The 247,695-nt window shown below is 38.8% G+C and overlaps 2 protein-coding genes and 1 pseudogene across 7 annotated transcripts; 2 read left to right on the top strand and 1 right to left on the bottom strand.

Moving 5' to 3' along the window:
- Positions 1-15,760: 15,760 nt before the first annotated feature.
- On the top strand, positions 15,761-68,438 carry CPB2 (carboxypeptidase B2). Its single transcript, XM_063101536.1, has 11 exons — positions 15,761-15,834; positions 38,187-38,262; positions 39,826-39,950; positions 41,250-41,358; positions 44,025-44,126; positions 46,357-46,461; positions 54,263-54,370; positions 56,699-56,792; positions 61,950-62,152; positions 64,462-64,549; positions 68,254-68,438. The coding sequence occupies exons 1-11, from the start codon at positions 15,761-15,763 to the stop codon at positions 68,436-68,438; spliced, it is 1,269 nt and encodes a 422-aa protein (XP_062957606.1).
- An 842-nt stretch (positions 68,439-69,280) lies between these two features.
- ZC3H13 (zinc finger CCCH-type containing 13) lies at positions 69,281-160,915 on the top strand. Of its 6 annotated transcripts, none has more exons than XM_063102151.1 (20): positions 69,281-69,617; positions 75,605-75,727; positions 76,050-76,159; positions 81,567-81,678; positions 105,107-105,215; positions 111,079-111,218; positions 111,822-111,982; positions 117,725-117,922; positions 129,529-129,839; positions 133,325-133,789; positions 139,091-139,279; positions 142,964-143,047; positions 143,402-143,945; positions 147,308-147,411; positions 147,775-148,992; positions 149,699-150,211; positions 152,630-152,782; positions 154,054-154,254; positions 157,507-157,670; positions 160,104-160,915. In XM_063102151.1, the coding sequence occupies exons 2-20, from the start codon at positions 75,611-75,613 to the stop codon at positions 160,272-160,274; spliced, it is 5,064 nt and encodes a 1,687-aa protein (XP_062958221.1). In that variant the 5' UTR covers positions 69,281-69,617; positions 75,605-75,610; the 3' UTR covers positions 160,275-160,915. The 6 variants fall into 6 exon arrangements, with proteins under 6 accessions (XP_062958221.1, XP_062958223.1, XP_062958222.1 ...); XM_063102153.1 differs by having other exon boundaries at positions 75,602-75,727; positions 142,964-143,017; XM_063102152.1 differs by having other exon boundaries at positions 75,602-75,727; positions 152,633-152,782.
- LOC134382391 (ATP-dependent 6-phosphofructokinase, muscle type-like) lies at positions 78,319-80,663 on the bottom strand (annotated as a pseudogene).
- Positions 160,916-247,695: the final 86,780 nt, after the last annotated feature.

Raw genomic sequence — 247,695 nt, 5'->3', positions numbered from 1 at the left:
AAACTGGCTGAGTCTCTCAATGGGAAGTCACAGCTCTGGCCTGAGAGTTTTCTCCACATGGCTCTGTCTCTCTCCAGGTTCTGGTGACTCTTTCCTTTTCTTTCCTTATTCTTTCAGTGCCACATGTTACCATTCTCGGTACAGTGCACTATTTCCCTATACCCAGCCCACATCAGTAAAAACAATACTTTAATTAAATTTTACACAAATTAGGTAAATTGAGTAGACCATCTTGCAGTGCTCACTAGAGAGCCTTCTTAGGTTCAACTAAATATTCAGACTCACAAGACCTTCACTAATAGAACCAAAGCTTGACAGCAAGGCAGTGTCGGGAGCTCCTGTTCCATGGACGTAGTGGTTGGGGCAGTCAGTGCAGCCGTCTGCACAGCTTCCCAGGCTCTCCAAATGACACTTCTGGTGGGAAGCAAAGAAATCCACATCAGGTGAGTGTAAAAATCGCCCTGGCATAGAAGCCCATGCCCCGCTGCAACCCATCTCTTGTAATAACTTCATAGGTATAGCTTTAAGGGCGCCCATAGAGGCATATCCCTTGACAAGAGTCACCATACTCAGGGGACCCTAAAACTATGATGTCCCAATTAGGTATTTATAGCTCATTTATGGTATGTGCAGGCCAGATACAGTTTCCCTGTAGGGGTTATTTCTACCATAAGCAGTGTTATCTAGGAACATAGCTGACATTGTACGATTATCAAATACTCAGGGAAACAGAGTAAGATGAGTGGAGGTCAAATTTTTGTGCAGAAGGGGACATCTGTTCCCACCAGGCCATGGGCTATATGTTCTCCTTGTCTCATTCTGTCTATTTAATTTATCATAGAAAATGTTAGTTTGCTCAAGTCTTCCCTGGTGTTTTTATTTATTACTCTTTGATATTTCTGTCATGTTTTGCTTTATATTTTAATTATATTTTTCAACTTATAAAGTTTAATGACTGTTGCATATTTATTATATCTGTTATCAATCCCAATTGGTCTTGGTTCAGTTTAATGTTTTTGCATTGATTAATTTTTCTTTGTCTGATTTTAACAGTGCCACATTGTTTGTTTTTTTGACTATTTTTTACAGCAGTTTCACGTTTACAAAAAATTGATTGGAAAGTAGAGTTTCCACATCCCCCCCTCCACAGTTTCCCATATTATGTACATTGTGTATTAGTATGTACATTTATTATACCTGATAAACTAATATTGATACATTATTATTAACTAAATTCCATAAGTTACAATAGGATAGACTCTTTTTGTTGTATTTTCTTTGGGTTTTTGTATAATAACGTGTTCATCATTATTCTGTCATACAGGATAGTTTCACTGCCTAAAAATCCTCTGTGCTTTACCTATTTGTCACTCCCTCTGTCCCCCCGAGCCCCTTTTCTAGGGTGTCATACAGATGGAATCATACCGTACGCAGCCTTTTTAGACTGGCGTCTGTCACTCAGCAATGTGCATTTAAGGTTCCTCCACATCTTTCTGTGGATCACCTCAGTGCTTTCCATCACTTCACCCTCATTTTCATTTCTGTTTTGTTGATGTCTCCTACATAGCTTCTATCTTTAACTTTTACGGATCATTTTATTTAGTTGTATAAATTATAAAAAGCACAGAGTAAAAAATGATTTGAGAGTTTGAGTTTTAGTGGGAGGCTTTATATGTATGTTTTCCTTGTACGTATTTCTGTTATTTTGTGTCCGATCTTTCTCTTTGGAAAGTGAAGCACCAGAGCTGTGGCCAGGGGCTGAGATTAACATCCAGGAACAAAATAACCACTAGAATGAGCAGGGCAAGAGAAAGGGCACAGAGAACAACACTCAGACCCCAAATGAACGGTCAGTAGGGAAAGGCACTTAAGGCAGGGAGTGACTTGGGAAGTAGATGGGAAATCTTTTCAGGTTTTCACCAATGTGATCTCTTTGTCTTGCTCTCTGGAGGAACGTGTTGGAGAATTGACTCAAGTTCCAGCCCCACCACTCCCGCCGACCACCAAAATGATTTAACTTTCTGCCGAGTATAATTAAACAAATGAATGATATTTAACATATATTCATTTCTAAATTAAGATTAGCTAAAGGAGGTGAAAACAGAAATAAAGGAGAATTAAAAAAAAGACAGAGAAATACAAAGAAAAATATCAAAAAATAAAGACAGTTCAAGACAGAGAAAAACAAACAGAACAAGAATACAAAAAGAGAAAGAGAGATAAAACTATTTACTCTAAGGAAGAGATTTCTAGACAACTGCAGAAGGGGAGATTTCCAAATTGAGACCACTCAAAGAGATCATGGTTTAATGAGACTCTCCCTACCCCTGCTCCAATCCCACCAAATGGGAGAAAAAATATAAAAGGACAAAACCCCAAAAGGCAGCAAATGTGAGGCAATCTTGAAAACAAGAAATGGAGCAGAAATGCAGAATAGAGACAGGTGCTGACGGCCCGAGGCAGGCAGTGGTGCCCAGTATGGCTGCTATGGGTAACGGGGACAGCCAGGGCTCCAGAGGCAGGCTGACTGCTGGGAGCAAACAGTCAGGAGAATCCACCCAGCTTATGGAAAAAAAGATCAGTAAAAATTGCTGCCAGATTTTTGCTTCTGCTTAGAATACAGAAAGTCACACATGAATGTTGTTCCCTCATTAACAATAACAACAAGCTGGGTAACCTACAAAATCATAATTTTTACAGCCCATCAGAGAGCTGAAGCTGAAAAGGAAACTAATGAACCCAAATTGAAAGAAGGATACGAGAACAGAGAGAGACCCTGTCTGGGGCATAGTCATGCTGGGTCTGCCAAAGTCTGAGGGCAGAGCAGGAAAATTAAAAGCAACTCTGTATTAATCTGAGTTCTTGGGAGAAAGAGAACCAATAGGAGATATATAGAGAAATATAGATTATAGATATAGATACAGATACATATATGGTCATACACACACATACACATGAATATGTATATAGAGATTTATTACAAGGAATTGGCTCACACAGTTATGAAAGATAAGTCCCAGGATTTGTAGTCAGCAAGCTGGAGACCCAGGAGAGCAGATGGTGTAAGTTCCAGTCCAAGAACAAATCTGACAGCAAGAGAAGATTGACATCCCAGCTCAAAGACCATCAGGCAGAGAGAGAATTTTTTCTTAGCCTTTTATTCTAGTCAGGCCTTCAATGGATTAGATAAGGCCCATCCACCTTGACCCTGCTTTACAATGTACTAATTCAAATGCTAATCTCATCTGGAAACACCCTCACAGACACATCCAGAAATAATGTTTAACCAAGTATCTGGGCACCCCATGGCCCAGTCAAGTTGACACATAAAATTAACCATCATAAACCCCAAAGGCACTTGTACTCAGCTTTAGACTGAGTACAAGACCGTGGTCATCTGCACTGGGGAAGGGTCAGGAAATCTGAGAGAGATGATCTCTCTCCCTGAGACACAGGTTGTCAGGGCCTGCTGTCATCTGAGACCAGGACAGGATAATGGCGAGAAAACACCACCGGTAATCCAGGCCTTACATCAAGAAGGAGGCAGCTGCTGCTCGTGGCTGAGTGTGAGATAGGAGAGCTGCAAAGGCCCTTCCTATGGAGCAGGAGCACTGGCCAGCTGACAGTTGCAGGCAGGGCAGGAGGACTAAGGCAACCCCCCAGACACTTAGATCTCAATTCCCACTACAGGAAAGGATTTGATCTTGCCCTCAAAAAATTTGACATCTGTGATGAATGAAGTCTAATAAAAATAACAGCAAAGCCCAGACCCAGCTCAACTGCAACCTAGTTTGGCTGAATCCTTCACACTGGTGGCCTAGGAGAAGATATGTGACCTGTTGTAGGCATGTATTCTATTTACTTTAGCCTATACTATTATTTTATACATAATGTCTTTCATTCAATTAAAAATTGCAAGCATGTAAAATAATGTAAAAACTGACCCATCTTCAAGAGAAGAAATGGTTGGAAAAACAAGATGCAGAGATCGTCCATGTAAAACACACATGAACAGATGGAGTAATGCAGCAGTGAGAAGTAAACTCCAAAAAAAAAAAAAAAAAAATCCAAACAGCAGTGTCAGATAGGAAAAATATATCAGAAATAAAGAATTCTTTCAATGACAACAGCAAACTGGATGGAATAGCTGGGAAAAGAATAAGTGAACTTGAAGCCAGATCAACAAAAAGTGTTCAAACTATAAGACAAAGAAGGAAAAAAGTAGTAAGCCCAGAAATGTTCTAGTTGTTATTGCTGTGAGGAAAAAAAATCACTGCAGACTTAGAGGTATATACTCATACACACAAAGTCCATTAATTTTTCACAAATATGACAAAACAATTTCATAGAGAAAGGAAAGTCTTTTCAGAAGACAGTGCTGGAACAATTAAATATCCATATGAAAAATTTAAAAACCTCAATCCCTACCTTACACCACACACAAAAATTAATTTGAGATGGATAGCCAACACCATAGACATCTCCACTGGTTCAGATCACACAATTCTGACCAAAAAATTACACTTGACCAAACTTTCTGCTCAATAGGTGCCAAAACTGTTGCACCCAGATCAGCTGGAAATTTTAAACAAGTGGGATTATGATCCTGAAGCATTTTTTCAAGAATTGCAACAGGAGATGAAAGGTGGCTTTACCAGAACAGTCCTGAAGACAAAAGCACCATCCGCGCCATGGCTACCAAGAGGTGGAAATGGTCTGGTCAAAGCAAGAGCAGACTGGTCAAGAGCAAAGGCCATGGCAACAGTTTTATGGGGATGCTCAGGGCATTTGGCTTGCTGACTTTCTGGAAGGTCAAAGAATGGTAACATCTGCTCATGATGAAACTGTCTTGAGAAAGTTAGCATGGAAAAGTTTCATCAGAGGGTCCTTCTCCACCACAGCAATACTTCTGCTCATTCTGCTCATCAGATACGGGCAATTTTGAGAGAGTTTTGATGAGAAATTATGAGGCATCTACCTTTCAGTCTTCATTTGGCTCCTTCTGACTTCCTTTTGTTTCCTAATCTAAAAGATCTTTAAAGTGCACCCATTTTTCTTCAGTTAATAATGTAAAAAAGACTGCATTGATGTGGTTGAATTCTCAGGACCCTCAGTTCTTCAGATATGAACTAAATGGCTGATAACATCACTTGCAAAAGTGTCTTGAACTTGATGGAGTTTATGTAGAGAATTAAAATTTATATTTTGTGTTATTATCTTTTAATTCAATTTTCCATGAACTTTTTAAAAAAAATTTTATTGAATCAAAATTGATTATACATATTTTGGGGTTCAACATTGAGATATGTTTATCAAATCAATATCACTAGCATAAATATTGTTACAAATCATAATTATTCTTTATGCACCTTGTCTAATCTCTCTCCATCTCTCTCTGCCTCCCCACTCCCACCTCTGATAACCCTGGATTTCTTCTCTCCTTCTGAAAGAGTAATGGTTACTCTGTTGATTTGTTGCCTAGATGATCTGTCCAGTGCTGACAGATGTGATCAGGTCCCCCTATATTATCTAGAGCAGATGCTTCTTCTGTCACTCTGAAATAGGCTTTGTAGGGAGAGACATCCTCTTCTTTTCTTTATCTCTGCTGGTGACTCTCTGTGTGTCAACGCACTCCAGTGGCTGGCAGACCATCTGCATGGTGGTTGTGACGTCTAGCTGCTTTCATGGCAGCCATGCTTATTGTGGTGGGCCACCCACATGGAGGTGATGTTTTTGGCATGCTCCTTTGTGTTGGTGGTGTACCTGGTTGTGGGGAGTGTCTGGTCCCTGGATCCATGCTTCAGGTCCCCGGGCAGGCCACAAGGTGTTGGCATGGTATGCCTGGTTGTGTGAGGGGGGGTCTGGTCCCATTCTCCATGCCTCGAGTTCCCCGGCAGGCCCCAAGGTGCTGGCATGGTGTGCCTGGTTGTGGGAGGGGGGTCCGCTCCCCCCTCCATGCTTCAGGTCTGGGTGGGCCCTGAGACTCTGGCATGGCATGCCTGGTTGTGGGAGGGGGGGTTTGGTCCCCAGCTTCATACGCCAGGTCCCGGGGGGGGGCCCAAGACACTGACAGTGTGAGTGGTTGTGAGTGGGGGTCTGGTCCCCTTCTCCAAGCCTCATGACCCCGAGCAGGCCCCAAGATGCTGATGGTGTGCCTGGGCCAGAACTAATTTTTTGTCCTTTGCTTACTTCTAAAATGTGTGAACTTCCTGTGGGAACCAGTACTTGAGCTGTGTGGTCAGGCTATATTGCTGCTTTGCTGCTGTTTCCCTAGGGAAGGCTTTTTGTACAGCTCAGGGTTTAAGGTTTGACCTTACAAGTACTTCCAGCTCTCCAGAGACTTAGTTTACCTGGGTTATGTAGAAACTCTGATCTGGGCCTAGGTTTTTTCATCAAACTGCATTCCATGCAATTCTGCATTCCCGACCAGTCTCCTCTGGGTTGTCCTGTGCTGATTGAGGTGTAGATCAGCTGTCCTTGCTGTGTCCCAGTGTTCTCCCTGTGGGCCTGTCCAGGTGTACTGGATCTCACAAAGGCCAACTGTTAAGACCTGACCTGCACAAAAAGTCTTCCCTAGTGAAACAGCAGCAAAGCAGCAATTTAGCTCAACCACAGAGCTCAGGTGCTGGTCCCCACAGGGAGTTCCCCCATTTTAGAAGTAAGCAAAGGACAACAAATTAGTTCCAGCACGGAGTTTAAGTGGTGAGAACAGCAAATAATCCAACACAGAACAGAAAGGAAAAACGAAGTACCCACAACCAGAGACAAAGTTTGATAACTAGTAAAGATCTCATTTCACCAAAGAACACCCATAACACCTAGAAGAACTAGAAGTCCCCTGGGCTACCAAGCCAGAAAAGGGGAAGGGCCGGGAGCCTCAGCCATGCTCCCTGACATCAGCAACCAGCCCAGCAATGACCATTGAGCTGCAACAAGAAGGGCCCTGGGTTCCTGAGGTGGGGTGGAGGTGGGGGCAAGGGTTTTGCCACATCCCTGTGACATCTGCACCCAGCCTGGCATGATCAAGCCACCACTGGAAGACCCCTGGTCTCCCCTGAGGGAATGAGGGGGGTTCTAGTGGCCTCAATCCACCTCTCCTCCTTCCTCCTTCCTCTTTCCTCCATCCTATTTCCTTCCCCTTTCCCCTCTCCCCCTCCCTCCCAGCTGCTCTGCAACAACATCATAGAATGTAAAAAAAAAAAAAAAAAAAGTGATTGCTTATAGGTAGCATATACATTCAGAGTCAGGAATGATAGTGATGCCAAACAGCCACAGATTGTCCAAATGGGTGGCTTAGATAGTGACACCTTTGCTTTCTGATGGCTCGATGTGTACAAACTTTGTTCCATGAACAAAATTATTTTAAAATATTATATAAAATTCACTTCAGACTATGTGTATAAGGTATATGAGAAACATAAAGGAATTTCATGTTTAAACTCGGGTCCCATTCCCAAGATATCCAAAGATATTCCAAAATCTGAAAAAATCCAAAATCTGACACGTGTCTTGTCCCAAGCATCTTTGATAAGATATATTCAACCTGTATATATATATATATACATATATATATGTGTGTATATATGTATATATGTGTATGTGTATTCAAGTCATTTGTCTAATTTTTAATTGAATGATTTGTCCTATTACTAACTTGTAGGAGTTATTTGTATATTCTGCCCTCTTCTCCCTGCCACCTCCACATAGCTCCATCTGAAGGGCACAGCTGCGGCTCCTGCTCCATGTGCTCTGCAGCTCGAGCCTTAAAGTGGCTGCAGCTCAAAACACACAGAGCAGTTTTTTCTTTCCCTTATCGAGGTTTCTCCCACCTTCATGCACTCTGTAGGTTTCTCCTCCTCTTCCCCTGAGCTCTAGCGGCCCCAGCTTGGCAGTCGTTGTAGTTGTAAATTGGTTGATTGGTGGGAGAGAGTGATGCTGGGGATGGACTATTCTGCCATCTTGACTGGAAGTCTCAGTAGTCACTTTTTTACACTTATTAATGCATAAGTACTTAACTTATAAAAAGTACTTAACTTTATAAAAAATGTGACATACAATTATTATAGTGAAAAAATAATGTGTTCAGGGTAATTAAGCCTCACAGTAGCATCACCAGAATATCTGTATCAGCTGTGCAACAACAAGCAACATCAAGTTTTCAGTCTCCACCTAATATGCCATGTTTTGAGCACCTGTGTTTTGACCACAACCCATCACATGAGGACAGGTGTGGAACTTTCCACTTGCAGCATATCAGCAATCAAAATTTTTGGATTTTGGAGCACTTTAGATTCCAGATTTTCAGATTAGGGATGCTCAACCTGTATCACTACACAAGTATATATCTCTATCTATATTTCTATCTCTATATCTGTATCTACACACACGCACAAACATATCCATGTATGTATAAACATATATGTGTGTGTGTATATATATATATATATATATATATATATATATATATACATGGCCAATAAGAACAGAAGTTTCTCAACATCATTAGTTACCATAGAAATGTAAATTAAAACCAAAATTACATACCACTGCACAATTACTAGAAGAGATAAAGTGAAAAAGACTGACTGCATCAAAAAATGACAAGGGTGTGGACCAACTAAGACACTAATATGCTGTTGATGGGAGTGTAAAAAGATATTAGCACCTCAGAAAAAAGGGTAACATGGGTGAGTTCTGGTCAAGATGGTGGAATAGATAGTTCCCAGTGTCGCTCTCTCCCACAAATCAACAAATGTACAACTATAAAAATGTACCATCAGCCAAGCTGGGGCCGCTGGAGCTCAGGGGAAGAGGAAGAGAGACCTACAGAGTTCATGAAGGCAGGAGAAACTACAAAAAGAGAAAGAAAAAACTGCTCTGAAGGTTTTGGGCTGCTGCCGCTTTAAGGCTGGAGCTGCTGAGCTCATGGAGCAGGATCCAGCAGAAGCCACAGCTGTGCCCTTCAGATGGAGTTACTTGGAGGCAGCAGGGGAAAAGAGGGCCTTGGTGGCCCCCAGGACAGCAAGACCACTAATAGTGTTCCCGTGGACCCACACAGGAGGAGCCAGAACAACTGAAAAGAGGCCAGTAAGTCATCTCAAGGGACTGGCACAGGGCCCATCCCATGGGAAGTGTTTGGAGCACGGGCAGTGGGGGAGACAGGCCCACCAAGAGAACACTGGGACATAGCAAGGACAGCTGACCCACCCCCCAATCAGCACAGGACCACTCAGAGGAGACTGGTCAGGAATGCAGAATCGCATGAGGTGCAGTTTGGTGAAAAACCTCAGGCCCTGATCAGAGATTCTACACAACCCAGGTGCACCAAGTCCCTGGAGAGCCAGAAGTACCTATAAGGTCAACCATTAAACTCTGAGCTGCACAAAAAGTCTTCCCTAGGGAAACAGCAGCAAAGCAGCAATTTATCTCAACCACACAGCTCAAGTACTGGTCCCCACAGGAAGTTCCCCCATTTCAGAAGTAAGCAAAGGACAAAAAATTAGTTCCAGCCCAGGCACATCATCAGTGCCTTGGGGCCTGCCTGGGAACCGGAGGCTTGGAGCCAAGGACCGGACCCCACTCCCACATCCAGGCACACCACACCAGTGCCTTGGGGCCCACCCAAGGACCCAAAGCATGGAGAAGGGGACTGGACCCCACTCCCATATCCAGGCACATCGCCAATGCCTTGGGGCCCTGCCCGGGGACCCAGGGTATGGAGCTGGGGACCAGATCCACCTCCCACAACCAGGCACAGCATGCTAGCACCTTAGGGCCTACCCAATAACCCAAGGCAAGGAGCCAGGGAGTGGACCCCCCCTCCCACAACCAGGCACACTGCACCAGTGCCTCAGGGCCCACCTGGAGACCCAAGGCATGGAGAACAGAGCCGGGCCCCCCTCCCACAACCAGGCACATCATGCCAACACCTCAGAGCCTGCCCAGGGACCTGAGGCATGGAGTCGAGGACCAGACACACCTCACAATGAGGCACACCTCCAGCACCAAGGAGCATGCCAAAAACATCACCTCCATGTGGATGGCCCCCCACAGCCACCCAATAACCATGGCTGCTGTGAAAGCAGCTTGATTCCACAACCACCACACAGATGTTCTTCCAGCCACTTGAGTGCATTGACACAAGAAGAGTCACTGGCAGAGATAAAGAAAAGAAGAGGATGTCTCTCTCCACAAAGCCCATTTCGGAGTGACAGAAAAAGCATCTGCTCTATGATAATACAGGGGGACTTGATCACACCTGTCAGCATTGGACAGATCATCTAGGCTACAAATCAACAGAGTAACCATTATTCTTTCAGAAGGAGAGAAGAAATCTAGGATTGTTAGAGGGGGGAGGGAGGGGGGATGGGAGAGATTGGACAAGGAGCATAAAGAATAATTATAATTTGTAACAATATATATGCTAGTAGTATTGATTTGATCAACATATCTCAATGTTGAATCCCCAAAATATGTATAATCAATTTTGATTCAATAAAATAATCAATTAAAATTAATTAATTAATTTAAAAAGCAATCTTTCTAACTAGATGGCCTGCAAAAATATGATTGTCTGACATTCAATTAGTTAATTTGAACTTCTGAATTTTCTTGTAGGCTCATCTGTGTGTCCTAAAATCCTATGGTGAATTTTTATGATTTTATTTTGTCTTGACATTTATTTTTTGATCTTTCTGTGTCTCCTCTGACACACTCAAACTCCTTCTTGTAAAGGCTTTCATTCTTTCTCTACTTTGCAATGTAAGTTTCCTACCTTGGTTTTGCTAAAACTCAGTGTGGACTTCTGTCATGTGGGGCAGATAAGATTTAACTTGCTCCAGTTACAGAGACAAGAGTGAAATCTAAGTGTCCTTTCTAAGTTAGTGAGTTTTGTATTTTATCTGTCTCATTATTAACACTTTGAACAAAACCTATAAGATCCTTATTTGCTTCTGGTTTCTTATGTCTTCATATATACATACATAAAGTGTATGTTACGTGTACATGTTCATGTCTATACATGGGTTTATGTATTGTTAACGTAGTATAAATTGGCTTACAAATAATGTGCACTGATTAACTGGATAAGCGTAAATGCTTTTCAAGTTCATGTGACTTTAGTTTTTAAAATTGTTGATAAAATAGATGTGTTTCCCAAATTTTATTTTGACCTTTTTACCTAGATTTATTTTTTGGTTGGCTCAAACTTATACCGTTTCTGATTTTTTTTTTTTTTTAAATATGACCGGTAAGGGGATCTTTTTTTTTCCTCGGCATGGTGTTATTTGCCTGCACCACGCTCAGCCAGTGAGTGCACCGGCCATCCCTATATAGGATCTGAACCCACAGCCTCGGTGCTACCATCGCCGCACTCTATCCTGAGTGAGCCACTGGCCCGGCCCTTGTTTCTATTTAAGGCCATAAAAATGTTCCTTTTGTAGTATATTTGATATTTGCTTAATTTGCTTATAGACTAAAAGCTGTAAGAGAACTGCCTGATGTGCTTGCCCTAAAGCCTTGCACATGTCTTGGTGTTAGCTTGTCTTTGGTTTCAAGCCTCTGAATTCTGGGGTCTAAACAGATGGCCATACTGAAGCTTGGGGAAATAATGTGTCCACAGCACATAGGCCACCAGCTGCAGGACAAAACCCAGTGTGGTCTCTTCCTTGTCTCAGCTCTGCCTGCTGGCCTTTTTTTGATCAAAAAGTGGGGAAAGATGTCTTCTTTACACAAGCACTTCCCTAAAAGCATTCACAGCCTTGAAGTGGGGGCTCGTGACTTGGATGAGACATCCCTCTCATAAACAAAAGAATTGGTGCAAGTTCTTAAGATTTTCAGCTTACCAATTAATGTATAGCTTGTTAACTGTAAGTATTGACAGTAGGAAATTGTTGGAGTGAGTGGGACTGAAGCCTTGTTGGGACCTAAAACTACATGAGCCGTAAGAAAATTTTTAAAAGGATACAGTTTTTTTTCTTTGGCTAAAAAAAGGGGGCGGGGGGTAACATGGATATTGATATTCAACATTGTACCCCAAAGATATGTACAATCCATTATGTTTCAGTTTTTAAAAAATGGAAAAAGCAGCTTTTTGTCCTTTCTTCCATCATCCCTCTGTCAAGCTGTAAAAAAAGAAAAGAAAAAGAAAAAAGTGTGACTGTGGCTTATAAAACTAAAACTAAATATCACTATTTCTTAGCAATGCCATTTGTAGATATTTACCCAAGTGAAATAAAAACATTCCTACACATAAATAAAAGCCTGTACAAATACACTCATAGCAGCTCTGTTCCTAGTAGCCCCAAACCGAAAACATCCCAGATATCTATTAGTAGAAGAATAGACATTCATAAAGTGGAATGCTACCCAGCAATAAAAAGGAATGAATTATTGGTACATGGAACAACATAGGAAAATCTAAAACATGCTGAGCAAAAGAAGCCTGACACAAAAGATTACATATTATATGATTCCATGAAATTCTAGAACAGGCAAAATTAATCTATGGTGATAAAATCACAACAGTGGTTGCTGGAGTAGGGGGAAATTGACTGGGAGGTATATGTGGGAGATTTCTGGAGTGGTAGAAAATTTCTATGCCTTGGTAGGTGTGTGGGTTACTCAAGTATTTGTATGTTTAAAACTAATATTACTGTACACTTAAGATCTGTGCATTTCACCCTACTGGCCAGCGCAAAAATACATACATACATACATACATACATACATACATACATACATACATACATACATACATACATAAATATCTATGCATTTCACTGCATGTATCTCAATAAAAAGAAAAAAATGCTCCCACTCCTAGTTTATAAATAGCCACCAGTCTGTAGAAGACAGAGAAGTAACTAAACCAGGAGTAACTAAGCCAGTAGCTAAATCAGGTTATCCCTTACTGGTGACTTGGATCTTTGAAAGCCACAATATTATCATGCCATAGAAACTCCAAAAACCAATGTAAAACAAGGTTCTAGAAGCCCAGGCGCTGCTTGGAAGCGTGTGTAAAACAGGAAGAAGTAAGCACAAAGGGAGAGGGGAAAAAAAACAAAACAGAATTTCCTACTCAAAATGAGCCTGCTGCAAACCAGGGTTACAAATTACAGAAGAAATCAAATACTGGGAAAGGCAGCTAACAAAATCAACACTCAGAGTATGAATTCACCCCGAATATAATTAACCTTATAGAGCAGTGCGCAACCTAGGCTTTAAAATAAGATTTTGAAGATTTTCAATGACAGATCTGAAGGAATCATATGTATTAAAAATTTGAACAATAAAATATTTTAAACAATATTTTAAAATACAGATATAAAAAAATTGGCAAACGTGAAAAAGAACCAGTTGTAATATTTATATGGTCATTGAAATAATTTTTTTAAAACCTCAACTGAAAATGTAGTCCAAATTAGACTCAAAGAATGGATTAGTGAATTTGAAGATAATGCTGAAAAACTCACCCAGTACACAGCATACAGAGACCAAGATTATGATTTCTAAAAACATGAAAGGACAGTTACAAGACATGAAGGATAGATCAAGGGACACCTACGGAAGCCCCTATAACAAACTAGCAGAGATACAGTAGCTGAAAAAACAATAAAATAATTTTCCAAAATTGGAGAAATATCTAAATCAAAAGTATATTCTGTGTACCAAGGAAGATAATAAAAAATAAATCCACATCTAAACCAGATTAATGGATCTAAGAAACATCAAAGATAAAAATAATCCCTTAAAAGTCACCAAGCAGAAAGGACAGCTAACCTGCAAGAAAACAATTATCTGAACAGCAGATGCAAAAAGACAACGAAGCATCTGTCACACTAGAATACTACATTCATCTAAACAGTATTCGAAAGGGAGTGCAGAATAAAAGTATTGTTAGATATACAGAGGGTAAAAGATTTTACCACCAGTTAGATCTTCGCTGAAAGAACTTGGAAAAGATTGCTTGAGCAAGAAGAAATGTAATTTAAAATGTATTAATTTTTGTGCTCTCTATTTATTTTGTATACTATGTTTCTGTTTTCTCAGAAAGGAAACATAAAAACGGGGAGCAAAAATTTATAAAATTTGTCAGTATGTTTTAACTATTGACTGTTTATTTTAAAGTTACCTTTTATATTAAGAAAAAGAAAAGATAACAGTTACTTGGTTAGTTTTTCCTGCTCCCCTTCAATGTGGGTATGTCATTCATTTGAAACACAGGTTCATTTGTGGGTTTTTTGTATTTATTTATTTATTTGTCTGTTTGTTTTAAGTATGTAAAAACTTAGCATTTAAATTTCAGAACTATTCAAAAAGGTTTACTCAAAGAAGTGTCCCTCTCTCCATCTCTTCCACCTGGCTCTGTTCCCTCATCTTTTCTTCTCTGTCCCTGTAAGTAACTAATCTCATTGATTTCTGGTCTATCCTTCCTGTATTGTTGTTGTTGTTGTTGTTGTTTTCCCCACAAATGAGAAGATATACATGTATTTTCTATTTCTCCTTCTTTCTAATACAAAAAGTAGTTTCTAAAAGAAAGAAAGATACAACAATTACAATAATTCTTTGAACTGAGGCCAGCAGAGGTGAGAAAGGGGAAAGGGGGGAGGGATAGTAAGAAACTGGTAAAGGGCCTCAAAAAATGATCACATCGTTCAATGTTGACAATACTAATTGTCCTGATTTGAGCATCATATATTGCACACAGGTATTGATATTCAACGCTGTATTGTGCAGATATGTACTATCAATCATTTTCCTATAAAAAAAAGAAAAAGAAAAGCAGTTTCACTGGAGGTCACCTCAAACCATTAAATGTGTTTCAATAGCTTGAATCTAGGAGAGAGAGATTTCAAATATCAATCCTTTCCTTCTCAGTCATCCATTGTGGGCGGGTTGATTTATTTTGCAGATTTGCCTATCCTGACCTCAAGAACAGTCAAATGCATTTACCAATGGCAAAGTAGGGAACGGCACCAGGGCTTCACCCACTTACAGAGTGTAGATGAGGCCTTGAACGAGACAGAATATTATACAACGCTGCCTTCAAAATGATGGGTGATGGGCCTTGATATAGATGATAGCTGTTATAGTGACTTTCCCTAAATAAACGTGATTCAAAGTGAGCTGATATCTTTACTGCTCAAACCAGGCCGCACAGCATAGTACTCCTCTCTATGGGGGGGCCTATCTTTCCATATGATCCAGAAAAAAATCATTTTGAATGGGGATTCTGTAATTCTTCATATGAGCTCTGCCTCTCAGCCTTGTATTAGCCACAAATTTGAGAAACTCACTTCTGTGTCGTCATCCAAGCTGAAAATGCTGAAAAAGACAGAAGCAAGGGAAAACATTTTTAGTACTTCACTGGAGACCTCCCTCAGCATGGGCCGTGATCCATTAGTCACTCATCTATGGCTATGGTTCTGCAACAAACCAGACAAGATCCTTCTACATTACTATTGTTTTATTCTTGTCCTTATCTTCCTGGAGGAGTTAAACGTTTTCTAGATAGTGCAAACTAAGAACAACTCTCATCATACTGTCTTTTTGAGCGTTCAGTTATCAAACAACAACATAACTAAACAAATGTGTATTTCTCTTTTGGGGAGTAGAAATGAAAGTTAAGTTGATTGATCCACAGGAACAAGAGGGAACATGCTGTTATATTTTAGCCAGTGTGTAAAGAAGGCTCTTGTGCAATCAGCTACCTGGACCTTTGTCTTCAGAGAATTTTCTTGTACAGCAAATTGCCATTGGGATGAAGCTTTATAGCCTAGGAGTTCTTGTGGCCCTCGTCCTCGGCTGTGAGCAGCATGTCTTCGCGTTTCAGAGGTAACCCCATACAGTCCTAGGCTGCGGCGGGACCTGTCCTCATGTGTTTGCCTCACATCAAATCATCAGTGCACTGGGCTGGAGAGCACAATGTTACAGCTGGAAGCTCTTCCAGAAATTTTCCATGTTGCCATGACAAATGAGTAGTTTTCAGTATAATAGCCCATCACTAGATCTATGATCTTTTTTCTTTTCTGGCTGTAGTTTTATTACTGGGAGACCCCTGGGTGATATGGGTATATTCAATGGCTACAGAGATTAAAGAAATGGAATCTTATATAAAAGTAATTAACTTTACCCTAACATGTCACATGATTTATATTCTTCTTGTCTTCACATATAAAATATATCAACCATGGATAATTTATTTTCCTCTTGTACATGGAACCTAGGAGGGAGAAGAGGGGAAACATGTTAAATAGGAGGCTTGAATGGTGCATGGTTATTCAGCATGAAACATGAAAAGAAGAATAGTGTGTTATAAAGAGCATATACGTGAACACATCTAATTCTTATTTTGCTTAATAGAGTGATTCCCTTAGGATTTTCTACCATAAACTACTTAGAAAAATGTAAATGAATTCATGCTATAGTATATATAATACATGGAGTGAATAGTTCCAGCGTATATGTAATATTGTAATTTATTAACTAGTCAACTTTTAGGCTTTTAAAATTTGATATTGTTTCCTTTGGAATTATTTCATTTTTTCTCTTTGTTGGATCTCCTCTATGATCTTCTTCAATTATCTCTGAGACAGATTTCTCTCCCTTTGTTAGTGTATGGCAAAGAGAAAAGAGACATAGGGCAAAGCAACGTACCAGGGACAGGGAAAATTGTACCAAAAAAGCCCTTTTCTGAGTCATAAATAACCATAAGACCTATAATTCAGGAAATAGATCTTGACTTGTGAGCCTAACGCTGTGTTTGCACATGATCATTGAACTAACTACAGTTGGTTAATTCTTTTTTTGTTCTATATGATTATCATCTATTAAACAACAAATTCCATCATCAAATAATGGTTGTTATTGAACTGATATGGGGTTCAAAATTGATAGAATAATTAGTGACTTATGTCTCTATATTTTATCAATAAATCAGATGATCATGATTTCTAAGACCCTTGCTAGTTCTGATATTCCATAACTTGATGATTGACTTTAATTAAGGGTAAGGGGGAGGGAAGGAGAAAACCAATATGTTCAAGTTGGTTGCTGTAGACACTGGCAGTGTCTATCACTGACAGTGAGGGGACAGGGAGTGACCTATGGTTGTTTAACACGTTTGTCCCATACACAGGGCTAGGCACTTAGAAATGTTTTCTCTTTAAATGCCTACAGCCCTACATTCCAGGAATCTTTATCAACATTTTTCAGGGGAGGAAACTGAGCCTCAGGAAAAATAAAATCATTTGCCCAAGATCAAACAGTAAGTGTAGGGTTTAGATTCAAACCCACTTTAGCCTCATTTCAACTCTATGTACTGCACAGCAGTGCCTCTAAAAAGTCTAGAAAGTAGGAAGAGAGTTTGAAGAGTCATCAGATTTAGTCACAGCAAGTTGAAGGAGAAGACAGTAGGTGTGGAATGTAGCCTGGAAGAGAGGCTGGAGATCCAGTCTCAGGGTCCTCACCTACTAGGTCGGTGCCACCCCAACAGTGGCATTGTCAGTGCCGGTCATGGCAGAGCTTTGCACCAAGGCTCAGCTCCAGACAGTCTTCTTGGTCATATACTGAACTAAACTCCTGGATGGACAACCAGTAGCAAGACAGGCCAAAAGCTTTTCAAAATGAGTAAGTGTAGAGCAGTGAAGCAGGACAAATACAAATATAATGCAAATAAAGGAAATAGATGTAAATAGTGAAGAAGTGAGGGAGAAAATTCCCTCATGCATGGATTTTCTTACTATTTTTTGCTTCAGTTTACACTCTGAAATCTGATTGATAGCTATGCTTGAAGAAAGGAATATGACTATATTTTAATCAAATAATACTGCATTGAAAATCCTTAATACTTTGTGTATACTGTCCCAATGTCTAGGGGAGGGGAACGGCAGCTTTGTAGACAGATGCATATCTGATTCCTGGTTCCCATCCCTTCACCAGAAATAACACTGCAAACTCTTCTTTCCGTGAATAAAAATAATTTTTTTACCAAATGTTTCTGAGTGCTGCTTTTCCGGGAATGGCCTATTACTGAAGCTAAAAGGGAAATCTAATTTCATTCGGAGTGACAGACTTTGATAAATTATTTCTGGAGGCAAGAATATAAACCCTTTAAAAAGAACTAACAGTCTGGCTTTTTCCTAAAGCTATTCTTTGTTATTGTTTTTTTGTGGTGATCATTTTCTTAATAACAGTTTGTATTCAGGCACTTTCTTAGTGGCTGATTTGTAGGTGCATTTTAATAAACCTCATCAGTGAAATGCCCCCAAACGACAACAACAACAAAAAATTTTAAAGCCATAAATACCATATGCCAAAGAGAAAAGCAGCCAAAAATACATGTCTCCATATTCACTTGCTTTTAAAGGCCAAACACTATAAAGAGTAAAGATAAAATACTAGCAAGAATCTTGTAAACAGACTCATTAATTCTATTGTGCAATGATTACCTAAGAGCAGCCTGTCAGCTGAGGCTATTTATTTACAAAGAGGAAATGAGAAAATGTAGGGGAAAGTGAGGAAAGAAATGGGAGAGTGGAAGAGGGTTGAGGATAGAAGGCTTCTGAATTACAAATAGACCACAGGAAATGTTCCTTCTGTTGACTTCGTATACTATCTGGCTATCTAGAGACCAGTTTATTCTCTTTCACTTAGCTCCTATTGATATATTATTTTCATCTCAAAGAACAGGGACCAGTGGCCTTAAAACACTGTAATGCATAAACCAAAATTGTAGCCTTGGGCTACGTTCCATTGCTCAGAGGAATTTTATCAGCTTATTAAATTCAAAATAATCTCTCAGAACTATGACAAGTGTGAACCTAGGGACAGACATTGAGAAACATAATCCCGTTCTCAGAGGGGAATGGAGGAAGTGTTGCATAGGTGCTAAAAGCTCAGGATCTGGAGAGTTGAGTTGGAACTCCAAATCTGCTAGTATTAGCCATGGGAACGTTGGAAAATGTACACATCCTCTTTGAGCCTCACTTTACTTTTTTGTGTAAAGTGGCCTATTATTTCACTGTGCTTGTACTTTTTATTCTATTTTTAGTGCAAGCTTGTTTTTTCTCAAATGATTATTTTGCAAATGCTATAACTTACCAATTCAGTGACGGGATCAGAACACATCTTTATTTTTCATCTTCCATTGCCTATGACATTCTATGTGGTTGGGTAATCTTTCCCTGCTTCTGCATGAAAACTTAGAAAATTTCATGGCTTTTCAGCCTACTCTTAAGTAATTGATAGTCCTTTGGTCATGTTAAAATGCAACTGGCCTTAAGTCAGAAATTAGAATGTTAGCTCCAACCAAAGTATTATTCAAATACCTCAATCTTTGCTGTTAAAAGAAAAACTTGAAATGAATTAAACTTAACAGAGTTTAATTGATCAAAGAATGATTTGTGAATCAGGCAGCCCTCAGAACCAGAAGAAGTACAGAAATGTCTGCTCTGCAACACAGGCAGGCAGTGTTCATAGACCAAAATGGAAGTGAAGTACAGAAACATGTTGTTTGTTTACAGCTGGGCGTTTGCCTTATTTGAACATGGTCTGATCAGCTGGCAGCTTGTGAATCGCTGAAGCTCAGCCACTGTGATTGACTGAGACTCAGCTAGTTGTTACAAAAAACAAAAACAAACAAGCAAAAAAAACCCACTCCTACCTTAGGCTTTTAGTTTGTTTCTGTACCAGATTAGGTTGCAGTGTGTTAGGTAGGAACTCAAGGTGCAGAGCCATACTCAGGCTAAATTTAGTTTAATTTAATATGATGTATAGGAAAACAAACCACCACACACACCCCTGACTCTTTTTCTTGTTAGTCCTAGTCTCGAGTTTTAACTTCTTATAGTTTTTTAAAACCCCCTTGTTGGGGAGTTCTCTGGACCAGGAAGGCTGCATCTCTTTCTTGGTGTCACTTGGCCCTATTGGACGCATCTGAGTTTTAACTATCTAGCATGAAGTGTTTCTTGTGATCTTAATTACTAGTTAGACAACTGGAGACCAGCCACATGCAGATTTAGCTGTCTCAGGAGCAAACCAGGCACCAGTCCTGGTGTCTTTAAACTTGAGGAAATGTCTAACTTTCCCATCATGCCCCAGAAGTCCTCCCTGCTAGATTAGGCAAGGGGGTAGCACCTCAAAACTTTATCCCCTTTTGGGGGTGGGACTTACAGAACTGTAACTTGCTCCAAAGAAATATCTTCACAAATTCTTTCCCCCTTTCCATTCTGCTTTTTATAGCTTCTCTCTAAGTAAAAGGGCACAGAGTCATGAAACTAATTTTCGAAAATTGTAAATTCTACATGGGGTGCTCTGACTGACCCTCATCTCATTACCTGATTCTACTGTGCTGGCACTTCGGTCAAACTGAGATTGGAGTCCAGTCCACTGCAACTTAAACTTTGACATAAATATATTTTATGGGAAATTTTTAATCTTATAATTTTACCACTTGACATTTCCTAACTTATTTTTATATTTACTTACATTTTTTCTTCTTAGAAAAGAGACCATTTAGTTAACATACTTTTTACCTCTCTCCTTCTCTTGACTGATTTTGGTAGTTTCTCCTCCTTTAATGCATTAGGTGTTTTCTTTATTTAGTACTGTCTGCTCAACACCCTTTGTTCATTGTTTTCAGTGTAACAACCTCTCTATCATACTGCCTTGTTGTGAAGATTAAATAAGAATGCCTCAAAAGCGCTTGGCACAATATCCAAGTTAGTAAAAATCAGCAAAAAAGAAAAACTCCCCAAACGTCTTACCCCTTAGTCAACACAAGATTTCCTCTACGTGGCATTGAAGTTCAGCCTCTGTTTGAATAATGGAGAGCTCATTGCTTTATAAAGTTTCCCATTTCATTATGAGCTCAACTTGTTAGGAATTTCACTCTAGAATTCCAATGATTTAATTATATTAACCCCCACTTCTTTTACTTCATAATAAAAGAGAGGCTTTGAGTTTGCCTCTCTTTTGCTCAAACACCAAAAATGGTGCTTAATCAACCAACCCTGTACATAAGAGCCACAGTCCTGACCCCAGCATTTAAGACCCTTAATGATCAGGTCCTGGCCTGCCATTCATCCTGGTTTTATTTCCTTCTGCATCTCGACTTAGGCCCCATATTCGTGCCCACCTGGATCACTTCCCCTCCCTTGAGCTCTGATTTTATTTTTTCACATATGTACCTGCACTTATGCCATTTCATCTCCAATTCATTTATCAAAATTCTACCTTTCTTAGTCTTATACCATTTCATTTCCCCTTCATTTATCAAATCCTACCTGTCTCAGAAGTCCAACTGGGAATGTCTTTACTCTCTGACCAGCAGGGTATTTGTACCACTCACAGAGCATTTTTGTGTTTTATCTCAAACAGTGAGCATTTGTATTTGTTGCAGGTTAGTTTCCTTGGGAAGCAGACTTTAAGGTGGAGATCCACACATAGGAAGTTCACTGGGAAGGGATCTCAGAATAAACATCTGTGGAGGAATTAGAAGGAGAATTTGACAGAGGAGGAACTGAACGGTGATGCACCCACAACAAAGGCCTCAGCTGCTCCTACAGGGATCCCTGAAGCTGGGGTGGCCTCATGGAATTGTCCCAAATTGGGGCAAGCAGGCATGCCTTTGTAACCCTTGTTTATTAGTCACTGGGTGTGGACTATGCCTGGGAGGGGACATAATCTTGGGCAACATGGCCCTCTTCAGTCAAGGGAAAGTTCTAGAGAAGGACTCAGCTGAGAACGTCAGCTGCCAACACTCCCAGAAAATAAGGAGTTCATTCCTGGATGGGGATCTGGGCAGAAAAACATGGCATCTACTATAGTCCACCCCTTGTGCCACTAAGATCAATTTGCTTCATAAAATAAGCTTTGGGAGCAGCTCCCCTGGGATTCTGATTGGTCTGTTTTCCTGGAGGAAACATGCAAGAGGAGCATTAGTGGGATGGACTACAGCCTCCACAGCTACAGCTCGTCTTGAGACCATAACCAATACTCATCATTCCCCTTCTCCACCACCCATTCTGATTTCTCCTCGCTCTCGACTAACACCTGTCCTGATCTAGGTGGCTTATCTGGTGAGAGGACACAGACCCTCAACCCTCAAGGGACTGAGTTGCAATAACTGTGCTCTCTTGGGCCATGGCTGCTGCATTGTCTGCATACATCAAAAGTGGAGGAGGAAGTATTACAGAATACCTAAGTTTATTACCTGGAGGCCAAACATGTTCTTTCCTTCTACATTCACTGTGCTAGTGCAGCCCTTAATGTCCTCCTTACGATCAAAGTCAATTACCCCTTCCAGCTTGGTAACCCCTCTTTTCCCTGATGATCTATCAACCCAGGGAGACTAAAATGACCGGGTAGCAGCATCAGCTTTCAGTTTAATGGGACTCTTGCTAAGCCCCTTGTGGAAGCATTTCTCCTCTGGGAACCAGGACTTTTAAACTTACAGAGCCCATGTTTATAGACTGAAAGTACAAATTCCCCAAGTGGATGACACAGAGTGATGGTGAATGGAATCACTCCAACTTGGTTCCTGGAACCTAGTAGGAACACAGCACCATATAGTGATTATTGATTTAAAGTGTATACTTTATCCTGGAGGATGCTGCCTCTTTCTACACTAGCACCTCAGTTGATCCTTCAACAAGCCATTCTAATTGCTGTATCAGGCAAGCAGCTTCAGGGTGGTGTGGAATGTGACAGGCCCAGTGGATCCCATAGTAATGTGCCCATTTCTGCACCTCCCTTGTTGTAAAGTGAATCTGTTGATCTGATACGATGTGATGTGGGATCTTGTATGAGTGCACCAAATACCCTGCAAGCCTTGTATGGTGATGCTGGCTAAAGGCCTGCAGGCAGGAGAAGCAAACCCACACCTGGAGTGGAAGGGGACAGATGCAGTCAATTTGCCACCAAGTGCTTGGTTGGCTTCTCAAGGAATAGTGCTCATTCAGGAACTCAACATCGGTCTCTACTACTGGCAAGTTAGACAAATGGCAGCAGCAGTTGCTAGATCAGTCTTGGTGCGTAGGGGCCCATACATAGCTTTATCTCTGCCATCATGGCTATTCTATCCTTTGTCCCTTTGTGCCAACACTGAGGTGGCTGTTGACAGAGGTTGGCTGACATTAACTGGCAGAGTCCTTTATTTTTTTCTTTTTAGTGGCTGCCTGGTAAGGAGGTCCAATCCCTTGACCTGGGTGTTACCAACACCACACTCAACATCTGAGCCAGCCTTGTAAACAAGATACATAGTTGTTTACATAATTACTTAATGCCTTTTTTGTTGTTGATGTTCCCTGCTGGGCATTAATGTACAGTAGAAAGATCTTCACACTGTCTGCCTATTCCCATAGTTCCATCCACATGGCTCTTCCTTAAACCTTTTTGTCCCCAGTCTGCCAATATTTCTCCTTCCAGGTTCTTGGCAGGTCGTCCTGGACCACAGCCCGAACCTTTCTGCTCTGGTCCTCTCACAAAGATGGTAGCCTTTGACGTCACCTACTCTATGAGTTGAAGAAGTATTTCCAAGGGAGGCATATCCAGAATCCAAGAGTCCCACCAAGAATTGTGCTCCCTTCTTTGTCATGTGTATTAGTCCATTTTTGTTGCTTATAACAAAATACACAGAACTGGTAATTTATAAAGAAAATGAAATTTATTGCTTACAGTTTCTGAGGCTGGGAGGTCCAAAGTCCAGGGAACACATCTGGTGAAGGCTTCCTTTGGTGGTGACTTCAGCGATGGCAGAGTATCATGTTGCGAAATGGTGGTACAGAGAGAGAAGAGACTAACCTCCTCATGCACTCTCCCTTTTAAAGCCCCCAGAACCACGCCCCTGACCACCACTGTTAATCCATTCACTACAACATCATGGTCCTACAACCTAATCACCTCTTCAAGGCCCCACCTTTCAATTATCATAACAGAATATTGTGATACACCCTCAACAGTTACAGTGGGGATTTAAGCTTCAATGAGGTTGGGGGGGGAGGTGTCATCCAATCTACAGCATCATGGGAGTTATAGATGCAATCATTTATCCTTTATTTTGGAGGGGATGTCCCAGCCTATTCCAGACTACTTTATCCCTAAAATTTTCCTAATGTAGCAGGCCCTGGATCTTTGTAGTATTTATTACCACCCTTGGGAGCACATGTGTCTCAATCAAGGCTTCCAATGCACTTGCCACTTCTTGCTTGTCTGACCCAAGATTAACATGTTGTCGTTGATATAGCAAACTGGGATATCTAGGCAGACGAGTTCCCTTTAGACTATATTATGACAGAGAGTGGGAAAGTTGATTTAAACTGAAGTAAGACTAAATATATACCGGTGTCTGTCTCAAGTAGATATTAACTATTTCTGATGCTTTTTAATGAAAGGGATGGCCAACTCAATAGCTGAATACCATATACCTGAGGCTCTACCCTACCACAGATACCACACTTGAGCACAGTGGCTGCAATTGGTGGGAGCCAGACTGGTGAATAAAGTGTGGATTTAATGAGAACCACCATCTCTGTATCCTTTAGGTCTTTAAGGATAATACTAATATTGGCCAATTCTCCCAAGATGCATATTTTTTTATTTTGCCATCTTGGCTGGGGAGCAGGAAGTTTCAGAGGTTTCCTTTAGGCTTTTCTCACTATGATAGCTCTTATCTTACAGGCAAGTAACCAATACAGGGGTTCTGCCAATTACCAAGTATGCCCATTTCAATTATATATTTGGGGACCAGGGAAATGATCATCAGGGGGTCCACAGACCTGCTGCATCCACTGTGAGCTGGACTTTGGCCAGGACTCCAGATCCCCAGACTTCAATGTCAACTTCGACCCTACGTCCAGCAGATCTCAAAATGTTTGAGTATTTTGCTTTCCCCAGTATGCAGACTTACCTGAGTGAATTGCCATAGGTCTCCTTGGGAAAGGACTGAGAGAGTCACAATCCGTTTGGATACTTTCTATACTGTTGCACAGTCTTTGTGAGGATCTGACTCCTCCTTCAGGCAAGAAATTCTAAGTCTAAGAACTGGTTCAGGTCTGGAAATAGAGCAATGGATTATGACTGTTGATTGCCGTAGCTGTCTTTACCCTCTTTCATTATCCATTCTTGATTTATTTTGATTGTATAGATTGAGCAATACTTTTGTTGGCTGCCCTAAGAACTCTATGTTCTCTTAACCAATTCCACAGCTTTCTGAGGGTCATGTCCCTCTGGCTGCCACTCTGACCTTGCTGTTCATTACAGTAATTGTGCCCAATTTGTTGCTGGTGGTTAAGCACTGCCAGCTGGCTTCTATCATATAGGGGTCTCATCGTACCCACAGTTATCAGGGAGCTCAGCTCTGTAGGAGCATGTTCTGTAGTTGGCCCTCAGGATCTATTCCCACCTCCCCTCTTGGCCTCGAAGCCAACAGCTAAAGTCAAGTCACAACATAACTGGGCTGTGGAAGTACTGGGCAGGTTAATAAAGGAAAGAGACCATGCCCCAAAGGAGGTGCACTTGCCCATGCTGCAAGATTTAACGTTCTAGTTAGATCCTTGGGAGCTGGGACTAATGTGCTGCTAGGATGGTTGTGGAAGCCTGGAAAAAGCAATGGCCTGCACTAAGTGAACTAGAAATGTCAGAACTAATGTGGCAGATGGGGAAAAAGGTGTCAAAAGATACATAGAACGGGGCATGCTAGAATAAAAATACCATGTAAGACTAGAAAATCCACTGGGTGACCAAACTCTACTATGGGCCCAGAGGACATTTTATTTATTAAATCAATAAGGAAAGTGCTGGTAAAATGAGAGGGTCATTACCATCACTGAGAAGCTCAGTAGTGGCTTTTCACAGTCAAAGTAGCTTTTTTATAGTTTTTTTTTTCTTCTGGTTAAATAAAAGAATAAGAATTATTTTTGGTTAAAAAAAATATGGAAAAGCATAAAATTAGGGAGAAAAATATTGAACTTTTACTACCCTGAGAAAATACCTTCACTATTTTGGTGATCGTCCTTCCATGCATCCTTCTCTATGCATTTTTATATTCCTGAGCATAATTTTACATTATTTGAATATCATATCTCCTATCCAGCACTATAGAGACCTTTCTTTTAAAAATAATCATATTTGCTTCCCGATTCCCCCTTCCCTGACCTACACGATCTTCCAATCACCATTCCTCATCCTCCAAATCAGTGTTAACAATATGTTCTTATTTAATCATAACTTTTCTGCTTTTAACACATAGTTTTCCGTTTCCTTTCTAATTTACTTTTTTCCAGAAATAGGATTATATTTCACAGAGTTCTCCACATCTTGCTTCTCTCCCTTAATGCATCATGTAAATCCCCCCCCCCAAGTTAACTGTTATAAATCAAACTCATTCTTTATAATGCCTGAAAATCATTCTAGACTATGGAGACACCATCAACATTCAACAATTCTGTTACCGATAAGCATCACATCTTCTCCAGTTATTGTTACTATGAATAATGCTGCAATACATATCCTTGAGCATATGTCTTTGAGCACTGATTGAATAGTTTATACTAAACTTGTACCAGGCATTGACATAAAATTTCGTAGTCTATGATTTCATTTATGAATCACTCTTCCCCTATTCTGAAAATCAAGAATTCATAGGCTTATTTCCAGACTTTAGAATCCTTTTGAAAGGCTTCCGAAAGTCAAACTATCTTTCACCTTGCTGTCCAAGTTACTCTTATAAATCACAACTCAGGATCCATCCTAAGATGGTGGTGGCTGCGGCGGCTGGCGCGGAGTAGCTGAGGTGGAAAAGGTGGCCACTGGGCCTTAGGCAGCCGGGAAACTTGTGGACCTTCCTCTTGCTGTCTCGTAAGGGAGGACTGCTGCTGGTGGCCGGTCGTGGGGGCTGACTGCCACTTTGCCCTTGGCAGGAGAGGCTGCCTCATTTACAGGCAACAGCTTTGAAGTATGGAGCAGGAGAAGAATGGTTTCTTAGCTGTAAAAGCGAGTCTCTAAACAGGGAACATGGCACCGGGGCTGCTGTGGACACTGCTAGGATCCCGGAGGCCGGGGCCGCGCTGAACGCTGCCAGCTGCCCTATTCAGGATTCGAGGTTTCAGGCCAGAATAAAAGAAGATTCCTGGGAGTGCCCGAGCAGCGCCGCGGGACCAAGTGAGCAGCCTGAGGTGGCAGCGGCTGAGAATGGGGACAGTGACGACGCAGAGGCAGAGAGGGAGCTGCCCGACCCGGCACAGCCCTGTGACTGACACCCAGCCCGGCCCTGCACGGGAGGCAGACGCCCCCCGGCTTCCGCCTGCCCCACTGGGCCACTCACCGGCCCCAGGGCTGCCTCCGTTTTCTCAGGTGGCGGCGGCTCCAGCCCAGCTCGGCCAAGCCTGTCCTCCTTGCCCGGCTTGGCTCCACACTGAGGCTTCCCAGGTCCTGTGGGCTGGCCTCCCGTCCCACTCCCTCCGCAGTTCTCTGGCGGAGCTGGTGGCGTGGGGCGTCCCGGCCAGCGTCGGGAGGGCAAGGAAGTAGGGCTGGGCTGACTGTCACTCCACCACACCCTGGGCTCCGGCCCCCGGTAAACTTCCTGTTACTGGGAGGCAGATACCATCTCTGCACCCACCAGTTTGGAAAAACGCCTAACCGATTTCTGGTTAGGAATAGTGTGGTTGGAGAGTTCCCGAGTTCACTTGAACCTGCCAGAGAGCTGACTGTGGGCGGGCACCGGAGTCGGTCCGCCCCGGGGGGGATTTGAATCCACGCGGGGAGGGGGGATTCAAAGGTGAACCATGTGCTGCGGGCTCCTCCCCCGAGGAGCTCACGCTCTGGTGTGGGAGATAAGACAAGTACACAAATAACCACAATACCAGGAGGAAGGTGATAAGTCCTGAGAAAGATCTACACAGTGCTACAAAGGCACCCAGAGCGACCAGTCGTCTGCGCCTAGCAGAAACCTGGTAGACTTCCTGGGCGAGGCGGTGCCGAGCAGGGTCTTGAAGGCCCAGCTGATAGAAGAGGGCTGCAGAAGACACGTCCCAGCCCAGCCCAGTGCACACAGAGTGGGGAGACGTCCAGCTAGAGAGGCAGAGACTCGACAGAAACCACACACCCTGTGGGGTCACCACTGCTTGATCCAACAGCCCAGGCCAGAGCGCACGGAACAGGGAGAAGTCCTGCACGGGAAGTGGAAGCTCAGCAGAGAACACACACCCTGCAGTACGGCCCCATGATCCAGCAGCCCAGCAGAGTCCAAGCTGACCAGAGAGGTGGCTCCCCGGAGAGGCCCAAGACCCAAGGCAACCACACACACAAGGCACTAGAGGCCAACTGAGCAGTCACAGAGGTAGCCATACCAAATTGGCAACCACAGCAACATCTTAGTTAGTCAATAGTCTCAAACCGGTGGACTGTGAAACCCCCTTCCACAATGAATAAACACCAAAAAAAAGATACCAGAAATACAAAAAATCAAGAAAGTACACCACCAAAAGTTAATAAATCTCAAACTCTAGACCCTATAGAACAAGAAGCCCTTGAAATGACTGACAAGGAATTTTGAGTGATAATTCTAAGGAAACTGAATGAGATACAAGAAAACTCAGCTAGACATCATGATGAAATGAGGAAAAGTATACAGGACCTGAAAGAGGAAATGTACAAGGAAATCAATGTCCTGAAAAAAAATGTAGCAGAACTTGCTGAACTGAAGAAGATATTCAGCAAAATAAAAAACACAATGGAGAGTTTAACCAGCAGGCTTGTCGAAGTTGAAGAGAGAACCTCTGAACCTGAAGATGAGCTGTTTGAAATAACACAAGCAGACAGAAAAAAAGAAAAAAGAATCAAAGACATTGAAGAAAATCTGAGAGAGATATCAGACAACCCTAAGCACTCAAATATCCGAGTCATGGGTATCCCAGAAGGGGAGGAAAATGGAGATTCCATTGAAAACATATTCAAGAAAATAGTGGCAGAAAACTTCCCAGGTACAGGAAAAATCACAGATCTTCAGATCCAGGAAGCTCAACGATCTCCAAATGTATTCAACCCAAAAAGGCCCTCTCCAAGACATGTTATAGCCAAATTGGCAAAACTCAAAGACAAAGAGAGAATCTTAAAAGCTGCAAGAGAGAAGCATCAAATCACCTATTAGGGAGCCCCAATCAGGCTGACATCAGACTTCTCATCACAAACCCGAAAAGGTAGAAAGGAATGGGATGATATATTCAAAATACTAAAAGACAAAGATTGCCAGCCAAGAATACTTTACCCTGCAAGGCTATCCTTCTGAAATGAAGGGCAAATAGTATATTTCTCAGACAAACAAAAACTGCGGGAGTTCACTACCACACGACCACCCTTACAAGAAATCCTCAAGGTAGTACTGGCTATGGTTCCTGAAAAATAACAACCACTGCCATAAAAACCCAAGAAAAATCAAAACCCACTAGTATAATAAAAATGGCATTCATGAAGAGAAAACAAACAAACAAAAACACTATCTACAACCTAAGGAACCAACAAACACAGAAACCAAACAGTAAATCAGAAAGCAAGGAACAAAAGACACCTAAGACAACCAAACAACCAATAAAATGATAGGAATAAATCAACACCTTTCAATAACAACTCTTAATATAAAAGGCTTAAATTCCCCAATCAAAAGACACAGACTGGCTGACTGGATCAAAAAGGAGGACCCAACTATATGCTGCCTACAAGAGACCCACCTCACCCATAAAGTTTCACATAGACTAAGAGTGAAAGGGTGGAAAAAGATTTACCATGCAAACAGAAAAGAAAAACAAGCTGGAGTAGCTATTCCTATATCTGACAAAGTAGACTTTAAACTAAAAACCATAAAAAGAGACAATGAGGGACACTACTTAATGATAAAAGGACTGATGCATCAAGAAGACATAACAATCATTAATATGTATGCACCCAATGTTGGAGCAGCCAGATTTATAAAACAAACTCTATTAGACCTAAAGAAGGAAATAGACACTAATACCATAATAGCAGGGGACCTGAACACCCCACTGTCAATATTAGACAGATCATCTAGACAAAGAATCAGTAGAGAAACACAAGATCTAAACAAGACTCTAGACCAATTGGAATTGGCAGATATCTACAGAACATTCCATCCAACAACCTCAGAATACTCATTCTTCTCATCAGCACACGGATCATCCTCCAGGATAGATCACATATTAGGTCACAAATCAAGTCTCAATAAATTCAAAAAAATTGGAATTATCCCATGTATTTTCTCAGACCACAATGGATTAAAACTAGAAATTAATAACAAATGAAACTCTGGAAACTATACAAACACATGGAAATTAAACAGCATTCTACTTAATGACATATGGGTCCAAGAAGAAATCAATCAGGAAATCAAAAAATTTATTGAAAATAATGATACATCATACCAAAACCTGTGGGATACTGCAAAAGCAGTACTAAGGGGAAAATTTATTGCATTAAATGCTTACTTCAGAAGAATGGAAAGATGGCAAGTGAACAACCTAACACTTCAACTTAAAGAACTAGAAAAACAAGAACAATCCAAACCTAAAGTTAGCAGACGGAAAGAAATCATTAAGATCAGAGCAGAACTGAATGAAATTGAAACCCCCCAAAAATACAAAAGATCAATGAATCAAAAAGTTGGTTTTTTGAAAAGATAAATAAAATTGACAAACCATTAGCATGGCTAACAAAAAAAAGAAGAGAGAAAATTCAAATAACAAAACTTAGAAATGAAAAAGACGATATTACAACTGATTCATCTGAAATACAAGAAATCATTCGAGACTACTATAAACAACTATACGCCAACAAATTTGAAAATCTGGAGGAAATGGATAAATTTCTGGGCACACACAAGCTCCCAAAACTGAACCATGAAGACGTAGAAAATTTGAACAGACCAATAACAATAAAGGAGATTGAAGCTGTTATCAGAAGGCTCCCAACAAAGAAAAGCCCAGGACCAGATGGATTCACAGCAGAATTTTACCAAACATTCAAAGAGGAATTGAGACCGAATCTTTACAAACTATTCCAAAAGATTGAAACAGACACAAATCTCCCAAACTCATTCTATGAAGCAAACATCATCCTGATACCAAAACCAGGTAAAGATATAACCAAAAAAGAAAACTACAGGCCGATATCCTTGATGAATATAGATGCAAAAATCCTCACTAAAATACTAGCAAACAGAATACAGCAACACATACGTAAAGTTATTCATCACGATCAAGTGGGATTCATCCCACGGATGCAAGGTTGGTTCAACATACGCAAATCAATAAATGTGATACACCATATTAATAAAGTCAAGCAGAAGGACCATATGATCATCTCTATAGATGCTGAAAAAGCATTTGATAAAGTTCAGCACTCATTCATGACAAAGACCCTCTATAAGTTAGGTATAGAGGGAAAGTATCTCAACATAATTAAAGCCATATATGACAAACCCACTGCCAATATCATCCTGAATGGGGAAAAGCTGAAAGCTTTTCATTTAAGAACAGGAACCAGATAAGGATGCCCACTCTCTCCACTCCTATTCAACATAGTGTTGGAAGTACTAGCCAGAGCAATCAGAGAAGAGAAGGAAATAAAGGGCATCCAGATTAGAAAAGATGAAGTCAAACTGTCCCTGTTTGCAGATGACATGATCCTATATATCGAACAGCCTAAAACCTCTACAAAAAAGCTGTTGGAATTGATAAATGATTTCAGCACAGTAGCAGGATACAAAATGAACACACAAAAATCAGTAGCATTTCTTTTCTCCAATAGTGAACATGCAGAAAGAGAAATCAAGAAAGCCTGCCCATTTACAATAGCCACCAAAAAAATAAAATACTTAGGAATTGAGTTAACCAAGGAGGTGAAAAATCTCTATAATGAGAACTACAAACCACTGCTGAGAGAAATTAGAGAGGATACAAGAAGATGGAAAGATATCCCATGCTCTTGGATTGGAAGAATCAACATAGTGAAAATGTCCATACTACCCAAAGTGCTATACAAATTCAATGCAATCCCCCTCAAAATTCCAAAGACATTTTTCTCAGAAATGGAAAAAACTATCCAGTCATTTATATGGAACAATAAAAGACCACGCATAGCCAAAGCAATGCTGAGCAAAAAAAATAAAGCTGGAGGCATAACACTGCCTGACTTTAAGCTATACTACAAAGCTATAATAACCAAAACAGTATGTTACTGGCATAAAAACAGACACACTGATCAATGGAATAGAATAGAGAATCCAGAAATCAACCCACACACTTACTGCCATCTGATCTTTGACAAGGCACCAAGCCTATTCACTGGGGAAGGGACTGCCTCTTCAGCAAATGGTGCTGGGATAACTGGATATCAATATGCAGGAGAATGAAACTAGACCCATACCTCTCACCATATACTAAAATCAACTCAAAATGGATTAAGGATTTAAATATACACCCTGAAACAATAAATCTTCTTAAAGAAAACATAGGAGAAACACTTCAGGAAATAGGACTGGACACAGAGTTCATGAATATGACCCCAAAAGCACGGGCAACCAAAGGAAAAATAAACAAATGGGATTATACCAAACTAAAAAGCTTCTGCACAGCAAAAGAAACAATTCACAGAGTTAAAAGACAACCAACATAGTGGCAGAAAATATTTGCAAAATACACATCTGACAAAGGATTAATATCCAGAATATATAAGGAACTCAAACAACTTTACAAGAAGAAAACAAGCAACCCAATTAAAAAATGGGCAAAAGAGCTAAGTAGGCATTTCTCTAAGGAAGATATACAAATGGCCAACAGACATATGAAAAAATGCTCAACATCACTCAGCATCCGGGAAATGCAAATCAAAACCACACTGAGATACCATCTCACCCCAACTAGGATGGCTAAAACCCAAAAGACTCTGAACGATAAATGCTGGCGAGGTTGTGGAGAAAAAGGAACTCTCATACATTGTTGGTGGGACTGCAAAATGGTGCAGCCTCTATGGAAAATGGTATGGAGGTTCCTCAAACAATTGCAGGTAGATCTACCATACGACCCAGCTATCCTACTGCTGAGAATATACCCAGAGGAATGGAAATCATCAAGTCGAAGGTATACCTGTTCCCCAATGTTCATCGCAGCACTCTTTACAATAGCCAAGAGTTGGAACCAGCCCAAATGTCCATCATCAGATGAGTGGATACGGAAAATGTGGTACATCTACACAATGGAATACTACTCAGCTATAAAAACGAATGAAATACTGCCATTTGCAACAACATGGATGGACCTTGAGAGAATTATATTAAGTGAAATGAGTCAGGCACAGAAAGAGAAATACCACATGTTCTCACTTATTGGTGGGAGCTAAAAATTAATATATAAATTCACACACACACACACACACACACAAAAAAAAAAACCCGGGGGGGGGGAAGAAGATATCAACCACAATTACTTGAAGTTGATACGACAAGCAAACAGAAAGGACATTGTTGGGGAGGAGGGGGGGAGGGAGAAGGGAGGGAGGTTTTGGTGATGGGGAGCAATAATCAGCTACAATGTATATCGACAAAATAAAATTAAAAAAAAAAAAAAGAAAGGACATTGTTGAGGGGGAGGGAGGAGAGGGAGGAAGGAGGAAGGTTTTGGTAAGAGGCAACAATAATCAACCCCAATGTATATCGACAAAATAAAAGTTAAAAAATTAAAATAAAATAAATAAATAAATAAATAAATCACAACTCAAATGATGTCACTTTCCTAACTCCTAGTTGCTTACAAGAGGCAGTGCAAATTTCTTACCATGCATTCAAAGCCTTCTCTAGAGGAGAACTAACAGAACTTCCCAAACTCATTTCTGTTTACCTATCATCTTTCTTTTCCCAAAACATTTATATCCTACATTTGGCAACAATGCGTGTTTGCCATCTCCCCAGCACTGCTCTTTGGTCTCCTGCCCTTGTGCCTTGATGCACTCTTAGACATTCTTACCCAATCATCTCTTCTATGAAGACTTTGCTGATAATGACAAACAGAAGTTATCATGATCTTTACTGTGCTTCCAAAGTTCTTGGTACATGTTTTTTTTTAAAATAAAGTTTTTATTTGGAAAATTTTTAGATTTACAGAACAGTTGCAAAGATAATGCAGAGAGTTTCTGTATACTCACCCAGTTTCCCCAACGTAACATCTTACATTACCATGGTATGTTTGTCAAAACTGAGAAACCAGCATTGGAACATTACTATTATAACTAAACTCCATATTTATTTGGATTTTACCAGTTTTTCTACTCATGTCTTTTTTCTGTTCCAGGATCCAATCGAGGATACTAGGTTGTGTTTAGTCATCATTTTACTGCTGTTCAATGTTTTGAATGCCATCATTTCGTATGGTTTTTTAGTTGTTTTGGGCAGGAGTGTTTAACTGGTCCCTGTTTCTCCATCTCGACCGGAAGCAAAAGCTACAATTAGTTTTAAATGAAGCAAGAGGAAAACGCTTTCTTCCTGATTTAAAAAATATTTATCCTCATATTTCAAGGGCACTATTTGTCTAAAAATAAATGAAAAACCTCACTCAGTCAAAAAAAAAAAAAGGGCTCTCTTCTAGCAAATGTCAGCAATATAGCTTAATTTTAATTTAAATGAAATAGTTCTTGTGAGGTTATTCAAAGGTGTACTAGAAACTGACAATGCCGCTGTTGTTAATGATTCTACGTATCCCTGCACCTCACTGCTTCTGTCTCCTTTTATCTAAATATCCCCTACCTGTAAGACTGGATGGAGAGCTGCAGATATGAGAAAATTTACTCTAAAATTCTTCTCTTTCTCTGTAAGTGGTATGTGAAAATAAAGTACATCCTTGTTGAGTCACACTAGTCTATTGCCTTGGCTGTGCAAGAATCACTAAGAGTTCCTCACAGCCCTAGCAAGAGTTGTAAGGAAGAAGGAAATATGACAAAGCAAAAGTGAGAAAACAAATAAAACCAATTTTTGGTTTTATTTTGAGCTTAAAAAAAATCTATTAATGTAATTCACTATATTAAGAGATCAAACCAGAAAACTCATATGCTCATCTCATAAAAACATGTAATTCATAGCTATTTATCATAAAAACTCATAGAAAGAGTAAAAGGAAACTTCTTAAAGCTAATAAAGGCATCTAACAAAAACCTATAATCATTCTAATGGTGAAACGTTAGAAGGTTTTCCTTAAAAATTATGAATCATGCATTTTATCCCCACTTTTATTCAACATTGTACTGGAGTCCTAACCAACACAGTAAGACAAGAAGGAAAAAAAAAAAGACTCTATAAGAATTGAAATGAAAGAAGCAAAACTTCGTACTATATGAGCAGGTGGAATGATTGCTTGCAAAGAGAAGAATCCCCAAAATATCTGCATTAAAATTATCTAAATTACCAAGGGAGGTGGATAGAAAAATCAACATCCAAAAATCAATTTCATTTCTATGTCTCAGCAACAAGGAGATAAGAAATGGAATATTAAAAGTTATCATTTACAAAAGAAAAGGCAAATTTGTTAGAACAAACATAATTTTAAAATGTGCGACATATTTACAGATAAAATTATAAAACATTTTTGAAGGCTATAAAGAAGTCTTAAATAGATAAATTTACTGTATTTGCTGGTAAGAAGATTCAGAATCATGAGTGTATCAGTTTTCCTCAAATTATTAATCTACAGACTCAACATAATTCTAATAAAAATCCAAATTTTTTTTCATGGAACAAGACAAGCTGATTTTTAAAATTTATGTGGAAAAACAAAGGATCAAACCAAGAGGTTTTAAAAAGAACTGGACAGAGGAAAGGGAAAGCAGGAGCTTGTTTTATAAGATATTAAGGTTCACTGTGAAGCTGCAATCACTAAGATGAGTGGTACTGGCTCAAGGATAGACAAATAAACCAATAGAGTATAATAGAGGTCCCAGAAATAGACCACACTACATGAGTGAGGGTAATCCTTGATTATGCTACCATAACTACTAAATCCTGAGATAGCTTTACTGAGCGCAATAAAGGGCTAATTCTCTCTTAGTCCATTTAGGCTGCTATAGTATAACAAAAATACCTTAAACTGGGTGATTTAGAAACAGCAGAAATTTGTTTCTCACAGTTCTGGAGACTGGAAAGTCCAAGATCAAGGTTTGGGCAGATTCCATGTCTGGGGAGGGCCCGCTTCCTCATAGGGAGGGCCTTTTTGCTGTGTCCTCACATGGTGAAAGGGGGAGGGGTCTCTCTGTGGTCTCTTTTATAAGGGCAGTAATCCCATTCATTAGGGCTCCACCTTCATGACCTAATCACCTCCCAAAGGCCCCACCTCCTAATACCATCACGTAGGGGGTGGAGATTTCAACATATGGGTTTTGGGAGGACCCATAGCAATTTCTCACTTATATCACTAATTGATGAAGGTCACAGGACTCTCCCTGGTGCTCTTCTCCATCTTGGACATCTGGGCTGTTTCCATTATGCAACTCGACACCTTGCACCTTGGAGCTCTTTGCTTCCAACCCCAGGAAGAGAGAGATCACATGCACACAAAGACACACCTGCTCCTAACTGCTTTCCGCTCACATTCCCATTGACAAGAACTCAGACACAGGTTCTCAACACAACCATGCAGAAGGCTGGGAGACGCAGTTTTTCCATGGGCCCAGGAATAGGAGACAATGTGATGAACCAGCACTTCTCTGCCAAACAGTATGGAAACTTGATATATGATAAAATTGACATACCAGGTCCCTAGAGAAAGTATCAATGATTAATAAACAATGCTAAGGAGAAAAAAAAAAGAGGAAGGAACTCAATTCCTTCTTTACACTGCGCACAAATAATTTTCAAATGAATTAAAAATTTAAATGAGAAAGACAAAAGAAATGTAGAAGAATATCTTTATATCCCAGGGATTAAGAAAGAGTTCTTTAACAACATACAAAAAAGCAAATACCTGGAATAAAATGATGGATAAAAATAATAAAGAAAGAAAAAAGACAAATTACTAAATGGTAGATTTTTGCAATACATATAACTGATAAGAAATTAGTATCTAGATTATAGAAAAAAATTATACTAGTCAATTATTGTAAAAATACAAGCAAATTTATAGAAAGAAATGGGCAAATTACCTGAAAGAGATGACACATAAGAGAAAATATGAATAGCCAATAATCAAATAGAAATAACTACTTCATTAGTAAGTCAAAAAAGTTAAAAAGTAAGATTGCATCAGGTGTTGGCAAGGAGGAGCAGCAACAGGAAATCTTTTCCACTACTGCTAAAAATATAAATTGATACAAAAAGCTCAAGGACTAATTTGACACTATCGTGTCAAATTAAAATTGTACATACCCCATGAAATAGCAATTCCACTTGTAGGGAATTCTTGCAAGTGTGAGCTATGGCTAGATTCTTCAACACAAATAATAATCTTGAAGATATAATGTTAGGTGAAAAAACAATATTCAGAAAAATACATATAGTGTACCATTTGTATAAAGTTAAATTAAGCACATTTAAGTATATTGTTTAAGAATCCGCATCCACACATGCAAGAATCCATGCATGTGTTTAAGAATCCATACTACAAAGAAAAGCAAGAGAATGAGCAAAAATGAATATTTAGGGGAGTGGATGTCTTTGAGGAAGTGGTAAGGGAATAGGGCAAAATGGATTTTCACACAAGGAGCTTCAAGGATGCCAATAAAGTTAAAATTTTTAAGTGGAGTGATAGGTCCTAAAGCATTCATCTTATTATGTAAAAAGCTAGTGTTGGCCTAAATATTTTCTTATGCATCAAATATTTAAGTTTTAAAATTAAAACACACACACATGCATGCACACACAGACACACACACACCTATGAGGGAGAAAAAAGGCATACTCTGCAAACTGATCTCCATGAGAGAGCTGTTGATTTTGCAATTGCTTAGGAGCAGAAAGAATAACAATACATGTTCTCCTTTTTACACTTCCTACATTTCCTGCAGTCTGTGGTGAAGTCCTCTGCCCTTTTAATGATTTAAATTTTGTTTCCTTTTGACAATTACCTAGAAGCACCTACCAGTATAATGTATTTCATTTTCACTTTTATTTAACATCAAAATCCTGTTTTATTTTTTCCCAGTGGCCAGGTTTTATCTGCTTCTCCTAGAACTTCTAGGCAAGCTCAAATTCTGCAGAATCTTACTACAACATATGAGGTAATTTCTCTTTAATTTATGTTTATATTGGTGTTATTTTGTATAAGCATTGTGTGCCATGTTTCCTCCTATACATCGTCTAGCTTATGTGTGTCTGGTGAGCTCCTCTTCTCATAGCCTTCCTCCCCTTCCCATAATTGCATGATTTTGTTGGCTTCCCAAATCAAACCTTCTTCATTTGTGCTGTTGGATTTCCAGCCAATTTTATAATAGTACCTTGGGATTGAAGGTATGTACTTACAAAGATGCTATGGTAACAGAAATTCAATAGAACTTTGCTTTTAAAACAATGGTTCTTAACCAAGGAGTAAGAATTAAAAGCACAAGGGAAATTTTATTAAAATTTTCATGCCTGGGACCTATCTCCCCAGAATAATTAAGGTGTGGAAAATTAACAAGAGTTACAAAACAACCTGCTATGAAATTAATGGCTCTATGTTTATTAGTGTTCTCCAAGAAGTAGCCATCAAGACAAGATTAGAGTTGCAAGCAATTGGGGGAACGCTTGTAAGGGATAAAGAGGAGGGAGCTGGATATGGCAGGGAGCACTTCAGACCAGGACAAAGCTCTGACACCTGTGCAGGAAGGAAGATTTTTGCATGGAGAATCTCAGATTGCAAGGCAGTTCCAATAAAGGTTGGGCAAGGTCATTGGTGAGTCCATAAGTCAAAGTCACCTGTTCTAGGAGCCCCACATCTGGCAGGAATGGGCTTGCATTAACACACTCGCAGTGCTCAGTCACTGGCTGGCTATAGCCCCGGAGCAGCCTGGCCTCAGCCTCTGGTGGGTCACTAGGGGCAGCAGCTAGGAACACTAGTCAGCTGTGCTCCTCACAATGGAAGAGCTGAATGGTGCATGTTCACAGTCACCACAGTATGGTGAAGAGGAAACATTGTGAGAGGAAGCATTGGAGGTCAAGAATTTGAGTTCTTGTTTTACCACTTCTTGGAGTATGATTTTAGACAAGTTAGCTGTGAGCCTTAATTTCTTCATCTAAACAATGAAAATAATAACATCTGTCTAGTCTATATCAAACGGTTATTATAATGACCAAAGGAAATAAATGTGAAAGTGCTTTGAAAAAGTGCCATAAAATAGAAAAAAGGTAAATATTATTAGAAAGTATTGCCCAAATGTCATGATTAGATTTTTAAAAGGAGCACTGACATGATAATATCAAGGGCATAGAACTTTTATTAAATAAAATCAATGTTTAATCAAATTTCTTTCTAGACAAAATTTCATTTCTCTTTTAAACAACTGACATACACATCCAGTTTTACAGATGAGTTATAAATCTATTTATTTATTCATTGTCTCATCAGATACCTATTGAGTATCTTGTATGTTCCAAGCCCTCCTTAGCAACTAGACTTACGGAGAATAACAGAATAATCCCTGCAGAATAAATGTTTATATTACCATTACATGGATGGGCACCAGAGGCCAGAAAATGTCCTTTTTATGTTCCTTATAGAGCCAATTTTTATGGCTCTAGCTACTGATGAGAACGAAGCGAACAACTCTATTTATTTCATCATTTTTTTTCCTTTGAAACTGTAGATTGTTCTCTGGAAGCCAGTAACAGCTGAAATTATTGCGAAGGGAAAAGAAGTCCATTTTTTTGTGAATGAATCTGATGTAAGCAATGTGAAAGACCATTTAACTGCGGGAAGAATTCCTTTCAGGTAGGCATCACTCAGTATCTTTTGAGTAGCTATTATAAGTACCTGTTATGTATTTGACTAGGAGATGATGTAATTTCTTCTAGGAAAAATAAAATACTTAACATTAAACACGGCACCATGGGAGTTTCTGAAATGAACTGTTGATAAAGCCCAGAGTCCAACTCTGTGCTTTTGAACAAGTAATTCAATCTCTCATGATCTGGGTCTCTTATCTGACATGAAGGTTAGACTCACTGACCTGTAGAGCCTCTCATACTTCCTCCTTCTGTGTCTACTCTGTACTCAGATTTGGGGGAGCAAAATTGTCATTCACCTTTGTAGGCTTCGTGGTATCTTTTGAAAAAGCGGCTCCTGAAGGAGATTTACCTTTTGCTAATTCTTCCTTCACAAAGTAAGTGAACACTTCTGAATGTCTGGCCCTAAACTAAGAAGTGTAGCAGGTGCACTGACTCTGCTGAGTCTGGCACTACCACTTAGTACCTGCGTTCTATACTCTGTGTTGTTTAATTCTTATTCAACCTTGTGAGGTAGATACTATCTCCATTGTGCAAATGAAAAATATTCTTACTTATGAGGGAATTTCTAAAGGTCAACCAGCTAGAGCATAGCACAGTTAGGAGTCAAACTCAGACCTTTCTGATATCAAAGCCTTGGCTTTTATTCATTGGCCTAAATAAGTAAAGAAACCATTATCAATCTCATAGTTAACTTCAAATTGTCCATCTCAGGTGGTAGAATAACTCAATTCAGTTAAAATGTTTCCCTAGTTAACAGAAGTAGAGCTTCTGGACAGAAATTAAACAAGATGCCTTTCCCGTACCTTTTCCTTTCCCGTACTTCAATTTCTCAAGAGATTTGATTATCTTTGCAGAACATCTGCTGTAGGTCAATGAAAAACAAAAAGTTTTTTGCTTCTCCTTGATCCATAACTGAAAAAAGAATAATGTGATGTTACTCTGAATTGAAGAAAGGTGTCCATTAATCTATATGTTTGTATAAAAGATACTGAAGAATCCCAATCAAGAAATGATTCCGGTGGTGGGAAAGGGTGAGTGTTTGGAGGTCCTGAAAACATACCTCTTAGGAGCTGTTTTTTCTCCAGTGCCCTTGGAGGCCCTACTGAAATGTGTGTGAATTCAGCTGATCGCAATGTGAGCTGGTGGTGTTTTTACCTTGATGTACTGCTTATTGGATTTCTTAGTGGTGTTTTCCCCACGCTCACCCGTTGTGCCTGCAGTGGGCCATGTGAGAAGGTCTGCTCCTCTGGGAAACCAGCTCACCTTCTGTTTCATCACCTAGTGTCTTGGTGGAAGACGTGGAAGATGTTATTCAACAGCAGACGTACAATGACACGGTCAGCCCCAGGGCCTCATCATCATACTATGAACAGTATCACTCACTAAATGAAGTAAGCCATCTCACTGCTCTTCAAAATTGCCATTTTCATTTAACCAGCATTGTTATTTCAACCATGGGAAATCATCAAAGAATCATAATTGGTGGAGAATGGGGGGGGATCACACTTAGGTTAATTATATATCATCCTTTTGTAGATACCTTCCTAGAGAAGATTGCATCATATTTGGTAAATTGCCTCTAAGCAGGATGTTTGTCCACAGCTAAGAGTGTCACTAGCTGCTAGGAGTAATACTGCATGCTAAGGAACAAGAGGAAATAAAAAATAGGACCTTTGCACTGAAACTGTCATAAAAAATTACCAATCCAATTAATCACGTCTCTTTGGACCATTACTTTAATTTTACTCTGAATAATTGCCGGGTTACCTTACTGCACTGAAGGAATATATTCACTTATATTTAATATGCTATAAATAATTGTATTTTATTCCTCTTAGGAGACACTTAAACTCATAGTAATAATGACAAAAATAATAACAATAATAAGTGTGTTTTAGTCCTTAAGAAATTGGATTTTTTTTTTCCTATTAACTGTTTACAGGTTCCAGCTTTTCTAGAGAGAACCTGAACAAGATGTTGATGTACAGTTGACCTCAGTAAGCTTTCACATAATAAACTAGGAGCATTTCCCCATATTCAAAAGGTTAAATCCCTTGGAGGACTTTCTATTTTATATAGTATACTTCAAGTTATAAAAACACTTTAATGCCTTTTGTTCTTTCATAGGAGTATGCTGCTATATTGCCATATGTTTTTCATTTTGAGACATCTAAGACTCTGGTGATAAAAATCAATTTTATATTTAATCTTTAAAAGCCTCTGTTCCTTTCCAGTTAGTTAAACCAGAACTCAGTCTGCTTCCAGAATCAATATGCCTGGCTGATTGATGGGTGTCATAAAATTGTGTTCCCCTCCTTTACCTCTTCTACCCTACATCTATTCCACCTGGACCATTTTTCTCCAGCATCCACCACCAGCACTACATGAGTAAACACAATGCAGAGGGGCTAGGTAGGCATGATTTGCAAAATGCAGAAGGTGTATATGTCACTGCTGCGTTGAGTTTGGTAGGGAGAGAAAAATGCCTCACCCAGAAGTAATTTTAAATAATTTTTAAAATATTTTTTAATTATTTTTTTCAAAAAAGTTATGTTTTCTTAGCATATCTCCCCAGGAAAGAGTTGGAATGACAGAAGAGGAAAAGACAAGTACATGACTGCATTACTTTGCAAGGGCTGCCATAACAAATACCTCCAATTGTGTGGCTTAAACAGAAATTTATTTTCTTATAGTTCTGGAGGCTAGAAGTCCAAGATTAAGGTGGTGGCAGGTTTGGCTTTTCCTAAGGCCTCTCTTCTTGGTTTGGAGATGGTCACCTTCTTCTGTGTCCTCACATGGTCTTTTCTCTGTGTGCGTTCATCCCTGGTGTGTCTCTGTGTGTGTCCTAATCTCCTTTTATGAGGACACCAATCAGATTGGGTTAGTGCTCACCCTAAGGGCCTCATTTTAACTTGAACTTCTTTAAAGGCTTTATCTCCAAATACGGTCACATTCCAAGGCACTGGGGATTAGGACTTCAACATACGAATTTGGAGTGGACACAATTCAGCCCATAAACATGACATTCCAGAAAATATTTTAGTCTTCTCTCTCCACTCCCCACCCCTTATCCTTTCTAAGAGGTTCATAGGAACCATGACAATCTTGCTCTCAGGAGATTCTTGAGTCATTCCTTCCTGCAAGATGGCCCAGTGGGCAGGAGGGGCTCTTTTGTCATTGACGCACATCAGGAGATCTTAAGCAACCCAGTGCAGACAAGAAACAAATGGTCAAAAAACACTTCTTAACACAAATGGCAAGATAAAAGAGTTCTTCATAGGATGTTACCTTCATTACTCCAAGTTAGTGAAATGAGGCAAGTTTGTTAATAAAGCTGCCTTCATACAGCACAGGCTCCCCTGTTAGAGGAAATCTACTGAACCATCAACACTCTAAAATAGATTAATTTCACATAGCCCCGGAATTTATTTTAGCTTTTTCCTTTCTGTAATATGACAGAACCTCAAATACCATTAGACTCCCAACCATAAGAAAGGTCCAGAATCAAACTCCTTCTCGGGATAGAACTTTTTTCCCCCTGCAGATTGTTTGTACCTTTGCCTGCCATCATTGTAGCAGTCTCACTGTGTTTGCACAGTTCTTTAATGGGAAGCAACAATACTTTCATTTATCCTGCATAGGGCTCTCTTGGTCTTGAAAAGTGAATCTTTTTTTTTTAAGTTCCATACAAAAGTGAACTCTTGAATGAATGGTAAAGAGGATTTCATACACAGAGACAGGGACCCAAAGTGATGACCCTTTAGAAATAATTTTCAGGAGCCATACTTTGAGGATTCATTTTTTCCTATTTATTTAGAAGTTTCTTAATACTTTGTCACTCTTTCTCTAAACTTTGACACTTATCAACACTTTAATTTGTTAATTTTCCTAAACAGCAGAAGAAACATCCTGCCGCAAGTGTTTTAGTTCCTCATTATTTCCACATCTAAAGGTTTTAGAGGAAACGTATTTTCCTTGAAGAAGTTACCTGTTTCCTTTGGTCAGGAAAGTGCTTTCAGCTTGCTCTGTGACTAACTGCTGGTTTCTGTTTCAATAGATCTATTCTTGGATAGAAGTTGTAACTGAGCGGTATCCTGATATGCTTAAAAAAATCCACATTGGATCCTCGTATGAGAAACGCCCACTTTATGTATTAAAGGTATGCTGTGAGGAAAGTCATTGATCTTTCAACTTGAGAGGAAGGATTAATTCTTCAGTGGTGCTTATTATAACTTAGATTTTTTTTTTTTTTTTTTGAGTGCTGGAAGTGGTCCTCAACTTTAATATCCAGCTATTTAGTGGTTGGTTTATACCTGTAAATTTTTTTTCTTTACTAATCCAGTACTGGTCTAAGCATAGAAACTCTAGTTCCAGAATTAACTCTGTTTCTGTTTGGTGATATTAGATAAGCTGTTTAACTTTCCTGGGCTTCAACACCCACATATGTAAAGTGAAGGAAGTGATCTGAATTATTTTTCAAATCCCTATTTTATTTATACCGCCAACATTTCAGACTGACTGGCTTAGTCAAAAAAAAAAAAAAAGAAAGAAAGAAAGAAAGAGAAAAAGGAATCTGTTATTGGGCAAACACTGATATAGCTTTGAAACCAAAGTAAAAGCTGAACTACCAAACACAGGGAAGAAGGGGAACCAGGGCAATGCTGGGGTCCTTTGCAGTAGGGCTCATATGATGGCTTCTGCTCCAATTGCCATCCATTTGGTTATTTATTTTCAGTTGCAAAATCTTATGGGAGAGAATCTGATTATCTTACCTTGAATAGGGTGTCTTCTCTCTTGAATAAATTGGCCTTAGCAAAGGTCAGTGAACATAGCCCCTGGAAAAATGTTAGGACCCATGACCATAATAATCCCTGCCTGTTACAGTTTCTAATTCTGTAGTTCTGTTTTTACCACTCCCTCCCTTAAAGGAAAAAAAAAAAAAAAAAAAAACTAAAAACAAGCTCTGGAAAAAACATTTAATTTAGTAACATGTAATTTATACACAGTATCCCAGCATGATCTAAATTGTGATAGGTGAGCCTCTTTGGTCATCCAAGGATAAGACTCTGAGTTAGGATTTCTTGGTTTTTATCTGTCCTTGACAAGAACTTTCAGTGCAAACTCATGGTAGACATATGAAATGCTAGGTCTCCTTGGCAGTTGAGTTGGTCAATCAGATTGGACTCATGTAACCATGGCACATACACCCTTGACATTTGATTTCATCCCTGTTTTATGTACTCCTGGTTGTGTCTGGAATCTGGATGTACACATTGGAAAATCGTGCATTGTGGATGCTTTAGTCCTACTCTTACCTGACCAAGGATGTACGTATAATGTGAGTCTCTTGAGTTCCTCCATCTTTCCAGTGTCAGTATCAGGGCCAAGAGGCTTGTTCAGCAGTTAGTAAGGTGGAGTAAGGCAACTAATCCAGACAACTCAGGATTTTCTTCTACATTGAATAGATTAAATCACCAGATAGTTCTCTTTGACTTTATGATTTGACCATTATTGGCCAATAACATTTGACTTTCTCACTTACTTTCTAATTGGATATTGCCAGCTCCAGGTTAGGACTGAAACCTCCTGGAGTAGTATAGACAGCAATGAAAATATTTAACTATCTCTTTTTCTAGTTTCGGAATTGCAATTGTACATATTTGTTTCAGTTTACAACACTCTTCTCCCTTCCCTCCATACCTTAAAATTGTGTTGCAACCTATTTTTAAAAGCAAATAAATTATGATTGATTTTGGAGATGTTCTTGAGAATTCTGCCAAAGTTATCAAAGGCTATCATTGATGAAAGGTTGAGAATTCTTATGCCAGAAAGTCAGCAGCTTGTACTAGCCCACCATACTGTGAATCGTAACAAGGCCTCTGTCCCTGGATCTGTTGGTAATCAGTTTGTGTGAAGTTAGATGTATGCTTCTTTTTATGTGGAATGGGGAAATAGTCTACACATTAAAAGGATGCACTCTGGAGGAAATGATGGGAGAGTTTTTTCTCCTGATGGGTCTCCACGCCTCTCAAGGTCCACCCATCACATACCCATTGACCTCTAAATGAAGTGTGAACATATGGCCTGAAGGTCTAGTTCTCTAGTGTCTCCTACAATTCCATATGCAGGTAATTGGGGGCTTGAAGGGGACAGGAAGAGTTTTAAACAAGAGTCCTGGCTTCAAACCTCAGTCCCAACTCATACCAGCCATGTGACCTTAATCTCATTGGCTTTTAAATCTCCCTCGAGAATTCTCAAAGGAATGCAAAGAACAATGTGTATGTCAGAGATCTGTTGAAAAAATTAAACCTAAGTACTATTTAAATGGAAGTTATTAACCTGAGACTTATTGTTATTGTTTTTGCTACTTTTTGGTTTTCTTTGAACAGGTTTCTGGAAAAGAACAAACAGCCAAAAATGCCATGTGGATTGACTGTGGGATGCATGCCAGAGAATGGATCTCTCCTGCTTTCTGCTTGTGGTTCATAGGCTCTGTAAGTATTCACATTCCCTAAGTCAGTGTTTCTCAACATGCAGCCCAAGATCACCTGTGTCAGAATCAGCTAGAGTGTTAATTAAAATGCATTTTTCCATGTCACATTGACTCAAAATCTCTGGAGGTGAAGCTTGGGAGCCTACAATTTTCACAAGCTTCCCAGGTGAATTTTATGCATTTTGAAAACTATGTCTTCAAGCATTTAAATCACCCTAAAGATTGTTGGTCTTTTTTTCCCCTACATTACTGTCGGGGGCTAAACACTGGAAAATAATTAAGAAATAGTATGCCGATTATAATATTTTTACTAAGTAGGAGAAAATACTGAAGGAATTACCTAAGTTAGGTCCTAGTTAATTTATTTTTCTTTTGGTTTTAGTTATCCAAACATCTCTGCCACATTCTGCCCTTGGAAATTGAACATAAAGCACAACATTATGTCATGTTTTCCCATGTCATGATAGGGAATTTTGTCTCCAAAGAAGGGCTTTGCACCAAAAAAGCCATAATAAGAAAAATAGTATGTCATAGAAATAAAAAATATAATGCCCACAAACCTCTGTAATAAGTGAAAACAGTCAAAAATATGCTTCAAGTCCTGTAAAGTGGGCATATATATCTTCAACAGTGATTTATACAAAGAGCCATTGCCACTGGAAAAATAACTCAAAGCATATGTCCTTCCGATTAGTCTTTCTATTCACAGATATACAATAACACAAAATAGATGAGTTAGGAAATTAAGAGATTGCCACTTAGCTCTGTCTGAACAAATGAGCTGCATCAAGGTAAAACTCTTTCTGCCTCTGCTAGGTCTAGACAAATGCAGCATCCTTGCCCCCTTCACTCGCTTTGCCATCTTCCTTTCCCCACTGATGGGAGCTACAGCACCCCTGAGCCTGCTGAAAAGTTCCCAGCCACCATTGGTACTACCTTGAGCAAATGAGGATGGTTCCAACTGATCAGACCCTTCCAGTCATTTGATGATCTGGAACCTTCCCCAAGTTGGGTAGTTCTATTCATTCTAGGTAATGAAGGGAACAGCAGTTAGTGGAGAGAGAAAGGTACAAGGCAAGAGAAAAAAAATGTTTATTTTTCATTCTATCACTGAACCCAAAAAGGGACAGAAAGAAACTCCAGTTTGTATTGACTCTAATTCATATTGGTGAAGTTGTCCCTAATTGCTGCCCTTCCCAACCTGATACCTCTTCCCTCCTATTACTCATCCTACATACTCTACCCTACTCACTTACTGAATCTTTGTAAGATTAAATTATTTATTCCACATATATTTATAAATTGCCTGTGATGTTCCAGACCGTGGAGATACAGTCAGGAACAAGATACAGCCCAAGGATTTTCAATCAAGTATTGTGCCCCAACAATGTGAACCTGATATTTGTAGCCCAAATCAACATAATCAATAAGCCCTTCTTAATGGACATGTAAGAAGTTCCATTCTTGTCTGCCTAAAACTAACCCAGATCATATGACTGTCATAATGGTATGAATCACTGTAGGAGATAAACTAAAATAAAATATTTAACCTAAAAAAATTTACGTGGGTATGTTTCATGTTTAAAAGGTAAAGCGCCCAAAGACAAATTGAAATCTTAGTTTTTAAGTCTCTCACTCCCTTCTACAACTCAATAAGGATTTCAAAATCTTATGGTCCAGTCTCAGCTAAGGGACATCCATCACACTACACTTTGAGAAGCTTGATGCCTGTCATTTCTCTCTATGCCTCTCATTCATTCTCAGGAGGCCAAATTTTGATCTCTTCTCTGCAAAAGAAGGCGCTGAGACTGACTTGTGCATGACTAGACTACATCACCACAGCCAAAATCCAGCACAGGGTCTGGCACATTATAGGAGCCCAGTGAATATGTGTTGACCATCACAACCTGCTCAGTACATTTTCTGCCAGCTGGCCTTTCTCACTGATAACCTCCCTCTGAACCTCTGCCCTGGAGAACTCTTGTCTAATTGCATGCAAAGTTGGCACTGTGCATCCTCAAGGCCTTAACAGAATTCTCTCTGCTGCTCCTCACCGTAGCTGACACATGGCTTGTTAGAGACACTGCTTTCTAGTATCTCCATCAAGCAGAGAGGCTGCTCTTTCTTTCATATCACCACATGCCAAGAGGCCAGGAAGAGTGGGTCAGCATTCTCCTGTCCTACCACTCTCCCTCTTCTCTGAAACTTATATAATCTGATTGCATTCTTGCCTTTTATTATTGCTCTCATATATTTACCTCCAGATAATTTCCGAGTACTTGGTCTATGGTTCTTTATTCCCCTCCACTCTCACCATCATTCTGAGTGAATTCCAAGTCCATATGCAAGAGCCACCTAACAACACATATTCACGGTTTCTTGACTTCTGCTCTGCTAAACCTCACTTCAGCTCCACGTTAGCAAATTGCTCCCGTGACCATCCTCTGGATCTCGGAAATAATGTTTTCCCTGATCTTTAGATCCAGAATACAGTCATGGACAGCAACAAGAAAAGAAAAGAAGCCACCTAACAATCCAACTTCCTTTCCTCTTTTTCCACTTCTCTTGTTCTTCACACCTACTATGAATGCGTTTTAATTTTTACAACTTTAGTAGATTTCCAGTCCCAGGATAGATCTACTTCTTTCTCGTTTATAAGCCCCTTTCCAAAAATCTCTTTCCTCATTTGATGGATTGGGTCTCATCACAAACTCACCCTAAGCCTCAATTTCTTGACCCTTTGACCTGCCCTTCAGTAGCTGCAACTCCACATACTCCATAGAATTAACCATCCTTCTTCCAAGCCACTGTGTACATCTTGCTATTATTTATTATCATATTTATAATATTGAATTGCTGCTCTTTTCTTTCCAACCTAACACTTACATTAGTTTTTTGAGGGCAGAAACCACCTCTAAAGTAATCTTTTTTGTTCCCCATAACCTAATATATTGTTTGGTCCACATAATCAGTGCTCAGAATCCCCTTGTGGAATTTGAAAATTAATGCTCTGGGTTTTGGCTGAAATATACTGTGGGGTCCAGAGAGTACCTCAACAGTATCTATTGTTGGGCTAAATACTTTATTTCCTTTGAAAAAGGTTTGAATCATATACATACATATATGGAGATTGGAGTGAAAACTGGGACTTAGAGCTCTTTGCTCTAATTCTAATGGTAATGAGTGATATTTTATTTTGAAATCTTCCATTTGTAGTATCTTATATGCCTTTATGTACTGATTTATTCTCTGTCAAATGGTTATTGATTAATTTGTTGGTAGGTATTGTTGTTACTGGTTAGGGCCATATGAATGACAAAGCTTTATTGCACTCCAGGCAAAGTGAGGGGAAGAGCTGAGTGGTCATCCACTCTAGACTTAGACCCAGCTGACAGGAATCAGTCATGCCTCTGTCTCCCACTCTCTAATTGCTCACTCCCTTGCCCTGTCCTCTTGCCCCCTCCGTCTTCATCTTTCTTCCTTTTCTATGTTACTTGCCTTATTGGTAAATCATACCTTCAACAAATATTTATTTATTGTCTTTTGTGCCGGGCATAACTCCTTCAGCCACCTACTTCATTAAGAGTGGTTCATCCACTAAATGCAAAAACATAACTGCAACTATATTTACAGAATATGTGAGAATGCATTGGTTAACACATGCTTGGAGAGCCTCGTGACACACAGATCACAACTTAACAGCAAACAATTATTAGAGTCATGAGTACGTTCAAGTTGACTGAATATATTATTTTAGAAATCATGAGTTTAACCACAGTTGATAGTACTAATTTAGAAATATATAGCTTACAGTATTTTAAAGGTCACATTACTTCCGTGGCATAATTAGGTATCTATCTAGATTGTGTGCTTTTGCAGTATAAATAATTGGATAAATGTCAAATCTAAAAATATTTTTAGAGTAATAACATTATTCACAGTTAATTAAGAATATTTCTTGGATTTCTCTATATTTATTTAATCCCGCCCTTAATCTCTACAATGCATAGAAAGGAACACAGGTCTGGCCAATCACTAAGTATACACCAATTTTATCCCTCTTAGCCAATCAGGAAGATACCCGAAATCCTGAGGATGTGGTAACATTACTTAGCTGATCTGTTCAGGTCAACCTTCCATCAGGGCCCATTTCTCCTCCTACAGGCACTGAGAAATCCCCTTATCATTTGGTTTCCCCTATTCTTTCTTTTTCCATAGCTGTCCTCTGAGGTTCTGATTTTATCCTACTGTTGCTCCTCAGATCATCACCAATTCCCACTTACTTTGTACTTTCATCTTCTCTTAATATACACCTATACAGGCCCACCACTAGCCCAGATAGTGCCTTTGTGTAGGATAAAAAGGTATCCCTTCCTGGGACAACTAGACACCCACATACAAAAGAATAAAGTTGAATCCCTACTGCACACCATATACAAAAATTAACTCAGGATGGATCAAAGACCTAAATGTAAAAGCTAAAGTTATAAAAGTCTTAGAAGAAAATAAAGAAGTAAGTCTTTGTGACCTTGAATTAGGCAATGCTTTCTTAGATATAATACCAGAAGCACAAGCCACAAAAGAAAAAAGAGAAAATGGGACTTTACCAAAATTTAAAACTTTCGTGCTTTTCAAAGGACACCGTCAAGAGAAGGAAAAGACAACCCACAAATGAGAGAAAATTTTTGCTAATCATGTATATACGATAAGGAAATTGTGTCCAAAAAATATAAAAAACCCTTTCAAGTCAACAATAAAAAGACAAAATGGGCAAAGGATCTGAACAGACACTTCTCAAAAAATATGTATGAATGGCCAACAAGTACATGAAAAGATGTTCAATATCATTAGTTACGGAAATTCAAATCAAACCACAATGAAAACCCACTTCAAACCCACCAGGATGGCTAAAATAAAAAAGACAGATAATAATAAATGTTATATAATAACAAGACATGGAAAAATTGGAATGCTTATCCATTATTGTTGGAATTGTAAAAATGGCACAGCCACTTTGGAAAACAGTTTTGAAGTTCCTCAAAAAGTTAAGCATAGAGTTACCGTATTATCCAGCAATTTCACTCTTAGGAATATATCCAATAAAATTGAACACATATGTTTACAAAGGTTCATAACAACATTATTCATAATAGACAAAAAGTGGAAACAACCCAAATGTCCATCAATTTATGAGTAAAAAAACAAACAGTGGTATATCCATGCAATGTAATATCATTCAGCAATGAAAAGGAATGAGGCACTGATGCGTGCTACAGCGTAGATGAATGTGCAAAATGTGCTAGGTGGAAGAAGCCAGACACAAAAAGCCACGTATTTTATGACTCCATTTATATGAAGTGTCCAGAATAGGCAAATCCACAAAAAAAGAAAGTTGATTAGTGGTTCCCAGAGGCCTAGGGAAGTAGAGGGAGGGGGAAGAGGAGTGACTTCTAGTGGGCATGGGGCTTTTGGGGGAGGGCAGTGAAAATGTTCTGAAGTCAGATAGTGGTGATGGTTGCACGACTCTGTAAATATACTAAAAAACGCTGGATTTCATGCTTTAAAATAGTTAATTTTCGGATATGTAAATTATATCTCAATAAAGCTGTTGAAGAAAAATAGGCACCCCTTCCTCCAGGATTGCAGCAGCAGCTACGCACGAAGCGGGGCTTGGCACACAGAGCAGACTACACTTCAGCCCTCACTAACGCCTTATGTCTAGAGCCCTACCTATTAGATAAAGAAATTCCAGTGCTAACATCAACCACCGCTCAGCGCCTAAGTTTTTGTAGAAAGACTCCCATCCAACCAGTGGTAAAGGTGAAGGAAATAAAGACAGTGCAGCAGATGGAGGAACCCGCCATGCCCTATCTATTAAAAGTTCAGCCAACCCTGAAGAAATAAAAATGATAAATGCTTTATTATTTTGAAAGTAATAGGCTCTCCTAATATTTCTCTAATCATAAAATATTACATTATTACTGAAAAATGATGCCAACATAAATTTACAAAAATGTGTTTAACTTGTTGATCAACTATTTTAAGTATGGTTTCTTTCATTCTATAAATTTTGCTTCCTTTTCACTAAGCATTTATTTCTGACTGTATTAGTCCATTTTTGTTGCTTTTAACAAAAGACCTAGAACTGGATAATTTATAAGAAAATGAAATTTATTTCTTACTGTTTCAGAGGCTAGGAAGTCCAAAGTCCAGGAAATAGATCTGGTGAGGGCCTCCTTAGGTGATGACTACAGCGACAGCAGGGTGTCACATTGCAAAATGGCAGAGCAGATGGCCTGCCCATGGCTCACTCGGGAGAGTGTGGTGCTGATAACACCAAGGCCACTGGTTCGGATTCTATATAGGGATGGCTGCTTAGCTCACTGGCTGAGCATGGTGCTGACAAAACCAAGCCAAGGGTTGAGATCCCCTTACAGGTCATCTTTTAAAAAAAAAAATGGCAGAGAAGAAAGAGCAGAGAGACAGACTTTCAGACTCTCTTCTTTTAAAGCACTCAGAACCATGCCCCTGACCACCATTTTTAATCCATTCACTACGGCATGGTCCTACAATTCAATCACCTCTTCAAGACTACACCTTTCAGTTACCATAATAGGATTTCCCACCCTCTTAACCGTCACAGTGTGGGCCAAGTTTCTAATACACAAAACTTGGAGGACACAATTCAAGCTTCAGTGAGTTTTGGGGAGACATACGTCAATCCACTACACTGATCTATGGTAGATTTAAAAACAACATGAGCTTTTCTTTTCCTTCTCTCATATTTTATATGTGTTTATTCATGGCAAAGAATTTTAATATGACTCTTATGACCATTATAGGGAAATACGGATATAATATTTTAAATATTTAAAAGGAAAATGATAAAGTTTTATCTATACATAAAATAGGACTTTAAAGACTTATTTTTCTTTTGTTAATAATGAGAAAACATTTCTTAATATCTTTTGAGTAAACTTTAAGGCAACAAACAATTGTAAACTAATCCACAAATTAAAATGTAGCAATGTTGCCACAAATGAAGATTTTAAACCAAAGCTTAGTCCTAGATGAAATGATTTAATCAGCTAGAATTCGTCTTTGTGGTTCTCCTGCCTGTATGTTTGGTCATTTTTGAATGAACTTCTTAGTCATCGGAATGTGGATGCCATTGGATCATACTGAAATATGTGACCCTAAACTGGGTATGACTCTAAAGCAGAGAAGAACAAATTTCAGATGTTTATTTAGGAATTCATAGCCAGTATCGAGGAAAAGCTACCACTGATTATAAAGCCAAATGACCAAATGCTTGGGAAACACACTCAATTATAGCAAAAATTGAACTTCACCAATTTCTAAAGGCAATGTAGAAAATATCATGTAATCATGTCTGGAGATAAGACAAAGTGAGTTTAAGCTCTTATTCCTATGGATTATTGAAAAAGGAGCTGAACTATTTCTAGGTTTTTCTTTTCTGAAATCTTTGTAGTGGGCTTTATGGTTTAATAAAAAGCCATTTTTGTTTATTAAAGAAAGCTTAAATAGTTTATGGCTCTATTTTCTCCCTCCATTAATAGGGAGACCATTTGTACTATGTGCAAGGCATTTACCACCATTTGGTAACAGATTACCCTAAATTCAGTCCTTTTGAGGAATTAATACTCTTCCTAAAAGTTAATTCTGCAAATCCAAATGTGCCAAATGACCTTTAAAAAAAAAGAAAAATGCTTAAAAGAAAAAGACTAACTTTAGAAGGACTTAAAAGAAATGTTATTAAACATACTTGGTTTAATTTGCAGGTAACTAAATACTATGGGGAAAGGACTTACACAAGACTTCTGAGTCACATGGATTTCTATGTTATGCCAGTGGTTAATGTGGATGGTTATGACTTCACATGGAAAAAGGTAGGTGAAAAGGCAAAGAAAACAAAACATCCTCCCTTTGGGGCTACAAAAAATACAGACTGAATTATTCATAGAAGCCTGGATTTGGGCACAGTGGTTTTATTATGATTTTTTTTGTTGTTTGTTTGTTTTGGAAAATTTCAAACATATATAAAAGTGGACATAAACATATGGTAAACTGAGCTTCAATGATAAATAACTCATGGCCAATCTTCTTTCTTCTGTACCCTCTACCCACTTCCACCTTGCCCATATTGTTTGAAGCAAACCCCAGGCACCATATCATTTCATCAATAAATATTTCAGCATGCATCTCAGAAAGAAAAGAACTCTGGAAAATAATATACAATTATATTTAGGTATAATCAAACTTAAAATTAACAATATTTTCTAAATATTATAAAATACCCAATCAGTATTCAAATTTCTAGTTGTATCATAAATTTTTTAAAAGTCTGTTTCTTTGATTCAGATACAAATAAGGCTCTTACATTGTGATTGGTTTATATGTCCTTTAATTATATTTTAACTTATAGACTCCCCCTCCATCTCTTGCTCTTTCTCTCTCTTTTTTTATTCTTTGAAATTTATTTGTTAAAGAAGAGTTTCCCATCATCAGGATTTGCTAATTGCATTGCCATATTGCAGTTTAAGATATTCTTATATCCTCTGTATTTTCTAATCCGTCAACATCATGACTCATGTAAAATTACTCAAGCAATATGAAGTGCAGTTCTTTCTAATTTAATAAGGAGCACATGCAAACATAATTCAGCATATATAAGTTTAGATATACCTATTTGAGTAGCACATATAAATACTAAGGGGAATGAGAACAGTTGGAGCAATTGAAAACATATGGTATTACATAGGAATTATTCATGTAGGAGGTAATTTATGTGGAAGAGATGGAAATGGTGAAGGAGATTGATTTTTAAGAAAAGTCATCCTTGGTGAGAGGAATACTACAAAAAAAGTTTGTAGGGCAAATGCTGACCTAAGTAAATAAGAACTACCTAGCATAATGCCTCACATAATTCTGGTGCTCAAGAAAGGATCACATTTATAGACTTATGTATTACACTAAATTTGTGCCTTAATCCGAGTCAGGATGGAATTCAGTCACATTTTAGATGTTCCTACTCCTCAACTATCCTTTGTGTCATTACTCTAGCAGTTAGTCCCTGCAGTTTGAGAACCTGATTTCCCCAGGGCAGTGGTTGCTACCATATCACTGCCCTGGGGGGGTGGGGGGTAGAAGGCTGGGAGGCTTGCAGAGGGTTGGTGGGAGTGGAGGAAAAGGGTTCTACGTCATTCCAACCTTAGAACCTAGCAGAGTGAGTGCAACTGTTTACATGATCAAACTTCCTGGTTTACCTCAAGAACCCAACAGAGAATTTGCTTTATATTTGAGAACTAGAATCGAATCTGTTTTAGTCTGTTTTGTGTTGCTATAACAGAAATACCTGAGACTGGGTAATTTATAAAGGAAAGAGGTTTATTTGGCTTATGATTCTGGGACAGCTGCATCTGGGGTGGGCCTCAGGCTGCTTCTACTCATGGCAGAAAGTGGCAAGCAGCCGGTGGGCACAAGCAGATCACATGGCGAGAGGAAGCAAGAGAGAGAGAGGTGCCAGGGTCTTTTTAAGCAACGAACTCTCGCGGGAGCTAATAGAGCGAGAACTCACTCATTAATCCCCCCTCCCCCAGGGAGAGCATTGATCTATTCATGAGGGATCCACCCCCATGACTCAATCAGTTTCCAACACTGCCTCATTGGAGATCAAATTTCCACATGAGTTTTGGAGGTGACAACACATCCAAACTCCATCAGAATCAATACAATCAAAGGAGCCATCAGGTTTTAGGTATCTTCACATCTCCACCTCCTCCACCTCTGAAAGTAGAGTGTTGAATTCAATCTAAAGAGAGCATTGAAACTCATGACTCAGAGTTCTGAGATGAGACACAAAGTTGTCTTGCTTTTTTTCCGAAGGAGCTCAGAATGACCCTGTGCATAAAATTAGCATAAAGGAAACAAGACTAAACAAGTGGACAATAAGCACATAACCAAATGAAAATTTTACTTATATAGGTCAAAATTGATCAAATATTACCATTTCATTTGGTTCAAACTAAAATAATTTGAGTGAACAAGGCTGAGACCTGGATAGAACAGGCCTGTGTGGAAGGATTTCTGCAAAGACAGTGATGGGAAGAAGCAATGGAGAGAAACCCAGCCCCTCCACCTGGACTTGGAAAGTCACATCCTTCCTGTACCTGCAAACATGGCCAACATGGTTATCTGTTCCTGTTCTGTTTACATAGAATCGAATGTGGAGAAAGAACCGCTCCTTCCATGAGAACAATCGTTGCGTGGGAACAGACCTAAATAGAAACTTTGCTTCCAAACACTGGTGTGGTAGGTTGCTTGCTTCCTTTCTCACAGTGTTTCTTCGTTAAAAGGGGATGCTCCTAGAGAAAGGCCCATGAATTCAAACTAACTGCAGGGGAGGCCTATCTGAATCAGGAAATAATTTGAATAAGAAATGTTTTAGGTAAACATAATGCTACAGACGTTGACTGGAGTCAATGGATCTCTTTGACCTCTCCTCTCTGCTGTTTCCTCATCTTTAAAATAAGGAGGTTGGACTGGTTCTTTAAGGTTCCTTCCAGCTTCAAAATTCCAAAATTCTATTATTCTATAATAATAAAGAAGTGATTGTTAAAGATCCTACTTTAATAAACAAATAACGTTCATCATTAGGATATCAAAGACCAAGGTGGAGCGGGGGGACTTCATTTTTAACTGTACAGGTAAGTGTTTACTTCTGTAGTGTTTGAAAACATTTGTCTTTTGTTTTCCCTATTCACCTTCTTAACAAGTTCTTTCTTTGATCAAATATAATAAAAATATTAAAATAATATGAAGATAAGCACAGTGGGAATTTATCATTCCTTGATTTGAATGAGTTAAGGTACTCAGTGACTATTGATTTAAGCATTCAAGAACAGTCTGCTTTCAGGGAGGGAGGTGTTAGTTCACCCTTTCTTCCCACATTCCAACATTATATTTTATAGTACTACATTTTTAAAAACAGCTACAAACTAAACTGAACCAAAAAAGGAGCTTGCATCACCTATATTTTTGGAAGTGGGTACACATGGCTCTGGGGGGCCACAAGGAAGAGAAGCATTGTACCCATATAAACATCTTCTTCCACACCTTTGCCCTACACAATCCTATGATTTATGAGGGGTTTATATCCTGATTAACCCATCCTGAATTAAAAATATCATAAGTTGAAAATGCATTAAATACACCTAACCTACCAAACATCACAGCTTAGCCTAGACTACCTTAAATGTGCTTAGAACAGTTACATTAGCCTACAGTTGGGCAAAACCATCTAACACAAAGCCTATTTTATAAAGAAGTGTTGACTGCCTCATGCAATTTATTGAATACTGTACTAAAAGTGAAAAACAGAATGGTTGTGCAGGTACTCAAAGTATGATTTCTACTGAATGAGAATAATTTCTGCACTATCGTAAAGTCAAAAAATCATTAAGTCAAACCATCATAAATCGGGGACCATCTGTGTTTCATCTCCTAGATTTCATTATCTACATATCATAAATGGAGAAACCCAGACTTAAAAAGTTTAAGCCCCTTGCTCAAGGGCTCATAGCTTGTCAGTGGCAGAGCTAGGATGTAAACCCAGGTCAAGTGACTCCAAATTTATTGAAATTCTTCTGTCTGGCAATCACTCTTCAGTTATAAGTTCTCTTTTGGAACTTCTTATTTTATCTTCAAGCTCTTTGGTGCTTGCTTTTATTTAATATTTTTCTTGGTGAAGTCATGTAATCTAATTTAAATAGCCTAATAGTCAAAATATATTCTGTTGTCATCAAGAAATATCTTAGTCCCTTCTTATGCATGGTGCTGTATTATTACATATCACAAGAGTAAAAAACAGAAAAGAAGCAGCAAGCATATAGGCAAGAGAGTCCCAAATAAAACAAAAAGTAATTGTAAGGAACTCTTTTTTTAAATTTTTTTTGCCAAATGCCTCAGCATCTCTTCAGTACTATGTAAGCAAGACAGAAATAAGAATTAAATCTCATCTCTTTCTTGTGCCTACAACTACAATGTGCCTTTATGATACTTTCTTTATGCAAAGGATTTAAAAGAGAACCTCACTTATTAACAGTGAGGCTTGCTTGACATATCACACCTACTTATTTTTATACTAATTTTACCCTTCCTTTTATTAAAATTGTGTGTGTGTGTGTGTGTGTGTGTGTGTGTGTGTGTGTGTATGTGTTGTTGAAGATGAGAATGGGATGGGGGGGTCGGTTGGAGGGGGTATCCTATTTGGCTAGGGCTGCTATAACAAAATACCACAGACTGAGTGGCCCAAACAACAGAAATTTATTTTCTCGTAGTTCTGGAGGCTGAAAGTCCAAGATCAAGGTGCCAGCAGAGTGGGCTTCTCTCACATTGGCTTGCAGATGGCTGCCTCTCTCTGTGCCCTCACATGGCCTTCTCTCTGTGCATGCACTTCCATGTGTCTCTCTCTCTTTTTGTAAGGGCAACCGGGGCTGGCCAGTTAATCTGAGTTGGTTAGACTATGGTGCTCACTAACATCAAGGTGCAGGGTTTGATCCCTGTACCAGCTATCAGCCAAAAAATTTTTTAAAATAATAATAATAAGGGCACCATTCATAACAGATTAGGACCTACTTTATGGCTTCATTTAACCTTGTCTTCTTAAAGGCCCTGTCTCTAAAAATACGGTCACATTGCGGATTAGGGCTTCAACATACGAATTTTGGGAGGACATAATTCAGTCCATAACAGGAGAACACATTGTGAAGACCTTTGGTCTCAAACTTCCAAAGACAGCGTCATTCATTTTCTAAAATATCGAATTTAACTACAAAGGTTTTGTAACTGGCATGCAATGGAAAATCCTTTATTTCTTCTCCTATGAGACCGCAGTGTTTTTAAAATTATTTTTGTATTGTGGTCAAATATGTGTAACATAAAATATGCCACTTCAACCGTTTTTAGTTGTACAGGTCAGTAGCATTAATTAAATCCATAATGTTGTGCAACTATGTCACTATATCTATTTCCAATTTTTTTTTATCATCCCAAACATAAACTCTGTAACCATTAAGCAGTATCTCCTCCTCCCCGGCCTCTCCCCAGCCTCTGGTCATTTCTAACCTACTTTCTGTCTCTACAAGTTTTCCTATTATACATATTTTACAGTATTCTTGATTCCATGTCAGGCACATTAAAGAATGCTTGAGCTTGAAGGAATTTGATAGCCCAGGTGCCTCACGGTTCAGACGAGGCCCCTGAGGCCCAGAGAGATGAAATAGCTTGCCCATGGAGGCTTAATGGCAAAGCAGAGTCTCAAACGCAAGTTTCTCAACTCCTCAGGCTGTTTCCACTAAAATGCTTAAAGTCTCTAGAATGACAGTCACAGAATGAGAATCTGAAGCTCACTATTCAGTACAGCAGCCACTAACCATATGTGGCTATTGAGCACTTGAAATATGTTTTGTCTGATTGAGACATGCAGTGAGTGTAAAATACACTCCAGAATTTAAAGTTAGTATAAAAACTTACCATAAAATATTTTCTGAATAATTTTTATACTGATTGCATTCGAAATGATACTTTGTACATATTGGGTTAAACAAATTCCAATATTAAACTAATTTGACCTATATCTTTTTAATTTTCTTCAAGTGGTTACTTGAAAATTTAAAATAAATATGTGACTTGCATTATGCGTCTGTTGAAGAGCCATGGTCTGAGGATTCATATTAGGGCACTGCCTTGCTCTTCCACTCTTTCATGTCCTCCCCCACCTCCATCCCCAGTATATAATCTCTATTCTCTAGAACTATGTAACAGGGGAAAAGGGTGGGAATATTCTACAGTGGCCAAACTATCAAAAATGGTTTGTCCAATCAAATTACTGGTTAAAAATACACACAAATAAAATGCTTGGAAAGACCTTAGATGTTCAGCACATTTGCTCATGAGGAAATGAATATTTAACAAGCATTAAGGTTGTTTTCATTGTAAACAGCAGGAAGAAAGCAGAGCAAGCTTAAATGAGAAAAGCAGGCTCTGTAAGGATAGTCAGGAAACCCTAGGACAGGGATGCAGCTGGGCTCAGGAATAGATAAGAACTGGGCCTGGAGCACTGTAGAGGAGTTCAGAGAATCCTCCCTCCCTCCATCCTGTCTCGTGATACACACTGGCTTTCTTTGGGTCCTGACCCACGTGATGATGATGATGATGATGATGATGATGATGATGTTGATGATGATGATGATAAATAGCAACAGTTATGGAACACATACTCTATGCCAGGTGCTGTGCAAAGTACTTTGTACACATTAGCTCATTTAATCCTCATTCAATCTTCATTTAATGTATACTTTTCCATTTTGCAGATAAGGAAATTGAGGTATAGATAGGTTTAAAAACACTTACCCAAGGCCATATAGCTATTAAATGGCAAAGCCAAGATTAGAATCATAAATTGTTTAACAATAAGCCGTGTAGCATCTTATTGTGAAGGATGGTTACCCCCATCAATGTTCAGTTTGCCTCTCCTAAAGTAACAGGATTATTTCTTACGGTTGCTGTGAGGATTAAATGAGATATTGCATAAATCTTAGCAGAGTTCTTGACATGGAGCATTTGCTCTGTGGGTGTCAGCTGGTAGTATTATTATTATCTTCTTTGCTCAAGAGAACAGCTAGACTGAGACTAGAATCTAAGCCTCGATTACAGATTATCATTTTGGGGATTCAATTGGCAAGATACAAATTAAAGACCCAATTCTGTGCCCTCAACCGTTTCCAGGAGGAAATAATCTCTTGGATCAGATGTGGCTCCCTGGGGTTCCACCCCTGTAAACTAGGCACAGGGGGAGGAATGCTGAAAGGCGATCTACCATCTGAAATGATGCAAACTATAATCTCTTGAAGGAATGAATAAACATTATCCTGGCACCAAATAGCACCATGCCATTTTATTTTCTAAAACACTTTAGCAATTTAAAAGTGGCCCTAAAGGCAGATTTGCATATTCTGAGTTCCTGAGGGAGATTTCTCTGTTATAGGCTATATTGATTAGTAGTTTTTATATTACAAATATCGGCAAAACCAAACTTACAGTAGATTAAAGAAAATGGGGTCTATTTTTCCTCACATAACCAGAAGTTTGGAGGCAGGGCTGGCAGCTCTGAGACTCTCTTGGCCACTTTCTCAAGGTTGCAGGATGGTTGCCCCCACAGCAAGGAAGACAGGGTCTGGGAGTGACTGTTATGGGATCTACCATGTGGACGTGTAAATATTTGACTTCAAAAGAAATATAAGCAGTATATACTGGACAGCAGAAATAGGTTCTTTACAGAGCCCTACCTAATCCACTTATCTAAAAATGCTGCACCATAGATATTAGGAGAATTCATTGTTAGGGAAACCACAAATTGCAACAGTATGTGCATTCCCTCATAATTCCACTTTATCAATTTCACTACAGAGGAAGGTGCTTCAAGTTTCTCATGCTCAGAAACCTACTGTGGACTTTATCCTGAGTCAGAACCAGAAGTGAAGGCAGTGGCTGATTTCTTGAGAAGAAATCTCAAACATGTTAAGGCTTACATCAGCATGCATTCCTACTCCCAGCAGATACTGTTTCCATACTCTTATAACAGAAGCAGAAGCAAAGACCATGAGGAACTGGTGAGTGCTACTTAATTATTTTTCTCATTAGCATTTCAGAAATAAAATAATACTTAGCTGAACAATCAAAAACTGTGGGGAAATTTTTCCCCTGTAGAGGAAAAATGAATAGATGTTTCACATCATGGTCTAACTCTACAAGTCGCCATGAGTCAGGGTTCACTAAGGGAACGTAAAGAATGGGCCCTACCCAAAGGACATGAACTTCAGTCCAGCTGATGGGCTCCCAAAGAAAATGTCAAACAAAGTCCTTGAAGGTCAGGAGAGAACTATTTCACCTGACCTGATCTGCACAGGAAGCCATATGAGCAAGAACAAGAGCCTGTGGAATCGTGGGACTGCCTTGTGGTCACTAGCTTCCTACTAGAGCCCACCACAGATTAAGTCCCAGCACAACTCATCATTTTGGTATTAGCAATAGAGATTGTTTATGTACTGACCTCTCTAACCTCCAGGAGTTTAGTCCTATTAAAGCACCTCCAATTTCAGCATTGAGGCAAAAGTCTACTTTTTTGTAATGTAATGGACAATACAGGAAATTCAGAGAGGACCCACACAGTCTGCCACCCTCTCACCATGTTTGGGTTGATGGCAAAAGATGAAAAGATTCTTGGTAGATTGTAACTAGGCTTAGTCAAGCCCTCATCTCAGATGCTTTCCTGACAATGGAAGTGTTCTGGCAACTTCCAACAGGGATGACCCTGATTCTTGGGCAAAGACCGATCTTTATGTAGAAGCTTGTTTTCTATTGACTCATTCTTTTTCTGGCTCTCTTAACAGAATAAAATATAGTCACATTAGGGGAGCTAGCAATTGATAATGGCAGATATAGGAGTATTTGCATTTTCTGAGAATAGCCCACTTAGAACATGAACATACTTGATACTTGTGCTGCTTTTTTCTTCTCAAGGGAAAATTTTTAAGGAAAACTCTTTTATTGGTATTGTCTTTGAAGAAATGAGAGAATATTTATCATGATTTGGAATACAGAATTAGTCTGATTGAGCCTTTTTTTTATTACTGTCAGCACAAGTATTTGTTGAGAGTTATTATGCATAAAATACTGTATTCAGTAGACAGTCAGAAAAGCATTAGGTAAGACCCTACCCTTAAAGAGAATTCAATATGATTAGGGAGCTCAGCCATAAGCAAATGTTACAAATAGCTGTACTCTAAGGTGATGTATGATAACTACTAAATAAGTGGCACAGATAGTAGAACTCACTTGTGACTGGAATAGCAAGAGATGGTCTTTTTAATTAATTCAGAAGGAAATGCTGAAAGAAGTAAGGAGATAAAGTAGTCCCTGTCCTTGAGGAATTTGCAATCTATTAAGGGGTGACATACTGTAAAGAAACAAGAATAATGAAGTGCTGTTGATGTCAAGCAACAATTTCAGACAGGCATTGGAAAAGGATTTCTATAGGCAGACAGGCAAGGGAGGACCTCCCAAGCAGAGGAGATGTCGTTCCCCACAGGAAGGATGTTCAGAGACTGTGGAGGTCAGAAGTGGAGAGTGACACTATTGGAAGAAGATGAGGTCAGCTTGTGAAGAGAGTTGAATTTTAGAAGAAATTTGTATTCTATTATGTAGACAACGGAGTTTTATTAAAACATATTTTTTTGAACAACAACAAAAAAATACATAATATCCAATGATATTCCTCTGGGTTTTTCAAGAGGGTGATAGTGAATACCATGATGCTAGATCCAATTGCAGAACAGATCTGGGAGGGTGAAAACTTCCGAAAAGATCTTTGTGAGCTAGAACCAAATGTAGTTGAATAGGGGACTTAATTATTATCCTGCTCCATACCAGGGGCATAATCCTTTTGATTTGATGAATCTTTGGAAGTCATTAGACATTTTACACAAGAAGAAAATAGAGTTTGTGAGAAAGATAAGTGAAATCATGCATAAATTAGGTGTATGTATGTGTTTAGAGAAGCTGGATTTAAAGTTTGGTGATAATTTTGTCCAGGAATGAAATAACTCCAAATCTTTGAAATATACTTCATTTTACATAATAAGTAATTTTCTAAAAAGGCATGTGAAAATTGTTTTTTCTGCAAATGAAATAAAACTTTAATGCATTGGTAGAGTCTATATTCAAAGCCACCTACTTGTGATTGCCATAAAGTGAAAAACATTTTTGTTGATTTATTCTTCCTTAATTTACCTTTTGGATAAATCCAGATTTTTCACACATATACTTCAATTCAATTAATGTACGATTGTGTTCTAGAAACTTCTACCTGTCCTTTTCAAAGTTGCACATTAACTGAAATTCTATATCCTATTGCTTCCAGTCTCTGGTGGCCAGTGAAGCAGTTCGTGCAATAGAAAGAGCTAGTAAAAATATCAAGTATTCACATGGCAGTGGCTCAGAAACTTTATGTAAGTATATCTTCTAAAGATCTTGGAGAACTGTGAGGTACAAAAGAAGTCTGTGTCTTCAATTTTTCTTCATGGATTTAATTTTTCCAAGTTGAATCTCAAACAGGGTCACATGTAAAACAATTCAATTATAACAAGAGAAATAGAACATATAGTTATGACAGTGCTGAACTAATGAATATACTGAAAAGAAGCCAAAATTATCTTTAAGCAATTATGCTAATCACTATAGAGTAGGGGTTATAGAATGGGCATCATACTAGTTGAGTGAAGCACAAAAGGTCACAGAGGATCAAAAGAGCATATAATATGCCCAGGGCCACCATGTAAGGTTGTACAGGTTTTACACTACACAAATCAAGGGGATGCCATTTGCATTAGATGCTTTTTAGTGATAGCCTGTGCCCAAGAGTATAACTCATAACATACTACAGTTGAATGTCTTTTTGTATATCACGCTGATGAGAGTTTGTGTGTGACCAACTCTCAATAAATACTTTTGATTAATTTCTGCTGAAAGATATTTATTGAGAGACTCCAATGTATCCATAGCAGGATGACAATGATTTTGCCCTTTTGAAGCTAGAGGGGAGATAGGAGAACAGGAACAGAAGAATGAATATGCACTCAAGTGTCAGCAAACTGCAGCCCGAAGGCCAAATCCAGCCCACTGCTTGTTTTTGTAAAGCCTGCGAGCTAAAAACGTATTTTCCATTTTTTAACATGGTTGAAAAAAATCAAAAGAATAAGATTTTGTGACACATTAAAATTATGTGAAATTCACATTTGTGTCCATAAATTAAATTTTATTGGAACACAGTCACAGTCATTCATTTGCATATGACAGCTTTCATGACTGCAGAGTAGTGGTAATAGAGACCATGTGGCCCACAAAACTTAAAATATTTACTATGCTCTCCTTTTCAGAATAAGTTTTCCAATCGCTGATATAAACAATTAAATAGTAAAATATAGTATGATTCCATTGATAAGTGCTTTGAAGAAAATAAAATAGGCTTATGGGCTTGAGAAAGGTTTATAGGTGAGAAAGCCTACTTATCTAAAGGGGCCTGGAACGTCTCTCTCTGTAGGTGACATTTCTGGGAGACCCACCTGGTAAGTGGCTGCCAAACAAAGGTGTGGGGGGAAGTCAGGGAGAGGGAATGGCATATGAAAAGGCATTGAGACAATATATTGGAAGTCCTGGAGTTTCCTTTAACAGGTATGATCTACAGTGGTGTAAAAACAGTCATGTTTATTTTCAATAAATTGCTTGAGTACCAGATGCCCTAGTAGTAGAAAGTCCAAAATCTCTCTCTGCCTCTCCCCAACCACCTCAGCTGTCAGCCAGATTGATCCACAGGATGTCTCTGTTTCATTGTCACTGGTCCACTGCTACCTTTGCTGACACAGGCCCCTGCCTTGTTATAGAGGAACCTCACAACTTACCTTCACAATTCAGAGCTTTCTTGGTTCCCATCCTCTTCTCTATTATTGTTCCCCACAGCATTAACTACAGTGCCTCAGATCTAGAAGAGCTTATCCAGCAACCTCCTGTTATCATTAAATCAGTCCATCTTCACACAGTCATTCATCCAGTGTTCATGTATGTGTGCGTAAGCATAGGAAAATGGCAGGAAGAATAAATGCCAGATGTTGATCCAGGACTATCAGAAGCATTCACTATATGAATAAATGAGTGAATGAATGGATAACTTATCTAATCCACTGTTGATGGATGTTTCTCAATATTATAAGCAATGCTTCAGTAAATAACCTCGTAAATAATCCAAGTACAGATAGAGGCAAAAATGATCATTCTTTGCATATTATATAATTTTCTTCCTGAGAAACCATAGAAAATCAACCAAAATTATTAGTAACAACCAGAGTTGAGTAAGGTGGCTATGAACTAAATATACACAAATCTATAAGTTTCTTATATATAAAAAATAATCAGGTAGAAAACAAAATGGAAAAAGATCTCACTGCCTCTCATTACATACATACACATGCACACATATAGATACATATATACATATGGATTCATTGTTAAATGTATGTTCGTGTATGTATACACACACACACAATAAATCCATAAGACCTATGCAAAAAACCTAGAAAACCTTACTGGTGTACATAAAAGGAGACAAATAAAAGGAGAAACCTACCATGTTTTTGAGTGGGAAAGCAATATAAAAAATGTTCTGAAATAATTTGTATATTTTATGCAATCCTAATGAACACTTAAATGATCTTAAAGTTCATTTGAAAGAATAAATTTGGTAGAAGAGTTTATAAAATACTGGAAATAATACTAGTAGAGAGAATTTGCCTCCGACCATGTATTAAAGCACATTATAAACCTATAGTAATTAAGACAGTGTGGAACTGAGCCTGGAAAAGACAGATCAATAGAAGGGAATAGTGAGTACAGAAAGATACTCAAATATGTAAGGAGATCTGGTATCTCATAAAGAAGGCATTTCAAACCAGTTAAAAATGTTACATTATCCAGTGGCTGGCTGTTTAGCTCAGCTGGTTACAGTATGGTGTTATAACACTAAAGTCAAGGGTTTGGATCCCCATACAGGCCAGCTTCCAAACAACAGCAACAAAAAGAATGTTACATTATCCAATTAATGAGGTTGGTAAATCTGACAAGTTACTTAGGAAAAAACCCTAATTGGATTACTTACATGTCTTTCACCAAAGTAAATTCCAGATAGACCAAATATTTTAATATAAAAACCCTGCCTTAAACTAAGTTGAAAGCAGAATAACAAAAGAGAGAAAAAAATTCTCCACATATTACACAGCAACATTATATGAAAAGAACAGTAGTGTTATTATGAAATGAATGAAGTAGAGAAATGAGGACAATTAATAGAAAATATAAAGATGGACAATAAATATAACAAATAAAATGTGCAACTCACTGGTAATCAAAGAAACATAAGTTAAGACAATTGGATATTATTTTTCCCACATAAAATTACCAGAATGCATAATTCCCATTGATGGTGCAGGAGGGGGAAGTGGGCATATTCATACCCTGCTAATAGAGATACAAATTGGTTCAATTCTTTTGAAGTCTATTTGGGAAAATGTATCATAATTGTAAAACGTCCATACTCTTTGACTAGCAAATCTACTTGTAGGAAAGAATATTCTAAAAAACAAAGAAGCAATTATGTATAAACAAGGGTGCTCATTATAAAATTGTTTGTATTAGTTAAAAATTGGAAAAATCTAAAAGCACCCAAATAGTTATTTAAATCAATCATATCTAGCTTTACAATGCAAAGCAATGAGCTCATTGAAAATGATGATGTAGATTTTAATTCATTAATATTATGTTTAGAAATGTGACACTGATTATGGTTAGAAACATTATAAAACAGCATGTTTAGTGTGATCTTACGTAGTAAAAAAAATTAAGTATGCGAATGCATGCAATGAAAAAAAAAATGCACTAAAACGTTATTGGTGATTATCACTCCTTGGTAGGAGTATGGTAGAGTTATGGGTTATATTTGTTTTCTTTCTTAACCTGTTTTCCTTCAATTTCCACTTTCTACAAGAAGCTTAGATTACTTAATAATCAGAAAAAAGTAAAGCTATTCCTATTTTTTAAATTTCATTTTGTTAATTAATTTGAAACACCAATATTTCAAAAATAATTTCCTTCTATTTTTTTTTAGACCTAGCTCCTGGAGGTGCGGATGACTGGATCTATGATTTGGGTATCAAATATTCGTTTACAATCGAACTTCGAGATAAAGGCAAACATGGATTCTTGCTGCCACAGCGTTACATCGAACCCACTTGTAGAGAAGCTCTTGCCGCTGTCTTTAAAATAGCTTGGCATATCATCAGAAACGTCTAATGCTCTTGACTTTATCACTTTGCTTTCAGGTTTTAATTTACTGATTCTAGCAAGACCAAATCATTGTACCAGTTTCTTTTAAAGTTTTATCGGTAGTTTTGAGAAAAGGTTTTCCATCCCTTGGTTTTGTCAAAGAACAAAATAAATGCTACTTTGAAATTAAAGCAGACAAGGATTTCCATGTCTTCTTGCCTTTTGGGGGATGGGGGGATAAGAGGCTAGGTACTGATTTTTTTTTTTTTTTATTTCCGACATTTGACTAGCCATCTCAAGCAATTAATAACTAATTTCATGCAAACCACCGGATCCTAAGCAATAAAAGGAAAGGTCGTCAGAAGTACATTAAAGATTTCTGCTCCAAATTTTCAATAAATCTCTGCTTGGCTCTTTAAAAACACAACCGTGCATTCCTTTTGCTCCACAGTTATAGGCGATGGCTCTGAAAGGGGAGGGGTGTCAGAAACAAGGCAAACACCGCCTCTCGCTCCAGCTCAGCCGCTCAGTAAACATTGTTGACCGAATGAATGAATGGCTGTAGTTACTTTCAATAACAAATGTGGCATTTTTCAGACTTGCAATCGCTATTTATTATAAGAAATTATGTAATAAAAAGAGGACACTCTTTTTCTTAAATTCACTTTTACTAGGAGATCTTAGCTCTCCCTGGCTCCCAGTATCCTCTCCAAGGATCTCTCACAAAGCACAGATTTGACGATTTCGATTGCCTTTCCTTGGGGCCGACATTAAGCCCAGGGGGCGTGTCCACGGATGGGCGGTACCTGCGTGCTTACGACTAATGTGGCGGCCGGAAGCTGCCTAGGTCTACAGAGGAACAGGGCAAACCCCTGGCTTCCGGCGGCATTTTGAGGCGTTCCTCTTAGCGGCCTGGTGGAGTTTTCGTTGCCTTTTTTTATTCTCCAGTCTCTTCGTTCTTTTTCTTCCTACGCCCAATCTCATTTGACCCTGGCGAAGCAGCAGGCCGGTTCCGCTTTTCAGCCGCCCCGGGGCCCCCTTGCTAGCCGAGGGCCGGTTCCCGGGAGCCGCGCGCGCACCTCCTTCTCTTCATCGTCGTCCTCCCGGGGCCAGGCGCGGGGACAGAGACTTGCCTCCCTCGCTCCTCGGAGCGGAGGCGGCGGTGGCGCCTCCGGACTGCGCTTGCCAAGGGAGCTAGGGGAGGAGGTAAGCAGTCTGAATTGGTGTGGGTATCTCGGGAAAGGCGTTGGGTGGACCCGGAACGGGGAGGCCAGAGTTGTCCTCAATCCCTGCTTGGGTCATCCCGGAATTTTGAGTCTCCTTGAGCGTTCCGCAACTCTGCAGTAGTTCCCTGTGCTCAGACCTCATATCTCGCTCTGGTTACGATTCTGGCATTTGTCTAAAGGGGACAGGTGGACTCAGACGAATGGCTGTGCCCTTCACTACCTTTTGATGTAGGCACGGGCATCTTTGCATGGTATTCGCATTTGTATGAGGTGGAAGGTGCAGCAATTATGTTCTTAGATTTAGACTCTCCCTCTTTACGCATTCCAGACCTATTAGAGTAAAGGGGATCTTACTTTTTTATTGTGTTTGGTTTTGCTTATTTCTCGGCAGTGATAACTTAACGACTTAGGTCCTGGGAGTTGAGAAGTGCTACTTTGTCGTCACATTCCCTAGGCACTTTTGGCAACTATCTGTCAGAAACGGGCGGAGGTGAAATGAAAGGAGACATATTTGGCATTATGTCCGATATTTGGCATTATCTTTCTAAACAGGTTAATATAATTTACGTTGCTGGAAAATTATTTAGAGTTGATAATACCTGAATAATATTTGGTAGGATCTTCTTTGGGGAGGGTAGAGTCTTAAGCTATTTGGTTATTTTACGAGGCATGCAATCTCTTCAGGTTTTTGGATTTTTAAAGAAGTAATTTTAAAACTTTGGAAAAAATCTTCACACCTCAAGTTTTCAAAGTTCATGATACTGTTGCATTAAGTGCAAATAGTTATGCATTACAGTCTATGCTTATATGGTGCTAGATAGCGGGATCTCCTTCTGTAATTTTCGAAATTACTGGCTCTAGTACTTAATGCCACAGTAATTTGGCGAGTTTTGTGGACACAATCTATAGATTTTAAAAATAATTTCCAATTTTCTTAATGAAATATTTAGATTACAATAGATGACAGTTTCAACAAGCGACTAAGAAAGTTGATACAGACATGTAGCAATTTGTGTCTGTAAAAATAGTTAGTCCATGAGACTAAAACTTTCTCTGTGTGCATCTGGTGTGATCCAATTTTATCAAATATATATGCCTTTTACTGGCTTCCTGATTACTAGTGATTTGAAGTGAACATTTCATATTTCGAGATATGCAAACTTTTCTGATTTTCATATCTGTAATGTAAATTAAAAATAGTAAAGTACAGTAAGGGGACGCTATTTTAATTTCTATATGAGTTATTAAAATTTTAATGTCATCAGTGTTAATTTATATTGTAATATGCATTGGTATTTACATATAGAAAGCAAAATTGTTTAACTTACGTGTATTTGGAGAATTGGTTTTTAGTGTATGTTAGTCTTCCCCACCTCCTTCATCTCCCACGCCCTATCTCATACAGAGTTAGCAAGCGCTGTTTCACCAGATATTTAGTAGCAGTTGGAACGTTAACTGGTGTTACTATGTAAAGTGTCTTTATTCTATATAAAGTGTGTTGCAGTTCCATTTACTTCACTTTATAGTAACTGCCAGCATGGGATATTCTCTGTACCCATAATCTTTTTAACAAATTATTTTTTCTGCATAGTACTATCGTATTGCTAATCCCTGTGTGTAATCAATTTAGTTCTGTCAGTTCTGTTTGGAATTCAGCTTGGAATTGTTTTAATCTTAAATCTACAGGTAAGCAATCTGGAAGGTTGTTTTAGAAAGTTCTTTTTAAAAAGTTACCCCAAACTATGTATTAAATAAACTTAACTTTTTTTCTTTTAAATATGTGGAATATAAATGTGAAGAGACCTTGTTTTTAATATATATTTTATATAGATATAAAAAATAATTTTATATATACACATTTTATATGATTTTTATATAAATATATAAATATATTTTTAATATAACCCTTTTAATCTGAGGAATTCAGGGTATAGGAGTTTATCCTACTACTAGTTAGTACATTTGTGTAGTTTTAATTGTTTATTTGACAGTTTGCTAATATTATGCAGCTACTCATCCAGATTTAAAGTGGTTTCTGCTTTCATTTATGCTACTGATAAGTGAGACCTCAGAAACATGTAATTATGAATTGAAGTGAAGATATTAGACTGATATATGTTTTACTGATAAGATTTCAGTAATTAGGCTTCAGGAGTAATTAATTATTCAAAAAGAAGCCTCTGTGTTTCTCTTTTCTCAGTTATATTTATAGTGTGAACCTCTGAGTACATTGTGATATTGTAAGTTTCCCAGGGCAGGGGAGCAGTTCCCATTTATTAATAAGACCAGTCCTCTTTTGTTATGTCTTTATTCGTAGATTCACATTTTGTGTCTCGGTTTTCTTTTTATTTTCTAATTGAAAAGAGATTATATAAATTTCAGATATTTATTTATTCTGCACATAGAAAGGAGAAATATGAAAATAACTGAATAGACTTTCACCAGTTTTGCTCTGACTTTAGTAATGCTTGTGTTTGGGAAAGACATGATGAAGTAGGTGGAAGTGTAATGGCAACTTAAACCAAAGAATAATTTGAAAGTTAGGGGTGTGTCCTCAATTTTTATAGTTTCTGTGATAGGAAAGACTTTAGAATCTATATTTTTATCTTATTTTATTGTGTCTAACTTTTCTCATGTACTTTGAAACATTCACTTCTCATTGAAGCTTGTTCAAGTATAAGTTGAAAAAGATTTTTCCCCTTTAATTGAATCTACATTTTATTCTGTTGTGGATAGTGTTCAACTTCCTTTGTGGGTCCGAATTTTTAAATAGGATTGAAAATTCTAATGAAGTCATATTAGTTGGTACATGGTTTTAATATTTGTAAGTGGAAATGTTTTTCTGGTATATTTTAGATTGTGTGTATATTATTAGACAAAGGGGACTTGAAAAGTTATATATTGTGTTCATTACAATTATGAAACATTTTATTTATGAAAATTCATGAAGGTCTCAGTAATAATATTTAGGTGACTTTTATTGTGGACTATTGATAGAAGTTCCTAGATGGATGATCAGAAGAATTATCCTTCTTTTCCATTAGAAGTCTTTAATTCCTACTTTCCCGCCTTTTGGCTCAGATATTATTATTTTTTTATTTTTTTATTTCTTTTTTTCCCCCTGTCTAGGACCTCCCTGTAACCTAGACCTAGTACCCAGGTGCAGTGCTATTTTAGGGCAAAGTCTGGCACTGTTGCACTCTTTGAGAAAAAAGGAGAGTACGTCTTTACATCATTGCATTCCTTTCCTAAGATGGAAGACTCGACAGTAGCTGGATATAAAATTCCTGGTATAATTGCTGTGTAGTTGAATCTTGAGTAGTTCCTAATATCACCTGTAAAAGCAATTTTGTCTCTGAGAAGCAACTTTTTTAGTGGCTAGAATACAAGGTGGTGGGGGACAGCGGGGTGTGTAAGCTTAGATCATTAGTCCTCACTTGACTGTCTTTGGCATAGCAATCCAAATCCTTTGAAATCTTCAAAGCTTTAATTAGTGATCTAGGATTGGAGAGACCGTCTTTTCCAGCAGCAGTAGGTCAGGGGAGGAGAGTAGTGCTGATCCAAGCAACAGGTGACAGAGCAGGAAAAGAAACAGTAGAGTTAATGCCTGGAGCCCCCAGAGCAACAGGAAAGGAAGTGATAGATGACCAGTTTTTCAAGTACAATAAATAGCTTGTTGTCCCATCTGTGCAACCTACTACCATTGATTTGGGGGGTGGGGAGAATGGGTTGGAAGTGGAGGCACAGTGAGGGTAGGAATGATGGAGGCAGACCTAACCCATTTCCATTGATAGTGGAGGGAAAAACGTAAGGTTAGGGTTAGTCTCCGTTTCCAGGTTCTAGACGACTAATTAATAAGGAAAATTTTGAGCCCATTTAATTTTAAGTTTATTAAGACACGTTTTTTAAATTGAATTAATAATTGAGGACTATAATGTATATCTGTATATTGACATTTTTAGTAGCACATAATGAATCTTTAAAATGTGTTTTTTTCTTTTTAACTTTCCCTGTATGTTTTGTGACACATTTACTTCTTATTGAATCCTGCTCAGATATAAATTGTAAAAAAAGGTGTTTTTCTCAGTTAATCAAAGCTGTACATTTTCTAGAAGATTTTTCTCAGCTCCACTTCTGTTAGTTTTCAGTTCTTTATGTTCAGTAAATCAAATGTACATATGAAATCTTACCAGCTTTTCCTCTATAAGTTCACATTTTGTGCTGAGAATGAGTTCAGGAAAAATTAAATCAAAGATTATCTTACGCTAAGACCAGTATTCTACTGTTGATGTGTGGTTTCTTATCTGAAGAACAATTGTTACATAAGTGATTTTATGTTGCAGCAAATTCTTGTTCATTTCTGTCACACTTTACACTAAGTTTTTAAATTGTAATTACTTTAAAGTTATTCTCTAACTTTTTTGAATCACTAAAAATTAAGTGCTAAGAATGATAACATTTTATATTAAAGAATAAGAAGAGTATTTTCCAACCTAAAACTACAATATTGTATCACTTTTTATTTTCTTCTTCTTGGTTCACTTTTTTTTTTTTCATTCGTCAAAAGTTGTCATTATTCTTTGGATCCGTTTTAAAATATAACCTGAAGTACCTAATTGAACCAAACATTGTTTATAATTTTGATTTGGTACTACAGGTACCATGATTTAATTTACTTTCAAGTGATATGTCTACCTTGAAACCACATTAAAGTGTTGTGATCTTTTTGTTTTTAATCCTGGTGGCTGGCTGGTATGGGGATTTGAACCCTTGACCTTGGTGTTATCAGCACCACACATTTGTGATCTTTATAGAGATCAGTTCTATACCAAACGGAACTTTTACTTTTTTAGCTGCCATGGTTTGTTCTAGTAACTTTTGGTAACTAATAAGATTTCAGCTGATTTTAGGTTGTACATATAGTTTAGTTTTTTTCCTTGCCCTTATTAGGCAGTTCTTACCCACTTCCCACAGTAATATACTCTCTAGGTTATATCTTGGTCTAGAATTTAATTTTGTTTTCCAGTGTATATCATACCACCACTGTCTCTGATACTTTTATTTCTAGTTGAATCACCCAATTATATAATTAGATTAATTTTCTATTATCATTTTAACTTTTGAATGTTTTGTTTACTTTTAAAAAATATTTGCCTTTCTTTTCCTGTAATGGTAAAATAGTCTATTCATTACTTTTTTTTATGTCAGTGTAGCATAGATTATAGAAACATCTTGGCTTTTTCTAGTTCTGTAGCCTGTCCTGTTTTGAAAGAAGGTTGTTTTATCAACATTGAGGGGTTTTTTCTGGTTTTTTGTTTTGTTTTGTTTTGTTTTGTCTTACTGGAAAATAAATATCCTTGATCATGTTGTTTTTCTTTGACCTCTGCAAGACAAGGAAAATTTTTAAACAGCAGTCAGTTTTCTCCCAAGCTGATTTTTAGAACATAACTGTTGTTGTCACTTAAACTGTATAAAACCTAATTTCTGCTGTCTAAAATTTTCACCTGATTTTTTAATTTTCCCATCTTCTTTGACATAGCTCTCTTTTTCAGTCAATCAGTTGATGGTTAACAACTTTTTCTTAAAGGATGGAGTTACTAAATTTTAAAACAATTTTTATAAGTAACTTATAAACTAAATATTTTGTAGTGTATTTTCTGAGGTTGGATGTACAGTGCTATGAAAACTTTACAGTGTGAGTAGAATCATGTTTGTTCACTCTGCAGAAGAGTGACAGTTCTAGCCAACAGATTTTAAAGTTGTTAACAAATTTACTAATAAGGCACATTTTAGTAGATACCTTATTTCTGTTTACCTATGACCTCTCTTATGCCTCTTTCTCCCAAGGAAAATCTCCTGTAATATTACGGTGTTACCTATAGTTTTATCTACTTGTGAGTAATGGGCTCAGTTATTTAAAACTGAAGAATTTTACAATTTTGCCTCTCTCTTTTTTGGTTAAAGTAGTACAAAATGTCAAAAATTAGAAGAAAGGTCACAGTGGAAAATACCAAGACCATATCTGATAGCACATCTCGAAGACCCAGTGTATTTGAGAGGCTTGGACCCAGCACTGGCAGTACAGCAGAGGTGAGTTGGCACTAGTACAGTTACAGGGGTTCTCTTAGAATCCCATCATTGAAATACTGATTTGTAGCATAAAGATGAATGGGTTGTTTTATGTAGGAATGTTGGCTTAGTAAATTATTTTTAAATGTGTTTTGTGAAAAGAAGTGAAAAAGATGATAGGGTTAATGGGGCTTGCTTTTTCTTTCCTCATGTTTTTATTATTTGGGGAGTAATATATTGCAGGTTAGCTGGAATTTTGATAGCATTTGTTTTAATTTTATCCCAATAGCATCTTTTTTCCAGAAATATATACGAAACTTACATAGTGATATCTGTCTCTTAGACACAGTGCCGTAACTGGCTGAAGACTGGCAACTGCCTCTATGGAAACACATGTAGATTCGTACATGGCCCTTCACCTCGTGGTAAAGGTTATAGCAGCAATTATAGAAGGTAAACTGAAAACTTTGAATTGTTCACGTACTATTAGAAGATGGCTTTTATAATTTATCTAGTATAAAACTCTGAAATATACCCATATATTCGGTCAGATTTTCTGTTTTGGTCATAGTCATACCAGTAGTCAAAGACCAACAAGATCTTTTTAGTTGTTATTTTCAAGAGTAATTGGCTTACTCCCCAATGCATATTACAAAAAGATCTACTGTCAAAAACAAGAAAATATTGAGCAAATAAAGTTAATTATGTATTAAATTATGTATTAAGTTGGTGCTTAGGACAGCAAAATTCCACAGTGTCTGAATTTATTTTTAGTGAGGACAGACTATTTTTAATTCTTAAAATATTAAAATTTAAATAGGGTATAATTTTAGCTTTTTAAGATATACTAAATTCAAAGCTTATGCAAGCTCTGTAGGTTGAAGTACATTTGCCAAATCCCTTATCACAATATGTTAATGTAAATGAAAATATGTATTTATATGTGAATAAATGTACTCCCTATTTAGAACATTTTACTTTTAATAAAAGGATTGGCCAAATTAAACTTGCTTAATAAAGACCTTTTTGTTTTGGTTCCTTCATGATGATTTTGCTATGGTGTTTAAAGATGTAACATACATAAAGATTGTCACGAAATAGTTTAAATTTGATTGGTAAACAAATAATTTACCTAGTCCCAAAGTTGGGAATGCTGGTCGCTTTGGCTATAGCAACAGCATAAAAACTGAACATTAATAATTGGAGTTTTTTTTTTTTAATTGGGTGAATTTGTGTGTGTGCATTGTAGGGGGTGGGTAGCTTTTGAAGTTAAGGAGAATTTAAAATTTAAACCTTTAACATTAGCTAACTTCCTGTTCACTTAAACAGTATGTTGTACTTTACTTGTGATGCTAAATACTCTGTTTTATTTGTATCTAGATTGTCTTTGTCACTTCTGTTAATGTGGGAAAATTAGTCTCTATTATATGTTTTATTACCTGTATCTGTACACATAAAACACTTTATTGGAAAAACTATTTCAGTAATCTAAGTTTTTGTTTATATTAATATGACACTTTTAATACATGCTTTAATTTATCTTTGAAATTTATTATTAGCTAGCTGAAAATTTTTACATAAGAAATAGTTTTGAAGAAAATGGGCAGAGAAAATTTGTCTGAAATGGCAAAAATTAATATCATTATTTGATTTAGAATAAAGGATTTTTCGTTTTAATTTTGCTATTTTGTATGTGTTTTTCCATCTGAACTTCTTTAGTAATTGTATTTTTCTTTTTTTTTTTTTGGTAGGGAAGAAAAATATAGTTCATAATATGATTCAAAGATGGGAAGACAAACAATATATTTTAGAAAATGCTTATTTATATACAAGATATTTAAGTCATTCATTAAGCATTCACTGTGTATGGAGCATTCACTCTGTTAGGTGCTGTTTAGAATAGAAACAAGTTCATAATATACAGTTTTATTACATAAAGGAAACCAGGACACATAGGATTTACATGTACATCATAATTATAATTTAGAACGTTTAAGTACTGGTTCTTAGTAAGAAATTCCAGTGTCAAGTTCAGCTTTAACTTAAAACATTTAACACAGATCTATTAAATGTATGTCAATATTAATGAGATCCTTTAAAATGAATTAACTCAAATGATTTCTTCACTAACCATGTGATTTGTATTAATGACTGATAAGTTGGAGGAGTTGATTTGATCGATCAAAGATTACTTGAAATAGATGTGAATATTTATGTGATTTGTTCATATCTTTTTTTTTCGCAGTGACCAGTTGGCATCATTAGTGTAGTTATAGCTTATCACTGCAGTAAAAGTAGTAGAGGAACCAAGACTCTTTGTTATCACAAAGAAATAAATAAAGTTTATTTTTAGGAAAATTCTAACCGAGTAACTGAAATCTAGCAGTAGCACGAGAGGAACCCAGCCTTGTTTGACAGGTGAAGCTGGGGGAGAAGTCAGATAAATTCTACCTAAAAGGAACTTCCACTTCCCCAACTCCTGGCCAGAACTGATCATGGCTGCAGGTACAGAATAAAAGGAAACTTAATGAAAAAGGATCTAAAACACTGAGAAAATGTGGACTTTGATCTGTCAAGGCATGAGCTGACCATGATCAGATAATCTGTTCCTCTCACCCCAAAGAGGTTTGGACAGCAGCTTCCCCAGGCCACTTCCGAGTGATGTGGTTCAGGTAGGCATGGTTTGAGATATTCAAGTCAATCTTGTACTTGGCTAGGATTTTGAGGATGGGCCTCAGCTTCAGCCACCACTGTGTACCTTGGTGATTCAGTGCTCACAATCTGTCTGGTCCTTCAGCTCAGTCACTGATTGAAAGACCAGGGCCCTCTTATGCATCCCCAGAACATAGTCTGAGTCTGGTGTATTGGCAACGATCGGCCCATTATGGTAACTCTCTTTGATTTTCCCGGACATCCAGTTCATAGCCTTGGCGCCCATCTTAGTGGCAAAATTCCTGTCAAATGGAGTTGGGCTCCCACCCTGCTGCATGTGGCCAAGCACATTCTTCCTACTATCGAAGATGCCCTCCTCCTCAGAGTACAAGTTGAAAATGAAGTCAGTGGTATATTTCTCATTGCACTTCTCATTCCTTAACACCAAGCCTCTTTTCACAGTTGTTTTCATCTTTTGCACCAGATGTTCAGAATCCACCTACAGGTCCCGAATAGTGAAGGGCTCCTCAAAAATGTAGGCGGCATCAGCCCCAGCTGCCAGTTCTGCCATTGTGGCCAGGTAGCCACAGTAGCCACCTATAGTCTCAATGATGAACATCTGATGTTTGCTTCCTGCAAATGACTGTTTGATGTAGTCACGGGTCATGCAGATAGCATTGAGTGCTGAGTTATCCCCAGTGCTGAAGTCTGAGCCATGCACATTGTTGGAGACCATAGCGGGAATGACCACAAATGGGATGCAGAGCTCATCAAACAGTTTCCTGCCCTCCATCAGTTCCAGGCCCCCTATGTAAGCCTCAAACCCCCAATGATGTCAAGGCCCTGAATGTTACACTTGGTTATGTTGGCAGTGATCTGTTTGAAGCTCTTCTTGGGTAGAGTCCTTTAAGTCCCAAGTTTAGAACCACCTTGGCCAGTCCAGCCCTCAGCGTAGCTCCAGCCAGCTTCCTCAGTCTGACCCTTGGCCAGGCCTTCGAAGCCATCATATACAACCAGCACTCAGTTGTCCCGGATAAGGCTGATCCTCATAGTGGAGTGAACAGCGGCATTCATGCCTGCATCCAGGGCCCACACATTCATCATGGCTACTGTGTGCAAGTGGCTCTTAGATACTGGGTGTCTGACGTGAGCCAAAAGCTTGTATACCACCCAGTTGTTCATGAAGCTCTGTCCTCTCAGCTTCATTACTTCATCAGATTTCCTCTCATCCATGACCTTGGTCACTTCTTTGGTTACCTGGACACACTCCATGAGGGGCAAGCACACGGCCTGGTTACCACAGAGACTCACCACACAGGCTGGGATATCTGGGGTCCCCTCCAAAAGCACCATCACTGCTTCCACACCCATCCTACTGCCCAGGATTCGGTCAAAGGCTGACAATGTCCCACCCTGCTGCATGTGTCCCAAGACAGTGACCTGGATGTCATATGCTGGACGCCTCACCACCAGGTTCTTGATGTCCTCGGAGGTGATTGGTTTTCCATTCTTGTCAGTTACACCTCAGCTACAGTGATGAGATGAGAACCATGGGTCTTTTTCTCACTGAGCCAGTGACAAAGGTGTTCCAGTCATCATCTGGGGGACATTCAGGAATAAAAACCCAGTTGGCCCTACAGGAGAGAGAGGTGACAAGGGCCAGGTATCCATAGTGGTGGCCCTTCACTTCTAATACAAACATCCTCTGGTGGCTCTGGGCAGTGGTGTTAATGGCATCTATAATCTCTGTGATCTGGTGCAGGGCTGAGTCAGTGCCAATGGTCATATCAGTACCACAGAAGTCATTGTCTGTTGAGCCAACCAGGCCCATGATGTTCAGGTAGCTGGACCTTGTAGCCTCCTCAGCTGTGCTCTTACTTGCTTTGTGGAGGTCACTCAACAAGTCACTCCACTTAGAACAGAAGGTATCAGCCCCAATGAGGCTACCATCACCCCCAATGACACACAGATTGGTAATCCCATGCTTCACCAAGGTGTGGGCAGCTTGGAGTCATCCTTCTTGGTCCCAAAAGTCCTTGCACCGGGCACTTCCAGTCACTGTGCCTCCCAGCTGAAGCATCATCGAAACACTCTTCCAGGTGGCTTCCCTGATGTGATCTCCACCATCCATCAGGCCTTGCTAACCCTCATGGACAGAGAAGACACAGGCACTGGTAAAGACACCAACTGGATCGACAGCCCTGACAGCAGCATTCATACTTTGGGTATCTCCACCAGAGGTTAACACGGCAATGGCTTTGCCAGTCCCCAGGGTTTTGGCTACGTGGTGCTCTTCGTGGGTCATGATCCATGCTTTTAGTCTCAGTTCTCTGCCACCACTGCCTTCCTGCAGATTGTCCTTGGGAAAGAGGGCTCTTTTGTTTTTATATACAGTATTTTTGGTGATCACAGAGGGACAGAGCATTCCTTAACTTCATTGCCCTCTTTTAAAGGTCCTCTAGGAATATTCTTTAAAGGCGGTGTGTTTAATTGCATACTCATATACTATCAAATTTCTAGTATAAATTATGAAGCCTTACCATTGTGTGTATAAATTTGTATTTTTCCTTCAGTTAAAAAAGTCCACCACAGAACATAAAATGACCACTCTAACATTTTGCTTTGAATCCTTTATTTTTATTCTGAGATAATTTAAAATTTAAGAAAAGTTACAAAATAGCACAAAACTCCTGTTTGCTTTTATTCTGGGGTATAAAATATTTTTTCAGTTATTAATTTTGCATCCAACCACATCCATGTGTAGGTGATAGTGCTGTTGCCTCTAGGTTAATTTTGTGACTTTGCAGTTTAAAACTTTATCTTACTACCTTTTGCTTCCAAATATATGTAATATGTTTATGTGGTTAATAGGAAAACAAGTCAACCTGTTCATTACATATTCCTTTTTCTCAGTTCACATATAGTTTCTTATTAATATCACCAGTACCTGTCGTCCCATGGAATTTTAACATATGCATTTTGATTGGTATTTGGAGAAAACTTGTAAGTGTTGCTCTTTTTTTTTTTTCGTATTTATATTTAAGCTGAAACAAAGTAATTATTTTTGAGAAATTTAGGAGCCAAGGACAGTTAGAAAAATTATATTATATTGAGATCTATGAGCTTATTTCTGTAAATATATTCTTATAAAATGTTACATAAATGTAGATATTTTTTGTTTGTTTTATTTTTGTGTTTTGGTTCAAAGGTCACCAGAAAGACCTACAGGGGATCTTAGAGAAAGAATGAAGAACAAGCGCCAAGATGTGGACACTGAGCCCCAGAAACGAAGTACAGAGGAGTCATCCTCACCTGTTAGGGTAGGAATGGAATTCCCAAAACAAAGTTAAATTTCAATAGTGATTTATTATTTAAGTCCCATTTTAAATATTATCTTGTGTGCTAAGTATATGGTAGATGTGTAACATGGCATTATAATGTTTTATATGGAAAATGTAATTTAGAGGGAAAAAAGTCTTGTGGGAGAACTGTGATTGTTTCAGTTCTTCATGGTAGTTAAAATTAAAGCAATTGCTTGGCAGACCTCAAGTTGAACTTCATGCGATTTTTCTAACTTGGTGGGGATCATGAGTACTAAATATATTCTTAAGTTTTCATAATTTTGCAAGCCATTATGTTTTGCTTCCAAGAAAGATTGAAGTAGCTTACAGTAGAGCACTTATAAATTAAAACAATGAAAGTAAAGCATGAGGTAACAAAAACTGAACTAGAAAATTTAGGTAAAGGAAAGCATATATGACCACGAAGTTTAGCTGTGGATTTGTTGGTAACAAAGCCAAAAGAGAAATACAATTAATAATGTAGTTCATTGAATGAAAGAAAACATAGGTGTTTGTCAGGAATGGAAATCTTTCCCAGAGCTAATTTTTTTTTCAAGAAATCTGTTATACTTGGGTATGTGTGTGCATGCATGTGTGTGTAATAGATTTATTGAGGTATAATCCACATACATGCAATTCATCCATTTAGAGTGTATGTCAGTGGTTTTAGTATATTCACAGAGTCGTGCAATGCTCACCCCAGTCAATTTTAGAGTATTTTCATCACTCCAGAAAGAAACCCTATACCCTTTAGCAGTCAACCCCTGGTTTCCCCACTGACCACCAGCCCTAGGCAACCACTAAATTCCCCTTTCTCTCTATAAATTTGCCTATCCTGGACAATTCACATAAATGAAATTATACAATATGTGATCTTTTGTGACTAGCTTCTTTCATTTAGCATAGTATTTTCAAGGTTCGTGAAAAATTGGGATGCATCAGTATTTTATTCCTTGTTTTTGCCAAATAATATTACATCATATTGGTATACCACATTTTGTTTATCCATTCATCAGTTGATGGATATTTTGGCAGTTTCCACTTAATGCTGCTGTAAACATTTGCATACAAGTTTTTATGTGTGTATTTATTTTTATTTCTTTTGGGTTTATACTAAGGAGTGGAATTGGCAAGTCATACAATAACTCTGTTTAACCTTTTTAAGAACTACTAGACTGTCTTACATGGCTGCACCATTTTACATTCTTGACAGCAGTGTATGAGTGTTCCAATTTCTCTGTATCCTTACCAACACTTATTATCATGTAACTTTTTGATTGTAGCCATCCTGGTGGGTGTGAAGTGATAATCTAATTGTGGTTTTGATTTGCATTTCCCTGATAGCTAATGATGTTAAGGATCTTTTCATGTGCATATTGGCTATTTGTGCATCTTCTTTGGAGATCCTTTACTCATTTTTTAAATTGGATTGTTCTTTTTATTATTTAGTTTTAAGAGTTCTTTATATTTTGAATACAAATCCCTTACCATGTAAACAACTTACAAATACTTTCTCCCATTCTGTGGGTTGTCTTCATATTCCTGATGATGGCCTTTAAAGCACAAAAGGTTTTAATTTGATTAAATCAGACTTATATTTTTGTCGTTGTTGCTTGTGTTTTTGGTGTCATCTAAGAATCTACTGTTTAATTTATAGTTACAAAGATATACATCTGTGTTTTCTTCAAAGAACTTTATAGTTTTAGCTCTTATAATCAAAGTCTTTTATACATTTTGAGCTAATTTTTATTTATGGTGTGAGGAAAGGGTCCAGTCTCATTCTTTTGCATGTGAATATCCAGTTATCCCATATTATAGTGTTTTTATAAAAGTTATTGAGTTGTATAAGCAGCAGCCTCTTTAATAATTTAAGATACGTAGAAGCTTTCTGTGGCTATGTTTGACCCATGATAAAAAAAAAGCTCTGACAGTTTTATACTATAATTTTTAAAGACTTATTTTTGGTACCTGAAATAATGCAGTTTTAAGTATATAGATTTCTAATGTCTCATATGATATAGTAATACAGTTTTGGAAATCTTCAATAGTAGTTCTCAGCTGGAAGTATTTACCATACAAAATTCCTTTTGAGGGAAGATCTTTTTCAAAATACACATGCTGGGCTGGCTGGTTGGCTCAGTTGGTTAGAACACAGTGTTGTAACACCACGGTCAGGGGTTTGAATCCCTGTACTGGCCAACCACAAAAAAAGGAAAGAAAGAAAGAAAAAAAATACACGTGCCAATATTTCATCCTTAATGAACTAAATCGGAATTTCTGGATAGGTGCTAAGCATGCGTATTGCATTTTGAAATGAGCTAACCTATTGGTTCAGGTTAATGAATGGACTCTTGTCTGCTGGCAAATGTTTAAAAGCCACTCTGAAAAAAAGAAAGTAATGGTTTGTAGGATTTGCCAATTTATTAAGTGTAAATACTCCCACGATGGCCAATTTCAAGCTACCAAAGAGATATCACTGAATGCACAGTTGGGAAGACCTGCTAAGTGTCACACTGTCATATAGAATATGTAGTATTCCCACTATATGTAATATATATAGTATTAGAAATACTATCTATAGTTCTCAAAAAGTTCATGGAAAATACATATTATGAAAAAACTATGCATAGATTGCAAAATTTTTTTGCAGCAGAATAAACTTGTACTATTTTACTATAACATGTCTGAACAGGAAATAGTTTGAGGCATTAAGAAGGATAAGACACTAGTTTGAGAAGAGCGCCTATCATAACAACATGAATTTGGCTAAAATTGAAGCAAGAATAGACATTAAATTTATGGTTAAGTTTAGGTGGGAGAATCATTGGGTGGGAGAATCATTAATGCTTTACAAAAAGGTTTATGGGGACAATGCCCCAAAGAAGTTTACAAATGATTAATTTGTTTTAAGAAGGGACTAGATGATGAAGCTTGCAGTGGCAGACCCTCCACATCAATTTGTGAGGAAAAAATTAATCTTGTTTGTGTCCTAATTATAGAGGACCTATGATTAACAACTCGTTCAGTGGGTGCCAAAACTGTTGTTCCCAGATCAGCTGCAGACAAGAGCATAGCTTTCAAATTTTAAACAAGTAGAATCAAGATCCCAAAGCATTTCTTTGAAGCATTGTAACAGGAGATGAAACATATCTTTACCAGTTCTATCCCTAAGACAAAATATAATCAAAGCAATGGCTGCCAAGAGGTGGAAATGGTCCAGTCAAAGTAAAAATGGACTGGTCAAGAACAAAGACCATGGCAACAGTTTTTATGGATGCCCAAGGCATTTTGTTTGTTGACTTTCTAGAGGGCCAAAGAATGATAAAACATCTGCTCATTATGAGAGTGTTTTGGAAAGTTAGCCAAAGACTTAGCAGAAAAACACCTAGGAAATATTCACCAGAGAGTCCTTTTCTACCTCAGCAGGGTTCCTGCTCGTTCCTCTTATCAGGCAAAGACAATTTTGCAAGAGTTTTGATGGGAAATCATTAGGCATCCACCTTTCAGTCCTTATTTGGCTCCTTCTGACTTCTTTTTGTTTCCTAATTTTAAAATATCTTTGAAGGGCACCATTTTTTGTCAGTTAATAATGTGAAAAAGACTGCATCGATAGCATTCAAGTCCCAGGACCCTCAGTTTTTAGGGATGGACTAAATGGCAGATATCATTGCTTACAAAAGTGTCTTGAACTTGATGGAGCTTATGTTGAGAAATAAAGTTTATGTTTTGTATTTCTATCTTTTAATTTCATTTTCCATGATCTTTTTGAAGTCCCCTTGTATATTACGTGTGCATGCACACACACACAATAACTTCAAGAGTAAAATGTACTAAAATATTTAAGAGGTAAGTTCTGAGTAATTACCACTATTTTTAATACAACTTATTTGTTTTTAATTTAATTTTTAATACTGTGTTTAACAATGGCTTCCAGAATTCTTAAAAATTTAAGTTGGTTCTCGTGAGTCAGTAGAAACTGGCGCACACCCCTAGATGAACTGTAATTAGTGTAAAAGGCAAGCATCTGGAATTCATATTCTGAATACATTACTTTAGGGATTGTTACTTAAACTGTCAGTTTCCTTATCTGTAAAATGAAGATACTGGCTATGTCAGTGTGCTGCTGTGAAGAAAATATATGTAAAACAAGTAACATGACTTACTGTTTCATGATGACTGCTTAATAAATGTATTACTGGTATTAAAATGGCTCTTAACTTTTTATCTCTAATATGAGTTGACTTTAAGCTCTTTATTGGAGTTAAACATCAGCATTGGAGATTTAGGTTGTTAACAGATAAGTAATTGTAAATGTTTATTATAAAGGTTTATATGTTCATCAAATCAAGTTAGTAGACAGCAAAGTTGGCATTTTGTTAAGAAATTTAAAGCCTGATTCTTGATTTTCATACATGGGAAAGCCCACAGAGGTACACTGATGATCTTCATGCATACCCAAGGGATAGTGTCACAGATTTCAAGAATGATCAGGTTTTAGGGAACTCACTATCCAAACTTACAGAAAAATGTTAATAAGCTGGGATACCAGGGTAATTATTTTGGGTGCTATGTATGTCAGGTTAACAGGTACTGATCATTTAAGGGCAATTATAGCATGGACACCATAGACATAGCTAAGATAAGATGGGTGTGATTTTCAGCAAATTTAACTATAATTCCACCCCTTCTGTGTCACTGATGTCAATTGCAGTGTGTCTGAATTGTGAGGTTGATAGCCCCTGATCTTGTGGGGCGACAAATTCAAGAATTGTAGTAATTCTATGGCATGTGCTAGTATGTTACAGAGATAAGAGCAAAGTGCACAGTGGAGAGAATAAATAATTCCCTGGGGAACCAGGGAATACTTCACAAAGGGAAATGACTTTTATACTGGCTGTTGAAGGATAGGGAAAGTGAAGCAGGGGAGGGAAGAGGGAAAACCAACAAATAACTATAAGGAGTTTTGAAGGACTGATGTGTTTGAGAAACTGTGAAGCTGTGTTTCTAGGTATAGGAATTTTGGCATATGTGGATGTGAGGTGAAAACTGAAGAGTTAAATTAGGACCAGATTGTGAATGGTCTTGTGTGCCAAACTCAGGGTTTGGCAGTAGAGAAAAGACATTTGTATGTAAGGAGGTTGGTCTTGTTCACCAGTTTACCTCCAGACCCTGGAACTAGTAAATTCATTTACTGAATAAACAAAAAGTGGCTCTGATGTGCATCCAGGGTTGAGAACCCCTGGTGATCTAGGGTCTGTGCTATCTGATGTGACTGGTCTGAATTGACTTGTGCTATAAGTGTAAAATCATAGTAAATTTCAAAGACTTACTATGAAAAGAAAGGGAAATATCTCAGTAATTTTTTATGTTGATTATATGTTGAAGTGACAATATATTGGATACATTGGGTTAAATAAAATATACTATTAAAATTTTAATTTCACCTCTTTTTTTTTCTTTTTATGTTGTAACAAAATGTAAAATTACATATGTGCTTGCATTATATTTCTTTTGGAAAGGGCTGGTCTACGTGATCTGAACCAAACTTAAAACACTGGAATGCTTATTGATGTAGGGTCAATAGAAAATAGATACTTTTAACCAATCTGTAGAACTTTTCAAATGTAGTAATTGAATTGTGGGGTTGTTTTTGTTTGTTTGTTTGTTTTCTATAACAGAGACTTGTTACTTTATGGAATTTGAGCACAACAGATAAATTAGCTTTGAAAGCAAAATTAGACCCCCGAGCATAGAGTTAGGAGGAATATTCAAGCATTTGTTGATGATGGAGGCATAAATATGTTACAGGGGATCCTTGTCTCTTAGGAGCAGCCTAGTGACTGCATTCGAGAAAGGATTAGGTAACTCATCATTGTGGTAGGATATACAGTTTTGGGTTTAGAGATGCCTTTTGAGTATCCCTTTGCTTACCTAAAATCTAACCTCAGAGCAGATGGGCCAGGGTGATGGTCTATGTTTATTTTTATGTATTGATGTTTGTTACTGGCTTTTTAAATTTTATTATGGTAAAATGTACATAAAACTTACCATTTTTAGATGTACAGTTCAGTGGCATAAAGTACATTTACATTGTTGTGCAACCATCATCACCATCCATTTCCAGAACATTTTCATGATCTTTTTTTTTAAAGTCTTGAATTTTTTTTGTTAATCTGCACTCATGAAATTAAAACAATTGGAATGGTGTTTCAACTGATGCTAGTTTTTTGTATATGTTGACTATTTCAACTGGTTTAATATTTTTAAATACATTTTTTCTTAACCTATCATTTTAATGACCTTTTCTGGTTCCTGTAATAAGACATTTTCAGAGGTTTTGCTTTTGAGACTTTAGAATGATGTTCCCTCTCTCGTCCACCATTTTTTTGAAGGGTTACTTTTGTCATTGCTTCTGTTTCCTACTCCATCCCAACCTTACTCCTTATCTTCAAACAGAATCTGTTTAGACTCGATATTTATCCTGAATTTACTTAAGATGACTACTACTCAAATTACTTTTCAGATCTCCATCTGTAGGTGGATCTCAAGTTGATTACCCAAGTTTCAGACTATTCCAGATGTCTTACAGGCTACCATTTATTTTGACTTTGCACAGTACGGTTGATTTTTTCCTGGTTCCCTCATATTCTGAATTAAAAATTAATTTCTAGCATGAAGCTTACTGTCTCTGGGAACTGTTCCTCCCAGAATTCACTCATAATTATTAGTTTTGCTACACAGCCCACTACCCCATTTTCTTCCTGCCCTTTCCCTGCAATCCCCTACCTTGCACTTTTTCTACATCTTCATATTTCTGGCTAGGGAGGGGACAGTGCTATCGCTGCTATAATTAGCAGGACTTGAAATGGAGGACCTTAAGTTAGAAAGTCTTAACACTGTTACGAACTATATCCTAGGTTTCTTGACCTTGCTTTTTTTAATCTGTAAGATAAATGTACCTGCTCCAGCATGTCACAGGTTATGGTGAGAGCCAAGTGGGGACATGCATATAAAAGTTCTTTAGAAAGGATGAAACAGTGTAAATGCGAAGTAGGAATAGTAGAAAGTCACCAAATTAAAAGTTTAGGAAGCTGATCATTGTAGGGGTAAATAGATCTCTAATGAGTGTTGTTTATCTATTTCAAAGGGAAAGGTTAGAAGAGAAGGATAGGAGTATAAGTAGAGATACACTATATGCCACCTGGTAGAAACTTGATAATGAATGTCTAGTACAGGGATAATTATGGTGATTTTCCAAAGTAAATATAAATTTTCATTTCATATGACAAAAGAATTATATATTAGCCCAGTATGATCTGCAAAGTATTCTTTGATAGCATTAGGAGGAGTTCCAGTTTCTATGCCTTGGCATAAAACAGCCATTTATTATGTTTACAAATTCTGTCAGGAATTCAGGAAGGGTGCAGTAGGGACTTCTTGTCTCTTTGTGGATGTATGGGCCTCAGCTAAAGTACTGAAGCACGTGGGCTGGAATCACTTGAAAGTTTGTTCACGCACATGTCTGGCAGTTAATGCTGGCTGTCAGCTGGAGGCCTCAATTCCTATCCATGTGGGCCTCTTCATGTGGTCTCTTTATGTGGATAGCCTTGGCTTCCTCATAGCTTAATGGCTGGATTCCAAGTATCCTGAGACACACACACAGCAAGAAAGAAAGAGAGTGCACGCACATGCCCTGGTTCCTTTTAATGTAGAATGGTATTAGAAACTAAAATCTGGGTGCTAGGTATGCTTGTTTCTACTGGGGTGCTGTTTCTTTTAGGACCTCTCAGCTGACAGAGCAAAGAAATATATGTGTGTATACTAACTAGTGTATATAAATATTTCTAGTGACCATCTGTATCTATATTTAAGCTAACCATTAGTTCTTACTGATGTCTCCAACTTTAATCCATCACCACTGTTAGTTACTATTTTTATGTCCAAGTGTCCCTTCCTTAGCTTGTGGGAAGGAGATCTTTATTTTGGGTCCTGAGCTCTTTAAAAATTTACTTTCTTTGGGTAAAATTTGTAAGCAATAAAATCCACCCACTTAAAATATACAGTTTGAGCCTCAATAGATGTATACACCTTTATATTCTCTACCACAATCAAGATACAGAACATTTCCATCATCCCAAAACATAGAAGTACATACCTGTAGTGTACACACCTTTGGTGTTTTAGGGAAAGATTAATCTCTAGAAATGGGATTGTGTGTCAGTAGGTAAGTGCCTATATCATTTTGCCAAATAATGACAAATTCCTTTTCAGAGTCATTTGTACTGTTGCCAGCAGCATATAACAGTGTCTATTTATTTCTCCTTTTCTTCATTAGTATATGTCATCAAACTTGTATTTTTGCCAACTTGGTAGGAGAAAAACACCATATCAGTATAGTTTTAATTTGTTTCCCTAATGGGTGAGGTCGAGCATCTTCATGCATTTAAGGGCTATTGTCCGTATTGCTACTGTCCATATCTCCTGCCCATACTTCCAGATTTTTTTGGTTGGTCTTTTTCTTCTTCATTTTTAAATCTCTGTATTTTAGGGATAATAATCTTTTGTTTATGTTATCAAGTACAGGTAATTTCATTTGTTGTGTTTCATTCTTTTAGAATAGACTTTATTTTTTAGAACAGTTTTATGTTCACAGCAAAATTGAATGGAAGGTACAGAAATTCCCATATACCTCCTTCCCCTGCAAATGCACAGGCTTCCCCACTATCAGTATCTTGCATGAGAGTGTGGTGCATTTGTTACAATCAATAAACCTGCATGGACAAATCATTATCACCCAAAGTCCATAGTAAATTTGGCTGTTTGGTTTTTTATTCATTCACCTATCCCACCAGCAGAGAATGAGTATCTTTTGCTCTACATCCTCACCAGGATTTGGTGGTATTACTGTGTTGAATTTTGGCTACTCAGACAGGTGTGTAGTGGTATCTCCTTTTAATTTGTAATTCCCTAGTGACATACAATGTTGCACATCTTTATATATGCTTATTTGCCATCTCTGCATCTTCTTTGGTGAGGTGTCTGTTGAGGTCTTTTGCCCATTTTTAAATTGGGTTGTTTCTTATTGTTGAGTTTTAAGAGTTCTTTGTATATTTTGGACAACGGTTCTTTATTTGATATGTCTTCTGCAAATTTTTTTGCCCAGTCTGTGGCTTGTCTTTTCATTCTCTTAATAGTGTCTTTTGCAGAGTGGAGGTTTTAATTTTAATGAGGTCCAGCTTATCAGTTATTTCCTTTGTGGGTGTGCCGTTGATATTGTACCTAAAATGTCATTGCCCTACCGAAAGTAATCTAGATATTCTCCTATATTATCTCCTGGGAGTTTCATAGTTTTGCGTTTTACATTTAGGTATATGATTCACTTTGAATTAAGTTTTGTGAGGGATATAAGGTCTGCATGTAGATTAATTTTTTTGCATGAGGATGTCAAATTTTTCCTACACCATTTGTTGAAAAGGCTGTCCTTTCTCCACTGAATTATCTTTGTTCCTTTGTCAAAGATCAGTTGACTGTATTAGTATGGGCTATTTCTGGGCTCTCTATTCTGTTCCACTGATCTATATGTCCATTCTTATGCCAGTACCACACTGTTTTGATTACTGTAGCTTTATAGTTAAATCTTGAAGTTGGGTAGTGTCAGTCCTCCAAATTTGTCCTTCCCCTTCAGTGTTGTGCTGGCTATTCTGGGTCTCCATATAAACTTTAGAATCAGTTCGTCAATATCTACAGAGTTACTTGCTGGGCTTTTGATGTGGATTGCGTTTAATCTGTAGACCAATGTGTGAAGAACTGACATCATGACTGTATGGAGTATTCCTATGAATAGGCATGGAATGTCTCTCCATTCATTTAGTTCTTTTTGAATTTCGTCAGTTTTGTAATTTTCCTTGTATAGATCTTGTTCATATTTTGTTACGTTTATCCTTAAGTATTTCACTTTTTGAGGTGCTAATGTAAATGGTATTTCTGTTTTTAATTTCAAATTCCACTTGTTTATTGCTGGTATGTAGGAAAGTGATTTTTTTTTTATGTTAATCTTGTATTTTACAACCTTGCTGTAATCACTTATTAATTCTAAGGGGAGTTTTTTAAAAAAATAAATTATTATTTTTTTTAATTTCTAAAAAAATTTTTGGCCATAGAACAAGTCATAATACATTCAAAAGACTAAGATCATAGAAAATATGTTCTTTCATCACAGTAACAAGGAAATTTAGAAAATTCACAAATGTGTGGAAATTAAACAATACTCTCCTAAATAAACAATGGGTAAAAAGAAAAATGACAGGGATATTTTAGAGTACTTTGAAATAAAGATCAAAGTGCAACATATCAAAGTTTATAAGAATCAGGGCTCATGCAGTACTTAGAGGAAAATTTATACTTGTAAATGTTTATATTAAAAAGAAGAAAAATCTCAAATCAGTAATGTAAATTTGTACCTTAAGAAAATAGAAAAAGTAGAACAAACTAAACCAAAAGCAAATATAAGTAGGAAATAACAACAATTACAACAGAAATATATGAAATAGGGAATTTAAAAACAATAGAGAAAACAGCAAAATCAAAAGGATTCTTTAAAAAGATTCACAAAATTTGCAGACTCTTATCTAGACTGGCCAAGAAAAAAAAAAAGGCTGCAGTTACTAAAATCAGAAATATAGTAAGTGCATTATTATATTGTCACTATGGCTTTAGATGATGGTAAGATTTAGTTTCTTTGTATTTCTCGCTTGTATTTTTGTTCTACCAGTGGGTTTTGTTTTTTCTTATGTATTCATAGTAGTGATTATTGTTTTTCAGATTCCAGACACAGGACTCCCTTGATGATTTCTTGTAGGGCCACTTGTGTGGTGGTGAATTCCTGCATCTTTTATTTGTCTGGAAAATACACTACTTTTCCCTCATTTCTGAAGGATATAGCCTTGCTGAATATAGTATTCTTGGCTGGTAGTTTTTTTCTTTTAGTATTTTGAATATATCATTCCATTTTCTTCTGGTCTGTAGAGTTTCTGTTGAGAAATCTGCTGTTAGTCTGATAGGGTCTCTCTTACAGATGATTTGAGAGTTTTCTCACTGCTTTTAAGATTCTCTCTTTGTCTTTGAGCAGTGCCAGTGTGACTATAATGTGTCTTGGAGAGGATATTTTTGGATTGAATCTGTTTGAGGATCTTTGAGCCTCCTGGATCTGAATATTTGTGTCTTTCCCTATAGCTGAGAAATTTTCTGTTATCATTTCGTTGGATAGATTTTGCATGCCTTTTCCTTTCTCCTCCCCATCTGAAACACCCATGATTTGAATGTTTGTGTGCTTAAGATTGTCTGCTAGCTCTTTTAGATTTTCTTCATTTTTAAAAATTGGTTGTTTTTTTTTTTTTGTCTGCCTGGGTTATTTCCAAAAGACTATCTTCAATATCAGAACTTCTTTCTTCTGTTTGTTCTAGCCTGCTACTTAAGCTATTGGTTGTGTTTTTTATTTTGTGGGGAGAATCTTTCAGTTTCATAAGTTCTGCCACATTCTTTTTTAAGGTATTAAACTCTGTAATTTTCCTTCGTGTCCTGGATCTTTTTTTCTCATTTCATTATGTTGTCTAACTGAGTGTTCACGTATCTCAGTGAGTTTCCTTAAGATTGTTGCTCAGAATTCCTTTTCAGTTACTCCAAGGGTTTCTTGCTCTATAGGGTCTGGTCACTGAGAATTACTGTATGCTTTTGGTGGTGTCATGTTTTCCTCGGTTTTTGTATTTCTAGTATCTCTGCATTGATGTCTGGTTATCTGTTAGAGCAGTTGCTTCTTCTATTACTCTGAAGTGGACTTTGAGGAGAGAGGTATCCTCTTCTTTTTCCAGTGTCTTCTGGTGACTCTCCTTGTGTCAGTACAGTTGAGTGTCTGGTGCGCCACCTGCACAGTAGCTGTGGCTACGCTGTGGTGTTGAGCTGCTTTTGTAGCAGCTGTGGTTGTGGCAGTGGCTGTGGTGGGCCACCCACACAGAAGTGGTGTTTTTGTTGTGCTCCTTGCCTGCTTTCAGGCAGGGAATGTTGCCCTCGGCTCCTGCCTAGGACCCCAGGCTTGATCTGCTCCTTGCCTGCTTTCAGGCAGGGGATGCTGCCCTCAGCTCCTGTTTAGGAGCAACCCTGAATGTACTCTGCTTCTCATCTGCTTCTAGGTGGAGGGGGCTGCCCTCAGCTCCTGCCTAGACCCCCTGCTGTGCTCTCCCAAGAGGTTTTTTTGTCAGTTCTTTCAGAGTTTCAGCATAGACAGTTATGTCATTTGTGAACAAAGAAACCTTTATTCCTTCCTGCCTAGTCTGTATACTTTTTATTTTCATTTTTTTGTCTCAGTGCATTAGGTAGGAATTCCAGTATGATGTTGAAAAGGAGTGATGAGAGGAGACATCCTTGCCCTGTTCCTGATGTTAGCAGGAAATCTAGTTTCTCACCATTAGGTGTAATTTTAGCTATAGGTTTTTTGTAGACAACTTTTGTCAAATTAAGAAAGTTTACCTCTATTTCTAGTTTACTAGGGTTTTGGGGGGGGGTATTTTTGCTTTTTTTTTTTTATCATGGATGGATGTTGTATTTTATCAGATGCTTTTTCTATAACTATTGATATAATAATGTGATTTTTCTTTGTTAACCTGTCAGTGTAGTGGATTGCACTAATTGATTTTTGAATGTTCAGCCAGACTGGCATACCTGGGATAAATTCTACTTGGTTGTGGCATATTCTTTTTATACATTGTTGGATTCTATTTGCTAACATAGTTTCTTTTAGTTTGACTTTTTTCTTTTATTTATTATAACTATTTAAGGTATAACATGATATTTTGATATAAATATACGTAGTGTAATGATTATTGCAGTCAAGCAAATTTACATATCCATCATCTCACATAGTTACCTGTTGATTTGCTAATATTTTTGATGATTTTTGCTCTTTATGTTCATGAGAGATATTGGTCTGTAGTTTCTTATAATATCTTTATTTGGTTTTAGTATTAGGGTAGTGTTGGCACCATAGAATGAGTTAGGATGTATTCCATTTCTTTTATTACTGGGAGAGATCATAGAGAATTGATATAATTTCTTCCTTACATGTTTGGCAGAATTTACCAGTGAACCCATCTGGATCTGGTGCTTTCTGTTTTCACAGGTTATTAATTATTGATTCAGTTTTTTTGATAGATATAGGTCTATTCAGATTGTATATTTCTCCTTGTTTGAGTTTTGTCAGATAGTGTCTTTCAAGGAATGGTCCGTTTCATCTACGTTATCAAATTTGTGGACATAGAGTTGTTCTTAGTATTCCTTTCTTATTCTTTGGATGTCCTTGAGGACTGTAGTGATGTCCCCACATTTGTTTCTGAAAGTAATAATTTACACCTTTATTATTATTATTTTTTTTTTTACCAGTGAACCCATCTGGATGTAATGCTTTCTGTTCTCAAAGGTTATTAGTTTTTTCTTAGCCTGGCTAAAGGCTTATCAATTTTATTGATTTTTTTAAGAACCAGTTTTTGGTTTCATTGATTTTTCTCTGTTGATTTCCTGTTTTTAATTTCATTGACATTTTTTATTCTAATTTTTTAAAAAATTTCTTCTTTGGATTTAATTTGCTCTTATAGTTTTCTAGTTTTCTAAAGTGGAAGCTTAGATTATTGATTTTGATCTTTTCTAACATATGTATTCAGTTCTATAAATTTCTCTTTAAACACTGCCTTCGCTGCAACAAGTTTTGATAAGTTGTTTTTTCATTTTCATTTAGTTCATAGTATTTTAAAATTTCTCTTGAGATTTCTTCTTTGATCCATGTGCTTATTAGAATTGTGTTGTTTAATCTGCAAGCATTTGGGGATTTTCCAGCTATTTTTCTGTTGCTGATTTTTAGTATAATTTTATTGTAGTGTGGAAGGCATTGTATGATTTCTGTTTTTTAAAATTTGTTAGGTATGTTTTATTGCTCAGAATATGATTTTTCTTGGTGAATGTTGTGTGTGAACTTGAGAAGAATGTGTATTCTGCTTCTGCTGATTGAAGTGGTATATAGATGTCAGTTATATCAAGGTGATTGATGGTGCTGTTGAGTTCAACTGTGTCCTTACTTATTTTCTGCCTGTTAGACCTGTCCATTTCTGATAGAAGCATGTTGAAGTTTCCAACTATAATGGTGGATTCATCTGTTCTCCTTGTGGTTCTATCAGTTTTTCTTTATGTATTTTGATACTCTGTTGCTAGGCATATTCACATTAAGGATTGTTGTGTATTATATATCTTGGGGAATTGACTCTTGTATCATTATGCAGTGCCCCACTCTGTTTCTAATAACTTTTCTCTCTCTGGAGTTTGCTCTGTCTGAAATTAATAGAGCTACTGTAGTAGATTGAATTATGTCCTCCCAAAACTCATTGAAGCTTGAATTGTGTCCCCCAAGTTTTATGTCTTAGAAACCTAGCCCCCACCGTGGGAGTAGGGTGTTGGTTATAAGAGATACTTGAAAATGTGGAAGCGGCTTTGGAACTGGGTGTTAGGCAAAGGTTGGAGGAGTTTGGAGGACTCAGAAGAAGACAAAAAGGCAAGGGAAAGTTCGAAGTGTCTTAGAGACTGTTTATGTGGTGGCTAGCAGAATGCTGATAGAAATGTGAACTGTAAAGACCCTTCTAAGGAGGTCTCAGATAGAAATAAGGAGTTTATCAGAAACTGGGGCAAAGATCACCCTTGCTGTGAACTGGCAAGCAAGTTGGATGCATTGTGTCCATGCCCTAGGAATTTGTGGAAGTTGCAGCATTGGAGTTGTGAACCAGAGTACTTGGCAGACAAAATTTGTTAGCCGCAAAGCATTAAGGAAGCTGCATGAAGCTACATGGCTACTTGTAAAAGCTTATGCTGAGTTATGGTGGCAAAGCACGACATCAAGCCAGAATTTAAAAGGGAAGCAGAGTGCAAAAAATTGGAGAATTTTCAGCCTGGCCATGTGGTAGAAAAGAAGACAGCATGCAATGGTGCAGCCCAGTGACCATTATTAGCTAAGAAGATTAGTACAAAGGAAAGGGATTATCAAGAGAAGGGGAGAAAGGCCCTGAAGGCATTGCAGAAGCCTCTGGGACCAGCCCTTCTATTTCAGGCCCAAAGGCCTAGGGAGACAGAATGGTCTTAGGGAACAGGCTTGAGGAGCCCTCCACTGGCTCACCGCCCAAGACCACCTCGGGAAGCTGCTCCACACACCAGCACCCCCGCTGCTTTGGTTGCTTCTGGCTAAATTGGCCCCAGATGTGGCTGGACTGGCAGCTTGGGAATATACAAGCTGGAAGCCTTGGCAGAGTCCACGTGGTGTTAGGTCTGCAGGCTCACAGAATGCCAGAGCTCAGAAGGCTTGGGAGCCTCCACTCAGATTTCAAAGGATGTGTGGAAAAGTCTGGGAGCCCAGGAAGAGATCTGTCGCAGTGGCAGATTCACAGCAGACAACCTTCGCTAGAGCAATGCCGAGAGGAAACGTGGGGTCAGAGTTGCAGCAGAAAAACCCCATCAGCGCCATGCCTAATAGAGCCATGGGAGCAGGACTGCCATGGAGACCCTAGACCTGTGGAGCTACCAGAGTGGGACCCCAGCCTGGGAGGGCTGAAAAGTGGCCTGCAACCGGAAAAGCCGTAGGAGCGGGGCTGCCCAAGGACTTGGGGACCCAACCTCCACACCAGCATGCAGAGGAGGTGGAACATGGAGTCAAGGTACCGCATTCACCAGTTTTGAGATTTAATGCCTGCCTTGCTGGGTTTCTGACTTGTTTGGGATCTGTTACTCCTTTCTTCTGGCCTATTTCTCCCTTTTGGAATCTGAATATGTACCCTATGTTTGTCCCACCATTGTATCTTGGAAGTAGATAACTTGTATTGATTTCACAGATGGGCCTTTGAACTTTGGACTCTTGAGTTGAAACAAGTTAAGACTCTGGGGATGAAATGAATGTATTTGCATGAGAAAAGGACATGAGTTTTGGGGGGGCCAGGGGAGGAATGTAGTGGATTGAATTATGTCCCCCCAAAACTCAATGAAGCTTGAATTGTGTGCCCCAAATTTTATGTCTTAGAAACTTAGCCCCCACTGTGTCTGTTAAGAGGGTGGGAAATCCTATTATGGTAATTGAAAGGTGGAGTCTTGAGGTGGTGTTTGGATTATAGGACCATGCAGGAGGGAATGGATTAAAAATGGTGGTCAGGGGCATGGTTCTGAGGGTTTTAAAAGAAGAGGAGAGTCTGTCTCTCTCTCTGCTCTTTGCTTCCACTATCTTGCAATGTGAGATCTCTGGGTCACTGTTGCCTCCACCGGATGGACTTTGTACTTCCCAGCTTCAGAAACTGTAAGCAAATAAACTTCATTTTCTTTATAAATTACCCAGTTCCATGTATTTTTTTATAGCAACACAAAATGGACTAATAAAGCTACTCTTACTCTCTTTCGATGAGTGTTAGCATGACATATCTTTTTCCATTCCTTTTCTTTTAATCTGTTTATGTCTTTATATGTGGGTTTTTGTAGACAGCATATAGTTGGGCCTTATTTTTTGATGTACTCTGACAATCTCTGTTTTAATTGGTGTGTTTAGACCATTGACGTTTAAAGTGATTGTTGATATAGTTGAATTAATACCTACTATATTTGTTACTGTTTTCTATTCAATGCCATTGTTCTTTGCTCCTATTTTTGTTTTTCATTCTTTTTCTGCCTTTTGTGGTTTTAATTGAGCATTTTATGTGATTACTTTTTCTCTCCTTTTTTACTGTATCGATTATACTTTATTTATTTATTTATTTTTTACTCTTTTTGGTGATTATCCTAGACTTTGGAATGTACAGTTACAAGTAATCCAAGTACACTTTGAAATAACACTATACTGCTTCACCTGTAGTGCAAGTACCTTATAATAAAATATTCCTAGTTCTTTGCTCTGGAATATCTTAAATTATATTGGATTTTCTCTACTTTAAAGGTTTGGTAGAATTCTCCTGTGAAACCCACTGGGTCCAGTTGTAGTTTATGACAGAGTTCTTTAACTGCTTTACTTTTTTCTGTGGAAATCCATGTAGACTTTTGACTCCATTAAACTTAGTTTGGGCAAAATTTTGGAATTTATATCTATTTCATCTAGGTTTCCAAGCTTGTTTGCATAGAGTTGTGTAGAGAAATCTCATGTTTTTCTTTATTTTTCTCTGTTCTAATGGATATTTTCTTTTAATCATTTCTGATTTTGAATTTGTACTTTCTCTCTTTTTTCTTGAGTAGGTTAGGCAGTGGTTTATTTTTAAACAATCAGCTTTTATATTTATAGATTGGATCCTTTGTGTTTTCTAACATTTATTTGTTTTTTTCTTTATTAATTCCTTCTTTGGTTTGCTGTATTCTTTTTCTCTGTTGAATTTGTTGAGCATTTATTTATTTTCATTTTTATACTAGTATTTAATGCTATAAAATTTCTTCTGACAATTGTTATAGCTGAATCCTATGGATATCATATGTCACGTTTTTATTATCATTATTTTCAAGAAATTCTCCTGTTTAGATTTGGATTTCAGCTATAATCTAAGAATTGTTTAATGGCTATTTTTAAATTTTCAGCTTGAAGAGCCTTTTGTTCGGTTTTTTGTGTGTTCTTTTGATTTTTAAAAAGTAACTTCTATGTTATGTTCTTCATATTTCTACTTTTTTGAATTCGATGAGATTTTCTTTGTAGCCTAAGACATGGTCAGTTTTTCTGAATTTTCCATGTGTATTTTTTTAAAAACTTATTTTTTGGTGTTCAGGTTCTATAAATATATATATAACACATCTGTAATTTAGGTCTCCTATATTTTTAAAATCTTTGTCCACTTGATCTATTTTGGTGTGAGAGTAGTATGTTAAAGTATCTCAGTGATATGTTTCTGTCTAGTTCTCCATCTTTTATCGTGTCTGCTTTTCACTGATGTATCATTGGATACATAGATACAGAGATATTAATAACTTTTCTTTTCATTGCGATTTTTTTTTCCTTTTTGAGAGCTGGCCAGTAAGGGGTCTGAACCCTTGACTTTGGTGTTATCAATACCATGCTCCAATCAAGTGAGCTAACTGGCCAGCCTTCATTGTAATTTTTTTAAATGCAATATTTAGAAATGACTTTATTTTGGTTATCTGTTTAATCTTTATTGAAGTTTATAGTTTGAATTTGTTTATTTGTGGCTCTGATTATTCTCAGACAAGCTAATATAATTTTTGTGACCACTTCATAAAGAAAATCTCTGATAATCCTATTTGGGTATTTTTCTTTAGTAAAGTATAAACAAAATAAACTACAATTTCATAATTGTAGGACCAAATTTCTCTACTGTCGACATTTGTATAATATTGGAAGAATCTGAAATTGCAGATTTGTGAATAATTTCAAAATTTCAGAGTAGATCTATTCTAAAGCTGTAGACCAAGAAAGCTGTTGGGCTAATGTTCAGGCCAAAAAACAATAATGAGCCATTTTATTTGATTATTACTATTTAAAGTTTTCAGCCTTAATCACACATGTCCATTTGTAAAGTTTTGAAAACATTAAGGTGAGAACCTTAATCTTTTTTTTAAATAATGTTTTAAAAATTATTAATGGTTTGATATAATGTGTGGCAGTAAATGACAGAAAAGAAAAATGGGGTTAATATTAACTGCAATTCCTGTGCAGCTGAAAGAAAATTCAGGAATTTGCTGATAATGTTAGTAGTCTATGAAACTAAGTATATTTCTAGGGCAGTAGAATTTGGAAGCATTATTCTTTGAAAATATAAGGGTGGTTGGAGGGTTTAGTCTTGTGTAAAGCGTTGAGTGTTTAAAATCTTGCAATACTGTATTCTTCGATATAATAAATAGGGGATTTTTATTATGAATGATAACAGCTTTAGGCTAATAATGGCTAAATTCATATACATGTTTTAAAATTAATATTAGTAAAAGGTTAGAGCTTTATTGGTATACAAATAATTGAGTCATTCTTTGATTAAATGTTCTAGGATAATTTTTTATCTATTATCCTAAAGGGAAGTTTCTCCATGTAATGTTGGAAAGACGTAAGGAAATCCAATGTAGGAGATGAGATTATATAAGAAGCAAGAACTTGTGTTAGTTATAAACATAGATTTGATTTTAGATACAAGTGTTAATTGCCCTAGTATGAAGTAGGGTGATTTGTTCTGACAATGGTTATGAGCTGAGGAAATTATCCAGAATTTAGCACATAAAGACAGGTTATAGAAAATATTGAAGAGGTTTTAAAATGTGGAGGAAATATGTAGAAAATAATCTAATTAGAATCCTGGGACGGGGTGGGGGGAAGAATGTGGGAAAGGCAACATTTGAAGAAATAGTGGCTGTGAATTTTCTATAATCGGTGAGATAAATCTGTACATGCGGGAAGCACAATACACTTCAAGTAGAATATTGTAATGAAACTGCAAAACACCAGAAACATAAAGAAAATATCAGAAATATCCAAAGGAAAAAAGACAAATCCTCCTACAAGGGAGCAACAGGACGACAACATCAGTAACAAACAATCGAAGCCAAAAAAGACAGTGGAATAATATTTCCAAAGTATTGAGATAAATCTTTCAACCCAGACTTATGTACCCAGCAAAACTGTTTTTCAAGAATGAAGATAAAGACTTTTTCAGATAAAATTGAGGATGTTGACTACCAGCAGACCTTCACTAAGTGGAGAATGGCTAAAAAGATATACGTAAGGAAGATGGAAAATGATCTCAGAAGGAGGGTCTGAAATGCACATGGTAAAGAAGAAAACATTTACTAGGTTGGAAAATTTGTTATGACCTATGAAGTTATCAGAAGTGTGACATTGTACCATAAAGAGGTGAAGTGTTGTATGAAGTGTAGTGTAAATTGCTTTCGACTCCCCAGAACCTGTTCCACCACTTTTTCATTCTTTATCAGCATTGTGGATGGGGAATTAACCCACTTTCACAGTGGGCCATAATTAAATTCAGTCATAGTAGTCCCATTCCCCTTTGCTAATCCAGTTGATTCAGGAACTGGGCCTAAGCCATTTAGCCCATGGCCATGACCTTCATGGCAATTATTGATTCAGAGGTGGCCACGTGACTGCAGTTGGTCTAGTCAAACTGAAGGAAAGAATTCTTATTTTGTGCTTGGGGGTGAGGTACATTGAGGGAACCTAGATTGCTTCTTATTAGGGTAAAAGAAAGGTCTTAATGTGCAGTCAACATTAGGAATAGCAGAGCTGTGAGAAAAAAAGAGGAAATTTGGTTTTTGATGATTTCACTGTGTTACTAAATCACCTATTCCTGACGTTTACCCTATTTATGGACTTCATTTCACGTGGGATTGTAGTTTAAATCTGTATAGTTTATAAGATTATGGTTTCTTTGTTGAAGCTCCACCAAAACTCCTTTCTCCTAAAAACAAGTTAGACTTCATTATAACAAGTATAATTTCAATTCTATATTAGAAGAGGTAGAAACTATATGCTGTATACTGCTCTGGCAAGACTAGATTAATTCAGGGTATCATGTTTTATTGAAGCACATTGGCAGATTCGTATGCCCAGAGAAGGTGACAGAGTGATAAGTGTGAAAATCATGAAATGTGAATATATGATAAACATATTGGATGTCCTTTGCCTTTGGTTTGGTATAAGAAGGTATTGAAGAGATTTAATAGCAGTGTTCAGATACTTAAAGGGTTTTCATGTGAACAAGTATTACATTTGTTTTGTGCAATTCCAGAGGTCGGAACTAGTCTCAGTCAAAAATTCTGGGGAGTTATAAGAAAGACGTGATCAGTATAAGAAAAGAATTTTCTGATAATTATAACTGAAAATTATAACTTAACTACTAAGATTTTATTATTCTAGATACCAGTCCACTTATGATATTGGTTTTCAACTCTGTTAGCCTAATCATTTCCTTTTATTTCAAATTCTTTGTAATGATTCTTTACTATCTAAAAATAAAACTCATAATGAACATAATCTGCCTACATATGTAAGAAATATGATATAATGTAAAGTAGAAATAAAATGAATTTAAAGCAAGTCCACAGTCATTTATTGCATTTCCAAAATCCAAGAAACTTAAAACCAAACGCTTTTTAAGTTAGGCACGGATTTATTTGGCAGCAAAACTTGATCTTAATTGAAATGAATCCGATGATACTCTTTACCCAATTGGTGAATTTCTATGCTTTGCTGCAAAAATACTGGTATGTTAGATCACAAGCTGGTGCCTCAGACTCTACTAGCATTGTTGCTTAATATGCTTTGAAACTCCAAAAAATTCTAAATTCTTAAAATATTTGGTCCCAAGGGTTTTGGCTGAAATATTGTGGTTCTTTAACAAGTATTTCAACATGAATATGTTCCAGGATGACTAATTTAGAATACATAATAAGGTAATCAAAAGGTTACACTTCTAATTAATATGTTTGGATTTAGCCATTCTAGAAATACAGAAAATTGAAAGAGCAAATCATACTACACTAAACGGGACAAGTAGTATCAGACCCTATTTATTTGGATATAAGAGAAAGGGAGAAATAACTTTATTTGATAAAGGAATAACAAGCCTAAACAAGTTATACAATGTTGAAGTGGAGAAAATGAGAAAATATGATATTCTTTTAAATGAGCTGGGCTGTCTTTAATAAGTTATCAATATAATTTCCTACATTATGATTTTAGGTTGGATAATTACAAAGTATTAGAAAAAACATATCTCCTAACTTGAAATTCCACCACGTAATGAAACCTGCATTCTTTCTCAAGTACTTAGTAAAAGAAGTTGTATATTATCTCTAGGGGCAGTGTCATAGTCATATTTTAAAAACATGGACAACTAAAAATTTACATAATTTCAATATATACAATAAATATGAAATGTTTACATAAATTATTATTAACAAAATTTATTGATTATTAAATTTCTGTTTCTAAATCTGGTAAAAGTAATCTGTGTAACATTTACAGATTATTTTGTTTATTTTGAAGTACCAACAGTACTGCTCTGAAACCCTTTTCAACTAAATTTGTAATTGGATATTGCATGATATTTTAAGTAGGCAAAAAGCACAGAGTATGTTATTCAATAATTGGAAATAACTTCCTATAAAATGTTTTTGGTATAGTTATGCACTAATGTATATTCATAGTGGGTTTAATCCACAGAACATTCAGAAGTTGCGTGGGATATAGAATAGTTCTTCATTGGTGTTTCACAGAATACATTTTAAGAATAAAAGTAGATTGTGTTCTTTTTTTTGTTTTGTCTTCTATACAAATAGAAGCCCATTTCTTTTTTCTTGACCATTTACCATTTTTTCATGGCAGGTTTTACTCTCATATAATCTTTTAATGATTTTTATCAGCCTCTGTCTTACTGGCAGCCATATATGTCATTTTGCAAGTAATTCTTATAACATGACTTTTATACCTAACTATGTAAAATTTAGGGACAATTATAATAATATATACTGGAGTTTTTCAAAAAGAATACTTCAAGAGAAATTAATTTTTGTGTTTTAAGCGGCCAGATCTTTTGACTGATAATGCTCAGAACAAAATGTGTCATTGTCTCTCCTAGTCAATATTTAGAGTGTTAATAAAAGCAAGAATTTCACTGTGGTAAGAAGATAGCAATTGTATGACATTGTTTATTTTCTCACCACCTGTTAAAATGTGGTCTGTCATCCTGTTTAGCACATGGGCTATTGTTATACCTGGAATAAAACGTAAAACTTTTTTTTTTTTTAGCTGAAGTGTTAAAGACTAATTTACTATTTTAGCTACCATTTGGTTTCATCAACATAGGTAATATCTCTTTTTTACAGCCTTTATAAAATTATTTAATGAGTTTGGATTTATCCTTACCTGTGTAGGGAAGTGGCAATTGTTTTAGTGTATGACAAGTCTTAGATCAATTATTTTTGAGAATCTACTCTGAATGGTTTAGCCTTTTTTTAGTCATTTTAAAATATGATCACTTACAAATCCTTCCATGTGTATTATCCTTTTTAAATTGTCTTTTCCCCAGTGATTTTCACACAGAAACTTAGTATATAGTACAATATCAAAATGCTGATTAAAGTATTAGGCTTGCATTGTAGATTTTTAAATTTTAGCTACTACTTACATTTACCAAGTTGCTGTTATAAAGTAAAATAGATATAGTCTTTTCATTGGGGTACTTCCTTAGAACTTGTCACTTTCTCTACTTAGTGAATAAGTAACTATTTATAAAACTGATTTTGATGAGACAAATAAAATTAAAATGTTCTGTATTACAATAACTATCTCATACCGTTTTTAAAAAGATAGTAATCTATGTGTATGTATGTATGTACTTTTTAGAAAGAATCTTCAAGAGGGCGACATAGGGAGAAGGAAGACATAAAAATCACTAAAGAAAGAACTCCAGAAAGTGAAGAAGAAAATGTAGAATGGGAAACTAATAGAGATGGTGAGTCTCAAAATCTTTGCTTATATAGTCAAGAGTAGATTTTTCACTTTGTAGACTTTTTGTGGGCTTTAAAATATCTTTCAACCGTGATCTCCCTATTTTTCAAAACCATCTTATTGACCTGTTTCTATTTTACTGAGTTATAAGGCAGAAACTGGTATATAATAGCAGTATAAAGGCAGAGAAGACAGTTTGTTCTGCATATGTCATCTTTCCCACTCTTTTTTTCCCTCTAGAACTTTACAGTGCAGCATCACAGTCCTTTGAGGTTTTATTACATTTCTAAATGTTTAAATTCCTCAATTCTCAGGTTAAAAAATTTAATCTAAATTTGTTTGTTGTTTTACATAAAATATTAAAAGTAAGATTTTTAAATCTTAAGAACCTGGGAAAATTATTTCCAAGAAATTGTTGCCTTTCATCTTTCAGAAGAAATTGAGATAAGATGATAGTTGAAACCAGGTATTTCTTTATGAAAAGTTAGCAAAATAATCTTAGAATCATTGTCTTAACAAATAAGCATTTATTTTCCACACCTTGAATATTGTCTCTTCTCTATTTCTTTGATGTTCTGGAAGGTGAGCACTATAACCTCACACTACCAAATACAGAGAAAAGGAACTTCCATTTGTTGAATTCATTAGGTGTGCTGAACAGCTTGCTATAATTATCTTATTACCTCAATAGCTTTGTTACTATACTTACAGAAGATAAAATTATAAAGAGTTTAAGAATTTAAGCAACTGTCTTAGCGGTAAGCTAAAAACTTAGATCATGGGTTAGAAAACTACAGTTCATGTGCCAGTCACCTGCTTTTGCAAATAATGTTTTATTGGAACACTACTATGCATGTGGTCACATGTTGTCTGTGGCTTTTTTTGAGCTACAGTGGCCAAGTTGAGTTTTTGTGGCAGAGAACTGAGAACCTGCAAGCTTAAAATATGCACTACTACATTTCAGAATGATCTCTGAATGCTTATAGACTAAGGTTTGAAAAGTACCCTCAATGTCTCTCCAGTAACTGGAACATCAGAACATAGCTCTAGATTGAGCTCCAGATTAGTATTTAGCATTTATCAACTGGATATGTCCATCTGAGTTTCAATTCTTAAGAGCACCATTTTCCTACCAGGTTTCCAACAAGCTGAGAATCATCATTGCCTCCATCCAGGCATTTACAGAGTTCTTAACGTTTCTACCTGCTGAATGTCTTTCAAAACCAACTATTTCTCTTAGTTTACTACTAATGTTCTAATTCTTAAGATATTTGTTTATTGCCTGTGAATATATTTTACCAGAATAACCTCCTAACCCCCTCTCATGTGTATAGTTTTGACTCATAATTCATTCTCCTCTCTAAAGTCTTTTTTAAGTTATTTTTTACAAAAAATATAATATACACTCAGAAGAATGCACAATTATGTATGCAACTCATTGAATTTTCACAAACTGAACACATGTATAATCAGCACTCAAATCAATTAATAGAAAATTATTAGTTTCCCTTAAGCCCCTCTGTGCTCCCTTCCAGTCACCCCCACCTTCCCTACCCCACCTTCCAAAGGTCACTACTGTCCTGATTTCTAGCACCATTGATTAGTTTTGTCTGTTTATTAAACTCTAGCTATATAAATGGAGTCAACAGCATATACTCTTTGTGCCTAGCTTCTGTTGCTTGTAGGATGTCTAAAAGATTCATTACACATAGTTATAGTTCATTAATTACTGTTGTTATATAGTATTTCATTGTATGGTTAGACCATAATTAGCCATTCTAGTGTTGATGAACATAATAATTTCTGGGTTGGGGCTATTATGACCAAGGTACTGTTAATATTCTTAAACCTATCTTTTGGTAAACATATACACATTTCTCTTGAGTTTTTGCTGCTTCTAAGTGGAATTGCCAGACCATGGAATATGTATGTGTTTATCTTTAGTAGACAATGCCAAATCAAAAAAGGTTATGCCAATTATTCATGTTATTGTTTGCCTTTTACATCTTAGCCATTCTAGAAGTATGTAGTGATACCTTATTGTGGTTTTAGTTTTCGTTTCCCTAATGAAGTTGAGAACTTTTTCACATGTTTATTGATCATTGTACCTACTTTGTGAACTGTCTATTCCAAGCTTTTGTCTGTTCTTCTGTTGTGTTATCTATTTTTTTCTTGTGGATTATACTAGTTCTTTATATATTCTGGATATGAGATTTTTATCAGATATATGTTTTGCAAGTATCTTCTCCCACTCGTGAGTTGCAGAGTAATCTTTTAAAAGAATAAATTGGTCCATTTCATTCTCCTATTTAAAATTCTCTAATTTCCCGTTGCCTTCAGGATCAAGTACAGATTCTTTCTGTGTCTACAAAACTTTTCATGATCTAGTTGCTTACTGTATTTCCAGTGCCCACTCCCAAGTCTGTGTTTTTTTTATTTGGTTCCTTAAATTTCTCATATTTGTTCATAAAAAACAAAAGTATCATTGTAATAGAAGAAAATGTATGAAAATGTTTGGGGAATCTTGAAGGTGGGTATGTTCTTTTAACATAAGGCATAGAACCCAGAAGCCACAAAAGATTTGATTACATAAAAATTAGAAATTTCAGGGCTGGCTAGTTAGCGCGGTTGGTTAGTTGTAACACCAAGGTCAAGGGTTTGGATTCCCATACTGGCTGCCAAAAAAAAAAAAAATTTTTTTTTAAATGAGAAATTTCACTATAATTAAATGCAAAAGTTAAAGATAGGTGATAGACTAGAAGAAAATATTTGACATGTTTAATGTGTAAACATTTATAAGGACACTATATGAACATATAATGAGTTCCACAAATATGTAAGAAAAAGACAGTCCAGTTAAAAAAAAAATGAGGAAAAAAATATTGGCTGTGTAACTCACAGAAGAAATAGAAATGTCCAATAAATGCTCCACCTTATTGCAGAGAAATGCTGATGAAAATAAAGAGATGGTATAATTTACCCATCAGTTTTGCAGAGTGAAAAATACTGTTGTCAAGTAGAAGTTTATGCTGTTAAAGCTGTTTTGGAATGCAGTTTGGTGACATTAAAAATAAAAATCATATTTATTTTTGATCCAGCAAATCTGTTTGAGAAATTTGTCATAAATATTTGCACTTACGAACCAAGATAGGTTTCAAAATATTCATTGAAGTCTTGTTCATAACAACAAAATATTGAAAAAAAGCTTCTGTCTGGTTAAATATGTTATAGTACGTTCATGTCATGAAATGCTTTGCAGATGTTAAAATGAAGATGGTTGCACTCTGTGTATGACATGGAAAGATGTTGTTTATAGGGCAGTGTTTATAGTTTGGGTTCCATTATTTTAAAGAGAAAAATATAAAAGTTTAGTTTTATGCATACACCGCTAAACTGTTAGCAGTGTTACCATTGGAGTGAGGGTGGCAGTGGGAGGAATATAAGGGGAATTTTACTTTGTGTACTCAGAATTGTTTGACTTTAATAGTGAGAGTATATCATAAAGACAAAAGGAAAATCTATAAGGATTATAGTCTTTAATCTTTATACATATACTTTTTTATGTATTTGTGATAATTTTCATACAGTAAATTACTATAAGTAAAATTATTATATTAAAGGATATAAATGTTTTACCCATGTGGACAAATTATTTTACAGGATAGATATACTGGTTTTCATTTTAACCACCGGAGAATGAGCATGTTCTTTATCTGTACCTTTGCCAACAATTAATATTATAATTAGGAAAAAATGGCTCCTTAATATATGAAAAAGGCATATTTATATACCATTTGCATTTCTTTCTCTGTTTTTGTATTATCTTGTCATGTCCTTTGCCTATTCTTCTGTTGATTAGTAAGAATTGTATATATATAAAGAATATCAACCTTATTTGTTGCATGTATTTTTCTGTTATATATTCTTAAACATCTCTGCCTTGTTAAATACACTATTCTAATTATATTTAATATTTTTCCAGTGACTTAGAATCATTTATATGAGTCATGCTGTAAAATATGAAAGACATTTTCTAAGTTTATTAACTGGTTTCAGGCTCTTGTTTATAGATTTCCATCCTATATTTCGTGCTTTCTCTTTTTCCTTTTGTTGTTAGGTGACTATCCATTGCCAAGTGCTTACCTTATAGTCCATCTCTTATAGACTAGGAAGTCTTCTTAGTTTTCATTATAGTAGATGTGCATCAAATAAGTACTTTCTATGTAAAGGCTTGAGTTTTTTCTCTGCACAAAATGTATTAGCTATATTACGCTGTCTTTGATATATATTTTAACTGCTCAGGTCTTTTCCCTTTTGCTGAGTAGTTGGGGGTTGAAGACTGAAAGCCAGCTTCTCATTTTTTATGTGTTTTGTACTGATGATATTTCCAGATAGCAGTTTCTAGGTGGGCAAGGCATTATTAATAATACCTTCAAAAACACAGTTAATTATTCTCAATTAATTATTCTTCCTTTGTTTTCCTGGATATTTGGTTATGGAATTTTATTTAGTTTAAGAACATAATCAAACCAGATTATTGAGTCCTATTGTTCACATGTAAAGTGTCTCAGTGGAGCACAAAATAGTAACCTGAGATAAATATATTTTACTAAATTAAACTCAGTATCTCCAATATTTCATCTAGTAAAAACTATATGCCCTTTTAATATTTAGTGATTGCTTTCAGACTAAAAAAACATGCTTTAGTTTATTTAATATATTTACTGAGAAATTGTCGTTATACTTCAACATAAGATGAGTGATCACATTTAGTCACACAGATGATGAATACATAGTTACGCTCTCAGTCTCCAAACATGAATGAATACTTGGCATTCTAATGTATGTGAGCTATACCTGGCAATGATGTTCATTTTCTGTGCTTTAAACAGTCAAGTAAGGCTATTTATTTTTATTGTTTTTTAGTTTGTTTTATTTTTTTTACCCCAGGTTAAGAAATGATCTAAAGTGCTAAAAATGTAGCTGGAGAACACCTCAGCTCGTGATCAGTCAGGCCCATCGTGGTCATGGTCATGTGTTAGGATAAAAGTCAATGAAATTCCTTCCTTCCGGCTTCTTGGCATTTATGGCTAATGAAAATGAGGGTTTGAACACCAGTGCCAGTACCAGTAGCCACTGAAACTTCTACATATTGTAATGAAATAGATCTACACACCACCATTCCTTTCTTTTCTTTTTTAACCAACCTTCATAATCTTTTCATCAGAAAAGTTTGAATGGAATTAGAAACATGGCATCAGATCCATTGAGATGGACAGTTCTGATCTAAGGAAATAGTAAAAGTCACTTGTGATGAAAATGTCATTAATCCTTGAAAAATTAGCTCATGTATACTTAAGTGTTAAAATTAGTTAATTTTATTTTAGATATAAATCATTTGTCTAACAAAGATAGACAAATGACAAAACTATAGAAGCAATGCTGCACACCTAATATGGCCTCACTTTAATAATGAATCTTTAAGAAAATCAAGATGGTAATGAATTACATCTTATGCAGGATGAAATACTGTAGGTATTAATATCTTTAATGCTTAGATTATTTAGCTGGGTGCCTTAATTGTATCTTTTAAAATCCCATCTTCTGACAAAAAACCCAGCCCCAGACAACTCAAAATCACTTCCAGGAAACCCAGAAACCTTAAAAGTATTTGGCTTTTCATAATGAAAGCAACCATGGTAATTTTAATCACAGTATTTATTTCTTTTATCTTTTAAAAGTATGTTTTTCTAATGAAATAATCTGCCACTTAAATTTGCATAAAAAATTAATTGAAAAAGTTTTGTGACTTTTGGTATGGATAATTATGGTAGTTTCTGACAAGTAATGGAATTTTTATTTTAAAGATTCTGACAATGGAGATATTAATTATGATTATGTTCATGAGTTGTCATTGGAAATGAAGCGTCAGAAGATACAGAGGGAATTAATGAAGTTGGAGCAAGAAAACATGGAGAAGAGAGAAGAAATTATCATTAAAAAGGAGGTATGCTATTTATTGCAACAAATGTTAGTTATTAATATCAACATCTTTATTGATCAGAGAACTTAGCTGCTTGCTGCATCTTAAATTACAGTAGGATACTGATAGATACATTGATCAACTCACTGTATATCATCTACTCCATATGTTAATCATTTAATCTTCACATTAATCTATTAAATAGGAAATATTTTTGCTATTGAATAGGTGAGCAAAACTAACTCTGTGTTGCCTAGAGTCACCAGCTAATATAGAGTGGGATCTGAGTTTACATATGTCTGTTTCAGGCCTATGCTGTTTCTAGAACGCCTTGTTTCTTTTCTAAAGAGTAGAGATACAATTTATTTGAATATAATTTGTGATTTTTCTGAGAAGATTTTGAAATTTTATAATTTTAATTTGCTTTATTGATATTAGTGTATGTTAGGTCAGTTAATTATCATATTGGTTTAAAGCATGGGTTCAGGAGTCAGACTAATACCAACAGATGGTGGCTGTAATAGTACTTAGTTTTTAATCTAAAGTTTGGTATGATTTAAAAATACATGCTTTGTTGTACCATGAGTGGAGGAATTTCTGAACTGACTTACTGAATTCTTTTGAAAGGTTTCACCAGAAGTAGTTAGATCAAAATTGTCTCCATCACCTTCTTTAAGAAAGTCTAGCAAGTCTCCAAAGCGAAAATCAAGCCCCAAGTCATCTTCTTCATCTAACAAGAAAGAGAGGAAGACATCTGTAGTATCTTCTCCCCTGTTGGACCAGCAGAGGTCAGTAGGGTGATAAGTAGTGCCAGAATGAAATAGCTTTTCCTGAAGTGATACTAAAAAGAATTATGTAGTAGATTATAGAAGGGTACTCTTAAAACTTTTAATATTTGATGTAAGCTTTTTTTCTTCTAAAAAAAGTAGGAAATATTTCAATTGAAAAGAAAATTATAAAGAATAAAAAAAAAAACTGTCCTATCTGCTTATGCTTCAGAGCTTTTTGTATTTACACATTTCCTCTTCTTTCCTCTTGAATTGGTGTTTATGTTACTTGTGCATATCTGTTTATACTTTCATTAATATGTATTCTTTTGCAATGTATAATATTACTTTCCTCTATTTATTCGTAATACAGATATAACGTTTCTTCTGCAAGTTGCTTTTTCAGTTAACATTTTTTTACATTTATCTATATTGATATATGTAACCAGAGTTCATTTTAGTATTTATACTTTATTTTTCTGTTGTGAACATTTACATTGTTTCCAGTTTTTAGCTATTATAAATTATATACACAATATACATTGTTTTTGTCTCTTTGTATAAATGATCAAGAGATTCCTTCTTTATAGTAATACCAAGCAGCATGAGAATATTATTTAGAATTATTATAGTAGCCAGTTGAAGAAATAAAAATAGAAATGATTAATGTAATTACATTGAAGAATTAACAATAAGGTAGGAGATACATTTTATTTAATGTACTCTGTACTATTTAAATTTTATTTTAATTAAAGTGCATACACTAATTTTATTTATTTAAAAAATTAAGCTAAAAATCTTTTTCCCAACATTTAATCAGTTGACAAGCCCTGTCTATATGAACCCATAATGAAACTCATATTAGGGTACTTCAAAAAGTTCATGGAAAAATAAAATTGGAAGATAATGCAAATTTTTCCATGAGCTCTTTGAAATACCCTCTTATTTTTTTCCTTATAGTTTCTAGAGATTCTAACCCTGTTTCAGTCTCCAGTTAATTTTTGCCTAGATTGTTATATCATCCTACTAATTATATTTCCTTTATGTAGTGTAATTAAGTAATAATTTCAGTTAATTTATTACACCATTGAAAAACTCAGTGGATTTGCATTCTGTAGAATGAAATTCAGAGTCATTAGAATGACATTTATACTTTGATCTTTTCTGTATTGTTAGTGTTTTTGTTCAACTCTTCTACCTTCATCTTCTATCCACAAGCCTTCAATCTGTAGCTCAAATTCTAAATTTTCCATTGTTTTCCCCTTTCTTCTTACCAGACATAAATTCTGTTCCCTTTGTGTACCTATCAGATTTTGTTTATACCTCCCTCTTAACATTAATTCCTTTTTGCATTATATTTCAGCTGTGACATATATTTTTTACAGCCTCTACTAAATTGAAGCGACTTAAAGATTGGGATCTTAATGGTTCATTGTTCTATCTTCCCATACCACTTACTTTGCATAGGGCTTTGCATTATAATAAAGCACTCAGTAAGGTGATTTGATCCTATCCTTTGTTCCTGGGACTGAGTAAATATTACGGAGGGATATGGCAGAAGTTGATGATCATAGAGTGGTGCAATCCACCCCACTTGCCCTTTATCCTTTTGGCTAAGCAATTGTACAACTTTACCTCAATTACATCCATTTTCCCAGTATCCTTCATTTTCTTATCCTTTCTAAACATCTTTGGAATTTAATCTCTTCATAGAAAGTTTTTATAATTATTTAGATGGAGAATGAGTTTCACCCTTTTTCATATAGTTTCTCTTACAGCTTTATTAGTAACTCATCCTTTGATAAATATGTCATAATTACTCACATTGATTTAACTACTATGTTTTCTGTATTCTAGTATATTGTTGAATTTAAGATGCATAATTAATTTAATAATAGAAGCAGAAGGACCTGAATACAGTGCATTAAAAATACAAAGAAAACATTGAATTAAGTATAGCATTTCTTTAGCTATGCAGTTTATATTGCCTAGAGTGTCAGAAAATCAACTTTTAATTTCATTACTGGGTCATAGTATAAACTGTTTATAGATATATTAAGCATAAGTAAGGATTAAAATTTCAGTTAAAGTTCACTGGAATATTTCAACCAATGCCAGTAAATCAACTGAGGATCAGGTAAACACATTCCTTGGTCTTACTAGGTTATCATATTGAACGGGCAGATATAATGACTAGTTAAAACTCATGCTTCTCCCTGAAAGCTGGTGTTTTTCTTTGATGTCCCTAGAGAGATATAGTCTGGTAGTAAGATTTATCCTTATGTGTGAGATACAGTATGATTTAAAATCATAAATACATTATCTATTCTGTCTGTATTTAATCTTAGTTTTTATTGGGTAAATTTTTTTTTATAGCTCTTTGTACAAAGAAGTATGAAGTACGTCAAAAGCTATTCAAAAGAAATAGTTTTGGGAGAGAGAGAAAGAATCTAAAAATGATAAAAATTGACAAGTGGGTTTTTTCCCATAAATAGGGAGTGGACTATATGCCAGTAAAAGGATAATCAGTTGACTTAAAAAATGTTAAAGATCTTGTTGACTTCAGAATGTGCAAAACCAATTTTGACCCCTTTAGTTGGAAAGTACTGTAACGTAATTGTATTTTCCATCCAGTTATTTTTTAAGGTAATGTGAAGAATTCTCTACTTTAGTAAGTGTATTAGGATTGTAATACTAGCTAAATCCCTGTCAGTGGTTTAACACAACAAGTTTATTTCTCATTCAAGTGTAGTCAGAATGGGTATTTCTGATTAACAGATGGCTGTCCTGTACATGGAGAGTTGATAATCCAGATTCTTCTGACCATGGCTCCACTTTCTTGGGCTTTCAAGGAAACCAAATAATGGAATGTACAAAGAAAAGAATTAATTGAGTATTACACTTATTTAACTCTATAGTTTACGATTGCCTGGCATTTGAGAGTCAGGCCTAGGAGTGGTATATCCCACTTCCACACACATTCCTTTGGCCAGATCTTGGTCACTAGGCCACACCTAATTTCAAAAAAACATAGTATGTTTCAACATTGTGCCCAGGAGAAAAGTTTGGTAAACACCAGCTAGTCTTTGTCACAGGCAGTAATGTGAAAATACACTTTATGTCAAGAATTCCTCTATCATTTTATCTTGAAATTTTTAAAAATAATTTTTGATATAGATGGCAATTATTGATTATTTTTTGTCTTTAAAGTAGAAAAATATTTAGAAATACTGGCATTTATCATTTATCTGTTCAGTGCATAAGAAGTTGAAGTGATCTCATAAATATTCAGTGAGATGTGGCTGTTATTATTGTTGGCAAAAGACAAGAATGAAAACTAGAATTGATCATATTTTAGTAATTTCCAACTTGCTTAGGTGCTTAACCCTATCTGCAATAATAAGAAAGAGAGACTAAGAGAGCTAAATTTTCTGAATGCTCGCCATGATTCAGGTGCTTTTATACTTTTTGTCTTTTTTTAATCTTACTAGTAATTTTGAGGAAGACACTATTCATTACCTTTTTATAGCTAAGGAATCTTGGGACTAGAGAACTCAAGGTATTAGGAAGGGAGTTCTGGGATTTAGGCTTAAGTCCTCATTTATAAATATAAATAGGTAGTAAAATGAGTAGGTAGTGAAAATTCACCAGATGTATGAAAAGAAAGGGCTATTTAAAAACCCAGTAACAGACTGAACACTCAGAACAGATGGCTTACACAGAAATATTAATACAGAAAACAGGAACAAACTTAAATAATAAATTAATTCATAAATGTAGTACAGTTTGAGAGGATATTGCATTGACATGGTGAGAGCAGTTGATCATGGAAAAAAAATGTGAACAGGGATATTTCGGAAGAAAAAAGATTTTCAATTTTCAAACTGAAAATAGAATAATGAGATTGCCAGATTTTGAATTAGTAGAATGGGTGCTACATAAAAGAAAAATTACTAAATTTGAAAACAAGTGTAAGATTGGAAAGCAGAAGGAGAGATGGAAATGACAGAAATTTGACGTGGAGGAGAGATCCAGGAGATGCAGTAACGGTATAATAAGGAGAACTCCAGAGACTTGAGTCAAACGGAGAAGTGATTAAATAAAAATATAAAAAACGGAGTAAAAAACTTGAAGTTTCAGATTGAAGCAACAGTTCATTGAATGCTGGAAAACTTTTTTTAAAAAAGATACCTTGGTAAAAAAATTTTTTTTTAACAAATAATTTCCAATGAATAGTGTTTCATAAGTATCCCAACAGAAAAACCAGGTCACCTGAATAGTAAAAAATTGACTCTTTAGATTTCTTTTCTACAATACTGAATGCTAGAAGATACTATGAGTATTTTTAGAGCTCTGAGGGAAAATGATTTTGACATAAAAATGCTATATTCAGTCAATCTGTTGTTCAGTTGTAATGCAAAGACAGGTGGTTTGGGATGTGTATGGGATCAAACTTATACCATTTGGATAAAATACTTGAAGTGCCAAAAAGAGGCACTTACAGAGGATAGTCTATACCCAAAAATCAATTACAGGTAGATTAAAGACTTAAATGTGAAAGACAAAATTCCAAAATTTTAGGAGACCGTCTTTGTGATCTAAGAATTGGGAAAGATTTTTCAAAGAGATTTAAAGATTTAAATAAATGTTTACTAATGTAGCAGGGCTTGGGATTTTATTTGTAGATGATATAATTGTGTTTTCTTTATAATGATGAAAACTTGGAAGTTATGTGAAAAACTTATCAAAATGAAATTGTTCAAAGAAGTTATGGAGCATCTATTCAAGGAAATTCTATACAGTCTATAAAAATGAGTACCTAAATCTGCTGCTTGTTATAGCAACATGTCCATGCTATGTCTATGTTCAGTACGAAAAAATCTCACAAAACATAGCATATTCTGTGAGTATGTATTGACAGAGATAGAGGGAGAGAGGTATTAATGGCCATTTCCAATGATGAGAAACTAGTGTGTCCCCCCAAATATATACGTATGTGTATATATATATGATTTACATATATTTTCTCCCATTCTGTTGGTTATCTTTTCACTCTGATTGTGTCCTTTGACAAACAAAAATTTTTAAGTCTGACATAGTCCCATTTATCTACTTTTGCTTTTGTTACCTGTGCCTTTGCTGTCATAGCCAAGAAATCATTGCCCAGTCCAATGTCATAAATCTTTCTCTTTATATCTTCTTCCCGGAGTTTTATAGTCTTAAGTCTTGAGTCTAGATCTTTAATCCTTTTTGAGTTCATTTTTGTGTATGGTGCAACATAAGGGTTCAATTTCATTCTTTTGCATTTGGATATCCAGTTTTAAATATATAGAAAAGGAAATAGCTATGGAAAAGGTGTAGAAGTACATCCAAGGTCTTAATAATAATTATCCTTGAGTAGTAATTTATAGGTGATTTTTACTTTCTTCATCTACTTTTCTATATAAGCTTAAAAAAAATATGCAGTTTAAGCATTTGTTTCATTTTATATTTCCTTTCCTGAAAGAGTCTTTTCCTACCCCATCTCTACCTTTTCTCAGAAACCCTTTAAAATTAAATCATAGTAAGCAGTTTTAACAAAATAAGTAGCAAGTAAATTTACTTATTTCTGTGAGTTGTTTTTCTGAATATTGGATACTAGTATACAGAATAGTAAAGAGCAAGTAATTGAAAGGAATGCTGCTGTTTTAACTGCTTAAAAAATATCTACTTGAACTTCCAGAAATATTTGGATCTCTCCTGATATCTTTGTATTACCTTCAGGAATTCAAAAAGCAACCAAAGTAAAAAGAAAGGACCACGTACTCCTAGTCCACCCCCTCCTATACCAGAAGATATTGCTCTGGGGAAAAAATATAAAGAAAAGTACAAATTAAAAGACAGGATAGAAGAAAAACCAAGAGATGGAAAGGACAGAGGACGAGATTTTGAAAGACAAAGAGAAAAAAGAGACAAGCCAAGGTAAGTAGGATTGTATGTTTTTAACAATATTTCTTTTGTACAGTCTGGAGGGTTTTTTTTTTATTGGTTGTGCATTGTATTAGTCCATTTTGTGTTGCTGTAACAGAATACCTGAGACTGGGTAATTTATAAACAACAGAAATTTATTTGGCTTACAATTCTGAGACAGCTGTATTTGACACGGGCCTCAGGCTGCTTCTACTCATGGCAGGAGTACAAGGGTATAAGCAGATCACACGGTGAGAGGAAGCAAGAGAGAGGAGAGGTGCTAGGGTCTTTTAAACAACTGGCTCTTATGGGAACTAATAGAGTGAGACCTCACTCAGGTCTCCCTCCCCCAGGGAGATCATTTAATCCATTCATGAGGGATCCACCCCCGCAACTCAAACAACTCCCAACACTGCCACATTGGGGATCAGATTTCCACATGAGTTTTAGAAGAGACAACACATCCAATCTCCATCATGCATATTCACAGGATATAAAGGTGTCCATCACCACTTGTGCCCAAGATCAATACTATCAGCATGCCCATTACCACAAATTGCGATTATTCCCTGTGTCCCCCACCCAATTATTCCCTGGCCTCCCTCCCCTTCCCACCTCCCCATCCCATTCAGCAACCCTAGGATGCTCTTTCCCTCTGCAAGTCCAACACACCACTGTGGTCTGTCTTTCCTTCCTTCCTTCTCTCTTAGCTCCAACTTATGAGTGAGGACATTCATTGTTTTTCCCTCTGTGCCTGTCTTATTTCATTCAACATAATTTTTTCCAAGCTCATCCATGTTGCTGTGAATGGCAGAATTTCATTCTTTTTTATAGCAGAATAGTATTCCATGGTGTATATATACCACATTTTCCTTCTCCAGTCTTCTGTTGATGGACATTTGGGTTGGTTCCATATCTTAGCTATTGTAAATAGAGCTGTGATGAACATGACTGGTATCCCTTAGATTTCCTTTCCTTTGGGCATATACCTAGAAGTGGGATTGCTAGATCGTATGGTAGATCTATCTGTAGTTGTTTGAGAAACCTCCATACTGTTTCCAATAGTAGTTGCATAATTTCTAGTCCCACCAACAGTGTAGTAGTGTTTCCCCTCTCAACACATCCTTCCCAGTATTTGTTGTTCTTTCTTCTTGATTATAGCCAGTCTAACTGGGGTGAAATGATATCTCAGTGTTGTTTTAATTGGCATTCCCCTGATGATTAGTGATGTGATGTCGAGCATTTTTTAAGTGGCTGTTGGCCATTTGTATGTCTTCCTTAGAAAAATGTCTATTCAGCTCTTTTGCCCATTTTTTTTATTAGGTTATTTGCTTTTTTACTGTGTAATTGATTGCGTTCCTGTGTATTCTGGATATTAATCCCTTGTCAGATGTATAGTTTGCAAATACTTTCTCCCACTCTGTAGGTAGTCGTTTCACTCTGTTGATTGTTTCCTTTGCTATGCATACGCTTTTTAGTTTGATATAATCCCAGTTTTAAATTTTTTCTTTTGTTGCTTGTGCTTTTGGGCTCTTATTCATAAAGTCTCTGCCTAGTCCTACTTCCTGAAGTGCTTCCTCTATATTTTCCCTTAGTAGTTTTACACTTTCAGGTCTTAGACTTAAGTCTTTAATCCATTTTGAGTTGACATTGGTATATGGTGAGAGGTGCAGGTCTACTTTCATTCTTCTTTATATAGATGTCCAGTTTTCCCAACCTTTATTGGAGAGGCAGTCTTTTCCTCAATATATGTTCTTGTTGCCTTTGTCAAAGAACGGTTGTAAGTCTGTAATTTGATTTCTGAGTTCCCTGTTATGATCCACTGTTCTGAGTGTCTATTTTTATGCCAGTACCATGCTGTTTTGGTTACTATACCTTTGTAGTATAATTTGAAGTCAGGTGGTGTTATGCCTCTGGCTTTAATTTTTTTCTCAGGATTGTTTTGGCTATTTGGGGTCTTTTGTTGTTCCATATGATTGTCAGGATTTCTTTTTCTGTGAAGAATGTCATTGGTATTTTGATGGAGATTGCATTGAATCTGTAAATATCTTTGGATAGTATGGATGTCTCCACAATGTTGATTCTTCCAATCCAAGAGAATGGAATGTCTTTCCACCTTTTGTGTCTTTAATTTCTTTCAGTAGTGGTTTACAGTTTTCATTGTAGAGATCCTTTCACCTCCTTGGTTAAATTGATTTGTAGGTATTTTATTTTTTTGGTGACTATTGTAAATGAGCTTACTTTCTTGATTTCTCTTTCTGTTAGCTCATTATTGGAGAATATAAACACAAATGATTTGTGGGCATTGATTTTGTATCCTGCAACATTACTGAAATTATTAAACAGCTCTAAGAATTTTTCAATCATCTTTGGGTTTTTCTATATTTAGGATCATGTCATTTGCAAATAGGGGCAGTGTGACTTTGTCTTTTCCTGTCTGGATTCCCTTTATTTTTTTCTCTTGCCTGATTGCTCTCATTGCTCCAGTACTATGTTAAGTGGGAGTGGTGAAGTGGACATCCTTGTCTTGTTCCTGTTCCTAAGGGAAAAGCTTTTAGTTTTTCCCCCATTCAGGATGATACTGGCAGTAGGCTTGTTGTAAATGGCTTTGGTTGTGTTGAGATACTTTCCTTGTGTACCTAATTTGTTGAGAGTCTTTATCATGAAGGGATGTTGAATTTGCCAAATGCTTTTTCTGCATCTATTGAGATAATTGTGTGGTTTTAGTCCTTGATTTTGTTGATGTGGTGTGTCACATTTATTGACTTGAGTATGTTGAACCATCCTTGCATTACTGGGATGAATCCTACTTGATCATGGTGTATAATTTTTTTGATGTGTTGTTGTATTCTGTTTGCTAGTATTTTATTGAGGAATTTTGTGTCTGTGTTCATCAGGGATATTGGTCTATAGTTTTATTTTTTTGTTGTATCTTTGTCTGTTTTTGGTATCGAAGTGATGCTGGCCTCATAGAATGAATTTGGGAAAGTGGCCTCCGCTTCAATTTTTGGAACACTTTGGAGAGAATTGGTATTAATTCCTTCTTAGAGTTTTCGTAGAATTCAGCAGTAAAGCCATCCAGTCCTGGGCTTTTCTTTGTTGGGAGATTGCTGACTACTTCAATCTTGTTGCTTGTTATTGGTCTGTTTGGGTTTTCTGTGTCTTCTTGGTTCAGTTTTGGTAGTTTGTATGTGTTCAGAAATATATCCATTTCCTCCAGGTTTTCAAATTTGTTGGTGTATAGTTGTTTATAGTCTCTAATGATTTTTTTTGTATTTCTTTGGAATCAGTTATAATGTCTCCTGCTTCATTTCTGATTTTTTTTATTTGGTGTTAACCTAGCTGATGGTTTGTCTATTTTGTTCAACTTCTCAAATAACCATCTTTTTGTTTCATTGATCTTTTGTATAGTTTCTTGGGTTTCTATATTACTTAGTTCTGCTCTAATCTTAATTATTTCTTTCCATCTACTAACTTTGGGATTGGATAGTTCTTGTTTTTCTAGTTCTTTTAGGTGTAGAGTTAGGTTGTTTACTCCAAATCTTCTATTTTTTTAATGTAAGCATTTATTGCTATAAACTTCCCTCTTCCTACTGCTTTTGCAGTATCCCACAGGTTTTGATATGCTGTGTCTTTGTTTTCATTGTTTTCTGAAAATTTTTTGATTTTCTGTTTAATTTTTTCTTGGACCCATAGGACATTCAGGAGCCTCATGTTTATTTTCCATGTATTTGTATAGAGTCTTGAGTTTCACTCATTCTAGTTTTAATCTGTTGTGTTCTGAAAAGAGAGTTAAGATGATTCTGATTTTTTAAAAGTTGTTGAGACTTGATTTGTGCCCTAACATGGTCGATCTAGGAGAATGTTGCATGTGCTGATGAGAAATAGTCTGTAGTTGTTGGATGGAATGTTCTGTAGCTATCTGCCAGATCCAATTGGTCTAAAGTGTAGTTTAAATCCTGTGTTTCTCTGTTGATTTGTTGCCTGGATGATCTGTCCAATGAAGAGAGAGGTGTGTTCAGTTCCCCAACTATTATCATATTGGGGTCTGTCTCTTTCTTTAGGTCTAATAGTATTTGCTTTATATATCGGGTGCTCCAGTGTTGGGTGAATATATATTTATGATTGTTATGTCTTCTTGCTGATCCTTTTATCATTATATAGTAGCCTTCTTTGTCTCTTTTTATGGTTTTTGGTTTAAAGTCTATTTTATCAGATGTAAGAATAGCTTCTCCTGCTTGTTTAGGGTTTCCACTTGCATTGTTTAATTTTCCATCCCTTCACTATTAGTCTGTGTGCATATTTACTGGTGAGATGAGTCTCTTTAATACAACATATAGTTGGGTCTTGCCTTTTGATCCAGTCCATCAGTCTGTGTCTTTTGAGTGGGAAGTTTAATCCATTTACCTTTAGGGTTGTTATTGAGAGGTATGGTCTTATTCCTGGCATTTTATACCTTTTTGTTTAGATGTTTTGAGTATCGTTTGTTCCTTTCTTCTGCCTTGATTATTGGCATTTTGTATTTGTGGGGGGTTTTTTGAGGTGGCAAGATTTAGTTTCTTTTGTCTTTCTCATTCGCATTTGCGTTTTACTGGTGGGTTTTGTTCTTACTTGTATATTTGTAGGTAGCAATTATTGTTTTTCAGATTCCAGATGTAGGACTTGCAAGACTTGTCATGTGGTGATGAACTCTCACAGTTTTGGTTTGTCTTGAAAATACACTACTTTTCCCTCATTTTTGAAGGATAGCCTTGCTGAATATAATATTCTTGGCTGGCAGTTTTTTCTTTTTTTGAATATGTAATCCCATTTTCCTCTTGCCTGTAGAGTTTCAGTTGAGAAGTCTGCTGTTAGTCTCATGGGGGCTCCTTTATAAGTTTCTTAATGCTTTTCTCTTGCTGCTTTTAGGATTCTCCTTGTCCTTGAGTTTTGACAGTTTGGGTATAATATGGCTTGGAGAAGATCTTTTTGGATTGAAACTGTTTGGGGATCTTTGAGCTTCCTGGATTTGAAGGTCTGTGTCTCTCCCTCTTCCCTGGGAAGTTTTCCATTATTATTTCATTGAATAGATTTTCAATGCCTTTACTTTTCTCCTCCCCTTCAGGAATACTTATGATTTAGATGATTGTGTGCTTACGGTTGCCTGCTAGCTCTTTTAGAGATTCTTCATTTTCTTTTCTTTTTTCCTTTTTCTTGTCTGCCTGAGTCACTTCTAAAGACCATCTTTGAGTTTGTATGTTCTTTCTTCAGCTTGTTCTAATCTGTTGCTTAAGCTCTCAGTTGTGTTTTTATTTCATTGAATGCATCTTTTAGTTCCTGGAGTTCTTCTACATTCTTTCTTAAGGTATTAATCTCTTTGTAAATGTCATCCTTCATATCCTGGTTATTTTTTCTTGTTTCATTGTATTGTCTTACAGAGTCATCTTTTATATCATTGAGTTTCTTTAAGATAGTTACTCGGAATTTCTTTTCAGTCATTTCAAGGGTTTCTTGTTCTATAGGGTCTGGTACTTGAGAGTTACTGAATTTCTTTGGTGGTATCATATTTTCCAATTTGTTCATATTTCTAGTATCTCTACATTGATTTTTGGTCATCTGGTAGATCAGTTGCTTCTTCTATTACTCTGGAGTGGATTTTGAAGAGAAAGACTTCTTCCTCTTTTTCCAGTCTTGTCCAGTTACTCTCCTGGTGTCAGTGAAGTCAAACGTGTAGTGGGCCACCTGACAGTGGTCGTGGATGTTATTAAGTCAGTAAACCATCCTTGCAACAGTATTAGCTGTGGTGGTGGCTATTGTGGACCACCTCTACTGAAGCTGTGTGAAGTTTCATGGTGGTGCCATGATGCATGGGGTCCTGCCTTCTGCATGGGTGGGGCAGGTCTGGGTGGGTGGCTGGCCTTTTCTCCTGCCTGCCAGGGTGCCTTCCCAATCAGCAGTAGCATGGCATGTGGTCCTGCCTTCTGCGCAGGTGGGGAAGGGGTCTGGTGGGTGGCTGGCTTGTTCTCTTGCCTGCCTAGGTGCCTTTCCCATTGTCAGTGGTGTGGCACGGGATCCTGTCTTCGTAGGCAAGGCAGGGATCTGGCAGGTGGTGGGCCAGTTCTCCTGCCTGCCTGCATGCTTGCACCATCCAGTGGCAGCACAGCACAGAGTTCTCCCTTCTGTATGGGTGGAGCGGGGGTCTGGCCGGTGGCTATCCTGCTCTCCTGCCTCCCTGGGTGCCTCCCCGCTGGCAGCAGTTCAGTGCAGGGTCCTGCCTTCCACATGGATGGGGTGGGGGTCTGGGGAGTGGCTGGCCTATTCTCTTGCCTTCCTGGGTGCCTCTCAGGTCAGTGGTGGTGTAGTGTGGGGTCCTGCCTCCTGCATGGGCAGGGCAGGAGTCTGGCGGGTGGCTGGCCTGTTCTTCTGCTTACCTGGGTGCCTCCACCATTGGTGGCAGCACAGCATGGAGTCCTGCCTTCTGTATGAGTGGGGCTGGGGTCTGGCGGGTGGCTGGCCTATTTTCCTGCCTGCCTGTTGCCTCCCCCATCAGTGGCAGCATAGTGCCAGAATCTAGAGTTTTACTTTCAGAAGCTTTTAAGGCATTAGTGTAATGGGTTTTTTGTTTTGTTTTAAACTGTGTTTGTGAGTTTAATAATTCCTATAATGAGTCATGGATAATTCAGTAAACATTAACTTTAAAATTTTATTTTTGAATTTTTTTGTTGAGGTAAAAAACATAAAATTACCATCCTAACCATTTTTAAGTGTACAGATTAGTAGTGTTAAGTATATTCACATTGAGAAAAAATTATATTAAGTGAAATAAGTCAGGCACAGAAAGAGAAATACCACATGTTCTCACTTATTTGTGGGAGCTAAAAATCAATTAATAAATAAATATACAAACAAACCAGGGTTGGGGGAAGAAGACACAACAATCACAACAATTCCTTGAACTTGTTAAGACAAGTGAACAGATATGATGTTGATGGGGGGGGTAAGGGGGGAGAGAGAGGAATTGGTAAACGGACACGAAAATCTAGTACATTGTGTAATAAATTAAAATTAAAAATTAAAAAATAAATAAATAAATTTTAAAAAGTATATTCACATTGTTGTGAAACAGATCTCCAGAACTTTTTTATCTGGCAAATCTGAAACTTATACCCACCAAACAATAACTCCCCTCTTCCCCCTCCCCCCAGCCCTTGGTAACCACCATTCTTGATTCCCCTTCTAGGGAGTATTTAGTCCCTGCTGCAAAGGGACAGCAAGTTACTAGGTCTGAAACAAATCACCAAACAGAAGCATTTTCTTTCTCCATCTTACAAACTTATTTAGGCAGTTAAGATCTTGTTTTATTTTGAATGATACTTCTCTGCATAAAACTCTCTATGTGATCTCCCTCATGCTTGGAATAAAATGCACACTTTTACCATGACCTGTCATCAGTATTATCTGGCCCTCCCTGCTCTCTGACCCTCTCATAAGACTTTCTGTTCTCTATAAATTATAGCTCCTTTTGTCTGTTTTTATATATCATAATCACTTCTGCCTCCTTTGTGCTTTTTGAGCCCTAAAGTTCTTCCTTCAGATCTTCAACTCTTGGCTCAAATGTTATCTCCTCAGTAAAGACCTTTCCCTTACCACGCAACCTGAAGTGGTTCCCCTGACATATTTCTTTTTTGAACTTAAGGAAAGGTAACATTTGGATGTTCTATTTTGTTAACCTTTTTATAGACTTTTTTGCCTCGATTAGCTGAAATTGCCATGCTTTGTTGTTGCTAGTTTACTCCTTAGACCATAGTCTCTGTAGCTAGACAGATTGGTTTTCAGTCCTCGATGTCACAGTGTATTTGTCAGGTTGTCCAGATTAACAGAATCAGTAGAGGATATATATATATCTATAATGAGATTTATTTAATGAATTGGCTCACACAATTGTGGAGGCTAAAAAGTCCGATGATCTGCTGTCTACACCTGGAGACCCAGGAAAGCTGTGGTGTAATATGAAGGACTGAGAGCTGGAGAGTCTGTGGTATAGATTCTAGTCTGGTCCTGAAGGCCGGAGAACCAGCAGTGCAAGGGTAGAGGATTGATATCCAGCTCAAGCAGTCAGAAAAAAGAGAGAATTCAACTATCCTCCACCATTTTTTTCTGCTCAGGCCCATACACATTGGGGAGAGCCATCTACTTTGCTCAGTTCACTAATTCATATGCTAATTTTTTTCAGAAAACCCTCACAGGCATACCTGGAAATAATGTTTAACCAGATATCTGGGCATCCTGTGGCCCAGTCAAGTTGACACATAAAATTAACCATCACAATTACCAATAAGGTTGTTATAAAGATTAAATGAGTTAATATATGAAAAGCCCTTAAAACAGTGTCATGCATACAATAGAAAATATATGTTAGCTGCTTTTACTGGTATTATTGTTATGATGATGTTAGTTTGTCATTAGTATGATATGGTTGTGTCTGTCATTTTCACTTATGTATCCTCAGTGCCAAAAATAATACTTGGCACATAGTATGTGCTTATTTAAAGTTTGATGAATGAATTAAAATGGCATGATTTTAATAAGGATAGATTTCTTATATAAAATAATATAACCTAAATATTTCTACATGTGAATGTAAGTTGCGTTATATAAGCATATTTTCATATTTGAGGAATAGAAACCATTTATTGAGAGAAAAATCAGTGTTAATATTTTTTAAAAAGTCTGGAGTAACCATATTGATTTGCAAGTGAAATTTCTTGCATCTTGACTGAGAGGAGTTTTTCTTTTTAAATTTTTTAGCTTTTCATATTTTTTCTTGAAATGAAATATACTCCAAATATTCTCTTTCTGTATACCAAATGGTACTCTGATTATAGCAGTAATAAAAAGCCTTTGATTGGAATCTGGTCAGGCAAAAGATCAACTTTCCCTGTGATAGTACTCTTGCTGACATTATACAAATATCTGTTTTAAGATATTGAGCTTCCCTTCATTCAGTAAACTTTCCTTTTTTCTTTATTTGAATTTCATTTGTCACTTTTTTTTTTCCCTTGGAAAAGAAACCAGACAATTCTAGAGCATAAGAATAGTTAATCTGAAGTTACTGCTATTCTAAGTAGAAATGTACTTTAATATATTTATAGCCAAATTACTAATAATTTTGATCACATTTCAAGACAGTTTCATCACTGAAAATCACTTTTTATATATCCAGAATGGGCATGTCAGGTCCAAGTTCAATTAGGCTCATATCCGTGATTCACTATTCTCAGTCATTGAATTTTTAAAAGGGGTGTAACTGAGAGGAAAATGTAAAGATGCCTAAATTAAATCAATTTTCTGAAAGATTTTTTTTTTCCTGAAGGATGAGTAACAAGAAAATATGGTTAAAATGCTGTAGCTGTTACTTAAAAACATATTTGTGTTATGGCCTTAATATTGATAGCTTCATTATCCTAAGCTTGAACTGCAGGTTTTTCAACCATGCTATCGACACCTAGTTTGAATAGAAATGTGATTGTGCTATAGAGTTTTTTAAAGATAGTATGTGTAAACTATTTTGTTTTTTAAGTTCTATGAACTAATTACCAAAGTCTGTTGAAGACATTCTTGAAACAATTTCAGGTATACCTCAGAAATAAACTCAAAACTAACCAAAATGTCCGTTCAGTGAAGAGCCATTCTTTATTTTATTAATTTAGATTATTTCTAAATTGACTAGAACCTGATGAAATTGAGATTGAGAAACATCAGATGATAGTGATTCTAATTTTTAATCTTGGAATGATTTTTCTGTTTAGTGGGATGCATTCGAATGGCCACTAATCATAAAAGGTTTTCCAAATTTGGGTAAGACCCATTGGTCATTTCTAGTCATATCTAAAAGTAAATTTCTCTTTAGAATCAATTGAATTATACTGGCTTATGCTTACTTTTTTAATATTAGAAAGAAATAACAATTTTTATTAAAAAGCATAAAGCTTCAATGGAATCATAGAAAACTGGATATGTAGTGCTCTATTTAGCTGACTTTTATTTTTTAGTCAATTGTTATCCAAAAGGTATTTTTGTTTGTCTAAACTCTTGTTCTACAAATTCTTTCCAATATATTGGGTCACTTTCCTGACTTACTAACATACATTTTATTTTATTTTCATTCTGTCTGGGGGAGGGAGTGGGGGGGACTGGCCCATACAGGGATTGAACCCTGGACCTTAGTGCTCTCAACACCCCAGTCTAACCAACTGAGCTAATCAGCCAGCCAAGTCTAACATATATTTTAGAGGTTTTAATATTTTATTGACAAAAGGCCTACTAAGGCATCATTTATAAACAACATGGTTTAGGGCAGGGGTTCTCAACCAAGGATGATTTTGCCTCCCAGAGGACTTTTGGCAATGTCTGGAGTAATTTTTTATTGTCACTACTTGGAGCAGGAGGGATGCTACTGGCATGTTAGTGGGAAGATGCCAGGGCTGCTGCTGAACATTTTATGGTGTATGCAGGAGAACCCTCACCCCACCCCACCGCCCCACCAACAAATTATCCAGTACAAAGTGTCAGTAGTGCCAAGGTTGAGAAACCCTGGTTTAGCATTAACAATGATTTTGCAAAATTGCAGATATTAAAAAATATTTAACATAAGCACTGAAGGTAATCCCAAAATACCTTGACAAGACCGTCAGAATCTTTTTTGAATAATCTTCTAGCCTCCAAAATGATTGTTTTGAAGAATATGATACTTATCTGAGTTTACAATGTCTAGAATGCTGTTTTTTAAATATTAGTCCTGTTTCTTTTTAGTTATTACACAGATGTGTGTACTCCAGCTCTCCATGACATGCACATTACATGTATTCAGTGTGAACAGGGCATGGGCATAACAGACTGTAAGAGTGATTCACATGTGATTCATGAGGGTTATACATTGTTTCTCTGGTAGCAGTGAAAGAAGATGACTTGAAGTAGAGGAGGCCTTGTTTTTATAAACCAGGAGTTATGAACTAAATCTCAGTTTGTGCTGTCCACAAGTAGAGGCAGATTATTTAAGATAAAGACAGTATATACTTTATTGTCCTCTCCTTAACCCTAGAATTCCTTCACAGTCCTAAATATCAACCTAGGCAACACAGATATTTCAGTTGGCTTAGCCAGTGATAACTTCCCTTTCCTCAGCCTTGAATTTCCAGGCATTCTCACGGTCACGTTCTTTCCTAGTTCCCACTAGTATGTTTTCTCTGTAGCTGTTAGTGAGTTTCCTTTCGCCAAGTACTTGTTCACACTGTTAGAGACTATCTGAGTGAATTCCATACTTTAATTTAGGGTAGGCAGGGAGAATGTTGCCTGGAAAAGTCAATGTGCCTTGTCACCAAAGCTTGGGTCAAAGGCACTGCATACATATGTCCTCTAACACTGTTGCTTCCAGTTGACTTAAAATTAGTCACATCTTTAAAAAGCAACTTATTTGTGATTTTACAGCATTGTGAATTAAAATTTATCTTTGAATTATCATCTGCACTTGTAGCTTTAACTTTTACATTCAATTTTTTTGTTAAGATATTTTGGAGGGCAGGGGGCTAGAAGTGAAGGCTCTTGGACACATTTTTTATTGTTGTTATTTTTCCTTATAGATCTGCTTCCCCAGCAGGACAGCATCATTCTCCTATATCTTCTAGGCATCACTCGTCTTCCTCACAGTCGGGATCATCTATTCAAAGACATTCTCCTTCTCCCCGTCGAAAAAGAACTCCTTCACCATCTTATCAAAGGACGCTAACTCCACCTTTACGACGCTCTGCTTCTCCTTATCCTTCACATTCTTTGTCTTCTCCTCAGAGAAAGCAAAGTCCTCCAAGACATCGCTCTCCAGTGCGAGAGAAAGGGAGGCATGATCATGAACGAACTTCACAGTCTCATGATCGACGTCATGAAAGGAGGGAAGGTATGCACTGTACTTCAGCTTGATTTTTTTTTTAGCATTCTTTTACTTAAATAGATATTTTTATTATTAAAAATTGGGCAATTAGATTTATTGTTATGATAAGGAATGGATGGAGGACCACTCGGTGTCCGTGGGGGATTGGTTCCAGGACACCCCCCACGATACCAAAATCCAGGGATGCTTAAGTCCCTTACATAAAATGGTGCAGTATTTGCATATAGCCTATTCCCTTCCTCCCAGATACTTTAAATCATGTCTAGATTACTTATAATAACCTAACACAATCTAAGTGCTATATAAGTAGTTGTTATGCTATATTGTTGTGAGAATAATGACAAGAAAAAAATGTCTGTATATGTTCAGTACAGATGCAGTCATCCATTTTTTTCCCCCTGAATATTTTTGATCTGCAGTTGGTTGAATCCAGTGTTGTGGAACCCACAAATATGGAAGGCCAACTGTATTTAGTCTGCTGTTACACACAGACTAGAGTTCTTGAGGGCAGTAGGAGATGTTTAATGACATGGAAATGTAAGCTATTAAGTATACACATGTGGGCATGTACAGATATCTTAAGTTGGTGCTTTCTTTAGTTAAGATGTTTTACTGAGTATTCTCAAGTTTTAGAAATTTTTGGCCACCTGAAGGCATCCCTTTCAATTGCTTAGTTAATGTCTTTTAAAAAATGAGATGAAGGGAAGAAAAGCTGCAAATCAGAGTTTAAAAGCATCAGAAGTATTTTGATAAAGGGGTGAGGGCTGGGGAAAACATTCAGAAGGTCAATGAAAACCAAGTCATCAAATTTCTAGGTGTAACTCATAATAACGAAGTAAGCGAAGCAGTTTTCCTTTCTAGATGCCTGAGGAGTATGTTAACTTTGGACTTGCTAGTCCCTATTCAAGCTGAGATACTATTATTACCTGGCAAAAATACTGCCTAATACCTGTTATTTCTTTCTGTACTTCTTGACTAACCTTCTTGTCCTTGTTTGTTTAACTTTTTCCTAACTTCTCCTGAGTTAGTTTTTGAACATAGTATTCAGAAAATTCTTGCTTACTTGCAACATTAATACACATTTTAAAAGAAATGCAAGAAACATTCAAGAAAATTGTAGATGCATAGGTGGGGATTGGAGAAAGCACCTATTTCATAGAATTGTTCTTTGTGTATATGATTTTGGAGCACCCCAGCACAACAGTATATGTGGAACATTGGTAAGATGGGGAAATTCTCTTATACCTATTAGTTTAATAAGATATTTAACAGCTAGAGTTGGCCAGGAGTATAGTATAAGTATACTCTAAAAAGTTCGTGGAAAGATTCATATTATCTTTCAATTCTGTTATTCCACAAACTTTTTGAAGTACTCTTGTATACATTTAATGACTACTTATTGAATGAAAACTTTATTATTATTAAACATATTAATGAAGGGAAAATTGTATGCAGTTGAGTCTCATAGGAATGCTTTTTTGTGTTAAGAAGGGCTTATCTCACAGGAGGAATCCTTTTAATAACAAACCATATGTGTTTAAGTTCTTTGTGAGGAAGATATTTCTTTAACCTTCCATACAAGAGATTTAGCAGATGTTTATTCCTTTCTACTTAGATGTCATTTTCTGAAATAAGGATAATTTCAGTAGAAGGATGGAGGTAGGTAAGGAACAAAATATAACAGCTAGATGTATTTGTAAAGACGGAAGCATCATGAAAAAGAATCTGGTACTAAGTGAACACGTTTTTAGGCACAATTGATATTGGAGAAGGAGTACAAGTGATAGATATGTACACAAAGGGGTAGAGATATGCCAGATCCTTGCCTCTTCTGTCCTTAAATGGTGATATGGATTGAGTTTTTGTCCCCTCCAAAGCTCATGTGAAAGTTTGATTACCACTGTGGCCACATTGAAAGGTGTGACCTTTAGGAGGTAATTGGTTCATGAGGGCCCTGCCTCATGAATGGATTAGTCCATTAACAGGTTATCATGGGTGTGGACTGGTGGAGCAAGTGAGCACATAAAAGCACTCCTCCCCCTTCTTGCCGTGTGTTTGCCTTTGTTGCCATGGGACTCTGTAGAGAGTTTCCACCAAGAAGAAGGCCCTCCCCAGATGCACCCTCGACCTTGGACTTCCCAGCCCCCAAAACTGTAAGAAATAAATTTTATTTTGAATAAATTGCCCAGTTTCAGGTAGTCTGTTATCAACAACAGAAAACTGACTAATACAAATGGCACTTGTGGGTATAGGTGTATGGACAAAGAATTGGCAGGAGAGGTTATTGATGTAAGGGACCTGTGGATACTAGGTGTGTGGGTCTTTGAGAAAGTCTGTGTACCTAATCTAGCCCCTGGGGGCAAAGAGAAAAGGAGGTAATTTTCAGTGTTTTAGGTATAAGGCTGCTACAGTTGCTTTAATAGCCTCAAATAGGAGCAATTTCAAAGTTTAAGAGCAACTTGCAGAAGAATCTAATAAAAAGGGCAGGGTTTATTCTTTGAGGTTCTCTTGTTAATTCTTTGGCTTTATATCATATTTATGTTATAAACAATTTATGCCTTTTGTAGGCATATCCAAAGAGTGGTTTCTTATCTTTGCAAGTTCCCATGAGGGTATGGGGTTAAATAAGCCATCTAAGCTTTGGGCCTCTATCTCTTCAAATCTAAAATGAAAAGTTTTGTTTAGATAATCAGTGAAATTCATCCCAGCTTTTGAAAAAGTGAAATTATTTCTTTATTTTCCTATATCTTAAGAATGCTTTAAGTAGAGAAAGCTTTAGAGACTTGCACACATGAGTGTGATACCATTAAACAGCTCAGGAAAAGAGTACAAATAACTATCTCTTTGCCAACCAACCTTTTTTTTAAAAAAAAAAAAAGATGACTGGTAAGGGGATCTTAACCCTTGAGTTGGTGTTGTCAGCTTCACGCTCTCCCATGTGAGTTAACCGGCCATCCCTATATAAGGATCCGAACCCGTGGCCTTGGTGTTATCAGCACCATACTCTCCCAAGTAAGCCACAGGCTGGCCGTGCCAGCCAGCTTTCTAACAATAGGCTGCTCTCATGTGCTAAGTACATATGAGGTGGTTACATGTGTTCTAGTCTAGCCTAATGCTTGGTAGAATGACTGCAGTAACTGTGTGCCTCTGGATCTAAAAATGGTTCTTAAAAGTAAGCCATCAATGATATGAGAGCAACTTATTTGTTTCCATTGTTTAGAACTGTAAGTATGAGTAAGTAGTACAGGAGAAGTTCATTTTCAAAGTTTATGCAATCAAGAACATAGTTATCAAGTTAATAAAATTATCTTTGGAATTTTAGCTTATAGATGGTTTTAATCATCTTATTTGCCAATGTTTTCTCCTTTTTTTCCTGCAGAGAACATGAATTATCATTGTAATGAAATTTTAAAAGCTCTGTATTAAATATATTGTCGTTTCCTGAAACTTTGTAAAAGGAATTACAGTTGATTTCCAAAATTGCATTACAGAGACTAGAGGCAAAAGGGATAGAGAAAAGGACCCAAGAGAAGAACGAGAGTATGAACAGGATCAGAGCTCTTCTAGAGACCACAGAGATGACAGAGAACCTCGAGATGGTCGAGATCGGAGAGATACCAGAGATACTAGAGACCGAAGGGAACTAAGAGACTCCAGAGACATTCGGGACTCCAGGGAGATGAGGGATTATAGTAGAGATACCAAAGAGAGCCGTGATCCCAGAGATTCTCGATCCACTCGTGATGCCCATGATTACCGAGACCGTGAAGGTCGAGATACTCATCGAAAAGAGGATGCATACCAGGAAGAATCCCGGAGTTATGGCAGAAACCATTTGAGAGAAGAAGGTTCTCGTACTGAAATAAGGAATGATTCCAGAAATGAGTCTCGAAGTGAAATTAGGAATGACCGGATAGGCAGAAGTAGGGGGAGAGGTCCAGAGTTACCTGAAAAAGGTAAGGTTTTTTGACTTGTCAGTGAACTGTATCTCATATGCTTATATAGAAAATACTAGATCTCCTAAGATTTCTTTTCTAAATGTATTATTTCTTACATTCATTATCATCATTTTGTCAAAGTAATTTTCAGTTAATCGAATTCATGATCTTCTCTATAAGTTCTAAATCGGAATACTAGTTAAAATAACAAAAGATAAATTGGGCCTGACCTAGACCCCCTAGTTGAATTATATATCCAGTCATGTCTGCATCTTGATTAATGGGAAACACTAAGAAAATTGCTATCAGGCAAAAAAGTAGAATCACAAGGAAGTTATTCCTACTAAACAGATATATGCAAGGGATCTTCAAAAAGTTCATGGAAACATTCATATTATCTTTCAATTCTATTTTTCCACAAACTTTTTGAAGTACCTTCATATATGAGGAAATGATTGTTAAAGTAACGGGTTAAAATGGTAGGTTTTAAAAATTGATGGCATCAGAAATGACTGATTTGTGTATTCTTCAGCATTTGTACTTGCTTCAAACCATCTCAAACTATCACAAACCATCACATATCAGTACTTTGATCCATTTTTCTTTTCTTCCCCTAAAAAGCATTTACCATTATCCAAATGACTTAAATGTAGTTATGACTGTCTTCAAACTGCTGGACTTTATTAGATTTGACCTTCCTCCATCCCTATCCCCTTCTCTCCCCTCTCCCGAAACACTGCTGCAGAACTCGTTATTCTTTCCATTGGATTGTTGGTCTGTCCCTGGTCAGTATTGCACCTTCACATTTAAGTGTTGAAGGTTCCTTACCTTCTTCAGAGATGTCTTGGCTTTTCTTGACCTTTTTTTCATAACATTTTAGAAAACAGTTTTTAATTTCATGAAAAACTGTCAGATTTTTGTTTCAAATGCATTAAATTTATAGATTTATAACTTTTTTCAGTAAGGTTTTATGCCTTTTTTATTTCTGGGTACCCTCTGTTTTTGTTGCCATTGTAAATGGTACTTTAAACATTTTTTTAAGTTAAAAAAAATTTTTAAGTAATACATTCATGTGGTTCAGAATTTCAAAGGACATGTAGTAAAAGCCTCCCTTCTATCCCTGACCCCTGTTGCCAGCTTTGTATGTATTCTCCCAAAAAAATTTTACACAAGCAAATATGTATGAGGGTACTTCAAAAAGTTCATTGAAAAATAGAATTGAAAGATAATACAAATCTTTCTATGAACTTTTGAAGTACCCTCGTATATCTGTTCATTTTCCCCTCTAGTTTTACAAAAATGATTTTTATAAAACTTTTTTGGGGATTCAAAGGTGGCTGACCACTACAGGGATCTGAACCCTTGGCCATGGTGTTATCAATAAAAAAATTTTATTAAAAAGTAAAACTCTGTACTGCTCTATACCCTATTGTTTTCACTCAAGTGTCTTGGAGATCATCCCACATCATTCAATATGGTAAACAGCTGCTTCCTTCTTTTAGCAGAAAGTGTCTGTTGTAGGACATACTATAAAGTCAACGAGTTCTGCATTGATGGATGTTTAGGTTTTCCAATCTTTTTCTCTTTCAAACAGTGCTTTAGTGAATAACTATGTACATGTGTCACTAGATGGTATCTTTTAAAACATTACATTTACTAATGCTTATCACTGGTATATGGAAATGGTAAGTGATATTTATGTTTTGTTTGTTTGTTTGTTTTTGGTGGCTGGCTGGTAGGGGGATCCAAACCCTTGACCTTGATGCTTTTCAGCACCACGCTCTAACGGAGTGAGCAAACTGGCCAGCCCTTTTTAAAACAGGTCTAATTTTTCTTAACAAATATATCTGAGGACAGACAGATTCGGCTCTTCTTTTCTGATTATTATTTATTTTCTGTCGATAACCTGCTGAGCCTCTTCATCAGTACAGTGTAAAGTGGAGTGGGCTTCTTTGCTTTGTTTCAGATTTTAAAGGATTGTTGCTGGCATTTTACTATTAAATGTAGTGTTTGTAGATCTTTTACAGATGCTTTTTATTTTGTTAAGGATTCTCCTAATTTTCCCAATTTACCTAACAGTTGTTATCACTACTGTTTTTTCTCTGTCTTGAGAAGATCATGTAATTTGTCTCTATTACCTTATTACTTATGTTAATGTATTTTTTTAAATTTAGAATTATCCTTGCATTCCAGGATAATGCAGTTTTGTCATTTTGTCTTTTTTCAAAGTTCTAGAGTAAGCTTGTTAAATTTTAATTTTGAATTTAGCATTTATGTTTTTAATTGAGATTGGCATATAATCATGGCACAATGGTAAATTTTTAATAACTGACTAAGAAAAGAAGTCCTGACTTTCAGCTTTTGCCGATGTCTGTGGTAAAAATAACTCCTACGTTAAGCAGATTGTCAGCTAACATGATGCCATGCAGTGTGGAGCTGGGGAGAGATGCCCACAGTTGGCTCCTGTGAGCCAGTATGAACCAGTTCTAACATACCACTGCATAGTTTTCAGTTTTTATATTATCCTCCTTTGGTTTGGGAATCAAAGTTGTACTAGCCATATAAAATGTTTCTTTCTGGAAAAACTCTTCTCTGGAACAATTTATATAGGTGATTGGTTATTTGTTCTTTGAAAGTTTGGTAACATTTGTCCTATTGCTAGAGCATTTACTACTAAATGAGTTCCTCTAATAGTATAGATTTGTATAGATTTTCTGGTTTTTCTTCAAGCAGTTCTAGCAAGTTATATTTTTCCAAGAAATTTGTTTTCAAATTTTTGATAAAAAGATATTTCTAAAATTTTTTTAAAAAATCTGTTATATCTATAATATATTCCCTTATTTTTTCCTTGATCAATCTTGCCAGAGGTTTGTCCATTTTAAGTCTTTTTAAAGAACTAATTTTTGGTTTTGTTTATATTCTTTTGTATCTCTTTTGTTCTCTTTCATTAATTTCTGTTCTTCTGTTTTAACTCTTTTGTTAAATATGTAGTATTTATATTAGTACCCATTCTAAACACTTTGTAACTTTTATATGACTTCTTCTTTGACTCATGATTTATGTAGATATAGGATTTTAGATTTCCAGTCATGCTTTTTTAAATAAGTTCCCTCCCCTTTTTTAAATTGTTGCCAGAGAATACACTGTTAGAAGTTCTTTGGTATGTGTATTTGTTTAATCTTATTTTGTGGTTCAGAAGTTTTTGTAAGTGTTCTGCACATGCTTGAAAAAGGTTGTGTTTTTAATGGTTGGATGCCAAGTTTGTCTCTAAGACTAAGTTTGTTAACTATGCTTTCTCAAATCTATATCTAATTTATTTTAGTCTGTATGTTCTGTCATTACAGACAGGTGAGTTATATCTTCCCCTATCATTGTGGAATTTGTGGATTTGTTGATTTCTTGTAGTTTGATCAGTTTCTGATTTGAATATTTTGAGGCTTTGCTATTAGATACACATAAGGTGAATTGGATAGTGCTCTTTGTCATGAAGGTTGTTTTGCTGGCAGCTCTCTCTTGGTTGGTATTTATTTGATATATCTTTTCCCATCTTTCCAACCTTTCTGTATCCTTTTGGTTTAAATGTGACTCTAAACAACATATAGTTATGAAACATATCTTGAATCTCCTCATTGTATCTTCCTTGATTCTCAGCTTTCCTTTCAAATTTTTCATCTCTTTTCTCTGTTTCGCCTTCTGGGTCAGATCCTTAGACTTTTAGTTTACCGCTTTTCTGTTAGCTGCATCTAATCTGATGTTTAAACTTTCTATTCCTACGTGTTATATTTAGCCCTTTTGTAGTCTTTTAAAATGTTTTAAATTTCTTCTTCGTGGTCTTTAATTATTAAAATAATCTTAACAGATATTTTGATTGTTAAAATACCCTGTTACAGTACTTAAAATTATGCTGTAATTCTTTTAGGGTTCAAGGCCTGTTACGTGTAAGTTCTTTGTTGGTTTTCAGGTTTTTTTGAGTTTTCTTTTTGTTTTAATCTTGGGAAAGTGCCTTCCGATTCTTGCTTTGGGTGGGTTGGTTTTTCATGTGTTTTCTTTTATGTTTGGCATGAACTCTTATTCAGGGTTTATTTCTGGTACTTCTATGAGTTTGAGGGCAGGGCTCTCCAGAGGTTTTTGCCTTTGTTTTTGCCAAATATTCCTCAGTTATCACAGCTTCAGTCCTGCTTCTCTTTCTCTACTCACAGCACTCCCCCAAAAATTAAAAAAATTTTTTTTTTAATTTTGTATTAGGGATTCATAGGAGATTGCAAAGGAATATACAAGGAAAGCTGCATACCCTTCCCTCAGCTTCCCTAATGTTAACATCTTAATACACCTATAATACAGTATCAAAACCAAGAAATTGACATGGTGCAATCCATATAGCTAATTCAGATTTTACCAGTTATACATATACTTGTGTGTGTGTATGTTTGTGTAGCTCTATGCAGTTTTATCACTGGTGTGGCCTTATGTTACCATCTTAGCAACCAAGATACTCAACTGTAACATCATAAAGTTCCCTTGTGTTACCCCTTTATAGCCATACGTATTCCCTCTCCCTGTCCCTGGCAACCTCCAATATGTCCTCTGTCTTATAATTATGTTATTTCATGAATGTGTCATCAATGGAATCATGCTGTATATATCCTGTTGAGATTGGCTTTTCCACTAAGAGTAATTTTCTTGAGGTTCATCCAAGTTTTTGCAGGTATCAACAGTTTGTTCCTTATTATTGCTGAATGGTATTCCACAGTATGGATGTATTATGGTTTGTATAACCATGTACCTATTGAAAGACTTTTGGATACTTTCCAGTTTGGGGCTATTACAAATAAAGCTACTATGAACATTTGTTTCCATGTCTTTTAATGAAAATTTTCAAATATCCCTTAATGTTGCCAAAGTACTTTGGCTCTATCTTAAGATGTTTTCACTGTGTACTGTAATTAAAGTAATAATATATCTTCATATTTTTCATTATTTTCATAATATTTCGTTGAGTTATGTATGAAGAAATAGTTTTTATCTTCTGTTTTGTTGTTTTTTGTTAATTTAAATGAATCTTTTTGCTTTATGATTCTATCATATTACCTTTTTCTAGATGGAGAAAACTGGGACTTAGCTTACTCAAGTCAGTCATTGAACAACTTGGGGGTGTTATAATCCAGTGCTTAATATTCTTTTCAATAGTAATTACCATACTTTGGAATACTAAAATAATAATAATAATAATAGTGTTTTCTAGGAGGAATGAGTATAATTGAAGAAACTTGTTGAATAAAGTGTATGTGTTAAACATTTGTGTGAATATCCTTTGTTTAGGAAGTCGAGGCACAAGAGGTTCTCAAATTGATAGTCACAGTAGTAGCAACTATCATGACAGCTGGGAAACTCGAAGTAGCTATCCTGAAAGAGACAGATACCCTGAAAGAGACAACAGAGATCAAGCAAGGGATTCTTCCTTTGAGAGAAGACATGGAGAGAGAGACCGTCGTGACAACAGAGAGAGAGGTTTGTCAAATGCAGTTTTATTAAATTGTGACCAACGTCAAATGGGGAAATTTTCTTAAAAAAACAATTACCAATTTACTTTTTAGTATAAAATATCTTTTAAGACCTGTGCTTGATGACACATTTGAAACTATTTATTCACATAACCTTATAAGAACTGCCAGGTAGTAGCAGGAAAAAGATGGATGATAAAGCTGGGGATTGTTGGGAGAAACATTTTATTCATATTCCATCCTTAGAATACATAATATTTGCTTTAGCTAATTATATATTCTTGTATGTCTTAAGCTAAAAGTTTTCTGTAACCTATTATATGATCTCTTAAAGAAATCAATTTTGAAGCAAGATTGCTGGGAAGCACTTAGTAAGGGTTAAGTACTGTCTTTGGCAAGCTTTTCTTGTCTGTACATATTAGGGCCTTTAAACATTTAAAATCTCATGAGAGTCTTACTAACCTTGGCTGATTACTGAAGTAAGGTTGACTATAATGCTGAGGTTAATATATAATATGAAACTTGGTAGACCAGAGAGTTGAATGTTGAGCTTTTACTGTCGGCTGAATCAAAGAGGTAATATTATGTCTTGATATGGATAGTAATGGGAGAAGAACAAAGTCTCTAAGACACCTTCTACTTTGGGGAGTATAGATAAGATCAGAAGCGGAAGAGTTGCTTGGGTTGAATTCGTTTAAGGTAAGCCTAATGCATTTGAGTTAAAAGATGCATAGGATTTGCTCATTTACAGATAGGGCTGGAGTTTTTATGTTCTGTGTTGATATCTGGAATTATTTCTTCCCTAGCACTTTGATTTACCTCTCTTTAAATCTAATTCTATGTCCTGATAATGTTTTTCTTTAAAATATATATCTCTATTACTTTTTTTCTATTTTCATAACCTAGTTCAGGTTTTTCTCATCTGATGCCTGAATTCAGTAGTTTGCTTTCAATCTTATGTCAAGTTCACCCACACACACTGAGCTTCTGCTAGGTACCAAGAACTTTTGGCGTATATTCTCTAACTTATTCTTTACAATATCCCTGTGAGTACAGGTAGATAAGATAATCCATGTTTCAGAGTTTTGGAAATTAGATCTAAGAGAACTAAGTTTCCAGTATTCCAGAGAAGTTCCGGAGCTGTTTCAAACTCAGGCCTTCTGACTACAAGTCCAGTTCTTATATTTTATTTTACTATTTTCTATTTTTATTTTACTTATTTTATTGAACTTCTTCAATAAATATCAGTTGTATGATTAAAATATACATATATTTCTAGAGTTATTGATGTAGTCTAAAAATGTTTATTGAGCACCCATGCCAGGCACTTTGCTAGATACTTGGAATACAATAGTTTTTGTCCTTGTAGAACTTAATGGAGGAAAAGACACGCCCTCCAAAAAAAATAGAAATGATTATTGAGTGCTGTCAAGGAAACGAGGGACCCAGATAGAAATGAAGAATAAGAGAGGGATATACTTTAGAGTGTTTTTGAAAATTTTGAGGAGATTACATTTATGCAGAGGCATAAATGCAGGAGAAAAGCTAGCTTTGCAAAGATTGAGGGTAAAAGAGGAACGAGTATGTGCAAATTCCCTAAAATGGGAAATAACCTAATATGTTCTAGGATTTGATAGAAGGTAATGTGGCTCCAGTATGGTGAGCAATAGGGAGATTGATAGAGTCGAGGGTAGAGATGTGCCCAGCCACCTTGTTCTGTGCTTGGTGATGTAAATCTTCCCTTTAGTTCTTCACAGTCTGATCATGGTACAAATAGACAAAGTATGATAAATGCTGCTACTATATAAAGTTCTATGAGAAGACAAAAGAGCAAACACAATTCTGAGGAATTCTATGAAAGCCAACTAAAGAAGTGACATCTGAATTAGGACCTGAAGGATACATAAGAGTTTGCTAGAAGTAACAATGGAAGAAGCACTTTACAGGAAAAGGGGCAGAATGTGCAGGCACACAGGACTGAGAGAAATATATGCTTTGGAGTAGTAAAAAATTATGTTGGAGTAAAGATATGGTATAATTGGTAGGGTAGAAAAAGAGCTGAGGAGAAGAAACTGTAGGCCAGCTTGTAAATGACCTAATAAGTCAGGCTAAATATTTTGAATTTAACTGCCTTTCATTGACTACAAGAGAACTGCTTCTAAGTAGCTGGAAGAAAGAACGTTTTTACCAAAAAACGTATTAAGAGTCTGGAAAAAGACTGAAGACAAGGATACCAACCAGTTAGACTGTTAATGACATATTCATCTAAGAAGAGTTGATCAAAGTTTGAGAAGTGAAATATTTTATTTTAGAAGTGATGTGTTTCAGAAGTGAAATTGATGGGACTTGGATATGATGGGACTTAGATAACTCAGAGATTGCTAGCTTTCATGAATGGGTATGTCATTCATTAGGATAAGGAAATATATGCAGGGAAGTACATCTTTGAAGAACACATTTTGGGGAAGCGATAGGAAAGATTCTTTAGACATATTGAAATGGTGTCCTTATATCCTTACCATTTTCCTTTGAAATAAGGAGCATCGTCATTTTGGTTGGGAAAATAAAGGTTTTATCTGCCAAAAAAGAGTGAATAAAGCAGTCTGTTCCCTGATATTGCTATAATCAGAAATTTCAAGTAAGAATTGCAGTAAGTTACAGTATTGAATTTGTTTCAGGTAATTTTGTAATCATTGTGATGTTGTTATGACCCCCAAACCAGAAATTAAGACAGTCTAAAACACGGGTATATAGTATTCAGAGAGTCCAAAGTGTTGTACAGTAGGACCGTTTTAAATTTAAGTTGGTTTCAGCAAAAATAAAAGGGTTTAAGAAAACTGACTTCTAGTCCTGATGTCCTAATGCGTCTGCCATCTCTGTGACTTTGGCAAGTCAACTTCTTTACCATAATTTCTGTTTTTAAGAAGAAAGGGGGAGAAAGGACTGGACAGGGTTTCATTTTGTTTGACTTTAAAATTCTATGAATTTTGTATCTATATCTATAACCTTTAAATAGTAAACATCGATAATTCTTGTCTTTTTTACCAGTGATAAGGAAGGGAAATTCAAATTCCTGTATTGAATTCTTTTTGGAAATATCCTAAAATTATTCTGATAAATAAGTTGATGTTAGATGTTCTACTTACCATCCTGTTGGCCATATTGTGGTATGACCTTTATGGACTAACTGATAGACTTTGTTATATAGTGTGGAAATAGAAACATCACAGTGTCCTAGTTCATGCCATCTTCTTTTACATTTTTTAAACCCAGACTAATTTCCTGCTCAGCTGGGTGTTTGGGCAGCATGCATTTATTCTCTCTGTGTTTATGTGATTCGTGTGTAGTCTGGAAGAAAATATAAAATGTGATAACATTTTAAGAAAACAGCTCTTTAGCTGAGTAATGATTTACATCATTAAATAAAACTTTTAATTTATTAGTAGTTATTAATTATAGATATATATCACTAATATGAAACAATTTTTACATTTGACTATTTCAAGCTTGCTAGAACATCAGTACCCTTAATATTCTAGTTTATGATAAGAGATTGATATTGCAGCAACAAAATTTGACATGTTTTGTTCTACCATATTTTTCCTCACATAATAGCTGCACTTTGATGTGTATATATTTTGGCCTGAAATTAGAGGTGTGACTTACGAGGGAAATTTTTTTTTTCCTTCAGCTCCTATGTTCTACACCTCCTGCTGCCCCTATCCTTTGCCACCAGTGTTCTCAGGTCCTGCTGGGGGGACAGAGAAGATCAGAGGTGAAGGGTAGAGATGGCAGAAAGTGGGGTTGGAGCAGTGGGCTGGAGGTAGGGTAGGGAGCATGCAGAGAAAGATCGAAGTGGATCAGTGGGAGGGGGAATGGGGGGTGATGGGGAGCAGAAAACTTGTCAGTTAGAGGGCAAATAAAAATTATCTTTAAGAAAAATATATTTTTAAAAGGTCTAGGGGTGATTGTTATTTGAATGATTAAATTAAAAGTAAATATAGTAACTAATTTATAATTTGTTGCCAGTCTGACCCTATATACAGATAAAATTTAAGATTTGCCATACTATTTTACAAACAGGTTATCTGTCAAATTAATCATTGACAAAACTTGATTTTCATTGTAGATCAAAGACCAAGCTCACCAATTCGACATCAGGGAAGGAATGACGAGCTTGAGCGTGATGAAAGAAGAGAGGAACGAAGAGTAGACAGAGTGGATGATAGAAGAGATGAGAGGGCTAGAGAGAGAGATCGAGAACGAGACAGGGAGAGGGAGAGAGAGAGGGAACGTGAACGAGATCGGGAAAGAGAAAAAGAAAGAGAACTAGAAAGAGAGCGCGCTAGGGAACGGGAAAGAGAAAGAGAGAAAGAGAGGGACCGTGAAAGAGACAGAGATCGTGACCATGATCGAGAGAGGGAAAGAGAGAGGGAGCGAGAAAGGGAAAAAGAACGGGAGCGAGAGAGAGAAGAAAGAGAGAGGGAGAGAGAAAGAGAACGAGAGAGAGAACGAGAACGGGAGCGAGAAAGAGCAAGGGAAAGAGAGAAAGAACGAGAGCGTCAGAGGGAGTGGGAAGACAAAGACAAAGGAAGAGATGACCGCAGAGAAAAGCGAGAAGATATCCGGGAAGATAGGAATCCAAGAGATGGACATGATGAGAGAAAATCAAAGTAAGAAAGATTATAAATCAGTTTCAAAAAGTTACATTTCAGTAAAGAATTCAAAAGTTTCATTTAATGCTTTTCAGTGTGCCCCTTAATTTCCTGTTAATTCTTTTCCTCTCTACGTTTTTCTGTATTTCAAATTTATTATATGAGGGTACTTCAAAAAGTTCATGGAAAGATTTGTATCATCTTTTAATTCTATTTTTCCATGAACTTTTTGAAGTACACTTGTATATATTTGGTGTTTAAAGTCTTTTTAATTGTCTAGGAAAAAAATAATAATTTTTCAGTTCTCCTTCTGTGTCCAGGGGATGTAATTAATCTGTTCTTTACTGTGTATTTTTGATGGCACATGGGCTTACTCAACTGCTACAGACTTTTTTTTTTTAAACAGGACTCCAACATAAAAGTTAATAGAACATGTGATAGAATCAGTGAACTTTTGTCCCGTCATATCCCATTTATAACTACTTAATGGTGTTGACTAGTCACCAAGAGATATTTCGTGTGCCATTCCTGATAATCCTTCATGAGTTTTGTGTGGTTGCAAGTATGGAGTCACCACCCAGAGGCTACAGGAAGTATTCACAGTGTCTTTAGAGCTAAGGGAATTCTTGTAATCACTGCATGGATAGAAGAGGATAAGAGATGAAGTATCCTCTCTTGTGGTTTGGAGTATAGTTATTGGGGTCAAAAGATGTATCCTTGACACCTCATATACTATATCTGAGGGTATTTCTTCTTTCTTCCCCCTGCCAACTTCTCCCCCCTTTTTTTTAACCCACAGAGAACTTATTTGCTCAGGTATCTGTGAAGTCGAGGGTTAGCTTTTTGCTTGTTCTGATGTGACTATATCCAAATTCTCAAACAAAGTGTCAGGAATGGTACCTCTTCCTCTCTCCATTGTTTCCCTCTGTGTTAGTTCCAGTCTCAGAAAGGTTTTCTCCAAATGATGGCTATGAAGGCCTCAGGGTTTTATCTGTCAGCTTAGCAGCCCTCTCTGTGTTGGACTGTCATTAGTTGAGGGGTAGACAGTGATTGGCTAAGCTGATCACTATGACCATGAGAATTGTGGACTCTGGCTAATTTTGAGGTCTTACAGGCAAAAAACCAAGCACACAAAAAAATTGGAGTTAACTGCCTATTTTTGATAGCAACTGGGATAAAAGTTATAGTTAAGCTTGCTAAAACAAACTGAGGAAATAATTTATATAGCTTCAATTTCCTTGCCCCTTCCTCCAGCTCATTTGCCTCAAGGTGAATTCAGGCTCTCTGTGTTAGGCTTTTTTCGTCATTATATTGTGGATTATGGTTATGGACACACAACATAGCATGGAAGTGGAGCTTTCTTCTATTACATCTTGACTGCTTTTTAATCAGCCAAGATTTTCTGTGATACACCCTCCTGCCTCTCCCTCCCCACATTTTAAAAAATCTTACAGATCATAAACTTCAGAGGTACTTCCTTTAACACATGTAGGTACACATACATATTATTTCTCTTCCCTCCTCTGACCTCTTTAACTGTCTATCTTCTAAGATTAAAATTCTGATATCTTTGTTATCTATCTTTTATCCAGTCCTATGCTTTCAGTAATCTTTTTATGCTTCTCATCTCTGCTTATAATAGCAAAAGTTTTTTCTGGTTTTCTGTGACTAGATAATCCAAGACTTAACAGTGACCCCACAAACTTAGAAGTTAAACAACTCTATAACAAAAATTAACTATGTGAGATGATCTCTTGATCTTTTCATTAATTGTATTGTCATCTCAGTAGTTAAGTTTATCTAGCTTTTTTTTTTAGACAGCTGTTATGTAGAAGGTGCTGAATTGCCATAGTATTTATTTTACTCTAATTTTGTTTCTTTAGGTATTTCCTTGGAAAAACTTCAAGTTCTTTTTCTCATGTTTTAAATTTTCACTTTATTCTAGTGTATTGGTTATCTATTGCTGTGGAATAAACCACACCAAAAGTTAGTAGTTTGAAACAACAACCGCTTATTCGCTCATGAGTCTATGGATTAGTAATTTTGTCTGGGCTCAGCAGAGTGGTTCTTCTGGTTTCACTTGAGATCACTGAGGTGTCTACAGTTGATCTGACAGTTCAAGTGGGCCTGCATGACTCAAGTTGGCCTCACTCACATGTCTGGCAATTAGGGCATCTTATTTCTCCTCCACATGACTTCTCAGCCTACAGTAGTCTAAACTCTGCTTTTGCACGTAATGGTGGAAACATACCAGAAAGGCAAAAGTAGAAGCTACATGGCTTCTTGAGTCCTCTCAAAATTTGCAGTCACTTTTACCACATTTTCTTGTCATTGCAAGTCACTAGGCCAGTCTAGATTCACAGAATTTGGAAATAAGCCACATGTGGATAAGGAGTTGCAGGAGCTTGGGCCTGTAAGTTGTCATACTACACCTCGGGCTGTCGCCTACTCCACATGGTTGCTCATCTGTATAAAGGAGCTGTCCAGGAGATACAATGTGCTGCAATATGTTTCTCAACTTTTGATTATAGTATTTATAAACAAACGATGTTAGTAAAAAAAATAAATAAAATAGGTGGTCAAAATTTAATGAAAATGTAGAAACCACTAGAATAATGTAAGTACTCAAGAGATACAAATTACTACTCATTTAAAGCTCAACTAAGGAACAGGAAATAGAATGAATATATGAATAATTTTAGTAATTTGTCACCAAGTAAATGATTTAGTTCTAAAAAAGGGAAAGGAATTAGTTTTTACCATGTACCCACAACATGTCTTGCACTTAGCTTTTGACATAATTAATTTATTCTTCATTACAGTTTTATGAGATGGACTCTCATTTTTTCCCTCATTTTTGCATAAGAAAGCTAAGGTTCAGTGATTTCAAGGAACTTACTTAAGGTTGCATGATAAATAATGTGCCTATAAGTTGAACTATTAGCTTTTGACTCCAAAGCCAATACTAGATAGTCTCATTCAGCTTCCCAGCGTAAGGCATTTCTGCATTGTAAGAATGTAAAATTGATGAATGTTTGTTCTACAAGGTACATTAATATATTAATTTCTGTGCTGCCTGTTACCACCTTACAGTATTTAAATGTGGGAATATTCAGTTGAGTGATTCTACATGTATAATGAAGAAAGGAAGAAATGTTGCCATGTATTTTAAGTCTACAGTTGTAAGCCTTAGCAAATGAAGTAAAGAATTTTTATCGAAGACACTAAATACTTCTTTGCATGATTTAGCTCTGACATATTGCTTTTCTACAATTACATGTTCTAGTTATAGTAAAGAAATAACTAATAAAAGACATAGTAAAGAAATATCTTTTTTATATCCCGGAGTTTTATAAATTGAATTTGCTTGCCTAATTTAGGAAGCGCTATAGAAATGAAGGGAGTCCAAGCCCTCGGCAGTCACCAAAGCGTCGGCGTGAACATTCTCCCGACAGTGACACCTACAACAGTGGAGATGATAAAAGTAAGCAGAGTCTGTTTCTGTGTCTCTATATTCATATTCATTTATAACCATGAGACCATTTTTTGACATTAGTAAAAACTGATGAATTAAGATTTTAAAAAGTTTCCTTGCTCTGTTGCTTCTAAATATTTCCTTATGTGACTAAAGTATGTGTTAAAAATATAGTCATGTTATCACAATGGCACTGTCATTTTCTACTTATTATAGTTAAGCCATAAAGCTATAGTTTTATTTTTTCTAATATTATTACTATTTGAAAAGTTTTAAAATGGAAAATGAGAGATTGGCTTATTATTATTTATATGTAATGTGCAATGCTTATTAACCTGGTGAACATGTCATTACTTTTATCTTTTTTTGTAGATGAAAAACACAGACTCTTGAGCCAGGTTGTACGACCTCAAGAATCTCGTTCTCTCAGTCCATCACACCTTACAGAAGATAGGCCAGGTAGATGGAAGGAGGAGGATCGTAAACCAGAAAGAAAAGAGAATTCAAGGCGCTATGAAGAGCAAGAACTCAAAGAGAAAGTTTCTTCTGTAGATAAACAGAGAGAACAGACAGAAATTATGGAAAGCTCAAGAACACGTGCACAAGACATTATAGGACACCACCAGTCTGAAGACCGAGATACATCTGATCGAGCTCATGATGAAAGCAAGAAAAAAGCAAAAATTCAAAAGAAACCTATTAAGAAAAAGAAAGAGGATGATGTTGGAATAGAGAGGGGTAGCATAGAGACAACATCTGAAGATGGTCAAGTATTTTCACCAAAAAAAGGACAGAAGAAGAAAAGTGTTGAAAAAAAACGTAAAAGATCCAAAGGTGATTCTGATATTTCTGATGAAGAAATAGCCCAGCAAAGTAAGAAGAAAAGAGGCCCGCGGACTCCCCCTATAACCTCTAAAGAGGAATTGATTGAAATTTCCAATGATAAAGATGGCACCCTAGAGGATCTTCAGAAAAAAGAAGATACAGCATTCAGTGACTGGTCTGATGAGGATGTGCCTGACCGTACAGAAGTGACAGAACCAGAGCATGCTGCCACTGCTGCTACTCCTGGTAGTACCCCTTCTCCTCTATCATCTCTTCTTCCTCCTCCGCCTCCTGTGGCTACTGCCACTGCTACAACTGCCCCTGCTAATCTTGCCACTACTGCTGCAGCCACCTCCTTCAGCACATCTGCCACCACCATTTCTGCTTCTGCCACCCTCACCAATACCACCAGTACCACTTTTGCCAATGAAGACTCACATAGAAAATGCCACAGAACACGAATGGAGAAAGTAGAGACACCTCATGTTACTATAGAAGATGCACCACATCGCAAGCCAGTGGATCAAAAGAGGAGTAGCAGCCTTGGGAGCAATCGGAGTAATCGTAGTTATACATCTGGTCGTCTACGCTCCCCATCCAATGATTCTGCCCATCGAAGTGGGGATGACCAAACTGGTCGAAAGAGGGTACTGCATAGTGGCTCACGAGATAGAGAAAAAACAAAAAGCCTGGAAATGACAGGAGAAAGAAAATCTAGGATTGATCAGTTAAAGCGTGGAGAACCCAGTCGAAGTACTTCTTCAGGTAATAAAATTGAATTATAATCTAGTCTGTGTTACCTGTGTTAGTATATTTTATACAAATTATTAATTTAATACTAAACTGGTTACTTTATATTATATGCTGCCTCAAATTTTATGGAACTTAAAAAAAAAAAGCTTAGCTGTCCCATTAGAATGTCACCTGTTATTACTTTAATACCAACATTATAATAGAGGTACATTTAATAGTGTTAATCAATTTAATATCAGGACTTTAGTGGTATATTTTGGTGAAAGGGCTTATATATTCACGTCCCTTATAAATGCCTACAATTTTAACCTTTCTGCAATTCTTCCTGCAGCCAATGCTGCCTCTTTTGACCACAGAAAATAAGATAGGGAAGAAGGAGAGATCAAATTCTATTAATGCCTAACCATTTTATGTACTTATTTCTTTGAAGATATTTTGTGGTTATAGTAGAAATGGACAAGAAGGCATTTTTTTTTTTACATATTTTAATTAGCACTTCAGTTGAGAGAGATGAATTTTTCCTTAAAATGAGTTCTTTGGATATGTATATAGAAATATGTATGTCACATATAGAAATATAGAGAATAGAGAGAGAGAATATAGAAAAATATGTAGAATATTGAAAAAGATGAGTTATAAGTTTTAAAGAACTCAAATGAAGTTTTTTGTTTCTTTTTTGTCGTGTGTTAACTCTTTGTATATGGCGTATTTATTTTAGATCGCCAGGATTCAAGAAGCCATAGTTCAAGAAGAAGTTCTCCTGAGTCAGATCGACAGGTCCATTCAAGATCAGGGTCATTTGATAGCAGAGATAGGCTTCAAGAACGAGATCGCTATGAGCATGATAGAGAGCGGGAGAGAGAGAGGAGAGAGTCAAGGCAGAGAGAGTGGGACCGAGACGCTGATAAAGATTGGCCACGAAACAGAGATCGAGATAGATTGCGGGAACGAGAGAGAGAACGAGACAAAAGGAGAGATTTGGACAGGGAAAGAGAGAGACTAATTCCTGATTCTATGGAAAGGGACAGGGACAGAGACAGAACTTTTGAGAGTTCTCAAATAGAGTCAGTGAAACGCAGTGAAGCAAAACTGGAGAGTGAACTTGAAAGAGACCTAGAAGGCACTTCCCGAGACTCTGTAGCTTTGGATAAAGAAAGAATGGATAAAGATCTGGGATCTGTGCAGGGATTTGAAGATATAAACAAATCTGAGAGAACTGAGAGTATGGAAGGTGAGTGCCTCATCCTTCTGTCGGTTTTACTGCTCCATTCCTTTTCAAATTTCATGGGAAACATATTTTCTTTTGAAAGGTCATCCACTAATAGGCAAATTGACGACATTCTTTTATAGGGGAAATAGATTTCAGAAGCAAAAGCCCTATGATATTTAAGAAAAATTTGTTCCCCTCAGTAATACCATCAAGGCAGATTTGGTTCAAATAAGGCTAAATGAAAGAAAATACTACATAGATGCAGTGTCTATAGATGTTAAAGAATAACTATCACTTCCTTTTGTTAGGTGTTTTAAAGTCACAAAAACAACTCAATAAGGGATTCAAATGACTATTAGTGGTCCCTGTTTTCTGGGCCAGTTGGAATCAAATATATGAAATAACAATATCTGAAACTGTATTTAATGACAAGTTGACTATAGAATCCTGCTGACACTCCCTACTCCTAGAATAGGAGTGCAGAGACGTCCACATCAACTCTGACCCATTCAGAGCCAGCCTTGACTGTGTGGAACCTACTCTCCACTGCCTCTGCTCTCCACCCTTCACCCCCAGTCTACTAGACAAACTGACTCAAGCCTTTCCATTCTCTAGCCCTTCTTTTTACCTGCTCTTTCCATCACATAATAGACTTTTCCCTTTTATCTTCTCCTTTTTACTCAAACTTTAAGTCCTAATTTATGCATTATTTCCTCTGTGAAGCCTTTTCTGCTAAAGGCACTTACTCTTTCAAATTCCCATGGCATCTCGCTTGTACATCTCTTATAGCATCCCCCGCACTGTACTATAATTATTTTTCCATGATTTTCTCCCCACTGTACTGTACCCTTTTGTTAGGGACTAAAGATTTTTATTCTTTGTCATCAAGACTGTAATGACAACACAGTAAATGACTGATGAATGAAGCTATGTTCTGCCTGAACATACATGCCCCCACATCTTATTCCTTGGTGAATTGTAGCCTTAGATTAACAGCAGGGATGGCTCCCCTGAGAATTCTCCTGGAAATTCTGTCCGGTTCTGCTGTCAGTACTTAAATCATTGTTCTGACATAATCTCTCCATGTCAAGCCCCCAAGAACCTTCTGAGATACTTAGTATATAAGCAGTAATGTTTTATTATTCTTTTTATTTGCCATATTTTAGCATTGGGTCCATAGTAAAATCTACTGCTTTTAAAAGTGGATCCTTACATCTCTTGATTTTCTGATTAGATATCCCAGTATGTCATCTGCTATGTATTTTTCCTATTTGACTTGACAAAAACATTTCTACTTAAACTTTCTTCACATTATATTTTGAGTATAAGTAACATCAAATCATGAGGCATGGTTCTAATGGCAGTATGACTTGCTTCATTCCTAAAATATATCATTTGCTAGCTGTGATCACAGATAATATATCATAGAAATTTATAGGTGAATCACCTGCTATGTGATATAAAGATTATATTCACTTAAAATAAGAAAATGAGTTGGAAAAGCTTGAAAAATTAAAAATCCTATTATGTGCATTTATGTTTAAATGTATATTTGTATGACAAAATTACTAAAATTAGTTACCTTAAAGGTGAATTGGTGAGGATATGGGGAGATTATTATCAAATCTGGAAAATTATTAGAATGACTAGAAACATCTCATGGCTTCTTAGGTATTATTTACTGCAAATTCATACCCGTAAAATATACTGTTGCATTTTGAAAACTAGCGTTGTAGACTCAGCGATGTCCATGGATAGCTAGCAATTAGAAATTTTAAACATACTGTGTAATTTTAGGATCAAGATCACAACTAACTCACCAGGAAATAAAGTTTAGCCTAGATGTTGAGAAAAGTTGGTAAAATAAAGAAATAGAATGTCCACTAGTGGTACTAACAAAAATATCTTTAAATTGTATTACAGCATTCTTCTAAAACTTGTATCCACTAATTAAAGGAAAACATTGGGATAGGGAAGAGGAATTGGGAGATAGGGAGAGAATTAAAATAAGTTTCCAAGATTTTTTTAAATTAATGAGTTTGTGAGTATTTAGGTAAAGGAATTCCTGCAACCTTTTGAACTTAGTGGATTTGTCTCAGTGTTAAAGTTTTATTGTCAAAAACTATCACAAAATACACAATCAACATTAATATGTTAGTGGTAGTTTTTATTTCTCATTTTAATTGTAATTTTCTAACCTGTTCTGATATTGCTATCCATATTGTATTCTTGCCATGAAAATCAAATTTCCTTACTAAATTTTATTTTTCACTTTTCTTTTGATATTATCAAGTGTTCAATAATTAAGAAGTGTAGTTTTCTGATGAAAAAAATGCTTTTCACATTATTTTAGTGTGCACAGTCTCTACCTTTTGGTTGGACTTGCACATTGCTTTCCTTTAATACTGTCTTTGACTTGGAATTAATTTGTCTATTTAGCAGGAGATGATGAATCCAAGTTAGACGATACACATTCATTAGGCTCTGGTGCTGGAGAAGGATACGAGCCAATCAGTGATGATGAACTAGATGAAATTCTGGCAGGTGATGCAGAAAAGAGGGAGGACCAACAGGATGAGGAAAAGATGCCAGGTAATCATTCGCAGAGGTGGTTGAACATAAAAATTATCTGATTTATAGTATTAAAGTATTCTTTATTCCTTTTTGAGCTGTCAGAATTGATATGAGACCCTTAGGATTTTCCCCTCTATATTTTAATTAAGGTTGAAAGGCCAGTAAAATGTAAATTATAGTCTGTACATCTACTCATTTTTAAGTAGACTTTGTATTTGAATTAGAAAAGACCTCATTTAAAATAGCAAAATTTTAAGATTTCCTTTCCAGAGTTTAAGATTCATATTATGTGACCTGGAATCTAACCAAATATTGATTGCCTAGCAGTGTTCTACATGGTAGGTATATGATACAGAGCTTCACAAATGTGGTACTACAAACCAACTTTTTAAACAAAAATTTACAATAGTTGAAATTATATTTGAACATTATTTATATACCTCTTGCTATCAGTTTTCTAAATTCAGTAATTATTCTGATTTATAGTACTTTGTACATTGCGATAGCTCACTGTAGTAATTATACCATGATGCATATATCTATCCCTTGACATTCCTGTTAAATCATCACAATTAGTTTCTGATAGTTACTAACAGGGTTTTTTGTTTGTTTGTTTTTATTTTCATTTTTTTAATCATAGTAAAGTTCTTTGGGAATGTAAAATATTAAATTTTTACTTTGATTTAATTTGTTTTTATATTTTACAATTTTATCTACTAATGTAGAAGGTATGTATGGTTGCTATCTTCATTATTTTCTGGTATTAGGTATTTCTAAGTAGAGCATTACTTCTTCAACTGTTCCTTCTAAATGGATGGATTATTAATTCTCAGTATTAATATGGTAGTCACTGTCTGATTCTTAAAGGAATTTTATAATGAATTGTTCTTAAAAATTAAAATGTATATATGTGTGCATGCATGCAAACTAAATATACTCCTATATATAATCCTTGAAAGGATTCTAGTACCAAATTTCAAAACATCAGACCTAATCTTGGTGAAATAATGGAATTCTTTCATTGAGGATCGCCCATGTAATTTAAATGAGTTATTTGTAGGTGTGGGTTAACTTGCCTGTTTTCTTTTGTGATTTTTTTTTTATTTGTAAGCGTCCTTTGATTCTAAATATTAGTTTATAGGAAAACTTTCATTTTTAAAATAGGACATTTTTGGTTTAAAGTACTTGTCATTTAATGTTTTCTGTGTTTGCTTGATTTATATTTCTGTGTAGACAACAAGACTGCTATTTCTTGGTATAAAAAAATCCTATTCTTTGACTTTTTACAGATCCATTAGATGTGATAGATGTGGATTGGTCTGGTCTTATGCCAAAGCATCCAAAAGAACCACGAGAGCCTGGGGCTGCACTCTTAAAATTCACACCTGGAGCTGTATTGCTGAGAGTTGGAATTTCTAAAAAGTTGGCAGGTTCTGAACTCTTTACCAAAGTCAAAGAAACATGTCGGAGACTTTTAGAAAAACCAAAAGGTAATTTCATTATACTTTAACTTAAAATATCTGCTATAACCATTAAGATACCTTTGAAAAGGATTCTGTTCTGTTCTCATGTAGCACTTACACTATAGGAACTATTTATTAAGGAATTAATTTATATTCATTATTTAATCCTCATGGTCAAAATTCCTTTTTAAAATTTATTTTGGGAAAAATTTAATCCCATAGAAAAGTTGCAAAAATAATGTAGTGAACTTTCTGTATCCAAATTACTTTTAAACAAATAAGTTCAAATGTCAAAGTGCTTGATGGTTTACCCAGGTCTAAATGAAGCAGAGCCCGGAAAAATAGACAGATATTTTTCATATCTAAGCAAATTAGGTATCTTGGCAACCCTTTTCCCTGAGATATGGAGAATTCTATCCAAATGTAGATGTCTAGGTTGAGCCTTTAACAAAGTGGCTAAGAGCTTGATCTGTAGGGCCAGATGGTCTGTTATTTAATCTATGTGTCATTATATAAGCTGGGAATAATTACACCACCAACTTCCAATGGTTGTTATGATAAACAAATGAGTTAGTACAAGTAAAACACTTAGAACAGTTCCTGGTGTGTAATAACATTTAATAGATATTAACTGTTACTATTTAGTTTGAAAATATTTATCACATTGATTTTTGACTTTACTGCCACATTTTTAATTATTCCAGAGTACTTTAATTAGTTTATGGATTCTGGGTTTTTAGCTATTTCTCTTATCTAGTATCAACTTTAATTTATTTTGCAGCCTATTAATAGTTTTATTAATGGAGAGGGGGAGTGGGTGTTTAAAAAAAGGAAAAGGAGGTTAAGGGTGAAAGCAACATTATTTAACAATTCTATGTCATATCTCAGAGTTAAAGTCTAATTAAAAGAATTAAGTTTTTTACTAATATAAAATTGAAAAAGAATTGTTTTATGAGTTTCATGAATCCATGTTCTTCCTTTCAAACCTATTAGCATAAGCAGTGAAATTCTTGATTTTAACATGGTCCAACAAACATAGAGTGTATGTGTATGAAATATATGTAAATTGCAATTGTGAACACATATTAACCTGAAAAATGAACTTTTCTTTCTTGTTTGATTGGTTATGTGGCCTTAAGCAAGTAACTCCTGTGAGCCTTAATTTAATTTGTAAAGTGATGGAATAAAACCCCTGAGATCTTATCAACCTCTAAAGCTATTTGCTCCTGTGACTTTTGCTAATGGCATTAAAAGCTAAAATCTTGTTTAATTTTGCTATGAAATACAATTTGGCCCTTATTTAATGATGTCTTAACCTAAACAATGAAAATACACAATGTAAAGGGGAGTTTGTTGCTTAGCAATCAGACTTCCCCCCCCTTTTTTGCTGCTATGGTGGTTATATCACAGAACTGATATACGATGCTGAATATATTTTATGAGGAATGGGACTTTGTTTTGTTTAGTGCTGTACCCAATGTCTGATTGCCTATTCTTACTAATTATGCTGTTGCCTAGAACATTGCCTGACACATAGTAGGTATTCAGTAAATATTTGTGAAATAATTGATACTGGTTTTTCTGTTCCATTTGGTCTATTTCAGTGCCCCAACACTGAAGAGAGTATACCCTCGCCACATATATTATTTAAAAAAAAAAAACAAAAAAAAACTAAGGCTTAAAACAGAAAACTTGGCGTGTGTACTGAAATTGAAATTGCTTTTGTCTAGGTTTTCTACTTGCAATATAGTTAAGTTCTGTTGAGCTAAACTTTCCCAGTAATTTTGGTTCCTTTGTTTTACTTGCTTTTAAGTATGTGTTTAGTCTAGTCTGTCTCTTGTATAATTTGGTGCTAGTCATTTCAAAATTATGAAGAGACTGAGAGTTTAGCCATATTATATTCTCTAAGGAGATTTGCAAGTGTTTGTTTGGTATTCTGCTCTTGTGAAAGCGAAAAATAAGGATGCCAATAAAAAGAAATTTATCCTAATGAGCAACGTATAAGAGGGCATGGGCTAATTCTTCTATATTTGTATTTATAGTGGAATGGTAGTTAATGTTTTTGTATTTGTTTTAAGTTGTATGCATATATAACTATGTCATTGGTTGGCTAGAACTTTGATATGTCTGAATCATCTGAGGAACAGCCTTTTTTTTTTCCTTAAGCTATCCTGGTCCAGTTATGGAGATTCTGATCCAATAGGTCTAGTGGTAGAACCCAAAGAATATATTTTTAAAAGTTCCTAAGTTGATTCTGATAGACTCCAGAGTTTGGGAACTAGTTTCAGTTTTTCTTTGTATTTATTTACACTTTTCTGATGTTATATACCTGTTGACAAGTATATAACCTATTGACTAGGTATATCACATGAGACTAGTTTCTTGTTAAATGTGTAATCTATTTATGCTTTGCAGCTCAGAAAATTAAGTTGAACTATGTAATGCAGTTTCATTCATTCTCAATCTAATATGTCTGTTTTGTTTTTACCTAGGTGTTATTTACTGCTTTCTTTTGCAGACTCTGACAGTAACCTGTTGCATGAATAGAGGCAGGACCTGGTACTCTTGGTCGACTCTTAGAGTTATTTATTTGGATTACTGACTGGCCCTATTCTGTTATTTTTACTTCCTTTTTGCCTATTTTCAACCTAACCTTTTTATTTTTTTTCAAATCCTTTCTTAATTCTTCTATTTTTATTAAGTTTTAAGTGTTTTTTCCCTGCCTTGCGTATTGTGACTTACAGTGATTTTAGTTTAATCCATTGTACCAGGTTTTTATAGTAACCAAATCTAGGACAAAATTTGCACCTTGCCTTACTGACACCTCATTACTTTCCTAACTTAACTGATTTTTGTAGAGGTCACAATCTTGAATATTACTATTATATTTAAATCTTGATATAATAAAGTCCTGAAATCTAGAACTTTAATTAGTAGTTGATAGTACGCAATATATTGAATTTGACTTCAGTGATTCTTAGCTTGAACTTTTCTTCTCAGTCATAGTCGGTAATCAATGTCTAAATTTTCTCTCCCAAGCCTGCTTTTTAAAAAATATCTTAAACAAATTTAAAGTTTCTATCAGGATATTTATTTTTGTTTGAAACTATCACCATAACTACTGTTGAAGGCTCTTCACAGAGAATATATTGCCTTTAATATGAAATAATTTTCACCAATGTTGTTAAATTTGATAGACTTTGTGGAATATTCAATTAAGCACTTGGTAACACTTTCCTGTTTTAGGAAAACTTAATGCATGTTTATTTTTATTGAAAGATGCAGACAGTCTTTTTGAACATGAATTGGGAGCTCTTAACATGGCTGCATTACTACGAAAAGAAGAAAGAGCAAGTCTTCTTAGTAATCTTGGACCATGTTGTAAAGCATTATGCTTCAGACGGGATTCTGCAATCCGAAAGCAACTTGTTAAAAATGAGAAGGTATTGTTATTTCCTTGGAAAAACTGCAAAGTGAAGGACCCTTCATAGGAATAGTGTTTATGAGAACATACCAAGTTGGAAGAGAGGGAAATAAGTGAAAATGATTATATGTAAGAATTTACTTGAAAAGAATAAAGGGAATTGAAAAGTAAGAGAAATAGAAATTAGTTTAGACTTAGAAGAAATCCGATGATGAAAAATTGAAAACATCTTAGGATTTTCAAGTTAGAAAACTGGAATCTATTTTGGGCATGGGTGTGATGGGCATGAGTAGTATGACAAAAGAGTTGGTCCTAAAACATTAAAGAAATATTGACTTATTATCTTTTTACTTGGGGGCAGTTAAGAAAACATAGAATTATCTTTGGATATATAATATTGCTAAAGAAGAGAATATTAAAGAAAAATACTCTGATAGGAGATTGTATTAAATTTATAAAAAAAGAGAAGGATGAACTCATTTCCAAAGATTAAAATGGAAACACATATAAGGAATAATAGACTTTAAAAAAATAAAGTCTTGACTGTATAATCAGCAAGTTCTTCCTGCTTAAAGGCCTGGCTCAAAATTACTCTTGACAGAGTTGTTACAGTCATTCTTTTTGGTTGCTCTCATTTCACTATGCACTTACTTTCTTTATTCTATTGCATAGTTGCCCATCTCTCCTTTCGGCCTTTCTCAAATGGACGTCTCTCTCAGAGATTAAGCCCCAGTACTGTAAGCATATGTATTGTAATGAATTATCTTCTCTCCTAGGTATCTAGAATGGTGCCAGTTACCATCATCTTTAGTATTAAGTTGAAAAATAATCATTTAAGTCATTTTGGTTCAGATAAGAAATCCCAATTGAGAAATACTGTATGGTTTGCAATCTCATCAGAATCCTGTCCCCTTTTTATAAAAAATATTTTTGTAACATTCCCTGGTTCCTCCTTTGATATGCCATAGTGCCCCTTAAAATTTGTGACAACTGAGAAAAACTTTGCAAATTTCTCATTAAGAACCATTGTTCAGAACCTTAAAATCCTTCAATACAAGGAACAGACCATTAACACAGCATATGACACATTATAAAGTTTTAATGGCACATTATAAATGTCTTAAATGATCCATTTAAAGAAAGCATTGCAAACTTTCTGAATACTCAGTGTTAAAATATCAGCCCACAAGCTGAAAGAAAAGTACACAGCTAAAGAAAAGTAATTTCAGATGCTAGAGCCTCATGAAAAATACTATGATAAACAATTAAAAACTTTTAAATTTCATATGACTGTAAAAGAAAAGTACAGAATAGGATCATTCATCTATAGCCATACCATTCTGAACACATCCAATCTCATCAGACTAGGATCGTTCATTGAGATAAATGGTAGACTCTTATCAGATGACAAAAAGTAGAAAACGATTGAACCCATATACTGGCATCATCTCTATTTAGGAGAATGATTTTTAAAGTATATAAATTATAGTACATATTAGAAGAAATAGGGGAAGGATACTAAGAGAACACTTAGTACTTTAAATGTTTAAATTTCATTTTAATATTATAATATTAAAGGAATGTACATAAGCTGTAGCAGGCAGAAGGAAGGAAATAATAGAGAACAGAAATCAATGAAATTGAAAATAGTAAAACGTTAGAGAAAATTAGTGAAACCTAAAGCTGGTTCTTTGAAGAGATGAATAAAATTGATAATCTCCTAAGCCACACTGACATAGAAAAAAAGAAAACACATTTTTGCACAGGAGAGGTGGTATTCCTCAGTATATGAGAGGACTTCAAAAAGCTCATGGAAAACAGAATTAAAAGGTAATAGGAATCTTTTCATGAACTTTTTGAAGACCCCTCAATCTGCATGATCAGTTGTCTTCTAAAGAATTTACTTAGTTCTAGAACACACATTTTATGGGATATTAACAGACCAGTAAGTAATGTAGAATGTTTGGCTTGCAAAAGAAAAAAAAAAATGTGAGGAAGGAAGTTGTAACACTTCTCTTCATAGAATTGAAGGATTGTCAGATAAAAGTAAAAGTAAGATTGAATTCAAGTACGGCTCCATAGAATAAATTTTATTTCATCACGTGGAATAAATAGTGCCATTCAACAATACAATGTGCAGTGTGTTTTTTGTTTTTTTATCATTAGAAATGATGAAGTAAAAACTGGTTGATTACCTATTAGGAATTATTGAGAGAATTTCTACTTTAAGCAAGAGGTTAGACTAGGAACCCTGTAAAGCTTTCTTTCTTTCTAAGATTCCTTGAGCCTGAAAATGTTTTCTAATTTTGCCTTTAAATCCAATAAAGCTAAGTTAATATCCATTTGAAGTTAAGTATTCTCATAACTGATATTTTAGATAGAAATTAACCTGCCTGTCCTTCCCACTGTCAACTAATAATGTATGTCTTTTTAATTTGTTTTCTCCAAATAGGGTACTGTAAAACAAGCTTACACGAATGCTCCAGTGGTAGACAATGAATTATTACGATTGAGTCTTCGGTTATTTAAGCGGAAGACTACTTGCCATGTTCCAGGACATGAAAAGACTGAAGATAATAAACTTGCACAGTCCAGTATCCAACAGGAACTCTGTGTGTCTTAAAACTGAAGTTCAGTATGACATTTTTGGTACTATCTTCCTTCAGCAGCAGTACATATTCCTTTTCAAAGTTCTTTGATTTGACAGGCATTATTAGTGACAAAGACAGAAAAGATTTATCAGCCATGCTAAAAGAGTGAAGAAGAACTTTGATCTTTAGAGACATTAGTTTTGGCTAACTTCAGATTTCACATTAGTTTTTACACAGTACTTGATACTCATGCAGAATAATGTGAAAGCATCTAGATTTAGGAGTTTATTCTGTACCTTTTGTTAAAACTGAAGATTTTGGAAAACTGTTGTCAGTGCTCTTCCAGCCTATGAATATTTTTTATGAAACAGAGCCACTGATTAATGTTGTGGATCACCTGTACAGAAACTACAATTTTATTCAGAAACAGTGCATTCGTCAAAGTAATTGCACACGTTGTGCACCACCATGTTGTACAGAACATTTGAAAGGGAATGCTGGTCTAGCATGGTATGTTGTACCCAGATCTCCAGCAGGATGGAGCCACCATATTTTTTTTTCCTTTTGAAAGTTCTATAAGAATTACTTCATGGGTATTTGATTTTTAAATATGCATGCATTGTTACAGTATATATTGGATGTCCTTGGATTCTAAATTTTTGTTTGTTTATCAGAGACTGTACTATTTTTATTTTTAATAAATGTACCTTCCCTTGTTCTAGATTTACTTTGCTCTTCTTCAATATTCTTTATTTTCTGAAACATGTCATCAACATAACATGTTTCATGTTTCAAATATTTTACTGCTTGTGTCCTTATTATTGGACAGCTGTAGTGGGATAAGAGGTGAGACCGTATTTCAAATATAGTTCATTAATACTTGAAGCAAAGAGTTAATAAACCTATGTAATCCACGGTTTAAAATCCTACCATATTTTTCAGCACTGCAACTTTTGATTATATTAAACTGCCTCCAGCCTTACTATGTAAAACAGATTTACTTTTTAAAAATTACAGTGTACCTGCTTTGTTCTGTATGTACATGTTTAACTCATGAAGTGGACTCTTAAAAGGAATTGAAATGGACTGCAAGCTGCAGAATTTGTGGGCAGACAGTAATAATAATAAAGGAAAACAATCAAAATTGTAATTTGATTGTGTCCTCACAGGTTTTTGTTAAAATTGGAAGCCTGTATTGTTAACTGTCCCAGTAGTCTGGTGTCCTCTTTTCTAAAGATGGCATAATGACACTGGTGAAAAGTTTTCTTCATTCCAAAACATATTTATTGTGCAGTTAATTTATACAAGATACTTACCTAGCAAAGGAAATGGTTTTATTTTCAAATGACATTGAATACATATATAAGAAAATTGCAAACAGAGCAGGAAAAAATAAAGCTAATCAGATTTTCCTGGGGTGTCCTTTCCCTCTACTAAATGTTTTGAACAAAGAATTAATACCCTTCAGGAAACCACTTCCTGTTTATAGTGGATAATATTGTTCTCCATAGCATAAAGATTTGAAGTCCTAGAACTTTTAATTCTAGTGCACAGAATTATAGAATTAAACAAAAATAATGGTTTCTTTATTTGTCCACTGACTTTAGGAATATTTCACAAGTTAATTATTTATAGAATAAGAACTGTGTATTTAAATCTGCCATTTAGTTAAATATGTTGCCATTTTAGTTTTGAGTATCTTTTTGTTATGTTGCAGAAAAAAATTTTAGAGCTATTCCTTTGTTCGCTTGGTCACAGTGTTCAGTGCTTTATGTTCCCAGTGGTAATGTTAGTCTCATAATGTTTTCTACTTCAGCCATTCTCATATTAGTAACTATAATATAAAGTTCTTCTAAAGCAGTTTTTTAATTGATTTTCTGTAGAAGCTCTTGGGCCGTAATTAAAGTCTCAGTTAAACTAGTATTTCTGAAAACATCTTTCAGTCTATAAATTATTTGCTAGTACAGTTAAAAGTCTTCTGTCTCATAACTGATGGATCAAGTTTGTCCCTTTGCCAAAATTGCACAACTGCATTCTAGATGCTGGTAGTAAGGAGTTGTCTAGATAGAGAAGGGGCAAGAATATGTCTGCAATCCAAAATAAATGAGAGTTAACACATAATTAGATAATTGAGTCAGCTGTTTGGCTCCTCACCAGTAATCAGCTCCTCACCATTTAGTAAAGGGATGTACTAACTGACAATAGCTTTTTATTTCACAAAGATTTGTAAGTATACACAAGTATTAACTTATGCTGAAAAATCTCACCTGTCTTCACTTCTCTTTACTCTGACCAATAAATACAGGTTATCTTCCCTATCCTACCTTGTGACTACATTAGCATTTTAGGACTTCTTAACTTGAAAATCTGTGGCACTGGCAGAATATCCCACTTTGTTTCTTACTGTCCAGTTGGGTGAATATTAAGATATATAGTAACCTTATTGTTGATGCTTTTCAACAATAAGAGCTGCCACCTTAACCTCAGCTTCCTATTTTTAAGAGGTGTATGGATCTTTCTGACTTTCAGGAGGCGTTACCTTTCACTGATTTTTCTGGCTAAAATTATACAGCATGTTTCTAAATGTTGTATTTAAATTTGAACTTGGACTTGCCTTATTTTATCATTTCTCTTTAAAAATCTCTGAACTATGTAATAAACTTCCTCTATTCATTAGTTTTTTCTATCTGAGTATTTTGAATGCACTGAGATAAAAGGGACTTCAAAAAGTTCATGGAAAAATGGAATTAAAAGATAAAAATATAAACTTTCTCAACATAAGCTCCATCAAGTTCAAGACACAATTTGTAAGCAACGATACCAACCTTTTAGTCCATCCCTAAAGAAGTGAGGGTCCGGGAATTTAACCATGACAGTGCCATTCTTTTACATTATTAACTGAAGAAAAATGGGTGTGTTCTTTAAAGATTTTTTTTTTTTTTTTTGCACTGGCTAAAGATTTTCTAAGATTAGGAAACAAAAAGAGGTCAGAAGAAGCCAAATCAGGACTGTAGCGGAAATGCCTAATGATTTCCTATCAAAACTTTAAAATTGCCCTTTTTTAATAAGAGGAAATAGCAGGATCATTGTCATGGTGGAGAAGGACTCATTAGTGAAGTTTTTCTGCTAATGCTTTGGCTAACTTTCTCAAAACACTCTCATAATAAGCGGATGTTTTCATTCTTTGGCCCTCCAGGAAGTCAAAAAGCAGAATGCCATGAGCATCCAAAAAAATGTTGCCATGAACTTTGCTCTTGATTGGTCCACTTTTGCTTTTTTTTTTTTTTTTAACAAGGATATGCACATTTATTTGTTCAAATAACAAATACGTAAACTGAATAACGAATAAGTAGGGCTTCTAATTTTCATAAAAACTGGAGATGTAAAACTTATTAAAATCTACATATTTTAAAATCTCTACAATTATTTGAAATTGCTCTCTAAAGTCTTCCAAAGCATGCAAATATCAAATTAATTTCAACAGGAAGATGAATAAACTTTTCAAGGCAAATTTATTTCTAAGCAAATCAAGTCCACCTAGTGAAAAGAAATCAAGAACAGAAATTGTATATCTAAGTTTAGCAACATAATTGCATAAAAAAATCAAAACAATATAAACCCAAGGCCATTTCAAAAAGTTCGTGGAAAAATAGAATTGAAAGATAATGGAAATCTTCCCATGAGCTTTTTCTGTTTAAGTTTTCACTTAAAAAAAAAAAAAGACTAGTGTCATAGAAAATATGTTCTCTGACCACAATAACAGAAGAAAATTTAGAAAACTCTTGAATGTGTGGAAATTAAACAACACTCACCTAAATAAACAATGGTAAAAAGAAAAATTGGGAATTAGAGATTACTTTGAGATCAAGATCAAAGCACAACATATCAAAATTTATAGGATGCAGGGCTCATGCAGTGTTTAGAGGAAAAATACTTTTAAACACCCACATTAAAAATAAGAAAAATCTCAAATCGGTAATGTAAACTTCTACCTTAAGAAATCTGAAAAAGTAGAGCAAACTAAACTAAAAGCAAATATAAATAGGGAATAACAAAGATTACAATAGAAATACAAAAAATAGGTAATTAAAAACAATAGAGATAATCAACAAAAGCAAAAGCTGATTCTTTAAAAAGATCAACAAAATTTACAAACCTTTATTTGGACCAAGAAAAGGAGAAAAGACCAAAATTACTAAAATCAGAAATAAAGTAGGGGCATTATTACATTGTCACTATGTCTTTTTGTGGTTGTAAGATTTAGTTTCTTTTTCTTATTTGCACTTTTGTTCTACCAGTGGGTTTTGTTCTTGTGTATTCATGGTAGTGATTATCATTTTTCAGATTCCAGATGCAGGACTTCCTGGAGGATTTCTTGTAGGGCTGGTTGTGTAGTGGTGAACTCGCACAGCTTATTTTTGTCTGGAAAATACACTACTTTTCCCTCATTTCTGAAGAATAGCCTTGATGAACATAGTATTCTTGGCTGGCAGTTTTTTTAATTTAGTATTTTGAATATATCATTCCATTTTCTTCTGGCCTGTAGCATTTCTGTTGAGAAATCTGCTGTTAGTCTGATAGGGGCTCCCTTATAGGTGACTGGACACTTTTCTCTTGCTTCTTTTAAGATTCTCTTTGAGTGGCCCACCACAGCCACCACAATAATCATGACTGCCGCAAAAGCGGCTAGACACCACAATCACCATGTAGATGGTCCTCCAGCCACTGGAGTGCATTGACACAAGGAGAGTCACCAGCAGAGATAAAGAAAAGAAGAGGATGTCTCTCTCCACAAAGCCCATTTCAAAGTGACAGAAGAAGCCATCTGCTCTACGATAATATTGGGGGACCTGATCACATCTCTCAGCATTGGACAGATCATCTAGGCAACAAATCAACAGAGTAACCATTATTCTTTCAGAAGGAGAGAAGAAATCTAGGGTAATTGGAGGGAGGAGGGGGAAGGGAGAGAGGGAGGGGGAAGGGAGAGAGGGATGGGGAGAGATTGGGCAAGGGGCATAAAGAATAATTATGATTTGTAACAATATATATGCTAAGAATATTGGTTTGATCAACATATCTCAATGTTGAACCCCCAAAATATGTATAACCAATTTTGATTCAATAAAAATCTAAAAATAATAAGTAAAATAAAGATTCTCTTTGTCTTTGAGCAGTGCCAGTTTGACTATAATGTGTCTTGGAGAGGATCTTTTTGGGTGAATCTGTTTGAGGATCTTTGAGCCTCCTGGATCTGAAGGTCTGTTTCTCTCCCTATACCTGGGAAGTTTTCAGTTATTATTTCATTGAATAGGTTTTCCATGCATTTTCCTTGCTCCTCCCATTCTGGAATACCCATGATTCAAATGTTTGTGCACTTAGGTTGTCTGCTAGCTCCCATAGATTTTCTTTGTTTTGTAAAATTCTTTTTTCTTTTTATTGTCCCCCTGAGTTATTTTGAAAAGACTATCTCCAAGACCAGAAATTCTTTCTTCTGCTTGTCCTAGCCTGCTGCTTAAGCTATCAGTCATGTTTTTTATTTTGTTGAGTGAATCTTTCAGTTCCATGAGTTCTGCTACATTCTTTTTTAAAGTATTGATCTCTTTGTAAATTCTCTCCTTTATGTCCCAGATTTTTTACCTCAATGTATTATGTTATCTAACTGAGTCTTCTCATATCTCAGTAAGTTTCCTTAAGATTGTTGCTTGTAATTCCTTTGCAGTCATTTCAAGGGTTTCCTGCTTTATAGGGTCTGGTATTTGAGAATTACTGTATTATTTTGGTGGTGTAATATTTTCCTGGGTTTTCATATTTCTAGTGTATCTACATTGATCTCTAGTTATCTGGTACAGCAGTTGCTTCTTCTGTTAGTCTGGGGTGGGCTTTGAGGAGAGAGACATCTTTTTCCGGTCTCCACTGGTGACTCTCATTGTGTCGGTGAGTCACGTGTCTGGCAGGTGGCCTGCGTGGTGGCAGTGGCTGCTGCTGTGGCATCGAGCCACTTTTTCAGCAGCTGTGGCTGTGGAGGTGGGTGTGGTGGGACACCCACGTGGAAGTGGTGATTTGAGTATGCTCTCTTGCCTGCTTTTGGGCAGGAGGTACTGCCCTCGGTTCCTTGCCTAGGATTCCAGGTGTTCTTTCTTGCCTGCTTCTAGGCAGAGAGGGCTGTGGCCCTTGGCTCCTTGTCTAGGACCCTAGGCATGCCCTCTGCTTGCTTCTGGGTGGAGTGGGCTGCAGCCCTCAGCTCCTTGCCTAGACCACTTTTGCTTTGACTGGACCACTTCCAGCTCTTGGTAGGCATGGCTTTGATTGTGCTTCATCTTCAGGATCATACTAGTAAAGGCATGTTTCATTATAATTCTGTTAAAGAAATGTTACAATTCTTCAAAGAAATGCTTTGGGATCTTGAGCCCATTTGTTTAAGATTTTCATTGAAAGCTCTGCTCTTTTCTGCAGCTTATCTGGGTGCAACTATTTAGGCACCCATCAAGTGGAACGTTTGTTCAACTGTAACTTTCTAGAAAGAATTGTGTAATCTGAATGAGTTGAGATGTCTGTGGTATTGGCTATCATTTCTGCTGTTAATTGTCCGTCCTCTTCAATCAGAGCATCAGAGCACAAACAAGATTAATTTTTTTTCCTTACAGACTGATGTGAATGGTCTGCTGCTGCAGACTTCATCTTCAACATAATCTCATTCCTTCTAAGAACTGAGTTATTCATTTGTAAACCACTGATTTATTTGGAGCATTGTCTCTGTAAACTTTTGTAAAGCATAGATGTTTTCACCATTCTTCCATTCAAACTTCACCATAAATTGGAGATTTATTCTTGCTTCAATTTTAGCAGAATTTGTGTTGCTCTGATAGGGGCTCTTTTCAAACATGTTTTATCCTTCTTAGTACCTCAAATTAGATTCTGTTCAGACATGTTGTAACAAGTTAGTATGAGTTTATTTTGGTGCAAAAAAAGATTTTGCAATACATGCATAGTTTTCTCATAATATGCATTTTCCATGAACTTTTTGAAGTCCCCTCATATTCTGGACAAATTCATAGTTTAATAGGTGAAATAAGATATAATTAAATAACTTTCTACATGGATCTGTAGACATAATTTCCCAACTTTACTGAGCTGTTTCTTCTTTCAGATTTTCTATCATGTTGTCTTGGTATGCATTTTTGTGGACTTTCGTTATTTTTAACAACAGACACATTCTTTTCTGAACCAAAGCTCTTTTTAGTTGTAATAGAAATACAACTGGAATAGCTTAGGCAAAGATGGGAAATAAGAATAGCTTAAGCAAACAGAGGTGTGAATAAAATAATTGTAAATTGCAATCATTTTGATGAATAAAAAAACCAAAGGGCTGAAATGGGAAATAATAGAGTGGAAGTTGGGAATAGGGTACTATTTCAGATCGCCAGGGAAGATCTTATGTATGAGATGAGACCTAAAAAATGAAAAGCAGCTAGCAGGGCAAAGAGCAGGAAGAGCATTTCAGACAGATTGGAATATGCAAAGACCTAAACTAGGAAAAGAGCTTTGGTACATTCCAAGACTGATATACTAGTATGGCTCAGCATTGTCTTGAGAGGTGGGGGGAGGGGTTGCTAGAAGGTCTGGAACAGTGCTGTTCAACAGAACTTTCTACAGTGATGGAAATATTCTATAGGTGCACTACCCAATACAGTAGCCAATAGCTAATATGGCTACTAAACACTTGAAATGTAGCCAGTGTGACTGAAGAACTGAGTTTCTCCAATTTTGCTTAACATTAATTAAATTTATATAGCTCTATGAGGGTACTTCAAAAAGTTTATGGAAAAACAGAATTGAAAGATACACAATCTTTCCGCGAACTTTTTGAATGTCCTTGTATGTGGTTAGTGGCTACCATTTGGGGCATTGTAGGTATAGATCATGGCAAAGCCATGTGGAATATGGAAGTGTTTCCCAAAGTGGTACATAAACGAGCCCTTTTTATTATAACTTTTATATTTAATGTTATCTGTTACTTTCTGTATATGGCAAGTGATATTTATTTTTACTTGCTGTAGCAATATAACACTTTCTTTTTGAATAAATGTTAATGACTAAACAAATTAAGTAGACCATGGAGATAGGACAAAAATTACTGGTGCTCAAATAACCAAAGTTTCAAATGTGCTGGCTATGTATGAAGTTATTTTATTTGAAAGCAAAAATAATAGGATTAATGAAATAATAAAATATTCAGTCACATCAAAAAGCAAGCAGAAGAGAAAAAGGAATATAGTACAGGTGGAACAAATAGAAAACAGATGTAAACTCGAATTTTCGTAAATTATACTAAATGAAAATAAATTCAGTAGTCCAATTAAAAAACAAGGATTATCAAACTGCAGGAAAACAACTACATGTTACTTATAAGAGGTTGACCTAAAATGTAATAGACCAGACTTTTGAAAAGTAAAAGTATGGAAAAAATAAAATATATGCCATGTAAGCATCAAGAGAAAACTATGCTAATATTAGTGAATTATCCCTATGTAGTTTATATTTATTGCTGTGGTGGTTGCCAAGTGGTGATTTTCTAATTCCGTCATTTCTTCTACATTTATTAGAATTCCACTTTAAGGAACAGCTGCCCCTGCCTGTTTCTTTCCAATTTACTCCTTTATTTATCAGTATGAACTCATGGATTCCTATTTTATTTTGAGGGTTATAATTCATTACTATCATTATTTTGTTACTCAGAATGTCCAAATTTTAGATGTGTGTATTAGTCCATTTCTGTTGCTTATAACAAAATACTTGAAACTGGGTGATTTATAAGAAAACATTTATTTACTGCTTATAGTTTCTGAAGCTGGGAAGTCCAAAGTCCAGGGAACATATCTGGTGAAAGCCTTGGTGGTGGTGACAATTAACAGCAGGGTATAGCATTGCAAAATGGTAGAGCAGAGAGAGGACAGATTAAATTCCTCATTTGCTCTCTTTTTAAAGCCCTCCAAATCACGTCCATGACCACCATTTTTAATCCATTCACTGCAGCATGGTCCTACAATCCAATCACTTCTTCAAGGCCCCACCTTTCAAATACCATAATAGGATTTCCCACCCTCAGCAGTTACAATGGGGATTAAGCTTCTAATATATGAAATTTGGGGGACACAATTCATGACAATGTGATAGTTTAACTTCTGTGTATTTGTATGATAATCCCAATATTTAGTGCCACTTCAGGATCTGTTACTATTGTATGTTTCTCTTGGTTCCTTTTCATGTTCTCTTCTGTACTCTTAGGCCTGGTTATATTTAATTGTATGTCAAGATTGTGTTTGCAAAATTGTTTATAGAAAAAATTGAAGCCTAAGATGCTGTTGTCCTCCTCCAGAGACAAGTGTCACTTGCTGCTGCCAGGTGCCTGGAGTCACTGTCAGACTGAGAACATCTTAATACAGTTTTAGGAACTGAGATCATTTGGGTCACCCAAATGACCTGAGTCTGGGCTGTAATTTATTCATGGGCACTTCTGGCTCATTACTGTCCCCAGAGTTCGGCCTTTCGGGTCTAGGTTCAAAGTGCAAGGGTTTATAAGAGCCTCTATCCTCAGGAGATCTTGTGCTCTAAAGTTTTCTGCCTTCCCCAAGAGACAGCATAACTTCTGATCAGACTCTCAGTCCCCTTTCCAGATCTTTAAATAGTGCATAGGCAAAATTCATACCAAATGCCATGTTCACCTCTAGATTTCCATCTCCTCCTGAATCTTGGCACAGGAGTTATCATCTTGGCTTTTCAATGTTGAAGCAAAAATTTTTTAGTAAGTATTTTGTCAAGCTTCTCTAGTTCTCCTTACTGTGAGAGTTGGTCTGAATCATCTAATCTCCTATTACCAGAAGAACAAGATAAATTTTTTCATTATTTCCATTTCATTTGGTTTGTGTTTCTTCACTTTATTACCTGTGTCTCATTTGGTTTCTCACAGTGTGTGTTCTGTAACTCTTTTCTGAGCTCATTTTTTTCCTCCTGTTATCATCTCTTCCTTGACTTCTTGCATTTTGTTTTGTGGACTTTCTTGATGGAAGCAATTGAATCCCTAGATTTTACTATTCATGGCGAAATGTTTTAATCTGTTTTACTACAACATTTTCAGGTGGCGAATATTGTTTATCTGTTCATTTTTGCTCATGTCTCTTACAGTTTTATGGCAGTTTCTTTCTCTTAACTCAATATTGAGTGGTATGTAGTACCATCATCTGGAGGAAATCCGGGCTGTGGTAGCCTTCCAGACTTCACATTCATGCTTCGTCTTCTCTTCTGATGCCACAGAGGCATGCTGTCTTATGTAAATGTGGCTCTTTCCTGGGGTTCCTTGCGTAGCCTCCTGTCCCTCCCTGAACCAAACAGGCCCAGGAGGGCTTCCACAGTCACTCTTGCTCTCCTCTACCCCTACTGATTATTACAAACAAGTGACATAGCTTTTGCTTTTCAGCAGGGATTCGCATTCAGAAACGGCATTTTGCGCTTCAATCTTTTGCTGCCAGGTCCCTCTTGACTCTCACTGCACTTCCTCCTTTCACATTTTTCCCCACACTACTTCTGCTAAATATCAGCTCTTTTGGCAGCCCTTATGTCTATTTTGGCATCTGAAGATTATATCTGTCTCCTAGTTTCACTAGAAATAGAATTTATGGAGTTTTTACAGTCTCTTTTTTGCTTGTGTACAATTTATGGGCAAAAGTAGGGAACATTTATGCAGCATTTTTCTACTGAAATCTTCTCCAAACTAACATTTAATCCAATGGTCATTTTCTCAGCTTGTATAGTTTCATCAGGATGCAGTCTGTCTTAGATGAAAACCCATGATGGATTAATACTTGGAATTATGGTATCAATATAGACCAAATAAATAAAGCCTAGTTCATTTATTTGATGTCCTGATAGGTAGCAATCACATTTTTTTTCTCTTTGTTCATACTTCTTTTGCCATACTGTATCCTCTAAAAGCAAGGAAAATTGAGTTCAGTATTTAGCTTTTCTATCCTTTATATTAGAAATGACCAGAGGAGATGAGAGTTGGTTATAAGTGTTTGGTTTGTAAACTAGTGGTGTCTTCCACAATTTCAGTAGGAAGGAGAAACATTGGTACCAATTCAGGCCTGTTGATGCCAACTTTATAAGGCTGAACAATAGTCCAGAACCCAGAACAATGGGTTCTAATCCTAATGCTGCCACAAACTGGCAGTATCACCTTGAGCAAGCCATTGTATCTTGGCGTCCTCATCTATCAAGCAGGTGGTAGAGGATCATAGGATTTAGACAGTAAGTTGGCATACAATAGCTCAGAGACATACCAAAGATGTGTCAGGTGGCTTGTCAGGAGCTGAGAGCACCCTGTGAAGCACGGGCTGGGAAAAGGTCTCACTGCTTAGCAATGAGGGTGAGGAATAGGACAGGATTTTGACTAGGGAAATCCTCATGCTTCTCAAACTTCCTACAACCCAGACACACTTTAATGCAGGATAGGACTTCTGTGTCAGGATTTTCTCCTGATGTTAAGATAGAGTATATACAAATATATGAGGGTACTTCAAAAAGTTCATGAAAAGATTCATATTATGTTTTCATTCTATTTTTCCACAAACTTTTTGAAGTACCCTTGAGTGTGTATGTATGTATATAAATATATGTTCATCATTAAGGACCCTCTCCTTGAATGTGGGCTGAACTTGATGATCTGCTTCTAACGAGTAGAATACAGTAGAGGTGAAGATATGTGACTTCTGAGCCTAGGTCATAACAGGCAGTGTGCTTCTTTCTTTCTTGTTCTCTCAGAACACTCATTCTGGGGAAAGCCAGCTGCCATGTCATGAGAACATTTCAAACCGTCCTGTGGAGAAATCCATGTGGGCAGAAACCAAGACCTTCTGCCAACAGCCAGCAAGGTGCTGAAGCCTTGTGCCGAGAGTCGAGTGAGTGAGCCATCGTGGAAATGGATCCTCCAGCCTCAACCAAGCGTCCTAACTCTTTAGCTTAGTTTTTATTTTGTGCTTTTAACTGGATTTGTTCCTTCATGAGAAAAGATAAAGGATATGATATTTAAATCACACTGTTTACATTCATCTGTTTACATATTAGCTTCAAAATCAGCTGAATCTAAAGGATGGCTAGGATTTGAAGATTACTGGAATATAACTTAGCATCTTCCAAAGTGTATCCCTCAGACATCCCAGATAAACTCTAATTGGCAACAGAATTCTTAAGTAGGGACAGCTATATCTAAGGAATCTTTGGACCAAATAACAAAATTCCATTCAAATTAAATTAGGTAAGGTAGTAAAATATCTGTATAAACTACAAAGTACTATATAAATGCAAGATACCTGTGGCCATCGTTTTCATCTTACTAATTCTTTATAGAATAGTATTATGGGCTAAATTGTGTCCCCTCCCCCCCCCAAAAAATTCATGTGTTGAAGTTCTAACCCCCAGTACCTCAGAATGTAACTGTATTTGTAGTTAAGCTTTTTAAAGAGGTGATTAATTTAAAATGAGGCTCTTCAGATGGGGCCCTAATCCTATATAACTGGTGTCCTCATAAGAAAAGGAAGAGACACCAGGGGCACGCTGTGTACAGAGGGGGGACCATGTGAAGAACAGCAAGAGGGCAGCCACTTGCAAGCCAAGGAGAGAGGCCTCACAGGAAGCCAACCCTGCTGGCACCTTGATCTTGTTCTAGCTTCCAGAACTTGTGAGAAAAGTAAATTTCTATTATTTAAGCCACCAGTCTGTGGTATCTTATGGCAGCCCCGGGAAACTAATACAGGTGGCTTCTAGTGCTGTCACCTCCAATTTGTACATTCCCACAGCCACATTTTAAGTATAGGTTTGCATCATTCTTTCTAAATATTCAAAAAGTAAGATTTTTACGAAGCATTGGAGATTACATTCAATAGCCTTTAAATAAACCACACTGCAATCTGTCTACAATTAATTTAACCCAACAGTGTATAATGCATTCTTGCATAATCAATGAGTTAGGGCAAAACACTCTTCACTTTATACAGGATACCTCCTTAGCACTCGTGGGTGGGAAGTGGGGAATTACACCTATTTCTGATCTCCAAGTGTGATAAAAAAAACATCAGGAGAATTGTATGAAAATGGATATGAATAATAATTCTTATTTTAAAGTACACATTGAGTTTGGAAACTAACAAAAACCATCAAAATGATACAAAAACACCTATTAATACTCAATCTTAGATCTCATCATTTCTTCATTTGGGCCATTCAACTGCGACTGCTGCTGGCTACCTGGATACTTTCCCTCAGCCCCATCATCCAAATCCATTCTCTAAACTGCCACTGGAGTAGTCTTTCTGAATTATCCTAAAATACAGATGTGATCGACCTGATTTCTAGCTGGGGTCCTGTCACTGTCAAGTTTATAAACTTTAGCCAATCACCTAACCTCTGTGAGTATCAATTTCTCAATCTACAAAGTAAGGGGGGTGGGTTGTATCTTGTTTTAAGTTTCCAGGACTTTCTCTGTCACTCCTCTGCTTAAAATCTGTGGATGCTTCATGTTTTCCCTGGAACAAAGTCTGAACATACTGCCTGGTCTGTGAAGGTCCTTCATAGTCTCATTCCAAGGTGGGTGAGACTGCCACATTTTCCTCCCAGCACAACTCATCTTTCTTCTTACATCCAGGACACCTTCATGGCTCTGTGCTTGTTCATCTTCTTTGAGACTGAGCCCTCCTAGTTGACTCTGAGCATCTTAGCTATTGCATCTTATTCATTTATGTGTCGAGCAGAGTGCTTAGTGCCCGGCACACCAGTTGTTTCTTTGTAAATGTTGGGTATTGCTTCATCTGCCTTGAACACTGCCCCCTGCTCACCACCCCTTCCCCTCATACCTCCTCTACCTATTCAATTTGTGTTTATCCTTCAGATACATTCAGATGCAATGACACTTTGATAAAACTTTTCTCTCCCCTTTCCAAATGAACTGTTCTCTCCTCTCCACACTTTGTTTTTTGTCTATTATAGCACACCTATATATAGGTGGTATATGGGTCCAGCTTATTTTCCATCCTATTGTTAAAAGATCAACTTTGGCAAATTGCCATATAAAGAGTTTGACTCAATAGTGACTCATGAATTGGACACGTCCAAATGAGAAGTGGTTCGAGGCTCTATTGGAGGTGGTTGAAAGGAAAGTTTTTATAGGGCAAACGCAGAAGCAATGCAAAGAAATCAGTTGATTGGTTAAAGTGTGAGCTGTTATCGACTTACTTGGACTATCCCATTGGGAAGTTCAAGACAATATAATTAATGCCCAGATGGCCACCTGTGATTGGTGGAGTTCAACTTTCATTTTCTTTTAAATTCTAAATTAGTTTTCAGTTTGCATACTAGGAACCCAGAGCTTTAGAGCCTCAGTCTAATAGCCTCCCATTTGATTATGTTAACGCTGTGAACAACTTGAATTCAGAAACCATTTTTAACTGATCTTTTTAGTCCCCATTCCTACCCTATTCCAGCACAGTGAACATCTTTTTCACCTGAACACGGTAAACATTACTAAATCCAGTTGTGCAGTAAGTAAAATTTGTCTACTATTTGTCTATTGAAGGCATATTTTTTCCTTTGGATTTATTCCTTTAAGTAAGAGCAGGAGTTTGTGACAGAATCATTATAATTGATCAGGTTTTAGTTGAGTCCACCTAAAACTTTCATTCTTTTAGTGTAGCTTTTTTTTTTCATATTAAGACATAAATATAGGACTTAAAGATTTTTTAGATCTCATTAATTTTTACTCTCTTATTCCTAGACTTCAGTTCTCCACCTTATTTTTCCATGTCAATTAAGTTTCATCTGTAGTGATGGGAGAAAATGGATAAAATGATTTAAAAGAAGACTAAAATTATTTTAAAATGAAAACTATAACAGTTTTTGCATTTGTGGCAGCAATTACATCTCAATTGTTACCTTCATTCTTGCTTTGTCTCGGGCCCCCCACAGATAAATGCCAATTCTTTCTCTGCACTGCTGTCTCCAGCACAATATTTATGAATTCATTACAACTGTTAGAAATCACCAAGGGTGATTGAAGGCAGCAATAATCTTTGTCAAAATGTTACTATGGTTAACCAGCTGCCTTGAACATTCACCACCACAGATTTAGCTTAAGGAGGTTAACTAGCAAAACTGTTATCAACTACCAATGAACAGCGCTAAAGAGATTATTGCTTAATTAATCTTTGTATTGTGTTAATGAGGATGTTAAATGGGTTCATCCTTGAATTTGATTGTTCATAGAGAATGTGAATTCCCTTAAGGGCAAATGTGGACAGATTTCCTATTAAAATTAGCCATCCAACGAATAAGCTCTTTTAGTCATTTTAAAATTTAAAAGGCTAGCAGATAATTTCAAAATAACTTAATGACATTTCTAGTAGTTGCATGTAAGATATTACTGTCTCTTCTGAAGCTTCTTTCCAGTTCCTTTGGAAAAGAATCTTATATTTGAATTCTTAAATAGATACTGGCTTTTATTTTTGATCAGGACTCCTCAGGGTGCAGCATATATTAAACTTACAGCACTTATCTTTAATGGGCAGACTTTGGCAGGGATGGGAAATAGCATGTCAATAATACCATTGTTGAATCAAGAATCCATTATGTTAAAAAAAAATTCCATCTAAAACTTCATATAATTAAGCCAGGAAAAGTTCATGTTGGATAGGGATGGGTGTGTGTGTGTGTGTGTGTGTGTGTGTGTGAGTGTGTGTGTGTGTGTGTGTGTGTGTGTGTGTGTGTGTGTGTGTGTGTGGTGTGTGTGTGTGTGTGTGGTGTGTGTGTGGTGTGTGGTGTGTGTGTGTGTTTCTGTTACTTCACGCTGGCCTGCTAGGTAAGGTTCCTGGAGAGATCATGACCCAGATGTCAGCTGCTCATGGTTGGTACTGGCACTGCATGAACCTGGTAACTAGTTCATCCCTAGTGTGTATTCCAGAACCTCTTCACTGTTTTCCTTTCCCCTGTGAAATATGAAACTGACCGAGTATTTACAGACAAATGAAGGGATTCTGTTGCTTGGGTGGGCGTATGTGTAGGGAAGGAGACTTTATGATTCATTCCATGAAAAGGAAAAGCGGATTTTCTGAGAAAACCAAACTTCCTCCTCTTTCCATTGCTTGTGCCCAGGTAAGGTAGAGATGCCTATTTTTGGAGTTTCTGATAATTCCTGGCCATTAACAACATTCTCCTGTCTCCTCCACCCACACTCCAAAAACCATCTGTGTGGAAATTTCTTTCTTTCCTCTTTAGCTCTCTGTGTGGGAAGAGAAAATTCCTCTGTTTATGATGCATAGAATGGGTAGGAGGCATTTCCTTGATCTTGAATGTGTTTTGTATACATAAACTGAAAGTTACATCAATTATGAGAATGTTTTTTTCCTGCTGTTGGTGCATAATGTTGAGTAAGCCTTTTTGGTGAGAATAGTTTAAATACTGAGAATTAAAATGAACCTGCTGAGCATAAGTAATAACTGACTTTAATGACTTTAACAATGGGTTCATAAAATATACTAAAATATGTTTAAATAATGAACTCTGAAATCTAAATACATACGTATTTACATGGTAGATGAGTTGGTTTAAGATTTATTCAGCTGGAGACAGTTATAAACATTGAAAATTGTTAACTAAAAAATCTATATTGAATCAAAAAGACTTCAACCTCATCAATCCATAGATTATTATAGTTTTATTTGAATGAAAATCCCAAATGCCCAGGGCTTTCTGGATAACACTGAAACATGATTCATTAGGGTCAAGCTAGGGGTAGGGCTCAGGCTCACAGACTCCTCAAACCCATCGTACAGATTAGGTCACAAACCATTCGCACGCAGGTCCATGAGCTAGGTAATAGGAAAAGATACTGGGAGCCATGGGTAAAAAATTATTAGTCTTTATTCAGAGCTAGGAGCAGTGGCCCTAGTGGCCTCCCAGAGCGTCCCAAGGAGTGCGGGCACTGGGCGTGTATCAGAGCCATTAGTCCTTTATTTAGGTCGTAATCCAGTACCCCTGGGTTCCCATACGCAATTACATTAGGTAATAACCAAGGAACACCTGGGCACACGTGAATGTTTACATCAAATGCTCGGCAAGATTCTGAACATCTGAGGGGCCCTGACCATTTTCCGATATTTTCCCTACAATTAGTTATTACATGGTTCAGAGATTATTGTTCTATAAGTGATGCAGTTTTTCTTAAAGGCACATCCTGTCTAATATTCAGCACTTTGATGTATTAAAATAGATCAGAGAAATGAAAATTTATTGGTATCAATTTGGTACATAGGGATGTTATTCTGTCTCACATTCCTATTATTATCCTCATTTGATGTAATCCTCAGTATTTGGGATAAGTGTGTTGAGAATTTATCTGAGTCTCACCCTTTTGTGTTCCAGAAATGGCTTACTGCAAAGAACTCCCCTACCCCATGTGACTTAGATAAGACGCGTGGACTTAAGACATTTATATGATAAAGCCAGACACAGACCCTCCCTTTTTTCATTTGTTTGGTTCTTTTGATGGCTGCATGTTGGGAAAATATAGGAAAATGGTCAGGGACTCACAGATGTTCAGAATCTTGCCGAGCATTTGATGTAAATAGGCATATGCACTCAGGTGTTCCTTGGTTATCGTCTAGTGTAATTCCGCTGTGCACCCAGGTGTCCTGGGTTATGACTTAAGTATAAAGGATGAGTGGCTCTGATCCATGACACCACCCCCAGGATGTCCCTGGGGGCATGGGAAGGTCACTACTGCTGTTGCTGCTAGTGCCCCTGGGACCCCCTGCAAGGCCACCGCCAGACCTGCAAGCTACTGAACCTATAAGCTGCTACCGCTTGAGGAAGCTGAGGACTGAGCTCGTGTCATCGGCCAACAGCTCCCAGAATCTTTCTCAATCATCTAGCATGGACCTGTGTGTGAGGGGTCTGGGGACCCAGTCTGTACAATGGGTTTGGAGGGTCTGAGGCCTAGCTCTGACAATATAAATGGAAACTTAGTATAACTAAAGTAATAACTAAAATAATGAAACATTTTGGCTTTCACTATGATTTGCCTTGCTTGACACTGCCTGGTATGGGGATCCAAACCTTTGACCTTGGTGTTATGGTACTGCACTCTAACCAACTGAGCTACCCAGACACCCCCCCAAATTCCCATTCTTTATCTCATAAATGATTAGCTGAACTGTTGTCTCCACTGACCAATATGGACTAACTACTCACTGACTTGACCAAACTAGTCAGGTTTCTCCCATCCCCACAAGCCCCTGGATCTTGGGCTTAAAGAACATCAGGGAAATGTCAGCTATTCCATTGCACCACCTGTTCTTCCCAAGTGCCCACACCTGTCTTTTAGCCTTGTTTTCTCCTCCCTGTAAAAGAAAATCCTCTTCTGCCTGAGCTTTAAGATACTGCAGATCGTATGGTCAGAGTGTTCCCCCTGTTGTTTTTCCCTTCTCCTCTTACAGCAGTAACCCCCACACCCCCTTTTTGGATAAAATCTCTCCTTACCCAGGTCTGGACTTGTTTCACTTGACACAGTTTAGGGTTTAAAATATCCTTCCCATGTCCATAATTATCCAGAGAGACTTTGACCAACATTTGCTCGTAGGTGTAGCATTTCTACAAGTGGCATCTTGTATCGGTGTAGCACTTTACACTTTACAAAGCCCTTTTGTTTAGGAAGGTTTGTATTTTTGTCCAAAATTTACCTTTATGCGATCGCTTTTACTTAATATTTTTAGTCCCTCGTTTTGGATCTTATCAGTTCCCCACTTTGAGCAATCTGAACTCTCTTCTTTCCCTGCCTCCGCCATCTAAATTGAAGTAATATTGTTTTACTCACAGTTAATATTATAAAGCCATAAAAATAGCTATTCTACTTTGCATATACTCTGCACCTTCTCTTTCCACATTTCGAGAGTTGATCTGCATATACATTGTCAGAGCATATAATTATTGCTACACTGTCTCCCATATTTCCACCATTTAATGTTAGTTCTGTAGGTAAACAGATGTTTAATGCTCACCATCAGTCCTTGTGCCTATGTCTCACCAGTCATTTCATTGGTCAAAGCTTGCTCTCAAGTGGATTCCTCAGGGAAGCTCTTAACACTGGTCACTCACATTGCTCATGGGAGCAATATTCCCTAGATTCTAATATATTCATAACAATTTGTGGACTTCATACTTGAAGGTCAGTTTGTCTGAATATATAGTCCTTGGCTCACATTTTCTTGAGTGTTTTAAATTCACTATACCTTCCCTTTTGGCATAAACATTGCCATTCAAAAGTCTGATCTTAGTCTTATGTTCTTTCCTTTAAAAGGCTCTAGGCTGTCAGCCTCTGGTCAGTATATAATTTTGGACATAACACTTGGCCTTGGCAAGCCTGAGAGACTGACTTGACCTAAATCTTTGTTCCTCTGAATTAGAGCTGTGTGGTGGGAAAGTTATTTAACCTCTTCATGCCTCAGCTATAAAATGAGGATACAAATATCACACAAGATTATTGTGGGGCTTGGATTAGGTAATGTTTGTAAAGGACTCCAGTCTTTGTAGTAAAGCCAGCAGTAACAACAGGTTTCTTTTGAATAGTACTTCTTTTTCTGTAAGGAGAAAAAACTTAAGAAGTTTTAAGAGCCCACAGAAAAATGAAAATCACTTTAGTGACTCTCATTTTAGTAACTTTATGTTTTGTGACTAGATGCAATTTCAAAGAGCATCTAGTTTAATATTGTAGAAAAATGGCAAATTTCCCTGTTTTTTATAATCCCTGTTTTTACTATGCTTTTTATTTTTTTGCATTGCTACTTTCAACTCTTGTTCCTCTCTACACTCATAAAAGACATCTCAATTAGCCCAGTCCCTTGAGTTCTTTAAATAATGCTGATCAAATGATCAATATTTAACCAGCTTTATCAGTTCTTTGGACAGACCCATTAACTAATGAAGATAGCCTGTTAGCCGAAGAGTGGCTCGACGTCCATAGAAATTTGGTTGCTAGATTTTATCTCTCTCCTGTGATTTCTTACAAGTTATCTGGATTTCCAATCAAAGCACTCTGCTGGATGTTCCCTGTGGATGCATTTCTATAATTCAGAACAAGGACAATCTCAGATTGTGTTTGCGGCGGGGTGCAGGGTTTACCGTGCATAGGAGAGAGGAAAGGCAACTGGGAACTGACAGCCATCAGCAGCTCAGCGTAGTTTCAGAGCTTCTGCATGAAACAGTTTGATGACAGTGCTGACTTTTTTGAGGCCAATGCTGGAAAAAAAGAGAAAATTCTTAATCCTTGATGGATGGCAATTCCTCCCTTTACCCCATTTTTCTTTCTCTTTCCAGATGACTTTTGAACATTTCTCACTGGGACTTATTTTTCAAACAAGCAGGGCACTAACCTGGCACATGGGATGCAGACAGACTGTACCAAGTCGCCTTTTTCATACACTTATTCCTGTGACCATGCAGGAGTAAATAAATTCACACACCTGCCATGGCCCAGATGTGAGCCCCACATAGGTAGAGACGGTCCTGGTTTTCATGGAAGAAATCTTTGCATCACCCTTCCTTTACTTATCCAAAGATCACCACTGGGCTTGATACTCCCTCTTCAGACATTTATTGCCCTGTGTTTTATATGCACGTGTAAAGGTTACAGAGACGTTCTGTGTGCAGTTTCTTTGCTTGTCAAATGGGGTTTCTGACATCAAGGGGTCCCAGCAAAGGATCTCTCCATCATGAATGGAATGAATTGTGTGAATATGGTTTGTTTCAGCCACATGAGACTCTGGCTCTTCATTTCCAGAAAAGCCAAGAAATGTGATTTTGGCATTTTCCCTTATCTCCAGCTTTTGCCAAATTCTTTATGGAATTCTTTATCATTACTTCTCACTATGGGGACTGCTTGATATTTGGTGCATTCCAATGTAAACAAACAAAACCCCTGCTTTGTACCCATTGTATTAGTCCATTTCTGTTGCTTATAACAAAATACCTGGAACCAGGTGATTTTTTTTTTTTTTCCAGAGACAAATATATATACTTTATAAACAGGCAAAACTAAACAATATATGATTGAACTATTAAGAACAGCAGGGGAATTATTATTACAAAATGCAGATGGTGGTAACCCATGCCAGGCAGGGCATGTTTTTCAAGAGAGTCATACAGGAGGCTTCCAAGGTGTTGCAAGTGTTCATTTCTTAAACTGGGTTTGGGGTACAAGAATGTTCATTTTATTATTATTCTTTAAACTGGCTGGCCAGTTATCTCAGTTGGTTAGAGCACAGCCTTGTCAAAGGTTTGGTTCCCCGTACCAGCCAACTGAAAAAATATATATATATATTATTCTTTAAACTGTTTCTATCTTTAAACTTTATTTTTAAAAAAAATTTTAAAAAGGGAAATAAACATTAAATCACACTTAATTTGTATATTTATTACAAGAGTGGCTTTCATGGAGCACTCTTGTTTCAATGTTTCTTTGAATAGTTGCAGTTTTCTGACTACCAAAATATAATCTTCAACTTTTCTTATTTTAGCATGGTCATTTAAGCCCCATGCCCTCCCTGCACCTGGGATCATGTGTTCATATTCCTGTATTGTTTCGTAGGGTCCACCTCATTGCTTCTCCTACTTGTGAAATTGCTAACCAGCTAGTTAGAGAAATATCCACAATCAGGTGCCCCAGCCGCACCTCTCCGCTTCACCTTGTGCAACGCCCCACTGGGAAGACACTTGTTTTTAACTCTGATTTTGTCTTTCCTCTATCTCATTAACTTAATCCTCTGTGGATGATTTTGTGAAAATACTAAGCACTTAAAAAAAAATGTTAACAGAATAAGACTGTACTCAAATCATAAATGAAATGTAAAACAGATGGCTTTTCTGGACATGCTCCTCAAAACTTGACTGTAATTTTTCTTCCTCAATTCATAAGCATTTATGAAGACATACAATTTTCCCACCAAATGTCAAGCATGGAGATGTTCTAGAAAATAATAAGTGCATTGGAGTTAAGGGCCATAGTTCTGAGACCTTTGCTGTTTTCATTAAGAGAACTCTCTTAGGTGCCTTTTTGTGTCTGACTTAAAGCATAATAAGGAACATGGGAAAGTTCTTTTTAAGTTCTCATAATTATCAGGTTAGATTTCACCATAGATTAGTAGTTTTATAATGTTTGAATACCGGTGGAGTTTGGATGTGTTGTCCCCTCCAGAACTCATGTGGAAATTTGATCCCCAATGTGGCAGTGTTGGAAACTGACTGAATCATGGGGACGGATCCCTCATGAATGGATTAGTGCTCTCCTTAGGTGGGGGGCTTAATGAATGAGATCTTGCTCTATTAGTTCCCATGAGAGCTGGTTGTTTAATAGACCCTGGCACCTCCCCCTCTCTCTCTTGCTTCCTCTTGCCATGTGATCTCATACCCACCGGCTGCGTGCCGCTTTCCGCCATGAGTAGAAGCAGCCTGAGGCCCATGCCAGATGCAGCTGTCCCAGAATCATAAGCCAAATAAACCTCTGTTCTTTATAAATTACCCAGTCTCAGGTATTTCTGTTATAGCAACACAAACGGACTAATACAGATACTTTTAACAGATTTTTAAGTTAACGTGCTTTAAAAAATTAAAGATGTATGGTTAACGAAGAAACAAAACTTCAATTAATCAGAATCTCTGTACAAATGTTTGACTGACACATCTATTCCATTTCAATTTAGACTTCTTTTACACAGAAATTTTTTGCCTAGTGTGTTTGCTTATTGGAAGAGCCTTAATGCTGAGTCTTTTTTCATGTTTTAAAAAATCGCCCACATCAATAGAACATGTGACATAATCAGTAATTATTAGGACGTATAACAAACATTTGTGTTTGTGACATGTGGCCTTTCTGATATCAAAACAGTTACAATTAAAGATATATGTTTAACCAGACCATTAAGATGAAAATAGACCATTAAATTTTATAGAGAGGGAAGGATAAATAGACACAGCAAAAATCTAAGCTAATGTTTTTATCCTGACTTACTTATAAATTTAGCTGTGACCTTTCTAGTAGTCCAGGAATGAAGGCTATATGTTATAGAATTATCATTATTTGATAAAAGAGAGATAATTTCCATAAAATAAAATATTTTAAGTTTAAAAAATATTTGTTTCAAAAAATTATCATGCAGATAATTTTTTTCCATATTCACATAACTTTTATTACAGTATATTATTTTTTTTTTATTTTTATTTTTTTATTAATTTTTTTTTTAATTTTATTTTGTCGATATACATTGTAGCTGATTATTGCTCCCCATCACCAAAACCTCCCTCCTTTCTCCCTCCCCCCCTTCCCCCCAACAATGTCCTTTCTGTTTGCTTGTTGTATCAACTTCAAATAATTGTGGTTGTTATATCTTCTCCCCCCCCCCCCGGTTTGTGTGTGTGTGTGTGTGTGTGTGTGTGTGTGTGAATTTATATATTAATTTTTAGCTCCCTCCAATAAGTGAGAACATGTGGTATTTCTCTTTCTGTGCCTGACTTGTTTCACTTAATATAATTCTCTCAAGGTCCATCCATGTTGTTGCAAATGGCAGTATTTCATTCGTTTTTATAGCTGAGTAGTATTCCATTGTGTAGATGTACCACATTTTCCGTATCCACTCATCTGATGATGGGCATTTGGGCTGGTTCCAACTCTTGGCTATTGTAAAGAGTGCTGCGATGAACATTGGGGAACAGGTATACCTTCGACTTGATGATTTCCATTCCTCTGGGTATATTCCCAACAGTGGGATGGCTGGGTCGTATGGTAGATCTATTTGCAATTGTTTAAGGAACCTCCATACCATTTTCCATAGAGGCTGCACCATTTTGCAGTCCCACCAACAATGTATGAGAGTTCCTTTTTCTCCGCAGCCTCGCCAGCATTTATCGTTCATAGTCTTTTGGATTTTAGCCATCCTAACTGGGGTTAGATGGTATCTCAATGTGGTTTTGATTTGCATTTCCCGGATGCTGAGTGATGTTGAGCATTTTTTCATATGTCTGTTGGCCATTTGTATATCTTCCTTAGAGAAATGCCTACTTAGCTCTTTTGCCCATTTTTTAATTGGGTTGCTTGTTTTCTTCTTGTAAAGTTGTTTGAGTTCCTTATATATTCTGGATATTAATCCTTTGTCAGATGTGTATTTTGCAAATATTTTCTCCCACTCTGTTGGTTGTCTTTTAATTCTTTTAATTGTTTCTTTTGCTGTGCAGAAGCTTTTTAGTTTGATATAATCCCATTTGTTTATTTTTCCTTTGGTTGCCCATGCTTTTGGGGTCGTATTCATGAAGTCTGTGTCCAGTCCTATTTCCTGAAGTGTTTCTCCTATGTTTTCTTTAAGAAGTTTTATTGTCTCAGGGTGTATATTTAAATCCTTAATCCATTTTGAGTTGATTTTAGTATACGGTGAGAGGTATGGATCTAGTTTCATTCTCCTGCATATCGATATCCAGTTATCCCAGCACCACTTGCTGAAGAGGCAGTCCCTTCCCCAGTGAATAGGCTTGGTGCCTTTGTCAAAGATCAGATGGCAGTAAGTGTGTGGGTTGATTTCTGGATTCTCTATTCTATTCCATTGGTCGGTGTGTCTGTTTTTATGCCAGTACCATACTGTTTTGGTTATTATAGCTTTGTAGTATAGCTTAAAGTCAGGTAGTGTTATGCCTCCAGCTTTATTTTTTTTGCTGAGCATTGCTTTGGCTATTCGTGGTCTTTTATTGTTCCATATAAATGTCTGAATAGTTTTTTCCATTTCTGAGAAAAATGTCTTTGGAATTTTGATGGGGATTGCATTGAATTTGTATATCACTTTGGGTAGTATGGACATTTTCACTATGTTGATTCTTCCAATCCAAGAGCATGGAATATCTTTCCATCTTCTTGTATCCTCTCTAATTTCTCTCAGCAGTGGTTTGTAGTTCTCATTATAGAGATTTTTCACCTCCTTGGTTAACTCAATTCCTAAGTATTTTATTTTTTTGGTGGCTATTGTAAATGGGCAGGCTTTCTTGATTTCTCCTTCTGCATGTTCACTATTGGAGAAAAGAAATGCTACTGATTTTTGTGTGTTGATTTTGTATCCTGCTACTGTGCTGAAATCATTTATCAATTCCAACAGTTTTTTTGTAGAGGTTTTAGGCTGTTCGATATATAGGATCATGTCATCTGCAAAGAGGGACAGTTTGACTTCATCTTTTCCAATCTGGATGCCCTTTATTTCCTTCTCTTCTCTGATTGCTCTGGCTAGTACTTCCAACACTATGTTGAATAGGAGTGGTGAGAGTGGGCATCCTTGTCTAGTGCCTGTTCTTAAAGGAAAAGCTTTCAGCTTTTCCCCATTCAGGATGATATTGGCAGTGGGTTTGTCATGTATGGCTTTAATTATGTTGAGATACTTTCCCTCTATACCTAACTTATAGAGGGTCTTTGTCATGAATGAGTGCTGAACTTTATCAAATGCTTTTTCAGCATCTATAGAGATGATCATATGGTCCTTGTGTTTGAGTTTATTAATATGGTGTATCACATTTATTGATTTGCGTATGTTGAACCAACCTTGCATCCCTGGGATGAATCCCACTTGATCGTGATGAATAATTTTTCGTATGTGTTGCTGTATTCTGTTTGCTAGTATTTTAGTGAGGATTTTTGCATCTATATTCATCAAGGATATCGGCCTGTAGTTTTCTTTTTTGGTTATATCTTTACCTGGTTTTGGTATCAGGATGATGTTTGCTTCATAGAATGAGTTTGGGAGATTTGCGTCCGTTTCAATCTTTTGGAATAGTTTGTAAAGAATCGGTGTCAATTCCTCTTTGAATGTTTGGTAAAATTCTGCTGTGAATCCATCTGGTCCTGGGCTTTTCTTTGTTGGGAGCCTTCTGATAACAGCTTCAATCTCCTTTATTGTTATTGGTCTGTTCAAATTTTCTACGTCTTCACGGTTCAGTTTTGGGAGCTTGTGTGTGTCCAGAAATTTATCCATTTCCTCCAGATTTTCAAATTTGTTGGCGTATAGTTGTTTGTAGTAGTCTCGAATGATTCCTTGTATTTCAGATGAATCAGTTGTAATATCGCCTTTTTCATTTCTAATTTTTGTTATTTGAGTCTTCTCTCTTCTTTTTTTTGTTAGCCATGCTAATGGTTTGTCAATTTTATTTATCTTTTCAAAAAACCAACTTTTTGATTCGTTGATCTTTTGAATTGTTTTTTGGTTTTCAATTTCATTCAGTTCTGCTCTGATCTTAATGATTTCTTTCCGTCTGCTAACTTTAGGTTTGGATTGTTCTTGTTTTTCTAGTTCTTTAAGGTGAAGTGTTAGGTTGTTCACTTGCCATCTTTCCATTCTTCTGAAGTGAGCATTTAATGCAATAAATTTTCCCCTCAATACTGCTTTTGCAGTATCCCACAGGTTTTGGTATGATGTATCATTGTTTTCATTAGTTTCAATAAACTTTTTGATTTCCTGCTTGATTTCTTCTTGGACCCATATGTCATTAAGTAGAATGCTGTTTAATTTCCATGTGTTTGTATAGTTTCCAGAGTTTTGTTTGTTATTAATTTCTAGTTTTAATCCATTGTGGTCTGAGAAGATACATGGGATAATTCCAATTTTTTTGAATTTATTGAGACTTGATTTGTGACCTAATATGTGATCTATCCTGGAGAATGATCCATGTGCTGATGAGAAGAATGAATATTCTGAGGTTGTTGGGTGGAATGTTCTGTAGATATCTGCCAATTCCAATTGGTCTAGAGTCTTGTTTAGATCTTGTGTTTCTCTACTGATTCTTTGCCTAGATGATCTGTCTAATATTGACAGTGGAGTGTTCAGGTCCCCTGCTATTATGGTATTAGTGTCTATTTCCTTCTTTAGGTCTAATAGAGTTTGTTTTATAAATCTGGCTGCTCCAACATTGGGTGCGTACATATTTATGATTGTTATGTCTTCTTGATGGATCAATCCTTTTATCATTAAGTAGTGTCCCTCATTGTCTCTTTTTATGGTTTTCAGTTTAAAGTCTATTTTGTCAGATATAAGAATAGCCACTCCAGCTCGTTTTTCTTTTCTGTTTGCATGGTAAATCTTTTTCCATCCTTTCACTCTTAGTCTGTGTGAATCTTTATGGGTGAGGTGGGTCTCTTGTAGGCAGCATATAGTTGGGTCCTGCTTTTTGATCCAGTCAGCCAGTCTGTGTCTTTTAATTGGGGAATTTAAGCCTTTAACATTAAGAGTTGTTATTGAAAGGTGTTGATTTATTCCTAGCATTTTATTGGTTGTTTGGTTGTCTTAGGTGTCTTTTGTTCCTTGCTTTCTGATTTACTGTTTGGTTTCTTTGTTTGTTGGTTCCTTAGGTTGTAGATAGTGTTTTTGTTAGCTTGTTTTCTCTTCATGAATGCCATTTTTATTGTACTAGCGGGTTTAGATTTTTCTTGGGTTTTTATGGCAGTGGTAGTTATTTTTCAGGAACCAAACCCAGTACTCCCTTGAGGATTTCTTGTAAGGGTGGTCTTGTGGTAGTGAACTCCCGCAGTTTTTGTTTGTCTGAGAAATATACTATTTGCCCCTCATTTCGGAAGGATAGCCTTGCAGGGTAGAGTATTCTTGGCTGGCAATCTTTGTCTTTTAGTATTTTGAAAATATCATCCCATTCCTTTCTAGCTTTTAGGGTTTGTGATGAAAAGTCTGATGTTAACCTGATTGGGGCTCCCTTATAGGTGATTTGACGCTTCTCTCTTGCAGCTTTTAAGATTCTCTCTTTGTCTCTGAGTTTTGCCAATTTGACTATGACATGTCTTGGAGAAGGCCTTTTTGGGTTGAATATGTTTGGAGATCGTTGAGCTTCCTGGATCTGAAGATCTGTGATTTTTCCTATACCTGGGAAGTTTTCTGCCACTATTTTGTTGAATATGTTTTCAATGGAATCTCCATTTTCCTCCCCTTCTGGAATACCCATGACTCGGATATTTGAGCGCTTGAGGTTGTCTGATATCTCTCTCAGATTTTCTTCCATGTCCTTGATTCTTTTTTCTTTCTTTTTGTCTGCTTGTGTTATTTCAAACAGCCCATCTTCAAGTTCAGAGGTTCTCTCTTCAACTTCGACAAGCCTGCTGGTTAAACTCTCCGTTGTGTTTTTTATTTCGCTGAATAACTTCTTCAGTTCAGCAAGTTCTGCTACATTTTTTTTCAGGACATTGATTTCCTTGTATATTTCCTCTTTCAGATCCTGTATACTTTTCCTCATTTCATCATGATGTCTAGCTGAGTTTTCTTGTATCTCATTCAGTTTCCTTAGAATTATCACTCGAAATTCCTTGTCAGTTATTTCAAGGGCTTCTTGTTCTATAGGATCTAGAGTATGAGATTTATTAACTTTTGGTGGTGTACTTTCTTGATTTTTTGTATTTCTGGTGTCTTTTTTTTGGTGTTTATTCATTGTGGCAGGGGGTTTCACAGTCCACCGGTTTGAGACTAATGACTAACTAGGATGTTGCTGTGGTTGCCAATTTGGTATGGCTCCCGCCGTGACTGCTCAGTTGGCCTCTAGTGTCTTGTGTGTGTGGTTGCCTCGGGTCTTGGGCTTCTCCGGGGATCCACCTTTCTGGTCAGCTTGTACTCTGCTGGGCTGGTGGATCACGTACCACAGGGTGTGTGATCTCTGTTGAGCTTTCACTTTCTGTACAGGACTTCTCCCCGTTCCGTGTGCTCTGGCCCAGGCTGTTAGATCGTGCAGTGGTGACCCCACCGGGTGTGTGGTTTCTGTCGAGTCTCCGCCTCCCTGGCCGCACGTCTCCCCCCTCTGTGCACACTGTGCTGGGCTGGGGTGTGTCTTCTGCACCCCTCGTCTATCAGCTGGGCCTTCAAGACCCTGCTCAGCACCGCCTCGCCCAGGAAGTCTACCAGGTTTCTGCTAGGCACAGACGACCGGTCTCTCTGGGTGCCTTTGTAGCACTGTGTAGATCTTTCTCGGGTCTTGTTCACCTTTGTATCCCCCCAGTATAAACCGAGTCTAGTGCCTGCCTGCAGCCTGCTCTCCGGCAGGTTCAAGCGGACCTGGGAACTCTCCTACCACACTATTCCCAACCAGAAATTCGTTAGGCTTTTTTCCAAACTGGTGGTCGCAGAGATGGTATCTGCCTCCCAGTAACAGGAAGTTTACCGGGGCCGGAGTCCAGGGTGTGGTGGAGTGACAGTCGGCCCGCCCGTACTTCCTAGCCCTCCCAACACTGGTCGGGACGCCCCACACCCCCAGCCCCGCCAGAGAACCGCGGAGGGAGTGGGAGAGGAGGCCGGCCGGCAGGGTCCGGAAAGCCCCGCGCCAGGCCAAGCAAATGGGCTCAGTGATGGCCGAGCAGGGCGGAGCTGCCCACACCTGGGAAAATGGAGGCAGCACCGGGGCAGTGAGTGGCCTGGTGGTGCAGGCGGGAGCCGCGTGGGCATCCACCCCCCGAACAGAGCTGTGCCAGGGATCACTCACAGTGCTGTGCCAGGTCGGGCGCTCGCTCTGTCTCTGGTTTGTTGCCTTCCGTGTTCTCGGCGCTGCCGCCTCGAGCTGTTCAGTCGCGGCGCCGCTCGGGCGCTCCCAGGAATCTTCTTTAATGCCGGCCTGAAACCTCGAATCCTGAATAGGGCAGCTGGCCGCCTTCAGTGCGGCCCCAGCCTCCGGGATCCTGGCTGCATCCACAGCAGCCCTGGCGCCGTGTTCCCTGTTTCAAGACTCGCTTTTGCAGCTAAGAATCAGTTCTTTTCCTGCTCCACACTTCAAAGCTGTTGCCTGTAAATGAGGCAGCCTCTCCTGCCCGGGGCAAAGTGGCGTTGAGCCCCCACGACCGGCCAGCAGCAGCAGTCCTCCCTTAAGAGATGGCCAGAGGAAGGTCCACAAGTTTCCCGGCTGCCTGAGGCCCAGTGGCCACCTTTTCCACCTCAGCTACTCCGCGCCAGCCGCCGCAGCCGCCGCCATCTTGAAACTCCATCATGCAGATAATTTTATTAGAAACATTGAACTACATATTTAACAATGGTTTTTGAAAGATAGAGACATATTATTCATGTGGGTAATTCATCGAACCAGGTGATTTATAAGGAAAATGAAATTTATTGCTTACAGTTTCTGAGGCTGGGAAGTCCAAAGTCCAGGGAACACATCTGGTGAGAGCCTTGGTGGTGGTGACAGTGATGGCAGATATCACATTGCAAAACGATGGAGCAGAGAGATCGAGAGAGAGAGCTCCTCATGTACTCTTCTTATAAAGCCCTTAGAATCATGCGCACGACCACCATTTTTAATCTGTTCACTACGGCATAGTCCTATAACCTAATTTCCTCTTCAAGCCCCCACCTTTCAATTACAATAATACAATTTCCCACCCTCAGCAGTTACAGTGAGGATTAAGCCTCAATGAGGTTGGCAAGGCATCCAGTCTACAGCACCTGTGCAGTAGTGGGACAGCAAGTCTGGGCTGCAGACCCGGGGCAACTAGTCTTCTCCAATTTACCAGGACCAGCCCTTCTCCCAGCCCCACTGCCTTTAGACAACAGCTCCAGAATCAGGAATGCTATGTCTCCCCAAAATTCATATGCCAAAACCCTAATCCCCAGTGTGATGGTATTTGGAGGTGGGGACTTTGGGAAGTGATTAGGTCTGAGGGCAGAGCCCTTTGATGGGGTGAAAGCCCTTATAAAAAGAGAGGCTCTCTCTGCATGCACACACTAAGGAGAGGCCATGTGAGGGTGTAACCAGAAAGAGAGCCTTCACCAGAACCCAGCTACACTGGCACCCCAATCTCAGACTATGAGAAATACATGTTTGTTGCCTAAGCCACCCAATCTATGATATTTTGTGTGTCAACCCCAGCTGACTAAGACACAGGAGAGCTAGTCTTTGATTTTCATTGTATTTGTATATGAGATACATCTGTGCAAATCCTGTGTGCTTGGACTTCTGTCTTTTTCAAGTGTAAAAGTAGAGAAGAAAATAGAGTGTGCAGGGGGCTTTCATAGAGATCTGGGGAACTGGGAAAAGAAGAAACAGAAGAGATTGGATAGGAGGTGAGGGAAATAAAAGCAATGAAGGACCAAAAGTGAGGAAGACTGGAAAGGGGGAGACACTAAATATGCGGTGGGGGAGAGGTGAGAGGATGGGGCCTTGGAAATTGATGCAGGCCGACTGATTTAAATCTGCAAGACTATTTGAATTCCATTTCAAATTACAAAATATGTAAAAATTGTAACTTAATATATTAAATACAGTAGTAACTTTGTGTAAGTGCCTCTAGAATCCATCAGCCGTCAGTGGCAGTATCAGGAAGGGCTCTTTAGCCCAAGCCTCTGCCAAAGCTGCTCCAAAATCTCCACTGGGACTAAGGAGTAGAAGTTTGCAACTAAACCAGCCTCTTTATTTCTGGAGGTGAAGACAGCAAGTTACCTTATGTGAAAAATCATCTTCGTTGTTTCCCTTAGAGGGAAGATAAGCCTAAAGCCTAAAGAGTGCAATAGACGTTTCTGGGTTTTTACTATTGTTGTTTTGTTTTCTCACGGTGTAGTAGAGACTGCCTTGCCTCGGCATGCAGACCTCTGAAGTGGGGTTGATGACCAAGGTGCAAAGGAAAACCGGGAGCCTCCTGGGAGTCAAGGAATAGAGCCTCCAACCTCCTGCTACTGGAAGTTGGTATAAAAACCACAGCTGTCCCAGTCACGCTCGGTGGACATGAGCACTGCTCCATTCAAGGGGGCATCATTGACATTGTGCAACCCCTGGAATACGAGGACAGGACCCAAGACCCCTGAAAGGGATCATTTCCATCTACACATAGCCAACCTGCCTCTGCAACTGTCCCCCCACCCCTTCCCATTTCTGAGACCAGGAGTCCCTTCAGCCATCTATCGTGATCTCCCTGTCTGTGACTTGAATTCCAATCCCCTCCTGCCTTCTCAGGAATCTTGCAATGTTCAGTGATCCCTTCTCCTCTCTCTTCAGACCTTCAACACCTCCTACATCTCACTCTCAGCTGATGAGCTTGCCTCCCATTTTATTGACAGGAGACCTTCCAGAAGCTCTCCGCCACAAGCATCATGTTTCCCTAGAATCATACGGTGCCTTCCTTGTCTCCAGTCCTCCCAAACAACCTCCATCACTCTTCCAGAATAACTCTGTTCACACACAATGCTGATCATGTCACGTGCTGCCTGGTACTCTCCAGTGGTTCTCCTCAGCTCTCAGGACAAACTCACCTCTGTACTTAACATCCTCGGCTCCATGCTCCGGCCCTCACCTCCTCATGCTCCCACCTGTTCCTGTCCTTCAGCTTCCTGGCTCATCCCCAAGTGCCTCACACTGCCTCTCTCTCTCATAGCTGCACGGTGCTTTCCCACACGCCAACCCTCTGCCTGACATCACTTCCTCATCATGCTTGTTCCTCCAAATGTACCGCATCCAAGAAGCCTGCTGGGATCACAACCACTGCCAGTGTTGTAGATGCCAATGTCTTATGCTGTTGGAGCATCTGGGACATTTTCGACATGTTTAGCTTCACTGTGTGAAGATGAGCAATGACGTGTGCAGGGCCCAGGAGTTGGGTGAAGATACACACTTTCCATCAGTAGAAGAGGGATCTTTGTAGCATGTCAGCAGCTCACAACGCTGCCATGCTGTTCACTGGGTGAGAGCAGGTGTGAAGAGGGAGGCACCCTATGCTCAGGGAGCCCGAGGGGAATGGACACTGCATTTGGGGTTTGCTTTCACTTTGGGAGATTAAAGAGCAGGGTGGCCCAGGCTGTCCTTGTGCCATACTGGATGCAGTTGCTGTTCCAGGTGGATTTCCAGATGAAGAGGCAGCAGCTCTGCTTATGTAACTCAGAAAGTTCAGACACAGCAGGATCCAGGAGCTCCAGCAATGCCCTTAGGGTTTGCTCTTTCTCGCTTTCTTGCTCTCAGAGATTGTGCCTATCCCTGCTTGTCTTTGCTCTGCACACAGGCTGTCTCCAGGCTGCAGGAGTGCTACTTTCAGAAGGCCCAGGCTCGCACTTAACTTAGCATCCCAGTACAAAAACCAGCATCTCTCTGCCAAGCCCATCAATCACACACAGGGAAGAATTCTCATTGAATGGCAAAAGGAGGAAGAAACTGACTTAAGGCATCTTCCCAGCACCCTCGGTTCTTACCTGATTCTATTTAGGACCCATTCATTCCAAGAGCATTTCTTGTGTGTCTATATGTGCCAGGCAGAGGCTACCGTGATGAGCAGGGTGAGCAAAGGGAGGATGTCAGTGGTCTCAGGATGGGGTTGGGAGAGAACAGGTGGCTGTCCCTATTTTGTGGCACTCTCAAGCTGGTGTGTGAAGCTCTGAGGTACCAAGTAGCTTTGGCAAAGTGTGCTGGGGATCATGTAATCCACCAGTGCTTCCTTGTCAGGGCCAAGAGGCAAACAACAACAACGAAAAGCAGAAACAGAACAACTTTTTATTTGACATTTCTTCAAATAGGTAAAGAAACAGGGCAAAGACCTGAGAACCAAAGGGACAATGACTTACGAGCATTGTCTGGTGCCTGGGGAGAAAAATGCCTCTCAGCAAGTGCCTCCAGGAGGCTCGGTGTGCAGCTCCCCTGCAGGGACTCTGGCTGGTAGTCCCTGGGCTTGATTGCTTAATTTCCCTGAAGACCTGTGGGACCTTTTGGGAGAGACTTTTTATTGTGAAATAGTTTAAGACTCGAAGTTGTCATAGTAATAAAGCATTCCCATGTGCTCTTCACCCAGTTTTTCCCAATGATAATGTCTTACACAACCATGGTACTTTTTCGAAACCAGGAAATTGACAATACGCATTACCTGAATATTAATTTCCTAATTATTAGTATAACACTAATAATTAAACTTTAGGTATTATTTGGCTTTTACTAGTTTTAATATGTACTTGAGCATGTGCATGTGCATTTACACGTGCACGTGGGAGTACGTGTGCGTGTGTGTGTGCGTGTGTGGTGGGGTGGGGGGTACTAATCGGACACGGAGCCCTGATGAGACACTTTTGAATGGATCGTCAATCTTGAGACATCCCAGCAAACAGGGAGGAAAGGACTGGGCCCTGCACTCCGTCGCCCTGGTGGTGAGGGACTCGGGGAGACTTACTACTTGGCTGTGAGGGGAGGATCATTTCCTACAAGTCCCAGAAGGCGCTGGCCTCACTGTCCCTGTCTGGGCCCGAGGTGGCTGTAACACAGGGGTGCAAGCACCAAAAGAAAGCAAGGCCACAATTTGGCGGGCGCGGGGGGCGGGGTAGTGACTGCTATTCCTCTGGCTCTGGTTGGGGAAAGTGTCCTCCTCAGCACAGGTGAGGGCAGCAGCGGTGGCCAGGCCACACTGGCAGCAGCTGCCACCCGGAGGCGCTCTGCGGAGTGTCTGCCGGGCGCCGCGCGTCCTCCTCACCTTCGCCACCGTCCCCCCCAGGCAGTGGGCCATTTGACAAGGGTAAAAATGACAGTGCCAAAGTTGGGGCGTTCTCTGGAGCTTTACCGGAGACCCTGTGGGCTGCTCAGGGTTTTTTTTTCTCTCCTTTCTTGAAGAAGGAAAGTTAAAAGCCCTGGAGATCTCCCTTTTGTGAAGGAAACTCTATTTTCTCCAAAGTACTGACAGAGTGTAGTCATTTTTCTTCACAGAATTTGGCTGAAATCTCACCTCCGAACTAGGGAACCGTTTAAAGAGAGGAAAGTCCTGCGGCCTTCTGTGAGAAAGGGCTCTGCAGTGGGAGGGGGCGCTCGCACTGGTGTCCTGGAGGGACGGGACAGCGAGGTCACCTCCCCCCAGGGCCCAGCAGGCGTGGCCTCTACAGGGCAGGTTAGGCAGATGCTGTGGAGGGCCCAGTGGGGTCGCACATGGAGTCTCCTCTGGGTGCTGGCCGTCACCGGGAGCTCCATCTGCTCTCTGCACGTTGCCCTCCTCTCACTCCCCAGAACTGTGGGGACTGTGTCAGGTTAGCCCCAGTCTTGTCTCAGCTACAGAGCCTTTCTGGGGCCTCTGGTCTGAGTAGGAAGCCACCTTCATTCTTCCCCCAGAGGTTTTGGGCTCAAAACATCCTCCACTCCCCAAGGACAGTTCTGGGAGGCGCCTGAAGTCATCACCACCAGGCACCATAGATCCCATCATCCCAGTCAACCAAGCTCTGAGAATAGGCCATGGAGGGGAGGAATGGGTGTTTGTGAAGTCCCTGCTGTGTGCCCAGCACAGTGCTAGGGCTGTCTGTATCTATTATGCCATGAGCTTTGCATAACGCTACAATGCAGGCCTTTGTTCTCTTTTTCTACCCAAGCAAGCAGAGGCTCCGTCAAGATGCATGCATGCCCAAGGTCTCCCAACTAGAAAGTAAGAAAAACAGAACTCGATCCTGGGTCTGCCTGCCCCCAGAGTCTGTATGGTGTCCCCTGCTAGGTACTAGCTCCTGATAGGCCACTTTAGGTCATCAGATAGGAAAGAAAGGCATCAGACACAGAGAGTGAATGAGACTTCCTCAAATCACTGCTTTTGATTTTCCTCATACTCACCTGTGTTTCTTCCCTAAAGCCCTTCTTTTGTCTGTGCACTAGCCAAGGACAGGCCGATGGGTGTTCATCTCTTCTGCTCAGGCCTCAACTGCAGCCAGAGAAGCCTCTTCTCAGCCTTGCTTTGTGCCCCAGGGCCTCCTTCCCTTCTCTCCTGGCCCTGCTCCCCTCCTCTGAGGGACCAGATTTCCAGTGACCTTCACATTTGATGTATTGAACATCCCCAAAGGAGATTCCCATTGACATTGAGCATGCCGCTGTGTGGAGCTCAGCAATAAAAGGGGGAAATTAACAGGCATTTAAATTCTAAAATTAATGATGAGAGGTCAGAGTCTTCAGAACATCTGTTTCCAGCATTTTTAAGGGGCTTTCAATTTGCAGCTAGCACTCAGCCGTGTGTGGTTGTCAGCAGACAGTTTCAACTTCACACAACTGCACATCTGGGAGCCAGGCGCTGGACAGGGGACAGCCCTGCACACACCTGCTTATGACTCACTCTCAAACTTGTGTCCACCGCATTCCAGGGTCCTGGCCTGTGCATGGGTTTCCATGTCACTGTCTAGAAAACCTGAGTCTGTATTTTCCCAACTGTAAGAGTTCCAGGAAACTGAGTGTTCAAAAAAGTAATCTTGTGCCAAAGAAGGGGACTAGATATTTTCTAGAGCTACACCATTCAATGTGGTAGCCTCTGGCCACATGTGACTGTTGAGCACCTGAAATGGGGCTTGTGTGAACTGAGATGTGCTATACGTGTAAAAATACACACCAGACTTCAAAGACTTCATCTGAAAAAAAGTGTAAAATGCCTTATTAATAATTTTTTATATTTATTATGTGGATGAAATGACAATATTTTGGATATATTGAGTTAAACCAAATATATTATTAAAGTTAATTTCAATTGTTTCATTTTGCTTTATTTTAATGGAATTACTACAGAATTTAAAATTACAGTCATGTGCCACATAACTGCGTATACAATGGTGGTCCCATAAGACTGTAATGGCTGTACCATACTAGGTGTGCAGTAGGCTATACCATCTGGGTTTGTGTAAGTCCACTATGATGTTCACGCAACAATGAAATTGCCTGACAACATATTTCTCAAAACATATCCTCATCGTTAAGCACAATGTGGCTCACATACTTCTATAAGACACCATCGTTTTAGAGTTTCTTTAACCTGGTGTTTTCTGGGGTGGGGGGTGGTTACCACCCCAGAGGACCTTTTGGAAGTTTAGGAAGACTGGTATCACATTGATTAGGGGAGGTGCTACTGACATACGGTACATAGAATGTGAGAAGTCGTGTAATTACCAAAGCAAAGCAGTCTGCACAACAGAATTATCTCATGACCCACATCATTTTGAGTGTCCCAACAAACGTTAGACACATTAAAAAATGGTTATAATTTTCTGAGCCTAGCCCAAACTTCATTTTATACATAAACACAAAGTTGGGGTTTTTTTGTTAGTTTTGTTTTAGTCTTTTTTTTTTTTTTTCCACCAACTAAAATTTCCAGGAATACAACTACTGAATAAATCAAGGAAAGATTTATCTGGGACATTACCAAAGTTGTTAACCATTTTAGAAATTCACAGCGCTACTGGCAATGCTGCTCGTGGTATTTGAGTTACCATCATAGTAACACGACCATCACATTCACTGTAATTCCACCAAGTGGTGCAATCTTCTGCTCATTTTACTACGTCTTCCAGAGTTGTTGTGCTTGAACAAACGTATGTGGAAATGCTCATCATTTTACTTAAACTACTTCCCTTTGTTCCCACTTTGTGTGTGTGTAGGTAAATTATACTACTGAAAAAGGGTCTGAATAGAAAACATTTTTTGTTGCATCTGACAGAATCATAAACCATCACTTTAACACATTCGTGCCCTCTCTTCACTCAGGGGAGTCAAGTCTTTTCCTCTCATATGTGTTCTCACTCTTTAGGTTACAGCTGCAGTGCCCCTTCCTCCAGGTAGCTCTAGGCTTCCCTACTCTCTATACTTACCCCATACCCCAAATGGACTGTTGCTTGTGCAGCTATTATCTTCTTCTCTGGAAGGAAGGGCTCATTTCAGTGGGCTCCAAGAGGGTAGGAACAATGTACAATTGGTTCATTACACCTAGTGCCCAGCACATGGCTATGGAGGCTGACAAGTCCCAAGATCTGCAGTCAGCCAGATGGAGACTCTAGAGAGCCAATGGTCTAAGTTTCATCCTGAGTCCAAATCCAAAGACAGGAGAAGACCAGCGTCCCAGCTCAAAAACAGTCAAGCAGAGAGAGCAAATTCTCTTTCTCAATCTTTTTGTTCTATTTAGGCCTTCAGCAGATTGGATTAGGTCCACCTATATTGGGGAGGGCAATCTACTTTACTTAGTTTACAGATTCAAAGGTTAAACTCATTCAGAAATACCCTCACAGACACACTCAGAAATAATATTTAACCAAATATCTGGGCACCCTATAGCCCAATCAGTTGACACATAAAGTTGACTATCACACTGCTGCTCTTGTTACTGAAATGCTCCTGTAGAGGCTGGATGTGTTTCTAACAGAGACCCTGGTTACCCCAGTGTCCGTGCCCACCACCTGAGGCCATCCCATTCACCAACCTATGGTAGTGTCTGCAGGTGAGGGTTAGTATTACCCTGATGGGAGGTCTAGAAGGCAGAGCCCATGCTGGAGGGTGACATGAACAAAGGACACCTAGAGGAGATCCAGGGGCACCTTCTCCCTTTACCGTCCCTCCCTCTCAGCTACTTTTCTGCAAAGCATGTGTACGGCACCTTTGAGCTTCACGTACGGCCTCCATGACAAGAATTCTCTCTCAGTAGCAGATGTGTGTGCACACACATAGAAAAAGCTCGTGTATAAAGCAGGCAGACCCTGGGCTTAGACATAAAGCATCTAAGCTTAGACCTAGACTCCAGTATTTTCCCACTGGACTTACAGGTAGCTTAACCATTTTTAGTCTCAGTTTCCTTTTTTTAAAGATGATCGGTAAGGGAACCTTAACCCTTGATTTGGTGTTGTCGACACCACGCTCTCCCAAGTGAGCGAACCGGCCATCCCTACATGGGATCCAAACCCATGGCCTTGGCATTATCAGCACCACACTCTCCCGAGTAAGCCACGGGCTGGCCCTCGTCTTAGTTTCTTAATCGCAAAATGGGGATAAAAACACCTATTCACAGAGTCGTTTTGAGGGTCAGAAAAGATATAATATAAAATATAAGTCACAAAACATAACTGGTATAGTCTGCTAAGAGCTAGACTAATGTTAAACAAGCTGCAGTATTGTCCAAGATGGTGGGAGGTTGAAGAAGAAAAAACAGTGAATGCAGACTCTGACCTATATGTGACTTATTTCATTCTGTGCTGGCTACTCTTCCTTAGCCTCCAGATTTACTTTCCATTCTTCTCATGCTGCTATGTGTCACAGGAACCTGACTTGTATGGACTATGTGATAGCTGGCCTCCGAGATGGCCTCAATGAATGGCTACCTGTATTCATGCCCCTGTACAGTCTCCTCTCACACTGTATCAGGGTTTGTCTGTATGACTGATAGACTAGATAAGAAGTGAAGGATGTGTGACTTCTGAGGACATTGTAGGTTTTTTCTCTCTCTCTCTCTCTGGGATCACACCCTTTGGAGGAAGCCTGATGCCATCTCATGAAAGCACTCAAGTAGCTCTATGAAGATGCCCTTTTGGTGAGAAACCAAGGCCTCCCACCAACAGCCATGTCAGTCATCTTCAATCAGGACGTGAACAAGATTAATATTTTCCTCACAAATTGACGTGGATGGTCCGCTGCTGCAGGCTGCATCTTCAACATCATCTTTTCTCTTCTTAAAACAAATTAATCATTTATAAACCACTGATTTCTTTAGGTCATTGTCTCAATAAACTTTTCATAAAGAATCAATTTTAGCATTCTTCCCCCCAAACTTCACTATAAGTTTGATGCTTGTTCTTGCTTCAGTTTTAGCAGAATTCATGTTGCTCTGGCAGGGGCTCATTTGAAACTAATGTTTTATCTTTCTTAATGCCTCAAACTAGATCCTGTTCAGATTTTTTATAGTAAGTTTGTATGAGTTTATTTTGGAACAAAGAATTTGAAATCCATAAATAGTTTTTTCGTAATATGAATTTTTTTATGAACTTTTGAAGACCCCTCATATCCATATATGGGAGGGTACTCCAAAAAGTTCATGGAAAAATAGAATTGAATGATAATGCAAATCTTTCCATTTTTGAACTTTTGAAGTACCCTTCTACAGATATATACAGAGAGAGATTTATTATAAGAAACTGGCACTCACACAATTATGGACGCCGACCAGTCCCGAGATCTGTAGCTGGCGAGCTGGAGACCCAGGAGGGTAATGATGCAGCTCCAGTTTGAAGACCAGGAGGCTTGAAACCCAGGAAGAGCTGATGTTTCAGTTCAAGTTCAAAGACAGGAAAAAAGCTAGTGTGCCAGCTCATGGCAGTCCGGCAGGAGAAATTTTCTCTTACTCGTGGGGAGGACCAGCCTTTTATTCTCGACAGGCCTTCACCTGACTACACGAGGCCCACCCACATCCAGGAGAGCCATCCTGCTTTACGCAGTCTATCGATTTAAACATTAAACTCATTCAAAAACACCCTCACAGAAGCAGCCAGCATAGTGATTGACTAGATATTTGAGCACCGTGCAGTCTAGTCAAGTTGACACATAAAACTAAGCATCACAGTTTCCATGACTGTGTCTCCACTAAACTGTGACTTCTTTGAGGACTGGGACTAGTGTCTATTATCTCTGAGTCCCAGGAGGGAGCACAACTAATATCATTTGCTGACTATGTGGACGGTGGTGCTGGCCCTGATCAGAAGATTTCTGTTTCTAGGTAAGAAAATGCTACCTCCTCACTGATACCCAATTTTACAATTCTTTGCTCATCCAAAAGCCATTAATTCTTATATCTAACATGATGCCTTGAACTGTTCACGCTGAAATGCAAGCCTATCCAATCCCATATAATCCTCAGTGGAGGAAAGAGAACAGTTTATCAGGCCTCCCCAGTATTAAAATCAGCATCACTTCTAGCAAAGCGGGACAAGCAGGTCTTTGTGGTCCTTCCCCTCTCAGCCGCCTTTCGTGAATCCAGGATCCCCACTGCTCTTACCTGGAGGATGCCCTGGGATGGGCACATTTATACCAAGGAGATAGGGATGAAGATTTCACAACAACCATACATAGTACTCTTCACATTTTACAAATGAAAAGTTTCAGAGAAGTTACTTAAATTCTGGTTAAGTGGCTCCACAGGCCATGCCTCCATTACATGGTAGGTGGGAATGAGGCTTGAATCCAGGTCTGCCTGGCTCCACAGCTCTTGGTCTTTCCAGGACTCCATGCTGCCTCCCCTAGGGGTAATAAAATTGTCCTTGTCATCATCGGCGGAAACTAGCAGGATCGACTGGAAGGGGCCTGGGACTTCCCCGGCTGCCTGCAACGAGTTGACTGGTGCTAGAGCCTTCTCTTTTCCCAGCAAAATGGTCTGATCCAACCTCCCCCAGGTCTCCGGATGAGGGCATTGCCTTTCCCTGCCACAGCTGTAAACAGTTGGTGCCAACACTCAGATCATTTGGTGCCTAAACATGAGACTGTTTTTGTCCTGAGCTTCACTTCCATTCCCATGTTTATTCCATAAACGGGAGTGCATGAGCGGGACGATAGCACTTCTGGCTCCCTGGGCCCAGGCACCTCTTGCAGGCTGTCGGGACAGCAGGGGCTGCACAGCTGCTGACCCTTCCCCCAGCAGTTCCAGGCTGTATCCAGTGAGGTCTCCCGGTATGCACCCGAGCCTGTCATGTGGCCTCTTCACCTGATCATCCCTCACTTTTAGATGGTACTTTATTTTTATATACATTTCTTGCTTCATCCACTAAATCAGGAATTGGTAGACTACCACCAGTGGGCCAAATTCTGCTCGATGCCTGCTTTGGTTATCGGAACACGTCCAACCCCGTTCTTTCACGCATTGCCTGCCTGTGGCTGCTTTCCCTGAAATGGCTCACTGGAGTAGTTGCTACAGAGACTGGTAAGGCCGCAAAGCTTAGAATATTTACTATCTGGCACTTAACAGAAAAAGTTAGCTGGCTTGCTCTAAACAACTCCATGAGACAAATGCAATTATTACCATTATTTCCATGTTATAAGTGAAAAAAAAAAATTGATGAAGCCAAGTTTTCTTAAGGACACAGCACTGTTTGTAGAGCCAAACTGAAAGCCAAATACTTTTCCTTCCTGTGGAAGAATTTGTATTTAAGAGAGGGTTGGTGCCAGAGAGTGGTTCTTTGAGAAGCTTTTTAGGCCCAGTGACCTCGTTGTGGAGAAGAAAAATCAAGGCAAGTTCCTGCTCTGTGAAACATGGCAAACCTCCAGCTTGTCTCAGCCATGGATGAAGGGAACGAGTCCTGAGCACAGGTTGCAGGGTTGGAAAGGCCCATCAAAAGGGTCTGTCATATTGGGAGTCGATATTTTATTTCTTTTTTATCTCCTGACTCCAAGAGCAAATAAAACCTTGGCAACCCATACGTATGCAAGAAATATGTGTGGGAAAGGTGCATGTGGGGAAGGAAGCCACGCACTTTTCTGGGGGAGCCAGGGAAGCAAACTTCCAGGGAGCAGATTTCTCATGGAAGATTCTCTCCTTCCCATGCAGCCCCTCTCCACACACACAGAATTGCAGTGGCAAACGCAGCCATGGTCACAGTCACCATTTCCCTGTACTGTCTGGAGCCAGAGTTGCTTCTCACTGGCTATTCTCGGGTTCATTCATGTTTATAACACAGGCACATGGAGGCCTTTGCTTCAGGTAAGAATTTGTCACTTACTAACTGTAGAGCTAGGGCTTGGTCTGGAGCTCACAGACCCCTCAAGCCCATTGTCCAGACTGGGTCACAAACCCTTCACACGCAGGTCTACGAGCTAGGTAACCAGAAAAAAGGTCCTTGGAGCCATAGGTGAAGAAAGAGTAGTCTTTATTCTGCACACACATGTCTGAGAGCTAGGCAGTCCAAAGAGAAACTCAGAAACTCAACTACTACCAGCAAAGTCCAAAGAAAAAACTGAACAGCTGCCAGCAAAGTAAACATGCTCTCTTTTTAGACGTGAGCTCTCTGCCGGCCAGCAGTTCAGGGCTGCTGCTCCACACAAGTCTGGAACACAAGAATAGGAACAAAACTAAAAAGATACACTGGCACACATGCACACTAACTCCACCCACACTCACAATTTGTTTACAAAGAATGTGCTGCACCACACCCAACTGGACCTGAGGTGAGGGGGGCTGATTAAACTATTCTATTTTCCCAACACTAATGATATTTAATAGCAGCCAGATACCATCTCCTTGTGGCTTCATCCAGGACAGTCTCATGCTCCTTTGTCACCCTGGGAAGTGTAGAATGGTCTGGGAATGAATGGTGAAGCTGGGGAGAGCCCACAGGAGACTTTGCTCACAGTCTTGGAAATCCAGGGTCTGTGGAGCTCAGAGCAGGCAAGTCCAACATTGTGTAGACTGAGGGGCCTCTACAGAGGGGACAGGAGAGGAGGTAGTCCTTAGCCCTGAGGCAAAAATTTGAAGCAGTAGAGCCTTGGAAGAGAAAAAAGAAAGGCAGGGCCTTGATGAGTGGTGAGGCTAACCAGCAAGGGAGAAGGGAGGAAGAGGCTGGCAGCAGGAGTCAATCTGAGGGTGATGAGGGGCTGCAACACCAGCATCAGGGCTACAGTGACACACAATTCCAGGGGCCAGGTGTGTGGTTGCATTTGTAAATGACTCCACCTGGATTGTGCAGTGCACAGCCTGTGCAGCCATACATGACAGCTCTGAGAAGTACCAACTTGCTGAAAAACTTCCAGAAATGGGTTTTGGAGACATAAGGTTGAATAATCAAGCATAACAAGATATGTGTCTGTGTTGTCTGTGTGTATGCATGGATCTTTCTGTGTAAGAAAGAATGAAAAAAAGCAGAATAAAAATAAAATAAACTGAACATCCCCAGGCTTGTTGTGCTGATCTGCATTATTAATGATCACGGCCTTGCCTAGGAGACAGCGATCTAATAGAGGTCTTAAGAAGTCATTTTGCATAAGCGAGTCACATCAGGAAAGAGGCCAGTTTGAAACCCAGGTTTCTCTCTGGCGCCTGTGGTTCCTCTTTTCTCCTCTTCAGGCCTGAACCTGGAGACAGGCCTGTGTTTTCCCAGCCAGTCCCACTCTACTTCCACATCAATATTTTCCATCAATTTCCTTCCAATACCCTTGAAAACAAGATGTTGTCAGCTGTAGCCAATTTCGTGTAGACTTTAAGGAAATTAAACTCCGGGCTTGCTAGACTATACAGTGGGTAGTTGTTCTCAAACTTCAGTGTGCGTGGAATCCCCTGGAGGGTTTGGGACACACTGATGGCCCAGGGTTTCAGATTTAGTAGGTCTGGGGGTGGGGCTCAGGAATGAGCATTTCTAACAAATTCCCAGGTCATGCCGATGCTGCTGGTCCAGAGACCACATTTTAAGAACTATTGGATGATAGAATAGTAAGTTTAATGGCATAGACTTTGCAGCCAGACTGCCCCAGTATGAATCCTAGCCCCACCCCATCTGCCTTTGGGACGTGGAGCAAGTTACTCAACTCTGCACCTGCGAGGGGTCTTCAGAGGGTTCATGGAAAGATTCATACAATCTTTTAATTTCATTTTTCCTCAAACTTTTTGAAATACCCTCATATTTATGATCTCTAAAATGGCATTTTTACTGAAATTAAATTAGTTAATAAAACACAGAGCATAATGCACAGGACACAGTAAGGAAACCATTGCCCCATTGCCTTTTCCCCACCTCATTTGAAGAGGGGGAGGACGAGGTGGGCTCGGCACAGTAGGGGAGGGGAAAGTGAGGCAGACAGGCAGGGCCAGGCAGGCACCAGGGACCCTTCAGCCTTGACTTTGCATGTGGGGCTGTTGGCTGGCCTGGCCATCGGCTCCCGCCTGCTCACAGACAGCCCACTGGCGGTCAAGTTGCTACATTCCCACCACCCAGGGAAATACGAAGGAAAGGGAGGAGGCAGGTACCCGGCCTTTGTCATCCGCCAGGCACAGCCAGATATGCTATCTCATTTAGTCTTCCCGACAACTCTGAATCAGGCCTTATCAGATTGACAACCTGGGGCTCAGAAGTCGAAGGCCTTTCCTGAGGTCAGGAGGCCAAGGCACCACTGGCTCCAGTGCAGCAGCTCCTTCCTGTCACCGTCCTGGCATGGCTGGCCAGCACCTCAGCGTGAGGCTCCTTCCCTTCCTGTCCTCCTAGAGGCTGGGGTCAGGCTCAGTGCACAGGCACTCTTCCTGGGAAAGGGGCTTTGGCAGAGGATAGCTCGGGGAGAGTCTCTTCATCAGAGAAGGTCTTGGGATGTTCCAAGACAGTGGCTTCTCCAGCATTCCAAAAAAAAGTCTGAAGGAACAAGTACAGGATGGGCCACTGACCCTGAGCTTGGCCTGGAGTGGCCAGTCTCAGCTCATATAGAGCTCATGGAACAGGGTGACAGGGTAATCTTAGAGCAGCCAGGCACTCAGGAGCCAGGGCAGCTGTGCTGAGGTCGTCCTCAGTGTTAGGAAATACACGGAGTCAGGAAGGGTGGTAGCTGTGGGGCCAACGAGGCCTAGTGACTGTCTCAGTTTCAGAGGTCCAATGGCCCTGGCCACCCACAGGCCATGGAAGCCTGTCCCATTGAAGGGGACAAGGGTGTAAGGGCAGGGAGTGGAGGTTCTCATCTTCATTTGTATCTTCTCTCCCTGTCTTGCCATTGCATAGATTGATGGCCACTTAACATTTGACCTCCCCTCCCATGAACTGGCCCAAGGGGAGCCCCAGTGCACAAAGGGCTGGAGGTTAGATGGCCAGGCTGTCTGCCCCCTGACACTCTCCCCGACCACCTCTTTTGCTTGGTACAACTAGAGGGGATACAGTCGGAATGTTGGAGCGAGCCCTGTGGAAGTTCCCAAGTCCATGGGTACTTCCTGCCCAGTATGTTCTGAATATCTGCCTTTCTGTTCAGGGTACGGTGTTTTCTTGCTCCTGTTTTCTTCCGATCTGGATTCAACCCAAGTAACATCATCAGAGGGGCTTGAAATGCCCACAGCCACAAATGCCCTCATCATGAATCTCTTTCTGCCCCAGTCAACCTGGAGTGTGACTCCAAGGAACATTGTAAATTGCAGCTGGGTGACAACTAAGTACAACACAAACATGTCACACACCTCACAAGCTCAGAGAGAGTGACAGAAACAGGCTGAAAATTAATATGTCATACACACATCTCTGGCTCGTCTGTTTTTCTGATTTAACTACATTTATGCTTTTATCAGCACTAGATAATCTTCAGCCACTAAATTGTCCTTTTGGGATTGTACTTGTCTTTAAAATGAACATGTCTGCATACAGTTCCCTTATGTATAAAAAGAGTTTGAAGATGCTTTGTGATGTGATTTGAAAGGTGCTAAAAGGCATGCCCTGTCCCAAATCTTATTCCTTGTCACCATGCCTGAAATCCCCACGGTTAAAGGCACTCAACTGGGATATGACATTGAGATCGGAAGGCACCTGCTAACCATCAGTTACATTATTCAAAAGAGGCAGCAGGTTGATGAGTTAGCACGAAGCCCTCCCTCCACCCTCTTTCCCATTCTTCCTTCTTCAATGTGTCGAGTGACCACGATGTACTGCCTCAACAGTCCTTAACCGAGGGTCCCAGGCCTGGGCTTCAGTGGTTCCACAACATGATCTGTCAATTTAGTGCAAGTTTATGCACACATTGACCTCTAGACAGAGGTGCCTAACACCCATTATGTTTTCAAGGAGGCCCATGACTCCCGAAGGGATATGGCTCATTAAATTAGCTGTACTAATTTTATCAATTTAGAATGTTGACCCAGGTCCCTAAAACAGAGAGGTAATAATGATGAGGCAACAAGGAAGGAAGGGGCTCCCACCCTGCCACCAGGAAGGGTGAACCAGTTGGAGGGCCACACAGTAGACCTTGGGGAAAGGGGCTAACGTCACATTTGAGCTACTTTGTGATTAAAGAGACCCTCTTATCTCCACATCTGCCTCCTCCTCACCCTTCCCCCAACACTACATATGCATGCTCTGCAGAATAGCAATACATAATTTATTACACACATACCCCACAACAAGCACGAGGCTTAGTGTTACATACGTAACCTTAATTCATCTACCCACCAGCCTTTTGAGATCACGCCTATCATTGCCCCATTTTAAAGATGGTGAAGCTGAAGCTTACAGGGATGGAGCAACTTGCCAAGGTCTCAGATACTGAACAGTGAACTGGGCCTTCAGCTCAGGCAGTCTTACTCCAGAATCCACGCTTTTAACCGCTATGTCAATGGTCCTCAAACTTGAGTGATATCAAAATCGCCAGTGGGGCTTGTGAAAATTCAGATGGCTGAGTCCCACCCTAGAGTTTGTGAATAAGAAGGTCTGGAGTGAGGCCTGAGAATCAGCCTTTCTAACAAGTTCCCAGATGCTGCTGCTGCTGTTCTGGGGACCCCTGTGCCATATGGTGACTCTAATGAGCCCCTTCCTTGCACAGATTCCTTCCATAGCCTGAGAGGGATCCTAAAAATATGTGTATAAGATCACATATTTTTGTAACATTCAAAAATATAAAACATTTGTGTGTTATTTTCTTAAAGCAGGTCCTTAATAATGTAAAAGCTCTGGGCTCCCCAAAGCCTGGATCTATCCAGACCATGGTGTATTCCTTTAGTCACATTTCTCCTGTTTTTATCTCAGACTTGGCGCACATGACAAAATCCAGACCCACAAGCCATAGCTAACCCCCAACCGAGTGGGCTAGGATTTCACAAAGTTCTTAAGTCTGTCCAGATATATCCACTGACACAATCTGTCTGCAGGTTTCAGATAAAGACAGGAGTAAAGTAGATTAATGTATTAAAGTGACAGCCTCAGCCATTGGAACACCTGGTGGGAGTCTGATTTGGGACCTTTAAGGCATGTTGACGACGCCTTTTGTAGAAAAAGAGTGGGGAGGTGGAAAGGTCCCTTCTGACACCTGGACCTGGGAGCCCATCCATGGGCTTGCCTCAGTGGTAGTGAAGAAACCCCTTTCTTTAGCATAGGGACAGGCCTTGCAGCCAGATGGTGATGGAGGGAGTAGGTGCCCTTCATGTTTGCTGCTCCAAATCTTCCACCTGGCAAGAGCTCAACACCATCCTAAAGGTCTGTGGGCATGAAGTTTGGGAAATAGGAAAAAAAGGAAGGCAGGATATGAAAACCTGACCTGACCTTTCTACAGCGACTTGGATTCTGGAAGATCCCACAGTGGGTGCAGATGCAGCAGGATATAGGACAGAACTATCCAACAGAAATATAATTGGAACCACACATGTAATTTCCAATTTTCTATTAGCCACATGAAAAAGGCCAGAAACAGATAAAATTAATTTTAATAATATATTTAATCCAACTTATTCAAAATATTGTTACATCAACATATAATCAATTTAAAAATGATTAATGAGATTTTTTTATGGTAAGTCTTCAAAATCCAGTGTATCTTTACATTTGCAGCATATCCTAATCTAGATGCTAAATTTCCAACACAAGAAGTGAAATGTCATTCTAACAAAACAATAAAATGGTTTTTAAGGGAAAAATATTTATACTGCATCAGTTTTTAAATTTATATTTAAGTAAATTAAATTATATTGAATTAAATTAAACTTTGGATTCTCAGTCAAACTAGCTGTATTTCATGTGTTTGATAGACACGTGGCAAGTGCTGAAAGCACAGCTAGAGGATAAAACAAACTGACTTCTGGGCCTCCAGGGATAACAGTTTACACAAAGTGGATGAGAATCTCTATGTCCCTGAAACAGTGATAGTAACAGTAGTAGGTGTCTGGATATATCACAGGAAAGATGAGGGAGGGATTTGGAATTTGGAGAAAAGCAAAAAGAAAATCCAGGGTGGATAGGATTCCTATCTTAGACTCTCCTATTCCTGGAATTCTTTTTTTTTTTTAATTGAAATCTAATTGATTGTACATATCTGTGGGGTACTACATTGAATATCAATACCTGTGTGCAATATGTGATGCTCAAATCAGGATAATTAGTATATTCAGCATTACACAATGTGATCATTTTTTTGTGGCCTTTAGCAATTTCTCACTAAACCATCCTCCCCCTTTCCCACCTCTGGCAACCTCAGTTCTGTTCTCTCCTTTTGTTTTTTTTCTTTTATTTTTTTAATTTTTTTAATTTTTTTATTTTTTCCTTTTTTTTTTTTAATTTTATTTTGTCGATATACATTGTAGCTGATTATTGCTCCCCATCACCAAAACCTCCCTCCCTTCTCCCTCCCCCCTCCCCCCCAACAATGTCCTTTCTGTTTGCTTGTTGTATCAACTTCAAATAATTGTGGTTGTTATATCTTCTCCCCGCCCCCCAGTTTGTGTGTGTGTGTGTGTGAATTTATATATTAATTTTTAGCTCCCTCCAATAAGTGAGAACATGTGGTATTTCTCTTTCTGTGCCTGACTTGTTTCACTTAATATAATTCTCTCAAGGTCCATCCATGTTGTTGCAAATGGCAGTATTTCATTCGTTTTTATAGCTGAGTAGTATTCCATTGTGTAGATGTACCACATTTTCCGTATCCACTCATCTGATGATGGGCATTTGGGCTGGTTCCAACTCTTGGCTATTGTAAAGAGTGCTGCGATGAATATTGGGGAACAGGTATACCTTCGACTTGATGATTTCCATTCCTCTGGGTATATTCCCAGCAGTGGGATGGCTGGGTCGTATGGTAGATCTATTTGCAATTGTTTAAGGAACCTCCATACCATTTTCCATAGAGGCTGCACCATTTTGCAGTCCCACCAACAATGTATGAGAGTTCCTTTTTCTCCGCAGCCTCGCCAGCATTTATCGTTCATAGTCTTTTGGATTTTAGCCATCCTTTTTTTTTTTTTTTTTTTTTTTAAATTTTATTTTGTCGATATACATTGTAGCTGATTAATGCTCCCCATCACCAAAACCTCCCTCCCTTCTCCCTCCCCCCCTCCCCCCCAACCATGTCCTTTCTGTTTGTTTGTTGTATCAACTTCAAATAATTGTGGTTGTTATATCTTCTTCCCCCCCCCCGTTTGTGTGTGTATGTGTGTATGTGTGTGTGTGAATTTATATATTAATTTTTAGCTCCCACCAACAAGTGAGAACATGTGGTATTTCTCTTTCTGTGCCTGACTTGTTTCACTTAATATAATTCTCTCGAGGTCCATCCATGTTGTTGCAAATGGCAGTATTTCATTCGTTTTTATAGCTGAGTAGTATTCCATTGTGTAGATGTACCACATTTTCCGTATCCACTCATCTGATGATGGGCATTTGGGCTGGTTCCAACTCTTGGCTATTGTAAAGAGTGCTGCGATGAACATTGGGGAACAGGTATACCTTCGACTTGATGATTTCCATTCCTCTGGGTATATTCCCAACAGTGGGATGGCTGGGTCGTATGGTAGATCTATTTGCAATTGTTTAAGGAACCTCCATACCATTTTCCATAGAGGCTGCACCATTTTGCAGTCCCACCAACAATGTATGAGAGTTCCTTTTTCTCCGCAGCCTCGCCAGCATTTATCGTTCATAGTCTTTTGGATTTTAGCCATCCTAACTGGGGTTAGATGGTATCTCAATGTGGTTTTGATTTGCATTTCCCGGATGCTGAGTGATGTTGAGCATTTTTTCATATGTCTGTTGGCCATTTGTATATCTTCCTTAGAGAAATGCCTACTTAGCTCTTTTGCCCATTTTTTAATTGGGTTGCTTGTTTTCTTCTTGTAAAGTTGTTTGAGTTCCTTATATATTCTGGATATTAATCCTTTGTCAGATGTATATTTTGCAAATATTTTCTCCCACTCTGTTGGTTGTCTTTTAACTCTTTTAATTGTTTCTCTGGCTGTGCAGAAGCTTTTTAGTTTGATATAATCCCATTTGTTTATTTTTCCTTTGGTTGCCCGTGCTTTTGGGGTCGTATTCATGAAGTCTGTGCCCAGTCCTATTTCCTGAAGTGTTTCTCCTATGTTTTCTTTAAGAAGTTTTATTGTCTCAGGGTGTATATTTAAATCCTTAATCCATTTTGAGTTGATTTTAGTATACGGTGAGAGGTATGGATCTAGTTTCATTCTCCTGCATATCGATACCCAGTTATCCCAGCACCACTTGCTGAAGAGGCAGTCCCTTCCCCAGTGAATAGGCTTGGTGCCTTTGTCAAAGATCAGATGGCAGTAAGTGTGTGGGTTGATTTCTGGATTCTCTATTCTATTCCATTGGTCAGTGTGTCTGTTTTTATGCCAGTACCATACTGTTTTGGTTATTATAGCTTTGTAGTATAGCTTAAAGTCAGGTAGTGTTATGCCTCCAGCTTTATTTTTTTTGCTGAGCATTGCTTTGGCTATTCGTGGTCTTTTATTGTTCCATATAAATGTCTGAATAGTTTTTTCCATTTCTGAGAAAAATGTCTTTGGAATTTTGATGGGGATTGCATTGAATTTGTATATCACTTTGGGTAGTATGGACATTTTCACTATGTTGATTCTTCCAATCCAAGAGCATGGAATATCTTTCCATCTTCTTGTATCCTCTCTAATTTCTCTCAGCAGTGGTTTGTAGTTCTCATTATAGATATTTTTCACCTCCTTGGTTAACTCTATTCCTAAGTATTTTATTTTTTTGGTGGCTATTGTAAACGGGCAGGCTTTCTTGATTTCTCTTTCTGCATGTTCACTATTGGAGAAAAGAAATGCTACAGATTTTTGTGTGTTGATTTTGTATCCTGCTACTGTGCTGAAATCATTTATCAATTCCAACAGTTTTTTTGTAGAGATTTTAGGCTGTTCGATATATAGGACCATGTCATCTGCAAACAGGGACAGTTTGACTTCATCTTTTCCAATCTGGATGCCCTTTATTTCCTTCTCTTCTCTGATTGCTCTGGCTAGTACTTCCAACACTATGTTGAATAGGAGTGGTGAGAGTGGGCATCCTTGTCTAGTTCCTGTTCTTAAAGGAAAAGCTTTCAGCTTTTCCCCATTCAGGATGATATTGGCAGTGGGTTTGGCATATATGGCTTTAATTATGTTGAGATACTTTCCCTCTATACCTAACTTATAGAGGGTCTTTGTCATGAATGAGTGCTGAACTTTATCAAATGCTTTTTCAGCATCTATAGAGATGATCATATGGTCCTTGTGTTTGAGTTTATTAATATGGTGTATCACATTTATTGATTTGCGTATGTTGAACCAACCTTGCATCCCTGGGATGAATCCCACTTGATCATGATGAATAATTTTTCGTATGTGTTGCTGTATTCTGTTTGCTAGTATTTTAGTGAGGATTTTTGCATCTATATTCATCAAGGATATCGGCCTGTAGTTTTCTTTTTTGGTTATATCTTTACCTGGTTTTGGTATCAGGATGATGTTTGCTTCATAGAATGAGTTTGGGAGATTTGCGTCCGTTTCAATCTTTTGGAATAGTTTGTAAAGAATCGGTGTCAATTCCTCTTTGAATGTTTGGTAAAATTCTGCTGTGAATCCATCTGGTCCTGGGCTTTTCTTTGTTGGGAGCCTTCTGATAACAGCTTCAATCTCCTTTATTGTTATTGGTCTGTTCAAATTTTCTACGTCTTCACGGTTCAGTTTTGGGAGCTTGTGTGTGTCCAGAAATTTATCCATTTCCTCCAGATTTTCAAATTTGTTGGCGTATAGTTGTTTGTAATAGTCTCGAATGATTCCTTGTATTTCAGATGAATCAGTTGTAATATCGCCTTTTTCATTTCTAATTTTTGTTATTTGAGTCTTCTCTCTTCTTTTTTTTGTTAGCCATGCTAATGGTTTGTCAATTTTATTTATCTTTTCAAAAAACCAACTTTTTGATTCGTTGATCTTTTGAATTGTTTTTTGGTTTTCAATTTCATTCAGTTCTGCTCTGATCTTAATGATTTCTTTCCGTCTGCTAACTTTAGGATTGGATTGTTCTTGTTTTTCTAGTTCTTTAAGGTGAAGTGTTAGGTTGTTCACTTGCCATCTTTCCATTCTTCTGAAGTGAGCATTTAATGCAATAAATTTTCCCCTCAATACTGCTTTTGCAGTATCCCACAGGTTTTGGTATGATGTATCATTGATTTCATTAGTTTCAATAAACTTTTTGATTTCCTGCTTGATTTCTTCTTGGACCCATATGTCATTAAGTAGAATGCTGTTTAATTTCCATGTGTTTGTATAGTTTCCAGAGTTTTGTTTGTTATTAATTTCTAGTTTTAATCCATTGTGGTCTGAGAAGATACATGGGATAATTCCAATTTTTTTGAATTTATTGAGACTTGATTTGTGACCTAATATGTGATCTATCCTGGAGAATGATCCATGTGCTGCTGAGAAGAATGAATATTCTGAGGTTGTTGGGTGGAATGTTCTGTAGATATCTGCCAATTCCAATTGGTCTAGAGTCTTGTTTAGATCTTGTGTTTCTCTACTGATTCTTTGCCTAGATGATCTGTCTAATATTGACAGTGGAGTGTTCAGGTCCCCTGCTATTATGGTATTAGTGTCTATTTCCTTCTTTAGGTCTAATAGAGTTTGTTTTATAAATCTGGCTGCTCCAACATTGGGTGCGTACATATTTATGATTGTTATGTCTTCTTGATGGATCAGTCCTTTTATCATTAAGTAGTGTCCCTCATTGTCTCTTTTTATGGTTTTTAGTTTAAAGTCTATTTTGTCAGATATAAGAATAGCCACTCCAGCTCGTTTTTCTTTTCTGTTTGCATGGTAAATCTTTTTCCATCCTTTCACTCTTAGTCTGTGTGAATCTTTATGGGTGAGGTGGGTCTCTTGTAGGCAGCATATAGTTGGGTCCTGCTTTTTGATCCAGTCAGCCAGTCTGTGTCTTTTAATTGGGGAATTTAAGCCTTTAACATTAAGAGTTGTTATTGAAAGGTGTTGATTTATTCCTAGCATTTTATTGGTTGTTTGGTTGTCTTAGGTGTCTTTTGTTCCTTGCTTTCTGATTTACTGTTTGGTTTCTTTGTTTGTTGGTTCCTTAGGTTGTAGATAGTGTTTTTGTTAGCTTGTTTTCTCTTCATGAATGCCATTTTTATTGTACTAGCGGGTTTAGATTTTTCTTAGGTTTTTATGGCAGTGGTAGTTATTTTTCAGGAACCAAACCCAGTACTCCCTTGAGGATTTCTTGTAAGGGTGGTCTTGTGGTAGTGAACTCCCGCAGTTTTTGTTTGTCTGAGAAATATACTATTTGCCCCTCATTTCGGAAGGATAGCCTTGCAGGGTAGAGTATTCTTGGCTGGCAATCTTTGTCTTTTAGTATTTTGAAAATATCATCCCATTCCTTTCTAGCTTTTAGGGTTTGTGATGAAAAGTCTGATGTTAACCTGATTGGGGCTCCCTTATAGGTGATTTGACGCTTCTCTCTTGCAGCTTTTAAGATTCTCTCTTTGTCTCTGAGTTTTGCCAATTTGACTATGACATGTCTTGGAGAAGGCCTTTTTGGGTTGAGTACGTTTGGAGATCGTTGAGCTTCCTGGATCTGAAGATCTGTGATTTTTCCTATACCTGGGAAGTTTTCTGCCACTATTTTGTTGAATATGTTTTCAATGGAATCTCCATTTTCCTCCCCTTCTGGAATACCCATGACTCGGATATTTGAGCGCTTGAGGTTGTCTGATATCTCTCTCAGATTTTCTTCCATGTCCTTGATTCTTTTTTCTTTCTTTTTGTCTGCTTGTGTTATTTCAAACAGCCCATCTTCAAGTTCAGAGGTTCTCTCTTCAACTTCGACAAGCCTGCTGGTTAAACTCTCCGTTGTGTTTTTTATTTCGCTGAATAACTTCTTCAGTTCAGCAAGTTCTGCTACATTTTTTTTCAGGACATTGATTTCCTTGTATATTTCCTCTTTCAGATCCTGTATACTTTTCCTCATTTCATCATGATGTCTAGCTGAGTTTTCTTGTATCTCATTCAGTTTCCTTAGAATTATCACTCGAAATTCCTTGTCAGTTATTTCAAGGGCTTCTTGTTCTATAGGATCTAGAGTATGAGATTTATTAACTTTTGGTGGTGTACTTTCTTGATTTTTTGTATTTCTGGTGTCTTTTTTTTGGTGTTTATTCATTGTGGCAGGGGGTTTCACAGTCCACCGGTTTGAGACTAATGACTAACTAGGATGTTGCTGTGCTTGCCAATTTGGTATGGCTCCCGCCGTGACTGCTCAGTTGGCCTCTAGTGTCTTGTGTGTGTGGTTGCCTCGGGTCTTGGGCTTCTCCGGGGATCCACCTTTCTGGTCAGCTTGGACTCTGCTGGGCTGGTGGATCACGTACCACAGGGTGTGTGATCTCTGTTGAGCTTTCACTTTCTGTACAGGACTTCTCCCCGTTCCGTGTGCTCTGGCCCAGGCTGTTAGATCATGCAGTGGCGACCCCACCGGGTGTGTGGTTTCTGTCGAGTCTCTGCCTCCCTGGCCGCACGTCTCCCCCCTCTGTGCACACTGTGCTGGGCTGGGGTGTGTCTTCTGCACCCCTCGTCTATCAGCTGGGCCTTCAAGACCTTGCTCAGCACCGCCTCGCCCAGGAAGTCTACCAGGTTTCTGCTAGGCACAGACGACCGGTCTCTCTGGGTGCCTTTGTAGCACTGTGTAGATCTTTCTCGGGTCTTGTTCACCTTTGTATCCCCCCAGTATAAACCGAGTCTAGTGCCCGCCTGCAGCCTGCTCTCCGGCAGGTTCAAGCGGACCTGGGAACTCTCCTACCACACTATTCCCAACCAGAAATTCGTTAGGCTTTTTTCCAAACTGGTGGTCGCAGAGATGGTATCTGCCTCCCAGTAACAGGAAGTTTACCGGGGCCGGAGTCCAGGGTGTGGTGGAGTGACAGTCGGCCCGCCCGTACTTCCTAGCCCTCCCAACACTGGTCAGGATGCCCCACACCCCCAGCCCCGCCAGAGAACCGCAGAGGGAGTTGGAGAGGAGGCCGGCCCGCAGGGTCCGGAAAGCCCCGCGCCAGGCCAAGCAAATGGGCTCAGTGATGGCCGAGCAGGGCGGAGCTGCCCGCACCTGGGAAAATGGAGGCAGCACCGGGGCAGTGAGTGGCCTGGTGGTGCAGGCGGGAGCCGCGTGGGCATCCACCCCCCGAACAGAGCTGTGCCAGGGATCACTCACAGTGCTGTGCCAGGTCGGGCGCTCGCTCTGTCTCTGGTTTCTTGCCTTCCGTGTTCTCGGCGCTGCCGCCTCAGGGCTGTTCAGTCGCGGCGCCGCTCGGGCGCTCCCAGGAATCTTCTTTAATGCCGGCCTGAAACCTCGAATCCTGAATAGGGCAGCTGGCCGCCTTCAGTGCGGCCCCAGCCTCCGGGATCCTGGCTGCATCCACAGCAGCCCTGGCGCCGTGTTCCCTGTTTCAAGACTCGCTTTTGCAGCTAAGAATCAGTTCTTTTCCTGCTCCACACTTCAAAGCTGTTGCCTGTAAATGAGGCAGCCTCTCCTGCCCGGGGCAAAGTGGCGTTGAGCCCCCACGACCGGCCAGCAGCAGCAGTCCTCCCTTAAGAGATGGCCAGAGGAAGGTCCACAAGTTTCCCGGCTGCCTGAGGCCCAGTGGCCACCTTTTCCACCTCAGCTACTCCGCGCCAGCCGCCGCAGCCGCCGCCATCTTGAAACTCTTCTTTTTCTTTTTTTGCTGTTGTATCTTTGTCTGGTTTTGGTTTCAAGGTGATGCTGGCCCCATAGAATGAGTTTGGGAGAATGGTCTCTGTTTCAATATTTTGGAATATTTGCAGAGAATTTGATACTAATTCCTCTTTAAAGATTTGGTAGAATTCAGCAGTAAAGCCATCCAGACCTGGGCTTTTCTTTGCTAGGAGACTGCTAATTACTGCTTCAATTTCATTGCTTGTTATTGGCTTGTTCAGGTTTTCCATGACTTCTTGATTGAGTCTTGGTAGTCTGTATGTATTCAGAAATTTAGTCATTTCCTCCAGGTTTTTTAATTTGTTGGCATATAGTTGTTTATAATATTCTCTAATAATTATTCTTTATATTTCTGTGATATCAGTTGTAGTATCTCCTCTTTCATTTCTGACTTTTGTTATTTGGGTCTTCTATCTTCTTTTTTTAGTTACACTAGCTAATTGTTTGTCTGTTTTGTTCATCTCCTCAAAAAACCAACATTTTGTTTCATTGATCTTTTGTATCATTTTTTAGGTCTCTATTTCATTTAGTTCTGCTCTGATCCTAATTATTTCTTTCCATCTACTAATTTTGGGATTGGATTGCTTTTGTTTTTCTAGTTCTTTGAGGTATAGCATTAGGTCATTTATTTGAAGTCTTTCTATTCTTCTGATGTAAGTATTTTTGCAATAAATTGCCCTCTTAGTACTGCCTTTGCTGTATCCCATGGGTTTTGGTATGACTTGTATTTATTATCATTAGTTTCAAGATTTTATTTTGATTTCCTGTTTAATCTCCTCTTGGCTCTGATGTCATTCAGGAATATGTTGTTTAATTTCCATCTGTGTGTATAGTTTCCAGGGTTTTCTTGTTTTTGATTTCTAGTTTTAATCTATTGTGATCTGAAAAGATATTTGAAATGATTTCAATTTTTAAAAATTTGTTGAGACTTGATTTGTTACCTAATATGTGGTCTGTCCTGGAGAATGTTCCATGTGCTGATCAGAAGCACGTATATTCTGTAGTTGCTGGGCAAAAAGTTTTGTAGATATCTGCCAAGCCTAGCTGGTTTAAAGTGTAGTTTCAATACTGTGTTTTTCTGTTGATTTTTTGCCTAGTTGATCTGTCCAATGTTGAGAGAGGTGTGTTCAGGTCCCCAACTATTATATTGAGATATATCTCTTTCTTTGGGTCTGAGAGTGTTTGGTTTACTATCTGGATGTGCTGGTGTTGGGTGCATATATATTTGTTATTGTTATATCTTCTTGCTGGATAGATCTCTTTTTCATTATATAGTGGCCTTCTTTGTCTCTTTTTATGGTTTGTGTCTTAAAGTCTATCTTATATGAGATAAGAATAGCTTCTCCTGGTCATTTTTGGTTTCCATTTGGTTTCCATTTTCTGTCCCTTCACTTTTAGTCTGTGTGTCTTTACAGGTGAGGAGAGTCTCCTGAAGACAGCATATAGTTGGGTCTAGCTTTTTAATCCACTTAGTCCATCTGTGTCTTTTAAGTGGGAAATTTAATCCATTACATTTTTAGGGTTGTTATTGAAAGGTATTGTCTTACTCCTGACATTTAATTGCTTTTCTTATGGTTGATTTAGATATATTTTGTTCCTTTCTTTCCCTTTTATTGTTTCTTGTGTGCTTGTTGTATAGTTTCTTTCTCTTTCTTGTTTGCATATCTGCTGTACCAGTGGTGTTTGTTCTTTCTTGTGTATTCATGGTAGTTATCATCATTTTGGGGGTTCCAAGCGCAGGACTCCCTTAAGGATTTCTTGTAGAGCTGGTCATGTGGTGGTGAACTCCCGCAGCTTTTTTTTTGGTCTGGAAAATACACTATTTCCCATTCATTTCTGAAGGATAGCCTTGCTGAGTATAGTATTATTGGCTGGCAGGTTTTTTTTCTTTTAGTACTTTGAGTATATCATCCCATTCTCTTCTAGCATGTAGGGTTTCTGCTGAGAGGTCTGCTGTTAGTCTGATGGGGACTCCCTTACAGGTGACTTGATGCTTTTCTCTTGCTGTTTTTAGGATTCTCTCTTTGTCTTTGCCTTTTGAAAGTTTGACTACAATGTGTCTTGGAGAGGACCTTTTTGGCTTGAATTGTTTGGGGATCTTTGGGCCTTTTGGGTCTGGTAGTCTGTATCTCTACCAATACCCTGGAAGTTTTCACTATTATTTCACTGAATATGTTTTCAATACATTTTCCTTTCTCCTCCCTTTCTGGAACACCCATGATTTGGATGTTTGTTTGCTTAAGGTTGTCTGCTAGCTCTCTTAGATTTTCTTTTCTTTTTCTTTATTTATTTTTTTTAGTTCTTTTTTCTCTGCCTGGGATTTTTCAAAGAGACTGTCTTTGAAGTCAGAAATTCTGTCTTCCACTTGCTATGCCTGCTGCTTACATGCACAATTGTAGTTTTTATTTCATTGAATGAGTCTTTCAGTTCCAGGAGTTCTGTCACATTCTTTTTTATGGTAATTATCACTTTGTAAATTTCCTTCTTCATGTCCTGGATTGTTTTTCTCATTCTGTTATCCTGTCTTACTGAGTCTTGTATCTCACTGAATTTCTCTAAGATTATTACTCAAAATTCCCTTTCAGACATTTCAAGGGTCTCTGGTATTTGTGAATTATAGTGCCCCTTTGTTAGTGGGGTTTTTTTTGTTTTTGGTTTTGGTTTTTTTGTTTGTTTGTTTGTTTTGTTTTGTTTTTGTATTTCTACTATCCCTGTGTTGATTCCTAGAAATCTAATGGTTGCTTTTCTATTACACTGGGGTGAGTTTTCAAGAAAGAGACTCCCTCCAGTAGATTTGTTATGTATTGCCTGTTGGGTGGGTGTTTAAATTTATTTTTTCTGTTAGACTCAGTAGTTTCAATAGTTTCAAATAGACTCAGTTGTTTTGGGTAGACTTGGTAGTTCTGGGTAAACTCAGTATTTCTGGGGGACACTGGCAGCAGCATCTGTGGCTGGGGCTGTGCATGAGGCTGGCCCATGCAGGTGGGTGGGAGCTGTGTGGGCAGCCTGGGCAGCTGGGGCCCAAGAGACTGCCAAGCTGGCCCTACTACACCCTCCATCACAACAGCTGGCCACTCCAGTCCATGCACGGACATGACTGGAGGGAGAGGAGGGATAGTCACCCGGCTGTTAGATCTAAAGGTGGGAAGATTCAAGGCATGGGAGAAGTATGTTCCCTTTGCCCGAGCCAAGGGAGAAGGAATCTAGGAGAAGCACTCCAGAGCAGCAAGCGTGTGAGCTGTGGTTTAATGCTCTTCTCTCACTGTCTTGAAATTCTTAATCACTGTTCAATAGCTCATGCTGGGCCCTGCAAATTAAGTGGTTGGTCCTGCTGGCAGTTTGTTCTCTCCTGGGACGTTGCTTGGGCAGCAGACTTTCAGGTTTCCCTGTGCTTCCATCAGCAGGAGGGACATGGCAGGGCACAGTGAGGATAACACCAGAGCACCCAGTCCTGCTCCTCTGAGGTGGCAAGGATATGTGGGCTCCCCTTGGTGAGGAGACACCGTGAAGGACAGCTAGCAGTAAATGGTCTTGTTGAAACCCTCACCAAAAAACCTGACACCATGCACAGGGACCCTGGCAGGAAGACAACAAGGGCTTCTTCTGGAGGTGGAGGCTGAAGTCAAATAGGGCAGGATGTTGGCTTCGCAGACTCTCCCACACGGGTCCCAAGCCATGCGGAGGCCCTACAGGTCTCCTCAAGGACAGGGGCTTTCATATTTCTGGTGAGGGCCAGTGCAGGTGCTGCCACACTGAGGGCACCAGCAGAAGGTGGTACTGGATCCCAGCAAGAGGGGGAATGCACTGAATCATAGTGGGTAGTTTGCCCCCCCCACTCCATTCAATTTCCCTTCACCCCCACCCTTAGTGCCTGACGGGAGACGGGGGAGCCACCCAGGGCCAGGTCATGCTGCATTCCCACTGCAGGTCCTGGCAGTTGAGGAGAGGCTTAGATGAGCTAAGAAGTGTCTGTGAGACTGGAAGCTTCAAAGTAGGCTTCCAGTCTAAAAGTGACCCAGAAGGTGTGGGATCGGGCCTAGATGTGAAGGGATTCTCTATGCTGCAGGGGTTCAGTGAGCACCCATATGGTCCAGCTGGGGGCAGCAAGTGGAAGGAAAACACCATTTTATGTATACAGGCAGCCACTCAGCATCACGAGGAAGGGGTAGTCCATGCCAGATGTGCCCACCACAGAGGACCTGCCTTCAGGAGAGGCACATCCTGGTGCTGTGGGCTTGTGGTTACACCGCTCGGGCCCCCTGTTACCATGTGGGTCCTAACCCCTACTTGGGAATGTGCACTCCCTGAATGGCCTGCTCTGTGGCTCCCTGTGGCCAACAGTGTGGGGCACTGCACTCAGGAGGAGCCCACTAGCACACTGGCAAGTGCCCACGAGAGTGCTTTGCTCTTTCTGCATTGGTTAAGGGCAGTGACTCTCCAGCCCCAGTGCCAACATCAGAATCTTCTGCAAGAGGAGTCATTAAAACACACAGTGTAGGGCCCCCGACCTGGTGTTTCAGATCAGTAGGTCTGGGGTGGAGCCTGCGAAGTTGCATTTTTAACACATTCCTAGGGGACCACACCTGGTGCTAGAGCTCCAAGCATCTACCTTGGAGGATCTGCTTCTGCATCCGGGGGTCCTGCTGCCCTTCCACACTTTCTGGGTTTGGTGGCCTGGACAACTTCCTCTCCTTGAGAGCCACACCAGGTGGCAGGTAGGTAAGAGATTCTTTTTCTGGCCTGTGTGGCTGGTCTACCTGCTCAGTACTGGACTCAGCACGAGCTTTATCTCCCTCTCTGGCCTCTGCTCAAGTGGACAGCTCTAGCCCTTTCTTCTCTGCTGGGCTGCAGGTCTGTCATGGAGGCAACAGCTGGGGCTGTGGAATTAGGAAGCCTCTGAGGAGGCTGGCAGGTGCCTGCAGAGACCTGGCATGACTCTCTCTGCCACCACACACTGCCCAGTGTATCGTAAATAACTCCTTAGTTAACACCTGAGAGCATGCTTGTCACTGCTTGATCTGTCTCCCAGGGACTTTTTAAAAACTGTGGTAAAATACACATAACACAAAATTCACCATTTCAACCATCTGTAAGTGCACACTCAGTGGCATTAAGCACATCCACGTTGTTGTGCAGCCATCACCACTACCCATCTCCAAAACTTCTTCATCACCCCAAACAGAAACCCTGTACCCACTGAACACCGACTCCCCAGCGCTTGTAACCTCCATTCTACATTCTGTCTCCATGAATTGGCCTACGCTAGGTTCCCCATATGAGTGGAGTCATGCAATCGTTGTCCTTTTGTGTCAGGCTTATTTCACTTAGCCTAATGGTCTCAAGGACCTTCCATGTTGTAGCATGTGTCAGAATTTTATTCCTTTTTAAGGCTGATCAATATTCCATTGTATATGTACACACCACATTTTCTTTATCTGTTTATCAGTCAATGCACACAGGCTGTTTCCACCTTTTGGCTCTTGTGAATAATGCTGATATGAACACTGGTGTGCAAGTATCCGTCTGAATCCCTGTTTTCAATTCTTTTGGGTATATAGCCAGAAGTAGAATTGTTGGGGCACATGGTGATTCTGTGTTCCATTTTGGGGGGAACTGCCATACTGTTTCCCACAGACTGTGAATCCGATTGTTCACGTAGGCATTGTTCTCCAGAAACAGGGATCTCCTGAAAGCCTCACCAGTATCCTCCCAAAGGGACTTGAGGCAGACCTTTGCCAAGGGGCTTATACTCTGAAGCCACTGTAGGAAGAGACTTAACTAATCTCCTCATTTATGTGGAAACCTAACACTGGGAGGAACCTCAGAGGTCCTGTCACCCAACACCCTCACTTTACAGGATGAGGTGGCGATAGCTAAGAGACGTGAGGACGCTACATGCCTTGGGCTGGCTTCCCATCCCCCCAGAACTCAACCCAGTGTCACCGCCTCAGAGGCCCTGACCACCTGTGTGAAGTAGCTTCTCCCTGCCAGGCACTCCCTAGCCTTGTTTCATTTCCTGCATGTTAAAGGCTCCTTGTTTATTCTCTGTCTCCGCCAAATAGATCTGACTGGGGTAGGCCCCTGTCTGCCTTAATGACACACCCCCCCAGCCTGGCACGTGTGGGCACTCAAGTATTTTTGAATAAATGAATGAAATTTAAGTACTTTATTAAAATGAATGCATTCCTCTGCTATTTGCAAGAGAGATATTCTGAGACCTTCACAATTCTCCTAAGGATATATTCTTCCCCGTAAAAATTGACAACCATTTAATATATATACACAAAGCCTCACTGAGATGATCACTAAGTGCCTGACTCCAGCTCTTCAGTTCTTGAAATGAGTCTAAATCTCAAATGCTAACTCTGTACATACCACATCCGCAGGCCTGGCTTGGATATGGAAGAGTTAATATTCCACCAGGGAGCTGAGGGCTTTGATTATGGTCACACCAATAATTTTCTTTCCATTAAGGTGTTGAAGGCTTTTGACTGTCCTAAGGATGACAGTAACAGTTCTCTAAGTAATGGTCTCTTCTGGTGTGAAATGCTGTAGGTAGAAAGAAAAAAAGGGAGGGGGGGGACGTGGCCTCTCATCCCGACTATACATTCAATCAATGTCACTGCTCCTGTTCCTGCTGTGTTTTAATAGGTATACTCCATGGACCTCGGCAGAATTTCCAAGAATGGTGGATGTGGTTGTACTCTTTTTATTTCTACTGATTGAACACTGGGCAGAGCAGGGTGAACCTGTCCTGAGCCTGCAGCAGAGGCAGCTGGGGGCAGGACGGGAGACCAGGACCCTCGGCCACACAGCGCCTGACCGAACAGGAGCTGGGGATTGCTCCACTTGTGGCTTGGCACTGCCCTCCGCCTCCCCTTGCCATCCCCACAGCCACACATAGCATGAAAACACTGTCCTGGCCCCTCTCTGAGTTGCCTGTGGCCCTGCTGCGGCTGAGCTGCTTGTCCTCGGCCAGGTGAAGCTGTCCACTTTCCCTGAGGTGGCAGCGGATTGGAAGGGAAAAGGGAGCCAGCAGCCCAGCCCAGAGGCGGTCAACGGGCAGGACCGGGCGTGGGGGGGTCCCGCCGGGTGACTGCTAGGACGGCGCCAGCCCTGGAGCCCCAGGGAGGGGTCGCGTCTCCTTTCTCTGTCTGGTGTGTCCCCGCTCCCTGCTCTTGACCAGGCCACATTCTCTGCTCCACGTGGCCTTCCTCGCCCTCCTCATGAAGCTCCACCTGACTTGGCTGCTGTCCTCCCTGTGATTCTGCTGACCTCTATTTTTAAGAACCCCCATGTTTACGTGTGATGGGCTGGCTTCTCCGAGGGTGGCCTCTGCCTCTTCTGCTCCCTCCTGAGCTGTTCTCGCCTTCCCCGAGGGATGGAGCGGACCTGGGGCTGGGCGTCCTCGAGGATCCAAGGGAAGAAGCATCCAGAGAAGTCCTTGGGGAGGGGGGAGGTGGAGAGGGAGGAATGCGAAGGAAGGACAGGGCTTCTGGGGAAGATGAGGCACAGACAGAGAGAAGGATTGAAAGGGGGCACTTGGATTCCAGAATCAGGAAGTCACCAGAGAACATGGCGAGGCATGAGCACAAAGCGAAAGGCTGGCTGGGAAAGGGTTATCAAGTGATGAGGGGTGGCACCCAGTGCTGCTCAGAGGCCGCTTCAAACACAGCCCACAGAGTATAAAGTGATGTGACCATGTGCTGAGACCTGTAAAAATACTCACACCTTTTGGCTCAAGGTTTCCTTCCTAGGCGTGGCGTGTGGATAGAGATGCAGGCATAAGAATGCTTATCACAACCCTGTTTAGAATCATGAGAACATGAAAATTGCTTCGACGTCCAATATAGGGTATCAAAGATGAAATATTATTTAGCCATCACCATCATTACATTTATGAAGAATATTCAATCACCTTAGATGACAATATCATGTTAAACCAAACTTCAGGATATAAAACACTATATTCAGGATGAGCCAAACATTGTAAAATAAAAAATTGGGATAGATCCATCTATCTATCTACCCATCTAGTCCCATGGATGAAAAGACTGAAAAGGAAACTTGCTAGAACATTAGTAGTCAGTGGTTATATCTGCATTGTGGGTTTAGGGGTGGTTTTTATTTTCTTTTTCATATTTTTTCTGTATTTTCCTAACATTACTATGAGTCATGCTCATAATCAGGAAACAGAAAAAGTTGCTTTTAAAGTGAAATGAGCCTGGGTGAGGAAGTAGAAGCAAGAAGTGAAGAGTGTCTTTTAAGAAGTTCAGTGGCGAAGTGACGAGGAGAAAGAAAATGGTAACTCAAGTGGTGGCAGGCTTGGGAAGGCAGGGTGTGCTAGGTCACCCTGCAGGCAGAGAAGCATACAACAGGGAGGGTGACACCAAAGACCCGAGAGAGGAGTAATTAACAGAAGTGATCCAGGCCCTCAGAAGTCAGATCAGCAGCAGGAGAAGACATTGGTCTTGGAGGGCTGAGGGACCCTCCTCTCCTGAGATGTTCCAGATAGAGAGGAGGGAGAGAGAGGAGCTAGGAGTGTTCTCATGAATGACCTTGTTCTGCTCTGGGCCAGAGCTTGGGCACAGGGCAGGGTGGGTCTTGGGCTCTCAGAATGGGGGAGACACCTCACTCTGTCTGCATATCCACACCTGGAACTAGGATCCCTCTCGCCTCCTTTTGAAAACACATTCCAAGCACTCACAGCTCTGTGCTCCCACTTTTCTTGCACAAGCGAGACACGTGGACGTAGTATGTTACTGGCTGCACGTGCATCGCGCTTTGCATATGGCTCCTGGAGGGGGCCTGGGTGAGCACAGAGGAATGGTGTTTCCTCCTGAGAGCCCGGCACATCCAGCCAGTCTAAAGCTGAGGCCATTGATGCCTGCCCAAGTCAGCTCCCCTCCCAGATTCTATTCTGTTAAACTCACAATCTCCAGACCCAGAGGTGAAAACCATGGCCGTCTTTGACACCTGCCTGCTCAAGGATCCTGCAGCTCTTGGTCTTGGTGTCTCCTGTGCCCATCCTTTCTTTCCATCCTCACACCCATGTTGGCCTCAGGTTGTACTCATCTCTCCTAGCTGGTCTCTGTCCCATGCCCCTACTGTGCTTGCTCTCCTTGGCTTAGGGGTCTTCGGCTACACTGTTTCCTGCTCTTGAAATCCCCTCACTGCCTTCTCTTGGCCATTTCCTCATCATCCTCCAGACTCAGCTCAAGCGTCCCCTCCCTAAGAGGCTTCTCTGACCCTGCCACTTAGGTCCAGCCTGCTCCTTAGGGCCCTGCTAGGTTCCTTAGGAACCTAGCACTGAGCAGGCTGTGCTGTGAGTGTTTGCTTCTCTGAGGAACCCACAGGACCATGTGAAGACAGGACTGCTTTTCTACTTGTTGTGTTATTCCTAAGATCTGACCCCGCACCTGGCACTTAGCGAGCACTTGGTATGTGTCTGATGAAGAGAGGAGCAATGCTCACAGCTTGTTCTACTCAAGGAAATGATTAGGGAACAGGGACTAACACTTGTCTCATGTCTATTTCAGACATTGTATGAAATGTAGTATCCTAAGAGTTTTATACGCTATTTCAATAAGTCTCAGACCAACACAGGGAAGAGAAGGTTATGATTGCTCTTTTGCAGATGAGAAAACAGGTTTGGAGAGGGATAAAGTTAACTCAAAAGTATCCAGTTAGCACCCACCACTGTCCACCTCCAAAGTCCCCATAGGACAGACTATGTCATTACATTCTATCTCCCTCCACAATTAAACTCTCTAGTGATTGCAAAGTTCAGGGAACTGTCAAGTTACTCCTTTGCATAGAAGTTTGGGGCTTCTAACAAATAGCTCTATATCATCCATGTGTCTTTAAGTATCTTTTTCTTATCTTCACGTCAGGCTGAGAGGTGCTTGCAGACAGAAACTGGGTCTTGTTCATCTTTCTACAACCTACGGTTCTTGGCAAGTTGTATTTTGCAAATATTTACTGACTTGATTATCAATCAAATTACTTGTTGATTTATGAAGTGAACTATGATGGTGAATTTTCTGGAGTTAGGGCAGAAAGCATTTTTGAGCAGATGGCCCATTCCGGCACCCATCAAATTATACTAGATGGGTCATTTTTGAAGCACGGGGCCAGCCCTGAGTCTGTAGCTAGAACAAATTTAAATTCATGATGAATTCATTAAAAATTCCAGGACAAGTAATCTTTCAGGAGCACTAATGACATCTCCATTTAAAACTAAATTAATTCTGTATGGTTTCAATGTTATTATAATAAAGTGCAAACGAACACAATTGTGATGAGGCCCTGCTTCCAAAAAGGAATCCAGTCAACCGACATAGCTCAGCTATTCATTAACACTACTCGACATCTTCTATGCCACCTCACTTTTTTCAGTTCTAGTCAGCTCATATCTATGGAGCACCAGTTCAAACAATGCAGGGAATGGGTGCTCAGGAAAATGCCCCAGCAAGGAATGTCGTGTCCCCTGCTCTGTGGACCCTTGCTGCTCCACATGCGGTCTGCCAACAGCAGCACCAGCATCCCCTGGGAGCCTGTTAGAAATGCAGGATTTCAGACCCTGCCCCAGACCTGCTGAATCCAAATCTCCAATTTAACAACCTCCCTGGAGGATTTGTATGGCCATTAAAATTTGAGAAGCACCATGGAAATTAGTATCATCCAGTTGGCAATATAGGACAGCCAAATGAGATAATTGCTTAATGATATAAAACCTTCTCAATAAGGTTCACCTATCTGACTGCCTTGTTTCCTGCTGCAACCTGAATTTCCCTACCCCACCACCCTCATCATCTCCTCCCCCACTCTATTTTTTCTTTTTTCCATGATATTTATCACCTGCTAACATAGTATACAATACGTATTTATTGTGTTTATAGTTCAGTCTCTGTCTCCTCCTGCTAGGATTTAAGTCCACAAGGGAAGGAGTCTTTGTCCATTCTGCTCCCTGACACACCCCAAGCACCACAGATTGGAACTCCTCAAGGTCCCAGGTGTTTCTGATGTTTCTCTGGCACTCAGGACAGTCTGAGGCTTTCTAAGTGCTGAACAAATATTTGTTAATAATCACATGAAGGTATGGCTGGCTGCTTCCAGGACCCAAGACCTTTGGGGTTTTCGAGGTTGTCTCCTTGTCCTGAGTCATCAAAGAACAACATGAAGTCTGCAGGCCTTATGGATAATGTGACCATGTCATCTAGGCTAGGACGCCCCTGAGATTGCTGGGGTAGGGGTTAAAGGTGGGGCACGAGGAGTGGGACTGTTAATCATTCTCCAGCAGGTATAAATAAGGACCATCTCAAGTGACCATGACCTTACTTATGGGGCCCACTGAGCTCTACTATAGTCTACAATCCAAGTCCAGGAGGATGGATCTGCACGTTGTCTCCATGTTGGTTCTTCTCACGTACACTCAGATTTTAATATTTTTGCAGCAAAATTATGCTAATTTTCTCACTGACCTTCTCCTATGAAATAAAGTTAGACCATCTAGGTTGTAAACTGGTATTTTTGTTTCTATGGTACACAATAATGCTATTTTCACTGGAAATGGGAAAATGTAAAGGTGTTTATTTTTCCAGAACTTCTTTTATGCAGAAAGAGTTGTGCATCCCAATGCTGAGCAGAGAAAACCACAAGTGCAGGAACGTGCTGAGAGCATGGATGGGACTCAGGACCCACAGCGTTCCAGAACATGGGTTCCAGAGCGTGGGTTCCAGAGCGTGGGTTCCAGAATGTGGGTTCCAGAGCGTGGGTTCCAGAATGTGGGTTCCAGAGCGTGGGTTCCAGAGCGTGGGTTCCAGAGAGTGGGATCGGCTGTGTCTTCTTCCTTCTGCCTCCTGCCTGAACATGGCTTGGGCCTTTGTCTCAAAAACAAAAACAAAACAACAAAACAACTGCCTCCCCCCAAAAACCTACCTTTCCCTCTTTCTGTCATGAGCCCAAGCATAGATAGATATAATTTTATTACTTTTTTTGAGGGGAGCACGTTTGCTAGTTTTTTCATAAGTATCTAACAATACATTGTGGAAGAGATGCCTTTATAATGTCCCTTCAAAGGGACCAACAGCAAACACCAACAGCGCATCCTGTCATTGGAACACACACGACTTCGTCATTAATGAAGGTGTGCCTAATGCTTTGTGCTGTTCTCAATTGAGTTCTAAGCTCATCAAGAAAGGGATCGTGGCATATATTTTTATCTAAGGCTGGACTCAGTTGCAAGAAACAGAATCCAATTCAAATTAGGGCAAGTTTAAAAAAGTGCCTTATTGGAAGGTTGCAGGAACATCTCAGGGAACGAAGAGCAGGAGGTACAGCCGGGCCTACGCCTAACAAGAAAGGTGCATGGGACCGTCTCTCCATCCCGCAGAGCTACAAGGTCGCCCTCATCTCTGTTTCCCTCCATCTCCTCTCTCTGCACCAGCTTTCCCTCCATGTCTGTGCCCCAACAACAAAGCCAATTCTTTCTAGACTTGTGTTTTTCCAGTGCGAGCTCCACTGGCAGCTTGGATGGAACAATTGTCTGTTGAACTGATTGTTCTGGGCATTGCTGGGCATTTACCATGTCCTGCCCCTGCCTGATGAGGGCCACTAACATCTCCTCACCTGTTCATTTAACAACCTAAAGTACCTCCGTGCATGTCCAGATACCCCAAATACGTGATAATATAGATACAGCATCCACTTCCAACAGCGACAGTGTCTCCCTGTTCAAATCCTCAGAGAGAAACTGTTTGCTTATCCTGCAGCCATTAAGTGAGACCCTGGTCCACTCAGTCATGACTGGAGCTGTGGACCTCCAGGACACTCACAGCCTCCCCAGCCCGCCCCTTCCCTAGGAGAAGGCACTGCGACTGGGCAGGCACCCCCAGTTGTTACCTACTCATTCCATCCTCAATCCTGAACATGTGGCATTTGGTAATAGGCACTTATCATATGTGTTCATTGTCCACGGGAGAAAGGGTGTGGTCAGTGGAAGGAGTTCTCAGGGCTACTACTCACATTTGCTCAGGAGGCCCCAATTGTAGCTTTCAGTCCCTTGCCCTGCTTTGGAACCAATGCCTGCAAGTAACCTATTTTCCCATCCTCTTTCCTGTAATGCCAACTTCAACCCCACCTTTTATTTTCCCTACTTTCCCTCATCTTGCAGTTTCTATGCCTCCGCCAAACTTTCACGTTCATAAACATGTGATCTTAGTGGTTCTCACTCCTTTCACATACCAAATAACATAATATTAATTTACTAAAACTTGGATTTCCTGTTTTATAGTCACAAGAACATATGAAAATGCCCTAATTTACCCCCTGAATTAACATACTTTTTGCTTATGTGTTTGCCTTGCGCAGCTGTTCTCCATTTGAAGAGGCCATCACATGCTCAGAAGATAATCAAAGAATCTACTTAAAAATAACATGCTGCCTTTAAAAAACAAACACACACACAAAAAACCCCTGATGCCCATGCTGAACTCAGCGTGGTAATGAGCTCAGGCAGGAACCCAACTGAGACCTCCACGGCCAACCCACCCAGCTGGGATATTTGCATTTTATATAAACCATTTTATGATGCTATAAATTTCACAGTTTTACAGTTACAGGTCTTAATCATCATGAAAACCATTTCTGCACGTATCTTTGGTAAACGGAATTAAAATTTCCACATGATCTGAAAATGCTAAGTTGTTAATAGCTTCTCTAGGGCTTTGTGACTTGCTCTGACCTCTAATGATCTCATCGCTGTTTAGGCATATAAAAATCACAATTTAGGCTGATAAGCCTAAGGTAAGTCTCTAGGCAGTTTTCAGTCCATTTTTGCTGCTTTTTGATTTTCTTCAAGATAGAAGAAGTTATTTTATAAGCAACCTGAGTACAGAGGTACCAGTTAATAAACCCAACACACGTGATAAACACCACTGTCTCTATCGCCATACTTGAAAGCGTTCATTTTTTACATTCAATCAAATGTGCAAAATCCATTGTTTTTTGGTTGTTTTGTTCAGCAGTTGGCTGTTAAACAAATCTGCTTCTCCATTTAGAATCTTTTTCTTAGAGATTGTTTTAACCTCATTCATTTGAAGTCTTAAACGTGCTCTTTTTATATTTGCTTACCTTTTAGGTCATAAAGCTTTTTGAAGCAGACTCAATCAAATAAGATCTAGATAAGTATTTGATTTAAAAGTTATCTTTGAGCTGTTTAATAACTGTACTTATGATCCTTGTATGCTATTCTATGGGAATTCTGAGTTTTTCATTGACTAGCGTTTTCTTTTTCAATTCTGTATGTTTTGGGTAAAGACTTAAAGTAAGGGATATATTCACAAGACAATAAATTTAACAAGCTGTTTTTGATTTAGCTATGAAATGAAAGCTTGTGTTTCCTTGAAAACATCTTTTGCATGAAGTGAAGGCATTGACTATTTCTATTGCTATGACCTGCCAGAGTTGATCAACAAATACTCGGTGAATACTGAGCAGAAAGTACAGGGGCTGGCTCAGGGAGTATGCCTCTGTCCTTGTCCTTGCTGTGACCTTGAAACCTAGGATTGGAAAAGCAGTGAGTGTACTGATTGAGGCTTACAGACCCCTTTCTCACACCACGTGTGTGTGGTTGATGGAATAATGGTGATAGGAAAAGCACTGTTAACTAAATTTCCAGAGAATAAGTGGAAATTGAAGAAATTTGGACACATTTGTAGAGGGTCTGATGAGTCCTGCTTGTGTGTCCAACAAAGCCATCTCGTCCCTAGAGTTTGGGGCCATAAGAAATGCTGAGTCTGTCTTTTTGGATAAATATAAGAACTCCATAGCTGATCTTGCCTGCTTCAGCCTCATAAAACTGCCCCAAGTTTATCCTTCTCAGATGTAAATATGATTCTAAAATGCCCTCTCCAAAACTCTTCGGAGTTTTCCTATGGTTTGCAGGGAAAAACTACAAATGCATTGGCAAGACCTCTAAAGCTGGCATCATTTGGTCCCTCTGGCCATGCCTCACAGCATTCCCTGTTCACCTAATCCATCCCAGCCGTGCAGAGCTGCACCGAGCCCCTGCCATGAACCGTTTTCCTGTTATGAGTACATATCTGTCGACAGATCTCTCCCACCTCATCCAGCTTTCGCTTGCCCTTGTAACCCACTAGCAAACTCCTACTCATCCTTCAAACCCAGTTCAAGCATTATCTCTATGAAGTTTTCTCTGACTACCACCTCTCTCCTAGCACCTGAATTTGTAGTTCCCTCCTTGCCGACAGTTCTATGTTCATACCTCTATTCCAGCACTTATCACAATGCTATAACTATTTTTCTCCAACAGGCCAGTGGTCCTCTCCTTGATTACACAACAAAGTCACATTGGAAGGTTTTTTCAAACATCTATTCTTAGGCTGCACCCTTGAAGATTCTAATTTAGTAGTTATGGGGTGGAACCCAGGAATCTTTTTTTTGTTTTTTTAAGTCTCCAGGTGATTCTGGTGTGCACGCCTAGATGAGAATCATCATACTGAACTGTGAGCTCTGTGCAGGCCAGGACGGCCCCTTGTTCATTTCTGACCCCCTGTCCTTAGCAGAGTGGCACTTAGTAGAAAAGCAAGAAAGAAGGAGAGAAGGGAGGGAGGAAGGAAGGAAGAAAGGGAGAGGGATGGAGGGGGGAAGGAAGGGACAGTAGTAAGAGAGAAGGCAGGGGAGCTCTACGCTGACTGGAAGAATCTTAGCCTCTGGGGGGATATACTGCAAATTAATAAGGGAATTTTGTGAAAAAAGCCTCCTGGTTTAGCTATAAGAACCGGATCTATCTCCAGAAGATAGATACACTTAGAAAGTACCGGTATCTGGTGAGTGTGGGCACAGCCAAACCATGGGAGTTATTCCTTGTCTTCTAGTTATCTTATCAGCTCTAGTTTGAACCATCCACAGAAAACACATTGGTCTGCCTCTTCAATCCACCCTGCAGTACATCATCACCTTCTCTGGTAATCTGATACACAGCTTAAAAGATCTTCCACTTCTGTAAGCCCCTAATTATTCCCAGGCCTAGCCAAGTATTCCCATTCTCAGAGCAATCTTTTGTCAATCCGGTGGTCTTCACACCACTCTGCAGAACTTGCAGATCTCCCTCATGGTTTCATTGGCCAGCCCTGCCCCGAGCCCAGAACCATGGCCAGGCTGATTTGCTCTGATATCAGGGATCTGTGAGGGCTGGCATCCTGTAGAATAGAATCGAGGAAACAAGAGAAGATTCCAGAGTAGGATCAGAAATAAATATTTCTATCTCTGGAAGCATTTTTCCAGCCACAGGAATAGTGCCATTATCTTCCTCTGTACTGAGCTGAGGCTAAGCACCATGCAAAATTAGGCAGACCAGGGCTGCCAGACTCGTACAAAAACAGGTCTTTCCCAACTGCTGGGATAACTCTCACACTCCTGGTTTTTGCAATCATTGGAAAACAGACCTCAAGATTTTAGCAGCCAAGACGCCCAGCAGATGAACCTGGACAGAGCAGTCTTGAGTCACTAACGACTGTGGGGTTTTGTTTTTAAACATATGCCCTGGTAGTGGAAGGAAAACTCATTGTGGAGGGCCCTGAATTTCAAGCACAAAACATGATGTGGGAAGAATTATGACTGCAGCAACCACAGCACAGCTCTACTTTGGGGCTCTGCCAGAGTTCCCATAAAACCCTCCTTTTTCTGGAGTCTACACTATGGACTCTTATGTAATCAATTTAAGAGGCTTTTATGAGATGCCAGAGCATATTACTTAAAGCATTCCCATTTATTTTGCCTTACTTTATGTTTTTATTACATAGAATTTGAATTAAATCCATTTGGCAATGTTTTACAGTGGAGGGAGGCAGGGGTCCGTTCAGGAACAGAGAAAGAATTCGTTGAGGAGGATAAAGCTCATGTGGTCAGGCTGCTGAGACCCCAAAGGTGGGAACAGAGATAAGGCGCTCTGGGGTGGGGAAGCGGGTGAACTCCCCACCCCCCAACAACTTGGTGAGATTCGGGAAGTTCCTTATGCTTTTCTAGGGCTTCCCTCCCTCCTACAATTTTTGGTAATTTTTCTAAGGGCGAGCTCTGCCCACCATTGTTCTGTTCAAAAACCTTCAATGATAAAATTTGCCTCCTAAATAAAACTTCATTTCTACACTGTGATATTTTTCATCACCTAAGATTTGTCCTCAATCTGCCTCAACAACTTGGTTTAGGTTCTTTCATTTTCTTGCCTTTTGCTCTCCAGCTAAACATGACTACTTCTTACACAACAGCCTTCAAATCCTAGCCCATGGCCAAGGCCCAGACAAGGTGTCATCTCAGCCTCGACATCTCCATTCATCTTTCCAGAAAGAATAGTTGTTTCCTGCTCTGAATGCCTATGGCATTTTTTTTGTACTTCTTTATGACAATTATCACTTTTTATCTTCATTTCTATAGTATGTGACTCATTCTTTTTTTCAAAATTATAAGTCTAAAGCAATAGTTGCCTGGATATTTTATCTTTGAATCATGCTCGACACCCAGTCCAATGATGCAAACATCAGAGGGGCTCCGTAAATACCCATTGGAGAGCTACATGTTTGCTGGTGCCAACATGCAATTCCAGAATTAAGAAGCATTTGCCACTTACCTACAACAGGGCCTAAAGGCTTGTTCCAGGGGCTGTCCCTACAATCACAGCTGCTCACGTACCCAGCCTGAGAGCAGGCCTGGTAATCACAGGGTCAGCCTTATGGTTCCATTGGTCAGCCCTGCCCCAAGCCAGAGCCACACTAGGCTGATTTGTTCTAATGACAGGGATAGTATTTTGTGGAAGAGAACTGGGCAGACAAATAAAGACTCCAGAGTGGTATTGGAAAGAAATCTTTCCATCTTGGGAGGAGTTTTCCAGCCACAAGAACAGTGCTGGGGTTTTTCTCTGTACTGAATACCAGGACTGGGTTCAGTTGATTGCAACCCTACTCAGTCAGTGCTATTAAAACAGGATCCTTTGTCCTAAGGATCCACAAGGAGCTGGAATCAATCCAAGTCCCATGGGGACTCACCTGGAGTCTAGACCTGGAGACTCCATGAGAGGGTTGAAGCTTCATTCTGGCCTTCCCACTTGTGGTTCTTTCTGCCAAGCCACCTGTTGAGAAAATAGAATAGTTTGGTCAGGGCCCTTGCCTCAGGTCCAGCTGGGTGTGGTTCAGCATCCTTTATAAGCAAATTGTGTGTGTGTGTGTGTGGAGTTGGTGCGCATGAGTGCCAATGTAACTTTTTAGTTTTGTTGCTATTCGCGTGTTCTTCAGAGAGAGAGAGAGAGGTACAGAGAAAGAGAAAGAGAAGAGTTTGCTGAAGCAGGCGGATGGGCATTGGCCTATGGCTTCCAAGGAACTTTGGGCCAGTTACTTATCTCATAGACCTGTGTGAAGGGGTCTGGTAACCCCGCCTGGCGTATGAAGTGTTTGTGACTCAGTCTGTGAATGGGCTTGAGGGGTCTGGAAGCTCCAGACCCCGCCCTAGCTCGACAATCGGCCCAGTCGGTGCAGGATTACCAGCAAGTGAAAGAGCCGTGACAACTAGTGTGGTCGCCTAGCCAACCACCACAACTGGCGTAGCCGTGGTCGAGTAGCTTTACAATTGGAGTCACAAACAGGATTAAGAGCTAGACACCACCAGAAGGCCTATTCACCTAGGCAAGTTCTACACATCCCTGACTCCACTGCAAGACCTTTCAGCTATACCTCTTGCCACCAGTGAATAAATGCGCTGCCTCTATTTTTCTTAGTTCCAATTTCCGAACAAGAGTTTGATTGGCCCAGCCCATCTCTATAAGCTGGATGACTACAGCCCTCCGGTCAGATGCCTTCCTTTGGTCCAGTAGGCAGAGGCCTCCCGGCAGTGGCAGGCTGCACCTGTGCACCCGTGGGTGTGTGCAGTGGTGGTCAGGCAGGCACTGCAGCAGACACATCCAACAGTATCGATGCCCACCCTCCACCATGACCTTGCCGCTAGGGAAGGGTGGGGAAGGAAGGCACTCTACTCCCCAGCCAGAGCAGCCAGAGGAATCTGGTGATCAGGAGATACAGCAGCTCATTTCCCCAGGTGTCCAGGCTCTGACACTGCAGATGAGCGCTGAGGGGAGGACTGAAATAACTGCAAGGGGGCCTAGATTTGTTGGTGCTGTGACCTAAATGTTTGTGTCCCTCCAAAATTCATACAGTGCAATGTAATCTGTAATGTATTGATAGGAGGAGGTGGGGCCTTTGGGAGGCAATTAGATCATGAGGATGAAGTCCCCGTGAATGGGATTAGTGCCTGTGTAAAAGAAGCTTGCGGAGCCTGTTTGCCCCTTTTGCCATGTGAGGACACACAGAAGGCACCATCTACGAGGAGGGGGTCCTCACTAGACACCAGGTCTGCTGGCACCTTGATCTCTATCTCCCCAGACTCCAGAATGTGAGAAGTACATTTCTGCTATTTATAAATTACCCAGTCTAAGATATTTTGTTTTAGCAGCCCAAATGGACTAAGACAGTTAGGAAATAAAAATGACAAACACACACAAGTGGGAAAGAGAAGGAGGGAAACATGTCTTAAACACTTTAATTAGCAGCTGAAGCCAGAGGGCAGTCTTCTGAGTGAGTGATGACCTCGACACCTCATTAGAACCTTATGTCAAGTTCAGTAGGTCCTTCTATATTTGAAAGTCATATTCTATACCAGGTCCTCATTTTGAAGACATTTGAGGTTTGGCCTTTGTATTAGTCCACTTTTGTTGCTTATAACAAAATACGTGGAACTGGGTGACTTATAAAATAAAATGACATTTACTGCTTATAGTTTCTGAAGCTGGGAAGTCCAAAGTCCATCTGGTGGTGGTGACAGTGACCCAGGGGTCTCACATTATAGGATGGTGGAAGCAGAGACAGCAGAGCAGAGACAGGCAGACTCTCCTCTTCTTTTAAAGCCCTCAGAACCACACCCCTGGCCACCATTTTTAATTCATTCACTACTTCATGGTCCTACAATCCAATCACCTCTTAAGGCTCCACCTTTCAATTACCATAATAGGATTTCCCACCCTCTTAACAGTCACAGTGGAGGCTAAGTTTCTAATACATAAAACTTGGGGACACAATTCAAGCTTCAATGAGTTTAGGGGGACATAGTTCCATCCACTACAGCCTTGGATAGTTAAAAAATAAAAAATCTTCATAAGTCTTTGCCTGATTCATGCCTAAGACAGAGCAGTTTCTGATGTTTAGTGCAAGTTTTTCTTCTAGAAGTGGCTGATGCTTGTTCACTTCTCACCTAACAGGCTCTCCATTCTCAGCGTCTCTCACTACTTTATAATCACCGATAGAGAGCCATGATTAGCTGTTCAATCTGGTGACCACAAGGACTAGCTATTTCTATTAGTAGATTCAAGCAATCACCCTAGTGTATCTTTGAGAAAAGAGTCTGCTGACATCTGATTACAGGACGCTCATGATCATAGGCGGCCTATTGCTCCCCGCTGCCTTCTCCTCCCCTCTGCTCCCTCCACCCATTGCTCCTTTCTCTTTCTCCCTTCAGGAATGCTCTGGTTGAGAGGATGTATCCCAAAATGATCACAAGAGCCAGCATCTACTGAATGCTTAATACACCCCAGGCACCCTTGACAGCCCTGTGAGGTGGGCACCATTCATATTTCTATTTCCCAGAGGGGACTCTGAAGCAGAGCGTAGTCAGGTATTGCCCCAAATCTCAGCCCTGGTCGAGGATGCGACCCAGGCAGGCCAACCCCAGAGTTCCTCATCCTCCCCACAGGCTCCTCTTCTCCCTGTCCCTGCTCTCCTCTCAATCCAGGCTGGAGTGCAGCAAGGGGTGAGGGGGAAGGAGGGCACAAAGAGGTAAAGGCAGGGCACACACCTGGCAGGTGTGTGACATGAAGTGAGTCACTTAAACCTCCCTGTACTTCTGTTTCCTCATGTGCAAAAGGAGAACAACAGTTTCTGTCTCAAAAGCTTATTGGGAGGATTAACTCAGGCCCGGGACAGAGAACAGCTCAGTTACTGAAAGCAGCCATAGTATTATTGCCAAGTCATTCTCCGCCCCAGAGCTCGCCGGGCCCATCCCAGAAGGGCCTTGCTTCTGGGGACAGCTACAGGGCTAGGAAGGAATCTACACTATTGTCTTGGTTGATTAGAGCTTCCTGAATCTTCCCTTCCAAAGAGATGTACAAGTCTTTGACAAGAGGGAAGCTTTCTGTGGATCAAATTTCTGGATCTACAAGGTGATAGAATGTTCTTAGGTTGTGGCACATAGTACCAGTTTATTTAATTTGCACAGCAATTTCTGAGATAATAGATGCTGTTCTCCTCATTTCACAAATAGGAAAACCGAGGCACTTGCCCAACACCAAAACTGGGTTAAGGGGCAGAGCCAATATTCAAACCTGGGCACTGAATAGGTAGCCATCCCACCTCAGCACACTGAGTTGCCACAAGAAGAGCAGGGAATCATGGGGACATTACTCAGTGGGCTCCCATCTTTGTCGGCTTTTTATCAATCAAGCAGATCTGCCACCACCTGCACCCGGACCCGGCAACATGCAGCCAGCATGAAGCTCAGCCCTCCCTGCCCCGAGGCACCCCCTTCCATGTCACCCCACAGCGCACAGAGAAAAGAATAGCAGGGGAAAGGAAAATATGATTTGTTTGGCCTGAAAGATTTAGATTTAGGAGTTAATCCTGCTTCAGCAACAAGACGTGATTATTATGGGGTATTTATTTTGTCTTCTTTTTTTTTAGATTTCACACTAAGAATTTATAATGTGACCTCTTGTTCTAGGCAGCTCAGAGTAGACATGGCACTTTGAGTTTTCCAGTTCATCTCAATTTTACACGGCTGTGATTCATTTCCTTATGCAAATATACAGAAACATGTATGGTCTTATTCCCCCCACCCCCACCCCAGTTTCTTGTTTTCTTCGGCACAGCTAGTGAAAAAAGGGCAGGTTTGGGCACGTTGGGGAGGGGCATGAGGGACGTGCGCAGAGAAGAGAGAGCAGTAGAGGGTGAAGAGGGGATCTGTGGACTCGGGTATGCTTCCTGCTTGACAAAGGCAGGGCTGTGGTCAGGACCAACCTTCATTCTATTCCAGTCAACTTTTGCTTATGTTGGGTCTCATGATTTCTTTTTAATCATGTATGGGACTTATTTCATGTTGCAGATACTGGGGTTGTACTGGTCTGACCCAGGACACTGGAGCCACCACACCAGGAAGACTAGGCGAGAGTCAGTCTTCTGCAGTCTCCCAAACCCTTAGGACACTGTTCTCCTGGGGTTCCCTCGAGGGCCAGGTGCTAGGCTTCCCACGTGACCTCAAGGATCCAACCTTGAACATTCCTTTCCTTTCCATTGTGACTGGAATGTAGGGATGTGGGGATGGCATCCCAGGTCACCTCTCCTGTAGGATTAAGTGCTGCTGTCCACAGGTTGCCCCTGTCTCCTGCTGGGACCAGTCTGCTTTGCTGTGCTGCATAGGCTGTGTTTTTGTCTGCATTGTTTGGGGTCTTTGTCCTTGTGCCTTGTCTTCCCTGTCACCACTGTATAGGATTGTCCATGTTACCCACTGCCCACTTTTCTACATCTCATCCACCCTTCTTCCCTGGCCTTTTATGCGCCGTGTAAATATGTACACACAACAACCTACCTTGTATCTTCGTGCCTCCTCCATGGGAGGCCATGGTCCCAGGCCAAGTCTCCCAGGCCAGGTCTCCCAGGCACATGTGTCCACAAGGATCAGAACCCGCTTCCTCTCAGCACTCAGCTTTGTAGACTTGGTAACTTTGTACAGAATCTTGCATCATTGTCTAAAGCATGAACGCAGTTAGTCCCCATCCAGCCTGAGGCTAGTTTAGAAGCCTTGCATCCCAGAAAAGGGTAACTTTGTATAAAGCTACTTCTCCCACAAACCTCCTTCTGTGTTAATTGCAATGTTAGGCCAAATGTACCTTTTTAACCTGGGGACATTGCCTTGGCACAGATGTCACAGATGTGCAGCAGCTATGTGCACCCCCCACTGCCCCCACAGGAAGCCCTGGCTGTGTGGCTCCCAGTGATTGGCAATGGTCCTGGGCTTAAGGCCACCACATCTGGTGTCTAGAAGAGCTGTGGACACCAACTGGGCAGAAGGAGGAGGGTTTTTGCTACTGTCCCTGCCTGCTATTAACACCTGCCCAGCCTTTCCTTGTCTGACAAAGTTGCTTAGACCAGAGTGCCATTAAATATGTGACTGGTGTCAGGACCTCGATGGGACAGTGCATTGCCAAGGACTCGCTCACAGCTGGTTGGCTCCCTTCTTTCCAGCTCGTCCCATTTTCTTGGCTGGGTCTCCTGGGTCTCAGGTGGAATGAACTGCACATGTGGCCTCATGTCTAAGGGTTTGTTAGATGGCTTCTGACTCTGTGGGATTCAACTTGAGGTTTTTTTTGCCCTAGGATCCTGTCTCCAGACTGCTTCCAATCAAAAAGAAATAGGCTCTCAGCAGCAGCCTCCTTCCAGGGAACTGGGGGAGTCTTAAAATCACTGCACCTCAGAGGTTCTGATTGGGTTGGTTGGTTGGGGTGAGTCTTGGATGTTGGGATTTTTTTTAAGCTCCTTAGGGGCTTCCAGTGTGTAGACAGAGGTAAGAATCACTGATGTATGACAAGGGCACCTGGAACCACTTGAGGGGTCTTTGGAGGCTTTAGCTGAGACTTGTTTTCTCAAGTTCTAGAGGCTGGAAGTCCAAGATCCAGGTGCCATCAGGATTGGTTTCTGGTGAGGCCTCCCTCCTCTGCTTGCAGACGGCTGCCTTCTTGGTGTGTGCTGACATGGCCTCTTCTTTTCCAAACCAGGCTTCAGGCCCAGGGCCCTCAGGAGCTGCAGTGGCAGCACTGCCAGCCATGGGATCCAGAGACCGTCTGGCCAGCAGCTGGGGCATTCTGTGAGGGCCGAGGCAGGTTCCTCCCTTCTGGTCAGTTCAGCTGGTTGTCTGCTCTTTCGTGCCATTTATGTAGGGCTTGCTATGTGCCAGGCAGTGTTCTACATGCTTGGCATGTGTTAGGTCATCTAATTCTCACAACACCCTGTGAGATGGGGAGTATTACAGATGAGGAAACTGAGCCACCCTCGCTGGCCACGAGTCACCCAGGACTCAAGCCCAGGCAGCTGGTAAGCAGCAGAGTCGTCCCAGAGCAGGACTTCAGGTTGCTCAGAGTGGGGAGGGGTCACTGCAGGATGGGAGGAGTCTTGAAGGCTGGAGAGTCCACAGTCCAGGGGGCGCGTCTGGTGAGTGCCTTCTTCTGAGCGGCAATGCAGAGCACCACATGGCAAATGGCTCAGCAAGGGAGCTGTCAATTGATTTTTAATTTCACGTTATTTTTATTTACTTTCTTGAGGAAAATTCCACATTCTGCTCTTCCACCCTGTGGGTGGATGTCTTTGGATCTCTATCATGTCCCCCTTATTATTTCCACTTTTATGCTTTTTTAAAAAAAATCACCTTATCAATCCCTGGGGCTTGTATTCGAGTCTCACAGTCTCAATTACCACCTCTCCATGAGCAGCATTAAAATTGACACCTGAGCTTCAAGTACTGTACATTACAAAATAGCTAGAGAGAGGCTTTTGAATGTTCTTAACCACAAGGAAATGGTAGATGGATGTGGTAATTGATAGACTAACTACCTGACCTGATCATGTTATGTAACATGCATGTATTAAAACTTCAAATTGTACCCCATAAATATATAAATATATACAATTACAATATGTCAATTTAAATGAATTAATTAATTATAAAATTACACCTGCGTTCCAGCCCTCACCTGATATCTGCCATGGGGTTTCTCATCTTACAGCCAGGGCTGGAAATGCCTCCTTTTCCTTGTCTTTTCCCAACTCTGTTGACAGAGGAAGACAAACTTGCACTTGAAGTCTGGTCACAGTGTTCAATGTTTGCTGCCTTTTAGTTAGACAGCTAAGTGGTTTTAAACAAAAACTTGAATAGTTGTTTCCATCCCTGAAAAAAGAATTAAACTTTATCAAATTCACATAGTTTTTATTCTTCCAATAGAATGATCTTTAGGGATCTTTGCCCCAGCATTACAAGCTGGAATAATTTCATTTTATACATAATCTTAACAAAGATAGGAGAAACTCAGCCATTCAATCCTGGGGGCTTCGCCCACCCTGCCCTGCCCTCCTGGTACCTGGAAAGCGTTTACCTGGTGTTGCGGGACAATGATTATGCTTTGCACCTTTCCTGCAGTGGGGAAGAAAAGCAGGGGTGACCATCCCAGAATCTCTCACTAATTCACTACTCAACAGGTAGTCAGCACCCCTACTATGTACCAAGCACTGCTCTAGTCATGAGGAGAGAAAAGATAAAGACACCATAGTAGGGCTCCAAGGGAGAAATAAATCACGCTCCTGTTTCCATCCTGAGTTCAAAGCAAATGGAGAGATTTATTCAGGAGTCTGACAGATGGAGATTAAAATATCAGCTTTATTACTGGTAAAAGCTGGATTGAAGGATGTAGCTCAGATGCTCAAACTCCTATTACTTTACAAATCTGCCCGAACCATTCCTGCAGAGCTGGATCATGCGGCCTCCCAAGAGTGTGCCCATGGAGGTTGCTGCGAGGATCTGAAAGAGAGGGGATGGGCAGAGCCCAGTGCACCAGGCATCTGAGCTCACTGGTTAGATATGCCGGTTACTCATTGCAAAGAAGGAACGAGAGAGGGCAGGGGGTAGAGCCAGGCACGTTGTTTTGGCTGAAGTCCCTTCACATGGAAACACAGCAGCGGGAAAATAGAGATGCCCCTTAGCAAACATGCTCCTCCTCTCCTGGAGGGGACAGCCCAGTGTGGAGCTGGGAAAAGACTTATATGACAATATGGTAATCGCTTTATGGAGTAGGTGGTCCCTGGGCTAAAGCCAGGGCCCCTGGTGCTGCACAAGTTGCAGAAGGACTAGGATGTGCCAAGGCTCAGAGCTGCAAGAGCCTAACATAAATAAAGAAGGCAGACACAAGAGGAGGTGGACACGCAGGAAGTGGCTGAGGGGGAATTTGTCCTGGGCTCTCTGGAGACCAGCTTCCTCTACTTCCGTCTCTTTTGCAGTCAAGGAATAAGGAATTGAGCACAGGACCCAGGAGGCAGATGCTCCACCGGGCAAAGACTGTCTTGCTCGTGTGCCCACCAGGGCCTGGTACACGTTGGTGCTCAGCAAAGATGTGTTCTGTAAATTCCCATCATGTCCTTTTGGCCACTGTCTACCCCTGCCTGGAGCAGGCCACTTTTCCTTTATGCTTGTTCCTTCTAACTGTGGAGACGCCAGCCCAAGTCACCTTCTCACTTCCCCGAACCTCTGTTGTGAGCATTCCAGAGTGACATTTCCACAAAGCCCAAAGCTCTTCAAAGCTCAAATGCAGAGTAAATGCAGAGTTTTATTATTAGAAGATGATGAATTTTTAAAATGCCAACTCTGACCTTTTTAGTCACAGAGCATAACTCAAGTATGCATACGATTTACTCCTTCTTTATCACACACCTTGCAGGCCTCAGCTCTGTGCTGAGGGCGGGACTTCAGGCAGTGGTCAAGGCCACACAGGTACTGTGAGCGATGGAGCCACCCAGCAGAGAACTGCTGCAAACTCCTGGAGAATGTTCAGGAATATAGGCCCAGCATGGCCTGTCAAGAGAAAAGGCAGACATCCGTATTTAACATGACTTCTGAGTTTTAAATATTGGCCTCAAATTCAAAAATTTTAAATTAAAAAAACAAAAAACACACGACTACCGTGAGGGTCAAACATGGCACATTTGTGGGTAGAATTTACCCTCCCACACCTGCCTCTGCCAATTGGCTTCCGATCCTCTGCAAACTGTTCCTAAAGTCAAGTTTCAGAAGTTGGACTCTGTTGCAGGAAGGAGAGCTGAGGGCTCGAGAAAGTCAGCATGGGTCACCCAAGGAAGACAATGTCTACGCTGTACATGTTATTTTAAACCACTTGTCCTCAACATTTTCAGCTTGACACTGATTTTTCCTTTCATGTTTCCAGTTGGAAGTCTTGTGCACTAAGCGTTGCTTCTCAGCCAATTAGGGAGGCCGTAGGGTGAGGTACACAGCCTGTGCCATCAGACAGCCCTTGGTTCAAATCCTGATTCCACCACTTACTGGCTGTGGGACTTGGGCAAATCACTTAACCTATCTGGGCCTCATCTGCAAAAGAGGGATGGTCATAATCCCTATTTCAAAAGATGACTGCGAGAGATATTGCAGCGCTGAGCACCTGCCCTGGCACTGAGTAAAACTCCAGAAATAGAATCTCCCTCTTCCCAATGCCTTCCAACCCAAATATATAGCCCCAGGGAATCCGGGAAGCCAGATGGGCAGCTAGGGAGAGAAAAGTAAGAAAAAGACCAGAATCCACCAGCACGTTGGGTAGATCCTTAATTCTCAGTAGGTAGCTGATCTTACTGGAAAACAACTGGCCACATGCCTAACTGGCCTCTTTTACTGCTGAAATCAAATACCTTTCATGACAAAGTTTGGGGCCTGGAGCCCTTGGCATTTACTCCCCAGCCTCACATGAGTAGCCAGTGATTCCTTCTCTTGGATGGAGATGGTTTCCTTCCTCCTCCTGGCTTACACAGATGCGCCTCTCTCTCTCCCACCGCAGTTATTAAGCTCTATCATTTTTCAGTTGTCTGTGGACAGGTCTCTCTTCCCCACTAGAATGTAAGCTGATGGTGGGCAGGGGCAGTGTCTCATCCATCCTTGGATCTCTTTCTTCCACCATCAACTTAATATTTTAATACTAAAAACAAAAAAGCCATGCTAATTAAGGGTTGAGGCCACAAAGCATTAACACCGCAGTGCTTAAATTCTCTGCTATTCCCATTCTAGCTTTTATCCATTAATAATCTTTGTCCTTTTTCACTTTAAGGGTCTCAATGATATCAATTATCGCTTCCTTCACTAAATTGTTGTCTGCGTCCCCTATTATATTATAGATTCCTTGGGTGTTCATACAACTTCAAACATGACTGTTTGGAAATAATGGACTATGAGGGACAAATGCTAGGCCTTAAAAAAATTTTTTTAATTTAGGTGAAATTCATATAACATAAAAGTAATCATTTTAAAGTATACAATTCAGTGGCATTCAGTACAGTCACATCGTTGTGCAACCACCACCCTTATTTAGTTCCAAAACTTTTTTATCACTCCAAAAGGAGATCCCACACCTGTTAAGCAGTCACTCCCTGTACTCCCCTCTCCCTAGCCCCTGTGTTCTGTCTCTATATACAGTATTTACCTATTCTGGATATTTCAGAAAAACGGAATCATACAACACGTGACCTTTTGTGACTGGCTTCTTTCATTCAAGATTCGTCCATATTGTAGTGTGTATCGGTACCTCATCCCTTTTTATGACGGAATAATATTCTTTTGTATGTATATAACACATTTTGTTTTATTTACTCATTCATTGATGGGTACTTGGGTTCTTTCCACCTTTTGGCTATAATGAATAATGTCACTATGGACATTCGTAGGGAAGTGAGTCTTGTTCACCACTGTATTATTAGGGCAGGAGTCCTTCAATAAATATTTATTAGATAGTTGGGTGGGTTTCAAAAAATGCTTATAAAAAAGACCAGTATAATAGATTTTTAACTCTAAATGTAAAAGGTTCTGTTATTTCACCTCCAGCTCCAAGGAAGACAGTTCACACTGTTAAGTGCTCTGCAAATGTCAGTACTGGCAGTGATGGGCAATAATAATGAAGAAACCAAGCAAGATGTTCATTCTAGAACTGGTTCTGGAAGTAGCATTGAACTTCATAAAATTATAGATAAAGTTGCAATGGTAAGATTGGATCATTTAAAGACAGACAGCTTGTGTTTTAGATGTTTGTCTGCTCCTGCAGAAATCCAGAAAAAGAAAGCAAGAGGTCTAAGACTGGAAAAGAACTTCATGTTTGCCCCACTCCTACACAAGGAGCACTGGAAACTGTAGCCCACAGAGTGGAGCTGTCGCATGCTGGGACACTAGAGCCACAAAGAGGCAGGCCTGCTGCCAGATGACGGACATTGGGCTGGCTCTGTGGGGGGAGGTGGCAAGCTGACCTGGAGTCAAAGAGAAGCGGCTGTGGACAGAATGTTGAGAGGCCCTGGGAAAAGAGCAGAGTGCTGGCATATCAAAGAACGATCACTTCGTAGGAAGAAAAATCAGTCATCCATTGGTCTTTTTTTTTTTTAATTCATTTTATTTATTGAATCAAAATCGATTATACATAGTTTTGGGATTGAACATTGAGATATGTTGATTAAATCAATATCACTAGCATATATATTGTTACAAATCATAATTATTCTTTATGCCCCTTGTCTAATCTCTCCCCATCCTCCATTCCCTCCCCCTCCCCCCTCTAATCACCCAAAATTTCTTCTCTCCTTCTGAAAGAATAATGGTTACTCTGTTAACTTGTTGCCTAAATGATCTGTCCAATGCTGAGAGATGTGATCAGGTCCCTCAATATTATCATAGAGCAGCTGCTTCTTCTGTCACTCTGGAATGGGCTTTGTGGAAAGAGACATCCTCTTCTTTTCTTTGACTCTGCTGGTGACTCTCACTCCAGTGGTTGGCAGACCATCTGCGTGGTGGCTGTGGTGACTAGCCGCTTTCGCGGCAGCCATGGTTATTGTGGTGGCTGTGGTGGGCCACCCACGTGGGGGTGCTGTTCTGGTATGCTCCTTGGCACTGACAGTATGCCTGGCTGTGGGGTGTGTTTGGTCCCCTTCTCCATGCCCTGGGTCTCTGGGCAGGCCCCAAGGCACTGGCACCATGTGCCTGGTTGTGGGAGGAGGGTCCAGTCCCTGGCTCCATGCCTCAGGTACCAAGGTGGACCCCAAGGTGCTGGCGTTTTGTGCCTGGTATAGGAGGGAGGAGGGTGCGATTCCCCACTCCATACCTCAGGTCATTGGGCAGGACCTGAGGCACTGGCATGTTATGCCTGGTTGTGGGAGGGTGGTCCGGTCCCTGACTCCATACCCCAGGTCCCGGGGTGGGCGCCAAGGTGCTGGCACAGTGTGCCTGGCTGTGGGAGGGGGGGTCCAGTCCCCTTCTCCATGCCCTGGGTCCCTGGGTGGGCCCTGAGGTGCTGGCACAGTGTGCCTGGTTGTGGGAGAGAGGTCCGGTCCCCTTCTCCTTGCCTCGGGTCCACAGGCAGGCCCCAATGTGCTGGTGTGGTGTGCTTGGTTGTGGGAAGAGGGTCCAGTCCCTGGCTCCATGCCTCGGGTCACAGGGCAGGACCCAAGGCACTGGCTTGGTGTGCTTGGTTGTGGGTGGAGGGTCCGGTCCCCTTCTCCATGCTTCAGGTCCCCAGGCTGGCCCTGAGGCACTGGTGCAGTTTGCCTGGATGTGGGAGTGGGGTACAGCCCCCAGATCCAAGCCTCCTGTTCCACAGGCCCCAAGGTGCTGGTGGTGTGCCTGGGCTGGAACTAATTTTGTTTTTTTTGCTTCTAACGCAGGGGAACTTCCTGTGGGAACCAGTACTTGAGCTGTGTGGTTGTTTAAATTGCTGCTTTGCTGCTGTTTCCCTAGGGAAGGGTTTTGTGCAGCTCAGGGTTTAATGGTTGATCTTATAGGTACTTCCAGCTCTCCAGAGACCTGGTGGATCTGGGTTGTGTAAACTCTGGTCTGGGACTGAGTTTTTTCATCAAACTGCACCCCATGCAATTCTGCATTCCTGACCATTCTCCTCTGAGTGGTCCTGTGCTGATTGGGGGGCAGATCGGCTGTGCTTGCTGTGTCCCAGTGTTCCCCAGGTGGGCCCATCTCCCCCACTGCCTGTGCTGCAAACACTTCTCATGGGATGGGCCCTGTGCTTGTCCCTTGCAATGACTCACCGGCC

This window comes from Cynocephalus volans, chromosome 7 (genome assembly GCF_027409185.1).
Source record: "Cynocephalus volans isolate mCynVol1 chromosome 7, mCynVol1.pri, whole genome shotgun sequence".
Lineage (NCBI taxonomy): Eukaryota > Metazoa > Chordata > Mammalia > Dermoptera > Cynocephalidae > Cynocephalus > Cynocephalus volans.
The sequence above is the reverse complement of the archived record's forward strand: the minus strand, read 5'-3'. Positions and strand labels throughout refer to the sequence as shown.

What these genes read in the sequence shown, in the direction of transcription:
- ZC3H13 (XM_063102151.1), top strand. Translation starts at nt 75,611, where the DNA reads ATGTCAAAAATTAGAAGAAAGGTCACAGTGGAAAATACCAAGACCATA. An exon ending in GCACTGGCAGTACAGCAGAG is followed by an intron (nt 75,728 to 76,049) that starts GTGAGTTGGCAC and finishes TCTGTCTCTTAG; the next exon opens with ACACAGTGCCGTAACTGGCT. An exon ending in CAGTCGAAGTACTTCTTCAG is followed by an intron (nt 148,993 to 149,698) that starts GTAATAAAATTG and finishes TATTTATTTTAG; the next exon opens with ATCGCCAGGATTCAAGAAGC.
- CPB2 (XM_063101536.1), top strand. Translation starts at nt 15,761, where the DNA reads ATGAAGCTTTATAGCCTAGGAGTTCTTGTGGCCCTCGTCCTCGGCTGT. An exon ending in GCGGGAAGAATTCCTTTCAG is followed by an intron (nt 39,951 to 41,249) that starts GTAGGCATCACT and finishes TTCATCACCTAG; the next exon opens with TGTCTTGGTGGAAGACGTGG. An exon ending in TGCTTCCAAACACTGGTGTG is followed by an intron (nt 56,793 to 61,949) that starts GTAGGTTGCTTG and finishes ATTTCACTACAG; the next exon opens with AGGAAGGTGCTTCAAGTTTC.